Here is a 288358-nt window from a genome sequence, read left to right as displayed (position 1 = left end):
GGTTTCTTTGTGATATACGGAACGTAAAATCTTGTTATAGGGCCCAACTCAATAAGAACATCTAGGAAGGGGAGTGTTCTTGTATCACAGACTGAGGTGAATTTTAGTCCTAGATCATTTACATTGATAATCTTCACAAACTCTGTAAACATGTTCAGTCCCTTTCCATAACACAAATACATCATCTATGAACCTTAGCCACAGAACTATATTCTCGTGCCACTTTTCCAGGATTGGCCAGTACGTAACACAGGGGAAGAGGAGGCAGTGGTGTGACCCGCAGACACAGATTGTGGACCCAGGCGTTTGGCCCACCTATTACGGTGCTTTGATGCCATGTGGTGGATCATGCTGGTGGTGAGGTTGCTAGTGTTCACGTCCCTGCTCTTTTTTGTATGGTGCAGGTTGCAAATTACAATTCTTTTGTCGTCCACACTTTCCTCAAAAAAGTGCCAGACTGCGGAATACCTATCCCTTCTCCTTTTTGCCAACCCACTGCCTCTTCCAGCCTGTTGGGGTGCTGCGGATTCCTCCCCAGCTGTACTGGTGTCCTTGCTCAGCTTTCCACCTTCCCAGGTTGGGTCAGTGACTTCATCATCCACCACCTCCTCTTCCACTTGCTCATCCTCCTGCCTTGTTGACCTAACAACAACCTTAGTTATTGACAACTGTGTCTCATCCTCATCATCAACCTCTTGAGACACTAATTGCCGTTGACTTATTGGCAACTGTGTCTCATCATTATCATCTACCTTGCGAAACACTAATTGCCATTCCTCACACCGTCATCTTCTTGTGACTGTGGATGCTCAAGAGTTTGGGAATCAAGGCACAAGATCTTATGTCCCTCTTCAAGTGGGCTTGTCGAGATGCCCAAATGAAATGGCGCTGAAAAGAGCTCCTCGGAATATCCGAATGTGGGATCACTTGTTTGGCAAGACTCTCCATGGTGGGAGGAAGGAGGATCAAGGTGAGGATTGTGTTGACCAGACTCCTGGCTACTGAGACAGGACTTGGTGGAAGACAGGGTGGTGCTTAACCGACTGGAAGCATTATCTGCTGGAATCCAAACGACCACCTGGTCGCACTGGTCTGACTTCGAGAGTGTTGTCCTGTGCCGCCCTGAAAGCTGGGACCTGAAGTTAGGTATCATGGATGATTGTTTTTTTTGAGCTCTGATAGCAGGCACAGTTTCACCGCGCCCAGGGCCACGGCCTCTGTGTGCACCATCAGCATCATGGCCACTTCAGTGTCCCTTACTGCTCGCCTTCTGCAAATTAAATGTTATATATGCTTGAAAGTATGTCACACGTACAGTAGCGTAGGATTTGTAAGTGTATATGCCAAAAAAGTTAAAAAAGGTATTTGGGATATGAAAATGTCACACAGGAGATATACCGCAGAGAATGTCGCTTATGTCAGCAGCGGCTAATAAAAAATTACAGGGAATGTCACAGGTATTTGGGATGTGAAAACGTTATACAGGAGATGTACCCCAGGTATTGTCACTGTCTGCAGCGGACATCATCTACTGAAAAAGTACACTGGATGTCACAGATATTGTTGGCATGCGGACACGTTATGCAGGAGATGCAGCACAGATAATGTCGCTGTCTGCAGCGGCCTAACTATTGCACGCTATTTAGCACAGGATGCGCTAAAAAAAGATATTGCTGCCACACACTATAGTCCTTAAAAGGAATTTTGGGTCTGTAAAGTTTTAGCAATTTACCGCAGGTTGCGCTAAAAATATATATTGCTGCTGCCACACACAATAGTTCTTAAAAGGACTTTTGGTTCTCTGACAAGTTTTTCAACGTAAAATTCACTCCCTAAACTATCTTTCCCTTCTTCAGCACAGCTCTTGCTGACTAACACTGAGCCGAACACGTGTCATCGGGTGCTATATATCACCCGATGATGCGTGTTGGACAGCCAATCACTGTAATGCCAGTAACCAACATGGCTACAGCATTACAGTGAAGGGCAGTAGTTACCTGCACTTTTATTGGCTGCGTAGCAGCCAACCAATATGCGGGGAGGAGACTCGAACTGGTGTTCGGATGAGCATGCTCAATCAGCACTAATGAGCACAAAAGAGTACAGCTATTATATGGGGACGAAAAAGAGGGCAACTATTATATGATGGCATTAAAAAGGATTATTACTGTGTTTGTGGCACAAAGTTGGATTACTAGGGAGACAAATAAGAACATAAGCATTGTATGGTGACTCCAATGAGGGCAATATTACTTTATCTGGGTTCAAACAGGAACATTACTACTGTATTGGGAGAGGAATTACTGTGTATAGGAAAGATAAAAGGGGTATATAATTGTGGGGCCGCAATTACCCAATTGGGTAGTATTACTGTATGTGGGCAATATTAGACTGAGCGGCATGTATCCGAGAGTTATTACTGGTTGACGCCTAAAGAGGGCACTATTACTTTTTGTCAGGCACTTTTACTGTGAGGGATGCCAAAAGAGAGTACTATTATTGTTTGATGCACCAAGAAGGGTGTGGGCATTATTACCAACTAGGACCCTATGGATGATGATGGTTTTGGAAAAGTAAGGAGTAGGACCCAAACATGTCTATGTGGCATTGTTTACAGGGAAGAAGAAGTCATCACAGCCATCTGTGTGGTGGTAATATGCAGTAATCATGTGGTGTCATTTTTTTACAACGGTTAAAAGAAGCTCAGTTTTACTTCTCTAAAATCCTCCTCGACAGTAGTAATGCAGATTTCTGATGGTTCAAGGGATTTATATAATTGATTAGGAAGCTGATAACTTTTTTTTCGCTCTATCGCAATTAAGTCTGTGCCAGGTAGTTTCTGCTATTATCTGCTTCCATTTGGGATTTTGTAAGTGAAAAAGAATGATCAAAGTGGTTTCATAAGACCCTTGCTCCTGCAGGGCATACATGTGGCCAAAGAAGAGTTAAAAAAAACAGCCCGGCGTACTGTTAAGCACTGTTTCCATAACCCCCACAAAGGTTAAAAGAAGTTACAGAAACAGCATAGCACAGCAAGCAATGCTCATTGTGCAGCTTCCTGGTTATGGAAACAGTGTATTGCAGCCTGGTGACTGATCCCAGAAATTTGGCTACTCTAACCAGCACATAAATTGAATATTCTGAACTCCTTTGAGTGCTGCCTTTTTTTGATATTTTGTATACAAGGACTGCTTATCCTTTGCACCCTTCTACTGATTGAACCCCCTGTGCTGCTTATTCTGTATATATATATATATATATATATATGTATATATATATATGTATATATATATATATATATATATATAGTCCCGAAAAATGGGCGGCACTCCGGCACTTAGGAGTGCCGCCCATTTTTCTGGACTATACATTGGGGTAAGAAGCCTATTCCCCTGGAGACGTGCACCCTATCTTTACTGGATTGTGTACCAGTGCCGCCATTTTTCCTTGAGATATATATAAATATATATATATATATATATATATATATAGTGTGTGTGTGTGTGTGTGTGTGTGTGTGTTTTTATGTCTAAACAGTGTAAAATGAAATTTAACATTTTTTTTTTTTTTTTACATCACCATACTCTGACCACATCACTTTTTTTTATAGTTATATCTACTGAGCTGTGCGGGGGCTCATTTTTTGCCAGAAAATCTGTAGTTTTTATTGCTACCATTTTGGCGTGTGTATGACTTTTTGATCACATTTTAATCCTTTTTTTTAGGAAAAAATTGCAAATTGGCCACTTTGACTCTTTTTTTGTACGCCATTCAACATATTAGAAAAATATTTTTATATTTTAATAGTATGGGAATTTTATTTATTATATGGGAAAAGGTGTGATTTAAACTTTTATATTTAGTAATTTTTTTATGTATTTTTAAACCTATTTTTACTTTTTTGTTATGATTTTGAAGCTCATATTTGAGCCTACAAAATCCAATAGTTTGTTATTAATTTTGAACATTTATGGATTTTTTATGTCCATTTAAATGTCATATTTAAATCAATTACAGTTAAACCAATTGCCGGTATTCTCATTGGTCGTAGAGGATGCTGGTGAGATGTTTTATACCCTTTGTTGCAATATAAGCCATTATATGTCAACTACTTTGGAAAATATATATACACATATAAACATATAATGAATGAATACTAATAGGAGGGGAGGTCCTAATGATTTTTCCATCATTAATTGTATAAAGCAGTTTTAATTTTGATTTATTAATAATTTCTAACCTTATGGCAAGTGTTAGTTTTTGCATTCTCCACCATTATCATGTTGTCAAAATTAGCTATACACAGAAACAGTTTAACAGAATTTATTTTTTATTTTTTTGCAATTTTTTTATCCAAATTCATTAAGTTTTCACTCAAAAGTTTTTGTAGTTACAGTATACCCAGAACAGTAGCTGTACCAAGGAGACCTCTAGATCTAGAAGAGAGAAGGTCTCTACATCAACATACTGTAGAAGAATGCTCTTTAATGTACCCAAACTGCTGCTTGCAAACAGCAAGGCTCCCTGCAGACGATGGGGATTATATGTATGTTTTTCCCCTCACAGATTTCATATGGAAATACAGCAGCGTAATAAAGTACCAGCAAAGTGCATGAGATTAGACAAGTCTTGTACATTTTTTTCTTAGGTGTGGAAATTAAACCACTGTCCAGATTTTGAAATCCATAGCATGCCAAATGTTGTTGCATTTTTTTGTGTGCAGATTTCAACTTTTTCAACGGGTTCTGCAGCAAAACCATATCAAATACCGACCAAAACCTGCATACAAAATGTGCCAAAACCACAATAAAAGTGCAAATTTGTTTGCAGTTTTGGTGCAGACTTCTTGGGCTACTTTCACACTTGCGTTCAGAGCGGATCCGTCTGGTGTCTGGATCCGTCCAGACTTTTACATTGAAAGTCAATGGGGGACGGATCCGTTTGAAAATTGAGCCATATTGTGTCAACTTCAAACGGATCCGTCCCCATTGACTTACATTGTAAGTCTGGACGGATCCGTTTGCCTCCGCACGGCCAGGCGGACACCCGAACGCTGCAAGCAGCGTTCGGGTGTCCACCTGCTGAGCGGAGGACAGATGCCAGACTGATGCATTCTGACCGGATCCACATCCACTCAGAATGCATTAGGGCAGTACGGATGCGTTCGGGCCGCTTGTGAGAGCCTTGAAACGGAACTCACAAGCGGAGCCCCGAAAGCTAGTGTGAAAGTAGCCTTAAAGATTTTCTGCACACAAATCTGCACCGTGTGCAGGTGCCCTAATTTCTCCAATTAAATTTAGGGCTAATTGAATTATTAGCTTGGGGCTACATAGAAAACCCCTAGGTCAGGGAGTGGTGGGAATGATTTAAGGAGTTATCTCGTTGTTGTAAATGTGATCATTTTACATTAATTCCACATCTGCCATATGATTAGAAATGTACTGTGTGTAACATTTATTTTTACTATACTGCTGCATTTCCACAGAGTGCACAACAGCCCTTAATTCATGCAGTTTTTAGCTGCCGTAAGGAAATAGAGATTTACCAAGTAAGACAGAGCTACACGCATTAAAATTCCATCAGAAGCTGTTGACGTTTATGCAGTACATTATCAAACCCTCTGGGCTGAAGTGGATGATCTTTTCCTTATTGGATGTCACTGAATTGAAGCGTATACATTTTAAACAGTAACACGGCAAAAAATGCTGTGCCTTTTCTCTCCGCTGTTTTAAAATCTTGTAAATAAGAGCAGACATAGACAAATCCATATCAATAAAACAACATACATAATGGAGTTTACCCATATCTAGAATTTTTACTTATAATGCCTTTCAATGACAACATATGTATGAATGTAGACATGTTACCTCAAGATGCCATAACCTTTATGAATCTCAAATTTCCTACAGTAGTGTCTCAAATTAGGTTGGATTAACATCATAATGAAGAAGAATGAAATAGATTTTTTTTTCCAGTGATGGATATTAACCGCCTCCGGACCACCTAACGCAGGATCGCTGTCCGGAGGCGGCAGCTCTGCGCTCAGCGACGCATATACGCGTCATCTCGCGTGAGCTGAGATTTCCTGTGAACGCACGCACACAGGTGCGTGCGTTCACAGGATCGGAATGTAAGCGAGTGGATCTCCAGCCTGCCAGCGGCGATCGCTCGCTGGCAGGCTGGAGATGCGATTTTTTTAACCCCTAACAGGTATATTAGATGCTGTTTTGATAACAGCGTCTAATATACCTGCTACCTGGTCCTCTGGTGGTCCCTTTTGTTTGGATCGACCACCAGAGGACACAGGTAGCTGTGTAAAGTAGCACCAAACACAACTACACTACACTACACCCCCCCCTGTCACTTATTAACCCCTTATGAACCCCTGATCACTTCATATAGACTCCCTGATCACCCCCTGTCATTGATCACCCCCCTGTCATTGATCACCCCCTGTAAGGCTCCATTCAGACGTCCATATGATTTTTACGGATTCACGGATCGGATCCGCAAAACACATACGGACGTCTGAATGGAGCCTTACAGGGGGGTGATCAATGACAGGGGGGTGATCACCCAGATAGACTCCCTGATCACCCCCCTGTCATTGATCACCCCCCTGTAAGGCTCCATTCAGACGTCCATATGATTTTTATGGATCCACGGATACATGGATCGGATCCGCAAAACACATACGAACGTCTGAATGGAGCCTTACAGGGGGGTGATCAATGACAAAGGGGTGATCACCCCATATAGACTCCCTGATCACCCCCCTGTCATTGATCACCCCCCTGTAAGGCTCCATTCAGACGTCCATACGATTTTTACGGATCCACGGATACATGGATAGGATCCGCAAAACACATACAGACGTCTGAATGGAGCCTTACAGGGGGGTGATCAATGACAAGGGGGTGATCACCCATATAGACTCCCTGATCACCCCCTGTCATTGATCACCCCCCTGTCATTGATCACCCCCCTGTAAGGCTCCATTCAGACGTTCGTATGATTTTTACGGATCCACGGATACATGGATCGGATCCGCAAAACACATACGGATGTCTGAATGGAGCCTTAAAGGGGGGTGATCAATGACAAGGGGGTGATCACCCCATATAGACTCCCAGATCACCCCCCTGTCATTGATCACCCCCCTGTAAGGCTCCATTCAGACGTCCGTATGATTTTTACGGATCCACGGATACATGGATCGGATCCGCAAAACACATACGGACGTCTGAATGGAGCCTTACAGGGGGGTGATCAATGACAAGGGGGTGATTACCTATATAGACTCCCTGATCACCCCCTGTCATTGATCACCCCCCTGTCATTGATCACCCCCCTGTAAGGCTCCATTCAGACGTCCGTATGATTTTTACGGATCCACGGATACATGGATCGGATCCGCAAAACACATACGGACGTCTGAATGGAGCCTTAAAGGGGGGGGGTTCAATGACAAGGGGGTGATCACCCCATATAGTCTCCCTGATCACCCCCCTGTCATTGATCACCCCTCTGTAAGGCTCCATTCAGACGTCCGTATGTGTTTTGCGGATCCGATCCATGTATCCGTGGATCCGTAAAAATCATATGGACGTCTGAATGGAGCCTTACAGGGGGGTGATCACCCCATATAGACTCCCTGATCACCCCCTGTCATTGATCACCCCCCTGTAAGGCTCCATTCAGACATTTTTTTGGCCCAAGTTAGCGGAAATTGTTTGTTTTTTTGTTTTGTTTTTTCTTACTAAGTCTCATATTCCACTAACTTGTGTCAAAAAATAAAATCTCACATGAACTCACCATACCCTTCACGGAATCCAAATGCATAACATTTTTTAGACATTTATATTCCAGACTTCTTCTCATGCTTTAGGGCCCCTAAAATGCCAGGGCAGTATAAATACCCCAAATGTGACCCCATTTCGGAAAGAAGACACCCCAAGTTATTCCGTGAGGGGCATATTGAGTCCATGAAAAAAAAAATTCTATGAACTCGCCATGCCCCTCATTGAATACCTTGGGGTGTCTTCTTTCTAAATTGGGGTCACATGTGGGGTATTTATACTGCCCTGGCATTTTAGGGGCCCGAAAGCTTGAGAAGAAGTATCTTGGTCAAATGCCAACTTTGTATAATAAAATTGGAAATATAACTCTAATATTTACTATTTAGAGTTAAAGGGGTTGTCTCATCATAGACAATGGGGGCATATTGCTAGAATATGCTCCCATTGTCTTGTAGGTGTAGGTCCCACCACTGGGACCTGCAGCTATATAGAGAATGGAGCCCCGCAAGGTGGTGGCTGGAGGACTCTGGTCCAGACATCACCAAGCCGGCTCCCCATAGAAGTGAATGGGAGCGTACCGCGCATGTGCGGCCTCCACTCCCATTCATTTCTTTGGGGTTGATGGAAAAAGCACTCGGCTATTTTTGCCGGCCCCATAGAAAATGAATGGAAGGCTGCTGCACATGCGCAGTGCACCCTCCTTCATTTCCGGGGGCTCCATTCTCGATATACCATAGGTGCTGATCACAGTGGTAGGACCCGCACCTATAAGAGAATGGGGGCATATCCTAGCGATATACCCCCATTGTCCATGATGAGACAACCCCTTTAAAAGCGCATGCTGCATTGGCATTGTGCAGTTGGGGATATATCAGGAAGCACTTCTGGCCATAAAGGGGTTTGCCACTTTCTGGCTACTTGTGACCAATGTGTAGGTAAAATGACTATAAGGCAACTATTAACATAGCCTTTGTTGATACTTTATGCCGTTTGCTATATTTCATAAGCCATGTCCCATTGTTCTTCTGTGTTGTCTGCATACATACAGGTCTTGTCCATAAGATGGCTGCTGATGGAGGGTCATGTGACCAGACACATCATTCAGCCCCCTCTATTAAAACACACTGCACCTGCACTAAGCTCCAAAAAGTGCAGATGTGGTGCATTTGAATGGAGGAGACATCACATGGAGGTGGTTTGCCTGGTCACATGACCCTCCATCAGCAGCTATTTTATGGAAAAGACCTCCATGTGGACATCACAAAAGCTTTGACAAACAAGGGAATGTGTCTTATGAAATATTTTAAAAAATGGCACAGAAATTCAACAAAGATTACATTAGTAAGTGCCATATAGACATCTTAAATACAAATTAGTCAACAGCAACTAGAAAGTGGCTAGGACCAATCATAGCTGAAATTCCTTCAGAAGTGGCCTTCAAATGTACCTGCTATATTCGTTTTTCTCTTAGTTCTATCATTGCAATAATGTATGTAATGTCTGGAAGCGATCTACTTTATCATGTCTTCTCTCTGTTTAAAGGAGTCTGAGAAAAAAAAGGGACATACGGTAGGAAAAAGTGTATGTTAGAAAAGGCCAGCATGGGGAGCAGTCTGTGTAAGGTAGAGGGTAAGATTGGGGAGCAATCTGTCAGAAAGAAAGAACCAAGGGGAGCAGTCTGAGTGAGAAAAGGGGGCATGGGGAACTGTAAGTCTGCAAAAGGATGGACATGGTTGACAATCTGTAAGAAAGAGGGATCTTTGGAGCAGTTTAGGAGAAATGGAAGCATGGGAATAGTCACACATGGGGATCTGTGGGATGCTTATCTGTTGTAAGTAGTATACCTACCTGCAGTGTCTGTGTGTGAGGTGTGTCAGAGGTCTAGGGTCTGAGGTGTTGTGGGCCTGGATTCATTTTGCGGCCTGATTTGGGTTTTGAATTAATTTTACAGATTGGTCTGGGAATCATTCAAACGTTTGGTATGTCTATGCTTTTATTTTCATCCATATTCCTAAGAATTTTTGTTTTATAATGTAGTATTTTAGTGTATTTGACTGTAGCTACAGTACTTTGTGGAACTTTAGGACAGCAATATTGGTGGTAGAAGTAGGATGACAACATTAAATGATAGGGGTTTTGATCCTATAGATGCTGGGGATGGCAGCAAACTCTGAAGCAGTGACGAGACATTATCATATCAGTCTGAGCCCAAAGAAGAAGAAAAGGAAAGAGAATGCCTATATTCAGACAAAAACTTTGACTCGTCTCCCCTGACATGTCTGTTTGTTATAATAAATCCTTGTATTACCGAGGAGATAACATTTCTACAACATATACTCTGTGCTTTGACATTCTGCTGTTATTCTACCTGGAAATGTGTGCATAAGACCTGGCCTACATGGAAACTTGTAACACAGTTAATTCACTTAACTATGGAGCTACAACTGACAACGTATTGAGTTAAAATCAATCAGTTTTACTACAAAAAGTCTCTGTGTAGCTCAGACCTAATTGACAACTGGGTGTTATCATTCTCACTGTCAATAGGATATATCTCTACAAAGTCTGATATTGTCAGTGATGACTGGACAGTGACAGACTGAGAAGGTATGCAGCCCTTAACATGGAGAAGGATTACAGACAGTTGTCAGTTTGACCATAAGTTTCGAGGAGGAATGGTACTTTGCAGAATTCTGAGAAAAGATGCTTCAGAATTGTCTTTTCAAGTAGATACAGATATCTACTTAGACGGATCAATAATGGGCCCTCCTTTTCTGTTTGCATTTTGTCCACAACCGTGTCTGATCAACAAATGACATGTTTGTAATGGGTCAGATTTAGTCTATTCAGCTAATCCATGGGATGCAATACTACTGTATGCATAATATAGACTAATCAGAGCTACAGTTATAGTAAGCATAAACATGGTTTTCCAGGCTCTATTTATTGATGACCCATCCTCAAGATAGGTCATCAATATCAGATTGGTGAAGGTCTAACTGTTACTAACAGATCAACCCCTGCCAATCAGCTTTTAGCTGCAGCCTCCGGCGCTGGACTAAAACTTTGAACAAATCTGGAAGCACAGTAACCCATCATCACTGCTAAAAGGTTAAAGCTAAATAATCAGGTTCACCATCCTAAAATGTCTACTGTGATGCTGAATGTTTTTTTGCATTGTAAACTCCTAAAGGCTATGTATAGGAAGAAGTAGTTAAACTGGCAGTCTTTGGTTAGTTGCTGGGAGACAGGCTGGCCAACCCTTCCCCAGCTTGTATAATAGGTAGTTAATAGCCATATGAGTTAGAATGAAGACCTGCTTTCATGTGCCCTGTCAAGAATTGTTTATCCAGGAAAACAGAAAACACCATTAGGAAATTAGTGAGTGGAAAAAGCTGCCAGAAAGAGTAAATTTGCTGAGAACTACCCTTGAGGGAAGAAAGAACTGAATAATTTTCCAGAAGGTTGAGGTCCTGTGCTGTGCTTAGAATGAGGCAATAAGGTAAATTCATGTTTAATAGACTTTACTTCTTGTGGTCTAGGCAATTGCTTCTGGAACCCGTCACATTTCTGAGTCGGACTGGCATTCTGTTGAAGGACTACAACCTGCAACTGGAATTACAGAAAATATTTTCAGAGTAATTGCATGCCTGTGGTCATTTAGAAATATTGCATGAGATATCCAGTGAAAGAGACTTAGAGGGGATCATTGTACTGCCAACCCTAATACCTTCTGGTGAACTACTGCATTGTGAATTACTTGAATGTGCTACTGTTTATATTTGCTCTGCAACTCTTTAGTTGTGCTAACCAAGCCGGCCTAGTCATTATCTCCACCATCCGCCAGCTCCTTGCTCCAGTCCTCTTGCCTTGCACCCTGCCATCCACCACCAAAGGTGCCTCAGTATCCACCAGGCAGGAGCCCCAAGCCCAGGATGTGCTCCAAGAGGAAGATGGGTTGCACCCATCCAATGTATTTTATTTCGTTTTAGAAGAGGCTAAGAGTGTCTGTGCGCACTCCTCTTCTATGAATGAGCCGTAACTAACGATTCATAGAGCAGCCTTTTGTTCTACAGCCAGGATCAGAGGTAGCTCAAACTTAACTGTTAAACTTTTGATTGCCATAGTTCATGACTCCAGCATGATTGGGTCCAAGTCATCGGATTAGAGGCTGGGTAAGCCCTCTGCAGTCAGCCCTGGGATCCTAGAAAGGAACCCAGGACTATAAGCTAAGCAATCCTGCTTTTAGAGCACACTAATGTGATCCTAATTATAGCCTATGCCATAAATACACAGAGCATAATGTATTAAAATACTGTATTTTTGTGGCAAATAAGCAAAAATAGCAATTCTGGTATTGTTTTGCAGTTTTTTTCTACGACGTTTTCAATGCAGGGTAAGTTACGGAACAGTATAGTGTGGTTCGTTACAGATGCAGTGAAACCAAATATGTGTAGGGGATTTTATTCTTGCAATTTTTATTGAAAAGCATCTTTTGAATGGTAAAAGTTATTTATTTATTTTTTCTTGGAGATGTTTTAGACAAAATGTATTTTATTTGTATTATTTATTAGTCTCAGAGGGAGATTTTGACATACAGTCCTCAAATCACTTCCATAATACACTGTTATACTTATGTAGAACTTTGTGTTATGCTGTCAGTAGGATACTGACAGGTAATCTATTAGGCCGTGCCTCTTGCACAGCCTGATAGGTATACACAGAGGGCAGAGTCCTTCATTAGGCCCCTGACTTCCATGTGAAGCTACCAGCACCTAATAATCTGCAGCAGTGTCGAAGCCTGGCAGGAGGAGCCTCCTTCCTCTGAATCTACTTAGATGCCGCAGTCACTGGCCACTTGAACAAGAGCCCGGCTGTTGTAAAAAGGAAATGGTCACTAAGGGGTTAACACAAATACGGTCAATTTCTTTTATGTAACTGCCATTAAAGGTGGAATAGTAATAGGAATGAGTAAAGCATTCCATAATTGAATAACTCACCATAATGAAGTGTAATAACAATGGTAGGAGGCATGGAATAAAAGAAAGTGCTTATTTCTCATTTTGACAACTGCAATGTGGATTGTAGAGATTAGTAGGAAAGGAAAATGTCAAAGGCAAAGGCCAAACAACATGATTCAAAGCCTGCAAGTAGGAATGGCAACCAGGCTTAGCTGATGAACTTATACACTTTAAGTATTTGTCTTCATATAAGCACAGCATATTTCCTCTCGTGCAATTACTGATGTCCAGAGTTTTTGTTTATCGCTCTACCATAAGCTCTTATTAAATTTTAAATGAAGGCTGTCAAAGAGCAGCATATAAAATTAAATGACGTATTCACTCGGTTTTGTTCTGATCACATTAAATGGGTTTTCCGGGAGAACAACATTAATGACTTTTCTTCAGGATAGGTCATCAATATCTGATGGGTGGAGGTCCGCCACCGATCAGCTGTTTGAAGAGGAAACGGTGCTCCAGTGAACGCTTCGGCCTCCAAGGCATACCAAGCCCAGTACAGTACATTGTATACTGGTTTTGCAGCCTAGGTCCATTCACTTGAAAGAAAGTAAGCTGCACAAAGGTTAGCGGACTTATGAATATGAAGTCACTGGCTTAGTAAGAGGCTGCAGTGCTCGAAGCACCGTGGCCTCTTCAAACAGCTGATCAGAGAGGTGCTGGGAGCATAAATCATCCATATTTTACTCCCAGAAAACCTCTTTAATAGATGTTTATTTAAAACAAACTGTCAGTAGTGTTGAGCGAATGGAAGTATCCTAAGTGAACTTCAATCCAAATTTCAGGGAAAGTTTGATTTGCCACGAATCAGAATTTCCTCGTACTTTGTAGTAACGAATCAATCTTCCCTGAAATCGCAGTAAAAATAAAAAAAAATCATTCTCACCTCATTCATTTTACAGTGAAGAGGTCTCTCTTGCTTACTGTGATAAGATACTGTGCAAAATCTAATGTGCGGTGACGTATGACGTCACCATGTCAGCCAGCGTGATGATGTCATCACGCATTGCTCGAGATTTTGCACTGAATCTTTAAGTAAAATGGCCGCGGCGGCCTCTTTCCGCTTAAATGGATAAGGTAAGTGTAATTTAATGTTTCTTTTGTCTGATCAACCCCTGAAAGGTCAACCGTTCGTCGTCATTGCGCCCGCCATGGCAAAGCAGCCAAATCTAATTTTTAAAAACATCGCTCATCTATACCCATCAGCATAAAAGTGAAATGCAATCAGCAGGCAGCCTGTTATAGAGCAGGAGGAGCTGAGCAACTTGATGTAGTTTTATTAGAAAAGTATAAATATATAAATAACTGTCATGGTGATTGGCAGCTAACTCTGTATGACTAAGCATAGAACGTTGTCAATCAGTAAGTAGGACCACCCAAATGGCTCCTAAGTATAAAAAGAGCAGAGATAGAAATCAAGTCTGTCACTAGTAACCTCCTTATCAAAGTGTCTGCATAGACACATACTGTAGCTATGGTTCACCTGATTAATACATTGTTTTTCTTTTTCTTTTTTTTTTTCCATCCGAGGCTCTGTTCCATAGTTATGAAACTTTTTCTTAAAATTTGGTCTTTGGTGCAATGAGGGCATCAGCATTGCTCCTGCTGCACTCAAGCTCCACTCCTTTCCTTGCACAGCCCCTCCCAGGCTGTTTCGCCACTGGCTGGTTCTGTCAAGGGAGCTGCTGGCCACAGAAAGGAGCAGAGCTTGGGCGCATGAAGAGAAACAGTAACAACCACACCAAAGGCCTATTCTACATAGTAAGAAAAGGTATCATAATTCTGGACAGGTTCCCTTTAAATAAATATATTACAAGTTATACAGAATATTTCCCATAAAACTATATATCAATCTGCTCAACTCCTCCTTCTCTATAAGGCGCTGCATGCAGATTACACAATATTTCAAGGTGGCAGGTTCACTTCGACTTTGTTTAAGGCAACCTGCCACCCTGATAGGCTCCCAGATTACAGAGAGGTGTGTTTTGCTTGTTTTAAAAATGAACTGGGTGCGTGGAGAAGAGCCCATTCTGTGGCTTCTCTCTCCATTGATTGGCTTGATTGATAGATCTTCACAAAATCCCTGACAGCATCACAAATCACTGGCTAATTTTTGGTTGAAATGTTTGAAACAAAATTATAATGTGCATCACTTTTCTTTCTGGTTAGAGAAATTGCTCTAGACTTCTATATTTCTATAACTATAGAATTATAGGCCTAATATGTGCAAGGTATATCTTGATTTATACATAATAAAAATAAGTTTCTATCTAAGGGTACTTTGACATTTGCGTTGTAAGGATACAGCAGACATTTGCGTTGCCGGAACTGCCTGCCATATCCGGAAATCTGTATGCAAACAGATATAATTTGTAGAAGGATCCAGTTGCGGATCCGTCTGACAAATGCATTGAAATTCCGCATTTGTCTTTCTGGTGTCATCTGGAAAAACAGATCCAGTATTTTTTTTTTCCGCATTTGTAAAGGTCTGCGCATCCGCAGATCGGGAATCCTTATCCGGTTTTCCGGAACACTGGGTACCGGATTCGGCATTAATACCTTTCAATGGGAATTAATGCCGGATCCAGCATTCCGGCAAGTGTTCCGGAATTTAGACTGGAGAAATTACCGCAGCATGCTGCTGTATTTTTTCCAGCCAAACACCGTAAAGGGACTGAACTGAAGACATCCTGATGCATACTGAGCGGAATGCTTTCCATTCAGAATGCATTAGGATAAAACTGAAGTTTTTTTTTCCGGTATTGAGCCCCTGTGACGGAACTCAATACCGGAAAAGAATAACGCTAGTGTGAAAGTACCCTAAATCTTTTTTTGTGTAGATTTTTTGTGCTATTTTTACATTTCTGTCTTGCAGATAATGGATGAGGATTACAGCACAAGTACCAGCATGGGCTGCCTCTTTTCCTTTCGTGGATGTTTTCCATGTAGTATATTACTGTTTCATGTCAGTAAATGCTGGAGTGCATTTTGGAATGTTTTATGTCTTCTTTCCATCATTAGTATTAGTATTATTTGAAAAAAATGTTTTATATAATGGAGAGATAGGGACGGGATTCTATATCTTTATATAACATAATTATTCTTCTTTATACTTTTATTTTATCACTAAATGGCTATGGATGTTCCATATGATGTCTGAATGCTGAATTTTCGGTATGGGTCTGATATGTAGCTCCATTGTCTGTTTGCCCCATGTAACATAATTGTTGTATGTGGAGACGGATTAACATGCCATTTTGTATACAATGATTCTTTTATTACTCTTCTTACTTTACAATTGGATTTGTGGTGTGACACAGCGGTATTTGATGTCTGTTATACAGATACCAAGCGGCTGTGTCGACCCTCCAGCTGGAAGCTGTACCGAACCTTGTGAAAATCCAGGGTCATACATAATCTTAACCCTATTCCCTCTATACACTATTAATTTTATCATTCTGCTCCTAAGATGGCCAGATACACATATTCTTCCAATATACAATCATTGATATTGCAGGTCATCGTGTGTTCCAACTACGGCACGATCATGTGACCTGCTATTGCATAGTTTTGGTTGCGGAATACGCGCCTCTTTTAAAAACACTCATTAGACATGCACAGTCCGTAACCTGAAACGCCAACTTTTTCCGTAGATTGTGTCCACTGCGGACAATTGAATTATCCGCGCCACATCTCCTGCGTAAAGTGTGCGCATCCCTAAAATATCAGTGACATCCAGTGTACTTTTTCCATAGACAGTGTATGCTGCGGACAGATAAATTATCTGCGCCACATCTCCTGTGTAAAGTGTGCGCATCCCAAAAATATCTGACATCCAGTGTACTTTTTCCGTAGACAGTGTCCGCTGCGGACAGTGACATTAGCTGTGTCACATCTCCAGTGGAAAGTGTGCGCATCCCCAAAAATATCTGTGACATACAGTGTACTTTTTCAACAGAAGGTATCCGCTTCTGACAGTGGCATAACCAGTGCCATATCTGCAGTGTAACGTGTGCGCTTAAAAAATGTATCTGTGACATACAGTGTACTTTTTCCGTAGACGGTATCCGCATCTGGCAGTGACCATACCAGGGCCACATCTGCAGTGGTTCGTGTGCGCTTAAAAAAATATCTGTGACATACAGTGTACTTTTTTGCATAGACGCTGCAGACAGTGACATTACCAGTGGTACCTCTCCTGTATAATGTTTCCTCATCCCAAACACCTGTGACATTCCCTGTAATTTTTCATTAGCCGCTAGCATTGACATTATCTGCGGGATATCTCCTGTGTGACGTTTCCACATCACAAAATACCTTTTTAATTTTGTTTGCGCATACACTTCCAAATCCTATGCTACTGTACGTGTGATAGACTTTCAATCATATATAACATTTAATATGAAGAAGGCGAGCAGTAAGGGTCGGGTCAGTGGCCGTGATGCTGATGGTGCATGCAGAAGCCGTGGCCCTGGGCACGGTGAAACGTTGCCTGCTGACAGATCACAAGAAACACACTCATCCACGATACCTAGCTTCATGTCTCAGTTTGCAGGGCAGCGCAGGACACCACTCTCGAAGTCAGACCAGTGTGACCAGGTGGCCGGTTGGATTGCAGCAGATAATGCTTCCAGTCGCTTAAGCACCACCCTGTCTTTCACCAAGTCCAGTCTCCGTAGCAAAGAGTCTGCTCAACCCAATCCTTACCCTGATCCTCCCTCCTCCCACCATGGAGAGTGTGTCAAACAAGTAAATCAACACTTGGATATTCCGAGGAGCTCTTTTCAGCGCCATTCCTTCATTTTTCCCTCTCGCCAAGCACGCTTGAAGAGGGACAGATCTTGTGCCCTAATTCCCAAACTCTTGAGCATCCACAATCACAAGAAGATGACGGTGAGGAACGGCAATTACTGTTTAATGAGGTGGATGATGATGAGACACAGTTGCCAATAACTCAACGGCAATTACTGTCTCAAGAGGTTGATCCAGAGGATGAGACACAGTTGTCAATAACTAAGGTTGTGGTTAGGTCAACAAGTCAGGAGGCTGAGCAGAGTGAGAAAGTGGAAGAGGAGGTGGTGGACGATGAAGTCACTGACCCAACCTGGGAAGGTGGAAAGCTGAGTGAGGACAGCAGTACAGAGGGTGAGGAATCTGCTGCACCGGAACAGGCAGTGGGATGGCAAAAGTGAAAAGGTGGGCCACACCAAACAGGCCTGCAACTGTCCCCCAGGGCACACCCTTGAAGAATTCTCCCTTGCCAGGTGGTAGGTGTTCCGCAGTCTGGCACGTTTATTAGGAAAGTGCGGACGACAAAAGAATTGTAATTTGCAACCCGTGCCATACAAAAATTAGCAGGGGCTTGAACACTAGCAACCTCACCACCACCAGCATGATCCTCCACTTGGCATCGAAGCACCATAATAGGTGGGCCAAACACCTGGGTCCACAATCTGTGTTTGCGAGTCACACCACTGCCTCCTCTTCCCCTGTGTTACGTGCTGACCAATTCCCTGTCGAAGGCGCTGGCCGGGATGCCTCCTGCCCTGCACCTGGACCTTAGCAAGCATCATCAGCGACCACATCCACTTCCGTGTCCCAGCAAAGCGTACAAATGTCCTTACCCCAGGCATTTGAACGCAAGCACAAATATCCAGCCACCCACCCACAGGCCATAGCACTAAATGCGCAGCTTTCAAAATTACTGGCCCTGGAAATGTTGCCATTTTGGCTTTTGGACACTGAGGCCTTCCGCAGCCTCATGTCGGCAGGCGTCCTGCGTTACGCAGTCCCCATCCGCCACTATTTTTCAAGGTGTGCAGTTACTGCCTTACACCAACATGCGTCCTGTAACATCACATGTGCCCTGACCATTACAGTTTCTGGGAAGGTCCACTTAACCACGGAGACACAGAGTACGACTCGGAGACCAAGAGCGAGTCGTACTCTGGGATAGCACAGGTACTACCGACGCCAAGGATTCCAGGCCCTACGTCGATCAGGGTTTCTACCAGCACCTACGTTAGTGGCTCCAACCCCCACTTCTCCTCCTTTGCCTCCTCCTCCACTTACATCTCTAAATTATCCGCGTGCAGCACCAGTCAGTCATCAGTCGGTAGCTGGAATCAGTGTAGCACTGTAGTGGGGAAGCGTTTTGTCTGAGCAAGACCGGAGCAAGACGATCTAAAGCGAAATAATTTGCCAATAATTTTTTTCATTAATCAAAAACGAAAGTCGTAGGTTCAAAGGCTCGTTTTTGATTAATGAAAGCATTGTTGGCAAATTCTTTTGCTTTGGTTCATCTTGCTCCTGTCCAAGAATTTCACCTCTAGCGGTGCAATACGGATGCCCCCCGCCGTCCCTCTTAATTATGGCCCCAGTTCTGAAAACCCACAAAATAGAACCGGATTCCTATTCCATTATTCCTAGCTGTAGTATTCAGGTGACCCGGCCTGCTTTGAACACTGTAAATTTTTTCAATGGTCAACTCAGCAGCAGGCCCTCAACCATAATGTTTTAGAGGGTCAGCTCAGCACCAGGCCCTCGCATATAATTTTTTAGAGGGTCAGATCACCTGCAGGCCCTCGCATATAATTTTTTAGAGGGTCAGCTCACCTGCAAGCCCTCGCTTATAATTTTTTAGAGGGTCAGCTCACCAGCAGGCCCTCATCTACAATCTTTTACAGGGTCAGTTCACCTGGAGGCCCTCGCATATATTTTTTTTAGAGGGTTAGCTCACCTGCAGGCCCTCACCTACATTATTTTGGAGGGTCAGCTCACCTGCAAGCCCTCACATATAATTTTTTAAAGGGTCAGCTCACAAGACGGCCCTCACCTACAAATCCAGTCTCACTATCCAAGAGTCTGGTCAACACAATCTTCATCGCCGGGGGTCGCGTAACTAGTTATCACGGAGGAATTTTGTTTGTTATTGGAATTAACTAGACAAATTGCTCCACCAACTAAAAACGTCCATGCACCACCACCCACAGAATCAAGAAAGATCTATCAATCTGTCAATCCTTTCCGTGTTCGGGCAGGGTGAGGTTTCCCATGTTGAGTCAAATAAAGCCGCAGGCTCCACTCCTGGTGGTGCCCTTCCATCAATTCCTTTAAGTTACAGCTTTGCAACCATACTGTCATGGTCTTACCTTCTTACTGTTCTCCTTCGTTTGACATGTGCTGGCGGCCATCTTGGTTTCTGGGTTTCTTGTAGGCTCCCACCCTGCGGCTTCTCCTTCCCACTGGGAGGAGCTGGATGCCTAGCTCATATATATAGGAGGTCTGTGGCTTCAGTTCCTTGCTTGGTCCTCCTGTGTTCACATGCTTCTAAGACTGCTGCTGCTTCTGGTTCCTGATCCTGGCTTCGTCTGACTACCCTGCTGGTTCCTGATCCAGGCTTCGTCTGACTACCCTGCTAGTTCCTGATCCAGGCTTCGTCTGACTACCCTTCTGGTTCCTGACCTCTGGCTTCGCAAGACCCTGCTTCGGTTTAGCCATCCGTTTGGACTTCTGCCTTACAGCTTGATTTTCAATAAAGCCTTCTTATTTCCACTTATCTCTTGTTGTACGTCTGGTTCATGGTTCCATGACACATACTCCCCCCCGGAACCCAAAGACTTTGGTTTCCCTTAAACTGCTCGGCGGGTCATGGGAATAACCTAATTATACCTAATAGAAAATTTGCACGCATGCTGCCTTGCTTGGAAGTTGTAGCTGTTTTTCAGGTTCCCTCTCCGGAATCAAACCCTGATTACCCGTTACCCATGGTCACCGTGATTGGCGCTGAAAAACATTGAAAGTTGATAAGGCAGACATCCGAATGGATCATCGCCATCATGGGGATTGGGCCCAGGTTATCTAGAGTCACCAAAGCGGTAGCAGGCCCTTGCCCATAATGTTTTAGATGGTCAGATCAGCAGACCCTTGCTCCAAATGTTTTTGAGGGTCACCAGCAGGCCATAAATCATAATTTTTTAAGGCTGTGTATGATGCCCTACTTTATGTGTAACAGAGGGTGTATTGTAGTGCCAGTTCCTTGTAAGTTTTGGCAGCCCTTTCACTTAGTGCATAGTTTTTATGAGTGTAGGAGTCCCACTACCTGAACAATTGTACCACAATGTGAATGAGGCCGTCCTTTATGTGATATATACTGTAGGTTGTATCAGAGTTCCTCTTCCTTGTAATTTTTAGCAGAACTTGCACTTTATATACAATTAAATATACAGGAAAGAATGTTTCCTAACAATTTTTTCCTCTAAAATTCGGTTTGGTGCGTATTATTGTCAGTCTTTAAAAGTGGCGTACTACTCAGACAACATCATTCCCAGCAGCGACCTGGGAGTCCATGATGCATCCAGACATCCTCCCCATGCTGTTCCTAAACCATTTTGGTGATGTTTCCATCAATTTCTGACCTGTTCCAATGAACCAGGCACCCTCCCCGCTTCAGAGCAGGGGGTGCCTGGTTTAATGCTCGGGTTCTCCCTTTTACTCCCATTATACTCAGGTGCTCAGTAGAGAACCCAAGCATCCAGATGTGTTTGGCCCGAGCACCCGAGCACTATGGTGCTCGATCAACACTAGTTATGGATATACATATACTAGATGTTGCCATCTTTCTGGACAAGATACTTCACAGCTTTGCATTGCATGTGGAGGAAGCTCCTATGTACAAGACACTACTGATTTTTTATTAAAGCTTCAGTTGATCAATTTGACAGGTGTACAGAGCGTGACGTTAGCATCCTTTGACGTCACTTCTCTTTACACCTCAATTGATCACTGTAAGGGTTTAGCAGCAGTTGCTCACATGTTGGATGGGTCTTCTTTAACTAGTCAAGCTCAACATTTCATATTATCTCTTCTTGAAATTGTTCTGAGATCCAATTATTTTCTCTTTCAAGATTCTTACTACGTGCAGGAACAGGGCGTGGCAATGGGGTCCAACGTGGCCCCAAGTTACGCCAACATATTTATGCGGCGGTTTGAGGAAGATGTCGTCTATGGAAGCCACCACTTCAAGCATGCTATGGCGTGGTGGCGGTACATAGACGACATCTTCCTCATCTGGACTGGCACCATTGAACAACTCCTTGATTTTCACATTTTCCTAAATGGGATTGACAAAGCACTACAATTCACCTTAGTGCACTCCCATACTGATATGCAGTTTCTTGACACATGTGTGTTCGTGTCGGACGGTAAGTTGCAGACCACACTTTTCACAAAGCCGACCGACAGGAACACACTTTTGACATACAGCAGCAACCATCCCAAAAAGATGATCAGATCCTTGCCATATTCCCAATTCTTGAGAGCAAGACGTATAGTCTCAGACCAGGACATGTTGGACACCACACTTGATGTGTTGACCAACAAGTTCAGAAAACGAGGATATCCTTTTAAATTACTTCATGACAAAAAAGAATTGGTCAAGAAACTGAATAGGAACGATATGCTTAAAAGTAAGGTACATCAGACAAAGCCAGCTAGAATTCCTTTCATTTCCATGCACTCAGAACAAAGTGCAGCGATAGGGAACATCATCCGACGTCACTGGGGTATATTGGGTGGATGCCATAGTACCATAAAGGAATTCCATTCTCCCCCCCTGATGTCCTACCGCAGGTCTAAAAGCATCAAAGATCAGTTGGTCAGGGCTGATGTAGGGACTTTAAAAAAATCAAGACAGACAACATTGACAGCAACCAGCACAGGATGTTTCCCATGCTTATCTTGTGTAAATTGCAGATACATTGTGAAAGGCAGAAATTTTGTTCATCCACAAACTGGGGTAGTATATCCAATACAACATTATTTAACCTGTGACTCTAGCTATATCATTTACGTACTCATATGTCCATGTAATTTAATTTACGTAGGCGAAACCACCACCGATTTTAAGTCACGACTTAACAATCATCGCCTGAGCATAAGAAAAAAACGGCTCGACTTGCCAGTATCTAAACACTTTACGGACCTCAAACACACTGAAAGAGATCTTAGGTGTTGCATTATTGATTTTATACCCATGCCCAGAAGAGGTGGCAACAGGGCTAGTCTTCTTAATAGACGGGAACTTAGGTGGATACACACCCTTAATTCCCTCAAACCTTGTGGTCTAAATGTGGACTACAAGATTGGGGTGGGTTAGGTTTGTGGCTTGCCTCCTGTACGTACGGTGCACTGTTGACCGCAACTGCATGTATTGTGATTTTTTGTACAAGATAAAGAATATATTTTTCTTGCTAATTTTTTTTTTGTTATAAACAATATATTTATTACTATTTTTTCTTTTTCTTTTCTTTTTCTTTTGTTTCTTTTTTCTGTAGTAGGTGGGCCACGGAGAATGGAGTGAGGAGATACGAGATGGTTATAATGGACGGCACATCCACATAATAACGGTTTCTGTTTACATCTATGTAATGACGGTTCTTGTCCATCAGTATATTTCTTGCCTCTAGATGCAATTGGTGCCTTGGTGGTGACGGCCCGTATCTACATAGCAGGTAGACATGAGGAGATCCCTCCCTATAGGGTGGCTATGTGTGGGCACCGATCGCAGATGCAGTGCGATCCCACACTAACCTGTGGGTGCGCAGTTGCACTGTGATCATGGATGTGGGCTGCGGCTTTGCTGTCGCGTCCCGTATCTGGACTCACCCTGCCAACAATATAGGCTAAAAAGAGCACTTAATTGTGCCCATACCTGTGTCTGTTATACACCGGCTGCCACCAACTGAGGTACCTGGCAATATAGGCACGGTGCCCTTATCCAAGATGGTGTAAGAGACATCAGAAAGCCAATGCGCAGTCACGGCATCGCATCAACACCGTAACCAGGAAGTACTCTGTAGACGTCACTATGACATGCGCAGTCATGTCGCCAGTACGCCGAACCGCATGTGTTGAAACAGCCGTCCATACCCTATGTCCTCCTTCACCCCCCGTCTGCCTGACCCACACAGTAAGCACTCAGCACTTTATTAATATATACAGCTGGCACCAATTATATGATAATGGATAATTATGAAATCTTTGCCTATAATTGTACACTTTGGTGAATAACGTTTGTATGTCTTAATTGATTATTCAATATACTATTTTGCACTGATTTTTATTATGAAATATTTTGCAAATACGATGTTTATATTGTATTTTGAAGTTGATTAATTCACTTAGTATGAATTAAGTACACCTGCAATGAGCATTGATTGTATTGACTTGCACTGGTATATATGCTTGGCACTTTATCTGTACACATTGCTTGAGAAAGGCTCACACATTGAGCCGAAACGTCGCTTGTCCCATATGGGTAATTAAAGAAGTTTTTCATTTTTTACTTGATGGAGTGCTGCCCTCTTTTTGTTATTTCATATACTATTTTATATATTTATTTATTATTCATTTGTGTCTAAATTATGTATGAATTTCACTTATCTATATTTGTAGTTGATGATCAATTATCATGAAGCTGTATTTACAGTCAGGTCCATAAATATTGGGACATCAACACAATTCTAACATTTTTGGCTTTATACACCACCACAATGGATTTGAAATGAAACAAACAAGATGTGCTTTAACCAAGGCCATCTTTAATATTGATTGAACCCTGGGCAAAAATGTACTAGGGCCCCTGGATCCCGCCTTCCCACACCTTAGCAGGCAATCATGCCCTCCACCACAACACACACACAAAAAATCCACACATCTGGTAGAGTCCAGTGAATGACTGTAAATACTTCCAGTTCTGAAGACTCCAGCGGCTCAGGATCAGTGCACTGGGCAGCTGGGATCAGGCTGGAAGTGGGCACCGCTCTGCAGGAAGGAGACCAGGGCTCGGCTCTATGCAGTATAGCACCCTATAGTATACAGCACCACACAGTATGCAGTATAGCACCCCACACTATACAGTACCCCACAGTATATAGTAGAGCAGTATAGCAGCCCACAGTATACCGCACCCCACAGTATACACCTCACAGTATACAGTAGAGCAGTATAGCACCCTATAGTATACAGCACCACACAGCATGCAGTATAGCACCCCACACTATACAGTACAACACAGTATATAGTAGAGCAGTATAGCAGCCCACAGTATACCGCACCCCACAGTATACAACACCTCACAGTATACAGTAGAGCAGTATATCACCTCACCGTATACAGCACCCCAAACTATACACAATACAGCCCCCCACACTATACAGTACAGCAGTATAGCACTCCACACTATACAGCACCACAAACTATACACAATACAGCCCCCCACACTATACAGTACAGCAGTATAGCACTCCACACTATACAGCACCCACAGTATATAGTATACAGACCCCCACAGTATACAGTACAGCAGTATAGCACTCCACAATATACAGCACCCACAGTATACACTATACAGGCCCCCCACACTCTACAGACCCCCCCTCCCCATACCATACAGGCCCCCCACACTATAAAGGCCCCCCACACTATACAGGCCCCCCCACACTATACAGCCCCCCCCCACTATACAGGCCCCCACACAGTATACAGGCCCCCACACAGTATAGAGCCCCCACAGTATACAGTACAGCAGTATAGCACTCCACAATATACAGCACCCACAGTATACAGGCCCCCCACACTATACAGGCCCCCACACTATACAGGCCCCCCAAACTATTCAAGCCCCCCACACTATACAGACCCCCCCACACTATACAGGCCCCCACACTTTATACAGGCCCCCCACAGTATACAGGCCCCCACACAGTATACAGCTCCCCACACTATACAGGCCCCCCACAGTATACAGCCCCCCACACACAGTATACAGCCCCCCACAGTATACAGCCCCCCCACAGTATACAGGCCCCCCCACAGTATACAGCCCCCCACACACAGTATAAAGCCCCCCCCCCCACAGTATACAGGCCCCCACAGTATACAGACCCCACACAGTATACAGCCCCCACACACAGTATACAGCCCCCCATACAGTATACAGCCCCCACACAGTATACAGACCCCCACACAGTATACAGGCCCCCCACAGTATACAGCCCCCCACACAGTATACAGCCCCCCCAGTATACAGGCCCCCCACAGTATACAGTCCCACACAGTATACAGCCCCCACAGTATACAGGCCCCCACACAGTATACAGCACCCCACTATACAGTAGTTTACAGTATATTAGCATAACAGCCCCTGTCACCTTTTTCTGATGTAATCTTCACACAAAAAAGCTCCACAGTTAAGGCAAACTTCTCCTGCAACACTCCTGGTAGGACCTGTGATGACCTCATAGCCATGTGACCAGTAATATTGCTAGGTTACTGGTCACATGGTGATGATGTCATCTAAGGTCCTAGATCACAGCTCTAACACAGTACCATACCTGGACTCAGTGCCGGCAGGCAGGCATGGCAGCACCCCCTGTGTAGCTGACAGCCTGACACCCGGCGCAGTGGCTAGCAGGGCTCAAAAGGCAGCTGCCTTGGGCCCCCCAGGAGCAACTGGGCCCGGGGAAGCTGCCCCTTTTGTCCCTTGGTAAAGACGGTCCTGGCTTTAACTGCAGACTGTCAGCTTTAATTTGATGGTATTTACATCCAAATCAGGTGAACAGTGTAGGAATTACAATAGTTTGCATATGTGCCTCACACTTGTTAAGGGACCAAAAGTAATAGGACAATTGACTTCTCAGCTGTTCCATGGCCAGGTGTCTGTTATTCCCTCATTATCCCAATTACAATGAGCAGATAAAAGGTTCAGAGTTCATTTCAAGTGTGCTATTTGCATTTGGAATCTGTTGCTGTCAACTCTCAAGATGAGATCCAAAGAGCTGTTGCAATCAGTGACGCAAGCCATCATTAGGCTGAAAAAAAAAAAAACATCAGAGAGATAGCAAAAACTTTAGGCGTGGCCAAAACAACTGTTTAGGACATTCTTAAAAAGAAGGAACGCACCGGTGAGCTCAGCAACACCAAAAGACCACGGAAAACAACTGTGGTGGATGACCGAATAATTATTTCCCTGGGGAAGAAAACACCCTTCACAACTGTTGGCCAGATCAAGAACACTCTCCAGGAGGTAGGTGTATATGTGTCAAAGTCAACAATCAAGAGAAGACTTCATCAGAGTGAATACAGAGGCTTCACCACAAGATGTAAACCATTGGTGAGCTTCAAAAACAGGAAGGCCAGATGACATATAAAAAAGCCTTCAAAGTTCTGAAACTACATCCTATGAACAGGTGAGACCAAGATCAGCTTGTACCAGAGTGATGGGAAGAGAAGAGTATGGAGAAGGAAAGGAACTGCTCATGATCCTAAGGCTACCACTTCATTTGTGAACCATGGTGGTGGTATTGTCATGGTGTGGGCATGTATGGCTGCTAATAAAACTGGTTCTCTTGTATTTATTGATGATGTGACTGCTGACAAAAGCAGCAGGATGAATTCTGAAGTGTTTCGGGCAATATTATCTGCTCATATTCAGCCAAATGCTTCAGAACTCATTGGACGGCGCTACACAGTGCAGATGGACAATGACCCAAAGCATTCTGCAAAAGCAACCAAAGAGTTTTTTAAGGGAAAGAACTGGAAGGTTATGCTATGGCCAAGTCAATCACCTGACCTAAGCATGCATTTCACTTGCTGAAGACAAAACTGAAGGGAAAATGCCACAAGAACAAGCAGGAACTGAAGACAGTTGCAGTAGAGGCCTGGCAGAGCATCACCAGGGATGAAACCCAGCGTCTGGTGATGTCTATGCGTTCCAGACTTCAGGCTGTAATTGACTGCAAAGGATTTGCAACCAAGTATTAAAAAGTGAAAGTTTGATTTATGATTATTATTCTGTCCCCTTACTTTTGGTCCCTTAACAAGTGGGAGGCACATATGCAAACTATTATAATTCCTACACCATTCACCTGATTTGGATGTAAATACCCTCAAATTAAAGCTGACAGTCTGCAGTTAAATCACATCTTGTTCGTTTCATTTCAAATCCATTGTGGTGGTGTATAGAGCCAGAAATTTTAGAATTGTGTTGATGTCCTAACTTTTTATGGACCTGACTGTATATTTGCACTTGGCACCATTGTATCTTTGTCACTGCTTGAGAAAAGTCACATTGAGAGGACTGAAACGTTGCTATCTGGAAATTAAACAAATACTTTTTTTCTTTTGGAAGTGCAGTTGGAATTTATTTTTATTGTTTTTTGGGGTTGGTGGATCGCCTCTTCAGCCGCTGGCACTCTGCATTTACTTAAATATCGCTGTGCTGCCCATAACATTTTCTTTCTTACCTATTAGATTTATACATGATTATTATTTACATTAGTGTTGAGTGCGAATATTCGAATAGTGAATTTTCATCTAGAATATAGCAACTTCGAGAATTCGCGAATATATCGAATATAGTCCTATATGTTCGTTATAGCAAATATTTAGCATTTTTTCCCATTTAAACACATGATTCCTCCCTGCTTCTTGCTTGTGGGCCAATGAGTCATTGGCCCACAAGCAACTTAAGCAGGGAGGAATCATGACTTTAGATGGGAAAAATGACAAATATTCAAAAAAGTGAATATATAGCACTATATTGAATATATTTGTTTTTAGAATAATAGCCTTTTTTTTTTTTCAATCTGTACAGTTGTTCCACTTCGGCATTCTCCTCCCCGACAAGCGACCCCATCACCATGGGAATGCCTTGTGGTTAGAATATATATACCCATGGTGACGGGGACGCTCGCCTGGGGGTTAGAATATACCATCGGATCAGAATTTTCATGATCTCACTGAGATTGTGAAAACTCAGATCCGATGGTATATTCTAACCCCCAGGCATTCCCATGATGACGGGGACACTTGTCGGGGAGGAGTAAGCCGAAGTGGAAAAACTGTACAGATTGAAAAAAAAAAATAGACGAATATTCAAAAAAACTAATATATTCGATATAGTGCTATATATTCATTTTTTAGAATATTCGTAATATACTAAAACAAGATTATATAGCAATATAGCAAATCATTGAAAAAACAAATGTAGAGCAATTTAGCTAATATAGTGCTATAATCTTCTTTGTCTAATAGCTTGAACAGCAAGTAGGTAGTGAAAGTGGGCTGGGTTCCAGGTCAGGGCTCTCTGTCTCTGTTTGTCCCTTTCTACAAGCGTTACAAGATGTTTTAACCCTCATGCCACTTATAATGAAGTCATGGTGCCTAAACAATGAAAGGTGGTAGCAGGGGTCAAGACACATCAGAGAATAATGTTTAATGAATGGGTCTACAGGTGCAGTAACATCTACCACTGTGAACATATCCGCCACAACTGCACTTCTTGTAATCTACATCTAAACTCAGCTTACTGAAGCTATTGACTTTTTTCTGGTGTTTTGACATCTTCTGTACAGGGAAAAACTGCCCCAAAAAAAGTTGGCTAGAAAAAAAAAATAACAAAAAGCAACATAAAACCTGCATGCTTTATGAAATAAAAATATAAAAAGTTGCATTTTTTTATTCAGTGCCAGAACTAATTTCGGTGTGAACGGTGCCTTTCACGGAAGACATACTTGCCATCAATTGTGGAAATTTATTAAAAATGCCGTGTCATATAGTGTTGAGCGCAAATACTCGAATTGCAAATTTTAATTGCGAATATCGACACTTCGAGAATTCGAAAATATTTAGAATATAGTGCTTTATATTCGTATTCACAAATAGTGTTGAATATTGAAATCGTATATTACATTTCCGATTTTCGCAATCAAGTAAACAATGACGAGATAACGAATTCTCGAATTTGCTAATTTCGCCAAAAATTAGCAAAACATTGCAAATTCAAATATTGCCTATGACCCTCATCACTAGTGTCATATACCAGTCTAAGGCTCCATGACAAGGAAAGGCATTGTTACAATGGATCTGCAAAAAAAAAAAAAATGGATGACATACGGACGTCATTCTTTTTTTGGGGGGATCCACAATTTGCGGACCGTAAAACACATACGGTCGTGTGCATGTAGCTTAAGGCTACATTTACACAACATGACCATAGTGTTTTGCAAAACACGGTTACCGACCCGTGTGCTTTGCTCAATTTGCTGACCGCACATGCCACCGCTATCGTAGAAAATGCCTATTCTTGTCGTCAGTTGCGTTAAAAAATAGGACATGGTATCATCATGTCTAGTCATATATTGATATTTCTACAGTCTCGGTCCCTTTTATATTACATACGGTCCTTTTATACGGAGCTCACACATGTACACATATAATTAAAACTGGCGGCTTTTGTGACTGTTATCTCGCTCTTATTTAGTGTATTCACTGTATTTTGTACCAGTCCACACCTATGTTGGTATATTTTGTACAGGGATCTATAGTATGTTGCCAGCATTCACAGTTGTATTCGTTTAAGTTGCACAATACTGCTTTGCAGTATTGCTCTTGTTCCCTTAAGGCGTTATACTGCAGCGGTAATGTGGTCATGCAATATACTATGTCCCTCAATAGATCATATTGCATGATGTACTGTATAAAAATGATAAATGTCTGATACTCCAGACTACACTCTTTCTGTATATGCTGCAAGTGTACCCTGGATATTTCTTACTGGACTCCTCGGTCTTCATGCGCTTATCGCGCTTGCGTCAGTGTACCGGCCGGGATATCTTCACGCATGTGCTGTGCAATCTTACCCACGCTGGAATTTCAAAGTTGTTCATAGATCTGGTATTGTTCTTTGAGAATCGAAGAGAGATTTTATCAGATATAGTCAGTCACTATCGCCGTCTATCCAGACGCGTTTCAGTGGCATAAAAAGTTGTGATTTTAGATGGGACCTACCATTATTTATGGCTGCATTTGGTTATTGCAAAAACAAGGACCGGACCATGAGACGCTTCTAGTTGTATCATACACACCTTGCGTTTTTTCTATCCACTTTTCGTTATATACTGACATTACTAGTGATAAGCGACAGGGGTCATATTCGAATTCGCAATATTTTGCGAATATTTTGTAGAATATTCGTTGAATATTCGCAAATTTAAATATTCGTTAGATACTAAATTGGCAAGATAATGATCACGGAATCTGAGAATATTACATGATCAATACAGGTGTGGGTCAAAAACGTATATATAGCACTATAGAATATAGTGCTATATATTAGTTTTTTAGAATATTCATCATTTTTTACCATCTCAAGCAGGGAGGAATCATGACTTCAGATGGAAATAAATGACAAATATTCTAAAAAAAACTAATATATAGAGCAATATAGCTCATATAGTGCTATATTGGTTTTTTCTGAATATTTGGAATATTCTAAAACAAGAATATATAGCAATATAGTGAATATTAAAAAAAATATAGAGCTAATAATATAGAGCTAATATAGAGCGAATAATTTAGCTAATAAAGTGCTATAATCTTTTTTTTTTATAGTCGTAATTTTTTTCCAATCTGAATTTGAGATGAAAAAAAAAATTACAGCTATTAGACAAAGAAGATTATAGCACTATATTAGCTAAATTGCTCTACATTTGTTTTTTCAATGATTTGCTATATTGCTATATAATCTTGTTTTAGTATATTACGAATATTCTAAAAAATGAATATATAGCACTATATCGAATATATTAGTTTTTTTGAATATTCGTCTATTTTTTTTTTTCAATCTGTACAGTTTTTCCACTTCGGCTTACTCCTCCCCGACAAGTGTCCCCGTCATCATGGGAATGCCTGGGGGTTAGAATATACCATCGGATCTGAGTTTTCACAATCTCAGTGAGATCATGAAAATTCTGATCCGATGGTATATTCTAACCCCCAGGCGAGCGTCCCCGTCACCATGGGTATATATATTCTAACCACAAGGCATTCCCATGGTGATGGGGTCGCTTGTCGGGGAGGAGAATGCCGAAGTGGAACAACTGTACAGATTGAAAAAAAAAAAAGGCTATTATTCTAAAAACAAATATATTCAATATAGTGCTATATATTCACTTTTTTGAATATTTGTCATTTTTCCCATCTAAAGTCATGATTCCTCCCTGCTTAAGTTGCTTGTGGGCCAATGACTCATTGGCCCACAAGCAAGAAGCAGGGAGGAATCATGTGTTTAAATGGGAAAAAATGCTAAATATTTGCTATAACGAATATATAGGACTATATTCGATATATTCGCGAATTCTCGAAGTTGCTATATTCTAGATGAAAATTCACTATTTGAATATTCGCACTCAACACTAATGTAAATAATAATCATGTATAAATCTAATAGGTAAGAAAGAAAATGTTATGGGCAGCACAGCGATATTTAAGTAAATGCAGAGTGCCAGCGGCTGAAGAGGCGATCCACCAACCCCAAAAAACAATAAAAATAAATTCCAACTGCACTTCCAAAAGAAAAAAAGTATTTGTTTAATTTCCAGATAGCAACGTTTCAGTCCTCTCAATGTGACTTTTCTCAAGCAGTGACAAAGATACAATGGTGCCAAGTGCAAATATACAGTCAGGTCCATAAAAAGTTAGGACATCAACACAATTCTAAAATTTCTGGCTCTATACACCACCACAATGGATTTGAAATGAAACGAACAAGATGTGATTTAACTGCAGACTGTCAGCTTTAATTTGAGGGTATTTACATCCAAATCAGGTGAATGGTGTAGGAATTATAATAGTTTGCATATGTGCCTCCCACTTGTTAAGGGACCAAAAGTAAGGGGACAGAATAATAATCATAAATCAAACTTTCACTTTTTAATACTTGGTTGCAAATCCTTTGCAGTCAATTACAGCCTGAAGTCTGGAACGCATAGACATCACCAGACGCTGGGTTTCATCCCTGGTGATGCTCTGCCAGGCCTCTACTGCAACTGTCTTCAGTTCCTGCTTGTTCTTGTGGCATTTTCCCTTCAGTTTTGTCTTCAGCAAGTGAAATGCATGCTTAGGTCAGGTGATTGACTTGGCCATTGCATAACCTTCCAGTTCTTTCCCTTAAAAAACTCTTTGGTTGCTTTTGCAGAATGCTTTGGGTCATTGTCCATCTGCACTGTGTAGCGCCGTCCAATGAGTTCTGAAGCATTTGGCTGAATATGAGCAGATAATATTGCCCGAAACACTTCAGAATTCATCCTGCTGCTTTTGTCAGCAGTCACATCATCAATAAATACAAGAGAACCAGTTTTATTAGCAGCCATACATGCCCACACCATGACAATACCACCACCATGGTTCACTAATGAAGTGGTAGCCTTAGGATCATGAGCAGTTCCTTTCCTTCTCCATACTCTTCTCTTCCCATCACTCTGGTACAAGCTGATCTTGGTCTCACCTGTTCATAGGATGTAGTTGTGTCACCACGGGGCATGGCTTAGCAACATGTGTCTCCCAGCATGGCAACTTCGAAGCTGGAGAGCTCACCAATGGAGCCTGGACATGTAAGTTTGTGACACCTCTTTACACTGGCCAACACAGCAGTCAATTATTAGGAATGATCCATGCATTTTTGAAAATTGCCTGCCCGTCAGAAGAGATTAGTGATGAGCGGCAGGTGCCATATTCGATTTCGACGAAATTCGCGAATATTCAATAGAATATTCGTTTTATATTCGTCTAAATCGAATATTCGTCATTATTCTTGTTATCGCGATTAATATGCGTTTTAAATAATCAAATTCCGATTTTAACTTAAAGGCTACTCTTCTATTGAAATAACAATGCGATTAATTCAAGTTATAATAATCGAATTTCGATTTTAACTTAGCACTGCTATATTCCATATTTGTTAATTCTAGCCTAATATGGAATATAGCAGTGCTAAGTTAAAATCGAAATTCGATTATTATAACTTGAATTAATCGCATTGCTATTTCAATAGGAGAGTAGCCTTTAAGTTAAAATCGAAATTCGATTATTATAACTTGAAATAATCAAATTGCGATTTCAACTTGGACCTGTTTTACTATGGTTGGCTTGGTAGAAATAGCGAATATGACAATATATTCGTTATATTCCACAAAACGAAGATAACGAAGTATTCTGCGTCTTCGTTTTAGCTACCTATTCGTCAACTTTGCTAATTCTAGCAATCATATAGGAAAGTTTACTATAGAGACAGCTAAGTTTAATTCGCTATGCGATTATATGACTGCTTTTTAAAAAAATAAATAGAATAATTATAATACCTGAAAATTATTATAATTATTCTATTTATAAAAAAAAGAAAAGTAATATAATCGCATAGCGAATTTATCTTAGCTGTCTCTATAGTAAACTTTCCTATATGATTGCTAGAATTAGCGAAGTTGATGAATAGGTAGCTAAAACGAAGATGCAGAATACTTTGTTATCTTCGTTTTGTGGAATATGACGAATACATTCGTTATATTCGTTTTGTGGAATATGACGAATACATTTGTCATATTCGCTAATTCTACCAAGCCAACCATAGTAAACCAGGTCCAAGTTGAAATCGCAATTCGATTAATTCAAGTTATAATAATCGCATTTCGATTTTAACTTAGCACTGCTATATTCCATGTTAGGCTAGAATTAACGAATATGGAATATAGCAGTGCTAAGTTAAAATCGAAATTCGATTATTATAACTTGAAAAAATCGAATTGCGATTTCAACGTAATTCTCAAATCCGACAGTACATTTTAGTATATGGAGACGTTCCCATGGTGATGGGGACGCTCCATGAGCACGGAAGTCGGCAGAAGCGGCAACGGGCACTGACTGGAGCAGCCAGGAAGCCAGGAATCCAAAGGACAGGTAAGAACAACTTTAGGGAAGTGGGAAAGAAAAAAATATAACAATAAAAAAAAAAAAAAAAGAATATTCGAAATATCGAATTTATATCACTATATTAGAAATATTCGCGAATTAGCAAAGTGCCGATATTCGTGAAAAAAATTAGATATTCGAATATTCGCGCTCAACACTAGAAGAGATGAGAGCCGCAGTATGGGGACCAGTTGCAATGACTTATCCCTAGGTTTGGGCTTGTCCACCAGAGTACCAGAGGATCCTCTGGTGGGCCCAAGCTCTGACAATAAAGGACCCCTAAGAAAACAGGACCCTTAAGGTCCTATATACAAAGGAGGTGGATCCTCAAAATGATTTCCTCTGGTGGACCCAAGGGACTTCCGTCCAACACTGCTTTTCCCAATAGAAAATATTTGTTTCTGTGCAGCAGAATGCTGTTAGGATTGCACAAGCTGCTACCCAGAAATGAATATTTTGGTGTCCACACCTGATGAGCGAGCATTTAAACATTCAAAAGGTGAATGGTGGCACCTTTAAGCCTCATTCACACGTCTGTGGTTACATCTGTGAAAAGGTGGTCATTGATGCAGCCGTGAAGCTCCCATGAGGGATCTGTCACTACAGAGGGTAGGAATAAGCGCAGCCCTAAACTCCAATGCAAAATTTGAAATCAGGGCATTTTTTAATTGCAAGACCACAGGAGTTATTTATCTCATCACTTGCTCCTGTGGCCTGTAATACATTGGAAAAACGATTCGGGAGTTCAGAAGACGTGTCGGGGAACATCTGGGGGATATCCGTAATAAGAGGGACACACTAATAGCACGACACGTCGTGGACTCACACGCAGGGTACATGAAAGCGATCAGTTTTCAAGGGATTGTACAGAGAAACCAAAGGCCCTTAATGAACGGAATAGTTATACGTGTTTCATTTAGCCCTAGTGCCTTTCCCTTTACCTTCTCTACCAACTCTGATCAACACATTCTAGTTTTGTGAATTGTCCCCAATATGCTTTTTGACATATTGCAAATAGTCAATTTTTTTCATTGTTAGACCAGCTGTGTTAGATATTTGGGACATTGTAATTGTTGACCTCATTATTATTTTTTGCATTATTTATTGTCAACAATAATTTATTTGATAAAATCACTATGTACTCCCTCCATGTCATATGCATTAAGATTATTTAATGTCTGTGTAAGCACTTACATAGTAATTAGGCTTTATCTGAGCCCCCGTCCTTTGATGTACCTGTATTATTACATCTTCTCTCTCTCCTGTATCATTGTTAACCGCCTAAGGGTCCCCCCCTTACATTGTAATCCACGAGCAGGAGCGCAATACATGATTCATGGGTGGTACAGGAGGACCTGGGGACGTCATGTTCAATGTACATGCCCCTCTTCTTTGATTGTCTGCCTGAGACAGCTTCCCTGCTCGTCTTCCCAGCTTACCTCTAATTAATGACAGGAAAGGGGGGAGCGCGCGCGGCCAAACCATCCCCGATGCTGCTGCGCGATACACATGCAGCGTCCTCCGCTTGTCTACAGCATTAGGCAACTAGACTATGATTATTTAGCACCTCAAGCAGGGCAGAAACACCTCAAGCAGGGCAGGATACTACTAGGTAGCCTATGCAAGCAGTGGTGGGGGTCTCCCAGATATCTACTCTGGTAGCCAAATACACTGGCACCACTGAGATGCTTCTGGGGTTATGGACATGGAACCCTGCTGAATAATAGTAGCTAACCCATAACCAGTAATAAAATATAAAGACAGGCATGGCTCTCTACTACCACTCATTCACTTGGGATCTAACTGTGGGCATATTTGATGTCACTGGGAAAATCCATAAATAGTGACAACTTGTCTGCAGTTCCATTTTGGGGAAAGTTGAAAATATTTTGACCTCCATTTCTTTTATATCCCATCTGCCTACCTTCAAATATAATGAGAGGGAATATCTGTAATTTAACCAAGTACCTTTAATAAAGAATTTTGTTATTTTTACTTTTTAACCGTTTTATTAGGCAGTGAGCACTTTTGATTTAAATAGACGGAAAATATATCAATATTATTCCTCTGTGAGGACTTTAGGCCCCTTTAACATGGGCTTTGCGGGAAAAGGTGCAGGTGCGTTGCGAGAACATGCACAATTTTTCTGCGCGAGTGGAATACATTGTAATGCGTTTTGCACGCGCGTGAGAAAAATCGGCATGTTTGGTACCGAAACCCAAACTTCTTCACAGAAGTTCAGGCTTGGGATCGGTGTTCTGTAGATTGTATTATTTCCCCTTATAACATGGTTATAAGGGAAAATAATAGCATTCTGAATACAGAATGCATAGTACAATAGCGCTGGAGGGGTTAAAAAAAATAAAAAATAATTTAACTCACCTTAATCCACTTGCTCGCGCAGCCCGGCATCTCTTCTGTCTTCTTCTTTGCTGTGTTCAGGAAAAGGACCTGTGGTGACGTCACTCTGGTCATCACATGGTCCGTCGCATGATCTTTTACCATGGTCATGGATCATGTGATGGCCGGAGTGGCGTCACCACAGGTCCTTTTCTTGCACACAGCAAAGAAGAAGACAGAAGAGAAGCCGGGCTGCGCGATCAAGGAGATTAAGGTGAGTTAAATTATTTTTTCTTTTTTTTTAACCCCATCAGCGCTATTGTACTATGCATTCTGTATTCAGAATGCTATTATTATTCCTTATAACCATGTTATAAGGGAAAATAATAATGATCGGGTCTCCATCCCGATCGTCTCTCCATCCCGATCGTCTCCTAGCAACTGTGCGTGAAAATCGCACCGCATCCGCACTTGCTTGCGGATGCTTGCGATTTTCACGCAACCCTATTCATTTCTATGGGGCCTGCGTTATGTGAAAAACGCACAAAGAGGAGCATGCTGCGATTTTCAAGTGATGCGTGAAAATCACCGCTCGTGTGCACAGCCCCATAGAAATGAATGGGTCAGGATTCAGTGCGGGTGCAATGCGTTCAACTCACGAATCGCATTCGCACAGAAAACTCGCCCGTGTGAAAGGGGCCTTAGTGTCACAAAGTAAATATTTTACTAACAAGTAACATAGTTTATAAGGCTGAAAAAAGACATATGTCCATCCAGTTCAGCCTGTTATCCTGCAAGTCCAGCACAACAAACCTCTGCTACATTGACAAAGTCTTCTTGGCTATAAATGGTGTAGCGAGAATATCTAAAATTCTCACTGAAATTAATGAGAAATATCTCATTTAACCACTGCTGTGCAAACAATTAATGTATGCAAATAAGCTAATAAATAAAGCTCTCTGTGTGGAATCCCGCTTTCTTTTGCTTTTAGGCTTTTAGGCTTTCATATATGGTCTCCAGAAAGACAAAAACGATCCCTTGTTAATTGAATTCCTCAGTTTAGAACATGTTTGCAGGCTGGATCAAATATCAAAAAGAATCAGACAAAATAGGAAAGCAGCAGCAGCAGCTTAGAGAAGAGTGTTGGAGGCTGCGCCCAGCCCGGAGGCTGCTTATATGACAGCTCCTGCTCCGGATAATGATTTGCTCTCAGAAAAGATTCAGACAGGCTTAAAATCCTGCACTAGGAATAATTACACCATGTGCTGCTTATGTATGCCGCTCATGAGCGTTTTCTCATTTGTAATTTTCAGATAAAAGACACCATTTTTTTTTTCTTTCTTACCAGCCGCTCCTTTATTAAATCTTTATTAGAGATCATTCCTCTTTTCTCCACAAATTGTACTCAGTCCAGAGAGAATGAAAATTCCATAACTGTCAACATTCTTATTGATAGTGAATGCATATATATATATCAGACCAGTGAAGAGAAGGTCTTTGGAATGCAGTCTCGCTAATTTCCGACCCGGTGGCTGAACACAATAAGGCACATCTCACTCACTGATGTTCAGATGATTCCGTCAAAATGTCATTTCATGATCCAGGGACCCAAGAAATTACACTATTAGATACTCTTTGCCAATTAGATCAGTCTCCTGTGCCTACTGGTAAAAAAAAAGCAATTGCCAATGACTAAATTGATTTGTTATTTTATGGTTCATTCTTAAGGAACATGTTTGCTACTTAGGAATTTTCAGCATGAGGCTTCATGCACACGACCATTCTTTTTTTTTTTGTGGTCCGCAAAAAACGGAAGCCACCCGTGTTCCTTCCACTATTTGCGGAACGGAACGGGCGGCCGTCAATATAAATGCCTATTCTTCTCCGCAAAGCGCAGACAAGAATAGGACATGTTAAATTATTTTTGCGGGGATGCGGAACTGAGAAACGGATGCGGACAGCACACAGAGTGCTGTCCGTATCTTTTGCGGCCCCATTGAAGTGAATGGGTCCACATCCGAGCTGCCAAAACGGCGGCTCGGATGCGGACCCAAACAACAGCCGTGTGCATGAGGCCTCATAATATGAAAAGACCCAGAGCCTATTAACGACAATAGTAATGTCATTTTAAATGCTCATAAAATTGGGATAGTCAGTCCAGTTATATACTATATATTTTTATACTCTTTATATACTAAAGACACTTAGTGCACGGATAAGCATCTTTAGATAATAGAGGAGGGCAGCAGGGGGCATATCAAATTGTGATGCCATTAACAGAATGCAGGCACCATTAGTAGGGATTTGGATAATAGGCATGTTAGAGAATTGCTCACAATCCCTAAGGTTTTAAAGTGGCTGCAAAGTAAAAACTAGCTTTAATTATTTGCTTAAACTTTTCCTATTTTAACTACATAAGTCCAAAATCCATTGCTGAATATTTTTATGAAATGTCTTTATAAGCGTTGGAGTTCTGTTTCTTTTGGTTCGAGGGATATAAATAAATACAATAAAATAATTAAAGATGAGCGTATCGAAGTTGATGAAGTGGAATTCGATCCAAATTTCTGGAAAAATTTGATTGGCGACGAATGCAAATTTTCTTGCGGTTCGTGGTAACGAATCGCAATTTTCCTAAAATGGCGGCTACACGTGTGAGGACTGAGGACATTAGGCAAGGAACTCTAAGAAGGCGGGATCACCCAGATTGACATGCCTGCATGCAGCCAATCAGCAGCCAGACAGCCCTGTGATGTCACAGCCCTATAAATATGGCAGCCATTTTAGATTCTTTCATTTTCCAGCATTCAGACTGCAGGGACCGATGTGTAAAGGCGCTAGGAACAGCAAGCGGAAAACCGATGTGGGGAAAAAAAGACAGAGAAAACTATTTATAAGTGCAGGTAAAGGATAGGAGTCATTTCACAGCATCTTAGTGCAGGGAGAGATGTCAGAAAGCGCTAGAGACATTGATAGGAAAGCTATTTACATGTGCAGGGAACACTTAATGACAGCTCTGGAAGTTGTGTTGTCCCACTTCAGGTACCTGTCACGACCATGGTCATGGTCGTGACTCCTGAACCGTATGCTGTTGCCTGCGGTCTGGATTGGTCATTCAATCACAAGTGAGGGCCGCTAGTTTGTTGTCTCACTTGTGGTTGCCGCTGGCAACATAAGGTATGTGGCAGTAGAGCAGCTGGAGCTGCTTGCTAGGCTCCTCGCTGTCATAGCATGCGGTTGTCTCAGGCAACCTCTCCTTGTATGTATGCACTTTGTATGTCTGGTGTGCACGAGGTTTATGTAGGTGTGCACTGTGACACTTTCCTTCACTGGTGGCTGCCCGTGGCAACGTGTTGTATATTGTACATGTGGTGGCAGTGTCTCAGCCTTTTGGCTGACTCCCAGGACATGGTTGCCACGCATGTCATTGCCGGCGGTAACAGCTCCAGTGTGTTTATTGTGTGTGTATGCCCCTTTAAGTGGTTTCACTTCCCTGGTTGGTGTTGGAAGGGTTAATTCCCTTTCATGTGTGTGTCTGAGTGTGGGTGTGGCTACTTGGGCCTATAAAGCCTCAGTTAAGATCACTAGTCTGAGGGGTACTCCTGCCTTGTTAGTAAGCTGGAGGTCCCTCCTGGTCTCTAATACCATCTGCCAGTGAGGGCCAACCTTGTGGTCATATCACGTTATATGTGATGTTTAGTTGATGTTGCTTTGGTCTCTTTATTTATTGCAGCGTATGGGTTCCTGTGTGGTGTGTCTCTTGTGTTGTTGTGGACAGTAGCACTTATACATGGGTTCCAGGCTCTGTGTCGGTGGCAGGTAGGTGTGGTACTAGTTGCACTTACCTGCTATTGCCATATGTCTGTTTCTGTTTCCCCTTTCTTTATAGCTTGGCCAGTGAGACTCCTGTTTGTCCGTATCTAGGAGGAACAGGTAGTCTTACCCAGCTCCTAGTCCAGGGCCACCCTGAGGGCTAGCAGGAATATCAGGTTACAGAGTATGAGCCCTCCTACCATCAGGGTCGGCTCGTACGGCTAGGAGACAGGGTCAGAATTAGGGATTCATAGGAGGTGACCTGCTCCCTGATTCCTGTCCTGGCCTTGCACTGACCATCCATCTTCTGGCATCGCACGGCTGAGGGTTTTCCCCATCCTCAGCCGTGATAGTACCTTAGATGGGTGAGACATATAAAATCCAGAGAGTGGCAGTAGTCTTAGCAAAGCATAGTTTGCTAAGACATTTTTGTATACATTTTCTGGGCTGGATTTTACTTGGACTGGTGGCTAGGCTTGGTAGAGAGAGTTGCCAGTCCACACCCTTCCAGTATGAGTTTTCCTTTCTACCTGATGTGATTGCAGGTGAGGCCTGCTGTAATCAGGCTGGCATAAAGCACCTCAGAGTAGGTCAGTCTGGGAGAAGGGAGAGTGTCTGTGATACTGGAGCAGAGGCTCTGTGTGTGGTCTCAGTCAGGAGGACTGAGGGGCCACCAGGCTATGCGAAGCCTAATCTCTCCCCTGTGTGGACTGATGCTTGATGAGTGGAACCTGCTAAGGCTTGGAGCCTGAGACCCTGACACTAAGCGGTACTTAGAGGTGAGGCAGGGAAACCTATATGTTTAGGTGGAGCCCAGACGCGCAGGAGTTTATTTTTGGTTTGGTTTATGTTATGTGGTGCTGGACCTTCACCTTACATAACTGGGGTTGCCTGTATTGCCGGAGTGTGATAAATAAAGCAACACTTGTACTTTAACCCTGTGGTCTGCAAGAGATTCTGTCATCGCTACCCTACCCGAGAGGGTAACCCCTGTAAGGGATTGTCTCTTTTCAGGGGGTCACACTCACAGATATCTCACTAGAAAACGGATTTTCATGTCCAAACTGTGCATTTATTGTGGCACACAGCATAAAGAAAAACATGCAAATAAAATCCTGCCCGTCTTAGGCGCTACCTAAACAAAATACGTCCCTACCTCACTCGCAGAGCACAGTTCATAAGTATATGGAATGAAACAGGCACTCTATCACCTGAAGCTGCAGAGAGGTGTTTCTATAGGTCAATGTGGTGTTTAAATACAGTGTGCGCTGAGACAGTATATGATATAAAAATATATATTTATCTAATTATTAGGACATCCAATTCACATGCTTTCTCAAAATAGGTAAAAAAGTAAAATGACCAGTTTAAAAATAAAAAAAAGTGAAAAAATTGATAAAAATGAAAAATAAAAGTGGCAAAAAATGGTGAAAAGTCAGATTAAATATAGTCTTGTAGGTATAGTTCATTCATATATACTAACCAGGTGGAGATCCCAAGTAAGAGTACCAGCTATGAGAAGTGGGGTGGGTCCCGTTCTCTGGGTGTTTAACCTAGGTATGTCCCCTGTGATCCACTGTGGTTTGCGGGGAGTCGTTAAGTGTATAAAGGAAGTATTTCACCTGGTCTAGTGGTGACAGATGATTTGCTGTATATTTCACCCCCTGTGGGTTAGCGTGCTGGGGCAGCGTTGTTTTTCCCGGAGTTTGAATCTTCTTAGCGCGCTATTAGTGGATACCGCTTCTCCTCTAGTTCATGTGGTATGTTGCAGTTTCTCGTAGAGATAATGCTTTAGGCCAGACATGTTTCGAAGCTAGCTGCTTCTTTTTCAGTGGCTTAGAATTATCCCTGATGTATGCGTCTTTTTATATCCACCCTGGGGGTGTTGCCATGTGGTTGATTGGGGTTGGCTAAAAAGGTGGGCCGGATTCCCATATTAAATAGGCAGTATTGGATAGGGATGGAGAGAATTAAATTCTTTATAATGAAAAAAAATCTTTATAATGAAAACATAATACATGGATGTATGGTGTGTCAATTGTGTGTATTGTATCTTTAATGCAAATATCTTAGTGTACAGTTCACCTTGGAGAGGTTTTGCTCATTCTGTTAGTAGTCCACTTTTGTCATGTAAGTTTGTCTGCGTTCAGTATTTCCAAAACGCAGGTGCGTTTTAGTTGCGTTTTTGGTGCGTTTTGTGTGCCTATTTGTGTCTATCTTGGTGATTCATTAGAACATTGTTCAATATTGTGTGTTTGTCTTTGTTTGTGATGGGGGTGAGACTATGTCATTCTATGGGATTATTTATGTTTTTTTTTGTGTTTTTTGGTTTGTTTTTTTCTCTGGTTTTTCATTTTTATGTGCAGTGAATGGGGCGGGGGTTTGGATGTTGAGTCTATTCTGGCTTAAGGGTGATATCTATTTGGTGATCTATTACAGTAGGTTGTGTCTGTGAAAAAAGTAGCGATATTTTGGTTGCGATTTCACAGCGTTATTGGTGTGTTTAGTGTTAATGCTAGTGATTTGTTTAAACGGTATTGCTTAATTTTAGGGTGATGTGTTAAGTCGTTTAGGGTATGTTTTGTCTGTTGTTGACCGTGAGACTGTTCATTATTTGCAATATTGGCAATTTTGGCAATTTTTGTCAGTAGTCACTGGGAGTGGTGTATGGGAAAGAAGTGGGTGTCTACCTACGAGGAGACATGGAGGTGCTGGAAAGCAGCCGGACACTCCATGTCCCGTCGAGAGAAGACACCTCACCCTGGGTAGTACTCGTCCTTGTGGAGTAAAGTTATAGGAACCCAAATATTTATATTTCTGCGTTAAGTCCCTTGGGGATTAGGGTGTCAAATTTGTAAATACTTCTGGATTCCAGTCTGGATATTGCTGCTATGTGATTCCCTCCTCTCCAGGATTTCTTGACTTTCTCTATGGCTGTGAATTTTAGTGATGAGGGGTCTTGATTATAGGTGTCTTTGTAATGTTGGAGAGAGAATGCTGGTCAAAGCCTTTTTTAATATAGTTGATGTGGTCAAATATTCTTTTTTTGAGAGTGCGTTTGGTGCGGCCGATATATTGTTTATTGCATGGGCATTGTAACATGTATATCACGTCAGTTGAGTTGCATGTGAGATGGTCACGTCTAAATAGAATGGGTTGTTGGTAGATTGGACATTGGTAGTTTTTTGGGGGAATTTTGTCGTCTTGCAGTTGCTACATGTGCCGCATCTGAAAAAGCCTTTCAGATTTACCAATTGTTAGATTCTTTTGTTCCTGTTTTTTTTTTTTTACAAGAATACATAAATAATCCCATAGAATGACATATAGCCTCACCCCCATCACAAACAAAGACCAACACACAATATTGAACAATGTTCTTATGAATCGCCAAAATAGACACAAATAGGCACACAAAAAGCACCAAAAACGCAACTAAAACGCACCTGCGTTTTGGAAATACTGAATGCAGACAAACTTATATGACAGAAGTAGACTACTAACAGAATGAGCAAAACCTCCCCAAGGCGAACTTTACACTAAGATATTTGCATGAAAGATACAATACTCACAATTGACACACCATACATCCATTTATAATTTTTTCATTATAAATTTTTTTTTTTCATTATAAAGAATTTATTTCTCTCCATCCCTATCCAATACTACCTATTCAATATGGGAATCCGGCCCACCTTTTTTGCCAACCCCAATCAACCACATGGCAAGTTGGCAACACCCCCAGGGTGGATATAAAAAGACGCATACATCAGGGATAATGCTAAGCCACTGAAGAAGAAGCAGCTAGCTTCGAAACGCATCTGACCTAAAGCATTATCTCTATGAGAAACCGCAACATACCGCATGAACTAAAGGAGAAGCGGTATCCACTAATAGCGCGCTAAGAAGATTCAAACTCCAGCCGCACTCCGGTCACATGGGACGCCACATGACCCGCCGGCAGACACGTGATCCACTACCCGGAAGCAATCTACAGTCCACAGGACTCACCGCAGGCCGGGACAAACAACGGCGCCCCAGCACGCTAACCCATAGGGGGAGAAAGAGATGCCCAGGATATGGCAAATCATCTGTCACCACGAGAGCAGGTGAAATACTTCCTTTATACACTTAACGACTCCCCGCAAACCACAGTGGATCACAGGGGACATACCTAGGTTAAACACCCAGAGAACGGGACCCACCCCACTTCTCATAGCTGGTACTCTTACTTGGGATCTCCACCAGGTTAATATATGAATGAACTATACCTATAAGACTATATTTAATCAGACTTTTTACCCTTTTTGACCACTCTTTATTTTTATTCTTATTTTTATTTTACATTTTTATCTATTTTTTCTTTTTTCTTTTTTTTAAACCGATTGTTATACTTTTTTTTACCTATTTTGAGAAATCATGTTAATTGGATGTCCTAATAATTAAATAAATATATATTTTTATATGATATACTGTCTCAGCGCACACTGTATTTAAACACCACATTGACCTATAGAAACACCTGTCTGCAGCTTCAGGTGATAGAGTGCCTGTTCCACTACAAGAAAAATATATACACATTTCACTTCTGTAGTTATTTCGGTTGAAAGTGTATAGGGGCGTATTTCAGTACAACAACAAAAAATATATACGCACTGCACTGTTGCAGTTACTTCTGGTGATAGCTTATAGTGGTGCAGTTCAGTACAACAAGGAAAATATATTCTCAGTTCACTTTTGATGTTATTTATGTTGAAAGTGTATATGGGCGTATTTCAGTAAGACAAGCAAAATATATACTGTAGGAAGGCGCAAAGGTCAGATTCCTGGCCTCGGTGGAGTAAGAGCCAGTTTTCATGTGTCAGCAGTTGTTGTTTGACACCTTGCTATTTAGTATACAGTGGATTTAAAAAGTCTACACATCGCTGTTAAAATGTCAGGTTTCTGTGATGTAAAAAAATTAGACAAAGATAAATCATTTCAGAACTTTTTCCACCTTTAATGTGACCTATAAACTGTACAACTCAATTGGAAAACAAACTGAAATCTTTAAGGTAGAGGGAAGAAAAAATATAAAAATAAAATAATATTGTTGCATAAGTGTGTACACCCTTAAACTAATACTTTGTTGAAGCACCTTTTGATTTTATTACAGCACTCAGTCTTTTTGGGTATGAGTCTATCAGCATGGCACATTTTGACTTGGCAAGATTTGCCCACTATTCTTTGCAAAAACACTACAAATCTGTCAGATTGCGAGGGCATCTCCCATGCACAGCCCTCTTCAAATCACCCCACAGATTTTCCATCATATTCCGGTCTGGGATCTGGCTGGGCCATTCCAAAACTTTTATCTTCTTCTGGTGAAGCCACTCTTTTGTTGATTTGGATGTACACCACTGAGGAAAGTGTGTATACCCTGAAACGCGTCTGGTCTGCTGGTACAGTGAGCCGTTCCCTATCAATCAGGATCTATCAATAGAGGAAGGATACAGTCGTGTGGATTTTCTCTTATGAACTATTGCCATTGTCTCGACTCAGAGGCAGGATCGTAAGAAGGGACCGATACTATACAGCTGCAGCCGAGGAGTCACGTGAGACGTCACGTTTGAGACTCCATACCACGTGGGACGCCGCGTAGGGTAAGATCGTCAAAAATTTCGAGTGAAATATCGTGCTGGTGAAGATATATGGTAAGAGATATCCCTCACGATTATTATTATATCTGATGATCCGAATAAGTTAGCGGAACTGAATCCGGACAGTGTGTGGTGTTCTACTGCCTTGTACATTAAGGCTTTCCATGTGACTCATTGGAACATTCCATTAGGCTGGAGATAAGGACTGACACTCAAAACATCTCCTGCGATTATTTACAAGCAGAATCGCGCAACGGACGGTTTTTCTTATGAGCATTTGTGATTTCCATGTGATCATTTGAGGTTCATATTTATTGTATACATTGTTTGATCTTATGGGTGTTTTAATTGTTTTATGTATTGGCTCCTTATATTAAATATGTATGATCATTGACGTATTCACAGAGTACTTGCCCTTTTTTTTTTGCCCCTCATGATCTATTGCTTATTTATTTTGTCCAGACGGTCTGGGTGGACCGAGAGGTGTGCACCCTGATCCATTCGGTCGATAGGCAGAGTCGCTGTTTTCCATTTTTTGATTTGGATGTATGCTTTGGGTCGTTGTCATGCTAAAAGATGACGTTCCTCTTCATGGTCAGCTTTTTAGCAGAAGCCTGAAGGTTTTGTGCCAATATTGACTGGAATTTGGAACTGTTCATAATTCCCTCTAGCTTAACTAAGGCCCCAGTTCCAGCTGAATAAAAACAGCCCCAAAGCATGATGCTACCACCACCATGCTTCGCTGTGGGTATGGTGTTCTTTTGGTGATGTGCAGTGTTGTTTTTGGGCCAAACATATCTTTTGGAATTATGGCAAAAAAAGTCCAACCTTGGTTTCATCAGACCATAACACCTTTTCAAACTTGCTTTTGGGAGACTTCAGATGTGTTTTTGCAAAATGTAGCCTGGCTTGGATGTTTTTATTCGTAAGAATGGGCTTTCGTCTTGCCACTCTACTACCCCATAGCCCAGACATATGAAGAATATGGGAGATTGTTGTCACATGAACCACACAGCCAGTACTTGCCAGATATTCCTACAGCTCCTTCAAAAGGGGTTGCCCTAGCTGAACCCGGACATCCCTCCATTTTCACCCAGGTAGCCCCCCTGACATGAGCATCGGGGCAGTTCATTATCCGATGCTCTACTTTGCCCTGCGCTAAATCGAGCATGGCAAAGGCATTTTTTGGAGATCCGGTAACGTACTGGGCTCTCCATGGATCTGCCAGGAACCCCGGTGATGTCACTGGCGCTGATGGGCGGGATTTAGAGCTGCCCTAGTCAGTAAAACGGCTAGGGCAGCGCTAAAGCCCGCCCATCAGAGCTGGTGATGTCACAAAACACACTGCCGGGCGAGCCCGTGCCCTGCGCGATTTAGCGCAGGGCAAGGGAGCGCATCAGAGCATGAGATGCTCCAATGCCAAGATCAGGGGGGCTACTGCGGTGAAAATAAGGGTATGTCTGGGTTCATCTCACCCTGTGGTTTGAATAAAAATCGATTGACAAGAAGCTCGACTGGACTGCTGTCATTCCGTGGGATCTTATAGGCGACCCAGGCGCAGGAAGTGATCCGGTGGGTGTTTTGAGTTTAGCCCATCCGGTACCTCCTGGGTGAAGTGAGTGAAAATTGTTTTTAATATATATAATATATCTAATATATTTTTTATAATATGACATCATAGCCACTATTTGAGCCTGTGAGAATATATATGCTAGTAATTTGAATTTTAAACGCATAAAATTTGAATTTTAATAATTTATCTAAAAAAGCAAATCACTTTTATTTTCTTTGTATATTGCTTATCTAAGGGATGGTGGCGCCGTGTAAAGGGGTGAAAAACGTTTGTTTGCTCTACTTTCTGTGCCTTCATCTCTGAACCCGGACAACCCCTTTAATGCTGCTGTAGGCCTTTTGGTAGCCTCCCAGACCAGTTTTCTTCTTGTCTTTTCATCAATTTTGTGCCATATTCTCTCCACTTGATGATGACTGTCTTCACTGTGTTCCATGGTATATCTAATGCCTTGGCACATTTTTTGTACCCTTCTCCTGACTGATACCTTTTAACAATGAGATCTCTCTGTGGACCACGGCTTTTGCTGTTGGATGCAACTAAGAAAATTTCAGGAAAGACTAACTAGAGCAGCTGAACTTTATTTGGGGTTAATTAGAGACACTTTAAATGATGGCAGGTGTATGCTGACTCCTATTTAACATGATTTTGAATGTGATTGCTTAATCCTGAACACAGCTACATCCCCAGTTATAAGAGGGTGTGCACACTTATGCAACCACATTATTTAAGTTTGTTTTTCAATTGAGTGGTACAGTTTATAGGTCACATTAACCGCCTCCGGACCGCCTAACGCAGATGGCGGCAGCCCTTCGCACGACGACGCATATACGTGTCATCTCGCGAGGGCCGGGATTTCCTGTGAACGCGCGCACACAGGCGCGCGCGCTCACAGGAACGGAAGGTAAGCGAGTGGATCTCCAGCCTGCCAGCGGCGATCGCTCGCTGGCAGGCTGGAGATCCGAATTTTTTAACCCCTAACAGGTATATTAGATGCTGTTTTGATAACAGCGTCTAATATACCTGCTACCTGGTCCTCTGGTGGTCCCTTTTGTTAGGATCGACCACCAGAGGACACAGGTAGGTCAGTAAAGTCGCACCCAAACACTACACTACACTACACACCCCCCGTCACTTATTAACCCTTTATGAACCCCTGATCACCCATGATCACCCCATATAAACTCCCTGATCACCCCCCTGTCATTGATCACCCCCCTGTCAGGCTCCGTTCAGACGTCCGTATGATTTTTACGGATCCACGGATACATGGATCGGATCCGCAAAACACATGCGGACGTCTGAATGGAGCCTTACAGGGGGGTGATCAATGACAGGCGGGTGATCACCCATATACACTCCCTGATCACCCCCCTGTCATTGATCACTCCCCTGTAAGGCTCCATTCAGACGTCGTATGATTTTTACGGATCCATGGATACATGGATCGGATCCGCAAAACACATGCGGATGTCTGAATGGAGCCTTACAGGGGGGTGATCAATGACAGGCGGGTGATCACCCATATACACTCCCTGATCACCCCCTGTCATTGATCACCCGCCTGTCATTGATCACCCCCCTGTAAGGCTCCATTCAGACGTCCGCATGTGTTTTGCGGATCCGATCCATGGATTCCTAAAAATCATGCGGACGTCTGAATGGAGCCTTACGGGGGGTGATCAGTGACAGGGGGGTGATCATCCTGATCACCCCCTGTCATTGATAACCCCCCTGTAAGGCTCCATTCAGACGTCCGCATGTGTTTTGCGGATCCGATCCATGTATCCATGGATCCGTAAAAATCATATGGACGTCTGAATGGAGCCTTACAGGGGGGTGATCAATGACAGGGGGGTGATCAGGGAGTCTATATGGGTGATCACCCCCCTGTCATTGATCACCCCCCTGTCATTGATCACCCCCCCCCTGTAAGGCTCCATTCAGACATTTTTTTGGCCCAAGTTAGCGGAAATTTTTTGTTTTTTGTTTTTTCTTACTAAGTCTCATATTCCACTAACTTGTGTCAAAAAATAAAATCTCACATTAACTCACCATACCCCTCACGGAATCCAAATGCGTAAACATTTTTAGACATTTATATTCCAGACTTCTTCTCACGCTTTAGGGCCCCTAAAAAGCCAGGGCAGTATAAATACCCCACATGTGACCCCATTTCGTAAAGAAGACACCCCAAGGTATTCCGTGAGGGGCATATTGAGTCCATGAAAGATTGAAATTTTTGTCCTAAGTTAGCGGAAAGTGAGACTTTGTGAGAAAAATACAAAAAAAATCAATATCCGCTAACTTATGCAAAAAAAAAAAATTTCTATGAACTCGCCAGGCCCCTCATTGAATACCTTGGGGTGTCTTCTTTCCAAAGTGGGGTCACATGTGGGGTATTTATACTGCCCTGGATTTTTAGGAGCCCGAAAGTGTGAGAAGAAGTCTGGGATCCAAATGTCTAAAAATGCCCTCCTAAAAGGAATTTGGGCACCTTTGCGCATCTAGGCTGCAAAAAAGTGTCACACATCTGGTATCGCCATACTCAGGAGAAGTTGGGGAATGTGTTTTGGGGTGTCATTTTACATATACCCATGCTGGGTGAGAAAAATATCTTGGTCAAATGCCAACTTTGTATAAAAAAATGGGAAAAGTTGTCTTTTGCCAAGATATTTCTCTCACCCAGCATGGGTATATGTAAAATGACACCCCAAAACACATTCCCCAACTTCTCCTGAGTACGGCGATACCAGATGTGTGACACATTGTTGCAGCCAAGGTGGGCAAAGGGGTACATATTCCAAAGTGCACCTTTCGGATTTCACCGGTCATTTTTTACACATTTTGATTGCAAAGTTCTTCTCACACATTTGGGCCCCTAAATTGCCAGGGCAGTATAACTACCCCACAAGTGACCCCATTTTGGAAAGAAGACACCCCAAGGTATTCTGTGAGGGGCATGGCGAGTTCCTAGAATTTTTTATTTTTTGTCGCAAGTTAGTGGAATATGAGACTTTGTAAGAAAAAAATAAAAATAAAAAATCATCATCATTTTCCGCTAACTTGTGACAAAAAATAAAAAGTTCTATGAACTCACTATGCCCATCAGCGAATACCTTAGGGTGTCTACTTTCCGAAATGGGGTCATTTGTGGGGTTTTTCTACTGTCTGGGCATTGTAGAACCTCAGGAAACATGACAGGTGCTCAGAAAGTCAGAGCTGCTTCAAAAAGCGGAAATTCACATTTTTGTACCGTAGTTTGTAAACGCTATAACTTTTACCCAAACCATTTTTTTTTTTTGCCCAAACATTTTTTTTTTATCAAAGACATGTAGAACTATAAATTTTGTGAAAAATTTATATATGGATGTCGTTTTTTTTGCAAAATTTTACAGCTGAAAGTGAAAAATGTCAGTTTTTTTGCAAAAAAATCGTTACATTTCGATTAATAACAAAAAAGTAAAAATGTCAGCAGCAATAAAATACCACCAAATGAAAGCTCTATTAGTGAGAAGAAAAGGAGGTAAAATTCATTTAGGTGGTAAGTTGCATGACCGAGCGATAAACGGTGAAAGTAGTGTAGTGCCGATTTGTAAAAAGTGCTCTGGTCATGAAGGGGGTTTCAGCTAGCGGGGCTGAAGTGGTTAAAGGTGGAAAAAGTTCTGAAATGATTTATCCTTGTCTAATTTTTTTACATCACAGAAACCTGACATTTTAACAGGAGTGTGTGCACTTTTTATATCCACTGTAGCTGTAATAGCTGATACGGGACGGCTCTTACTGGGAGTAGTCAAAGTGCTGGGTGGATGACTACTCTGTACGTTCCAGGCCGGGTCTTGACTGGTCTATAAAAAAAACTGCGGGCAATGTCAGCTGGGTGTGATTACGTCTCTCTCTGACAGATGGGCTCTGGCAATCGCTGGATTGGCATCTGAGCCGTGTGCTAGGCTGGAGGCCTGAATTTGGGAGGTCTGCTCTGTCCTGAGAAATGCTGATTGGGTATGAACTAACACCTAGGATAACAGGGGATTGTGTTGCTGTATGAACTGTCTAGGTGTGAATGAACACCAAAACTGCAAATAGACTGTTTTGTTGCCCTAAGTGTGAATAGAACACAGAAGTTTTTTTGAGTTATAAACTGGTCTTTGCCTCTATACTGTGTCCGCTTGTCCTGTCAACCAGAGCGAATCCCTACAATACTCACTGCACTGTTGCAGCTATTTCGGGTAAAGGCGTTTAGGGGCATAATAATATTAAAAAAAGAAAAATGCCCATAGGAAAGAGTATATTGTTGCTAAAAAGAGACTGAGGGAGGCAGGCCTAAAGTACAGTTTACTTTTCCCATCAAAATTAAGGGTGGAATATAAAGGCAGGACTGTTTTCTTTCAGACCCCGGAAGAGGTTAGCGAGTGGGCGGATGGGTAGGGCCTTTGAGGTTGGGGGTTGCGGAGGGGAAAGGAGTCATTATGCTAAGATATGGAGTCGCCCCGACTGCTGGTCAGCAGAGGGGGGGCTATTTAGGGTGGGGGGGTATCTATGGGTTGAGGGAGAGGGGGACGTGTTTTTTTTTTTTTCTGTTTTGCTCTTCCCCCTCTGCTAGATGGTTAGGATCCTTTTGTTGAATGTGAGAGGTTTACGTCAGAGTAAAGAGATATGCTATCCTTGAGTGGATGAAGAGGTTCTTGCCAGCCATCATCTGCCTCCAAGAGACACATCTGGCTAAGGAATCTTTAAGGTGGTTGGAGAAGAGATGGATAGTGGAAAGCTACCACTCTGTATACACTACCTATTCTAGAGTGGTCTCAATTTTGATACACAATAAGATTAAATTTGAGTGTCTGGCATATGAGACCGATGACTATGGTAGGTACCTCTTTCTATATTGCAATATAGAGGGGGTTAAAATGGTAATTGCAAATATATATATTCCTCCACCATATAAGCCAGATGTCTTGTATCAATTGTATAGATTTATGTTGAATAGACAGGAATCTATAATGATTGCGATAGGAGATTATAATGCGGTAATGGATCCACTCAGGGATAGAATGTCTAGCAGAGGGGGAAGAGCACAAAAAGTAGATTTTTATAAACTAGCCCAGGAATTTAATTGGGTTGATGTTTGGCGCTTCGAGAACCCGGATGAAACCATGTATTCCTGCTATTCTAAAACACATCAAACTTGGTCAAGAATAGCTATGGTCCTGGGAAAAAAAAACTTAATGTCCCAAAATAGGATTAAGATAAAGTACTTGCCCATGGCCTTATCAGACCACAATGCAGTGGTAATGGAATTAGATCTGATTAAAAAGAATGTTTTGCCACTGTTTAAGTTCAACTCCCACTGGCTATCGATGATCCCAGATAAAGAGAGTATAATGGAAGAACTAAAACATTTTTGGGGGGAGAATAATGATTCCGCTAGTAGGTTAATTGTTTGGGATACTGCTAAAGCATATTTAAGAGGATTGCTGTTTAAAAAGGTGAATTATTGGAAAAAAAAGCACTAGAGAAAGAGGTAATACACTGGAAAAAAAAGTACAAGAAGCAAGAATAACATGTATAATGCACCCTACTGATTATAATAGGAAAATATGGGAGGAAGAGCAGGAAAAGCTAAAGGCATATCAAATGGATAGAAGTAGGAGAGAATTACTTTTTCAAGGGATCCGGTTAGCCTCAGAGGGAGAAAAGATTGGTAAAATGTTGGCAAGTATAGTAAGAAATCAAAGAGGGAAATCCTGGATAGGGGTGATTAAAGATAAAACGGGTGAAATAATTAGTACACCGGAAGGAATTAAAGAAGTGTTTCTGGAATATTTCCAGGAACTATACAAGTCCAAGGTACAATACTCAAAACAAGATCTAGACCTATATCTAGACCAGATTTCTCTCAGATATGTCAGGCCAAAAAAGAATATTTAGAAAAATAAATATCGATGGTGGAAATAAATGAGGTTTTGGGGAAGGTAAAACCCGAAAAAGCACCAGGATGTGATGGGCTTCCCTTTGAAATATATAAAACTTTCTCTCACGTGTTAGTACCAGAATTAAAAACAACATTGAATGAGGCCAAAAAAATAGGTGATCTACCAGACTCTATGAAAGAGGCAACTATTACACTAATCCCAAAAAAGGGTAAAGAAGAACTAGACCCCGGATAATACAGGCCAATATCTCTTCTAAACAGGGATGTCAAAATTTTGGCAAGGGTCCTGGCCGATAGGCTATCAAAGGTGATTAAAGATGTAATAAATGAAGATCAGACAGGCTTTATACCTGGTAGACTGATATATTCAAATATAGGAAGGCTGTTTCTAAATATCAAAGCTAATAGACTAGAAGTAGGGGAGAAAGCGGTACTTTCACTGGACGCCCAAAAGGCATTTGACTGTATTGAATGGGAGTATTTGTGGGCAGTATTAAAAAGGGTTGGTGTAGGGGAGGGATTTATAAGATGGATCCAGCTAATATATTATAATCCTAGGGCTAGAGTGATTGTGGACAGGAGCTTGTCCCTACCCCTTGCCCTTTATCGGGGCACTAGGCAGGGATGCCCTCTCTCTCCACTATTTGCTATTGCGATTGAGCCCTTGGCATGCATAATAAGAAACAATAGGGAGATTAAAGGTTTTCAATATGAGGGAGGTGAAGAAAAGTTGTTAATGTATGCGGATTACATTTTACTATTTATGCACAATACTGGGGATCAGTTTAATAGAGTTATAGATATAATAGATAAGTTTGGTTTCTTTTCTGGACTAAATATTAATTGGGGGAAATCACATATGTTGATGTTAGGAGATGTGAAACCACAGGGCGATTTAAGGGTGCATGTGCTTGGAAAACAAGAGAATTTCAAATATTTAGGTATACAAATCTCTGGAAATATAGAAGAATATGAAAAATTAAATGTACTCCCCTTACTAAAAGAACTCATAACCAAAATACACATTTGGCGAAGATTATAAATGTCAATACAGGGCCGGGTAAATCGAAAAAAAATGGTTTTCCTCCCTAAAATACTTTACGTCCTCCAAAATGCCCCATTGAGGTTACCACAGAATATTTTTAAGTTATTTGATAGCCTAATGGGGGATTTTCTTTGGAAAGGTGCTATCCCTAGGATAAAGAAAGAGGTACTTCAGCTTCCAGTGAGAGAAGGTGGACTCGCAGTTCCGAATTGTTTTTTTTATTATTTAATTACACAATATGGTCATATAAAAGGTAGTTTAAATGGTTTAGTGGGTAGGCAGGTAGTAAATAGATTGGGGTGGAAAGAGGAATGGAACTACTTAGAGGTGTTGGAATCAGGTACACTGGGGAAAAATAATACAGGAAATAGTATATTAAATTCACTGGAACACATATGGGTGGAAATTAAAAAAATATTAGAGATTAAAGGGTTTTTGCACTATACACCTATTTGGAAAAATATAAATCTTAAGGAATTGCAAATGTTTAAGATGTATATAGACTGGGAAAAAAAGGGATGAAATACCTAGGCCAGATATTCAAACAGGGCAAACTGAAAGACTTTAATACAATGGTTAGAGAGTTTGGGATTCCCCAAAAGGACATGTATAAATATTTTCAGCTTAGGAACGTGTTGCGGACAGTTGTGCAGGATGACAAATATAGAATGGAAAAATCAGATATATTGTACAGATTTACCAACGAGGGTGAAAGAGAAGGAACAACCGCAAAAATATATAGGATATTGATGGAGGGAAAAAAGAAACGGATCACAATACTCGCTAGAAAAAAATTGGAAAATGAACTCCAATCGTTTACGGAAGAGAAATGGAAAGATGCTCTTAGAAGTTATTCTGGGGTCTCTGATAGGGGTTCACATAAGATCTCAGTTTTTTGTAGTTCATAGGCTGCATCGATCCCCATGGATGTTGAAAAGAATGGGTGTGAGAGCCTCGGATAAATGCTCAAAATGTGGGGGAGAGAATGCTGACTTAATACATTCTTTCTGGAGATGTCCAAGACTGTTCAGATATTGGACAGATATAACAGACACTGTATATTTAATCTTGAAGGTCCAAATATCTGAAGATCCCGTGACTTGTATTTTGGGGGCAACCGAACATCTGAAGTTAAATAGAGATACACGAACGGTTCTGAGTAAAGTGCTATTCCAAGCTAGACTCCTTATACTTAAGAAATGGGTAGGGGTGGACCCTCCGACAGTGGGACAGTGGAGGAAAGCAGTCGATAATCTGATTAAAGAATGGGTGATGGAGGGCCATAGTAAAAAAGTAAGAAGTGTTGATGAAGTATGGAAAAAATTGTTACTTTAGGGCAGGATAGTTGGAATAACGGTGGTGGGCGGGTGGGTAAATGGGGATTAAAAAATATTTTTTATGTATAGAGAAATTGGTTGGTTTTGATAAATTGAAAATGTAATTATCTCCTGTTGATACTGAAATTTTTTATTGTTGAGTTGATATGTTTAGAATGTATATGTCTTTATGAAACTTAAAAAGATAATATAAAAAAAAGAAATATATATATATATATATACACACTGCAGTGTTGCAGTAATTTCTGTTTAAAGCGTATAGGGGAGTATTACAGTAAAAAAAGAAAAATATATTCTCAGTTCACTTCTGTAGTTATTTCCGGTGAAAGCATATAGGGGCATATTTCAGTACTACAAGAAAAATATATATGCACTTTACTCTTTACGTTTTTTCTGGTCAAAGTGTATAGGTCACTGCGAAAGGTGCACCAAAATGATATGCAACTGACAACACTGGCCAATCCCTCAAGCTGATGTTAGGAACTGAGACTTTAGCCAATGTATTCCTGTCAGGAACACAACGGATCCCTTTTGCACCACCGTCAAGTTATCTCAGTGTGGCATTACTTCGGGGCCTTTACTGCATTTGTGACAGTCCAATACAAGCTTTAAATACTGCAGTTATATTCTGATTTTAAAAAAACATCCATTTTGTCCTAGATAATTCATTTGGGGCCTTTGCTGCATTTGTGACAGTCCAATACAAGCTTTAAATACTGCAATTATATCCTGGTTTAAAAAAAAACACCCATTTCTTGCAAGACACTACATTTGGGGCCTTTGCTGCGTTTGTGACAGTCCAATACAAGCGTTGAATACTGCTGTTATATTCTGGTTTAAAAAAAAAACCACATTACCGTTATCGATATTTTGGAACTAGGCTCCAGAGCGTTTGTACCATTTCTAAATCATGCAAGACAATCCAACGCATCTAGTGTTCCTTTTTTAGAGGAAAGTAAACATCCCTCCCCCCCACCTCTAAAACTAAACCCACAGTTCACCCAATATTTTCCAAAAAGAAAATTAGAACACGAGGAAAGAGAGGGGGACAACATAAAAAAAGACTTGTGTAAATATAAATAAACGTAATGCCCATACCCCAACTAAAGAAACATCTACTGTAAAAATATTTAATCTATCCAAACATACGTTAACAGTTCATGAAGCCAGTCTTCTACAAAAAGGATTGTCCTTTTGTCCCCAAAATAAGGTTGACCCCTTAGGCCTATTTATAGATGTCCAGAAGTTTAGATGTGATTTAACAATAAAGAGGCATTTTGATATAGAAAAGAACAAAATACCCACTCAAAGAAAAATGGAAAGACCCACTAGTGAAAAAGAGACCATAGAAAACTATCTGTAACGAATAAATCAAGGCAACTGGACGTACTGTCCAGTTGCCTTGATTTATTCTTTACAGATATACCATGACCTGGATAAATGAGAACCTTCACAGACATAGAAAACAACGGAGAATTCCAATTAATGAACACTGACAATTTCAAACATATAGAGGTTCGACCTAAATCCAATTTTTTCCCACTACATAGCCAGGGACACTGCATTCCGACTTTTTTTTATTTTGTATCTACGGATCTGAAGAAGATCGTGAATGAAATTAATAAAATTAACGCACTTAAAGGAAACCTAACATATCATGAACGCAGAGCACTCGATACATTAAAAAAGAATGAGGAACTAATTATTCGGCCTGCAGATAAGGGAGGGGGATTGGTTATACAGAATTATGGGGATTACGAAAAAGCACAGAATATTCTCAGTGATACCATTTACTACGAACAGATCACATATGATCCATTCCCTGAGATTACAAAAAACTGAATACCCTTGTCAAGAATGCATACGAAAAAGGGTATATAGATAAAAAAGAACATCATTTTTTATCTCCAAAAACACCATGTATCCCGTATTTTTACCACCTACCCAAAATTCATAAAAATATAAAAAACCCACCCGGTAGACCTATTGTATCAAATACAAAATGTGCCACTAGCAACCTATCACAGTTCACGGATATATATCTACAACCTTATGTGAAGAAATTACCAAGCTACCTCGAGTCAATTAATTTGAAAACTAAAACAAATAGAGTGGAAGGATACATATGGCCTACTTACAATCGACACATCCCTTTATTCTAATATTGAGCACGATATAGGAATAGAGTGCGTAAAAACGGTCTTACAAAAAGATGCTACATTAACATCCCCCAAATAGAATTTCTCCTTGAGAGCCTACGCTTTATACTTCAGAACAACTATTTTATATATAATAATACAGTCGGGTAGCGCCGGCTTTTGCAAGTCTATTTAAGGGGGAATTCGAATAAATATTCATGTCTTATCACCCCGATTTCCAGAAACAGATTGTATATTATAAAAGATACATTGATGACTTGTTCATCATCTGGGACGGGAACGAAGATGCAGCAAAAATCTTCTGCGATTCCTTAAACGGAACAGAGTGGGGAATCTCCTTCACCCTGAATTACAATCAAGTTGAAATAGAATTCTTGGATATCATCATCTCCTGCCATAATAACCAGCTAAGTACAAAAACATATTTTAAAACAGTGGATACCAACAGTAACTTTAACTATTCAAGTTTTCATCATAAAAAGTAGCTGCGAAATATACCCTATAGCCAATGTAAAACGATTAGACGAAATTGCACAAAAAATTTGGATTTTAAAATGCAGACAAAGATCTTGGAAAACAGGTTGAAAGATAAAGGCTACCCTAAACAACTGGTGAAAGACGCCATAAAAAAGAGTAGCCTACAATCACAAGAGGAATGTTTATCAACCACCACCAAATCGCAAGATCCTATAGAAGTAGTCTGGTTCATTACACAGTATAATACAACAGACAGATACAAAAAATTATTGAAAACCATTGGCACATTCTCCTACAGGTATACCGAAAATTACCTATAGACAGGCACCAACCATAAAGAATATATTAGCCCCAAGTAAACCCAAACAAAACACCCGAACGATGGGGGAAAGAGGACAGAGTCAGTGGAGGGAAAAGGGGAGCTATAAGTGCGGAGCCAAGAAGTGCTTGTGTTGTTAAATCATTACACATAAACAAACCTCCTTTTCTTCCAACTATAATGGCACAACATTTCCAATAAAACACCATCTCATGTGCCATTCTACCTATTTTATCTACCTTATTAAAAGTGTATGCGGCCTACAATATGTGGGCCGTACCACTCAAGCCCTCCACTGTCGGGTAAACCAACATAGGTATAACATTCGCAAACAATATCTGAAGCATGGGGTCTCTAGACATTGTGCATCCACCCCGGAAAAAGATAAACACAAGATAAAAATGACCCCCATTGACTTCATACCAGAGAACCCGTTGAATCGCTTTGAAAAACTACAGATGAGGGAAGTATATTGGATGTACCAACTAGATACACTAAGCCCACGAGGCTTGAATGAAATTAGTGAGACTATTTTATGATGACAAAAATATGACATATAAAATAAAATAAGGATTACAAAATAATATATGTCATTTAGATATATAAATAAGCAAGGACACATGACTATATATCTCTGAATAATTTTTCTATAAAAATCTTTCTATAGAGAAACTTGTCCGGATCTGCTTCCTCTGGGTGAATCCTTTTTTCCTTTATCTACATTGGTTCTGTCTAGTCCTAAGATCTGGGTCTATATGTGTCACGGATGGTGTTGCAGAAAACTAGAAGACAAAAAATGAAGATCCGACTGACTTGATCCCAAACTAAGGAACATAAGGGTGAGCCCTGCAAAAGCCCTCGCGCTCTCCCTGACTTCTCAGCCCATGCAAAGATCTCTATGATAGATGTTGAGGAAGGGTTGAGATGAATGCATATATATATACATAAATGCATGCAAACACGTGCATGCATGTATGATATACTGTATATGCATGCATTAATGATCACTTTATAGGAGGATGTGCGCAGATGTGCCCAGCATCTGCGCACATCTGCCCTTGGTGGTCCACAGGGGCTCATGGTGGCCCCTGTGGGAAATATGTGGTCCCTGGAAGGTGTGCCCCTTTATAATGTAGGGGCTGTGGCCCCTTATAATGTAGGGGCTGTGCCCCCTTATAATATGTAGATATATATCTGTGGCCCCTTATGATAATATATATATATATATATATATATATATATCTGTGCCTCCTTATAGGATATCCCCCCCCCCCTTATACCTGAAACCAGGTCCATCAGTGTGAATGTGCCCCAAGCATTCACACTGATGCAATCTGGTTAATTGCATCAGAATGACCGAACTAAGGTCCGGTCATCCTGAGAACTACAAAGAACTCAGGTTCAACAGAATCTGAGTCCTTTGTTCTAATTATCTCCAGCGCTGCTGGAGATAATTATGCATGATAGAAGGGAGGGAGAAACCTCCCCTCCTTCTATTATGCGCATTCCGACAGCGTGATGACCATCTCGCTGTCCGGAATGCTAAAGGCTACAGACGGGAGATCAAAGGCATCTCCCGCCTGTTAGCACATAGCGAGTCCCGAGGTGCGCGTGCGGGCCGGCGCGGTGACGTCACATCACTGCGCCGGCCCACGTGGCCCTGAGGGGCGGGCGCGAGCGCGCGCCATCTGGTGGGCGGTGCGGGAGTGCAGGCCGCCGGAGATAAATATCCGGCGGCCCCTGCACTCAAGTAGAAGGGTCGGGACCCCCCACCTTGAAGGAGAGCGCATCCTGCGCTCAGGAGGAAGAGCCGTGCCCCCCCCCCCCCCACAAAAGGAGACGACCCCTGGACGAACGAGCAATCATATCTTAAGTATCACCGCCTTTATTATCCCCTACCGCTATCCCACCAACGATTTCTCCTCTTGTTAACCCTGTAACCCCTGATACCCCTACTCCCTTGTTTACTGTGCCCCTGATTTACCCTGGTCTCTGACATTATAGTGTCCTTGTTTGTACCCCTGATTCTATGCCCCTGATTACCCTTGTCCCTGATTAACCCTTACATTGTGGTGTCCCTAATTCTGTGCCCCTGATTACCCTCCACCCCCCACAGTACCTCACCTCTACTACCGTATTTGTGTTTGTGGTCTGCTTACACCCCTGTAAGACCACCGTTAACCCTCGTCTTCCCTCATAGGGATAGTAAATAGAACCAGGTGGGTAGGCTGTTAATATGTGTATTGTATAGTTAGTTTGTGGGTGGAATTTGGGAACCGTGTAGTGTAGTTTAGTGCTGTATTTATAGTACTGTATTGTTAGTGTATTGTGCGCGTAGTGTATTGTTGGCATTAATAAATACTATGTTTTATATATAACTGTCTGTGCAAAGTATGGTTATTAGCGATAGTTAGTTTAGTAAGGTGCATGCAGTTAGCTTAGTGATTAGTGTAAGGCAAAGTATAGTGAAAATTGTGTTATTGTTATATAAAGGTATAAATAGGCGGAGTCATCAATAGACGGTTCCTCCTATTTATGAATATTAATTATCGATATTTGCATAAATATTGGTGATTAATATTCCCCCTTTACAATAGATAATTGCATGCCATCGTGCCTCGACTGTATGACGGGAAGATCAAGACGGTAGGGAACAGGATTGATGACGGACAAGATTTTGTAAGGCCCAATAAACTTAGGACCCAACTTCCAGGAGGGAACCTTCAATTTGATATTCTTAGTAGACAACCACACCAGATCACCAACATTCAGGTCCGGACCAGGCACACGTCTCTTATCCGCCACACGCTTATATCTCTCACTCATGCTCTTTAGATTATCCTGAATCTTTTGCCAAATAGATGACAAAGACGAGGAGAATCTCTCCTCATCAGGTAAACCAGAAGACCCCTCTCCAGAGAATGTCCAAAACTGCGGATGAAACCCATATGCACCAAAAAATGGTGACTTATCAGAGGACTCCTGACGATAGTTATTTAAAGCAAACTCAGCAAGGGACAAAAAAGAACACCAATCCTCCTGATTCTCCGCCACAAAACAGCGCAGATATGTCTCCAGATTCTGATTGACGCGCTCTGTCTGGCCATTCGACTGCGGGTGGAAAGCAGAAGAGAATGACAACCGAACCCCCAAGCGAGAACAGAAAGCCTTCCAGAATCTGGAAACAAACTGTGTGCCCCTATCAGAGACTATGTCTGAAGGAATACCATGCAATTTGACAATGTGATCAATAAATGCCTGCGCCAGCGTTTTAGCATTGGGCAACCCAGGAAAAGGAATGAAATGCGCCATTTTGCTAAAACGGTCCACCACCACTAGAATCACAGTCTTCTCCGAGGAACGAGGTAGGTCCGTAATGAAGTCAATGGAAAGATGTGTTCAAGGACGGGAAGGAATGGGTAACGAGAGAAGGGGACATGATGGCCGTGAATGAGGGACCTTGGCACGAGCGCAGGTCTCGCAGGCTGCCACAAAAGCCTCAACCGACTTACGAAGAGCTGGCCACAGAATCTCCGAGCAATGAGATCAACTGTGGCTCTACCCCTCGGGTGCCCAGCAAGGACAGTATTGTGGTGCTGCTTAAAAACCTTGTGTCGTAAAGCGAGAGGCACAAGCAACCTCCCAGGAGGACAAAGATCAGGAGCCTCTGCCTGGGCTGCCTGAACCTCTGCCTCCAATTCAGGATAAAGAGCAGAGACAACCACCCCTTCAGCCAAAATGGGACCCGGGTCTTCAAAGTTCTCCCCTCCCGGAAAACAACGTGACAGGGCATCCTCCTTCATATTCTTAACCCCAGGGCGGAACGTGACAACAAAATTAAACCTTGAAAAGAACAAAGACCATCTGGCCTGTCTCGGGTTCAGACGCTTGGCTGACTCCAAGTAGGCCAGAATCTTATGGTCGGTAAACACGGTAATAGGATGACTGGCTCCCTCTAGCCAATGGCGCCATTCCTCAAAAGCTAACTTGATGGCCAACAACTCCCTATCTCCCACATCGTAATTCCTCTCTGCGGAGGAGAGTTTCTTCGAGAAAAAGGCACACGGTCGCCATTTGGCAGGAGAGGGACCCTGAGACAAGACCGCACCCACACCCACCTCAGAAGCGTCCACCTCAACAATGAAGGGCAGAGAGATATCAGGTTGTACCAAGATGGGAGCGGAAGCAAAACTCTCCTTGATACTAGAAAAGGCCTTACGCGCCTCTACCGACCAGGAGGAAAAATCTACCCCCTTTCTAGTCATATCAGTAAGTGGCTTAACAACAGAGGAATAATTCAAAATTAACTTCCTGTAATAATTGTCAAAACACAAAAAGCACATCAGCGCCTTCTGATTCTCAGGAAGATCCCAATCAAGCACAGCGCGGACCTTCTCAGGGTCCATGCGCAAATCAGAAGCGGAGAGAAGAAACCCCAGAAATTGAATTTCTGGAACCGCAAACACACATTTTTCCAGTTTAGCGTACAATTTATTCTCCCGCAGAATGAGCAAGACCTGACGTAGGTGGTCCCTATGAGTTTTGAAATCAGGAGAAAAAATCTAAATGTCATCTAGATACACTAGTACAAATTTCCCCATTAAATTATAAAAAATAATGTTCACAAAATGTTGGAAGGCGGCTGGAGCATTCATCAAACCAAAAGGCATAACCAAATTCTCAAAATGGCCCTCAGGGGTATTGAAGGCCGTCTTCAATTTGTCCCCTTCTCTGACCCTGACCAGGTTGTATGCCCCTCTTAAATCAAACTTGGAAAAAACTTTAGCCCCAAAAATCTGGTTAAACACGTCTGGAATCAGAGGAAGCGGATAAGGGTCACAAATTTTGATATTGTTCAGCTCCCTGAAATCCAGACATGGTCTTAAAGAACCATCTTTTTTCTTAAAAAAAATAAAACAGCGGCAACAGGTGACTTTGAGGGTCGTATGTGTCCCTTTCTCAGGCTCTCAGAGATATAAGTACGCATAGCGACCCTCTCAGGTTGGGAGAGATTGTATAAATGAGACTTAGGCAGCTTGGCGCCTGGGATGAGATTAATAGGGCAATCGGACTCCCGGTGAGGGGGCAGCTCCTGAACACCACTCTCAGAAAACACATCTGAAAATTCTGAGAGAAAAGATGGTACAATCTTAGTAGAAACCTCTGAAAGAGACGTCGAGAGGCAATTCTCTCTGCAAAAGTCACTCCAACCATTTATTTGCCTCGCTTGCCAATCAATGGTGGGGTTATGTTTAGTGAGCCAGGGTAGCCCCAATACTAGAGGAGTAGGTAATCCACTTAGAATGACACATCATCAACATGAGCATCACTCACAGTCAAACGGATATTGTGAACTATGCCCTTTAAGAAGTTTTGAGAAAGTGGAGCGGAATCAATAGCAAAAACAGGTATGTCCTTTCCCAAAGTGCATACCTGGAAACCATGTGTTACAGCAAATTGACTATCAATGAGATTGACAGCTGCTCCACTATCTAAAAAAATCTTACAAACAATGTTCTTCCTCTCTAGCGCCACCCTGGCAGGTAGGACAAAACAGGAACTACAAGCGAACGGAAAAGCTTCAATTTCCGCATCAACCATGCCAATGGTAACAGATGGAAATTTTTTAGAGGATTTATTTCTTTTTGTTTCTTTATTACCCTCAAAACACTCCCTGGATCTTCTAGAGGGTCAAACATTTGCCAAATGATTTATACCTCCACAACAGAAACAAACCCTCCTTGGAGAGCTGAATCCTCTATTATGAGAGGCAAACAAACCCAGCTGCATGGGCTCCTCCTCAAAGAGGATTGAGAGAGACTGAGACCCCTGTGGACTGAGACAGACCCACTGTCCTTGGACTGAATATGACAGGAAGGAGTGATCTCTCCTCTCTCTCTAAGACGCCTGTCAATACGAACAGCCTGAGACATGGCAGACTCCAAGGAGGCAGGTCTCTCATGAAATGCAAATGCATCCTTCAATCCCTCTGAAAGACCATGGCAAAATTGACTTTGGAGTGCAGCATCATTCTAACCAGAATTAGCTGCCCATCTCTGAAATTCTGAGCAGTATATCTCTGCAGAGTGTTTACCCTGGCATAAAAGACGCAGTCTAGATTCAGCCAGAGCGATACGATCGGATCATCATATATGCAACCCAGGGCTACAAAAAATTCATCCACCGATCGGAGGGGCCGTGCCCCCACCGGTAGTTAAAATGCCCAAGACTGAGTGTTATCCCTGAGCAGCGAGATGATGATCCCCACTCTCTGCTCCTCATCACCAGAGGAATGTGGAAGTAGGCGAAAATGGAGTTTGCAAGCCTCTCTAAAACAAATAAAATTCTCACTACCCCCGGAGAACGTATCTGGGAGCGAGATCTTAGGCTCAGAACAAACTCCATGAACGCAAGCTGAACCGGTCACCTGAAACTGAGATACAGTTTTACGGAGATCTGCTACCTCCAGTGAAAGAGCCTGCATGCGTTCAGTCAAGAGTAAAACCGGATCCATGCTTAAGACGGTTTTGGCGGTTTATAATGTCACGGAAGGTGTTGCAGAAAAATAGAAGACAACAAATGAAGATCCGACTGACTTGATCCCAAACTAAGGAACTTAAGGGTGAGCCCTGTAAAAGCCCTCGCGCTCTCCCTGACTTCTCAGCCTATGCAAAGATCTCTATGATAGATAATTGCATGCCCTCGTGCCTCGACTGTATGACACCTGAACACCCTATAATAGTGAGTGGACACGACCACCGGCTCCCTACACTTAATACGGAGGGAGTCAGGGTCACCTAGGATCAAGCCAACAGGAAAACACAAATAAAGGAAAAGACATCTGTAGAAGCATCAGTTGCAGCATCCAGCATGTGCACAATCCAGGAAGTTGTATAAACCGCAAAGTGATGCAGTATGGGAGGGGATTTAAAGGGATGCAATCAGTGCCACTAGATGACAGCTGGGAGAGGGAAACGAGATGACAAAACGAAAGCAAAACAAAAGAACCTCAAGCAGGAGGTTCTGAAAAACGTCTGTCAGAGCTTCTCAGATATCTGGCGGTGACAATATGGTTTTGGTCTAGTCTGAATTTACATAGTTGTATAAACATGGATACTGGTATACATGGTGGTATATCTACTAGCAGATACTCATGATCTGCATAATGAAAGAAAGTAAATGGGGGGGGGGGGGGACAAAAACACATATTTGTTCTCTCAAAAGGAATTGCCAATAATAATGCTATAAGTGGGGTCAAAACCTCCTCCCCCTCCCAATAACCCAATTCAAGTCCACCACAATAAAAATATTTTGCCCTTCCTACCATAATTCTGCTTTCCCTATTATTTCATGTATTCTATTAAGGTTAATAGTACAGAGTTGGATATATATATAACACTTCTGTTAACACTGGATATATATATATATATATATATATATATATAACACTTCTGTTGCATATATCCATTTATATATTTATTTATTTATTTTAATGAAAAACTACAATTATGTATCTATTTGCTCATTTAATGTCTTCCATTAATTGTGCAATCCATGGTTGCAATCCAAATATGCATTTGTGTTAGTAGATATATCTATTTTAGTATTCTTTTATATATCTAGTGCCCTATAATAGTTCTACCCTTCCAGTACAGCCACACACCCTTTATAAGAATTCTAATCATATGTTTTATATATTTTATACTTACCCCCATTATATATAAGTGCGGACAGAAGTTCTAATAATGTCATGGATATGAATCCCATATCCTGAGAAAGAAGGGTCCCGAACCCCGCAGGGCCACTGCATCATGTTGGTGCAGAGAACAGGAATCGAGGTGAACCCCAGCGCTACACAGGGTGACTGTGTGAGCTGCGAGGATCTGAGTCTGGAGATCGTGCAGCACTGGAGATTCACAGGATTGCCGCACAGAGAGTGCATGGAGATAAGAATGGCTCCGGCTCTGTGTGAGAGAACGGTGTGCGCTGCGATACCACGGAGAAGCCAGCGCTGTAAAGAAGTTCTCATTATTAGTATTATAAATTTTATTATTTTAATCTATGTATTAAGCTATAATATGGAGCGCTCAATCTAGCGCCACTGAAGCTTGCACACTATACAATGTATCCGCCTATGTGTCATACTGAATACTAATGTGTCTCTCTTATCCTTTAATTAATGCAATTGAATACGATTAAAGGACTCTGGTAATGAGGTCAACAAGCTAGGAGCTTCATTATACTAAACACGCCCGCTACTACCTCTGAATCTCCCCCATATTAACCCGCCAAAATAGTGTTTTAAATACTCCTATAGCAAGTGAATTTTTATTCTGTAAATTGTCCTGACGAAGGGGGCGCTTCGCCCTTGAAACACGTTGACTTGAACTCAATAAAATAATTTTACTAATCTTGAGGATTGATCTATATGCCAGCAGCGCCGGAAAGTGGTCTCACACTTTTATGATCTTCTGTATACAAACTTTCATGGAACTATCGAAACAGGAAGAGGCCCAGGCAGCAGCACGGCATTCCCTGATGCTGGTGGGGATAGATACCAGCTAAGGCATATACAGTTGTTGAGACTCCTCACAACAGCATCCGTTAAGCGAATTAAGCACCATAACACTATATTATTTATAAGGCGGTACCACACATGAGGCGCTGTGTTTTTTTGTCTTTTTCTTGTCTTAAAAAAAAAAAACATACCGGGTACCCGAGGCTCAGCGACAAGCCATCTTGGGGGAAGTGCAGCTAATGCTGCAACTAGACGTCATTGAGGAGTCCAAAAGTGAATGGGCCAGTCCGATAGTTTTAATACCCAAGACAGGATGTTACAGTTCTGTAACGATTTTTGATAACTAAACGAAATCTCCAAGTTCGATGCGTATCCCATGCCCCGGGTAGATGAGCTTATCGAGAGGTTAGGACAAGCCCGATATTTTTCTGTTTTGGACCTCACGAAGGGCTACTGGCATCCTATTCCTGAGCTGCAAACTCATCCCAGCCGAGACTAAGTACAGTATAGTGGAGAGAGAGTGCCTGGCCATCAAATGGGCACTAGAGACTCTCTGCTATTATCTGTCTGGTGACCGACCACTCCCCTCTCAAGTGCATGAGCCAGACCAAAGAGAGGAATGCACGGGTTACCAGATGGTTCTTGTCATTACAGAACTTCAAGTTCTCAGTGCATCACAGGGCAGGCCTCTTGCAGGGAAACGCAGATGCCCTGTCCCAGGTACACTGTCTGGCAAGTGTTCACCCCCTCAGGGTTGAATAAAGGGGGGAGGTATGTAGGAAGGCACAAGGGTCCATCGTTGACGGAAGGGTATGTGTCGCCGAGGTTCATGGCCTCGGTGGAGTAAGAGCCAGTTTTCATGTGTCAGCAGCAGTTGCTGTTTGACACCTAGCTATTTAGTATAGCTGTATAGCTGATCCAGGACGGCTCTTACTGGGAGTAGTCAAAGTGCTGGGTGGGTGACTACTCCCTACGTTCCAGTCTGGGTCTTGGCAGGCTTTTAAAAAACAGCCAGCGCTGTCAGGTGGTGTGGATTACCTTGATCACTGCAAATGGTGCACCACACTAATATGCAGCTGACAATACAAGGCTAAACCCTCACACTGATGTTAAAAAAATGTGATTTTAGCCAATATATTCCTCTAAGCAACATATCGGAGCCCACACACCTCGCCCAGGTATCTCAGTGTAGATCGGGACCTACCACTAACCTACCTATAGTGTATGAACACTGTCCGATAGGTACCAAGGTCTGACTCACAGCCAACTCTGGACCATGCTCTCCTTTTATAGAGTGAAATAATTCCTCCCTATCCTTTCACTACACTTCTAATGATTTTTCACTGAACTTTTATTCAGCCAAAAAAAGTTTCAAAGTATTTTCTACCACTTTCCCTAGCACTTGCTAACGTCTCTCCCTGCACTATGTACACTGGAAAATGGCTGAATCCAAGATGGCTCAGGCTATTTATAGGGCTATGACATCACCGGGGCTGGCTGGCTGCTGATTGGCTGCATGCATGGCAGCAGCCATTTTAGGAAAAAATAGGATTCGTTACCACAAAAGAAAATTCGGATTCGGTGCAAATCGAATTTTTCCTGAGATTCGGATTGAATTCCACTTCGTCAGCTTTGATTCTCTCATCTCTAATTATTGTCATGTAACTGCATTGTTACTATTTTGCTCCTGGTGGTGGATCTTTTTCTTCTTGTATACTACACATTACAACCTGTTCACACATCTCCTAATAACTCAGTGTATTATTAGGTTGATTATCAAGCAAAAGGTCACTGGTTTGAATCCAGGAGCAGCCCTTAAGAAGATTTTCCAAAAGAAGAGAAACAGTATCATCCAGCCCATCGATAGCGATATCTGGGCCCAAAAAATTGCCAAATGCATCATGTGAGTGCCATGACAGTTTGAAGAATACGAAATTAAGCCATCCATCCATTCCAAAGCCAAAAGGTAGACGTCCAGGCAAAATATTGAAGTCAACAAGTCGGCTCACAAGGTCTATCAGTTTTGGCGCAACAAACACGGCAGTGGAGGTGGCTCTTATGCTTGGTGATAGTGATAGGGAGTTAGGGAGTTTACCTCCAATAGGGTGCACTAGGGATACTGCCCTGGAACAGGGAAAGGTATCCAGACGGGGTCGCTCCTTGCGGGGCAAGTACTTCGTATAGATAGGCAGGGTATTCTCAGTCCCTTCCCCCTGGACAGGGTGTATTAGGGACTTACTCTCCCGTGTCCTATCTACGCTGAAGTTCATCATTGGCACTGTTCCTGATTGGTACCACCATCCTTGGGATCCTTTTCATCTCCAGTATATAAAGGATATCCATCTCCTTGAAGCTCATCATATTGGAAGATACCTGACCATTAACCTGCACAGCCATCAATGGGTGAGAGCGTTCCTTTTTATACATATATACAGGCACAAATAAGTGTATGTTCGTCTAGGCCCAATTTGGACTGTCTATTTAATGTTTATGTTGGTTCTTACCAAGATACAGCGCGGTCATTTTAACATGATCATTAATAAATGTTAAGTTTTACCCCCTCTGTCCGCTGGGGGATGAGTATTTTTGTATTTGCATTTTGGGAGGAATTGACTGAGCCCTATTATTTGTACGCTCGGCCCTCTAGTTGTTCTTTTCGCAATAGTGAGATCACAGACATCCATGCAAGCACTGTACAAGGCACATTACACAAGTCTGGAATGGTGGCCTGAAAAAATGTGAAGAAGCCTGGACTTCAATATCATCATAAGAAGCGTTGGATGGAGTGTGTAAAACAGTATGAACAGTGGATAGTAGAAGATTGGAAATGGGTGATTTGGAGCAATGAGATGAAAGTCAATAGACTAGGCTCTGATGGGTGCAAATGGGTCTGGAAGAAATAAAGGAAAAGGGGGCTAATGGATCGAGTGGCAGAAGCCTGATGATATGGGGTTGTTTCACAGCCAAAGGTTTTGGATACTAGATCAGGATTGATGGGGGTCACAATGCTGAGCAAAATGTGAGTATCATACATGACAAGTTAGTTTGTACACTCGAGTACGATGGGTATGAAAAGGATGACAAAGTGTTCCAGCAGGACAAAGGTCCAAAGCATACGTCGAGATTAGCAAAAAAAAATGATTCAATGAAAATGAAGTAGAGGTGCTGAATTGGCCCCCACTGCTCCCAGATCAAAACCCAATTGAAAAAGCTGTATTCATACCCAAGTGAGTCGACCAGTATGTACCAAAATTGGGAACAGATTTTAGTTGAGACATGCTTGAAACTAATTGAGGGCATGCCTAGCAGGTTTCAGGCAGTCAAGTCAAAGTGACACGCTCTAGTGTGGGAGGGAAACCCCCATACCGAACATAGGAGGGAAAGAGAAATAAGTCCTGGAAACTAGGGAAGGAAGACAGACACCTCCTAGTGAAAAGCCTAATCAAAGCCCTGATTGACTACCAGTATGAACAGACCTCAGAGGTAGGTGAGTTCATACACAGGAACACCTAAAGTCCTATCTAACACTAAAGGACCCTGGTACTAATGACAGGAATGATAAATCCTGTTCCTCCAAAAGGAAGGATGAACGGAAGTCTCCCTAAGGCCTAATACAAAGCAACAAAGAAATGTAATACACAGAAAAGATAAAATGCAAAAGGAAAGGTAACACTTAACTTCCAAGAAGCTATGGCAGCACCAGGAACTCAGCCGAGATCCAAACACAGCCATCCACAGGTCCAACTGAAGCTATAAATTAAACAGCTTTGTGGGAGAATCAACTATAAATAGGGAAAGTTAAATGACCACAATAGCAACACCTGGAGGTTGAGGATGTGGGCATTACCAGAAACAACACAGACATCTATTGATCCACAAGGTAAACATGTCAAACCAAACCACGTGTTGCCAGTCTCAAAGATCTCCTGCCACTTACTGTCGCGGGGACGTTCGCATGTCTCGGTACATCTGTGACACAAAGGTGGATTTACAAAATACTTAAAAAATAACAAAAATTACAATTTAGAGTTTTAGGAACAAAACAGTAACAATCCAGTTTCATGACAATAATCTGCACAACTAATCATATGCTAAATAGTTGGAAGTCCAATTTATGTATGAGATAGCTAAGATGATGGTAATCTCACGTTCGATGCTGTAGTGGATGCTGAGATATGGAGCCTGAAAGTCAAAAGTTAAAAACATTGTTACCCTTTTGCTTATCAGTGTATATAGCTCCAATTTAACTCAATAATGAATCTTTCTGCAGTTTTTGAAGGGGTTGTCCAAATTTTATAACATGGAAAAAGGCAGGGAAGGTGTTAAAATGATTTAAGAAATTATACTCACCAGCTCAAACCCCCTCTGCTCCACTGTCGCTGCCCTTATCTTCCACACTACTACACCAATGACGTCATGGTCTTGGCTGGTGTGATTATGTGCCCATATACCCATATGACCAGTGTAACCAGTCAGTGCTTTCAGCGGTATATGACAAAAACCATAGCATTTGGCTCTCACAATCAAACGTTTATGGTGGCACTAAAAAAACAGGCAGAAAGTGACACTGGAAGCCTCTCCTAAAAATGTCTAATAGACTCTATAGATATAATAGATAGAAGGAATAAGATGAGAGATAGATAGATAGAATCCATTTGGAAATTCTTTAGATCCTTTAACTTTTTTCACATTTTGTTATATTGCGGCCTTATGCAAAAATTAAGTGTTTCCCCGTCACTCTGCACTTAATACCACATAAAGACACAGTGAAAGCAGAATTTTAGAAATTTTTTCTAATTAATTCAACAGGGAAAAACTAAACCTTTGCATGGACATTAGTATTTAGACCCTTACCAAATGCATGCTTGATAGAAACTGTAGATAGTGTTGATCACGAATATTCGAATTGCAAATTTTTATTGCGAATATAGGTACTTCGAAAATTCGCGAATATTTAGAATATAGTGATATATATTCGTAATTTTGAATATTCGAGTTTTTTTTATTGCGACTTTTCGTAATGCAAATTTTTAGTTTGCCGATCAAAAACATGATTCCTCCTTGCTTCTTGCTTGTGGGCCAATGAGTAATAGCACTATATTGAATATATTAGTTTTTTTGAATATTCGTAATATTCTAAAACAAGAATATATAGCAATATAGAGAATATTCGGCAAAAAACGAATATAGAGCATTTTAGCTAACCCCTGCCGGTCAGTTTGTGTAGGTGTGTGCAAACTTACTGCCCCACCATGTCGCACGTCCCAGTGATGTTTACGATCCAATTTGATATCTGCTCTATTAACTTTCGATGTTCTTTTCTGCGCCTACCATGGTGATCACGGGTGGCGGGGAATCAGGGTTCCAGGCCGGAGAGGGAGCGTGAGAAAGAGAGACCACATCCAAGGGATGATTAATTTTTTCAAATTCAAAATTATAGAGTTGAATTATGGGAGAAATTATTAAAGCATAAAAGTGTGACAACTTTTTAAAGTTTAAGCATTGAATGAAAGGATGTGGTGCACATTAATTACTGAATAATTTATTAAATTTTATTCCCTGTCACCTATGCAGAGCAGAGGTTTATTCACGCATAAAATTGTATAATGTCAACCCAAGAATGAAACAGAAAAAGTTGTGAAATTTATTAACCTGTCTACAACAGAAAAAAATTGTTTATTGTCACCCGAAAATATTAAAGAAAAACTATTGAAATTTTTTAAGCTGTCAACTTAATTTATTAAGCTGTCAACTTAATTTATTAAGCTGTCAACTTAATTTATCAAGCTGTCAACTTAATTCGGGTCCCGAACTCTAACTTTTTTGTGAAGTTCGTCTGAACCCGTTGAACCCGAACATCCAGCTGTCTGCTCAACTCTAGTCCTAACCTCTCGATGAGCTCATCCATCCGGGGCATGGGATATGCATCAAATTTGGAAACCTCGTTAATTTTTCCAAAGTCTTTACAATACCGCAGCGTCCCATCTGGCTTGGGTAACAATACTATAGGACTGGCCCACTAACTTTTGGACTCTTCAATGACGTCTAGCTGCAACATTAGCTGCACCTCCTCCGATATGGATGTCGTTGAGCCTCGGGTACCCGGTATGGTTTTAATCAGACTTTTGCCTGAGGTTACGTTTATGGTGGCACTAAAAAAACAGGCAGATTGTGACACTGGAAGCCTCTCCTGAAAATGTCTAATAGACTCTATAGATATAATAGATAGAAGGAATAAGATAAGAGATAGATAGATAGAATCCATTTGGAAATTCTTTAGATCCTTTAACTTTTTTCACATTTTGTTATATTGCGGCCTTATGCAAAAATTAAGTGTTTCCCCGTCATTCTGCACTTAATCAGTCTTTTGCCTGAGGTTCAGTGACAATGTCATGCTGGATTATGGAAGTGCGTCCAGCGAGGTCCGAGAACACATCCATGTTCCGACTAACGAACTCCCTTTTTACTGTGGCAGCCGCCTCTCTTGCATCAGACAGAAGGTCTTGTACCTCTTCTCCTAGAAAACCCGGCCGCGGACTGTCTTCTGTAAAGGTTTCCCTATCTTTCCACTGTTTGAGTAAATTCACATGGTAAACCTGCTCCGGCTTTCACCGCCCTGGCTGGTGTAATTTGTAGTTTACATCTCTAATTTTATCGAGTACTTTGTAGGGACCCTGCCACCTAGCCAGAAACTTACTGTCCACAGTCGGCACCAGAACCAAAACCCGATCACCCGGGTTAAATATCCAGACCCGAGCCTGCCAATTATAGACCCGACTCTGGGCTCGCTGAGCTGCCTCCATATGCTCCCTAACAAGAGGCAAAACTGTCTCTATCCGATCTTGCATCTGGGTAACATACTCAATTAATTTTTTATGTGGAGTGGGTTGTTGTTCCCACGCCTCTTTGGCCACGTCCAAGAGACTGCGAGGGTGTCTGCCATATAGAAGTTCAAAGGGCGAGAACCCAGTAGAGGCCTGGGGTACCTCTCGCAATGCAAACATGAGACAGTGCAGAAAGAGGTTTTAGTCCTTCCCATCTTTAGATACTACCTTTTTCAACATATTTTTTTATGTTTGGTTAAATCGTTCTACCAGACCGTCCGTTTGCGGATGGTAAACGAACATCCGTAGTTGTTTTATGTGCAGCAACTTACAGTGTTCCCTCATCACCTTGGACATAAAAGGGGTCCCTTGGTCGGTCAGAACCTTTTTATGTAGCTACTCGGGAAAACATCTCTGTTAACTCCTTAGCTATGAGTTTGGCCGAGGTATGCTGCAGTGGCACCGCCTCCGGGTACCGAGTGGCATAGTCTAGAATGACTAAGATGTGTTGATGCCCTCTGGCGGACTTCGGTACTGGGCCTATGAGGTCCATAGCTGTTCGGTCAAACGGTACTTCGATAATCGGGAGAGGTACCATGGGACTACGAAAATGTTGCTGGGGGGCAGTTATCTGGTAGGTCAGGCAAGACTTACAAAACTCTTCCACTTCTTTGAATATGCTGGGCCAGTAAAACCGCTGTAGAATATGATCCTGAGTTTTATACAGCCCCAGGTGACCCCCAAGAATGTGTTGGTGGGCTAGATCTAACACAAGTTTGCAATAAGCCTTTGGGACCACCAACTGTTCAATAGGCTCACCCCGTAGTTGATTTACCTGATACAACATATCCCTATTAACCACAAAATGGGGAAACACTGACTCTGCCCCAGATTGTTGTGGTTCACCATCTACTATTAACACATTATCCCAGGTGCGGGATAGCGTTGGGTTTTGATGTTGGGTGGTTGCAAAATTTTTCCCGGAGACATTGAGGTCTACCAATTCAGGACCCAGCGGGAAGTCCTCCACGTCTCCCACCATCATGCTTAGCAGGGTCGTCTCAACCTCTTACACTGAAGTGACGGTCACCCCTACCTCTGGCCTTTTGGTCTCAGGTTCACAGGGTTCTGGTCTCCCCCCTAAGCTGGGCCACTCTGCTAGGGTTAGCCCTGTCTCATGGGTATCAGTCACTCTCATAGCAGGCCACAGTTCCAGGAAGCCCGGGAAGTCTCTCCCTATTATAAGTTCGTAGTGTAAATTTTGGGCAACTGCCCCTTCGTGAGTCCATTCGCCAGGCCCTATGGTTAGATACATCAAGGGGGTGGGATAGCTTTTTAAGTCTCCCTGGATGCACATGACCACGACTTTCCACCTAATGGGGACAGTCAGCTCTTACATGGCTCGGCTCCTGACACCGCCAGCAGACTATCAGAGCCAGGTCTGTAGAGGGTACACCCCAGGTGGGTTTGGTTGGTACAAGTCGCCAGGTCTGGGATGGAGATTTACGGGGTTTGACTGCCCCCCTCCCAAAAGAACCCCCTGTAACAGTCTTAGTAGCCTTGTAGCGCTCCACTAGGTCCACCATTTCTAGGGCATTATCAGGAGACACATGGCTGATCCAGTGCTGGAGAGGGGGTGGCAGAGCCCTCCAGAACATATCAGCCAATAGTCTATCCAACATAGCCATGGGACTCAGCACATCAGGCTATAGCCACTTTTGCAAAAGGTGGAGTAAATCATAATACTGGGTTCTCATAGGCTCAGCCAACTTAAACCCCTACTGAGCTACCCGTTGGGCCCGGACAAAAACATTCACCCCCATTCTTGCCAAAATCTCACCCTTTACTTTTTGATCATCCGGCAAGTCGAAATACACCCGCTGGGAATTGGATGCCAGGAATGGAGCGACGACCTCAGCCCACTGGTCACGGGGTAGCTTTTCCCTGATGGCCATTTTCTTGTACATCGCCAGGTAGGTTTTATTGTCTGCGGGGGTCATCTTAGGAATCGTGGCGCGGACTGCTTTCCAGGCATCGTGGATGCTCGGGGTTGCTCCTACTGTCTGCAAATCCATCACGTGTTGTAGCAGCAACTGGTTAGTCTCCTGCTGCTGCTTATTAGCCTCACGTTGCTGCAGGTTTGTCTCTCGCTGCTGCAGATTAGCCTCCATTTTGTTGTGGGGCACTGGTTGTAATACAGCTTGTTTAATGTACGACATAGAACCGTGCCGGAAAAATGCAAAAAACAAAAATATTGGCATTTACGCCAGCCTCACTGCTCTTGCCCGCATCCTCCACCAATTGTGGGGTTTCGCTCTGGTAGATAGGATAAGCGTGGGCAGTACAGAGGCAAAATACAAGTTCTTAACTCAAAATGTCAGTGTTTATTCACACTTGAGGCAATTGGACAAAACAGCACGTAACCTTGCAGTCTTGGTGCTAATTCACACACAATGAAAAGTTCATATAACACTAGTCACCTTGCTGATAGTTCTGCCTCCAGTAGTCCACAGGAGACTTTAGGGGGCCTGTTTCCCCAGCATACGGCTCTCAGCCCTCCAGCACGGCACAAAGCCTCAGATCCTAAAAACAGATACATCTCTGCTGAGCCAAGCTGCCTATTTAAGGACAGCCAGGTGCTGCAAAACCCAGACCGGCACTTAAACTCCGGTCCAGTATTTTACCTCACCTGGATGGAAACCTGGGAGGAAACATGCTGGGAGGAAAATACCGCCCTTGCCAGACACAACCCCTCACTGTGTTACAATAGATACAATGCATTTGGAAATGCTTTACACCCTTTCACCTTTTTACCTTTTTGTTATGCTGCAGCCTTGTGCTAAAATAAAAAAAATCACGTTTTTCCCCATCAATCTGCACTCAGTATCAAATAATGCCAACATGAAAACAGAAATGTGTGCAAATTTATTCAAGAGGAAAAAACTAAATTTTGCATAGATATAAGTATTCTTTCCACATGTATTATAGTTAGGTAGGTAGACAGATAGATTATCAGCAGAGTGATTGCAAATGCCATCGCTCGTCCTCCTACTGAATCACTGTTTGCCGGCACACAGCACGAGATACGCCTTTACTCGGTCAGCATTTGCTCAATGATCCATCAGTATTGCTAATGCCCAAAAAAAACAGGAGTGGATGTAAAACAGAGATGACACCTGAATGTAATATTTGAATGTCTTCTGAATTTTGTAATATAACAAAAACAAACAGCGGACCACAAGTGCAGTAACACCCCCCCTCTCCCCTGTATAGATGCACCACTGCATATGGGGTTGAGCACTATAGTTTGTATATTGAATTTTTTGGAGGAGTATAAACTCCTAGTCTGAATGTGCCTTTATTTCCATTCACAGGAAGCATTCTGGTGCACATGTGAGGCCCGGGCTATATCAACCAGTCTTGGGTGGAGCTCAGAGCTCTCTCCCTCCTCCCACTGCATGCATGGTCACAAGCTGGAGGTTACTGGGAGATTGACTGTGAGTCGGACCTTGCGCTCCTGTATTTTGCCCACTGGCTCCTGGCATTGCCCATACGGCCCAGGTAGGTTTAGCGTTAGGTCCCGAGCTACTTGAGAAACCTTGGTGCAGTGCTCGGGCTCAGACATGTCCTCCAAGCAGGATATGTTGGCTAATCTGTCAATTTTACACCAGTACAAGGATTAGTAAAACCGCAGTGTGCAGGCATCCTCCATTGTATGCATTTTTGCTGGAGATTGCAATTAGCAGCGGACCACAAGTGCAGGATCTGCCCCCCTGTATAGATGCACCACTGCATATGGGGTTGAGCACTTCCTGCTTTTTAATACCACGCCAATCTATAGTTTGCTTCTGTGTTTTGTACCCACTCCTGCTTTTGGCTACCAAATCATAAGCCAATTGTGATGGGACCATACAGGCCTTACAGCTGCTACACAGACAGGATCCGTTGTGCATCAAATTTTTCCTTCTTTCTGACAGATCAGAAGAAAGGTCAAATAAATGATGATTTCAGCCAGACCGAAATGCAAAATAGTGGACCAGTCATGAAGTGGGGAGGGTGGGAACAGCATGCAAAGTCCACAGAGTGGACCTATGACAAAGTGGTGAAGTGGAAGCAGCATGAGGAGACTACAGAGTGGCCCAATGACAGGGTCTGGATTTGGCAGCAGTATGAGGAGGCCACCGAGTGGCACAATGACAGAGTCTGGAGGTGGCGGATGCAGCAGCAGCATCATGAGAAGGCCACAGAGTGGCACAATGACAGAGTCTGTAGATGGCAGCAGTATAATGACGCCACCTAGTAGCACAAGGTGACGACAGCATCAGGAGGTTGTCATTGTTTTTATGTACTGTTTGTATATTTGTTGTTTCATAATATATATTTTATTTCACTTTCAGACGTCACACAACGTCAATCGGTCCATACAGCAAAATACGTTTTTCAGTCACCCCTAATTTTTACCGAAAAAAGCAAATTTGAAAGAAAAAATTTCACCACACTGTCATTCGGTTCATACAGCAAAAGGACATTTGCAGTCAGCTATCAACATTACAGAAAAAAAAACACTTTGAAAAAGTGGCACAATGACAGTCTGGAGGTGGCGGATGCAGCAGCATCATGAGAAGGCCACTGAGTGTCACAATGACAGTCTGTAGATGGCAGCAGTATGATGAAGCCACCGAGTGGCACAATGACAGAGTCTGGAGTTGGCAGCAGTATGAGGGGGCCACCGAGTGCCACAATGACTAAGTCTGGAGATGGTGGCAGCATCAGGAGGTTGTCATTGTTTTCATGTACTTTTTGTATATTTGTTGTTTCATAATATATATTTTCCTCACACTTTCAGACGTCACACGACCTCACATGACGTAATTCGGTCCATACAGCAAAAGGAGTTTTTCAGTCACCCATAATCTTTACTGAAAAATTAAATTAAATTGAAAGACTGGCACAATGACAGAGTCTGTAGATGGCAGCAGTATGATTAGGCCACCAAGTGGCAAGGTGACATAGTGTGGAGATGGCCTTCTAAATACAGTTGATCACAGCACATCAAATTACTGGCTTTTCGCAGGGTGCTCGTCTTGTATGGATCCCTAAATCCACCTATGGGACCCTATTCTTGTTGTGTAAATAAATTGACAGCACTCCATGGTAGTAGTTGGCGTCTGACTGACTGTGGGGTGAACAGGGGTCTTTAAACAGCTCAGACAGGTGCTACTAAGTTTAGATTAATGAGTGGAGTAGAGGTGGACTTTTTAAAGGCACAGTAACAGGTCTTTGTGAGCCATAAATTTTGCTGTTTCTCAGGTGTTCAAATACTTATGTCCAGCAGTGCAAGACAAATACATTCTTTAAAAATCATACAATGTGATTTCCAGATTTTTTCTTTTTTTTTCTTCTGTGTCTCAGAGTGGGAATGCACCTACAATGTGAATTTCAGACCCTTCCATGATTTCTAAGTAGGAGAACTTGCAAAATCGCAGGGTGTTCAAATACTTTTGTTCCTCACTGTAAGTGCAGCGCTTAACGCTGAATACTATTTGTTTTTCCACCGAAATAAGTCACAAAAGATTTTACCACATATAAGTGCAGCGCTTAACACTGAATACATTTTTCTTTTCCATCGAAATAATTCACTAAAGATTTTACCGCATATAATTGCAGCGCTTAACGCTGAATACAATTTTTTTTTCCCACCGACCTACAGTACAGACCAAAAGTTTGGACACACCTTCTCATTCAAAGAGTTTTCTTTATTTTCATGACTATGAAAATTGTAGATTCACACTGAAGGCATCAAAACTATGAATTAACACATGTGGAATTATATACATAACAAAAAAGTGTGAAACAACTGAAAATATGTCATATTCTATGTTCTTCAAAGTTGCCACCTTTTGCTTTGATTACTGCTTTGCACACTCTTGGCATTCTCTTGATGAGCTTCAAGGGGTAGTCACCTGAAATGGTCTTCCAACAGTCTTGAAGGAGTTCCCAGAGATGCTTAGCACTTGTTGGCCCTTTTGCCTTCACTCTGCGGTCCAGCTCACCCCAAACCATCTCGATTGGGTTCAGGTCCGGCGACTGTGGAGGCCAGGTCATCTAACGCAGGACCCCATCACTCTCCTTCATGGTCAAATAGCCTTTACACAGCCTGGAGGTGTGTTTGGGGTCATTGCCCTGTTGAAAAATAAATGATGGTCCAACGAAACACAAACCGGATGGAATAGCATGCGGCTGCAAGATGCTGTGGTAGCTATGCTGGTTCAGTATGCCTTCAATTTTGAATAAATCCCCAACAGTGTCACCAGCAAAGCACCCCCACACCATCACACCTCCTCCTCCATGCTTCATGGTGGGAACCAGGCATGTAGAGTCCATCCGTTCACCTTTTCTGCGTCACACAAAGACACGGTGGTTGGAACCAAAGATCTCAAATTTGGACTCATCAGACCAAAGCACAGATTTCCACTGGTCTAATGTCCATTCCTTGTGTTCTTTAGCCCAAACAAGTCTCTTCTGCTTGTTGCCTGTCCTTAGCAGTGGTTTCCTAGCAGATATTCTACCATAAAGGCCTGATTCACACAATCTCCTCTTAACAGTTGTTCTAGAGATGTGTCTGCTGCTAGAACTCTGTGTGGCATTGACCTGGTCTCTAATCTGAGCTGCTGTTAACCTGCGACTTCTGAGGCTGGTGACTCGGATGAACTTATCCTCTGCAGCAGCATGTGAGCCAGTTTCTTTGTAGCGCTTGATGGTTTTTGTAACTGCAGTTGGGGACACTTTCAAAGTTTTCCCAATTTTTCGGACTGACTGACCTTCATTTCTTTAAGTAATGATGGCGACTTGTTTTTCTTTACTTAGCTTCTTTTTTCTTGCCATAATACAAATTCTAACAGTCTATTCAGTAGGACTATCAGCTGTGTATCCACCTGACTTCTCCACAACGCAACTGATGGTCCCAACCCCATTTATAAGGCAAGAAATCCCACTTATTAAACCTGACAGGGCACACCTGTGAAGTGAAAACCATTTCAGGTGACTACCTCTTGAAGCTCATCAAGATCATGCCAAGAGTGTGCAAAGCAGTAATCAAAGCAAAAGGTGGCTACTTTGAAGAACCTAGAATATTACATATTTTCAGTTGTTTCACACTTTTTTGTTATGTATATAATTCCACATGTGTTAATTCATAGTTTTGATGCCTTCAGTGTGAATAGTCATGAAAATAAAGAAAACTCTTTGAATGAGGTGTATCCAAACTTTTGGTCTGTACTGTAAGTCACAGAAGATTTTACCACATATAACCACAGCGCTGACCGCTGAATAAATTTAGTTTTTCGGCCGAAATACTTCAATAAAGATTTTACCACATATAACCACCGCACTGACTGACTGCTACAGCCGCTACTTCTGTGAACCCCTGCTACCTCCCGGGTAGGTAGGCTGTTGCGAAGCAGGTGCTCTACCCTGGGCACGTTTGGCTCCCGACTTCCCACTGCTGCCACCCTGCTGAATCCCAGCCATGCTTTCAACACATATAACCGCCAACGTGAACGGAGAATGCATTTTTCTATTTCTACTTAAAAAGGCCACTAAACGCTTTCAACACATATAACCGCCGCAGACGTGAACTGAGAATGCATTTTTCGGTTTGTACTGAAATAGGCCACTAAACGCTTTCAACACATATAACCGGCGCCAACGTGAACTGAGAATGCATTTTTCTTTTTGTACTGAAATGCAAAATAACACATATAACCGCCACCCTGACAGACTGCTACAGCCGCTACTTCCGTGAACATCTGCACCACTACTTCCCGGACAGGTAGACTGCTGTGAAGCAGGTGCTCTACCCCGGGCACGTTTGGCTCCTGACCTCCAATTGCTGCCACCCTGCTGACTCCCAGTCATGTTTTCAACACATATAACCAACGACGTAAACTGAGAATATATTTTTCTTTTTGTACTGAAATAGGCCAGTAAATGCTTTCAGCAGAAACAAATGCAGCAGTGAAGTGCATAAATATTTTTATTTCTGTACTGAAATAGGCCACTGAATGCTTTTGCCACAAATAAGTGCACCAGTGACTTGCGTATATATTTTAATTTTGTTACTATAATACGCCCTGTGACACAGTGAGGGGTTGTGTCTTGCAAGGCAGGTATTTTCCTCCCAGCATGTGCGGCTGGGCTGATTTACAGCCAGGTGAGATCAAATACTGGAACAGAGTTTAAGTGCCGGTCTGGGTTTTGGCAGCACCTGGCTGTCCTTAAATAGGCAGCTGGGCTCAGCAGAGATGTCTCTGTTTTTGGGATCTGAGGCTTTGTGCCGTTACAGAGGGCTGAGAGTCGCATGCTGGGGAAACAGACCCCCTAAAGCCTGCTGTGGACTACTGGAGGCAGAACTGCCAGAGTAGTGTCCTACTTGGTAGGGGTGGGCACTACAGAAGGGTCAATTGGGTCACCTATTACTCCTACTCTCAAGGGACAGTGACATTCTATTTAAGTATGCATTTTAATGTATTTTCAATGTATTTTGATATGTATTGTTCCCCTGTGACATGCACAACAGGCCTATTGGGGTGTAGTGTAGCATCCTATACACTAGAGGGAGATAGGGGGCCCCTAGTATAAATGTTCAGGCCCAGACAGGGAGGAGTTAGTCTGTAGTCAGTGAGAAGGCACCAGCCAGCGATATGCTGAGGGCCTCCTCCTGACATGCAGCTACATAGACCAGGCTTCTAGTTGCCACCAGGAGGCTAGTGGAAGGATCCTAGCCTGCCTGCAGTTAATGAGCCTATGTTAGCTCAGAAGAATCAACCCCAGTAGTAGAGATGTGACTCCTGGGAGAAACCTGCAGTACCCTCTAGCCAAGCAGAGCCAGAGTATCCAGCTAAGATAAGTAAGCTGATGGGCAGAGGACCTATAAAGACAGCGCAAGGATCAATACGGGAGGAAGATTATTTTGCCAAGGATAAAAGCCAGCATTTAGGCATAAGGGCCTTGGGATATAAAGCCAGCCAGGAGTTCAGAGAGAACAGTGTACACTATTTCTGAGGAGAAGGTACAACCTGGTCTGAGTGTGTGTGTATTATTATTACCCTCCGAGTATCTTGCCAGATTATACCTGCCAGTATTGAAATTAAGCCTGCTTGTGAAGCATTTGATGCAAGGGACTGTATTTACCATCTTATTGTATAAAGTTGGACTGTTCCAAGTAATGAAAAGTTTGGTTCACTGCAACTTGTGTTCCTCACTTATTGCTACTGGAAACCGGTGTGCCACCGTTACAGGCCCTGGCGTCACGATCCTTAAAGGGACCTTGCCCCAGGCACTCAAAACACCCGCAACACCCAGGGCACCTCATCCACCATCAGGCCTGGTCTCTACATACAGAGTGTGCCCCAGAGGAACCTTGTGTCAGCCTCTCCTTCACTGCTGCATGCCTGCCCAGGGTTCTCCTCCAAACAGTGAGTAACTCTCGATTGCCCATAACCGTGACCTCACTTCGCAATACTCTGCAGGTCTGGCGTGCTGCACCAGCGAGGTGACTTGTGTTATATGAACTTTCCATTGTGTGTGAATTAACACCAAGACTGCAAAGTTACATGCTGTTTTGTGCAATTGCCTCGTGTGAATAAACAATGACATTTTGAGTTAAGAACTTGTATTTTGCCTCTGTACTGCCCCTGCTTACCCTATCCACCAGAGTGAAACCCCACAGCCCCTATACGCTTTCACCATAAATAACTGCAACAGTGCAGCGCACATATATTTTTCTTATTTTACTGAAATACGCCCCTATACGCTTTCACCAGAATTATCTGCTGAAATGCACTGAGAATATATTTTTCTTTTTTTTACTGTAATACGCCCCCTATTCGCTTTCACCAGAAATAACTGCAACAGTGCAGTGTGTTTATATTTTTCTTATTTTACTGTAATACACCCCTATACGCTTTTAACAGAAATAACTGCAACAGTGCAGTGTGTATATATTTTTCTTTTTTTTATGAACTACGCCCCCATACACTTTCACCATAAATAACTGCAACAGTGCAGTGCATATATTTGTAATTTCCTATACCACCTAATATTAGATAATGGGTAGATGAAGAACGGCTCTAAAACCTCTGAAATAGGTATATCATAACTAAGTTCAGTCTGTCACCAAAGACTATAGTGAAATATTGCAGTAACTTCTGGGCATGCTCTACCTAATACTACCCTTATTCTGCTAAGTAGGGTTATTCTCGGTGTGGCTTTTATTAGCTTAAAATAAATTAAACCTCAGAATGCTTATCCTTAGATTAGATTTGCACTTGAACAAAATTAATTCTTCAATCTTAGCATGTAAAAGCTGAAGGTCACGAGCAACATATACTCACAAATAACCACCTTTTTAAAGAGCTTCTCCTTGAATTAAGAAAACGAAAATACTTATATTTTACTTTATTATAAATATATTTCCAAATACCTTTTATTAGTTATAATGGCAATTTTTTTCTGTGGAGAAATCATCAGGGGTCCAAAATGAGAGGTGGAATCTGATTGGTTGCTATGGGCTCTACTTTACACCAGTTTGATAAATGACCCCCCTAAGAACTTACTAGTTTCTGATCAAGATCTTGGTCAGGTAAGTGGAGAAATAGCTTGGAATTGCAGCCTGCATAGCATGGTGTTTCTGGTTCGCTCAAAGGAAGATACTTCTTCACCTTTTTTCAATTTTTTTTGAAAGAACAACATATAGCTGAAAAATAAGACACTGTCATAACCAGCCAGCCTCCATACCCATTTAAGGTATTATCCTGCCATGTATATTGAAGAATAGGTTATATACAATATCAGATCAGCGGGGGTCCAACTTATTACTTCTATGGAGTTAGTACTTGTAATTACACTGCAGCGCTGCTCCAGAGGAGATGATGTGTAGTGTATTCATCAGGAAGCCTCCTCTTGAAACAGCTAATCGGCTCAGGGTCCCCAGTGTTGAAGCCCCAGCGCACCGATCTAATATTGATGACCTAATATGACGTTAGCCAATCAATAAAAATGACAGGACGAAGCCCTTTAAGGCAGATGACATCTCCTACACATTCACCACAGTGTTCTCCTACTATACTACTCTGCCCTGTCAAAAAGTAGCACCTATTGCCTCACTTCTCCTTTGTTGGTTGTTACTTGCTATATACTTTTCTCATGCACATGAAATTCTAGTGTGTAGCCAATGAACGTGGCAACCATGTCCTATAGATTTTGGCTCAGAATTCCACTTGTGTCTTTAAAATCTGATTTTTATGATAGTTTTCAAAGGTAGATGTTAGAGTAGCTTCCTCTAATAAAAATGAAGTTGTCGAGGTTATTATTATTATTTATTATTAAGGCGCCATTCATTCCATAGCGCTGTACATATGATAAGGGGTGCACATACAAAATACAGACAATTGCACTAATCATAAACAAAATTAGTTACAAACTGGTACAGAAGGAGAGAGGGCCCTGCCCGTGAGGGCTTACAATCTACATGGTATGGGAGAAGGACACAGTAGGTGCGGGTTAAGTTGGTCATGGCGGTATAGAGGCAGCAGGGTCACTGGCTGTAGGCTTGTCTGAAGAGGTGGGTTTTCAGGTTTCTTTTGAAGGATTCCACTGTAGGTGAGAGTCTGATATGTTGGGGTAGCGAGTTCGAGAGTATGGGGGATGAACGGGAGAAATCCTGGAGTCGATTGTGGGAAGAGGCAATAAGATGAGAGGAGAGAGGGAGATCTTGTGAGGATCGGAGAGTGCGTGTGGGGGTGTATCGGGAAAGTAGCTCAGAGATGTAGGGAGGAGACAGGTTATGGACGGCCTTGAATGTATTTGTAAGTACTTTGAAGTGAATTTGTTGGGCAATGGGGAGCCAGTGAAGGGCTTGGCAAAGGGGAGAGGCAGAGGAATAATAGGGTGAGAGGTGGATTAGTCGGGCAGCAGAGTTGAGGATAGATTGGAGGGGCGCGAGAGTGCTGGGTGGAAGGCCACAGAGGAGAATTTTCGCAGATTCAAAGTTAAGGAAAGCGCGGATGCGGGAGATGTTTTTGAGTTGGAGGCGGCAGGTGGTGGAAAGGGCTTGGATGTGCGGTCGGAAGGAAAGGGCAGAATCCAAGGTCATTCCAAGGCAGCGGGCTTTGTTGACTGGGGAGAGTGTGCACCCATTGTTCATGATAGACAGGTCTGTTGGGGGGGTTGAACAAGATGAGGGAAAGATTATGAATTCTGTCTTATCCATGTTAAGTTTAAGAAAGTGAGAGGTGAAGAAGGATGATATAGAAGACAGACATTGTGGGATTCTTGATAGTAAGGTGGTGATGTCTGGACCAGAGAGGTAGATTTGTATGTCGTCAGCGTAGGAGTGATACTGAAAGCCATGGGACTCTATGAGCTGTCCCAGGCCAAAAGTGTAGATAGAGAAGAGCAGGGGTCCTAGGACAGAGCCTTGCGGGACACCAACAGAGAGGGAATGAGACGAGAAGGTGGTGCGGGAGTGGGAGATGCTAAACGTCCGGTCTGTGAGGTATGATGTGATCCAGGATGAGAGGGTTTGCAACAGAAGGGAGTGGTCAACAGTGTCAAAGGCAGAGGAGAGGTCAAGGAGAAGGAGGACAGAGTATTTTTTTTTTTGGTTTTGGCTGTTAGTAGGTCATTGGTGACTTTGGTAAGGGCAGTCTCGGTCAAGTAATGGGGTCGGAAGCCAGATTGTAGGCGGTCAAAGAGGGAGCAGGATGAGAGGTGGGAGGACAGTTCTGAGTCGACATGTTGTTTAAGTAGCTTTGAGGCATATGGATGAAGTGATATGGGGCGATAACTGGACAAGGAAGATGGGTCAAGTGAAGGCTTTTTGAGGATGGGTGTAATGGTAGCATGTTTAAAAGCAGAGGGGAAGACACCAGAGTTTAGTGATAGGTTGAAGAGATGAGTTAGGGCTGGGATAAACACTGTGGTGAGGTTAGGGATGAGGTGGGATGGGATTAGGCGGGGTTTTTTTCTGAAGAGGGGTCACATCCTACACATGTGTTTAGAGGGACCCAGGAAATAGCTGAGCTCACGGCCCTTCATGTGGACTCCAGCAAGGAACATCTCAAAGGAACTTTCATCATACTCGGTAACTGACTGTTAAACTGCTTAACCTTGTTGTAACCATATAACCTGTATCTGTAACCTCAGACCACTGTATATATTGTCTGTGTATATTGTGTTAAATCTAGTGTGCCCATATGGCTATTAAATCTATAATTTAATCTTGTGCTATCTTGTATCTCGATCACGAATCCCCACGTCCGTGTTTTGGCCTAGTTATAAGCTACCAGCGGGTTGGTTTCTGACCCTATATAATCCCGTTAGCGGACCGGGCTTATATCAAACGAGACTGGTGGCAGTTACCCGGGCTGAGGGCGTGCTGTTTTCACTGCGGCAGTGAAAAGGCTCTCTCAGCTTGTTGCCTCTCTGTGCCCGCGTGGACAGGGGGTGTGTGTGTAAACTATACCAACCTGACCTTACGTGCTCCACTGGAGGCGTAACTTCAGAATTTAAGCTAGAAATACAGCCATAATTTTTGGGCAAAATACTCAATTTTACAGCCCTTGCTGCATCGGTCAGTGTGAAATTCAGATGTTATATACTGCTATCATATTCTGTTATTAAAAAAAACACCCCTTTTGGGCAAAAATAGCAGTTTGGCGCATGTCGTTCCACCACCGAGGGCTCTTCAGTTTGCCTCCTGTTGCTTCCTCCTCCTACTGCGCTTTCTCATCCTCTACCGACTCCTCATCCGGTCAGCCTAACACCTTCACCACCAACTTCAGCACAGCCAGGGGTAAACGACAGCAGGCAGTTTTAAAACTTATCTGTTTGGGGGACAAACCCCACACCGCGCAGGAGCTGTGGACGGGCCTTGAACAACAGACCGATGAGTGGTTGGTGCCAGTGAGCCTCAAGCCCGGCCTGGTGGTGTGCGATAATGGGAAAAATCTCGTAGAAGATTTGACGCACATCCCTTGCCTGGCGCATGTGCTGAATTTGGTGGTGCAGAGCTTCCTTAAAAATTACCCCGATATGTCAGAGCCACTGCATAAAGTGCGTACCATCTGTGTGCGCTTTCGGTGTTCTCACCCTGCTGCTACTCGCCTGTCAGTGCTGTAGCGTAACTTTGGCCTTTTCGCTCACCGCCTCATATGTGACGTGCCCACAAGGTGGAACTCCTCCTTGCACATGCTGGCCAGACTGTGCAAGCAGCAGCAGACGATAGCAGAGTTTCAGCTGCAGCACGCACGGGTGAGTCGCTCTGTGGAACAGCACCACTTCACCACCAGTGACTGGGCCTCCATGCGAGACCTGTGTTCCTTGTTGCGCTGTTTCGAGTACTCCACCAACATGGCCAGTACCGATAACGCCGTTCTCAGCATAACTATCCCACTTCTATAGCTCCTTGAAAAAACGCTGCTAGCGATGATGGAAGAGGATGTGGCACAGGAGGAGGAGGAGAAAGAGGGATAATTTCATAGGGTTTCCGGCAAGTCACTCACAAGTGACTTTGAGGGTGGGTTCCTGCACACACAAACGCCATGGCACAGTTCTGGAGGATAACGAGGTGGAGTATGAGGAGGAGGAGATGGAGGAGGAGGAACCGTGTTCACAGCAGAGTGGCACACAAACCAGCTCATGTTCATCACTGGTGCGTGCCTGGGGGGACACAGAGGACACAGACGATACATCTCCCACAGAGGACAGCTTTTCGTTGCCTCTGGGCAGCCTGGCACACATGAGCAATTACATGCTGCAGTGTCTCCGCAACGACTGCCGGGTTGCCCACATTCTAACTCGTGCTGATTACTGGGTGGCCACGCTGCTGGATCCCCGTAACAAGGACAATGTACCGTCCTTAATTCCCTCACTGGAGCATGATTGTAAGATGTGCGAGTACAAGCGCACACTGTTAGATGCGCTGCTGGTGGCATTCCCACCTGACAGTGGGGGCACACTGGAAGCACAAGGCAAAGGCAGATGAGGAGGAAGAGGTCGCCAGCGCTGCTGGGGCACCACCAGCACCTCAGAAGGCCGGGTTAGCATGGCCGAAATGTGAAAAAGCTTTGTCAGCACACCACAACAACCAGCACCACCAGCTGATATGGAACGTCTTAGCAGGAGGCAGCATTTCAGCAACATGGTAGAGTAGTATGTGTGCACACGCCTACACGTACTGAATGACGGGTCTGCCCCCTTCAACTTCTGGATCTACAAATTAGGCACATGGCCTGAGCTTGCCCTTTACACCTTGGATGTGATGGCCTGCCCTGCAGCCAGTGTATTGTCTGAACGTGTGTTTACCACAGCAGGGGGCGTTATCACAGACAAGCAAAGCTGCCTGTCCACAGCCAAAGAGGATAAACTCACGTTCAATAAAGTGAACCAGGCATGGATCCCACAGGACTTGTCTGTACCTTGTGCAGAATAGACATGTATACCGGCCTTAACCAGACATTGTTATACTACAGCTCAATTGCTCATTGTTGTATTTTGGATATTTCACACTCTTTTGGAGTGTACCCTAATAAAAAAAAAATATTCAAACCATAAACCAGGGTTGGCTACCTTGTCCTCCTCCACCGCCGCTTTCACCTACACTGCTACGTTTACCGCCTACTCAAACTCCTACCTCATATGGACCTCCACCTCATAAATCAAGTAATTTTTTTTTTTAACTTATTTTATTGTATGTCATTTCACTAATTTGGAATTTGTGGACGAAAATCAACAATTTTTGGGTGTGATATACCCTTGCTATACCTAAATTAAACCAAAAAGATTACATAAGTAGTGTGTGAAGCAGCAAATGGCATGAACCCCTCTAGCAAAGCTAGCTCAGAAATATTGGGAAAACCTATAAACAAACACTGAGACTAATTAGCTATAAAAATATGAATTTTATTGAGATACATTTTAAAAAGACATATAATGTGGGATGACAGACATATCAATATCAAAAGTGCGGTACAACCCTGGGAGATATAAGTAAGGGGTATGACATAAAGAGGAGCCTGGGAAGAGGATGTAAGGATGGGTCTATAAGATGAGCATTATGGTCAATAAAGTGCAAAGTGCCATATGAGTAAAGTGCATGAGCAAGACCTATGTAAACAACAAAAATCGCATCCCTGCCCTACTAAATGGCTCACAGATGGTACATATTGTAAATTAAATAAAAGGTATAAGTAGTCACATACCGTTAATGTGAATGATATCTCCATAGGAAGACCACACACCCAGATGCGCGTTTTGGCTGAAACCTTCCTCTGGGGGTACGGTTCTTCCTACTGGCTCTATTTAAATGGTTACTCCTCCAATTGGATGCTACTGCATCAGCGTGAACTGAAAACAGATGGTGCGGATAAAACCATCATCCTATCACGGTCTTTCCAGTGAATGAGGTCACATCTCAAATACTAGTGTTCTTATTCTCCTTTTCATTTTCATTATCACTTTTTCACCAGCATTCATGCTTTCACTATATAACCACAGAGATACCATGTCTTCCGGCTTGTCCTCTGCTTCCTGATGTCTGCAGATCACGTGATCGCGAGTCGCAATCATGTGATTCATCCCTTTGACGTCGACGGCCACGTGACGGGCCATCACGTGACCGCCGTTCGTCTCGCGGGATTAAGACTTCACCTAAGGTTCTTGCTTGACCACTTTGGTGAGTGCAAGAGCGACAGCGCGATTGGCCACCGTGCGGCCGCTTTGTGACCTCATTCACTGGAAAGGCCGTGATAGGATGATGGTTTTATCCACACCATCTGTTTTCAATTCACGCTGATGCATCCGATTGGAGGAGTATCCATTTAAATAGAGCCCCTCCAGTAGGAAGAACCGAACCCCCAGAGTAAGGTTTCCACCAAAGCGCGCGTCGGGGTGTGCGGTCTTCCTGTGGAGATATCACTCCCATTAACGGTGAATACGGTGTGACTAGCTATACTTTTAAAAAATTTCACAGAGTTACCATTAATTCTAAGACGTAGCTTTTAATCATAATCATTAAAATGTTGGACCCTTAAATACAGAAATAAACCATAAGGACAAAAAATAAATCAAAAAGTTCTTGGGTGACATTTGACCATTTTTCCCGTGATTAAACCCCTGCTCTGCATAGGAGATAGGGACATAAATTTCTAAATTTCAAAAAATCGTCTGTTACATTGTCAGGTGACATTCTACAAAGTTGAGGTATAGAAACCCGTGCTCTGCATAGGTGACAGGGAATAAAATTTAAAAAATTCTTCTTTAACACCTCAGCCTCCCTAGCTGAAACACCCTTAATGACCAGGCCACTTTTTACACTTCTACATGTCACGTACCGGCAGGACAGGTAGTGGATCCTCTGGACCAGAGAGGCGATGGCGCGGGTTGTACTAAAGGACCGGTTCTAAGCAGGCGGGGTGGATTTGCTGCGGCGGTAACTACCAGGTCGTGTCCCCTAGTAACAACTCGACCTCTCTGGCAGATGATAAGGCGTGGTACACAGGGAGAAGGCAAGAGCGTAGTCGGACGTAGCAGAGGTCAGGGCAGGCGGCAAAGGTTCAAAGGCGAGTAGACGGTAGCAACGGGTTTGGCAACAGGCAAGGCAAACAAACACAGTGGAACGCTTTCTCTGAGGCACAAGGCACAAAGATCCGGCAGGAAGCTGTGGGAGGAGAAGGTATAAATGGGCAGTGCACAGGTGCAGCCTAATTAAGTCAGCACTGCCTCTCACAAACCTTAACCCTTAATAACCCTTTTGGACCAGGCACCAATCACTGGTGCACTGGCCCTCTGAATCTAAGAGTCCCGGCGCACGCGCGCCCTAGAGAGCGAGGACGCACACGCCGAGACACTGGGGTGCTGCCTGGGGGCATACGCTGTGAGCGCTCCGAGGCCAGCAGGGGACCCGGAGCGCTCAGCGTAACAGTACCCCCCCCCTTTGGTCTCCCTCTCTTTTTGGTACCGAAGAACTTGCGGATGAGACTGCGGTCCAGGATGTTCTCCTCCGGCTCCCATGACCTCTCCTCAGGACCGCAGCCCTCCCAGTCGACCAAAAAAAATATTTTTCCCCGGGAGATCTTGGTCGCCAAGATCTCCTTGACAGAGAATATATTGGAGGTACCGGCGACAGGGGTGGGAGAAACAAGCTTGGGAGAAAAACGGTTAAAGACAGCAGGTTTAAGAAGGGAGACATGGAAGGAGTTATGGATTCGGAGGGAGGGAGGAAGATGGAGCTGATAAGAAACTTGATTGATACGACTCTTGATTTTATAGGGTCCCAAGAAACGAGGGCCCAACTTGTAACTTGGGACCCTAAATCGGATGTACCTAGAGGAGAGCCACACCTTGTCACCCGGGCGAAATTCCGGAGGAGATCTGCGTCTCTTGTCAGCTTGAACCTTCATACGGGCGGAAGCCTTGAGGAGAGCAGCGTGGGTTTCTCGCCAGATGGAGGAAAAATCCTGTACAAGACTGTCAACGGCAGGTACAGAAGAAGGAGTGGGAGACTGCGGCAGAGGTGGAAGAGGATGACGGCCAAAAACTACAAAGAAAGGAGACTTGTTAGAGGCAGAGGATTGTTTGTAGTTGTGGGAGAACTCCGCCCAGGGAAGTAGATCAGCCCAGTTGTCATGGCGTGAGGATACAAAGTGACGCAGATAGTCACCCAAAATTTGGTTCACCCGTTCTACTTGGCCGTTAGACTGAGGATGGTACGAAGAAGAAAAGTCCAATTTGATCCCGAGCTGAGCACATAGAGCCCTCCAGAATTTGGAGACGAATTGTACCCCACGATCTGAGACAATATGTTTGGGAAGGCCATGGAGACGGAAGATGTGTTGGAAAAATTGTTTGGCCAACATGGGTGCAGAGGGTAGACCGGGCAGGGGTACAAAGTGAGCCATCTTGGAGAAGCGATCCACCACGACCCAAATAACGGACTTGCCATGGGAGGAGGGAAGATCTGTAATAAAGTCCATGGCGATGTGAGACCAGGGAACTTCAGGAACGGGTAGAGGCAAGAGGAGACCCGTTGGTTTCTGGTGAGGCGATTTATCCCGGGCGCAAATCATACAGGCCTGGACGAAGTCCGAGACATCTTTCTCTAGAGAAGACCACCAGTACCTTTGGGAGATTAGTTGGAGAGACTTTTGCACCCCTGGATGGGGGAGGGGAGGCGTGGCCCCACTTGAGAATTCGCAGCCGCTGACGTGGAGGTACGAAGGATTTGCCAGGAGGAAGAAGGCGCAGGTCCACGGGAGCGACTGTTATAAGGCGTTCTGGAGGGATAATATATCGAGGTGTTAACTCGTCGCCCACCACATCAGAGGAGCGAGACAGAGCATCTGCCCTAATGTTCTTACAAGCCGGACGGAAATGGATCTCAAAATTAAAGCGGGCGAAGAACAGAGACCAACGAGCCTGACGGGGATTTAATCTCTGAGCAGACTGGAGATAAGCCAGGTTCTTGTGGTCCGTGAAGATGTACACAGGATGTGTGGCGCCCTCGAGTAAATGTCTCCATTCCTCCAGTGCCAATTTAATAGCCAGTAGTTCCCTGTCCCCAATGGAGTAATTTCTCTCTGCGGAAGAGAATGTTTTAGAAAAGAAGCCACAAGTAGAAGTCTTGCCTCGGGAAGACTTCTGGGTGAGGACAGCTCCGGCTCCCACCGAGGAGGCATCCACTTCAAGAGAGAAAGGCTTGGTGGAATCTGGTCTAGAGAGAACGGGTGCAGAGGCAAAGGCGCATTTCAGGGACTTGGGAAGGCCAGGATTTGGGGTTAGCTCCTTTTCTTGTGAGGGCCACGATAGGAGCTACCAGAGTGGAATAGTGAGGGATGAATTGCCTGTAGTAATTCGCAAAGCCCAGAAATCTTTGTATGGCTCGGAGACCAGAGGGGCGTGGCCAATCCAGAACCGCCCGAGAGCTTGGCTGGGTCCATTTGAAGTCCTTGGGCTGAGATAATGTATCCCAGGAAAGGCAGGGAGGTCCGTTCAAAAAGACATTTTTCAAGTTTAGCGTACAGGCGATTTCTCCTAAGACGAGTAAGAACTTGTTGCACATGGACCCTGTGTTGATCCAAATTGGAGGAAAAGATCAGGATATCATCCAGGTATACGACCAGGCAGGTGTAAAGTAAGTCCCTGAAAATATCATTAACGAATTCCTGAAAGACAGCAGGTGCGTTGCAGAGGCCGAAGGGCATCACCAAATACTCAAAATGGCCGTCCCTTGTGTTAAAGGCGGTCTTCCATTCGTCTCCCTCACGGATACGGATCAGATTATAGGCCCCTCGAAGGTCCAATTTAGTGAAGATCTTAGCCCCTCGGAGACGATCAAATAGCTCAGAGATTAGAGGCAGAGGGTAACGGTTCTTGATGGTAATTTTATTAAGACCTCTGTAGTCAATGCAGGGGCGGAGGGAGCCGTCTTTTTTTGTCACGAAGAAAAAACCGGCCCCAGCAGGAGAAGAAGATTTTCTTATGAATCCTCTCTGTAGGTTCTCACCTATATAGTCGGACATGGCAAGAGTCTCAGGAGGTGAGAGAGGATAAATTCTGCCCCGAGGTGGAGTAGAACCGGGTATCAGGTCGATCGGGCAATCATAGGATCGGTGAGGAGGAAGGACCTCAGCTTGTTTCTTGCAGAAGACATCCGCGAAGGAATGGTATGGCTTGGGCAGCCCAGAAGGCGGAGAAACTTGCGGGTTCTGTTTGACCAGAGCAGGCTTGAGACAGCGGTCCGAACAGGAGGAACCCCAACGCAGGATCTCACCGGTGGACCAATTCAGGATAGGACTATGACGTTGAAGCCACGGCAGACCCAGGAGGAGTTCGGAGGAACAGAAGGGAAGGACAAAGAACTCTATAGTCTCGGTATGAAATATTCCGATGTCCATCTGCAGAGGCTGGGTACGGAACTGCACGGTGGCAGAGAGTCTCTCACCGTTAACAGTAGAGATGAAAAACGGCTTGGGTTGACGGATTACTGGAATACGGTGCTTGTCAACCAAGGAGGCGTGAATGAAGTTGCCAGCTGAACCGGAATCCAAGAAGGCGGCTGCAGAGAAAGAGGACTTGGAAGAGATGATCAACTGCACGGGTATGATGAGACGTGGAGAGGAAGAATCCACACCTAGCAACGCCTCTCCCACGTTTACTAGGTGCGAGCGTTTCCCGAACGCGGTGGACGGAGAGGACAATCTCTAAGGAAGTGCTCGGTACTGGCACAGCACAGACACAGGTTCTCGTTTCTGCGGCGGCTTCGTTCTTGCGGAGTCAGGCGTGACCGATCCACCTGCATGGCTTCCACGGCGGAAAGCCCAGTAGCGGGTTGAGGTGGACGCAGAAAAACGGGAGCCAGACGAGGAAAGCGTCTAGGACGAGCTTTTTCCTTTTCAAGGAGGAGTTCCTCTTGTCTTTCGGCAAAACGTTTGTCTATCCTAGTGGCCAGCAAGATGAGGTCACTAAGAGTGGAAGGAAGCTCACGTGCAGCCAGAACGTCCTTTACTTCACTATTAAGTCCCTTCTTGAAGGTGGCGCAAAGGGCTTCATTGTTCCAGTTCAGCTCAGTGGCCAGGGTGCGGAACTGACTGGCATAGTCACCCACGGATGAACCTCCTTGGGTCAAATTTAGTAAGGCAGTCTCTGCGGAGGTAACCCGGGCAGGCTCCTCAAAAACATTCCGGAACTCTAGGCAGAAGCTCTGGACGGAAGCGGTGGCAGGATCTGCGCGGTCCCATAGTGGTGTAGCCCAGGCCAGGGCCTTCCCGGACAGCAAACTGAGAATAAAGGCTACCTTGGCTCGCTCAGAAGGAAACTGGTCGGACAGAAGCTCGAGGTGGAGAGAGCACTGCGACAAGAACCCACGGCACTGCTTAGGATCTCCGTCATATTTGTCTGGTAGGGACAAACGGATTCTGGAACCGGTGGCAACTGCAGGCGGAGGTGATGCAGCAGGAGCAGACGGAGGAGCTGGCTGTTGCTGAGAAGGCAGGAGCTGCTGCAACATAGCGGTCAGCTGCGCCAGCTGTTGACCCTGCTGGGCCACAATAGTGGTGAGGTCCGCTAGGCTTGGCAGGGGAACATCAGCGGGATCCATGGCCGGATCTTACTGTCACGTACCGGCAGGACAGGTAGTGGATCCTCTGGACCAGAGAGGCGATGGCGCGGGTTGTACTAAAGGACCGGTTCTAAGCAGTTACTGGTCTTCACCAGAGCCCGCCGCAAGGCGGGGTGGATTTGCTGCGGCGGTAACTACCAGGTCGTGTCCCCTAGTAACAACTCAACCTCTCTGGCAGCTGATAAGGCGTGGTACACAGGGAGAAGGCAAGAGCGTAGTCGGACATAGCAGAGGTCAGGGCAGGCGGCAAAGGTTCAAAGGCGAGTAGACGGTAGCAACGGGTTCGGCAACAGGCAAGGCAAACAAACACAGTGGAACGCTTTCTCTGAGGCACAAGGCACAAAGATCCGGCAGGAAGCTGTGGGAGGAGAAGGTATAAATGGGCAGTGCACAGGTGCAGCCTAATTAAGTCAGCACTGCCTCTCACAAACCTTAACCCTTAATAACCCTTTTGGACCAGGCACCAATCACTGGTGCACTGGCCCTTTGAATCTAAGAGTCCCGGCGCACGCGCGCCCTAGAGAGCGAGGACGCACACGCCGAGACACTGGGGTGCTGTCTGGGGGCATACGCTGTAAGCGCTCCGAGGCCAGCAGGGGACCCGGAGCGCTCAGCGTAACACTACACTTGCACTACACTACTTTCATCGTTTAATGCTCGGTCAAGCAACTTGCACCCAAATGAATTGTACCTCCTTTTCTTCTCACTAATAGAGCTTTCATTTGGTGGTATTTCATTGCTGCTGCCATTTTAACTTTTTTTGTTATTAATCAAAATTTAACTAATTCTTTTGCAAAAAAAATCATTTTTCACTTTCAGTTGTAAAATTTTGACAAAAAAATGACATCCATATATAAATTTTTCGCATAATTTATTGTTCTACATGCCTTTGATAAAAAAAATGTTTGGGCAAAAAAAAATGGTTTGGGTAAAAGTTTGGTACAAAAATTTGAATTTCCGCTTTTTGAAGCTGCTCTGACTTTCTGAACACCTGTCATGTTTCCTGAGGTTCTACAGTGCCCAGACAGTAGAAAAACCCCACAAATGACCCCATTTCGGAAAGTAGACACCCTAAGGTATTCGCTGATGGGCATAGGGAGTTCATAGAACTTTTTATTTTTTGTCACAAGTTAGCGGAAAATGATGATTTTTTTTTTCTTACAAAGTCTCATATTCCACTAACTTGTGACAAAAAATAAAAACTTCCATGAACTCACTATGCCCATCACAAAATACCTTGGGGTGTCTTCTTTCCAAAATGGGGTCACTTGTGGGGTAGTTATACTGCCCTGGCATTTTAGGGGTCCATATGCGTGAGAAGTAGTTTGCAATCAAAATCTGTAAAAAATGACCGGTGAAATCTGAAAGGTGCTCTTTGGAATGTGTGCCCCTTTGCCCACCTTGGCTGCAAAAAAGTGTCACACATGTGGTATCGCTGTACTCAGGAGAAGTTGGGGAATGTGTTTTGGGGTGTCATTTTGCATATACCCATGCTGGGTGAGAGAAATATCTTGGCAAAAGACAACATTTCCCATTTTTTTTATACAAAGTTGGCATTTGACCAAGATATTTATCTCACCCAGCATGGGTATATGTAAAATGACACCCCAAAACACATTCCACAACTTCTCCTGAGTACGGCAATACCAGATGTGTGACACTTTTTTGCAGCTTAGGTGGGCAAAGGGGCACACATTCCAAAGAGCAACTTTCGGATTTCACAGGCCATTTTTTACACATTTTGATTGCACACTACTTCTCACGTATATGGGCCCCTAAAATGCCAGGGCAGTATAACTACCCCACAAGTGACCCCATTTTGGAAAGAAGACACCCCAAGGTATTTCATTATGGGCATAGTGAGTTCATGGAAGTTTTTATTTTTTGTCACAAGTTAGTGGAATATGAGACTTTGTAAGGAAAAAAAATAAATAAATCATCATTTTCCGCTAACTTGTGACAAAAAATAAAAATTTTAGGAACTCGCCATGCCCCTCACGGAATACCTGGGGGTGTCTTCTTTCCAAAATGGGGTCACTTGTGGGGTAATTATACTGCCCTGGCATTTTAGGGGCCCATATGCGTGAGAAGTAGTTTGCCATCAAAATCTGTAAAAAATGACCGGTGAAATCCGAAAGGTGTTTTTTGGAATGTGTGCCCCTTTGCCCACCTTGGCTGCAAAAAAGTGTCACACATGTGGTATCGCCGTACTCAGGAGAAGTTGGGGAATGTGTTTTGGGGTGTCATTTTACATATACCCATGCTGGGTGAGAGAAATATCAACATTTTCCATTTTTTTATACAAAGTTGGCATTTGACCAAGATATTTATCTCACCCAGCATGGGTATATGTAAAATGACACCCCAAAACACATTCCCCAACTTCTCCTGAGTACGGCGATACCACATGTGTGACACTTTTTTGCAGCCTAGGGGCGCAAAGGGGCCCAAATTCCTTTTAAGAGGGCATTTTTTGACATTTGGATCCCAGACTTCTTCTCACGCTTTAGGGCCCCTAAAAAGCCAGGGCAGTATAAATACCCCACATGTGACCCCATTTTGGAAAGAAGTCACCCCAAGGTATTCAATGAGGGGCATGCCGAGTTCATAGGAAAAAAAAATTTGGGCAAAAGTTAGCGGAAATTGATTATTTTTTGTTTTTTCTCACAAAATCTCCCTTTCCGCTAACTTGAGACCAAAATTTCAATCTTTCATGGACTCAATATGCCCCTCAGAGAATACCTTGAGGTGTCTTCTTTCCAAAATGGTGTTATTTGTGGGGTGTTTGTACTGCCCTGGCATTTGAGGGTCTCTGCAATCATTACATGTATGGCCAGCATTAGGAGTTTCTGCTATTCTCCTTATATTGAGCATACGGGTAATGAGATTTTATTTTTTTCGTTCAGCCTCTGGGCTGAAAGAAAAAATGAACGGCACAGATTTCTTCATTTGCATCGATCAATGTGGATGAAAAAATCTCTGCCCAAAAAAAAAAAAGGAGGGGAAAGGCGTCTGCCAGGACATAGGAGCTCCGCCCAACATCCATACCCACTTAGCTCGTATGCCCTGGCAAAGCAGATTTCTCCATTCACATCAATCGATGTGGATGAATAAATCATTGCCGGGATTATATATATTTTTTTTTTATATACAAAGTGTCTGCCAAAGCATATGAACACCGCCACCTCCTCAGCTCATAAGCCTCGGCAAACGTATCTTTTACTGCAGAGGAGAAATCTTGTCTTGCAGCGCCGCATACACTGACTTGTGTGTAATCTGACAGCAGTGCAATGCTTCTGTCAGAATGCACATCAGTGCTGCAGCTAGTCGATCGGTTGGTCCACCTGGAAGGTAAAAAAAAAAAAAAAGAAAAAACCAGGCCGCAACGCAAAATTTTTAATTAACTTTTTAATAACTTTAGAACTGAACATATAAACTTTTTAACTTTTGAAACTGAACGTTAACTTTTTTGCTTACTGGTGTTTTTTTGTTTTTTTTACCTTTATTGGACAAACCTCTGCTTCCCCATGGGACAATGTGCAAAGCGCAAATCGCCCAAAGATGTGGCGAAGTACATTATGCACTTTATCCCAGGTGAAAGGAGAGGTTTGCAGCAGCTCTGTGTGAATGGGCCCTAATAGCCCTGTGTGCCTGTCCTCTGAGATGCAATCCCTATGCTAAGTGTACCTGTGTGTGGTACTTCCGGAAACACTCTCCAAAGCATAGGGCAGGGTGGTCAGGGCAGTCAGGACAGAAATAGCGAGTGTCACGCCTTATTCCACTCCTGCTACAGACACGACATCTTTTTCGGGGTGACGGTTGGGTTGAGGTACCAGGAACTGGGGAAATGTCGCTCGTGTAGACGGCTAACTACACTGGTGGATGGGGCCACGTAACCTCCTGGGTACAGGAGGTTCTCGATGATCTCTTCCTGAAATTTGATGGATCCTGTTCTCCCAGCCTTACTGTAGAGAACAAAACTATTATATGCAGCCAATTGAAACAAATATACAGACACCTTCTTATACCAGCGTCTGGTGCGTCAGGAAACTAAATACGGAGACAACATTTGGTCATTGAAGTCCACCCCTCCCATGAGCAAATTATAGTCGTGGACCGAGAGGGGCTTTTCAATGACTCTGGTTGCTCGCTCAATTTGTATTGTCGTGTCTGCGTGAATGGAGGAGAGCATGTAAACGTCACGCTTGTCTCTCCATTTCACCGCAAGCAGTTCTTCGTTACACAAGGCAGCCCTCTCCCCCCTTGCAAGACGGGTGGTAACGAGCCGTTGGGGGAAGCCCGCGCGACTAGTTCACGCGGTACCACAGCAGCCAATCTGTTCTAGAAACAAATGCCTGAAGAGGGCCACACTTGTGTAGAAATTGTCCACATAAAGATGGTACCCCTTGCCGAATAAGGGTGACACCAAGTCCCAGACTGTCTTCCCACTGCTCCCCAGGTAGTCAGGGCAACCGACCGGCTCCAGGGTCTGATCTTTTCCCTCATAGACCCGAAATATGTGGGTATAGCCTGTGGCCCTTTCACAGAGCTTATACAATTTGACCTCATACCGGGCGCGCTTGCTTGGGATGTATTGTTTAAAGCCAAGGCGCCCGGTAAAATGTATAAGGGACTCGTCTACGCAGATGTTTTGCTCAGGGGTATACAAATCTGCAAATGTCTGGTTGAAGTGGTCTATGAGGGGCCGAATTTTGTGGAGCCGGTCAAAAGCTGGGTGGCCTCTGGGACGGGAGGTGGTGTTATCACTAAAGTGCAGGAAATGCAGGATGGCCTCAAATCGTGCCCTGGACATGGCAGTAGAGAACATGGGCATGTGATGAATTGGGTTCGTGGACCAATATGACTGCAATTCATGCTTTTTGGTTAGACCCATGTTGAGGAGAAGGCCCATAAAAAATGTTTTATTCAGAAACTTGGACTGGTTTCCAGCGGAAAGGCTGGGCATAAAAGCTTCCTGGGTTGGTGGATATAAATTGTGTGGCATACCGGTTTGTTTCTGCCATAACTAAGTCCAAGAGCTCTGCAGTCAAGAACAGCTCAAAAAATCCCAGGGCTGAACCAATCTGAGCTGTCTCAACCCGAACTCCAGACTGGGCGGTGAAAGGGGGAACTAATGGTGCGGCTGAAGTTGTGGGCTGCCAATCAGGATTTGCCAGCACCTCAGGGATTCTAGGGGGTCTACGGGCCCGTCTTTGCGGTGGCTGCGACGGGGTAACTAATGCACGTGCCACCGTACCAGCTTCAACTGCCCTTCTGGTGCTTGCCACTTCACCATGTTGTACGGCAGTGCTGGTACTAGGTCCAGGGAGGGCTGAGCTGCTGGTGTATGCCTCACCACGTAATCTGACAGCCCCAGCCCCACTCTGCTGCCCTTGAAGCGGATCCTGTGCAACCTGTGGTCTAGCAACACGGGGCCGGGTATGCCTGGTGGTATCAGGGACCTCAACCTCCTCGTCTGAACTTTGAGTCAGACTGCCACTGCTTTCTACAGGTTCATATTCTGACCCGCTAGATTCGTCAGATGAGGGTTCCCATTCCTCATCCGACTGGGTCAGAAGCCTGTAGGCCTCTTCAAAAGAATACCCCCTGTTTGACATTTGGGCAACTAAATTTAGGGGTATTCCCTGAGACTACCCAAGAAAAAAAGCAAGCCTGTCTTACAAATGGGAGGCTAGCGAAGTACCGGAGGCTGCTGCGGTTGATAAAAAATATCAAAACTGATTTTTTTTTATCGCCGCAGCGCTTGTAAAGTGAATGTGCAGTGATCAAAAAAAAAAAAATTTTTGTCACTGCGGCGGGGCGGGCGTGGGCGAACGCACGTGTGGGCGACCAATCAGGCCTGATCGGGCAAACACTGTGTTTTGGGTGGAGGGCGAACTAAGGTGACACTAATACTATTATAGATCTGACTGTGATCAGTTTTGATCACTTACAGATACTATAAAAGTACAAATGCTGATTAGCGATACGCTAATCAGCGAATAAGTGACTGCGGTGCGGTGGGCTGGGCGCTAACCGATCGCTAAACTACCTAACCAAGGGGCCTAAACTTTCCCTAAAACCTAACAGTCAATACCAGTGAAAAAAAAAAAAGTGACAGTTTACACTGATCACTTTTTTCACTTTCACTAGTGATTGACAGGGGCAAGAAGGGGTGATCAAGGGGTTAATTGGGGTGCAGGGGGGTGATCTGGGGCTAAGTGTGCTGTTTGGTGCTACTCACTGTGAAGCCTGCTCCTCTGCTGAGACCAACCAACGAAAAGGACCAGCAGAGGGGCAGGGAAGCCATTTAACACATCATATTTACTAATATGATGTGTTATCTGGCTTCTGATTTGATATTTAAAAAATCGCCAGCCTGCCAGCAACGATCATTGGCTGGCAGGCTGGTGACGTGACCCCCCCTGGAACTTTTGCCGGCCCGTGAGATGACGCGTATATGCGTTACTGTGCGCAGCGCTGCCGCCTCCGGAACGCGATCCTGCGTTAGGCGGTCCGGAGGCGGTTAATTGATGTGTGCCCCCTTCCTTTCATTCAATGCTTAAACTTTAACAACTTGTCACACATTTGTGCTTCAATAATTTGTCCCACTTTTCCGCTCGATCATATTTAATTTTAAAAAATTAACCTCCCTTGGATATGGTCTCTCTTTCTAACGCTCCCTCTCCGGCGTGGAACCCTGATTCGCCGATAACCATGATCAACATGGTAGGCTCAGAAAAGAACATCGAAAGTTGATAGAGAAGATATCCAAATGGATTGTGGACATCACGGTGACGTGCGATCAGGCAGAAGTTATCTAGAGTCAACAAAGAGACAGCAGGGCTTCTCCTGTCTAACGTTTCCAAATCCTAAATACCGCAGTGACATTCCCTATAATTTTGTATTAATCATTCCAATAACAGGGCATCTTAAGAGTTCTGTATTGTTATTTATCGTCACTACCTCTGCAAGTCGGGAGTGGGTAATTGCCGCACGGCCCCTCCTTTCCTTTGCTTCTTCTGTTTTAATAGCTTCTCCCACATTCCTGCTCGATCACAATTCAATTTCATCCATTGATCTCCCTTGGATGTGCTATCCCTTTCTCACTCTCCCTCTCCAGCGTGGAACCCTGATTCGCCGATAACCGTGATCAACATGGTAGGCGCAGAAAAGAACATTGAAAGCAGATATCCAATTGGATCGCGAACATCACGGGGACGTGTGACATGGTGGGGTAGTAAGTGTGCACACGCCTACACAAACTGACTGATGGGTCTGCCCCTTTAACTTCTGGGTCTCCAAATTGGGCACATAGCCTGAGCTTGCCCTTTACACCTTGGAGGTGCCGGCGTGCCCTGCAGCCAGCTTATTGTCTGAACGTGTGTTGAGCACGACTGGAGGGGGTTATCACAGGTTATATTTCCCAATGTTTTGGGGTGTACCCTAATAAAAAAAAAATATATACATTTAAAACCAAAAAGCACTATAGGCTACCTCCTCCTCCTCCTCCTCTACCGCCGCTTCCACCTACACCGCCACATCCACTCGCTCCTCAATCTCCTACTCAATATGGACCTCGTCCTCCTAGATCAAGATCATTTTTTTATTTTTACATATTTTATGTTATTTAAAGTCATTTCCCTATCCACATTTGTTTGCAGAGCACTTGCCAGGCTCTTAACCACATTTTGCTGGCACTTGCAGCCCTCTAGCCCTTTCCATGACATTTTTAGAGCCATTTTAACGCTCAAAAATTCGGGTCCCCATTGAATTCAATGGGGTTCGGGTTCGGTGTCAAGTTCGGGTCAAGTTCGGGTCCAGAACTGAAACTTTTTTGTGAAGTTCGGTCGAACCCGTCGAGCTCGAACATCCAGGTGTCCGCTCAACTCTAATAACAGGGCATGATAGCCTTATGTCAGGACAGAGCAGATTATGATGGAATGTGTGGACATGGTCTTCCTAGCCTTAGCCCAAAAACTGAAACAAGTCTTGTAGCCCACCACCCCCCTCCCACACTTTATATTGAAATGTCCTTATGTTTCAAAAAGTTTATTTAAAGACAAGATGGAGTCGGTTACATTAACAATTCCCCTCTTTTTTTTACTAACTCTTAAGACATTCTATCTGTCCCTTATCCTGTCCCTTCACCTGTGATATTCTACCTTCATGATCCCAGTAGCCCCTGATGGTGGGACTCTGGAACCTTTTCCTGCCCTAGTTATCCCTACCACTAACTGGGCAATGATAATGAGGGGTTTCCACAATAGATACAAATATCTAGAATGTAAGGGCTCCATCTGTCACACACAGGGAATCTTCTGCTGTTGTTCTGGGTGAAGGGAGTGGGAATGATCGACTTGTGCATAGGTTGAGTGAGCTAAAGCTCTTCCAGACCTGTCTCAGTGTAGTTATTGATGGGCCTCGAGGAAAAGACATGGACATGATTAGGTGAGGCCAATACACAAAACACATCTATAAAACATGTACAAAAATACCAATAAACAGCAGAAATGCTCCCATGGAAATACATAAAACACAGAATACATAGCAAGGTTGAGCTAGCACTTACCATCAGAGCAAGAGAGGGTTAAGCTGTACAGTGCCTGTTAGGGTCAATGCATAGACACTAATTGATACACATAATACTTCAGGTAATGAGGCTGGGGTAAAGAATAAGGATCTGGAAGAGAAACATATACTCTGTGATAGATATACTGTATGTATTGTGGGGATTTGCTCTGGTAGTTAGGATAAGCGGGTGCAGTAAAGAGGAAAAATACCAGTTCGTAATTCAAACTTCAGTGTTTATTCACGCATGATGGCAAAAAAAAAAACATCACTTTTGCAGTGTTGGTTTTACTTCACACCCATTGGCAAGATAATAAAACAAAAGTCACCTTGGTGGCAGTTCTGCCTCAGAAAGTTCAAATACAGGCTTTAGGCGGCCTGTTCCCCTGACACACGGGTCTCCGCTCTCCAGCCCAGCACAGGCCCCAGATCGCAGCACACAGACTTCCTGAGCTCCACTGTCAGACAGATGTAATCCTCTCCACCTGGCAGTGCTGGCTGTTTTTTATGCCTGGCAAAACCCGGCCTGGAACGTGGGGAGTAGTCACCCACCCAGCACTTTGACTATTCCTAGTAAGAGCCGTCCCAGATCAGCTATTACAGCCATGCTAAGTACCAAGGTGTCAAACAGCAACTGCTGCTGACACATAAAAACCGGCTCTTACTCCACCAAGGCCAGGAACCTTGGGGACACGTACCTATCATCCACAATGATTCATTGTACCTTCTTACAATATATATATATATATATATATATATATACACATATATATATATATATATATATATATATATATATTACACTCACCTAAAGAATTATTAGGAACACCTGTTCTATTTCTCATTAATGCGATTATCTAGTCAACCAATCATATGGCAGTTGCTTCAATGCATGTAGGGTTGTGGTCCTGGTCAAGACAATCTCCTGAACTCCAAACTGAATGTCAGAATGGGTAAGAAAGGTGGGCTACAACAGCAGAAGACCCCACCGGGTACCACTCATCTCCACTACAAATAGGAAAAAGACACTACAATTTGCACGAGCTCACCAAAATTGGACTGTTAAAGACTGGAAAATGTTGCCTGGTCTGATGAGTCTCGATTTCTGTTGAGACATTCAAAGACATTGAGACATTCAAATGGTAGAGTCTGAATTTGGCATAAACAGAATGAGAACATGTATCCATCATGCCTTGTTACCACTGTGCAGGCTGGTGGTGGTGGTGTAATGGTGAGGGGGATATTTTCTGGGCACACTTTAGGCCCCTTAGTGCCAATTGGCCATCGTTTAAATGCCACGGGCTACCTGAGAATTGTTTCTGACCATGTCCATCCATTCATGACCACCATGTACCCATCCTCTAATGGCTACTTCCAGCAGGATAATGCACCATGTCACAAAGCTCGAATCATTTCAAATTGGTTTCTTGAACATCACAATGAGTTCACTGTACTAAAATGGCCCCCACAGTCACCAGATCTCAACCCAATAGAGCATCTTTGGGATGTGGTGGAACAGGAGCTTCGTGCCCCGGATGTGCATCCCTCAAATATCCATGATGCTATCCTATCAATATGGGCCAACATTTCTAAAGAATGCTATCAGCACCTTGTTGAATCAATGCCACGTAGAACTAAGGCAGTTCTGAAGGCAAAAGGGGTCCAACACCGTATTAGTATGGTGTTCCTAATAATTCTTTAGGTGAGTGTATATATATATATATATATATATATATATGTATATTGATCAATTTCTATTGCAGGGTCCCCATGTATATTTAGAGTATCTCATGATCTACAACAATCTAATCAAATAAAAGAGGGGTTTCGAGATGTACATCAGGCACCTCCAGACTTAGCATTGCCTGATTGGCAATAATAGCTCAATCCCCTTAATTGGTTTTGTGGACTTGGTGGATGAATTTCTGGGATATTTCATGTTACTACAAGTATGTTTTCTCATATTACTGATTTTTATTATTGTTAAACATTTCTTATTGATTCTCCAAAGAATACTAAAATCTAAATGTTTTACAGGAAAATCAAAGGTAACTACTGTGATTAAGAGCAAAGACACTCCCACCCAAGTGATTGTTATGATGACTCCACCCTCAACGTTCGTTGATGAAACAACTATAGTTGTGACTGTTTTGGACTCCTGTTTTGGCTACGCAGACCAACAACTACTTCAAAGGAAAAGAGAAGTCCAGTTCAGGTCAGGTGTGAATATGTGGCTTCTTTATTTCAGTGGTTGCAAAATTCCACATAGCAAGGGGCAACAAGTGACGCATTTAAGACCTCTATAACATCAGGGTCCTTCTTCATGACAACTGTACTTACGGTGGACAAAAAGCTGTGGACAATTTAATTCATTGCATTTATTGTGGGACTTCATTGAAAAACTAATGGACTAATGATTAGTGAAATAACCTAGGATCTTGCAGCAATATATCCCTTTGATAAATTCCATTAGCTGTACAGGTTTAGTTTAAATAGAAAGAATAGGTAGTGGAGATGGTTTGAAAGATTGAGACCCTCTGGATGGATGCTGGTCATCCCACAATTTGCCAGAATTCTGTCACTTTGTGTAAGCAGGAGGATTCTTTTTCTAAACCATTTTCATCTAACAGGGAGAAAGGGAATCTGTATGGCTCGTAGAGTAATGATAAACAAAAGAGGGGAGTAGTGTGAGAGTAATGAGGTCATTGCTAATGGTATACTCATATAAGGTATATAAAAACTGATTGAAGTATTTTAGTCTTATGGATCAACCTCATAATCTTATTTTAGTATGAAGCATATCTTTATATGGTGTTTATCATGTAATTTATTCATTGTACCATAACTAGGCATTAGAGCACATTCCCAAAGTCATCTGTGATTGTGCTGAGGTTTCTCAGATTTTGTGAGGAAAAGGGAGTCTTTTATGCGGTGGAGGTTGTGAAATATGTGGTGTGGGCAGAAAAATGTTATGTTCCCAGAATTTTAGGAAGTGTTTACCAAAGAATAGGTCCATATGTCGGAGTACGTGACCAAATAAAGTATTTGGACATTGATTGATTATTTAGAATGTGGTCCAAATGCACTTTTCTCTAATTATGAAATTGCTTGATGTTGCCAATATGATATCATGTATGGTTATATAACTTCTTATGTATATATATTTTTTTATTCCTTGTAACCACCCAGTTACCCCTATTATCATAAGGGTATAAGAGTGAATATTTTTGGTGGGTCGAGAGATTTCTCATGATACAGCCCTGTCGCATGTGTCATTTCTTCGGTCAATTTAATTACTTTTTACCTGAAAATCAATTACTATAACAGCTCAGAAAGTAACATTTGCATCTACGGTGGAAAATACTTTCTTGGGGGGGACCCCACAAAAGAGCCTCATTGGGCTACTGCTTGTTTGCCTATTGGGGGTGGTTCTTCCTGAGCGGAGAGCAATAGGGAGACATTCAGTCCAGGGTTTTCTATTCTCTGCTATTGCCTTCTGAATCTTGAGTGTGGAGGATATAAGTTGTGTGAGCCTATTCCTTCTCCAATGTTCCTAGTATTTCCTGTACTATTTCAGGGAAGTGTGTACCTCTATTGCTTTATAGTTTGAGGAACTCCATATCTACATACCAGGAGAGGAGCTTTTTTCAGTCAATCTTGATAACAGACCACGCTCTCGGCTACCCTGAGAAGAGATCCACAGAGACCAGCACAAACTCATACTGTCCCACCTTTGTTAGTTGGATGAAATCTATCATCTGTTATGGCAAGCACAGATCAGGCAGGCCTGAAAAAAGCGTGTAGCCACGTTGTTAAATCATGGCTTCCTTTGAAGCAATTTGTGGGTCCATGTGTCAGATGGGTCATCTTGGGGTAGAGGGCTCAGGGCAGGCAAAATATGTTCTCTACAACCAAGATTTCTTATTCTTAGCCCCTTTCCCCTTCCATCCCCTCATTGGAAGCCTAGTTTTGCATTTGGCTCAGCAATTACCTATCCACCTTCCCTATTGCTGCTGTAAAGTGGCACTCTGCCATTACGAGTTTTCAAAGGTACACACCAAAGTGATCAGAAAGTTGTCCAAAGAACAAGAACTGTATTATTCCCTCCTACAAAGTCCATGGAAGGTCATGGGTAAAGAACAAACTCTGTAACCCATGCTAGTTATAAACTTAGTCCAACAGCAACCTGGTAGGTTCCCTTTGAGAATACCACAGAAGATTTTTTAGCATAATTTTAATGTAATCTAAACATTCAAACTGTGACAGTTTTCAAATTTTGCATTTTATAAACCTTTACTAGAATCTATCCACTTATACAGTCATGTCTATAAATATTGGGATATCAACACAATTCTAACATTTCTGGCTCTATACACCACCACAGTGGATTTGAAATGAAACTAACAAGATGTGCTTTAACTGCAGACTGTCAGCTTTAATTTAATTTAGTTTTGGTTCATCTATTATTTCTTAAGCTGCTCCGGTCAAATAAAAGCTGCAATATATTGCCCGTGGCTAACATCATGCCCCGTATGTGAGGTTGAGGAGATTTATCCAGTACTCCCTTCCCCATTTGTTTATACATATAACGGACAATCATATGGGTGTGTTATAACTGGTATCACCCGATCTTCCATTCTATATTTTAAAATCCTAGTTAAAATCCCCTGAAGATGGGGGGAGGAGCCAGCGCCGGTCTGAGATGGCCGCTTCTTTCTGAGCTCCGTGAGAAAGCCTGATCTCAGCACTAGCATTCAGAAGCTACAGACCCTAAAATGGTTGAAATCGGTAACCCTAAAGCTGGAGAACACTTGAACACCACTAAGAATCTTGTTCCGGGAGGAGAAATGGACAAGTTTATTAGGAAAGCTGCCTCCTCGTTCGCTGCACGCGACTCCAAGATGGCGCCGGCTCCTCCACATAAAGCTGCCCCGCAAGACAAATCGGAGGACGATAGCGATGCAGAAGAGACCCAAGGTAGGGGATCGCTACCGATCACCAGGAACTACCTGAAGAACACTTTAAGCAAAGCCCTAGAACCCCTACTAAGTGAGTTTGCTGCCCTGCGACAAGACATGAGGCAGGTGGGCGATCATGTAGAGGCCCTTGAGACCTATCAAACACAGATATTAGACCACCAGAGGGCCGTTTCATCCTCATTTCAAAATTGCAGCTCCTACCTGAATGATCTGCATACGGCCTTTGAAGATCAGGAAAACAGGGGACGTCGGAACAATCTGCGCCTCAGAGGGATACCAGAGACTGTCTCACCAGGTGACATCCCGGCTGCAGTTATCTCCCTTTGCTCCTCGTTGTAAGGCCCTGAGTTCCCTCTGGAAATCACTATTGAAAGAGCTCATAGAGCCCTGCGACCAAAGCCCAAGCCAGAGGATCCCCCCAGGGATATAATCTGCAAATTTCTGAATTTCCAAGTTAAGTCAGCTGTCCAAGAAGCCGCAAGGAACAGATCTGACATCATTTTTGAAGGGGCCCAAGTGACTGTCTATCAGGACCTAGCCTCCTCCACCTTAAGGAAGCGCAAATCACTCAAGCCTCTAACGGAGTGGCTAAGGTCCAACAGAATCCTATATAGATGGAACTTTCCCTTTGGTCTCTCGTTCTCTCAAGGAGGTCGCCGCTTCAACATCACCTCGTATGCGGATTTAGAAGCTGTATATGACCACCTGCAAATCCCTCCCATGCAAATCGACAACTGGGACTTATTCCAGGACCTCTCCTCTCTACCAGAAGTCCCTACCGTTGCTGCCTTCACCATGCAGCACACCCCCAAGGCTCATAAAGTGGGCAAGAGGAGCAGACACCTGACACCCAAGAGACTTTCTCAAGAATGAAAACCTTACCCCTCAGGGTCAGGACTCTCTTGTGTTAGCCTATCATCTGGGGTTACAGACTGTCTTACAGAATCTTCCTGTCTCCTTCATCTGTCCTAAGTGACATAGTATTTCTGGAGATAAGTGCTGAAGTCTAGGAATAACCCCTCTTCTTGCTCATCCTAAACTATTTCTAACCCCCTTTTTCCCTCTGTTCCTCATCTTTACCTCATCCACTGCCCTCCGGTCTTTGACATTATTTACACTACGTGTTCCCTTTTATCCCTCTGCTTCCCCCTCTTGGGTCTCACATGTTTCCCCTCTATTCTGTTTTTTCTGGTTCTCAACCTAGGATGCATATATCCTTCAAACTGTTTTAATATATAGGTATACCCGATATGTTCCAACTAGCCCTCACGGGTTAATACATTCAGTGCTGAATGGCTAATTCTCTGGTCCATTGACCAATTTTCCCTCCATGTCTCACAGTATTGTGTCAACCTGCTCACAATGCTATTCTTTGGTTATATGTTTTACTCCCAGTTTTTTCCCTTTCCCTTCGTTTTTGTTCAGGTACCAGACACGACCGCCTTTAACCTTTGACACAGGTTTGCAGGACCTTGGGACCTCTGCTCTTCCCCCAGACGAGACCAACTCATCTCAAACCGTAAGTGCCCTCCCCTGGAGGACCAACACATCCCACCCATCTGCTCATTTTAACCCTTGGCCATGGCTGATATTAATGTAGCGTCCTATAACGTAAAGGGCTTCAACTCACCCTCCAAAAGAAGTCAAATATTCACTATATTACGCAAAGGGGGTTCTGACGTGCTGCTCCTCCAGGAGACACATTTTAGGTTTAACCATTATCCTAACTTAGAATTTTCTCACTACCCCCTCTGGTTTCATTGTGGAGGTAATTCTGCTTCGTCTGGGGGGGTGAGTATCGGTTTTAAAAGAAAGGTTCCCTTCAAATATATCACGCACCTACAAGACTTAGATGGTAGATATAGTATGGTTAAGGGACATATTGGTCCTCAAATATACACCATCATAAATCTCTACGCGCCTAATACTAAACAGGTTCAATGGCTCTCGTCCACTGCTCAGATAATTTCTTCCTTTAAGGAGGGCATAGTCATTATGGGAGGGGACCTCAATATAGCCTTGAATCCTCAAATTGACTCATCCTCACATAAAACAACTCACTCCAACCGTTCCCTAAAGCATGCCAAAAACATTTTGTGGGATTTGCATTTGGTGGATGTTTGGCGAACTTTACCCTAATACCCCAGACTACACCTTTTACTCCCATGTCCACAATACGTACCATCGCATAGACTACCTTTTCGTGTCTAAAGAACATCTTCAGTTATGCACCGAAGCAATAATAGGGTCCATTCATGTTTCAGATCATGCCCCAATCTACCTTAAGGTATCCTCCCCTACACAGAAACCCAAATGCTTTAATTGGAGGTTAAACGAATCTATCCTAGGAAACACGGAATCCATAAAGAAAATAGCTCTATCTCTAGATGAATACTTAAAAATGAATGCACTCCCCGATCTCTCGCCTCAAATCATATGGAACGCTCACAAACCCTTTATTAGGGGTAAATTCATAAGTATTGGTTCGCACCTGAAAAAGCTTAGAGAGAACAACATAAATGAACTCCTACTAAGGATTAATAAACTAGAGTCAAGCCACAAACGCTCCCTATCTGAACCCCAACTACAAGACCTATCCAATACTAGAGCTGAATTAAAAGCTCTATTGCAAGCCAAATCAGCTAAATATTACCTCAACTCACAATTTAAATATTATGCTCATGGTGATAAGGCCACAAAATTCATCACGAATAGAATTAAAAATAGAAGAGCGGATAACTACATACATCAACTATCCTCCCCTAAAGGAGGATCTATGCGTCGTGCAAAATTGCTAAGCAATTTAGGGATTTCTATGAAAATCTATATAATCTCCCTTCCCCCTTACACCAGCTGCGCATTCCCCCTTGATATCGGCGTTTCTAGACTCTGCTTCATGCCCGTCACTGTCGCTGGAACAGAAACAATCAATAGAGGCCCCATTTACCATGGATGAACTTTCTCTAGCCCTTTCCCAAATGCCCTTAGGGAAGAGCCCAGGCCCAGATGGGCTTCCCGCATCCTATTATAAAACTTTTAGAGAGCAATTGCTCCCACATGTTCTTTCTGTCTGTAACCAAACTCTTCTAGGCTCCCCTCTATCCAGGGATATGACGATTGCCCCACATAGCAGTGATTCCCAAGGAGGGGAAGGATTCAAAACTTTGCGCAAACTACAGGCCCATATCCCTCCTAAATATAGATCTTAAACTTTTGGCTAAACTGCTGGCAAATCGCTTAGCAAATCTCCTCCCTATATTGGTTCATATGGATCAGGTAGGCTTCGTCCGCAATAGAGAGGGTAGAGATAATACAACAAGGGTAATAGACGCTCTCTGTTACGCCAGACACACCTCTTCCCCACTGCTACTTCTAAGCACCGACGCTGAAAAAGCGTTCGATCGCATAGACTGGATCTACTTAAGCCATGTTTTAAAGGCCTTCGGCCTACCTGATCCATATATCGAGGCAGTATTTGCTATGTATAAACAGGCCACAGCTCGAGTCATGGTGAATGGGGATCTGTCTTCTCCTTTTCAAATCCACAATGGAACTCGTCAGGGCTGCCCCCTTTCCCCCCTATTATTTATATTAGCTTTAGAACCCCTATTATCTATAATACGTGCAGACGCTGGGATCAAAGGGCTAGACCTTGGGGGGCACACCCATAAAATTGCGGCATTCGCCGACGATGTCATAATAATGACAACTAACCCTAAAACTTCCCTCCCTAAAATCCAGGAACACTTGAAGACATATAGTGCCCTCTCCAATTTTAAGATTAATGAGAATAAATCCATCATACTATGCACAGGTATCTCTTCCCAACTCAAACTCTCTCTAAAAGTGAACTCTCCATTTAATTGGTCGTTCCCTACTATAACCTATCTTGGAGTAAAACTTAGCCCTAATATCTCAGATCTCTTTACATTAAACTATATCCCCTTAAGAGCTTCAATGTTCAACGCTATAGATAAAATCACCAAAACTGTTCCAACTCTTTCATGGTTCGGTAGGAAAAATCTCCTCACATCTCTCATCATCCCCCGTCTTACATACCTCCAGCAGGTTCTCCCCATCCCAATAGCCAAATCTTACTACGATTCCCTTAAACAAAAATTCAGAGCTTTCCTATGGAATGGGAAAAAAGCTAGACTCTCTTATTCCTTCCTGTCTAAATCCCGCTCTGTAGGTGGTATAGGTCTCCCGGACCCAGAACTATATGGAAGGTCCATTTTGCTTTCTAGAATCACCGACTGGCTCAGGAACTCAAGAAGCAAATCATGGGTTGCGCTAGAACAATGCATCCTAGGTATGCCAGCTCGAGCCCTATGCCTGGGTTACAGTACCCCGCCTCATATCAACTTACAGACTTTCCCAGTAATAAAAGCTACTTTAGAAGCCTGGAAATGGCTGAACCAGTCCCACTCCCTGAGTCCCTTTTCCCTCTCCCCTTGTCACGTTAAGTGACTTACTGGGCCCAACCTCCACTGGACTACGCCACTGTACCCCTAATCAAACAAGATTATCCACAACACAAATCTCCAATCTCCTCGAATCCAAAGGTATGCTACCTTCGACGGAAGCCCTAAAAACCCTATTAAGCCCGCAACCATGTGACTTCACTCTTATATCACTCATAAAAACTTTTATTAAAAAAAACCCACAAAGGGTGAACTATTACGCCCTTTAACATGGTTCGAGGCCTTCATTTCTAACCCTAAACCCCCTAGAAAGCTCATCTCATTAATCTATAACAAACTAAAATCATCCCCCTTGATTAACAAGCCATCATTCATTAGAATGTGGGAAAAAGACACCGGGGTCGATATCCCTTTCTTAAACTTACCTGCACTTTTGGAGACGCCCCATAAATTCTCCAGATGCACCCGAATCCAGGAGAATGGGTACAAAATCCTATCTCAATGGTACATCACCCCGATCAAATCCTCACGCTTCTCCAAATCTTCCTCTAATAAGTGTTGGAGGTGCCAAGAGGAGGAAGGCTCGTTCCTTCACATTTGGTGGCTATGTCCCCCAATTAAAAAATGGTGGTCCGATATCTTTTAGATATGTAATCATATTTGCGCTACGGCGGTAAGTGCATCTCCTTATGGAGCTTTATTATCATATTTTAACGGGAACACCACTCCCTCCCCTCCACCTCTCTTTAAACAACTCCTAATGGCGGCTTGCCTTTTGATTCCTAAATATTGGCTACAATCTAGTGTACCTACGGTGGAACAGTGGAAGCTAAAGGTGGACCAAATATACCGCTTCGAAGAACTTGCTTCTTGGGAAGCTCGCAATCACCCGATTTTTATTAAAAGATGGGCCCCCTGGTCAAAGTATAGGTTTCTCAAGACCTAATTACCCATCAGGCCCAATTGGTATGATTCTCTTTTTATCTATCCCTCTCTGTGACTCCACTGCCACACTGTATGGAACCCCACAGGTGCGACCTTAGGGATTGAGGGGTAAAAACACGCTAATTTCATAACTCTATACTCCCATAAGTGTAGTGGGGAATATATCCTAGGAAACTCATACGCCTTGATCCCCCTCCTGACTGATACATGACACCTATTCCAGATTGCGTGACTACCACCCTACTTGGGAAACCCCTAGTTTAACAAATGCTGTGGGTCTCGCTGTGTCATACTATTAATATTATACCATCCTGTATTCATGTACTTGTAACCAAAAAGCTATCAATATTTTTCCTCATTAACAATGCCATTTTTAGAGGCCTTTATGTCTGATACCGATTGTTACACCCTTGTTGATGTAATTCTTACATTATGCACTTATACACCAATGTTAGTGTATTGCCTACACTGTATATTTTCTGAACTTGAAAATAAAAATATTAAAAAAAATAAAAAATTCCCCTGATGATTTTTCAAATATAAAACGTGCACGTAAGGAGCTGGATTAGATTAGGGACAACCAGGGCCAGTTTACAGGGAAAGGTTTTTGGTGGGGTCGCCCTTTTAAGGACGAGTGCCCTGTGGTTAGGATGCTCCTATTAAAAAATATATTAGCAACTTTAAAAATTATTTTTTAAATACTATATTTTCTCTGAAGGTCATTGACTTTATATCTTTGTTTGTAGTGACCAGAGTGTAGCTTTTCCCTCCAGAGCTTCCCGTAGTTCATGTTTGCAGATAATGATTTAGTATTTGGCATCTTTTAAAACTATTAACCACAGAGAAAGCTATTTCTAGTTATTGTACAGTGTCACATACAGTAATTGTGACTTTTAAAAAATGAGATGACACTTCTTGACATATTAATCTGTATAGTTTATCCAGGTTTACACTGTAAACAGACACTAAATCACATATTTCATGCAGGGCTTGAGTGTCATATCCTTCTAAAGGTAGAAACACATACACTTTGTTTGGTCTAATGGCTTGAAATGACTCCAATTATCTGACACTTGATATGTCCTTTAAGTATTTGCTAAACCAATAATTTCTGTGATACGTTCTTGATAAAAGCTACAAATTACAGTCAGGTCCATAAATATTGGGACATCGACACAATTCTAACATGTTTGGCTCTATACACCACCACAATAGATTTGAAATAAAATGAACAAGATGTGTTTTAACTGCAGACTGTCAGCTTTAATTTGAGGGTATTTATATCCGAATCAGGTGAACAGTGTAGGAATTACAATAGTTTACATATGTGCCTCCCACTTGTTAAGGGACCAAAAGTAATGGGACAGAATAATCATAAATCAAACTTTCACTTTTTAATACTTGGTTGCAAATCCTTTGCAGTCAATTACAGCCTGAAGTCTGGAACGCATATGCAGTGTCCCACTCACATGACCGCGGGCCCTGCAAACCTGCTTTTAATTGTGTATTAATGTCATGTGATATGCCTGTATTTTGTATTTTATCTCCTGTCATATTCTCCATGTCACAATGCGATTCTATATGCATAGATCCTTTACACAGGCCTAGTCAGGGTGCACTACACTCTTTTCTCCACAGGATGGAGCAGTGTCAGTCTATAAATAGCTTAGCTCAGACCTAAGTTAGGCAGTTTAATCCAGTTGGCTGGTTGAGGTCAATCCAAACCAGTGCAGATGAACTCAGGTCAATCCAAGTGAGAGTTCAGTTCAAAGCAGTTCTCTCATGAGCCTACAAGAAGGCAACAGCGATGTAGCAGAATACCTGGAAGGAGGCATATTCCTAGCCTCTCTACTCTGTCCCTGTCGGCTCCACAGCCCAGGGTTAAACCTGCAATCATTCTTCCTAGAGGTGAGCAATCCACTCCTATAGATCGCTCTTCCAGGGAGACCAATGTCTAAACTGCATGCAGCTGAGTATTTAAGGAATTATCACGTTTATGCAAGAAGAAAAGATTAGCAAGATAGTCATTACCTGAGGACTTATTAGGCACCTTTTGTAGTAGGTGTAGGAGATAGCAAGAAGCATCCGCACCTCCAGTTCAAATCCTGAGGACAGTCAGGCCAACTGTCAGAACAACATTGGAACAGAAGTTTCAGGATTCAGAAAAGCACCTTTAATCAAGGATTAGGATCAGGCCGGAGTTTTGACCAGTGTAAGATTTTCATAGAATTACAAGCCTAGTCTGATCAGCAGCTTTCTTATGTATTACAAGAGCCTGTATTTCATTGAGGATTTGCATTTCGCTTTCCACATATGTATGGGAGATTGTGCTTAATCAAGATACTGTCTTAATGCATTTGATGTACTGTTAGCAGAAGTTATCTTCAGTAAAGTTCCACTTTGAGTTTCATCTTGCTTGCTTCAGTCTCTAGTTCCTCTATTAACACTATAGTAAATGGTTGTACCTCCATACAAAAGGTACTGGCATCACGACTACAAGGGACCTTGCCACTGGCACATTAATACAGACCATAAAGGGCACCTCAAACCACCATCTGGCCAGTGTCCCTTACACCAAGTGTGCCGCAGAGAATCCTTGTGCCATTCTCCTTATCACTTATGTGAGCCTGCCCAGGGGCGATGTAACCGTGAGTAACCAGAACTATATTTACCTCGGCCCACCTATTGCTCACACTGTGACCTCACACATAATTCCCCTGCAAGGTCTGGCATACCGCACATAGACATCACCAGACGCTGGGTTTCATCCCTGGTGATGCGCTACCAGACCTCTACTGCAACTGTCTTCAGTTCCTGCTTGTTCTTGGGGCATTTTCCCTTCAGTTTTGTCTTCAGCAAGTGAAATGCATGCTTAATCGGATTCAGGTCAGGTGATTGACTTGGCCAATGCATAACATTCCACTTCTTTCCCTTAAAAAACTCTTTGGTTGCTTTTGTAGAATGCTTTGGGTCATTGTCAATCTGCACTGTGAAGCGCGGTCCAATGAGTTCTGAAGCATTTGGCTGAATATGAGCAAATAATATTGCCCGAAACACTTCCGAATTCATCCTGCTGCTTTTGTCAGCAGTCACATCATCAATAAATACAAGAGAACCAGTTTCATTGGCAGCCATACATGCCCACGCCATGACACTACCACCACCATGCTTTACTGATAAGGTTGTATGCTTAGGATCATGAGCAGTTCCTTTCCTTCTCCATACTCTTCTCTTCCCATCACTCTGGTACAAGTTGATCTTGGTCTCATCTGTCCATAGGATGTTGTTCCAGAACTGTGAAGGCTTTTTTAGATGTTGTTTGGCAAACTCTAATCTGGTCTTCCTGTTTTTGAGGCTCACCAATGGTTTACATCTTGTGGTGAACCCTCTGTATTCACTCTGGTGAAGTATTCTCTTGATTGTTGACTTTGACACACGTACACCTACCTCCTGGAGAGTGTTCTTGATCTGGCCAACTGTTGTGAAGGGTGTTTTCTTCACCAGGGAAAGAATTCTTCGGTCATCCACCAAAGTTGTTTTCCTTGGTCTTCCGGGTCTTTTGGTGTTGCTGAGCTCACCGGTGCATTCCTTCTTTTTAAGAATGTTCCAAACTGTTGTTTTGACCACGCCTAATGTTTTTGCTATCTGTCTGATTGGTTTGTTTTGTTTTTTCAGCCTAATGATGGCTTGCTTCACTGATAGTAACAGCTCTTTGGATTTCATCCTGAGAGTTGACAGCAACATATTCCAAATGCAAATAGCACGCTTGAAATGAACTCTGGACCTTTTATCTGCTTGTTGTAATTGGGATAATGAGGGAATAACACACACCTGGCCATGAAACAGCTAAAAAGCAAATTGTCACATTACTTTTGGTCCCTTAACAAGTGGGAGGCACATATGCAAACTGTTGTAATTCCTACACTGTTCACCTGATTTGGATGTAAATACCCTCAAATTAAAGCTGACAGTCTGCAGTTAAAACACACATCTTGTGCGTTTCATTTCAAATCCATTGTGGTGGTGTATAGAGCCAAAAATGTTAGAATTGTGTTGATGTCCTAATATTTATGGACCTGGCTGTAATTTGTAGCTTTTATCAAGAACGTATCACAGAAATTATTGGTTTAGCAATTACTTAACTACATATCAAGTGTCAGATATTTGGAGTCATTTTAAGCCATTAGACCAAACAAAGTATGTGTTTCTACCTTTAGAAGGATATGACACTCGAGCCCTGCATGAAATATGTGATTTGGTGTCTGTTTACAGTGTAAACCTGGATAAACTATACAGATTAATATGTCAAGAAGTGTCATCTCATTTTTTAAAAGTCACAATTACTGTATGTGACACTGTACAATAACTAGAAATAGCTTTCTCTGTGGTTAATAGTTTTAAAAGATGCCAAATACTAAATCATTATCTGCAAACATGAACTACGGGAAGCTCTGGAGGAAAAAGCTACACTCTGGTCACTACAAACAAAGATATAAAGTCAATGACCTTCAGAAATAATATAGCATTTAAAAAATAATTTTTAAAGTTGCTAATATATTTTTTAATAGGAGCCTCCTAACCACAGGGCACTCGTCCTTAAATGGGTGACCCCGTCAAGAACCTTTACCCGGTCAAGAACCTTTCCCTGTAAACTGGCCCTGGTTGTCCCTAATCTAATCCAGCTCCCTACATGCACATTTTATATTTGAAAAATCATCAGGGGAAGTTTAACTAGGATTTTAAAATATAGAATGGACGATCGGGTGATACCAGTTATAACACACCCATATGATCGTCCGTTATATGTATAAACAAATGGGGAAGGGAGTACTGGATAAATCTCCTCGACCTCACATACGGGGCATGATGTTAGCCACGGGCAATAGATTGCAGTTTTTATTTGACCGGAGCAGCTTAAGAAATAAAAGATGAACCAAAACTAGCTGAGATGGTTAACAGATACAGTTTCTCTTTTAGATCGTTTTGACAAATGAGGTCCAAAGTCAGCCCCAGATGGAGTTGTCTTCTGTTTGGCCTTTGGAACCTATGATTTTGTCAGAGCCTGGGCCCACTAAATAGACATGGAAGAGAAACATATGTGACAGTTATGCCCGTTGTGCAGATCTGCAAAACATGGGCACCAGCCGTGTGCACCCCACATCACAATGCAGACTCATTGACTTCCATGGTTTTGTGATCCACAAAATGCGGCCAAAAATAGGATACTTTTGTGGAGTGGAAGCATGTACCCGGAAAAACATGTGTGCTTCTGTGTGCTTCTTGGTCAGTCCTTGTCTACAGCATGATACAGGGTGCCCATGGGGTGCCTGTGTTTTGCGGTCTACAAAAGGGGCATGGACAGCACATGTTCATGTGAATGAAGCCTAACACTAGTGTTTAAAACTATTTAGACATACGCATATAATGGATCTATTAATTTCTTTGTTTTGCAAATTTATGCAAAAATATTAGTTTGCATTCATTTTTATCTGTCGATTAGGCCTCATGCACACGACCATAGGCCATTGTGGTATTGTTGACTGCAAACGGATGGTCTGCAATATACAGGCACTGGCTGTGTGCACTCCATATCACGGATACAGACCCATTGACTTGAATGGGTCTGCAATCTGCAAGATATGGAGCAGTATGGAGGAGAGGCAAAGATTGGAAGCACTACAAAGTGCATGCTGGGATTTCGATCTGTCCCTCCGAACTGCAAAAAAATAGGACTCTTCCCATATTTTTTTTGCAGTGCGGACTGTATATTGTGGATCGCGGAACCATTCTAATGAATTGGTCTGCATCTGCAAACGGCGGGCATATGGCCGGTTGCAATGCATTGTGGACCGCTATTTGCAGTCCACAGCATGGACACGGGCTGCACATGTTCGTGTGCATGAGCCTTTAAGGATATGTTTTCTTAAAGGATCCAAATTATAAAACTATAACATAGGTATCAAATAGAGATAATCAAATTGATTATAAAATAATCAAATTGTCTTGAATTTCTCAAAAAATGATCAAATTCTAAACAAATCTGAATCTTTAGCAATTCAATTCACACAATCTCTCAAAAGAGAAGAAGGCATCTGCCACCAAAAAGGGATTATTTGTTGACCATCTTTTAAATTTAAAAATAAAATTGTGCAGTGTGTTAGCCAAATACGTATGTCACTGTGACTTTGACATTAGTGTTTTAGTGTTAAAGAGCTTGAAAACGAATGGATATAGCCTCAGGATGTCATACACAACTTTTCAGGGCAATCTGAGCACTTTTAATTTCAAGTGAATCTGCCAAGAGATTCAGATCCAATACTAATTTTAAGATTTTCACTCCGAGTGCCAAAAACTGATTTAAAAAAAACATGCTAACAGACTTAATTGTACCTATGAGTTTAGATCAGCACAGTGAAATGTTACAAAGTCTGCACCATGGTCCAGGAGCTACAAATTACACTTTAAGGCTCCATTCACACATCCGCAATTCCGTTCCGCATTTTGCGGAACGGAATTGCGGACCCATTAATTTCTATGGGGCCGCACGATGTGCAGCCCGGATTCGGAATTGCAGACCCGCACTTCCAGGACCGCAATTCCGATCCCGAAAAAAATAGAACATGTCCTATCCTTGTCCGCAATATCGGACAAGAATCGGCATATTCTATTAGTGCCGGCGATGTTTGGTACGCAAAATGCAGAACGCACATTGCCGGTTGTGTGAATCGACCCTAAGGCTCTTAAAATAAAAATACTCTTTGAGGCATCATACTGTATTTTGAACTACCCTAATCACTTGGGTACAAATGCAGCTTTTTCTTCAACTCTACCCACAAGCGTTTGATTGGGTTAAGGTCTGGGGGGGGGAGCGCAATCTAGCACCTCTACATCACTGAACCATTTCTTTATCAATTACGACTAGTGATGATCGAGCACCAAAGTATTTGGGTGTTTGGGTGTTCGGCCTAAACACATTGCTATATTTGTGTTCTCGGCCAAGCACTCGAGTATAATGGAAGTCAATGGGAGACAACCAGGCACCCCCTGCTTTGAAGAGGGGAGGATGCCTGGTCCATTGTAAAAGGTCAGAAAGTGACAGAAACACCACCAAAATGGATCGGGAACAACATGTGGATGATGTCTGGATGCATTTAGGACTCCCAGGTCACTGCTGGGAACCATGTTGTCCGAGTTGTACGCCACTTTTACAGACTGACCAAAATACGCACAAAACACCCCCAAAAAAATTCAATTGAATATAAAGTGCAAGTGCTGCAAAAAATTGCAAGCAAGAGACACTCCGAAACAGCCTGTATATCACATAAAAGAGGGCCTCATTCACATTGTGGTACAATTGTTCAGGTATTGGGACTCCTACACACATAAAGCCTATGCACTAAGTGAAAGGGCTGCCAAAAATTACAAGGAAAAACTTTATATGCGAGGGCCTGCAGTTGAGCTGACCCTGTAAAACATTATATGCGAGGACCTGCAGGTGAGCTGACCCTGTAAAACATTATATGCGAGGGCCTGCAGATGAGCTGACCCTGTAAAACATTATATGTGAGGGCCTGCTGGTGAGCTGATGCTCTAAAACATTAGGGGTGAGGGCCTGCTGGCGAGCTGATGCTCTAAAACATTATATGCGAGTGCATGCTGGTGAGCTGACGCTGTAAAACATTATATATTTTTAGAGCGTCAGCTTGCCAGCAGGCCCTCACCCCTAATGTTTTAGAGTGTCAGCTCACTAGCAGTCCCTCGCATATAATGTTTTACAGGGTCAGCTCATCTACAGGCCCTCGCATATAATGTTTTAAAGGGTCAGCTCACCTGCAGGCTCTTGCATATAATATTTTTCAGAGTCAGCTCAACTGCAGGCCCTTGCATATAATGTTTTACAGGGTCAGCTCAACTGCAGGCCCTTGCATATAATGTTATACATGGTAAGCTCACCTGCAGGCCCTCACCTACAATCTTTTACAGGGTCAGCTCACCTACTGATGACGACAGCGAAGTCTTGCGTTTTGGTACTCTGGCACACACGGCTGACTTGATGTTAGGCTGCCTTTCCCACGACTCGTGCGTTTTGGACAACACGGATTACTGGTTGTTGACCCTTCTCAAACTCTGCGACAAAGAGAACTTCTCAGCTCTCATTCCTCTGATGGAGATGACAAGCAAAACGGTGCTATACCTGAAGGTCCTTGTTAAAAAATGTATCCAAATAGATCGTCGCCGTCACGGGGACGTGTGATCGCCTAAAAATTATCTAGAGTCAACAAAGCAGCAGCAGGTGCTCACCTACAAGTCCAGTCTCAGTAGCCAAGCATCTGGTCAACACAATTATCACCATGATGGCACACTGGGTGAACGTTGTGGAGGCCGGGAGCAAGTTGGCTGCTGGCACCAGACTTGCCCTCAAATAGATCCTCGTTAGCGTAAAGTGTACTCATTCCAATAACAGGGCAGCTTAGGAGTGCTGTATTGTTATTTATCATCACTACCTCTCCAAGTCGGGAGTGGGTAATTGTCGCTGGCCTGCTGCCTTCCTTGGATTCTTCTCCTTTAATAACTTGACCCACCATCTCTGGGTAGTTCACAATTAGGGTAAAACATGGGGGAAGGCAACAACAGCCAATCAGATTTCAGCCATTGACCTCCCCTGGTAGAGTTGAGAAGTCAGGGGCAATCCAGGCTTTGTTCATTTTTATCTGAGTCAACCTGTCAGCATTGCCAGTGGACAAGCAGATATGCTTATCTGTTATAATGCCACCAGCAGCACTAAATACACACTCAGACAAAACGCTGGCGGCAGGGCAGGCCAGCACCTCCAAGGCGTAGCGCGCAAGTTCGTGCCATTTGTCCAGCTTGGACACCCAGTAGTTGTAAGGCACTGAGGGATCCTTTAGGGCGCCAACACGGTCTGCTATGTATTCTTTCACCATCTTCAAAAACTTTTCCCTCCTTGTACTACTAGGCCGCGCTTCAGGGTGAGGTTGCTGGCGGGGTGTCATGAAAGTGTCCCATGCCTTGGAGAGTGCTGCCCTGCCTTTGTTGGAACTGCTGTGTGTTCCCCTTGTCTCCCTTCCTTGGTTGCCTAAGGAAGTACGGACTTTGCCGTCTGCATTGTCAGATGAAAAATGTTGGAGCAATCTCTCAACAAGTACCAGTCTCCATCTCCTCCTCCTCCTCCTCCTCTTCTGCCCATCCACGTTGAATACATGGAATTAAAGTTCCATGGGTACTACCCTCTGTAGCAGAGGCAACTGTCTCTAGCTCCTCCTCTTCCTCTTCAAGGTCCAATTCGTGTTGAGAAGAGGAACTGTGGGTGGTCTGGCTATCACCCTATGTAACAACCTCCCCCATTTCCTCGTCTGCCACATTCAGAGCTTTGTCCTTAATTGTGAGCAGCGATCGTTTGAGTAGACACAGCAGTGGGATGGTTATGCTGATAATAACGTTATTGCCACTAACCATCTGTGTGGATTCATCAAAGTTTTTTAAAACCTCACAGAGGTCTGACATCAATGCCCACTCCTGGCTTGTAAATAGTGGCATTTAACTCGAGAGGCGACGACCATGTTGCAGCTGGTATTCCGCAACTTCACTCTACAGCTCATAAAGCCTGGCCAACATGTGGAACGTAAAGTTCCAGCGCATGCTCACGTCGCACAACAGTCGGTGAGCTGAAAGCCGCAAGCGCTGCTGCAGCGTTGACAGACCGGCTGAAGTTGTGGACGACTTGCGGAAATGTGCACACACGCGGTGCGCCTTCGCTAGTAGTTTTGGCAAATTGGAGTAGGTGTTGATAAACTGCTGAACCACTAAGGCCTCATGCACACGACCGTTGTGTGCATCCGTGTCCGTTGTTCTGTTTTCCGTGATTTTCTGCGGACCCATTGACTTTCAATGGCTCTGTTGAAAACTCAGAAAATGTACTGTTGTTCATCCGCGTCCGTGATCCGTGTTTCCTGTCCGTCAAAAAAATAAGATCTGTCCTATTTTTTTGACGGTTCACGGACCCATTCAAATCAATGGGTCTGTGAAAAAACACGGATGCACACAAGATTTTCATCCGCGTCCGTGATCCGTGTCCGTAGGCTACTTTCACACGTGAAAACTCAGATCTGACAGTATATTCTAACACAGAGGCGTTCCCATAGTGATAGAATATACTACAAACTGTGTACATGACTTCCCCCTGCTGCCTGGCAGCACCCGATCTCTCACAGGGGGCTGTGATCCGCACAATTAACCCCTCAGGTGCCGCACCTGAGGGGTAATTGTGCGCATCATAGCCCCCTGTAAGAGATCAGGTGCTGCCAGGCAGGAGGGGGCAGACCCCCCTCCCGCCCCTGTATTACATTCATTGGTGGCCAGTCCGGCCCCCCTCCCTCCCCTGTATTACATTCATTGGTGGTCAGTGCGGCCCCCCCGGCCCCCCTCCCTCCCTCCCCTGTATTACATTCATTTTTGGCCAGTGCAACCCCCCCCCCCGGCCCCCCTCCCTCCATCCCCTGTATTACATTCATTAGTGGCCAGTGCGGCCTCCCCTCTCCCCCCCTCCTAATTAAAATCACCCCCCCATCATTGGGGGCAGTGGAGAGTTCCGATCGGAGTCCCAGTTTATTCGCTGGGACTCCGATCGGTAACCATGGCAACCAGGATGCTACTGCCATAGTTACTTAGCAATTTTAGAAGCATAATACTTACCTGCGCTGTCTGTGACCGGCCGGGCGCTCCTCCTACTGGTAAGTGACAGGTCTGTGCTATAAGCAATGCGCCGCACAGACCTTTCACTTACCAGTAGGAGGAGCATCTGGCCGGCCACAGACAGCAAAGGTAAGTATAATGCTTCTAAAATTGCTAAGTAACCATGGCAGCCAGGACTGCAGTAGCGTCCTGGTTGCTATGGTTACCGATCGGAGCCCCAGCGATTAAACTGGGACTCCGATGGGAACTCTCCTCTGCCACCAATGATGGGGGGGATTTTATTTAGGAGGGGGGGAGAGGGGTGGCCACACTGGCCACCAATTAATGTAATACAGGGGAGGGAGGGGGGCTGGGGGGGGCCGCACTGGTCACCAATGAATTTAATACAGTGGAGGGAGGGAGAGGGGGCCGAATTGGCCACCAATAAATGTAATACAGGGGAGGGAGGGGGCCGCACTGGCCACCAATGGATTTAATACAGGGGAGGGAGGGAGGCCGCACTGGCCACCAATTAATGTAATACAGGGGAGGGAGGGGGGCTGGGGGGGCCGCACTGGTCACCAATGAATTTAATACAGTGGAGGGAGGGAGAGGGGGCCGAATTGGCCACCAATAAATGTAATACAGGGGAGGGAGGGGGCCGCACTGGCCACCAATGGATTTAATACAGGGGAGGGAGGGAGGGGGGCCGCACTGGCCACCAATGAATGTAATACAGGGGAGGGAGGGGGGTCTGCGCCCTCCTGCCTGGCAGCACCTGATCTTATACAGGGGGCTATGATCCGCACAATTAACCCCCCAGGTGCAGCACCTGAGGGGTTAATTGTGCGGATCACAGCCCCCTTTAAGAGATCGGGTGCTGCCAGGCAGCAGGGGGCAGTCATGTACACACTTCTTATTATATTCTAACTTGAAGCGTCCCCATCACTATGGGAACGCCTCTGTGTTAGAATATACTGTCGGATCTGAGTTTTCACAATCTAACTCAAATCCGATGGTATATTTTAACATAGAAGCGTTCCCATGTTGATGGGGATGCTTCAAGTTAAAATTTACCATTGGATTGGAGAAAACTCTGATCCGATGGTATAATAGGGACTCCTGACTTTACATTGAAAGTCAACGGGGGACGGATCCGTTTGCAATTGCACCATATTGTGTCAACGTCAAATGGATCCGACCCCATTAACTTGCATTGTAAGTCAGGACGGATCCGTTTGGCTCTGCACGGCCAGGCGGACACCAAAACGACTTTTTTCTTCATGTCCGTGGATCCTCCAAAAATCAAGGAAGACCCACCGAAGAAAAAACTGAAACGGATCACAGAACTACAGAACCCGTTTTTGCGGACCGCAAAAAAAAACAGCCGTGTGCATGAGGCCTAAGTCTGTGAAGGTTCTCATTTATCCAGGTCATGGTATATCTGTAAAGAATAAATTTGCTGAACCACTAAGTTTAAGACGTGGGCTAGGCATGGGATGTGTGTCAGGTTGCTGAGCTCCAAAGTCGCCACCAAGTTAAGGCCATTGTCAGTCACAACCATGCCTGGTTGTAGGTTCAGTGGAGAGAGCCACAGCTGGGTTTGGTCCCTTATACCCTGCCACAGCTCTGCAGCGGTGTGCTTTTTGTCCCCTAAGCAGATCAACTTCAGCACGGCCTGTTGACACTTACCCACAGCAGTGCTACACTGCTTCCAGCTACCGACTGATGGCTGACTGCTGCTGGAGGTGGAAGTGGAGGAGGAGGCAGTGGAGGAGGTGAAGTGGGGGTTGGAGCCAGTAACCTAGCTGCTGGCATAGTCCCTAATGGACGTAGGGCCTGCAATCCTGCGTGTGGGTAGCACCTGTGCCATCCCACGACTTACTCCCAGCCTCCACAACATTCACCCAGTGTGCCATCAGGGAAATGTAGCATCCTTGGCCATTAGCACTTATCCATGTGTCCGTGGTTAAGTGGACCTTCCCAGTAACTGCGTTAATCAGGGCACGGATGATGTTCTGGGACACATGCTGGTGTAAGGCGGGGACGGCACACCGTGAAAAATACTGGCGTCTGGGAACTGCGTACCGAAGGATAGCCGCCGACATCAGGCTGTGGAAGGCCTCAGTGTCCACAAGCCAAAATAGCAACATTTCAAGGGCCAGTAATTTGGAAAGTTGCACATTTAGTGCTATGGCCTTTGGTTATTTACGCTTGCGTTCAAATGACTGTGTTATGGATATTTGGACACTGCACTGGGACAGGGAAGTGGATGTTGTTACCGATGGTTCATGCGAAGGTCCAGGTGCAGGGCATCAGGGGATTGTCCAGCAGTGCATAACACAGGGGAAGAGGAGGCAGTGGTGTGACCTGCAGACCCATATTGTAGACATAAGAGTTCGGACCACTTATTAAGGGTGCTTGGATGCCATGTGGCAGATCATGCTGGTGGTGGTGAGGTTGCTAGTGTTCACGCCCAGCTCATTTTTGTACGGCACAGGTTGCAAACTACCACTCTTTTGTCATCTGCCCTTTCATAAAAAAAGCGCCATACTGTGGAACACCTACCCCTTGGCAAGGTAGATTTACACATAGGAGTGTAGCAGTTGTGGGCCTGTTTGGTGTGGGCCAACTTCTCCCTTCACCACTGCCTCTTCCGCCCTGTTGCGCTGCTGTGGTTTCCTCCCCCTCTGTAATGTTGTCCTCGCTTGACTTTTCACCTTCCCATGTTGGTTCAGTGACTTCATCGTCAACCACCTCCTCTTCCACTTCCTCACTCTGCTCATCCTCCTGACTTAACCTAACTGCAACCTCAGTGATTGGCAACTGTGTCTCATCATCATCCACCTTGTGAACGAATGATTGCCATTCACCACCGTCATCCTCTTGAGACTGTGAAGGCTCAAGAGGTGGGGAATCAGGGCACAATATCTCAGGTCCCTCTTCAAGCGTGCTTGGCGTGAGGGCCAAATTTAATAGTGGTGCTGGAAAGAGCTCCTCGGAATATCCGAGTGAGGGATCACTCGTTTGGCAGGCCTCTCCCATGGTGGGAGGAAGGATGATCAGAGTGAGGATTCGGTGGACCAGACTCTTGGCTACAGAGACTGGACTTGGTGGAAGAGAGGGTGGTGCTTAACCGACTGAAAGCATTATCTTCAGCAATCCAACCGACCACCTGTTCGCACTGGTCCGACTTAGATAGTGTTGTCCTGCGCTGCCCAGCTAAGTTGTACAGTGGATGTTTTTTTTCTTTCTGGTGCACTGGCAGCAGGAACAGTTTTATTGCGCCCAGGGCTACGGCCTCTGCGTGCACCATCAGCATCACGCCCACTTCCTCGTCCCTTAGTGCTCGCCTTCTTCATATTAATGGTTTTATCACTAGATGTGGCGCAGATTGTTTTACAGTACGCTAAAGACACCGTTTTTAAATGCAGGACAGTATATGTCACAGAAACCCACAGAATATGGACACTATATTAAGCAAGATTATTGGAATTTGCCATAAAGACACAGTTTTTGGATGCAGGACAGTATATGTCACAGAAACCCACAGAATATGGACTCTATATTAGGCCCAGATTAGTTAAATTTGCTCTAAAGAAAAAATAATAATAATGGCGTACTGTATATGTCACAGAAAACAACACACTATGGACACTAGATTAGGCCCAGATTATTTAAATTTACGCTAATTGAAACAGTTTTCGGATGGAGTACTGTATATGTCACGGATGTGTATTACACGGACACACTACAGAGACAGTAGATGCGGGCTGGCCCCTGATTATTTAAATTTATGCTAAAGAAACAGTTTTCGGATGGGGTACTATATATGTCACAGAAAGCCACACACTATGGACGCTAGATTAGGCCCAGATTAGTTAAATTTATGCCAAATGAAACAGTTTTCGGATGAAGTACTGTATATGTCACGGATGTGTATTACATGCACACACTACAGAGACAGTGATGAGGGCTGGCCCCTGATTATATAAATTTACGCTAAAGAAACAGGGTTCGGTTGGTGTACTGTATATGTGACGGATGTGTATTAAACGCACACTATAGACAATAAATATGGCGCTGATTATTAGAATTTACGCCGGTAAGTTAACATCTGTTGTGGGTAAACTGTTTGAAGGTTTTCTGAGAGATGCTATCTTAGAGCATCTCAATGGAAATAAGCAAATAACGCCATATCAGCATGGTTTCATGAGGGATTGGTCATGCCAAACTAATTTAATCAGTTTCTATGAGGAGGTAAGTTCTAGACTTGACAGCGGCGAATCAATGGATGTCGTATATCTGGACTTCTCCAAAGCATTTGACACTGTACCACATAAAAGGTTAGTATATAAAATGAGAATGCTCGGGCTGGGAGAAAATGTCTGTATGTGGGTAAGTAACTGGCTCAATGATAGAAAACAGAGCTTGGTTATTAACGGTACACACTCAGATTGGGTCACTGTCACTAGTCAGGTACCTCAGGGGTCAGTATTGAGCCCTATTCTCTTCAATATATTTATTAATGATATTGTAGAAGGCTTGCATAGCAAAGTATGAATTTTCGCCGATGACACTAAACTGTGTAAAGTAATTAACACTGAAGAGGACAGTATACTACTACAGAGGGATTTGGATAGATTGGAGGCTTGGGCAGATAAGTTGCAGATGAGGTTTAACACAAATGTAAGGTTATGTACACAAACATAGAAGAGGATTCTTTACGGTAAGAGCAGTGAGACTATGGAACTCTCTGCCTGAGGAGGTGGTGATGGTGAGTACAATAAAGGAATTCAAGAGGGGCCTGGATGTATTTCTGGAGTGTAATAATATTACAGGCTATAGCTACTAGAGAGGGGTCGTTGATCCAGGGAGTTATTCTAATTGCCTGATTGGAGTCGGGAAGGAATTTTTTATTCCCCTAAAGTGGGGAAAATTGGCTTCTACCTCACAGGTTTTTTTTTTTCCTTCCTCTGGATTAACTTGCAGGATGACAGGCCGAACTGGATGGACAAATTTTTTCAACCTTATGTACTATGTTACTATGTATGTCACTAATAGGTTTTAAAGAAAAAATATCTTGCTGCTGTCAAACACACACACAGTAGTCCTTAAAAGGACTTTTGGGTCTTTAAAAAGCTTTTGGCACTAAAAAGAGCAAATTTCTCTCCCTGCACTATCTGTTCTTTCCTCAGCACGGATGTCCCTGAGACTGATCAATTTAGCGCAGGTAAAAATAGATTGCTTCTCTAAAACACACACACACGCAGTAGTCCTTAAAATGACTTTTGGGTCTTTGAATAGCTTTCTTCAATTAATTACTGTGAATTTCGCTCCCTACACTGCCTTTCCCTTCCTACACTCTGCTCTCCCTGACCGACTGATCCGAGCGCGTGTCTTCGGGTGCTATATAGCACCCGATGATGTGTTCCAACATACTGGCATTACAGCATTACAGTGATGGCAGTACACACCTGCACATTTATTGGCTGCTTAGCAGCCGAGAAACGTGCTGGGAGGAGACTCGAGCATGGTGCTCGAGCACATGCTGTACTCGGCCGAGTACAGCCATGTGCCGAGCATAGCGATGCTCAAGCCGAGCCGGTATTCGGCCAAGCATGCTCGCTCATCACTAATAACGACATATGCTGTGGGTCGTTGTTCTGCTGGAATACTATGTCGTTCTTTTTATAACCATAGTACTCTAGTGTACGAAGTAACTCGTCTTGTAGGATACCCACATACCTATATGGTTCAGCATTGAGATCACCATCAATCCTGGTCAAGTTTCCAATGCCTTTGGCTGTGAAACAACCCCATATCATCAGGCTTCCTCCACCGAATTTGCCAGTACATTTAATTTATCGATTTGTTAGCCTTCTTTTCCCTTGTTTCTTTCAGACCCATTTGCACCCATCAGAGCCCAGTCTATTGACTTTTGTCTCATTGCTCCAAATCAACCGTTTCCCTGTTCATACTTTTGTGCAAACGAGCCAATGCTTCTTATGATGATATTGAAATTGAGGCTTCTTCACCTTTTTTCAGGCCACCATTCCAGACTTCTGTAATGTGCGATGCACGGTACTTGCATGGAACTCTGTAATCTCACTATTACGAAGCATATAAGCCTTCTTCACTGCCGTGTTTGTCACACAAGAACTGATAGACCTTGTGATGAGTCAACTTGTTGACTCTGATATTTTGCCTGGACATCCACCTCTTGGCTTTGGAATGAATGGATGGCTTAATTTCATATTCTTCCAACTGTCATGGCACTCACATGATACAATTTGGCAATTTTCCTGGCCGAAATACCGCTGTCAATGAGCAGGATGATGCTATTTCTTTCTTTTAGGAAAATCTTCTTCATGACTGCTCCTGGATTCAAACCAGTAACCTTTCAGTTGGGAATCAACCTAATAATATACTGAGCTATTAGAGGATGTGAGAACAGTTTGTAATTTGTAGTATACAGTACAAGAAGAAAAAGATTGTTCCACCACCAGAAGCAAAACAGTAACAATGGAGTTACATTACAAAAATCTACATAACTAATCATATGTTAAATAGTTGCAAGTCCAATTTAAGTATGAGGTAGCCAAGATGATTGTCTATAAAATAATGGTAGTCTCAAAATCAAATCTATAGTAGAGTCAAAACTTCTAAACATTGTTCCCTAGAGATGAGCAAATTCCTCGAAAATTCGAATCGGCCGGTTCAACAAATTTTCCGAAAAAATTTGCTTTGATCCAAACATATTTTTGCGACGAATTGCAATAGAAAACGTCTATTTCCTGGTAGCATAGAGCCTTTATATGGGTGTAGAACACTGTGCCTTGCGGTAACATGCATAGGGAGTGTGCTGGGGTAGTGAACTGTCAGTCAGTATGACATGCAGATGACAGGTGTCGCTATTAGAATCACTGCACAACTCACTTATTTGGTCAGTCACGGGGCCAAAACTGACAAAAATAACTCAAGTATTAATTCAGCGTTAAAGGTCGATGTTAGCGTCAAGAAGAAGTGCACTCCTTTTACACCCTAGTCAGCTGATTACACATAGATGTCTACAGAACCTGTTCTATTAAATTCTTATACAAGTAGAGCCCCCCCCCCCCCCCCGACAGAGTGGAGAGGGTAGAAAGCAGAAAGGTTCACAGCAGCATATCCGGTGTGACTGTTTATTGGAAACCAAGAGTGCAAACACAAAAAGATACAACGTTTCGGCTACGCAGTAGCCTTTATCAAGTATACAGATACAAGAAAGTGAGCAATCATATATACACCAGAGTAGCCACTCATGTGACATAGTGAAGCCAATCAGCTAAAAGCTCCATCTTATCAACACATGTGTAACAATTAAAATGGCCTAATCAGACTAATAATAAATAAAAACTATGTGTACCTGATCCTCATGACTGCCTCAGCCATGTCACTTTCCCAAATTGGCGTTTTAACAGACCTATTGCGCATGTCAGTGACATAATCACTTTCAATATGGGCGGGCCGCCGTCACGAACATCAACGACGCGGCCACACCTCTCTCTGTGACTACGACACATACAACCAATTAGCGCTCATATAGCAAGTCATGTTCAGAGCGCGTCATCAGCCCACGTGATTGTCACCTGACCGGTGAAAGGGCCTAGATCCATAAAGAGAGTAAATCGGCCTTTTGAATATCCATTGTATAACACCCCTAATGTATAGATGGGGACCAAAATTGTGTCTCACTTATATCTAATCATATAATGGAAGGTTGGATAGATTATCTAATAAATTTCAGCTGTAAGTTATTGCCATATCACTACATATCTCACGGTGGACAAATGACAATCTAATTGTCAATAGACATCGGCTTAAAGGAAAGAAAGAAGGCAATGGATGGGAAAATGAGTGTCGGCATATAATATGGAGCTATTGACCCTACAAAAAACTGTACCCCTAGGGGACAGATAATTAAAGTGCAGAGGAAGAGTGTAAAAAATATACCTTAAAGTACCATGTAAAAACACTATATACCGAATCGGACAACAGTAAATGAAAATGTTCTACCTATCTACACTGTTTACATTAAATCCAGGTCCTATAAAAGGGTTTATCCTTTTGTCCATCATAGAGTTTGATACCTTTCAGATAGAACTGGACCTCCTGAGATTCTTTAGGAATCTACGCCTAAAGGTACACTTTAAAGATAGTGACAAACAACATTCCAGTATGGACCCTTGCATTCACAGCAACCCAGGAACAATGTCAGCAAAATAACTAGGTTTAAAATGCACCACAGACCCTAAAAAAGGGACAATGACTTAATCATCAAACTGGCTGACAAAGCCGGGGCATTGGTGGTTATGGACAAAAAAGATTACCTGGAAGAAATACACAAACAGTTAAATGACACAGACATATACGAGCGTTTACCTAAGGATCCTACACCGACCATCCGGAAAAAAGTCACACAAACCCTACAGACATATCTAGAGAAAGAAACTATTGACCAGGACACAGTCACATATCTAACGAAAATTCATCCAATAATCCTGGTTCTATATACTCTTCCCAAGGTCCATAAACAACTTATCCAACCACCAGGCCGCTCAATAGTCTCCGCCTACGACTCTATTCTATCGCCACTATCTTACCCGTAAGATCAAAAGTACTAAATCCTTTCTACTTGAAACATCCACATTCCTTCAAATCATAAGAGACATCAAACAGATCCACCCAGACTCGATTCTAGTCACACTCGATGTAGTCAGCTTATACACATCCATCACATATACTTAAGGACTTACAGCCACTACAAAACTCCTGGAAGCCACCAACACTAACACTGAGGTGGTTTGACTCTGCATAGACCTACTACGTTTAGTTTTAACAGAGAACTATTTCATGTTCTAGGATAATTTCTATGTTCAGAAACGCGGGACCGTGATGGGCACACAGATGACGCTATATGGCCATGTTTGAAGATGAACACATACAGACACAAGTTTCCAACAACATGCTAAACTATGGAATTGTTACATAAATGATGTCTTCTGTATATGGGAAGGAAGTGTTGAATCCCTACACACTTTCTCATCCACAATCAACGCTATATGGCCCGAACTGCAATTCACCCTACACCAGAGTCAGAGTTCAGTACATTTTCTGGACACAGTAGTTCATAAGGACCCAGATGGTACCCTGCACACTGACCTCTTTACTAAACCCACAGATCGCAATAGCTTACTACATTACTCCAGCTTCCATCCAAACAGCATGAAGAAATCCCTTCCACGCTCACATTTTAAAAGAATATCCAGAATTGTGATTGCTTTAGAAACAGGGGATACCCTGAGAAAATAATAAAGGGAGGACTAACTGACAAAAATTACACAAGGCGACATCAGGGGAATAGGATCCCTTTTGTCCACTCATACCACCCTTTTGCGACCAAGGTACAAAATATCTTACACAGACATTGGCACCTCCTACACAAAGCCTATTCTGGTATAGAAGTTTTTGCCTCCCCATTCCTACCCTGCAATAGACATCCAAAAAACCTTAGAGATACACTGGTACGAGCAAATGAGGGGCCTACCACAAAAACACCAAGGCAGACATTCTTGAAGACACATTCCCCTGCATTTACTGTACACAATGTTCTCATGTGATAAAGGGAGACAAAATCTACCACCCCCACACAGGCAAAAGTTTCGCCATACATGACTTCTACACATGCGACTCCACCAATGTTATCTACATAATAAAATGTCCCTGCGACCTGGCATATATAGGCGAAACTACACAAAACGTCAGGGACAGAATCTGTAAACACAAGTCCACAATCCACTGCCAAAATATACTGCTACCCATCCCAGTGCACTTCATAGCCAAAAGACAGAATATCGCCCAATTATGCTTTCAGGTAATTGAACAGATCAAAATCCCTAGGAGGGGCGGCGAGATCAACAAAATGCTTAAAATAGAGAAGCGTTCTGGATTCGCCAACTACAAACCCTAGAACTAAAGGGCCTCAATCGCAAATACGAACCAGGAAGCTTTATCTAAAATACACATGTGAGTTATTTGAAGATATGTTGACACATTGTTGCTTTACAGAATTACACAATGGTGACACAATCTGGCGGTAGTAATGATATACATGACTATCCATGATCATCCATCTTTTCTAGATGTCATGAATTGATGAATATTATTTTCCTTTTCAGATGAGGTATGAACCCTCCTTGCCTGTGATGAAGCCGCAACCCATATCCTTTTATAGTCTAAACCAGCCCGCATCTCTTTATTTCACCCCCCCGGATCGTCTCCCCCTAATATGGATCCACAGCCATACTCTGGGCTCCGCAGCCTCCGCCCCCCAGTCTGTCCGCGCATACACTGTTTTAAGCTGACACTGCGCCCGCCATCTTGGTAACTACCTGCACCCCAGCCTCAAGCATCCCAGCGCATGCGCAACATAACGACGCAGCATCGCTACCTCCACTAGCTCCAGCCAGCACTCCCTCCTCCTTCTTCTGCCCACGCTGCCGCCTTACCCTGCCCCTGGAGCTGCCCAGTGCCCGATGCTCTGTACACTGCGCCATAGAATAGACTTTACAAGCCCACCTCTCTTTCCCCGGCCCCGCCCCAAACCTCAGAGGACACGCCCACCAAGCACCTTCTTAAGCACCAGGGCTGCGCTCACAATTATGGCGCCAAAATCAGAGCTACAGCCCATATTCAACAAGCGCCCGCAGGCCACAGAGCCCCCATACAATGGACCACAGAAGTCCATACAGGAACATTAGGACCACAGAAGTCCATATAGAAATATTAGTAAGCGGCTCATCCAGGTAAGAATACCGACATCCTTCAAACTGTTATTATGCCAGCAAAATTTGCATCCTGTCTATCCAAACTTGCTCTCCACTGTAATATTCTGCCTAACAGGCCTATGCTCCATGCCCTCCACTATAATTCTCTACCTAACATGCCTATGCTCCATGCCCTCACTATAATTCTCTACCTAACATGCCTATGCTCCATGCCCTCCACTATAAGTCTCTACCTAACATGCCTATGCTCAATGCTCTCTACTATAACATTCTATTTAACATACCTTTGCTCTGTGCTCTTTTTGGCCCATTTTATTGCAGCATCCCACTACGTGTGTGTGGGCACAGCTTAAAAGCACTTTTTACCTCATCAACAGTATTAGGTTGTAATGTATGATTTTGTGTGTATGTTATCTGCAAAATCCCTGTTACCAGGCAGATTAGGTGCAATTTTTACATCCCACCACTAGATGGGGATAAAGCTTAGGTCTTATATATACCTAGATCAGGCCTAGTGAGGGAGTTTAGTCCAGTTCAGATCAGAGTTAAGGCAGATGAGGGAGTTGGGAAAATGTAGTTCAGAAGAGAGCAGATCTGAGGAGGTTAGATCAGATTAGTGGGAGAAAATGTAGAGTGAAGACTTCATGACACAGATTAGTGAGTGGAGCCAACTTTGCTAGGAGGTGATACTTAGATGTGAGGCGCAGAAGAGCGTTTTCCTTCTGTGGTTGGACTATAGACTTGTATCCCTGACCAGTAGGATAAGAGTTTGTCTCCCTGGAAAAGAAACAAGCTTTCCTAAGGAATCATCGGTGATAAGAGCCATTATTGAGGGCCACAGACACCTTTGCATGGTGGAGGATTTATAGCTTCTGGCAGCCACACCATACTTCTGAGAGACAGTTGAGTTTTCCTGTCTAAATATACAGCTTATAGGGAAAGGACAAGGAATAGGATCCCACACATCAAAAGGAACCAGGTACACCTAACCCACTGCTCCCAAAATTAAAAACCTGAAAAGCCTAGAAACAGTGGATTTGCAGAATCCAGTACCATCCAGAATGCAGTACCATCAAGAAACTGCATTTTTGTACTGCTGCAACCAAAGAGATCTAAAGTAAAAGTTGTGAGTTGCATCTTACCACTGTCTACCTCATTATTACCACTATTGGTTGCACCACCATTAACGGTACTAGCGTCACGACAAAAACCATCAAGGGACTCAGCCGCAACAAGCACCCTAAGCAACCCTAACATCAAGGGCACCTCAACCACCATCTTGGCTGATGCTTCCTACCACAGAGCGTGCCCCGGAGGATTTCGTGCTGTCCACCTCAACACTGTGCTCCCGGCCCAGGGAGGCTTTCTGCTAACCGTGAGCAAACTGATGAACTGTGTGTTATATTTTGGCCCCTCATCGGTCCACCGTGCACCTCACGTATTGCCCCTGCGCTACTGGCTGGCTGCAGTATAAATATATGGATCAAGTTACGTATCAGTGTAAGCTCCTTATGCAGTCAGAGCAATACATGATGCAACGTTTAACCATTCCTGGAATACCAGTCCTCTTCTATCTAGATGTGTAATGTGATTTCCTTAACAAAGTTCCTTATGTACGTCGACTCTCCACCATTATCCAGATCTGCCTGAGGACATCGTCCCACGACTACCTTAGACCACCCGGGTCACGTCACTTGAATATGATGTCTATCCATTAACTAATCATGTACTGTATATACATCACTATTTATATTGTAAATATTGCATTTTCATTAATTATTGCCTTATCTTGTATAGTATTCCAGTGATCTGACGAAGGCTATAAGCCAAAAAACGTTTAATTTGTATACTGGAAACAGCCTATGCAATAAAGTACTGCACTTAAAGCAAAAAAGTGGAATTCAAGAGTCTTTCTCTAACTTCCTCAATGAACTGCTGTGACACATCCGGTTGCACCAGAATAGGGGCAGAAGTGAAGCACCCCTTTACAGCTGAAAAGGCTTGTAATGCCGCATCAGACCAAACAGAGAAATCAGCACACTTCCTAGTCATATCTGTTAAAGGTTTAACCACAGTCGAATAGTTCAGGATGAATTTACGGTAGTAGTTGGTAAACCTCAAAAACCGCATAAGCGCCTTCAGATTTTCGGGTCAATCCCAGTCCAATACGGCACGGACTTTCTCGGGATAAATACGAAAACCTGAGGATGAGAACAGGTAACCCAGGAATCGCCCTTCCTGAACTGCAAATACCCACTTTTCCATCTTAGCATATAACTTATTCTCTCTTAGGATCTGTAACACTTGTCGCACATGATCCTGATGAGTCTCTATGTCTGGAGAATAAATTAGTATGTTATCCAGATATACAAAAACAAACCTCCCCACCAGATGATGAAATATGTCATTGATAAAGTCTTGAAAAACCGCTGGAGCATTGGTTAACCCAAAAGGCATGACCAGATTCTCAAAATGGCCCTCAGGGGTATTAAATCCAGCCTTCCACTCATCCCCCTCCTTGAGCCTTAACAGATTATAAGCCCCCTCAGATACAACTTAGAGAACACCTTGGTACCGACAACCTGATTGAACAAATCTAGGATTAAAGGAAGAGGGTAAGGATCACGGACGGTAATACAGTTGAGCTCATGGAAGTCCAGACATGGCCTCAGGGTACCATCCTTCTTTTTTACCAAGAAAAAGCCAGCAGCTAAGATAAGATAAGATGCCTTTATTGTCACTGTACAATACAATGTAATACAATGTACAATACAATGAAATGCCATGGACAGAGGAACAAGAACTGACATTTAAACTAAAGCATTACACTAGAAAAAAAAAAAAAACATTGCACTAGAAGGCATTACTATTCACAATTCACAGCATATATATAGTAAGTGCTTGTGAGTATATATACACTGATTCAGACACCACTGCAGACAAGAGGTCATCATGGGTTCATGAATGCAGCAGTCACTTTCAGTCTGTGGTAGTTTCTATCCTAGGAAGGGGCAATAATCTCCGAGCATTTAGGAGACTGATTGCTTTGGGGTAAAAGCTGTTCTTCAGTCTAGTGGTGCAGGCATGTAGGGCTCTAAGACGCCTACCAGAGGGTAGGGGAGTGAAAAGGCTGTGGCCGGGGTGAGTTGGATCCCCGCAGATAATTTTTGCCCTGTTGCTGCAGCGAGCAGTGAAGATGTCATCCAGTGATAGTAACTGAGTACCAGTAATTCTTCCAGCCATTCTGATGATGCGCTTGAGGGTCTTCTTGTCCTCAGAAGAGCAGCCGGAGTACCACACTGTGGTGCACCTGTAAAAATTGACTAGCAGCTGTTTTGGGAGTTGTGCTTTCTTCAGCTACAGGGGATTTGGATGGTCTGATATGTCCCTTCACCAAACTACGCTTTAGTGGTGACCACAGAGAACGATGTATTAAGACAGTTGTCTATGCAAAATTCACTCCAATCGAGAATCTGTCTTGCTTGCCAATCAATGGTAGGGTTATGTTTGCTTAACCACGGTAGATCTAACACCAACGGAGCAGGCAGACCCTCCAACACATAACATGAGATAGATTCCTGATGAAAATCACCCACTCATTCGCCACCTGTGACAGGCATTTTTGGGTAAGAGGTGCTGAATCAATTGTAAATACTTTTCTCTAGTGCACTAGTAGTCAAACCATGCATACGAACAAACTGTCCCACCCCTGCCCCACTGTTGCTAAATACTTTTATTTCCACAGTTTTGGACTCTAGCACCACCTCGGCAGACAGGAAAAATCTGGTACTACCAGTGAAAGACAAAAGTAAGTTTTCTTACTCCCACCCACACAACCAATAGTAACTTGGGGATTAAACATATTTTTCTTGTTTTTCCCATAATGCTGCAAGAACGGACTATTCACAAAATGTCCCTTCTTTCCACAACACAAACAGACCCCCTTCATATGACCAAAGCTCTTAACAGCAGTCCCAGGAGTAGCTCCCACTAGCTGCAAAGGCTCATCACAAGGTGTAAATTCAAGAGTCTCTCCACCCAAAGTATCAGAGGGAGCCGCCATCTCATATGATAGTACCTTCTGAGAATGAGGGACTTTAGATCTTTCTCTCAGACGTCTATCTATACGTACAGCAAGTGACATGGCTGCCTTCAAAGACTCAGGATTCTCGTGAAAGGCCAATGCGTCTTTCAGCCTCTCAGATAATCCCTGACAGAATTGACTACGCAGAGGGGGATCATTCCACTCTGTATACGTAGCCCATCTCCTAAATTCAGAGCAGTAGATCTCCGCAGACCGCTTTCCCTGCCACAAGCCACGCAACTTAGTCTCGGACAGGGAAATCCAATACAGGTCGTCGTAAATCAAACCCAGAGCTCTGAAAAACACGTCCACTGACTGGAGGGACTATGATCCAGTCAGCAAAGAAAAGGCCCAAGCCTGGGCGTCTCCTTTAAGCAGCAACATAATGATACCCACTCTTTGACGCAGCTTAAAATATAATTTACATGACTCCCTAAACAGAGTGAACATCCCTAAACAGAGTGAAATCATCACTGCCCCCGGAAAATCTGTCTGGGAGAGCAAACTTCAGGGCAGGCCTGACTCCCACAGTCGGAACCAGCTGCCAGAGGTCTCTGGATCTGCGCAACGGTATTGCGGAGGTCAGTTACCTCCAAAGACAACCCGTGTAGTTGTCCGACCAGTGCTAGGATTGGATCTATTGCCGCTCTGATACAAACAAAATTGCAGTTTTGGCGGCATAATGTCACGACGTGGTGTGGGAGGGAACATCACACCAAACACAAGGGGGGGGGGGGGTATGTGGCAAGAACCTAATGAATCCTAACCCTAGCCCTCACTGCTAACCGAATGAATGGACCTCAGTGGTAGGACCGTAATGCCCAAAGATGACCCGTTCCTTAAGCAGAAGGAACAGGGGTCTTGACTCAGACCAGATACCAGAAGGCAGGGGAAACAACACAAAACAAATACAAAGGAATGAGACACTTAACTCCTGAAGTAGAAGAAAGAGCAGGAACACCAGAGGAGACAATACACACACCAGCTCTTCCACTTGCAAATTAAGCTATATACCGCAAGAAGTGAAGGGAGTAGCCAGACTTAAATAGTTATGACAACTATGATTAACCTGACTAGAGGTGTGGTCATTACCATCAACAACAAAGTGAAATTAAAAGAGGCTGTCAGTGTCATGGAACCATGAACCAGACGTACAACAAGAGATAAGTGGAAATAAGAAGGCTTTATTGAAAATCAAGCTGTAAGCAAAAGTCCAAACGGATGGCTAAACCGAAGCAGGGTCTTGCGTAGCCAGAGGTCAGGAACCAGAGGGGTAGTCAGACGAAGCCTGGATCAGGAACCAGCAGGGTAGTCAGACGAAGCCAGGATCAGGAACCAGCGGGGTAGTCAGACGAAGCCAGGATCAGGAACCAGCGGGGTAGTCAGACGAGGCCAGGATCAGGAACCAGAAGCAGCAGCAGTCTTAGAAGCATGTGAACACAGGAGGACCAAGCAAGGAACTGAAGCCACAGACCTTCTATATATATGAGCTAGGCATCCAGCTCCTCCCAGTGGGAAGGAGAAGCCGCAGGGTGGGAGGCTACAAGAAACCCAGAAACCAAGATGGCCGCCAGCACATGTCAAACGAAGGAGAAAGGCAAGAAGGTAAGACCATGACAGTACCTCCCCCTCAAGGGCCCCTCCTCCGCGGAGTAAGGAACGGTTTCTGAGGGAAGCGTGCGTGGAAGGCTCGGAGCAAAGCAGGAGCATGGACATCTGCGGAGGGAACCCAGGAACGCTCCTCTGGACCATAACCACGCCAATGGACCAAAAACTGCAACCGACCGCGGACCAGGCGTGAGTCCAGGATATTGCTCACCTCATACTCCTCACGATTGCCCACTTGGACCGGACGAGGCCGAGGAACCGAGGAAGTGAAACGATTACACACCAATGGCTTCAACAGGGAGACATGAAACACGTTAGAGATCCTCATGCCAGGAGGAAGCGCAAGGGCATAGGCTACCGGGTTTACCCTGCGAAGCACTCGGAAGGGACCAACAAAGCGAGGCGCCAGCTTGGGAGTGGGCACTCGAAGGTTGAGGTTGCGGGTGGACAACCATACACGGTCTCCGACCTGGTAGGAAGGAGCGGGCGCTCGTCTGCGATCAGCCTGGAGTCTCTGGCGCTGCGCAGAGACCTCAAGAGACCTCTGGATCTGTACCCAAGAAGCACGTAGGACGGAAAGGTGATCCTCCACAGCCGGAATATCCTGGGGAGAGAATACCTCCGGTAACACGGCAGGTTGGAACCCATAATTGGCCATGAAGGGAGACGTCCCAGAGGAAGAGTTCACCGCCGTGTTCCTGGCAAACTCAGCCCAAGGCAGGAGGTCAACCCAATTGTCTTGGTGATCGGAGACATAGCAACGAAGGAATTGCTCCAAGGCCTGATTGGATCATTCTGCGGCCCCATTGGACTGAGGGTGGTAGGCCGAGGAGAAAGAGAGATGAATCCCCAACTGGGAACAAAAGGCGCGCCAGAACCTGGACACAAACTGACTCCCCCGATCCGACACAATCTCCTTGGGCAAACCGTGCAACCGGAAGACCTCCCTGGCGAAAATCGTGGCCAACTCTTGTGCAGAGGGTAACTTCTTGAGAGGAACACAGTGGCACATTTTGGAAAACCGATCCACAATCATGAGAATGACCGTATGGCCTCGGGATGCAGGGAGATCCACAATGAAATTCATCCCCAGGTGTGACCATGGGCGCTCCCCGGTGGCTATGGGTTGCAAAAGGCCCAACGGAAGGTGCCCGAGGGGACTTACTCTGGGCACAAACGGAGCATGCCGCTACATATGCGGCGATGTCGGAACGTAGAGAAGGCCACCAGAACAGACGTGAAACAGCCCAGGACAGCTGATTCTTTCCAGGATGCCCCGCGGCCTTGGAGTTATGGTAGGTTCGCAACAACCGAGTGCGCAACTCCTCAGGGACAAAACATCTGCCGTTGGGCCTCCCAGAGGGAGCACCAGATTGAGCCGCCAAAATCTGCTCACCCAGGGGAGAGGTCAGGCTGGTGCGAATGGCGGCCAGGATCTGATTCGGAGGTATGACCGAAGTCGGAATCGACTCCTCCCCGGACAGCTCGGAGTACTGCCGTGATAAGGCATCCGCTCTGATGTTCTTGGAACCGGGTAGGTAGGAGACCACGTAATTAAAACGTGACAAGAACAGAGCCCATCTGGCCTGACGTGGTGTCAATCTCTTGGCCTCAGAAAGGTAGGTCAGATTCTTGTGGTCCGTCAGGATGAGAACCGGAACCACCGAACCCTCGAGCAAGTGCCTCCATTCTTTAAGGGCCTGCACGATGGCCAATAACTCCCTGTCACCAATCTGATAGTTGCACTCCGCGGAAGACAGTTTCCGGGAGTAAAACCCACAAGGAAGCAGAGGACCCTCTGGTGTTCTACGCTGAGACAGAAGGGCGCCTACTCCCGTCTCAGACGCGTCCACCTCGAGGACAAAGGGCAACCCAGGGTTGGGATGCGACAGAATCGGAGCCGACACAAAGGCGGACTTTAGAGCCTCAAAAGCTCGGATGGCCTCGAGCGGCCAGACCTGGAAATTACTGCCCTTCCTGGTCAGATCCGTGAGAGGCTTGGCTAGCATGGAAAAGTCCCTGATGAACTTCCGATAATAATTGGCGAAGCCCAAAAAGCGCTGCAGGGCACGGAGACCACTGGGCTGGGGCCACTGTAAGACAGCCGAAACCTTCTCAGGATCCATGGAGAACCCCTCAGCGGAAATGATGTAACCTAAGAAGGTTACCTGGGATCGGTGAAATTCGCATTTCTCAAGCTTACCGAACAGCCTGTTCTCTCGTAACCGTTGCAACACTCGTCTGACATCCATAATGTGGGCCTCCATGGATTCAGAATATACCAAGATGTCATCCAAATAGACCACCTCACACTGCTGCAACAGGTCACGGAAAACATCGTTGATGAATTCCTGGAAGACTGCGGGCGCATTGCACAACCCAAAGGGCATAACCAAGGATTCATAATGACCGGTCCTGGTGTTAAACGCGGTCTTCCACTCATCGCCCGCCTTGATCCTTACCAGGTTATATGCCGCCCTCAGGTCGAGTTTGGTAAAGACCGTGGCCCCTTTGAGGCGATCGAACAGCTCGGAAATCAAGGGTATCGGGTAAGCGTTCTTAATCGTGATGCGATTGAGACCCCTGTAATCGATGCAAGGCCTCAACTCACCGCCCTTCTTTTTCACAAAGAAAAATCCAGCCCCTGCCGGGGACGAGGATTTGCGAATGTGTCCGCGTGAAAGCGCCTCCCTCACGTACTCCTCCATGGCCTCATTCTCCGCTACCGACAGTGGATAGACTTTGCCACGAGGAGGAACGGCACCAGATTGTAACTCTATGGCACAATCGTATGGGCGGTGCGGAGGTAGGGCAACCGCGCGCACCTTATCGAATACATCCCGGTACTCTTCGTATTCAGGAGGCAACAGAGAGTCCGAGGAAGTACACAGCAACTTGACAGGCCCATGGATGCAACTAGCCCCACACTGCGGTGACCACGAGAGGATCTCGGCCGATCTCCAATCGAAAGTCGGATTATGCTTCTGGAGCCAGGGGTACCCCAAGACCACCGAGTAGTGTGGAGACGAAATAACCTGGAGACAGACCGACTCTCTGTGAACGGCACCAATGGCTATCCCCACTGGAAGGGTCTCATGAGTCACGTGTGGCGGCAGAAGGGGTCTGCCGTCTATCGCCTCAAGAGCCAGTGGGGAACCTCGAGGCTGCAGAGGAATGGAATTGGCGGCAGCGAACACACTATCAATGAACAAACCACCAGCACCAGAGTCCACCAACGCCTGGGTCGTCACCGAGCCCCCGACCCAGGAGAGGACAACAGTGATCAGTGGTTTGTCAACACGGGAAACCGGGGACGAGGAAACTCCACCCAAGATCTGCCCCCGACAGGATCTCAGGTGCGAGCGTTTCCCGGACGGTTCGGACATGCCAACCGAAAATGCCCACCGAGACCACAGTACATGCATCGGCCCTCGCGTCTCCGGAGTACCCTCTCCCCCTCGGACAGGCGAGCAAACCCCAGCTGCATGGGTTCACCCCCAGACAAGTCATCCCCAGGAGGTGTGGGAGGAGAGGGAGGCACGGGTGGGACAGCAAACGTAGGCGCCAATCTGTTAGAAGACCTCCGCAGGCTCTCCTTAAAGGAAGGTCTCTCCCTGAGTCTGGTGTCAATCAAAATCAGGAAAGAAATAAGAGACTCGAGCTCCACTGGTAGGTCCTTAGCTGCAACCTCATCCTTCAAGGCATCCGAGAGACCATGAGAGAAAGCAGCAACCAGAGCCTCATTATTCCAGCCCACCTCTGCTGCCAGGGTACGAAACTCAATGGCGTATTCAGCTACGGATCGTGAACCCTGTCTGATGGACATAAGGAGCTTCGCAGCAGAGGCAGCACGAGCCGGCACATCGAATACCTTCCGAAGAGAAGCAACAAAACCAGAAAACTCGGCAACCACCGGATTGTTGTTCTCCCATAAAGGGCTGGCCCAGGCCAAGGCCTTGTCCGAGAGCAGCGAGATCAAGAAGCCCACCTTTGATCTCTCAGTAGGAAAGGCATGTGGCAGCAACTCGAAATAAATGCCCACCTGGTTAAGGAAACCTCGGCACTGAGTTGGCTCTCCCCCAAAGCGCTGTGGAAGGGGGGCAGAACCGGTCATACCCCGAGACACCGCAGGCGCAGCAACAGGTGTCAGGGTAGACTCTGGCGCAACAACCGGAGCGGCAGTAGGAGCGGGCCCAGGAGCGACAACCGACCCATCGGCAACGGAAGCGAAATGAGCCGTGCGTTCAAGCAGGGTTTGCAACGCCACAGCGAACCGACCCAACAGGTGATCCTGCTGATCAAGTCTGGCAACCAGCGTAGGTAGCGAGGATGGCCCTGTACCGTCAGAATTCATGGCTTGGTCCTAATGTCATGGAACCATGAACCAGACGTACAACAAGAGATAAGTGGAAATAAGAAGGCTTTATTGAAAATCAAGCTGTAAGCAAAAGTCCAAACGGATGGCTAAACCGAAGCAGGGTCTTGCGTAGCAAGAGGTCAGGAACCAGAGGGGTAGTCAGACGAAGCCTGGATCAGGAACCAGCAGGGTAGTCAGACGAGGCCAGGATCAGGAACCAGAAGCAGCAGCAGTCTTAGAAGCATGTGAACACAGGAGGACCAAGCAAGGAACTGAAGCCACAGACCTCCTATATATATGAGCTAGGCATCCAGCTCCTCCCAGTGGGAAGGAGAAGCCGCAGGGTGGGAGGCTACAAGAAACCCAGAAACCAAGATGGCCGCCAGCACATGTCAAACGAAGGAGAACGGCAAGAAGGTAAGACCATGACAGTCAGATGACATTACATGCAGAGAGCCTCTCAGACCTTCTAACACCTAGCCTGGGAGTGACTGTGACAGTATGCTCACAGACTGGATCAGTTTTTTGTGGGTTATTGTTTTCACAGATCAAAAGAAGGGCAAATTAATCAGTGACGTCAACACACGCTTACTGCTGACACCCTCTACACTCTGTCCGGGAGGGCTCTACTTGTATAAGGGTTTACTAGAACAGGTTCTGTAGACATCTATGTGGAATCAACTGGTGACGGTGTAAAAGGAGTGTGCTTCTTCTTGATGCTAACATCGACCTGTAAGGCTGAGTTAATACTTGGGTTATTTGGTCAGTTTTGGCCCCTTGACCGCCCAAATAAGTGAAGTGTGCAGTGATTCTAAGAGCGACGTCTGTCATGTGCATGTCATACGGACTCACAGTATTGTTTCACTACCACAGCAGACTCCATATGCGTGTTACTGCAAGGAACAGTGTTCTACACCCCTATTAAGGCTCTCTGCAGCTCGGAAAAAGCTATTTAAATAAATTCGTATCGAAGCAATTTTTTTCAGAAAAATTTGGCAAACCGGCCAAATCGAATTTTTTATAAATTTGCTCATCTCTAGTCATTGGTAAAATACATAACTGATCTTGGAATATCACCAAGTTACCATTTGTGGAAAATTTCTGTATGTATGAGCAGTACAATACTACCTGACCTCTTCAGGACCAGACAATTTTCCACTTTTTACACCCTGCCTTCCCAGAGCCATAACTTTTTATTTTTTTAATTCACAAACCCATATGAGGGCTTATTTTTTTGCAAGACAGGTTGTACTTTGTAACACACTATATACTATTGTATACAATGTAGTGGGAAGCTTGGAAAAAATCCATGTCATTATGATTACAAGAATACCACATTTATATAGTTTTTCTTGTGCCATATTTAAATACCTGAGTTCCGCAATAAATATATGGTGGGTGGTTGATAATGGGTTAATGGGTTATCCTAATGGTCTGGTCTGCAGAAAAAAAACAATAATCCATGCTAAGAGACAATGGAATATTGTCTTATATCTTGTGTCTAACATGGAGTGTACCCTTGCATAAAACTTGTAAATCATATAAAAAGTTACAGAACATTTAATAGCTTAAATAAAATACAACTATTGACTAATATTACTTATTCCCTATCTGTTATGTCATTCCTTTTGTGTCTATTTCTTATCACTCCCACTTAATCTATTGTTGTGTGTTGTTTTGTGAATAAAGCTATATTTTAATGCAACACAGATGGTGGCCAGAAGTGCCACTGTGTAGAGTAAAACAGATTTCAGCATTCAGAACCATTAAATTCAAATGATGGTTTATCCTAGCAATATGTTATCACTTGTAGTAGTGGAACATATCAAATGTATTGTTTTCTTCAAGTTTCACTATAAAATGAAAGCACTGAGTTGCTGAAACTTGTCACTATGCTGTTGTAATATGTGACTGAATAAATTTGCAAGAAACTTCAATAGAGCGAGTGCCGGTCTTTTCTTCACGGTTTATCTACTGGGATTCCTGCCCGCAGACACGTGCACCGCCAAACTATCTAAGGAGCAGTGCCGACCTTACTCAACATACATAAAATTAGTCTGTCAGCAGTTTTGACCATGCAAAACTGCTAACAGCCCTAACTATGGGTCAAGGAGAGAAGGACAAACATACCTTTCGTGTAGCTTTTACCATCAGGAGTAGTCTAAATATGAACTTGTATTCTGCCAGATTCTGCTCCTGCAATTCCTCAGGAAGTGGAGCTTCACCGTGAAGAGCTCTCAGCATTGAGCTGCTTCCCAAACCTTGTCATGCTTCCCAGCCCCTGGCTATAGCATCTAACCAAGACCCCTCTACACTGATTATTTAGTATAGAGGGGAAGGACAGTGATTCAGCTCAATGCTGATAAAATGTCCAAGTAAGAGGTTGTCTCCACTGCACTTCCAGGAGCAAAAACAAAAAAACAAAAAAATACATACTCACACTACTCCTGATAACGAAAGCTCAACAAAAGGTATGTTTTTTCCTGCTCTGCTCAGCTCAGGTCTTACCTAGTGAGCACGATCAAAACTGATGACAGATTCCCTTTAAGAAACCCAATTATAAGAAATGCGTAGCCTATTCTGATGTTTCTTCACTATACTATTTTCAATTACCCAAATCAGAAAGACAATATGATGTTACAATAGAGCCATGCAGACATTTTCAGTAAGCCTTCTCTTATATTTAACACATCGGTGCCATAAAGCTCAATACATAGATATGCACCTGTTTAAAGATTAACAGGCTTGATTAACCAAATCAATATGTTAAAGGACCTAAACAGTCTATAATTAATTTCTTTAACTGTGTTAGTACCTTGGGGATTTTTTTAGCAAATGTGCTACTTGTTTGGGAAAGCAGAGATAATTACACCTTTACAGCGAGAACTTGTTAGATATCTGTTTTCTCTGATGGGACTCGGTAATTGTTTTTGCTGCATCGGATAGACATTTACACGTTTAATCTAAACACTGTGGTGGCTATTTATCGGATGTTGTCTTTATCCTGCGGCCCCATTAAACATGACAATATTCGGTTCTAATTATGGAAATGAGTTGCTATTTGAAGATAATACTTCATCCGATTCTATTCAGGTGTAAAGCCAGATGGCAAAGCATGGATCGCATACAAGCTAACCAAGTGAGATGATGCTAGTCATACTTGGTCTGAGCTGTATTTATTCTCTGCTTGGAGGTCTTGACATTCAGTATGTTCTTATGCTATCAGATCGTAAGGCAGCCAACATCCTCTTATCACCTATGTACAGACACTCAACTTTGACTGTAAAAAAGACAGTTACTACTTCAAAGTATAATAAATGTATTGACAAATATTGTGGTAACGTCTACATTTTGCTGACTACATATTAATCACATATTTGATGTCTTTATCTTAACACTGTGCCAATATATTTATTTTTCCAAGTAATAGAATTTTAAAGTGTTACAGAATTAAAGGGATATTGCAGTAGATAAAAATATGTTGGATGGCCCTGAAATAGTAAAAAAAAAAACTAGCTTATAGATCCGGTGGTTCTGCAATTCTGATGATGGCTTGGCCCCTGCTATGCTCCACTTTATGCTCAGGTGTCGACATGGCTGGAAATGGTGCTCAGCCAATCACTGGTGGAGGCGGGTGATGGCTGCTGCCAGTGATTGGCTTAAAGGGGTTGTCTCACTTCAGCAAATATTATTTATTATGTAGAGAAAGTTAATACAAGGCACTTACTAATGTATTGTGATTGTCCATTATGCTTCCTTTGCTGGCTGGATTCATTTTTACATTATATTATACACTGCTTGTTTCCATGGTTGCAACCACCACGCAATCCATAATCATAGTAAGAAGCCTATGTGAGCTTCAGTGGTCTCGGCCACTAGAAAAGCTGGCAAATTTTCTTATAGTGTGCAAGCACGACCACCGCTGATGGATTGCAGGGTGGTCGTAACCATGGAAATGAGCAATGTACAATGTGATGGAAAAATTAATCCAGCCAGGGAAGGAAGCAGTATGGATAACAACAATACATACGATAGTGCCTCGTATTAACTTTCTCTACATGATAAATGTCACTTGCTGAAATGACACAATCCCTTTAAGCAAATCACTGGCAGCAGCCATCACCCATCTCCAATAGTAATGGGCTGAGTAGCCATTTCCTGCTGTGTTCCTGAAGGAGTTCCTGCAATAGCAACCCAGCCATCTTTGGAACAGGAGTGCCAATTTGTTTTCTTTAACCATTTCATGGCCACTCAATGTGTCTTTTTTCCATACTCCAATACCACTTTAATTGTTCTTTTTGTGCATTCTATTTATATAGTAGAAACAGGAAAGAAACAACACAAATTGTATTTGGTAAAAAATGGAAATAACAAGCCACATCCCTGCCACAAACCAAACTGGAAGTGGATACAAACCATAATGCAGAAAAATGGGGCAAAATGCCCTGCAATTCAAGTAAAACAAACTAAGACCACCATAGGACAGATCACTTGAATTGCAGGGGTTCCAGGTCTTCTAGCCATAATAAGGACACTAAAATGCAGCTATGTCACAGTCATCTAAAACTAGTCTAAGGTTCCATAAAGAAGGGTGTATTATGGTTTCACAAAGCAGCTGTACAGTTATAAGAAAATTTAAGTGAATCCTTTGGAATAACCTGGATTTCTCCATTGATTACTAATAAAATTTGTGAAGAGCTGGCTATGGACTAAAGATTAATGTACCAATGGACTTAGACAAAAAAAAGGAAAAGTCTCTGATACGTTGCATGGACTCCTCGCGCTGCAGATCCTAATATAGTGATGTGGGTCAAGTTCACTTAAAGTCCAAACTGTATGAAATAGGATCGCGCTGCAACTATTCCTGAAGTCCTCTTTCACACCATGCGGTTATACATCATCAGATCCAAGCATGGGACATAATGCAGGTGCACATAACTATCCTCCCCTCGTCCAAAACCTATAAAAGCCAAGGGGTTGCAGAATAGTGAAGCACTTTCACATATATATCCCGTAAAAAGGTTTATTGTACTCACAAAGGTACACTTGTAATCAGCATATTACAAATCTAAAATCTCAACGCTGCCCGACCCGGGTTTCGCTGCTTGAGCTTCGTCAGGGGCGCTGAGGGAGATACAGTCCACACATACACATGACATCCAGACCTGGCCGGACCTTATGTCCATATAAGGCCAGGCACAAGTAAAATAATAATTTCATTAGCCTAGTTAGTGTCTTGGGGGCCTCAATTAAGCCCTTGTTCTCCAAGCCACTACTCATATTATGTGGATGGTGGCGGGTAGACTCAGTGGTTCCATTCCCACAGGGGGTCTCACGTGTAGTCTCAGGTGAGGGGCTTGGCCTCAGGGAAAGATTAGAATTGAGGGAGATGTTCCTTGTGGGATGACCTCAAACCTGGGAAATCAATGGGGTACTATGGACACTGACTGGGGGATGATAGGGGTATCGCTGGTTGGAGTTAGATCCATGAGCTTAGGTCATGGTGTCCATGGTCTGCATAAGCATCCCTGCAAAAAATACCTCAAATTAAAGCTGTGTGCCAACCTAAAATGTTGGAAGACAGTGGGTAGAGCCTGGTATTGGGCAGTGGAACTACAGGTCCGAGCTCAAGATATCGTGGACAGGGTCTAAAAGGATGACCAGGGGTTAAGTTCATAGATGCCATCTATCTGCATTTGCTGTATAATTGTGGATGATAGAATTGCATCGTTATCCTGCCTAGGTGATCACCCACAGCCCCAGATCTTTACAAAATTGTTCTGATTTTTATCTGTCACAATTATACACAAACAGAATCTAGCTAAATTAAGAAGATACAAACACTGGTCTCGTTCAAGTGTTGTATTGACCATAATCAGTAAATATTCATAGTGCAGGGAGAAAAAGTTAATACACCTTTGAATTTAATAACCTGTAGACCCCCCTTTAGCAGCAATCATTTCCTGTAGCTGCAGATAAGATTTACATAATGTTGAGGAGAAGGATTAACATCAAAACTGTGACTTGGCCATTCTAAAACACAAATATTCTTTTTCAAATAATCTTTACTTGGTTTACTTGTGCTTTGGGCCACTGTCTTTTATATCACCTATACCATCACTTCAGATTGAGGTCATGGAATGCTGCCCTCATATTCTCCTGAAATATGCTTTGATGCCTTAGCATTGATCATTCTTTCAATGATCACAAGGCATCCAATACCCGAAGCAGCAAAGCAACCTCAAACTATGATACTCCCTCCACAAGACTTTACAGTTGGGAAAGTTATACAGTTGCAGTATTCTTTTCCCATAAAAACATCGTTCAGGAAGGAAACAACTGCTTCTAAAAAACATTGCAATGACCCTCTGAATGTTCTATAATTCTTCTGGGAAGAAGTTCTTTGGACAAAAGGGTGGAATGGTGGTTTATGGTTTATTTTTACTTACTTTTTCTCACTGTGGATGTCTACTCAATGTACTCGATAAAAGAAATGAATGGTACAACTGTTTATGTATTATTAGTTAAGTTAGTGTGTCTATAATTATGAATTATGTAACAATCAATGCACATTTTAATGCTCTGATTAAATTTTTTTGGTGACTGCATATTTAGTACCAATTAAAGAATTGGTGACTTCCTGTGAGATGAGAAAGACCTTTCCAAAAATTTGTCAACTTTTTTTGACAGATCAGGGAAATAGATAAAGACGCAGCACTCACCACAGGTCTGCTCTAAGTAGCTTTATTGCAGTTCAACTTGCATGCTGCGCAGGCAGGGGAGCGGGATGGCCACGATGTGCAATTTGTGCGCGAAACGGCCGTCACCGCTGGTGCACATCGTGGCCATCCCGCTCCCCTGCCTGCGCAGCATGCAAGTTGAACTGCAATAAAGCTACTTAGAGCAGACCTGTGGTGAGTGCCGCGTCTTTATCTATTTCCCTGATTTGATTCTCCTGATATACGCTGAGCACCGCTGTTCCCGGTCACTGCAAGCAACCGCAGCACCTTTGGATTCCTGACGTAAGATTAGGGGCGCCTAGGTGAGAAGCGTAGTGCCGCTGATATTCCTCTTCCCCTCTCATTTTTTTTTGACAGAACCACAAATCTTATCTCTTTCTTTGGGATTTGATTGTGTCCCTGTCCCTAAATGTGGTTTCACAGAGCCACAACTGGTACTATTCTTGAGTCCTAAAAAAACTGTTCATTAACTGGTTTTAAGTCCCAATTCCAACTGTGGATTCAAACCTGCCTGTTGTTTTAATAGAGCAGAATCGGATGAACAAGTGTGTGGCCATTTATCCCAAAAGGAAGCAAGGGTTATTAAGTATCCTAGAATACAAATCACAAAAAAAAACAGACTCAGGCACTCTTTTAGTTAAATATATAGAAAATCTGATATTTTCATCTCTTGCATTTAAACTCTCAGAGGCTTGCAGTCATACGATTATGTTCATAAAGCACCATGACTACTCAAAGCAAATGTGTCAATTTTCAAAAAGGAGAATCACATAGGACAAAACAATGTGCAGAAAAAGAAATCACAAGATCAATAGGCTCAAGTAAATTTGCAGGCCATTGAGAAAAAAATGACCTTCACGCTTATTAGTGCTGAGCTGTTGGTCCTGCCAAGAAATGTAATTTGGAATCTGCCCTTTATGAGTAAACATCACTTTTGCAAATGCTGTATATCTACAATTTTACATTCACATTGATCTACTTCTATAAATTTTAAAGGTATAGTGTTTACATGGCCCTGAGGTATTGCTATTATTACTTCCCTGGGTAGTTAATGCTTATTGAAAAGAAGAGTGAATCACTTTCACAAGCTTGAAATTTGAATTCTTCTTCTATAAATTCTATAATACAGGATATGAAATGGCTTGGCTTGTAAAAAATATTGGCTTCATAACTGCATCTCATCTTACTTCATATAGATGCTGTATTTGCTTTCACTGAGCATTGAATATAAGAACACATTGGTATTCTATGGGAGATGTGTGAGCTAGAACAGTCCAAAGAATAATTGAAATAAAAAGGTAGCAATCAATTATCCTGAGTTAGTTCTTGTTCATAAATTCACACAAATACACTGGATGAAGATGATGAGCTTTTATTGCAGCCATTTCCATTAGGATTAAGTTACCCTTATTTTTGTAAAAATTAACAAGCTTTTCTGAATTATTTAAGAATGTATCCATGCTGGGAATTTTGATAAAATAATAAGGAAGATATATTTACCAGTCAAGTCCCCCACTCTTTTGAGCACTACACTCCAGTCCTCCTTGTCTTTGTTTACACGACTGTGGCACTGATATGTCCATTTATCCCATGTGACTGCTGCAGCCAACCGCTAGCCTCAGTGGTCTCATGACATATACCTCTGAGGTCACTGATTGGCTGCAGTGGTCATGTGGAGTACATGGGCAGGTTATTGCTGCAGTCATGTAAAAAAAGAGCATAACACTGAAAGTGATAGGTAGCCTTGAGAGAGGCGAAGCATTCAAAGCAGAATTTGGTCGAAAGTTTAGAAAAACTTTGATTTGCAACAAATCCGAATTTTCTTGTGTTTTGTGGTAATGAATCACATTTTCCTAAAATGGCCTGGGAACTTAAGATCACCCATAATGCTATGTAGCCAGCTAATAAGCAGATAGTCATCTCCTGTGATGCCAGAGCCCTATAAAACCCTTTGTGTGATCTCTGCCATTATCCTGTGAGCTTAGCATAGAGAGAGTCATGGCAAGTGCTCATTTGCTAGGGAAAGTGTTGCTGAAAATAATTAATAGAAGTATATTGGAGAGGGAGAGTGTAGGCAGAGTGCAGGAAGAGTGCAGGGAGAGTACAGGGAGAGTGCAGGAAGACTTATTCTGCGTCAGTTTTATTTATTTATTCCTACATTTACTTATTCCTACATCAGCCAGAAACTAAGATATGTAATTCAATTACAGTAAGATGGAAGCCTTTTTTATTCCAGTGCCAGCTTTCCAACCAGTTCCATCCAGTCTGCACTCCTTAGGGGATCCAGGTCTTAATGATGACTATCTGCATCTTTTGCTGGCTGTACTTCTTCCAAATTATCCTTCTTTGTCTCCATGTCCTATAAAAGTCAGCAAGAGAGAGGAGGAGCTAGATGTTCCTGATGACATATTAGATGATGTGGAAAAGGAGAAAAAGCAGATAAGCAGATGGCAGAAGAAGGGCTCCCACCTGTAGGGCAGGAGAGCGCTGGAGTTGGAGAAGTGGGTATGCCAGAGCTGATTAATATTCAATGTTTACTGTCAAATAACCTGCCGGGGATTGCAGGCCAAAACAGAAATAATATGCATATTGTCCCCCCAACCTAATCAGCTAAGCCCCATACAAGCAACAGCTCCTGTTTAAAGGTTCATTAAAGGTGTCATGCGGCCATAAACAATGAAGAAGGGTTATAAAGTGCTATATTTATTATTAAATGAAAGGCAGTTGATTGGCCGCACGGTTCTTCACTGCAGCAGGGCGAAACTGGCGAATATAATTTTTCAAAACACACTCATCTCTAGAGACAGCCATTAATTAGTACATCCTTTTTTTTACCTTTTAAAAATTTCTAGCGATGGACACATTTTTGAATAACTCTTTTACGAAATGTATATCATTCTGGAAATAAAATGTCAGAAATGCATATACAGCAAAAACCCAGAATAAATCACATGAATAAATCACTGATATTAAAGGAGCAGATGATAACCGGTTCTTATATATGTGATTTTATATATATATATATATATATATATATATATATATATATGTATATATATATATATATGTATATATATATATATATATATGTGTGTGATATATGTTTTAAAGAATCATAGCCATAACATCTGAAGCAGATAGTAAAAGGAGTACAAATGTTTAAACATTATGTTCATATTTTGGACATATTGACCAAACTCAAAAGAAAGTTGAATATAGATGTCTACTGTCTAAAGAAGGGGATGTATTGTCTACACATTATGGTTCTGGTGAAGCATACTCCTGGATCTTCTTCTGTTTATCTGTGGCAAATACAAATCCAAGGAGCAAATACAGTACAGTGTGTTATTGTTCTCGTTTTAAAGACCTATAATGCACCCCCAAATGCCCAGGCCCCTCACACAGATTGTACTTACCTTATGATTCTGATGCTGGCACGTCTGCTGCTGCATCTCCCCGTCGCACAGATGAAAACATCCAGCGTTGGGGGGGCAGCCAATAGTAGGCTGTGACAGGAATGAGCCTCCCTAGTGTCATTCGCGATGCTACGGAGGCTTGTTCCAGTCGCATCCTGCTATTGGCTGCCCCCCACCGCCGGCGCCTGATGTTTTCATCTGCTCGAAAGGGAGATGCTATGGCAGCCGTGCCGACATCAGAAGCGTTGCGGGTGTCGGGGAGCGATATAAGTACAATCTGTGTGAGGGGCCCAGGCATTTGGGGGGGGGGGGGCATTATAGGTCTTGGATAATCCCTTTAAGCTCAGTGGAGCCAGAAGGTATCAAGGGGTTGTCTAAGGATAGACATTGATGGCATACTGTTAGGCTGTGCCACCAATAAATCATAAGCAGATGTCCAACCAAGGTGAACGACAAAGATTGTTAAAATGTAGTGGAAGTCATACTAGGAATGTGCTCTACCACTCTGTTATCATCCCGACATGGTTTGTTCTTGATCAGTAATGGGCCAAGCATGAAGACTCTGGATAAAAAAAAGGAGGTAACAAAAGATAATACCACAGTCACAGTGGTCGGACCAAAGCTGATTGGATATTGGTGTAATAGTCTAGTGATATGCTCCCATTGACTATCCTGAGGCAACTATTTTAACTAGGGAACTATTAGGGAAAAAGGGAAAAAGAAGAGATATCCTTGTGTTATATCTTTGTTGCTACAACAGCTTATATAGGATAAATTACTGCTCATTTTCTGTCAAAAACTATATATATATTTTTTTTTATCAGATGTCGAAGATCACTAGTGACTAACTTCTTTTACATGTTTTGGGGTCCATAAACCTCCTCCTTGGGTACAATCCGAATAACTAAGGATACTAATTATTTCCAAAATCTAATGTAAGACAGTTTCCATTTTTTTCCTTCCCAGTTATTTTTTCTGTAATAACCAGATAACCCTTGATTTATGGACATGGCTTGAGCCTAGATTAAGAACAGTAGAGCTTGCAATTTCATTTAAAGAGGACATGCACTTGTTCAAGTAGACTTAAGCATTCAATTTATTGCAGAGGCTTCTTGAAAGTGGTCAATCTATTACTGACATAGAGATCAAAGTAAGAGAGAGAGCGAGAGCAGTGTTGTTTCTGCACAATTATCTGTGATCATCAAGAAGTGTTTCATCTAATACCCAACTATGGGAACACAACTGAGCTCCATGCAACGATCAAGGATTTCATTTTGATGACTAATTTTGAACAAACAGTATCAGAAGAAAATGTACAAAATATCTATGTATCCATCTAGTCAATTTTATACCCCTGATCCTCAGTTCAGATACATCCCTTGTGAGGAGATTATCACTTGTTAGAACACTTCTTTGGCAGTCAGTGCCAGATTTTTCTGTAACAGAAGGAGGGATGGGAGGCTTAATAACTGTACTGAAAGTAAGATGAATTACAATATTACCAGTATATAAAAGAGGAAAAGAAAACAAGAAGGCCTTGAAAGCAGAACTGTACAGAACCAGCTGAATGGATACACTTAGTGTGAATGCAAAAAGTTGTACATAAGGCAGGACACTTCTAAGCACAAGTCACGTTATCCCAGTAAGATCTGCTGCAATGAATCCTGCCACGTGGACTAGATTGGAGTCCCTTGATAAACATGCACGGAATAGTGGAAGAAGAATTGGATCTTGTTCCGTTCTGCTGCTGCACCCAAAAATATCTAGAGAAAGTTTTTAAGTGGTTTATTTGTGTTTAGGCATATAATGCAAAAGGGCATTTCTGACTCAGATAAATGTACAGTACAGACCAAAAGCTTGGACACACCTTCTCATTCAAAGAGTTTTTCTTTATTTTCATGACTATGAAAATTGTAGATTCACACTGAAGGCATCAGAACTATGAATTAACACATGTGGAATTACATACATAACTACATACTTCCACCGGTCCATCAGTCCTTTACCCGGTCAATTCATATAGGACCTGCAGATCCGCACTGTCCTCAATACCTTTTGTATATAGCAGAATTAGGAAATTCTTCATATGTTTATATTATATTTTATTTATTTTTTATTTTTTATGTTTGATGCATCTATACATATATTTTTATTGAAACAAAAAATTTTAAGTGTATTATGTACCGTTATATTAGAATGGCAATAACATCTATTTAATGATTTTTTATATGCACACCGGTAGTTTAATGTATTCTATATGGTCTATACCTTTTTATAGTGCTCAAACCTATGCTGTTTGTTCACTTATATGTATGCAATTTAACAAAAGAATTCAAACTGATCAAACAGTTGGGGCAGGCCAATATATATGGAGAGGTGTATCTGTTGCACTAATAACGAACTAAAGATAAAACCGCAGGATTGCCGCAGGAAACAACTAGCGGTTGTTTTTAAAGCGTAGATGCAACAAGAAAAAAGATACACTTGTCACCATATGTATTAAAAGGAACTGCCACAAAACATTTATATTGAAATGAAATGCAGTATGATGTCAATTGATAATGAATATGATCTCTGTGCAGCAAACTAATGGATAAGATCCACATTACACATGAAATAGTTCAATGGGGTAAATAAAGAGAGAAAACATGGAAAAATGGGCGTTCTGAAATCCACACCAAGTTTTGCCAAGTAAGCCCAAAGCACACAGGAGATGTCAATAATTCAATCACCAATCACTATAAAAAGAAAGTCAGAAGGGGGCCTCACTACCACTGAGGAAGGGGTGATAAAGGACCCCGAAACGCGTTTGGTGTAAAGAATAACCCCCCTATGAACATTGAATCTGCCAGCCTAAAGACCACGGACACCCCAAGTTAACCCTGTCACAATCGGAGATCCAAGGCGCATCGGACATTGATTTACCAGAGGGACGCATGACGCCCGTCCAGCGCTGAAAAAGGAGTCGATGATTGCAACAAGCGCCGGAACCTACATCTATAGAGCGGCGTGTTAAAGGACAGTGTGGGGAAAGGACCGAAGGAAATACCGATCCTAAAAGGCTTTGGCACAGCAGCGGAATCTTGCATAGCACCGAATAGTGAGTAACAGCGGGACGCCGCACGTATCATTCACTGCTATTGTATCAGCTGCCTCTGTGTCTCCTACTCGAAGGATACTAACATTGTGGATTTCATTTTCCTACAAAGACTGTACAGAATATAACCACCAAGGTGGAATAGACAACTTTCTCCAATATTATCATCCCCATAGATTGGATCATACTAATACCCAGGACTCTTGATATATATTTTTTAACTATTTATATATATATATAAATTTTTATCTGTATGTTTTATTAGCTATTCTAAGATCATGTATGTTTTATGTACTGTTAGCTTTTAATTATTAACTTTTAATTTTCAATAAACTGTGAGGTACATATATTTTGGAGAGTGCCCAGTATTTTATTCTTTTACTATTCATTTTCAAAAGGAAGGGTGATTCCTTTTCTACTGAGAGCACCTCCTCCACTGTTTGCACCATTCCTGTGCGTCACTTTCTGCACGTTTTTATTTGGACATATTCACCCAAGTGACAGCACGGACTGAGTGCAGACATGGATATATGGAACCACATAGAATCTAAAAAGCAAAAGGTTGACAATTTTGTTTTTGAAGAAAGCACTAACAATGAACATGTAGAGGACATACATATAGGCACAGTATTTAAAGAATTAGAAGGACTGCTGATCCGTCAACTAAAACAAAGATGGGAAATAAAGACCCTCAAAAGATGCATTGAGATAAAGCGGATCCCAAAAGGACTAACCTATACAAAAACCCCGGCTCAGGATCTATGCAGCCCAGATTTTGATCGGGAGTGGGATAACTTATTACAAGAGCAATCAATAGCTCTGACCCACTTGATAATTACAAGGCGGTGCGCAATTCTAGAAGAAACTTCACAAAAAATTGCTGAAATAAAACTGATAACTGACAAATTTCCGAATAGTGAAGAAACAAATATACTACAAAATAGGGTATGCCACAATTTGGACAGGATAGAACGGGAAATAATGGATAAAAAGATAAAAAAATTCTTTTTTCAAAAGAAAGAAAGAAAAGAAAGAAAAGAACAAGGCGTGGAACTAATAATGGTAGAAGGTAAGGGAGACACTCAATTAGGCACGAATATAGAAATAAGAGAAAAAGAAAGTAAAGACTTAAATAAACACCCCAATATAAATATCCCTGTACACAACAGATTTGAAATTTTTGAAGAAAGGGAGTCTTTTTTAGATCGGACTCCCCCACATCATCGTATACGCACGAGAAACACGTCACCCCCAAGGAAATCACACAGGCCCCGTCACAACCCCCCAATAGATCACCACTACAATTTGAGGGACAGACCTCAACCACATTGGACACAACAAGAATTTCAAACACCGAGATCAGGGAGACATCACCAATATCCCAATGCACACAATCACAATGCACAATTCAGGAGACACCACGAAGAAGGAAGGAGAGAACAAGGAGAGGAAGGAGAAAGAGATCGACACTATCCCAGATAAACGACACACGAGTGAATAACGATGCCATTATTAATTTGAGTTCCACCACTTTAACAGAAGTTCAAAGTCATCTCTTGAACAAAGGCCTAAAATTTGCCCCTACGGAAAAATTAAACAAATTCACAACTTTTATCGGGATAGAAAAATTTATAAGACGATTATGTCTGAAAAAATATTTTGCAAAAAATCCGCTAGTAAAGGAAGCAGACAGTAGTTCAATAACATATACCCACACCAGCCTGAAAAATCGCTCAAAGAAATACCCAAGGAATGAAATCAGCCAAGAAATGGCGACCTTTAGGGAGAATGTTGAGAGAGATATACGCAAGATAAAAGATACTAACAGATATAAACGCCAAAACCTAACTAAAGGAGAAATCAGTACTTTGAAACAGCTACAAAAAGATAACAACATTATTATCCGCCCCGCCGACAAAGGGGGGTCGATAGTAATACAAAATGTGGAGGATTATAATTTGGAGTGTCTCAGACAGCTGTCAGATACGAGCACCTATCAGAAATTGACCAAGGACCCCACAAGTGAGTTCTTTGAAGAACTCCTTAATTTATGTGAAGAGGGCAAAATGAAGGGCATTTTAAAGGAAGATGAATACAATTTTATTTTAAACAAATACCCAAGAATCCCCGTCTTTTACTGCATTCCAAAGATTCATAAAGACATGACCAACCCACCAGGGCGCCCGATAGTGTCAGGAATAGACTCATTAACATGCAACCTGTCTCAATATATTGACACCCTACTACAACCAAATGTCAAAAAAATTCCTTCCTATACAAAAGATTCAACAGAAATAATTAAAACAGTAGAAAACATGGCATTTGAGGAAGGCTGGTGGATGGGTTCATTGGATGTTCACTCACTGTACACAGTTATTAGGCACGAACAGGGGAAGGAGGCAGTGAGAGCTTTTTTAAAAAAAGAAGGTAGTTTAAAGGACAAACAAATAGAGTTTTTAATAAAGGGGATACATTTTATTTTAACACACAATTATTTTTATTATGAGGGCAGTTTTTATTTGCAAATCCAGGGCACGGCGATGGGCACCAGGTTCGCCCCCAGTTACGCCAATTTATTTATGGCCTTTTGGGAAGAGATGATTGTGGCTCCCCAACTGGGGACGAACCTGGTGCTCTGGAAAAGATACATTGACGACGTGTTTTTTATTTGGAAATCGGGCAGAAGCAGTCTAGAAGAATTTTTAAATTATATTAATACAAATGATTTTAATTTAAAATTCACCCATAATATTAGTCAAGAATCTCTGGAATTTTTAGATCTAAAAATATATGTGGAGGATGGTATGTTAAAAAACTGCACGTACATTAAACCAACATCCAGAAACAGCTACATTTTGTATAGTAGCTGTCACCTCCCCAACTGGCTTATGAATATCCCACAGGGACAATTCCAACGAATAAAACGTAACTGCACAGTGGAAGAACAATTTGAGAAGGAGGCGACAGTAATGACAGAAGCCTTTAGAGAAAAGGAATATCCGGAACATCTAATTAAAAGATCCCTCGATAAAGTAAGAGGAATGCATAGGAAAGATTTTTTTGAAAATAAAGAAGGGGAAGATATAGAGGCGAAAAAGGAACAAATACGAATCATACTGCCATTCAACAATGAGTATAGAAAAATTAAGGGAATAATATGCAAACACTGGAATATTTTAAAAAAAGAAAAAATAATAGGTCCCTTAATCCCACCCAACCCGTGCATCACCTTTACTAAAGCGCGTAATTTGGCAAATATTGTAGCACCAACAATAAAAAGGCAAAAAGAACACACACTGTCTGTACAAAATTGGATACACATGGAGGGATTCTATAGATGTGGGCAATGTAAAAACTGTAAAGTTACTGCATTCCCACGGAAGACAGGAGAGGTAATATCATCAGTAAACCAACACAAACATACGATAAAGGAATTCCTATCTTGCAGCTCCGAAAACGTGATATATGTAATAGAGTGCCCATGCAGGAAACAGTATATAGGGAGGACGAAGAGAACTCTAAAAAAGCGCATTTCCGAGCATATAGCTAACATCAAAAAAGGTTTGGAAACACATGTCTTGTCCAAACATTTCAAGTTGTTACATAATCAGGATCCATCAGGTCTTAAATTTGCCGCAATAGATAAGGTAATCAAAGAATGGAGGGGGGGAGACCACATCAGCAAGATGTCCAGATTGGAGACACAGAGAATATATGAATTGAATACACTTGTACCGGGAGGACTGAATGCGGAGTTCGAACTCTTCGGATTCCTGTGAGATGGGTGGGGGCCCGCCGCGGGTGAGGGAATCCTTCCCAGTGAATTTATTTCTGGGGGGGTCCGGTCCTTCGCGGCGGACTTCCACCGGTCCATCAGTCCTTTACCCGGTCAATTCATATAGGACCTGCAGATCCGCACTGTCCTCAATACCTTTTGTATATAGCAGAATTAGGAAATTCTTCATATGTTTATATTATATTTTATTTATTTTTTATTTTTTATGTTTGATGCATCTATACATATATTTTTATTGAAACAAAAAATTTTAAGTGTATTATGTACCGTTATATTAGAATGGCAATAACATCTATTTAATGATTTTTTATATGCACACCGGTAGTTTAATGTATTCTATATGGTCTATACCTTTTTATAGTGCTCAAACCTATGCTGTTTGTTCACTTATATGTATGCAATTTAACAAAAGAATTCAAACTGATCAAACAGTTGGGGCAGGCCAATATATATGGAGAGGTGTATCTGTTGCACTAATAACGAACTAAAGATAAAACCGCAGGATTGCCGCAGGAAACAACTAGCGGTTGTTTTTAAAGCGTAGATGCAACAAGAAAAAAGATACACTTGTCACCATATGTATTAAAAGGAACTGCCACAAAACATTTATATTGAAATGAAATGCAGTATGATGTCAATTGATAATGAATATGATCTCTGTGCAGCAAACTAATGGATAAGATCCACATTACACATGAAATAGTTCAATGGGGTAAATAAAGAGAGAAAACATGGAAAAATGGGCGTTCTGAAATCCACACCAAGTTTTGCCAAGTAAGCCCAAACCACACAGGAGATGTCAATAATTCAATCACCAATCACTATAAAAAGAAAGTCAGAAGGGGGCCTCACTACCACTGAGGAAGGGGTGATAAAGGACCCCGAAACGCGTTTGGTGTAAAGAATAACCCCCCTATGAACATTGAATCTGCCAGCCTAAAGACCACGGACACCCCAAGTTAACCCTGTCACAATCGGAGATCCAAGGCGCATCGGACATTGATTTACCAGAGGGACGCATGACGCCCGTCCAGCGCTGAAAAAGGAGTCGATGATTGCAACAAGCGCCGGAACCTACATCTATAGAGCGGCGTGTTAAAGGACAGTGTGGGGAAAGGACCGAAGGAAATACCGATCCTAAAAGGCTTTGGCACAGCAGCGGAATCTTGCATAGCACCGAATAGTGAGTAACAGCGGGACGCCGCACGTATCATTCACTGCTATTGTATCAGCTGCCTCTGTGTCTCCTACTCGAAGGATACTAACATTGTGGATTTCATTTTCCTACAAAGACTGTACAGAATATAACCACCAAGGTGGAATAGACAACTTTCTCCAATATTATCATCCCCATAGATTGGATCATACTAATACCCAGGACTCTTGATATATATTTTTTAACTATTTATATATATATATATTTTTATCTGTATGTTTTATTAGCTATTCTAAGATCATGTATGTTTTATGTATTGTTAGCTTTTAATTATTAACTTTTAATTTTCAATAAACTGTGAGGTACATATATTTTGGAGAGTGCCCAGTATTTTATTCTTTTACATAACAAAAAAATGTTAAACAACTGAAAATATGTCATATTCTAGGTTCTTCAAAGTAGCCACCTTTTGCTTTGATTACTGCTTTGCACACTCTTGGCATTCTCTTGATGAGCTTCAAGAGGTAGTCACCTAAAATGGTCTTCCAACAGTCTTGAAGGAGTTCCCAGAGATGCTTAGCACTTGTTGGCCCTTTTGCCTTCACTCTGCGGTCCAGCTCACCCCAAACCATCTCGATTGGGTTCAGGTCCGGTGACTGTGGAGGCCAGGTCATCTGGTGCAGAACCCCATCATTCTCCTTCATGGTCAAATAGCCCTTACACAGCCTGGAGGTGTGTTTGGGGTCATTGTCCTGTTGAAAAATAAATGATGGTCCAACTAAATGCAAAATGGATGGAATAGCATGCCGCTGCAAGATGCTGTGGTAGCCATGCTGGTTCAGTATTCCTTCAATATTGAATAAATCCCCAACAGTGTCACCAGCAAAGCACCCCCACACCATCACACCTCCTCCTCCATGCTTCACGGTGGGAACCAGGCATGTAGAGTCCATCCGTTCACCTTTTCTGTGTCGCACAAAGACACGGTGGTTGGAACCAAAGATCTCAAATTTGGACTCATCAGACCAAAGCACAGATTTCCACTGGTCTAATGTCCATTCCCTGTGTTCTTTATCCCAAACAAGTCTCTTCTGCTTGTTGCCTGTCCTTAGCAGTGGTTTTCTAGCAGATATTCTACCATGAAGGCCTGATTCACACAGTCTCCTCTTAACAGTTGTTCTAGAGATGTGTCTGCTGCTAGAACTCTGTGTGGCATTGACCTGGTCTCTAATCTGAGCAGCTGTTAACCTGCGATTTCTGAGGCTGGTGACTCGGATGAACTTATCCTCCGCAGCAGAGGTGACTCTTGGTCTTCCTTTCCTGCGGCGGTCCGCATGTGAGCCAGTTTCTTTGTAGCGCTTGATGGTTTTTGTGACAGCACTTGTGGACACTTTTAAAGTCTTCCCAATTTTTCAGACTGACTGACCTTTATTTCTTAAAGTAATGATGGCCACTAATTTTTCTTTACTTAGTTGCTTTTTTCTTGCCATAATACAAATTCTAACAGTCTATTCAGTAGGACTATCAGCTGTATATCCACCTGACTTCTCCACAACGCAACTGATGGTCCCAACCCCATTTATAAGGCATGAAATCCCACTTATTAAACCTGACAGGGCACACCTGTGAAGTGAAAACCATTTCAGGTAACTACCTCTTGAAGCTCATCAAGAGAATGCCAAGAGTGTGCAAAGCAGTAATCAAAGCAAAAGGTGGCTACTTTGAAGAACCTAGAGTATGGCATATTTTCAGTTGTTTCACACTGTTTTGTTATGTATATAATTCCATATGTGTTAATTCATAGTTTTGATGCCTTCATTGTGAATCTACAATTTTCATAGTCATGAAAAAGAAAACTCTTTGAATGAGGTGTGTCCAAACTTTTGGTCTGTACTGTATATATAGACAATATATGGTGAACAGAGCACATGCGCAAAAGTGAAAGTGAAGCATGCACACTTGTTTAAGAGAATTCTAATACTCGATAGTTGATAGAGTCCAAGAGCAAATAAATGGTCCATGCTGGTTGTCCTCAGCAGGATCAGGACAGACAGCAGCAGGTAATTGTTAAGGGTATAGTATAAGGCGTACACATAGCTTGACCAAACTCAGGAGGAGCAGGACAGACTGCAGCAGGTAAATGATAATGCTGTAGTATAAGGCATACACCTAGCTTGACCAAACTCAGCAGGAGCAGGACAGACTGCAGCAGGTAAATGGTAACGCTGTAGTATAAGGCATACACATAGCTGGGCCTAACTCAGCAGGAACAGACAGCACCATAGAAATGGTAACGCTGTAGTATAAGGATGAAAAATAACTCATCAAGATCAGGACAGATAGCAGCAGTAGGTAAAGGTAACGGTGGAGTATAAGGCCTACACATAACTCAGCATGATCAGGACAGACAGCAGCAGCAGGTACATAGTAATGCTTGAGTCTAAGGCCTACACATAGCTCGGCCTTAGACTCGGTACAGACAGCAGCAGGTTCTTTGTTTGCAGCAGGAATGTGTTCCCAGGAATGGGCCCCAACCAAACTGGGGCAACAACAAAAATAAACTTATACACCTCTGACAGCAGCAAGTTCTTTCTCTAAAGCAGGAAGTTGCCCCCATGCATACAAAAAGCTATATTTTCCTGTGACAACATTTTTTACGTTTGTTAACATTTTTTGTCTGTAAGAAGGCATGGTTACTGCTGCTTGCACTACCCATACATGATCAGCGGCAAACACACGCTGGGTTCAGGCATTTTGCAGCACCCAGCCGTCCTCTGCCCGTCTGAGCACAGAAGCCAGTGAGGAGCCAGCTTGCCTTGGTCCGGATATAAAATAGCAAAACCAATGATATTTAGTGTGAGGGACTAGACAAAGCAGTGGTGCTCTTAATAGAGTAGGTTCAGTCTCCTTAATGACAAAGTAAACAGTAGATGCGGGAACCGCGCTATGTATTGGTGGTTTATGAAAGTCGTTAGAACAAAAACCCGTAAAAGATGGGGAACTGAGTTCACATCCAGCTTTCGGAAGTAACAGTCACAGGTACGTCATTCACATACAGGAAAGCTGTTATACACCGCCGGACAACGGAAGTCCGTATTGGTTCCGGGGTAAATGTTCTTATATACTCGAGGACTATGGCGGTGTTTGCACCGCAGCCCCTGAAGAAGCTAACTGCGAAACCCGGGTCGGGCATTCTTATGTGCATGTGAATATTTTGGAATTTGTGAGTACAATAAAACCTTTGTTACCTTTGAATATTGAGGGTACTGCACCATCTCTCTGTCCTTTTTGTGAAGGTATTTTTGACCCGGTGTTGGAGTCAGCGGTCGGTGGCTCAAGGCGGGATCTGAAGGCCGGCTGGAGGTGTATAACAGCTTTCCTGTATGTGAATGACGTACCTGTGACTGTTACTTCCGAAAGCTGGATGTGAACTCAGTTCCCCATCTTTTACGGGTTTTTGTTCTAACGACTTTCATAAACCACCAATACATAGTGTGGTTCCCGCATCTACTGTTTAATTTGCCTTGGTCCGGGTCTGGAAGTGTCCTCGGCTCTGCCGCCGGGATCAGTTCCCCTCCCCTTGGTGATGACTCAGTCACGGTCCCCGGCTGCTGGCGTGGTCCTCGGCGACTGCCTCCAGTGCGCAGCTTGGATAATCGATCGCAGGTCAGGCTGCTGAATAAGCCTTTAGCTGCAAGGCTTGGCTACGCACGGGGGTCACACAGTCAGGGCCAGATATCACCAGGAAGGGGCTGACAGGCAACAGGGAGCACCTACACTGTCATCCAGCACTATGGTACTATGGTAATTAGTGGGTGGAGCACAGTACCAATGCCAGTACCTTTTGTGGTGGTACAAACATTTACTGTAGTGTTAATTCAGGAACTGAAGACTGAGACAAGGATGGTGCAATCCAAATTATAACTTTTACTGAACGTTGCCTCCTGGTAACAGTAACATCCAAGTATTAAACAGTCTCTTTTATGGACAGAGGTAAAGCTGCAACAGGTCCACTGCTGACAGGTGTAATGTCTGTCTCTCTAGCTATTAAATGATACAGATTTATGCTTACTGGTAGAGGACTTTTCTGATGGTCCTTGTTATCCCAGTGCAGGTTAGTGAGGCTGCTGGAGGCTGGTAAATCCTTCACTTTTAGATACAAAGGCCCTAAGGTGCTTGTAGAAATGGCCGTAACCCTTTGGGGGGTCTCCTTCTTTAATATTCTCTGAATTGATATCCTGCTGAGTTAATGTAGCACTTCAACTCAGGGATCAAAACTCCAGACTGAGCTGGACAGAACTGGACTCTAGACTGACACACCCAGACTGCACACTCTGCTAGGCTCTCTGACTAGGCCTGAGCTGAACTATATATATATTTTTTATGGATATATATATATATATATATATATATATATGGGAGGTATTATCTCCCCCTAGTGGTAGGCTCAGTGTAATGCAATCTAAATACACCTGTAGGCAGGGATTATACATAAAGATGCATTGCAGCATAAAACAGGCTATATGAAGGAATGCAAAGCAATACACAACAATTTAGCAGTACCCACGAGGGTAGTGGGACACTGCAAATACAGCAACAGAGTGTGCTGCCTATACTCTACGAGACTGAGCTAGCTCTTATGTGCCCCACAATAAAGAACTACCAGCGGGCACGGCTTGACAGGCCTTGACAGGTACCTAGAAATAAAACAAAAAGAGGGGGGAGGGCTCAGAGCACCCAAACTCCTATAATATTATCCCCCAAATATACAGGTAACAGTATCACTTATATGGGTATATACCAATTGCCTAATGCATCTGGACAAAAACGATGCAGCAATGTTCAGTTGAGGCTATAGTAGATCCAATATTCAATAAACACTGCAATCAAACCGATGGTCAGTGTGACAACAGACCAGGATAGATGTCTGTCTAACGCCTGTATGAGGAGTCAACCATGGTTATACATGTGCCAATAAAATAAAACATATAAGTCCTCAAACTGACCTTGAGGATATACATAACCCCCACATATTGATCATTAAGTCTTAGTAACTTACACGAGCCTTCCCTGTGGTGCCTCACCGCTCCCACAACTCTTCCAGTGGCGATAGGCACTATTGACACTGCGCCCATGTCTCATATAAATCAGACTGGGCCCTTTTCAATATTCCCGCCAGGAAGCGCCCACAGGTGATACACAGATACCAGCCTCCACCCACTAATTAATATAGTACCATAGTGCTGGATGACAGTGTAGGTGCTCCCCATTGCCTGTCAGCCCCTTCCTGGTGATATCTGAACCTGACTGTGTGACACTAACGGCTGAGGATGGCTGGGTGCTGCCGATGGCCGGAACCCAGCATGTGTGTGGCGCTGAACATGTATGGGTAGTATGAGCAGCGGTAACCATGCCTTCTCGCAGACAAAAAGAGGACGAGAGAGCCGCTGCTAAACCCTGCCAGTTCTGCTGCCCTCTGGCTTGGAGAAATCAGCACATGGCGCGGCAGGCTGTGTTACTGTAGTGTTCTTCTCCAGACTCGATGTCCCCGATATGAAAGCTGAGAGCAGACCGCTGCAGGCAGCTTGTGGAGCGCTGTGTGCCAATTGGTATCTGAGAGGTCTACTTTCATCCTGCATGGCCAGTTACTTAAAAGAAAAGTAAGTATTCCTATACAGCAGAAGTCTAAGTAACTGACCATGCAGGATGAACCTTTACTGATGCTCGATTGGGAAGCACTTCTCTGAATTCAAGGGATCCATATACACTGACCTGTGTATTCTGTCTGGTACCCCAGCACATCGGCATAGGACCACGTGGGACGCCCAGACTTGTGCGCATACACCCTCGATTACACAGCAGCAGCTAACATATTCACCTGCAGCGGCGAGCGACTGCATCTCAGCACCTGAGCACTTTACTACAGAGCCACGTGGGACGCCATCACATACAGGGCCGGCGATACATCAACGGACACAGTCCGTGAAGACCCCAGGAGAGGTAATAGCAGCCAGTGCATCGGTGTATGGTGGGACGCCACCAGAGACATACACCTATACTGGTCCGTTCTTTCATATGAATCCCTAAGTACGATATACTATTATGCAAATGTGTTAGTTCATTAGCCATACATATCAGATTGCACTATTGGAACTTCTGAGACACCGGTGGAGCACCGATACCAGATTGTCATTACCTGTTACATGGACTAACACTAAACTGGCACTGCGCAATATAACAGACTGGACCAAAATAGTAGCAAGCTCTATAAAAACATTATCAACATTTGAATGACATTTGGGGGAGGGACACCATCATTTTTGTTTTTCCTCAGCAACATCCTGGACATTTGGAGATACATCCGAGGATACACTGTTTTTATATTTCTTTTTATTGAAAAACATTTTTTTATATTTTTTTTATTGCTACATGTACTCAGCATATTTCTAGGCATTTTGATATGCGCAATCCTATTTTGGGAGTAACATCCATACTATTTATGCCCTCTATATTTTATGTATTACTTTCTTCAAATAATAATTAATAAATAGACAATTTTATTCATGATTTCAGAGTGACTCCAGATACTGAGTGATGGTCTACATTCCTATCCTTCTAAATTAGATTTAAATACACTGGGGTGTCCCCAAGCACTGACTCCATATATGGACATAGCTATATATGGAGTCAGAGCAGGGACTCCTAAGCCAAATTAGAGTCCCGACACCCTCCCCTCTTCAGAGCAGGGGGTGCCTGGTTTAATGCTCGGGTTCTCCCATTGACTTCCATTGTGCTCGGGTGCTCTGTAAAGAAGTGTTAAAGGAAGTGTTCTACTCGAGCACCAGAGCACACGAGTTAAAGGGGTTGTCCACTTTTTATATTGACGACCTATACTCAGGATAGGTCACCAATACCAGATCAACTGGAGGGGGGAGGGGTTGTGTGTGACTCTCACACACCTGCCGATCAGTTGTTTCAAGAGACCGCAGCACTAATATAAGCGCTGCCTTATCTTCACTGTTTACTTGCATGCTGTAGCAAATGCAGCAGTGAGCAGGTTTAGTTTTCTACACTTCAATGATACGGCTCTATCCGATTAAGTTGAATAGGAAGGTGCTGTCCAATTGAAGTGAATGGGATGGTGGAATTGTAATTACAACTACTTGCCACTGCAGTTGCTAAACAGTTGGCAAACAGTGAATAGAAGGCAGGACTCGTATGAGCACTGTGGTCTCTTCAAACAGCTAATTAGCGGGTGTGCCAGGAGTTGGCCCCTCACCGATCTGATTGCTGGTCATCAATATAAAAAAGAGGAAAACCCCTTAAGAAAAAGGCTCACCTGTCACATTGACCTGGCACTCTGATTCCCAAATCATGCTCCCTCCGCTTCTAGTCTTTTCTGGACTTAAAATGTGACAAGCCATCTACAGTATCTCAGAAAAGTGAGTACACCCTTTACATTTTTGTAAATATTTCATTTTATCTTTTTATGGGACAACAACGAAGATATAACACTTTGATACAATGTAAAGTAGTCAGTGTACATCTTGTATAACAGTGTAAATTTGGTGAGCCCTCAAAATAACTCAACACACAGCCATTAAAGGGGTTATCCCATCATAATGATCACTAATAAATCTGTTAATGATTTGACAGTGATCATTTTTGTAAATATATTTGATTAAACAATTCCCACCGTTTAGGAAAAAATTCATCCCCACTTACCTCATTGTTGCAATTCAGTCTCCCCTGGTTACGGCCACCGCTCTTCTCCGACGCTTGCTCAGAAGACTCCTTTTCTCCCGGCCGGGCCGCTCGCTGTCCTGAATGCACGCCGCCGCGCATGAGCAATAGTGACTTCTTCCTGGCCAGAATAGTACAGAGCCACGAACGCGTACGCCGGCTCTGTTCTATACTGGCCAGAAATAAGTCACCATGGCGCATGTGCGTTGGCGTGCGCATTCAATCCAGCACGCGGCCCGGCCGAGAGAAGACTTCAATCAAGATGAAGCCCGCCCGCCCCCAGCCAGATTCCAGGAAGTGAACGGCTGGCAACAGGTAAGTATGAAAATGCAAAGTGGGATAACCCCTTTAATGTCTAAACAGCCAGCAACAAAATTGAGTGTACACCTAAGTGAAAATTGACAAATTGTGTCAATATTTTATGTGGTAACCATTTACACTGTTATGCAAGCTGCACACTTACTACTTTACATTGAATCAAAGAGTTATATCTTCAGTGCTGTCCCATGAAAATATATAATTACATATTTACAAAAATGTGAGGGGTTTATTCACTTTTCTCAGATACTGTACATGCAAGTCACAACTGCTAGCCAATCAGTTACCTTAATTAACATGTGCTGGTACAGCATGTGACATTTGCCACTAATTTTCTGGCAGTGGTGATGGGTGTCTCAATGTCACATCACTTTTCTAATGGAGCAGGGACTGGAAGCGGAAGAAGAGGCATCTTGGTGCTGAAACCAGAGCACCAATGACATGAGAGCCTTTTTTTCTACCCCTGCACCCTGTATGGCCATATAAAATGTGGTTCCTGGCCTTGGAGAACCTCTTTAAATCTGTTTGTAATAAAACATGAAATGTGTCAAGCTAGTAGCACCACCTTTTTGCATCAATTCTTTCAAGGGGACTAAGTACTCACCACCAGGTGGCCGGGAAACAGTAGAGTGTGCCAAAACTCTGCTGTTTCAGTAGCTCCCATTGCAGTGCATGGGAGTCATGAAACTGTGTAACACAGCAAGCTGAAGTTGTAAGTAAAGCAAGTTTTTAATTGGTTCTTCCCCTTTAATTCCTTGCACTATGACTTAACTTTACATGCATACTGACCTTTAGTGGGGCTAGAAGGGGTCAGGAGTCTAGAAAAAACCTAGCTATGGAACAAAGAGCTCAGCTCCATTGAAGACATCATCAGGGTAAGATATGTGTTGCTACCATCACCTCTCTTTGTATTATATGGGCATTGGTTAAGTGCCATATTGGGCGCTGGTCGAAGTGGAGATCGCTCATTTGTTTGGATGACTTTCGGTGACTATTACTTTACTATATCGTTATATATATACACTCACCTAAAGAATTATTAGGAACACCTGTTCTATTTCTCATTAATGTGATTATCTAGTCAACCAATCACATGGCAGTTGCTTCAATGCATTTAGGGTTGTGGTCCTGGTCAAGACAATCTCCTGAACTCCAAACTGAATGTCAGAATGGGAAAGAAAGGTGATTTAAGCAATTTTGAGCGTGGCATGGTTGTTGGTGCCAGACAGGCTGGTCTGAGTATTTCACAATCTGCTCAGTTACTGGGATTTTCATGCACAACCATTTCTAGGGTTTACAAAGAATGGTGCGAAAAGGGAAAAACATCCAGTATACGGCAGTCCTGTGGGCGAAAAATGCCTTGTTGATGCTAGAGGTCAGAGGAGAATAGGGCCGACTGATTCAAGCTGATAGAAGAGCAACGTTGACTGAAATAACCACTTGTTACAACCGAGGTATGCAGCAAAGCATTTGTGAAGCCACAACATGCACAACCTTGAGGTGGATGGGCTACAACAGCAGAAGACCCCACCGGGTACCACTCATGTCCACTAGAAATAGGAAAAAGAGGCTACAATTTGCATGAGCTCACCAAAATTGGACTGTTGAAGACTGGAAAAATGTTGCCTGGTCTGATGAGTCTCGATTTCTGTTGAGACATTCAAATGGTAGAGTCCGAATTTGGCGTAAACGGAATGAGAACATGTATCCATCATCTGATGGCTACTTCCAGCAGGATAATGCACCATGTCACAAAGCTCAAATCATTTCAAATTGGTTTCTTGAACATGACAATGAGTTCACTGTACTAAAATGGCCCCCACAGTCACCAGATCTCAACCCAATAGAGCATCTTTGGGATGTGGTGGAACGGGAGCTTCGTGCCCTGGATGTGCATCCCTCAAATCTCCATCAACTGCAAGATGCTATCCTATCAATATGGGATAACATTACTAAAGAATGCTATCAGCACCTTGTTGAAGCAATGCCACGTAGAATTAAGGCAGTTCTGAAGGCAAAAGGGGGTCCAACACCATATTAGTATGGTGTTCTTAATAATTCTTTAGGTAAGTGTATATATATAAACAAAACAATTCCAAGGCACTCCTCTGTAGATGGTGAAAAAAACAATTGTATTTATTCACACATGTCACAGAGTCATTTCAGTCCCCTCACAGAACCTTTCTCAAACCAAGTACAAGTGCATATATTTATATATCCCATAATTGATTAATTAATGACCAATATCACAATTAGTGTTGGGCGCAAATATTCGGATTGCGAATTTTAATCGTAAATATCGGCACTTTGGAAATTTGTGAATATTTAGAATATAGCACTATATATTCGTAATTTTGAATATTCGAGACGATCAGACAATTGCCATCTGTCAGCTGTTCCATGCCAGGGTGAGGAGAGGGAGGTCTATTGCTCAGCTGGGTACCACTGCCATTACCCAGCACCTGAGAATCAACCACTGGCGGGAGTGGGACCAGATGCAGGGTGGTCGCAGCAGCGCCAGCAGCAGTGCGCAGGGGACAGCAGCCCCTGCCACTGTCCTTCAGTCACCCCACCCCCTTCCAACAATGCATTCCCACTCCCACACTTCCTCTCCTAGAGGTACTAGTATTGGCAGTCAGACCTCTGCCTCCTCTGCACCCTCCTCTATCGCCTCCACTGCCGCCTGGCGCCAGTCGTCGGTCGCTGAGGCATTTGAATGCACCGCGGGCTACACCCCCGTGGACCGACGGGTGCGTTTACTCAATGGGCTCCTGGCAAGGGTTATCGCCCAACATATGCTGTCTTTCAATATTGTGGACTGCAATCCATTCTGGCAGGTTTTGGAGCAGGCTCAACCCAGTGTCCCCAGCCGCCATTTCCCTGCCCTACACCAGCACATTGTGCAGAATGTATCCCTGTCGCTGGATCATGCTGTCAGCAACAGGGTGCATCTGACAATAAATGTCTGGACCAGCAGACATGGACAGGGACAATACATAAGCTTCACAGCCCATTGGGTGTTCCTCTGAAGCGCCTGGGAGGGATCATCAGATGCGGCGGCAACTCAATTTGCGGTGCCGCCCCGGAATGTCCAGGGGAGAAATTCTGCTCTCCCTCAAGCCACTATCCCCACCGCTGATGAGCCCCCCAGCAAGCGTCCCCATAGCCACACAAGTGTGGGGAACGTCCTCTGCCAGGTGGTGCTCCAGCTTGTGAGCTTAGGGGAACTGAGACACACTGGAACTTATGTTCTGGCTGCCCTCCAGGCTCAGGTCCATAAGTGGCTGACACCCCGAAGGCTCCATGCAGGTATGGTTGTCTGTGACAATGGCAGCAACCTCCTCGCCGCCCTCCATGCTGGCAGTCTAACACACGTGCCCTGCATGGCACATGTCCTCAACCTTGTGGTACAGAAGTTTCTATGCACATACCTAAGTTTGAGTGACATTCTGCAAAGGGTACGGAGGATTGCCAGCCATTTCCAACGTTCCCCAACCGCCACCGCGTCCCTGTCCAATTTCCGACGTTCCCCAACCGCCTCAGCATCCCTGTCCAAACTGCAGCAGGACAACAGCCTGCCAACTCACAGGCTGATTGTGAACAGTGCGACGCGGTGGAACTCCTCTTCTCTACAGGTTGTGGGAGCAGCAACGGGAAAGAATATCTGCTAAACCAAGGCACTTCCAGGCCATCACACCCACTCCCCAACATCACCAATGCGGAATGGGGGCAGATACACCAGGTGTGCCACGTGTTGGTCCCATTGGAGCAGGAAACCAAGATGGTCAGCGGGGAGCATGTCGGCCTCAAGGACGTTCTTACCATAGTGTTTATGCTAGACAGGACACTAGAATGCCTGCTTGATGCTGGGAAGAGTGCCTTGGTAGAGCAAGAAGAGGCAACACTGCTCCACCAACACCAGGCCCAGGAAGAGGAGGAATAATTTGTTGAGGAGTTTGTTGACATCCAGGAGTCTGGGCCTGGTCATGAAGGAGAGGGGGCACTGTTAGTCCAGGGGAGGGGTGACTCCCACAGGGAGCAGCAGCAGCAGGAGGACCAAGAGGTCATGGTCCCGTGCAGCCAAGAAGAGTCACAGTGGGCTGTCCTCTTCCCCATGGGTGCCCACATGCTGCGTTGCCTCCCGGATCAGGAAAATTAAGGAGAGGGATGATTTTTGGTTGGCCACCCTTTTAGACCCTCGCTGCAAGGGGAAACTGGAGAAGTTCATCCCAGCCAGCCAGAGGGATGCCCATATGCAAAACCTGCGGGCCTGTCTGCTCCTCTGGCTGCAGCAGGCAAACCCTCTGCCTCTCCCCGCTCATCTCACCCAGCAGGTGGCTGGCCCAAGCAGCTCCAGCCAAGTAGGTGATCTTATGGGTGAGATGAGGTTGCTCTACCAGTCTGCTTGATCCAGTAGCAGAAGCAGCAGCAGCAGCAGTCGCCACCAGCGGCTGGCCTGCATGGTGGCAGACTACATGGGGTCCGTCGGTGCTTCCGACAGCATGAACACTGATGACCCGATGGAGTACTGGGTTACCAGGCTGGACACCTGCCGTGAGCTTGCTCAATATGCACTGGAAGTACTGTTTTGCCCCCCCCCCTCCAGCGTACTGTCTGAGCGGACATTTAGTGCAGCAGGTGGGGTGGTCACTGACAAGCGGACTCGTCTGTCCACAGAATCCATGGATAGACTGACATTTATTAAAATGAGTCCTGGATCGGCAGAGGCTTCTTGTCAATCCCTCTCCTTGGCTCTCCCTCCAAAATGTTGTTTTTTAACTTCTGTATACACTCACCTAAAGAATTATTAGGAACACCATACTAATACGGTGTTGGACCCCCTTTTGCCTTCAGAACTGCCTTATTTCTACATGTCATTGATTCAACAAGGTGCTGATAGCATTCTTTAGAAATGTTGGCCCATATTGATAGGCTAGCATCTTGCAGTTGATGGAGATTTGAGGGATGCACATCCAGGGCACGAAGCTCCCGTTCCACCACATCCCAAAGATGCTCTATTGGGTTGAGATCTGGTGACTGTGGGGGCCATTTTAGTACAGTGAACTCATTGTCATGTTCAAGAAACCAATTTGAAATGGTTTCGAGCTTTGTGACATGGTGCATTATCCTGCTGGAAGTAGCCATCAGAGGATGGGTACATGGTGGTCGATGAGTTTGTTTATCTATTTTTTCAATTCTTTATTAAACCTCTTAATTATTTACTCGTTCAATTAACTAATTATTGAAATATATATATATATATATATATATATATATATACAGTTGCAAGAAAAAGTATGTGAACCCTTTGGAATGATGTGGATTTCTGCACAAATTGGTCATAAAATGTGATCTGATCTTTATCTAAGTCACAACAATAGACAATCACAGTCTGCTTAAACTAATAACACACAAAGAATTAAATGTTACCATGTTTTTATTGAACACACCATGTAAACATTCACAGTGCAGGTGGAAAAAGTATGTGAACCCCTAGACTAATGACATCTCCAAGAGCTAATTGGAGTGAGGTGTCAGCCAACTGGAGTCCAGTCAATGAGATGAGATTGAAGATGTTGTTTACAGCTGCCCTGCCCTGTAAAAAACATACACCAGTTCTGGGTTTGCTTTTCACAAGAAGCATTGCCTGATGTGAATGATGCCTTGCACAAAAGAGCTTGCAGAAGACCTACAATTAAGAATTGTTGACTTGCATAAAGCTGGAAAGGGTTATAAAAATATCTCCAAAAGCCTTGCTGTTCATCAGTCCACGGTATTGTCTATAAATGGAGAAAGCTCAGCACTGCTGCTACTCTCCCTAGGAGTGGCCATCCTGTAAAGATGACTGCAAGAGCACAGCGCAGACTGCTCAATGAGGTGAAGAAGAATCCTAGAGTGTCAGCTAAAGACTTACAAAAGTCTCTGGCATATGCTAACATCCCTGTTAGCGAATCTACGATACGTAAAACACTAAACAAGAATGGATTTCATGGGAGGATACAACAGAGGAAGCCACTGCTGTTCAAAAAAAACATTGCTGCACATTTACAGTTTGCACAAGAGCACCTGGATGTTCCACAGCAGTACTGGCAAAATATTCTGTGGACAGATGAAGCCAAAGTTGAGTTGTTTGGAAGAAACACACACCAACTTTTTGTGTGGAGAAAAATAGGCACAGCACACCAACATCAAAACCTCATCCCAACTGTGAAGTATGGTGGTGGGGGCATTATGGTTGCAGCTGATTTGCTGCGTCAGGGCGGATTGCTATCATCAAAGGAAAAATGAATTTTATCAAGACATTTAGCAGGAGAACTTAAGGCCACCTGTTCACCAGCTGAAGCTCAACAGAAGATGGGTGTTGCAACAGGACAACGACCCAAAGCATAGACATAAATCAACAACAGAATGGCTTAAACAGAAGAAAATACGCCTTCTGGAGTGGCCCAGTCAGAGTCCTGACCTCAACCTGATTGAGATGCTGATGCTGATTGAGATGCTGTGGCATGACCTCAAGAAAAAGATTCACACCAGACATCCCAAGAATATTGCTGAACTGAAACAGTTCTGTAAAGAGGAACGGTCAAGAATTACTCCTGACCGTTGTGCACGTCTGATCTGCAACTACAGATAACGTTTGGTTGAAGTTATTGCTGCCAAAGGAGGTTCAACCAGTTATTAAATCCAAGGGTTCACATACTTTTTCCACCTGCACTGTGAATGTTTACATGGTGTGTTCAATAAAAATATGGTGACATTTAATTCTTTGTGTGTTATTAGTTTAAGCAGACTGTGATTGTCTATTGTTGTGACTTAGATGAAGATCAGATCACATTTTATGACCAATTTGTGCAGAAATCCATATCATTCCAAAGGGTTCACATACTTTTTATTGCCACTGTATATATATAGAGAGAGAGAGAGAGAGAGAGAGAAAAATAAAGCAGCACAGAGGATTCAATCAGTGGAAGGGTGCACGGCCCAAAGGATAAGCAGCCCTTTCAATACAAAAATAGGCAGCACTCCAGGAAATAAATGAATAAACAATCACCTTTTATTCACCCATGTGGGCAGCGCGACGTTTCGGCTCTGCACTAGAGCCTTCCTCAAGCAATGCTTGAGAAAGGCTCTAGTGCAGAGCCGAAACGTCGCGCTGCCCACATGGGTGAATAAAAGGTGATTGTTTATTCATTTATTTCCTGGAGTGCTGCCTATTTTTGACATTTATATATATATATATATATATATATATATATATAGTACACATTAAGCCCGTTAGAATAACGGAAAACTAGAACAGTAGTGGAAGAACTTTAGAAGGAACAATCTATCTTAAATGGCAAGGGAACTTGGCCACATTGGCTTTTTGTGTTGAAATACTTGATTCAATTGATTACTCATTTCAGCCTAGTATAGTGTAACCCATAGTCCTCTGTGTGATCTCTGGACACTGTCCTCCATACATAAACCATACTGGAAAATAGACCTCTCAGATACCAATTGGCACACAGAGCTACATACGCTGCCCTCAGCAGTCTGCTCTCAGCTTCTATATCGGGCACATCGAGTCTGGAGAAGAACACTGTAGTAACACAGCCTGCCGCGCCGTGTGCTGATTCCTCCAAGCCAGAGGGCAGCAGGACTGGCGGGGTTCATCTCTCTCATACTCCTTTTGTCTGAGAGAAGGTATGGTTACTAGTAGTAAGTATTCCTATACAGCAGAAGTCTCATTCATTTATTTTTTGTAGCTGGCCATGCAGCTAAAATCAAATTCATATCTGGAGTTCGGTGTATCAAGGGTTAATCTAATAAAGCGCACAAACGTGCTATTGCAGGGAAATAAAGGTATTACATGTGAACACACTGAAAAGACATATCCCCCCTATATATTGAAAACTGAGAGAACATATTATAGTCTGAATATATCAAATGCTTTTGTCAATATTCTGTGCTTCTGTGATAGACAGATGCTTTATTTGAAACTCAAGCTATTGCAAATTGTGTCAAAAAGTTCCCATTGTTCTAACAGTCACCCTGAGAGCATTGTAAAAACAGGAAAAAAGGTCTTAATGTTCATAGTAAACTTAATAACTGAGAAAATAGTCAGCAGTCAAAGTAAATCAATCCTGGCACTAAGAAATGGAAGCTGCGTCCTCTGATTGGCCCATGGGCCATAAATCGATGAATTGGTGGCCGTTATAATCTTGGTGCCTCCCTGTAGTTTTATGCCGCAGAAACAATAGTGTTTGATGCCCTGAATTTCCTCAAACAGATTAGTTTTCAATAAGGAATTAAACGCAAGATTTTAAAAGCCCTAAGGGACAATTATTTTGTGGTTTGTTAAACTCTAATTGTGTGCTTAATTGAAACCCAGAATGACACATTCTGTAGCAAAAGTCACCCAAACAGCTCTTACTATTCCGTTTTCCTGTTACCACCTTGATAAACAATTCTAAATTGACCTTTAAACCCAAGAAATAGTCTTTGCTCCCAGACAGCATTCAGGATAAAATCCTAACCATAGTGACATCTTGATCCTGGCCTGATCCCCGGCTAATAAGGGTTATTTCACATATGTGTGAGACGGATCTGGCAGGCCACGTGCGCTACCAGCCCCATTCACTGTAATGGGGTCGGCGGAGATCCTGCCGCAACCCAGAAAATAGGCAGAGGAGCAGCCAGACAAATACCGCTGGGCTTTTTCAGTTCCATGTAACATACAGTCTTGTAAAGATTGTCACCACCATTCAGTTCTCTGCAAATAGCCATGTGACTGTTTAATAAAGGGAGGGAAATGGTTATTTACAGGAGACTGAATGTTGGAGGGGAGTGATTATTTAAATGCGGATTGTATGCTCTATGGGGCTTGTAACATCTCTCCCTCCAGCCTCCTGGATGGTGGGAAGTAATGCTGTTTACAAGGAACTGTATGTGGGAGTATGCTGGAGTGAGTAGAGTAATGTTATTTACATGGGACTGTACACTGGAGGTAGGGGAGTGATGTCAGTTATTAGCCTTGCTGAACAGGCTATCAAGTAAAACTTGGCTAACAGCTTTCCATAGGCAATTGTCCTTAATCAGGCTGAGCATAAAGAACAGGCTAAGCTGTATGAGAGGCCTTGGTTGGGATTCTAGGGGGCATTCTTTCTTTTCATGGAGAATACATGACAAAATAAATGCTTAGCCTTTTAAACAAGCTTACAAACATAATTCAGATAATAGACAGAATTCAGATAGTTCCATATATAGGGGAAGCTGTTATATAATATACAGGAACAGTTATAGTATATATACAGTAAAATAGCTGCTCCTTGCAGAAGTGAGCGCTTACTGCTCTCTCAGGCTTCTCTCCCGGCGGTTGGTTAATTACACAGCATGCTGGGAGTAAAGGAGAAGAGCTCCTACTATATGAGGGAGCAGTTAGGGTAGAAGCCCACCAACTCCCATTCCAGCCCATCTTCCCAGTCAGCGCATCACTGTGCTATTAGGAAGACGGAGGTCCCTAGCAATGTTCTCTGAAAAGATCACTGCTAAAGGACATTTCAGCCCTAGTGTTCTCCTATAAATAAAGGTTTTCCCTAAATAAAGTATAGAAAAAAAATGTTCCCTAGCTCGGTCCATACACATTAGCAAAAAATAAAAATAAATATGACAGTTACACTTTAAGAATTACAACACGGAAAAGTTGGATAAAAATGTTGAGAATATTTTGGAGCATAATGCAAATTCCATATTTTACTTTCTCCCCCAAATGACCCGATTTTATACAATACATTGATTATATCGTACACCAAAATACTTGTTCAAAATTGGTTATTATAAAGACAAATCATTCCCTGAATAAAAGAATCCAAAGTTTGACTTTTTACTCTGAAAATGGTGAATATTATATAGATGTTGGTAAAAATAATAGAGACTCTAATTAAAGGGGTTGTCTCACATACAGAAAGTTAATACAAGGCACTTACTAATGTATTGTAATTGTCCATATTGCCTCCTTTACTAGTTTGATTCATTTTTCCATCCAGGCTCGGACTGGCCCACAGGGTTACAGGGAAATCCCCCGGTGGGCCCCTGAGCAAGGTGGGCCCCTAGTCACCCACCCTCTGCACACATGGCACATAACACAGTAGACTTACTGCACTACATTCATATATTCAATGTACAGCACCTCAACCAGCCTATGTTCATATAAAAACTTGCTAGATTATTTATTATATTTGAATTGTATCCATACGGTGGGCCCCCAAAATAAATTTTACTGGTGGGCCCTTGGCAGCCCAGTCCGACACTGTTTCCATCACATTATGTACTGCTTGTATCCAGGGGATACGACCGCCCTGCTATTCAACAATGGTGGCCGTGCTTGCACACTATAGGAAAAGCACCAAACCACTTTTCCATGGTCCCAGCCACCAGAGAGGCCTTTTTGTATAGAGTGCAAGCACGGCCACGGCTGCTACATTGCAGGGTGGTCGTAACCATGGATACAAGCAGAGTATAACGTAATGGAAAAATAAATCAAGCCAGCAAATCAGACAATATGGAAAATCATAATATGTTAGTAAGTGCCTTGTATTCACTTTCTCTACATGATAAATGTCATTTGCCGAAGAGAGACAACCCCTTTTAGATTTATACAGTGTATGTTCCAATAGACCCTTAATTATGTTTTCTGAGTTTCGGATGCTACATCCGAAGTTGCTTAGTTGAAAACTTCAGAATAATAGTTTATGTAGATTTGTCTCCATACAGTATTAGAATGTATGGGCTCCGATGAGCCGAAGTAAGTTGTTTGCAAAGTCAAGCATGACTTAGTTGAATAACTTCGGTAGTTGATTTTTAAAGTAGAAAACCACTTTAAAACTTGAAACCGAGCTTAGCTTTGGTTCCGACCAGTACCTTGGAGCCCATACATTCTAATACTGTATGGAGACGTATCTCCATACAGCATTATTCCGAAGTTTTAAACGAAGCGACTTTGGGTGAAGCATCCGAAGCTTGCTTTGATCAACACAAATTTTAACTAACCAGTGCATATGAATAAATAGAACATTTTTGAGAATTTTATGAGGAGAAAAATCATTTAAACACTGGATCTCTACTCATACTCCAGCAAAAAATTGAAAATTAGTTGTATCCATGTGTTTAAATGGAGAAAAACATACTATTCTACCCTGATTAATGGTTGCCTTTTACTGTATCTAGGGTTTCTTGCCAAATAGATCATCTGTGATATCTAGTCTTCTCATTGTGATTTTCACTGTGGGTTTTTACTCTCTCTGTGACCATTGCTAAATTTATAAATGTATTTCGTGTATGTTTCAGGAATGATTAGTATTAACCATTCCTGAAAAAAAATTTATGTCATAGCGACGAAAAAATTGATTTTTTTTTTAAATATGTCATAGCAACATATCAAAGGTATTGATTGGTACGTTTCTGAGTGCTGAGACTGGCATCAATGAGTTCATTGGGAACAGAGAAGTGCTCACATCAAACTTTCTCCCTCCTCGCTGTAGGAGACGAAATCGAGATGGCCTGATATACAGTATGCTCTTTATTGAGCCCATCTTATGTAGAGCAGAGAGAGTGCTCTATGTGAGTGTTTTGTTCCCATCATTCTAGCGATCTGTGCGGGTCTCAGAACTCAGATCCCCACTTATCAAATTCTTTGATATGTCCCTATGAAATATAAAAAAAAATTATTTTATTTTTTAAAGTACAGGTAAAGAAGTAAAGAAAAAAAAATTGTGTAAAGTGATTGTGACAGAAATTAGGAAATGAACCAAGTCTAGAACTACATTTTCCTAGTGTATCTCCATCTTTTTTATTGCTGTCTCTTTTCACCAAGACTTTTGCTTACAGTTTACTTATACTGAAACTGTAAAATATTCATTCAGTGCATTTCCTGTACTTACATATTTAATACATATTTTCTTTGTATGACTGTGATTGTTCGATTGACTTACCAGAGATTGGTGCTAGAAAGAGAATTCTGCATAGTTTACACCAGATGTTTGCAAAGTTTTCAATTATAAAAGGCAGTAAGAACATACAGTTGATCTGCATGCTTTGGATTTATTAACAATAGTAAAAAGCCATATGCACACATTTCTTAAATAGAAGCCCTGCTGAGAAGTTTAATTCCAATTTGCATTTATATTTCAACATAAAATATGAAATATTGTCTCTAAAGATGGTCTTGCGGTTCGCCCAGCGGTCGTTTCACTGCAAATTTTGCAAGTTCGCGATTCGCCGAACATGCGAACATATGGCGATGTCTGCCAGCACCATATTCTTTTGCCAAACTTTGACCAATGACAGATCCATCAGGTGGGACAGGGCAATCAATTGAGATGTTTCAGCAAATGGACACACCCCCACCCTATAACAGAACCCGATCTGCAGCCATTTTATATTCTGTGTTTTGCCAGTGTAGGGAGGGGTTGCTTTGTGGAGCAGGGACAGGCCGTTGGGGACACCAAACTCTAGATAATAGGGCCACAAAAGTCCTTTTAAGGACTGGCATAGGTGTGATATCGATAGGTGTGATATACTGAGGGGTGCGATATACTTGTTGGAACTGCTAGCCGGCCAACTATTGCCATAGAAACTGGTGGACTCGGAGGCCTTTAGAAAATTTGTGCCAATTGGCACACCACAATGGAAGGTCCCAGGAAGTAAATATTTCTCCCAGAAGGGCCTCCCAGAGCTATATGGCCATGTTCAGCGGCAAGTGAATATATCTCTGGCACACAGTGTCGGTGCCAAGATACATCTGACCACAGACACGTGGTCTAACAAACACGGACAGGGAAGGTACATAACTGTTACTGTGCACTGGGTGAACCTTCTGACCGCCATCAAGCATGTAACCCATGGCTTCTGTGTGGATTTGGTGTTATTGCAGTATGCAGCCCTGCAGGGTGAGCGAATGGTGAGGTCACAGGGGTAGTTACTAAACCGAGGGTGGTCTTGGTACTCACAGTTTTTATATACCCTGGGCAGGCGTACAGCAGTGATGGAGAGGCTGGCACATGGATCCTCTGGGGCACTCTCTATATATAGGGACCAGGCTGTGTGGTAAGTGAGGTGCCCTGGATGTTACAGGTTTAATGCGCCGGTGGCAAGATCCCTTAAAGTTCGTGATGCCAGTGCCGGTGATGGTGGCACACCGATTTGTTGTAGGGATAATTGAGGAACACAAGTTGCAGTGAACCAGAACTTATTTTTACTGAACAGTTCAACTATTTACAGTCTTTAGTTAGTTCCACATGTAAAAAAGTTGGTAACAGGCAGGCTTCATATAAATGGCAGGCAAAGTCCTTGCAAGATACTCAGAGGGAATAATCCTGTCTGGCTTTCTCCAAGGCCCGTATGCCCTATTGCTGGCTTTATCCTTGGGTAGGGAAACCTTCCTCTGGTATATTTCCTCTTGCTGTGAAAATATCCTTCTGCCCTTCAGCTCTCTATACTTGGCTGGATCAAAGTGGCTCTGCACTGTACTTTTAAAGGAACTAGGTTTCTTCAGGAGGTAACTTCTTCCCCTGGATGCAAGCTAGGAACCTGGCCTATCTAGCTGCATGCTAGAAGCTGATCTTCAGCTCCTCTCTAGCTAAAGTGCTCAATGCACTCCCTTCTGGACTCTCCTTTCCTGTCTGGGCCTAACTATATATACTAGGGGGTTCCCTAGCTCCCTCTACTGCCTAGGAGGAGGGACTACACCCCTAACAGGCCTGGTACAGGAGATAACAGGAAAATACACATTACAAATACCATATAAAATACAATGACCATGTTTCACAGGAGTTGGAGAACAACGTGACCCAATTGACCCTTGAGTAGTGCCCACATTTACGTAGTGGGACACTACATTATCGCCAATGATTGCATGCAGGCCTGCCTCTTGTTCTCCTTCTCCTACCCCAACCTTCGTCTTCTCCTTGGCTGACTCCTCATTTTCCACTGCCAACGCCTCTTCCGCTGCACCCCCCAAGCTCCCCAGAACCTATTTGACATGCCAGGTGAGACATTGCCATGCTGTGCTGTGGCTGTTATGCCTGGAAGCCAAGAACCACACAGGTCCTGCACTGCTTTCAGCTCTGTGGTCACAGGCCGATCAGTGACTAACCCTGCTTTGTCAGTTGGTAAAGTGGTGTGCGACAATGGTGTCAATCTGCTGAGTGTGCTGAAACAGGGAAAAATGACACACGTGCCGTGCATAGCACAATTCCTGAACTTAGTCTTGCAGCGATTCGTTGCCAAGTACTCCGGGGTCCAGGATGTCTTGCGGCAGGCCAGGAAAATCTCTGGCCATTTTAGAAGATCTTGCACGGCCATGGCTCGCCTTGCTGACGTTCAGCGGCGACACCACCTGCCCACCAGACGTCTGATTTATGAAAGCCCAATGCGCTGGAACTCCACCTTGTATATGCCATTAACGACTACCGATAGGAAACTCTGAAGCAGGACAGGTTCTGGTTCTGCCAATGGCTGTTCATGCGCGACGCATGCAGACTTCCGTGGCCATTTAATGAGATCACTAAACTGGTCAGTCGCAGCCAGGGTGCCATCAGTGACATCGTACCTTACGCCTTCTTTATGGAGCGTGCATTGCATCGTGTCATTGATCAAGCCGTCGAGGAGCAGGAGCTGGAAGATGAGTAAGTCGCAATGCTGAATAAATTCCCAGGGGGGGCTACTCCATCTGAGACAAGTCATCAGGAGTCTGAAGAGGAATCAGAGGAGGATGGTGACTGGAGGGAAGAGGAGGAGCAAGAAGAGCAGGGTTTGAGGGGGACTTTAAACTTTTCGGGGATCCCTGGTGTTGTCCGTGGCTGGATGGAGGAGACCGAGGACGACATTCTCCTGGGCCATGAGCAGGAGCCAGGCATCTCCACTGCTTTAAATTTAGTGCAAATGGGGGCCTTCATGCTCCCAGTGTTTGAAGAGGGACCCCTGTATAAAAAGAATAAAGGACAAGGACCTTGTCTTATGTATATACAGCAGCATAAACATTTCTGGGCCTCTACTCCAGTGGCCTACAGTAAAATTATTATCCAGTGACCACCTAATGTACCTCCAGCCACATCATCAAAAGTTATTTTCTGTCAGGTGAATACCGAATTGTTGGGCCTGTACTGGCCTACAGTAAAATTTTTATCTACTGACCGCCTAATGTACCTCCAGCCACATAATCACAAGTTCCTTTCTGTCAGATGAATGCCTAATTTTTGGGGCCTGTATTTGCCTACAGAAAAAAAAAAAAAATTCCAGTGACCGCCTATTGTACCTCCAGCCACATCATCACAAGTTCTTTTCTGTCAGGTGAATGCCTAATTTTCGGGCCCTGTACTGGCCTACAGTAAAAAAAAAATTCCAGTGACCGTTTAATGTACCTCCAGTCACATCATCACAAGTTCTTTTTTGTCAGGTGATTGCCAAATTTTTAGGGCCTGTACTCCCGTGGCTTAAAATAACAAATTTCTAGGCTCCAGCAGGGCACATTTTTGAGAGTTTCCCTTTAAGACGCATAAAAATGGCCCTGATTAAAATACATATTTTTTGTGTGAATTTTTGCCATTGATCCCCCTCTGGTATGTCAGTGTCAATGTTGTGGGCGATTTGAGCACTTCTTGTAAGTATTTGGTGGCTGCAAATATGACCTGAAGGTTTTTCAGGTTCGCCTGCCATTAAAGTAAATGGGCCCGCTGCAAACTTGCGGTTTGCGAACATCTGATAGCGTTTGTGCTTCCGCGAACCGTTCCGGACAATGTTCGTTCATCACTAATTGTCTCCTGTTTATTTTAAATTTTGCTTGACAATTTTAAGCCTTCCAATGATGAGAAAGCATTTCATACATTCAGATGATTAGAATATAAGCAATACATATAAGGAGCAAAACATAAATAATGAAATCAATAAATAAATAAAATACAACAGTTCTCTAGATTCAATTGTGTGACTCCAACCATCTGGACCCATTTCATCAATGTACTGTATATAGGGCAGATGTTAGGGGAGAGAAGGATCATGTAGCTGCATTTCAAATACTCAATCATTTTGCTGTGGGGGAGATAAGCCCCTACCAGAGGTGTCTGAAAGCAGTGTCCTCCCTCTCTTCCTACTAAGAGCACATACATACTCAGTCATCAGCTCTCTTATGTGCATGGCCACCTTTATGGCTCATTTAGAGGAGTAGATAATCGTTCATGTGATTGACAACATGAGTTACCTACCAACACAATGCCAATGATAATGACAAACACTTACATGCAGGGAGTATCATGTACAAATGTGCTCATATTTGATCATATACTCTCTTAAACGATGATCGTTGACTCTTCAGACACGTCTAGTCATCATGCCTATTGGCGAAAGGTCACACGATGCACATTTACATTACCACAATTCATTAAAGGCTTTCTGTCATGAGAAATAACGTTATGTAGCTGACTGACATTAGCGATGTGCTAATGTCAGCAGTACATAACAGTATGCTTTATAACTCATGCCTTCTGCTGTTCTATTAAAATAAAGACTTTAAAAATATGCTAATTAGCCTCTAGGTGCTATTAGGGCGTTGCTTCAGCACCTGAAGGCTAGGTCTACGCACCCTTTGGCACGCAGGCACTGGATTTATGAACACTGAGGAGGACTTGAAAGTCAATCAACTGGACCTGGGCACGCCAAAGGGTGCGTAGACCGAGACTCTAGGCGCTAAAGCAATGCCCTAATAGCACCTAGAGGCTCATTAGCATATTTTAAAAGTCTTTATTTTAAGAGAACGGCAGCAGGCAGGGAGTTATAAAGCATACTGTTATGCTTGCTTACATTTAGACCAGTGGTGCCCAACCATTTTACGTCTGAGGGCCGCACTAGACTTGGTATACATTTTGCGGGCCGGAACCAGGTAGCTTTGCCAGAAAGAAATGCAAACGCTGTGAGGGGGCACGTGTGAGCATTACTACTGTGAAGAGGGCACATATCTGGCATAACTACTGTGAGGGGGCACATATCTGGGCATAACTACTGTGAGGGGGCACATATCAGGGCATAACTACTGTGAGGAGGGCACATATCAGGGCATAACTACTGTAAAGAGGGCACATATCTGGGCATAACTACTGTGAGGGGGCACATATCTGGGCATAACTACTGTGAGGGGGCATGTGGGAGCATTACAAGAGGGCACATATCTTGGCATTATTACTATGAGGGGCACATATCTGGGCATAACTACTGTGAGGGGACACATATCAGGGTATAACTACTGTGAGGAGGGTACATTTCAGGGCATAACTACTGTGAAGAGGGCACATATCAGGGTATAACTACTGTGAGGGAGCACGAGTGAGCATTACTACTGTGAAGAGGGCACATATCTTGGCATTATTACTGTGGGGGGCACATATCTGGGCATAACTATTGTGAGGGGGCATGTGTGAGCATTACGTCTGTAAAGAGGGCACATATATTGGCATTATTACTGTGAGGGTGCACATATCTGGGTATAACTACTGTGAGGGGGCATGTGTGAGCATTACTACTGTGAAGAGGGCACATTTCTTGGCATTATTACTTTGAGGGGGCATGTGATGTATATATGTGTTTTATGTATGTAGTGCAGTATGTGATGATCACACACTGCACTACATACATTACACACATGTATACATCACATACTGCGTTGTCACCTTCTTCTGCAGGTCTACCTTGATGTCTGGTCTTTAGGCTTCAGTCAGATCCTCCACCGCCATGCTTGCGCCGTGTGCCCAACATCACCAGGAGCTGGCCCCTCCTCCTTTCATCTCCCCCTGCTGGCCTCTCCTACAGCAGGGCGCTCTATCGCTCCAGTGCCCGCCCAATCTTACCAATCAGGGGCATAGCTAGAAATGACTGGGCCCCATAGAAAAAAAAATTATGCCCCCCCCCTCCTGGATCTCCCACCCCCACATACCTATCGGACCTCCCACCCCTTCCAGAGCTCCCACCCCAACATCCCCAAACCCCTCCCTAGATCCCCCTCAGTGTCATCCACAGATCCCCCCTCAGTGTCATCCACAGATCCCCACTCAGTGTCATCCACAGATCCCCCCTTCAGTGTCATCCACAGATCCCTCCCTCAGTGTCATCCACAGATCCCCCCCTGAGTGTCATCCACTGATCCCCCCTCAGTGTCATCCACAGATCCCCCCCTGTGTCATCCACAGATCCCCCGCTCAGTGTCATCCACAGATCCCCCCCTCAGTGTCATCCACAGATCCCCCCCTCAGTGTCATCCACAGATCCCCCCCTCAGTGTCATCCACAGATCCCCCCTCAGTGTCATCCACAGATCCCCCCCTCAGTGTCATCCACAGATCCCCCCAGTGTCATCCACAGATCCTCCGCTCAGTGTCATCCACAGATCCCCCCCTCAGTGTCATCCACAGATCCCCCCCTCAGTGTCATCCATAGATCCCCCCCTCAGTGTCATCCACAGATCTCCCCAGTGTCATCCACAGATCCTCCGCTCAGTGTCATCCACAGATACCCCCCCACCAGTGTCATCCACAGATCCCCCCCTTGGTGTCATCCTCAGATCCCCCCTCGGTGTCATCCACAGATAACCCCCCCTCAGGGTTATCCACAGATATCCCCCCCCTCAGTGTCATCCACAGATATCCCCCCTCAGTGTCATCCACAGATATCCCCCCCTCAGTGTCATCCATAGATCCCCCGCTCAGTGTCATCCACAGATCCCCCCCTCAGTGTCATCCACAGATCCCCCCCCTCAGTGTCATCCACAGATGCCCCCCCCAGTGTCATCCACAGATCCTCCGCTCAGTGTAATCCACAGATTCCCCCTCGGTGTCATCCACAGATACCCCCCCACCAGTGTCATCCACAGATCCCCCCCTTGGTGTCATCCACAGATCCCCCCTCAGTGTCATCCACAGATAACCCCCCATCGGGGTCATCCACAGATATCCCCCCCTCAGTGTCATCCACAGATATCCCCCCTCAGTGTCATCCACAGATATACCCCCCTCAGTGTCATCCACAGATACACCCCCCTCAGTGTCATCTACAGATATCCCCCCTCAGTGTCATCCACAGATATACCCCCCTCAGTGTCATCCACAGATATACCCCCCTTAGTGTCATCCACACATATCCCCCCAGTGTCATCCACAGATACACCCCCCTTAGTGTCATCCACAGATACACCCCCCTCAGTGTCATCCACAGATCCCCCCCTCAGTGTCAACCACAGATCCCCCCCTCAGTGTCATCCACAGATCCCCCCCTCAGTGTCATCCACAGATATCCCCCCTCAGTGTCATCCACAGATATACACCCCTCAGTGTCATCCACAGATATACCCCCCTCAGTGTCATCCACAGATACACCCCCTTCAGTGTCATCCACAGATATCCCCCCCAGTGTCATCCACAGATACACCCCCTCAGTGTCATCCACAGATACACCCCCCTCAGTGTCATCCACAGATATCCCCCCAGTGTCATCCACAGATACACCCCCCTTAGTGTCATCCACAGATACACCCCCTCAGTGTCATCCACAGATCCCCCGTCAGTGTCATCCACAGATCCTCCAGTGTCATCCACAGATCCTCCCCTCAGTGTCATCCACAGATCCCCCTCGGTGTCATCCACAGATACCCCCCCCCCCACCAGTGTCATCCACAGATCCCCCCCTCGGTGTCATCCACAGATCCCCCCCCTCAGTGTCATCCACAGATAACCCCCCCCTCAGGGTCATCCACAGATATCCCCCCCTCAGTGTCATCCACAGATATCCCCCAGTGTCATCCACAGATATCCCCCCTCAGTGTCATCCACAGATATACCCCCCTCAGTGTCATCCACAGATATACCCCCCTTAGTGTCATCCACACATATCCCCCCCAGTGTCATCCACAGATATCCCCCCCTCAGTGTCATCCACAGATATCCCCCCTCAGTGTCATCCACAGATACCCCCCCCCCCCCTCAGTGTCATCCACAGATCCCCCCTCAGTGTCATCCACAGATAACCCCCTCAGGGTCATCCACAGATATCCCCCCCTCAGTGTCATCCACAGATATCCCCCTCTCAGTGTCATCCACAGATATCCCCCCTCAGTGTCATCCACAGATATCCCCCCTCAGTGTCATCCACAGATATACCACCCTCAGTGTCATCCACAGATATACCCCCCTCAGTGTCATCCACAGATACACCCCCCTCAGTGTCATCCACAGATATCCCCCCCAGTGTCATCCACAGATACACCCCACCTTAGTGTTATCCACAGATACACCCCCACCTCAGTGTCATCCACAGATATCCCCGCCTCATTGTCATCCACAGATATCCCCCCCACCCAGAGCCGCTTCCTAGCTAATTTATTCACTGCACTTGCCTTGCCTCTGTGAAATTGAAGAGAAGGTGCACTGGCAGAAGATGGTGCATGCGCACTTCAATGCCTCTGCCAGTGCGCCTTGTTGGGTATTTATTTCATATAAGATATGAAATCATAAAAATTATGATTTCATATTTTTATGAAATATGAAAAATGAAAAATTTAATTGGCGGACATATAAACGCCAGTTCTTTTATTGATGAGATCTAAAGTTAATTTGTGCAGCTAATGAAACAGGGTGCAATTAATTATACAAAATATAATTTATTATAAATACAAGCAGTAAAAATGGCATACAAATGAATACAAAGATGATATCAAAATTGACCACACGATGGTGCTCCACCGTTTACGCCGGGCTCACTTAATTTACTACACCAAGTATAATACAATACTATTTTCTCTTATCAAATTATTACCAATTAGTGTATTTGTTATCAAAATATTATAATGCAACAGCCTGTGCGAGATTACAGCCCTTCTCTTCAATTTCACCAAGGCAAGTGCAGTGAATAAATTAGCTAGGAGGCGGCGCTGGGCGGGGAGATTGCATGCACAGGCAGCATCACTTTGCTGCCTGTGCTGTTCGCAGCGCTCCCTGCGCTGATAAAGTGTGGTCACTGTGCAGGCCGCATGACACGGCTTTGCGGGCCGCCTTTGGCCCGCGGGCCGTAGGCTGGGCATCACTAATTTAGACCATTGTCTATGACTAAACCAGGAGTAGAAAATGATGAATGAGACAGCCCTGATGGCCTGTCCCTTTCACCACCCACGCCATCCCCACAATTTCAAACCTAGGATCAGCGGTGTCTTCTGCAGCGGAAATACGCCTAATATAGGTGTATTTCAGTATAATAAATGACCCTTCTAGACTGTCTTTCTATTGCATATTGATCTAACCAGAAGCAACTGCACCACCAATAACATTAATCACTTGGAGTGCCTAAAGCCAGATTTACACTCATCAGCTGTTCCTGGACAGCCTTCGGTCTGAAAATTGCTGGTCTTTATGTCTATATTTGACCAAGTTCTTTAAAATGTATATTCAGAGATTTTTATACTTGTTATAGAGAAAACTCAATGATATTCAATATGGCTGCCAATGTTACTATCACGATTTAGAAGGTTTAGCCGTGGAGTTATTTTAGAGAAAGATCATAGGGCAATTTCTCAGGTAGTCAAGTCATTGAAATGTTTGATATATACTCTAGAGTCTAGACTAAATTAAAGTTGTCCAGGGCTACTAGTATACACATAATCCCTGCTAAATCTTTGTATTTTCAATGTGAACTGCTTATTATATAGTAACATAGTCAGTAAGTGTGAAACTGGACCTAAGACTATGTGGGTAATTCAATCCATTGTGCACCACTAATGTGGAGGAAGGTAAAACTACAATGTATTTCCTAATATATCATTTCCCAATATGCTCAGCAGGGGTGCCCCTAGCAAAAGTTTCTGAATTTGCCTCCAACCCCAGTCCTCAGCTCATAAAAGTACCAATTAGTTAAAAGGGTTGTGCAGCTGCACGATAGGTCATCAATATCTGATTGGCAGGGGTCCAAAACCTGGTTTCCGTGCCAATCAGCTGTTTGAAGAGGAGGTGGTGCTGCATGAGAGCCCTGATTCTTCTTCATTACACCACGCGCCATCTGGCAAGGCCAGTGTAATTACAATCACTTGCTCCATTCACTTAAATGGAGTGGGTACATTTAATTACACTACATCACCGATAGAGGGAAGACCACGTGTGGTGTAATAAAGAGGAAGCAGCAATCGCATGGAACGGCACTTCTTGTTCTAAAAGCTGATTGGGGGGGGGAGCAGAGCGTCCGATCCCCTCTAATAAGATATGAATGACCGAGCCTGAGGATAGGTCATCAATATAAGCAGGCTGCACAAACCCTTTAAGGTGGGTCTATTTCTGTCTCTTCCATTACCAATGATGGCTTCCCTAATTACAAGGGAAAAAAACATCTGATTTATTACACAAACACATTTAAAAACAGATGTTTTCTAATAAATAAATATATGCTGACATCAATTCAGTTGCATCCTATAATATCATACACTGCCTGCTTCTTGTCCTAATTCTACAAGGGTGCTGCTCAGTAAACCTCCTCTAGTCTACATTCTAGTGATGAAAATGTAGTGACAAAAAACCCTCAAAAACATTTAAATCCCAAATCAAAAACTTGTGTCATGTTGAATGTAATGTGATGGATTCTAAGGGCTGATATTGAAACTCTTACAGAATGCTGTTCCTTCTCCTTTCCCTAGAATATGGTTGTAAGCAGAGCATTCTTTCTACCAATATTAACCACTTCAACCCCCCTAGCTGAAACACCCTTAATGACCAGGCCACTTTTTACACTTCTGCACTACACTACTTTCACCGTTTATTGCTCGGTCATGCAACTTACCACCCAAATGAATTTTACCTCCTTTTCTTCTCACTAATAGAGCTTTCATTTAGTGGTATTTCATTGCTGCTGACATTTTTACTTTTTTTGTTATTAATCAAAATTTGCAAAAAAATGTCATTTTTCACTTTCAGTTGTAAAATTTTGCAAAAAAAACGACATCCATATATAAACTTTTCGCTAAATTTATTGTTCTACATGTTTTTGATAAAAAAAAAGTTTGGGTTAAAAAAAATGGTTTGGGTAAAAGTTATAGCGTTTACAAACTATGGTACTAAAATGTGAATTTCCGCTTTTTGAAGCAGCTCTGACTTTCTGAGCACCTGTCATGTTTCCTGATGTTCTACAATGCCCAGACAGTAGAAAAAAAAACCAAAATGACCCCATTTCAGAAAGTAGATACCCTAAGGTATTCGCTGATGGGCATAGTGAGTTCATAGAACTTTTTATTTTTTGTCACAAGTTAGTGGAAAATTATGATTTTTTTATTTTATTTTTTTCTTACAAACTCATATTCCACTAACTTGTGACAAAAAATAAAAACTTCCATGAACTCACTATGCCCATCATGAAATACCTTGGGGTGTCTTCTTTCCAAAATTGGGTCACTTGGATAGTTATACTGCCCTGACATTTTAGGGGCCCAAATGCGTGCGAAGTAGTTTGAAATAAAAATCTGTAAAAAATGGCCTGTGAAAACCGAAAGGTGCTCTTTGGAATGTGGGCCCCTTTGCCCACCTAGGCTGCAAAAAAATGTCACACATCTGGTATCGCCGTACTCAGCAGAAGTTGGGGAATGTGTTTTGGGGTGTCATTTTACATATACCAATGCTGGGTGAGAGAAATATTTTGGCAAAAGACAACTTTTCCCATTTTTTTATACAAAGTTGGCATTTGACCAAGATATTTATCTCACCCAGCCTGGGTATATGTAAAATGACACCCCAAAACACATTTCCCAACTTCTCCTGAGTACGGCGATACCAGATGTGTGACACTTTTTTGCAGCCTAGGTGGGCAAAGGGGCCCAAATTCCTTTTATGAGGGCATTTTTAGACATTTGGATCCCAGACTTCTTCTCACGCTTTCGGGCCCCTAAAATGCCAGGGCAGTATAAATACCCCACATGTGACCCCATTTTGGAAAGAAGACACCCCAAGGTATTCAATGAGGGGCTTGGCGAGTTCATAGAATTTTATTTTTTTGCCACAAGTTAGCAGAATTTTTTTTTTTTTTTTTCTCACAAAGTCTCCCTTTCCGCTAACTTGGGATAAAAATTGTAATCTTTCATGGACTCAATATGCCCCTCACGGAATACCTTGGGGTGTCTTCTTTCCGAAATGGGGTCACATGTGGGGTATTTATACTGCCCTGGCATTTTAGGGGCCCTAAAGCGTGAGAAGAAGTCTGGAATATAAATGTCAAAATTTTTTTACTCATTTGGATTCCATCAGGGGTATAGTGAGTTCATGTGAGATTATATTTTTTGACACAATTTAGTGGAATATGAGACTTTGTAAGAAAAAAAAGAAAAAAATTCCGCTAACTTGGGCCAAAAAAATGTCTGAATGGAGCCTTATAGGGGGGTGATCAATGACAGGGGGGTGATCAATGACAGGGGGGTGATCAGGGAGTCTATATGGGGTGATCACTTCCTTGTCATTGATCACCCCCCTGTAAGGCTCCATTCAGACGTCCGTATGTGAATTGCGGATCCGTTCCATGTATCCGTGGATCCGTAAAAAACATACGGACGTCTGAATGGAGCCTTACAGGGGGGTGATCAATGACAGTGGGGTGATCAGTGAGTCTATTTGGGGTGATCACCCCCTGTCATTGATCACCCCCCTGTAAGGCTCCATTCAGATGTCCGTATGTGTTTTGAGGATCCGATCCATGTATCCGTGGATACGTAAAAAACATACAGACGTCTGAATGGAGCCTTACAGGGGGAAAATCAATGACAGGGGGGTGATCAGGGAGTCTATATGGGTGATCACCCCCCTGTCATTGATCACCCCCCTGTAAGGCTCCATTCAGACGTCCGTATGTGTTTTGCGGATCCGATCCATGTATCCGTGGATCCGTAAAAAACATACGGACGTCTGAATGGAGCCTTACAGGGGGGTGATCAATGACAGGGGGGTGATCAATGACCGGGGGTGATCAGGGAGTCTATATGGGTGATCACCCCCCTGTCATTGATCACCCCCCTGTAAGGCTCCATTCAGACGTCCGTATGTGTTTTGCGGATCCGATCCATGTATCCATGGATCAGTAAAAATCATACGGACGTCTGAATGGAGCCTTACAGGGGGGTGATCAATGACAGTGGGGTGATCAGGGAGTCTATATGGGGTGATCACCCCCCTGTCATTGATCACCCCCCTGTAAGGCTCCATTCAGACGTCTGTATGTGTTTTGCGGATCCGATCCATGTATCCGTGGATCCGTAAAAAACATACGGACGTCTGAATGGAGCCTTACAGGGGGGTAATCAATGACAGGGGGGTGATCAGGGAATCTATATGGGTGATCACCCCCCTGTCATTGATCACCCCCCTGTAAGGCTCCATTCAGACGTCCGTATGTGTTTTGCGGATCCGATCCATGTATCTGTGGATCCGTAAAAAACATACGGACGTCTGAATGGAGCCTTACAGGGGGGTGATCAATGACAGGGGGGTGATCAATGACAGGGGGGTGATCAGGGAGTCTATATGGGTGATCACCCCCCTATCATTGATCACCCCCCTGTAAGGCTCGATTCAGACGTCTGTATGTGTTTTGCAGATCCGATCCATGTATCCGTGGATCTGTAAAAATCGGCTGAATGGAGCCTTACAGGGGGGTGATCAATGACAGGGGGGTGATAAGGGAGTCTATATGGGGTGATCAGGGGTTAATAAGGGGTTAATAAGTGACAGGGGGGGGTGTAGTGTAGTGGTGTTTGGTGCTACTTATTACTGAGCTGCCTGTGTCCTCTGGTGGTCGATCCAAGCAAAAGGGACCAAAAACAGAGTCTAATATACCTGTTAGGGGTTAAAAAAATCGTATCTTCAGCCTGCCAGCGAACGATCGCCACTGGCAGGCTGGGGATCCACTCGCTTACCTTCCAATCCTGTGAATGCGCGCGCTGTGTGCGCGCGTTCACAGGAAATCTCGCGTCTCGCGAGATGACGCATATATGCGTGACTGTGCGCAGAGCTGCCGCCTCCGGAACGCGATCCTGCATTAGGCGGTCCGGAGGCGGTTAAGTTATTGTGCAGCCTGTCAACTCTGATAAATCGTCCTTAAGCTAAGCTAATAAATACAGGTAAAACTAGATGAAAATGATGCAGCACTATTCCAATAACATAAACATGGCACAGACCACAGATAAAAGAAATTGACTCACATACGGTACAAACAAACTAAAGAGTCAAAAGCCATCATACTAGGTCAATTGCATTAACTGGACCTTTCAGTAGTATCACAAGTCACATAGTCATGCTATTTAGTTGTCAGAAAATATTAAATGGGTTTTCCAACACTAAACATTTATGAGATATCAAAAGGATTCAGGTAGGGGCCATGGAATCAGTGGAACCCCATTTCTGGAATCATTATCTTATGTTTGGCAAAACAACTCAAACGTTTTACAGGTTCCTAGATTGAAATATGCCATGGCAGTGCCTAGGGTAGTGCCTAAGGACTCTTGGTCAGAGGGTACTTGTGGTCCGTTATTCGGTAATACATTTCCCTAAAGGGATTATCCCATTGTTAATGTAAAGAAATGAACATAAGTAGAGTTGAGCGGACACCTGGATGTTCGGGTTCGAGAAGTTCGGCCGAACTTCCCAAAAATGTTCGGGTTCGGGATCCGAACCCGATCCGAACTTCGTCCCGAACCCCATTGAAGTCAATGGGGACCCGAACTTTTCGGCACTAAAAAGGCTGTAAAACAGCCCAGGAAAGGGCTAGAGGGCTGCAAAAGGCAGCAACATGTAGGTAAATCCCTTGCAAACAAATGTGGATAGGGAAATGAATTAAAATTAAAATTAAATAAATAAAAATTAACCAAAATCAATTGGAGAGAGGTCCCATTGCAGAGAATCTGGCTTCACGTCACCCACCACTGGAACAGTCCATTCTCAGATATTTAGGCCCCGGCAGCCAGGAAGAGGAGAGAGGTCCCGTAACAGAGAATCTGGCTTCATGTCAGCAGAGAATCAGTCTTCATGTCATAGCAGAGAATCAGGCTTCACGTCAGCCACCAATGCAACAGTCCATTGTCAGATATTTAGGCCCAGCACCCAAGCAGAGGAGAGAGGTTCCGTAAGAGAGAATCTGGCTTCATGTCAGCAGAGAATCAGTCTTCATGTCATAGCAGAGAATCAGGCTTCACGTCACCCACCACTGCAACAGTCCATTTTCATAAATTTAGGCCCAGCACCCAGGCAGAGGAGAGAGGTCCCGTAACAGACAATCTGGCTTCATGTCAGCAGAGAATCAGTCTTCATATCATAGCAGAAAATCAGGCTTCACGTCAGCCACCAATGCAACAGTCCATTGTCAGATATTTAGGCCCAGCACCCAGGCAGAGGAGAGAGGTCCCGTAACAGACAATCTGGCTTCATGTCAGCAGAGAATCAGTCTTCATATCATAGCAGAGAATCAGGCTTCACGTCACCCACCACTGCAACAGTCCATTTTCATAAATTTAGTCCCAGCACCCAGGCAGAGGAGAGAGGTCCCGTAACAGACAATCTGGCTTCATGTCAGCAGAGAATCAGTTTTCATATCATAGCAGAGAATCAGGCTTCACGTCAGCCACCAATGCAACAGTCCATTGTCAGATATTTAGGCCCAGGCAGAGGAGAGAGGTCCCGTAACAGAGGATCTGGCTTCATGTCAGCAGAGAATCAGTCTTCATATCATAGCAGAGAATCAGGCTTCACGTCAGCCACCAATGCAACAGTCCATTGTCAGATATTTAGGCCCAGCACCCAGGCAGAGGAGAGAGGTCCCGTAACAGAGGATCTGGCTTCATGTCAGCAGAGAATTAGTCTGCATGTCATAGCAGAGAATCAGGCTTCACGTCACCCAACATTGGAACAGTCCATTGGCATATATTTAGGCCCCGGCACCCAGACAGAGGAGAGGTTCATTCAACTTTGGGTAGCCTCGCAATATAATGGTAAAATGAAAATAAAAATAGGATTGAATGAGGAAGTGCCCTGGAGTACAATAATATATGGTTAAGGGGAGGTAGTTAATGTCTAATCTGGACAAGGGACGGACAGGTCCTGTGGGATCCATGCCTGGTTCATTTTTATGAACGTCAGCTTGTCCACATTGGCTGTAGACAGGCGGCTGCGTTTGTCTGTAATGACGCCCCCTGCCGTGCTGAATACACGTTCAGACAAAACGCTGGCCGCCGGGCAGGCCAGCACCTCCAAGGCATAAAAGGCTAGCTCTGGCCACGTGGACAATTTAGAGACCCAGAAGTTGAATGGGGCCGAACCATCAGTCAGTACGTGGAGGGGTGTGCACACGTACTGTTCCACCATGTTAGTGAAATGTTGCCTCCTGCTAACACGTTGCGTATCAGGTGGTGGTGCAGTTAGCTGTGGCGTGTTGACAAAACTTTTTCACATCTCTGCCATGCTAACCCTGCCCTCAGAGGAGCTGGCCGTGACACAGCTGCCTTGGCGACCTCTTGCTCCTCCTCTGCCTTGGCCTTGGGCTTCCACTTGTTCCCCTGTGACATTTGGGAATGCTGTAAGTAGCGCGTCTACCAATGTGCGCTTGTACTCGCGCATCTTCCTATCACGCTCCAGTGCAGGAAGTAAGGTGGGCACATTGTCTTTGTAGCGTGGATCCAGCAGGGTGGCAACCCAGTAGTCCGCACACGTTAAAATGTGGGCAACTCTGCTGTCGTTGCGCAAGCACTGCAGCATGTAGTCGCTCATGTGTGCCAGGCTGCCCAGGGGTATGGACAAGCTGTCCTCTGTGGGAGGCGTATCGTCATCGTCCTGCCTTTCCCCCCAGCCACGCACCAGTGATGGGCCCGAGCTGCGTTGGGTGCCACCCCGCTGTGACCATGCTTCATCCTCATCCTCCTCCACCTCCTCCTCATCCTCGTCCTCCTCATCCTCCAGTAGTGGGCCCTTGCTGGCCACATTTGTACCTGGCCTCTGCTGTTGCAAAAAACCTCCCTCTGAGTCACTTCGAAGAGACTGGCCTGAAAATGCTAAAAATGACCCCTCTTCCTCCTCCTCCTACTCCTGGGCCACCTCCTCTTCCATCATCGCCCTAAGTGTTTTCTCAAGGAGACATAGAAGTGGTATTGTAACGCTGATAACGGCGTCATCACCACTGGCCATGTTGGTGGAGTACTCGAAACAGCGCAACAGGGCACACAGGTCTCGCATGGAGGCCCAGTCATTGGTGGTGAAGTGGTGCTGTTCCGCAGTGCGACTGACCCGTGCGTGCTACAGCTGAAACTCCACTATGGCCTGCTGCTGCTCGCACAGTCTGTCCAGCATGTGCAAGGTGGAGTTCCACCTGGTGGGCACGTCGCATATGAGGCGGTAAGCGGGAAGGCCGAAGTTATGCTGTAGCGCAGACAGGCGAGCAGCAGCAGGATGTGAACGCCGGAAGCGCGAACAGACGGCCCGCACTTTATGCAGCAGCTCTGACATGTCGGGGTAGTTGTGAATGAACTTCTGCACCACCAAATTCAGCACATGCGCCAGGCAAGGGATGTGCGTCAAACCGGCTAGTCCCAGAGCTGCAACGAGATTTCGCCCATTATCGCACACCACCAGGCCGGGCTTGAGGCTCACCGGCAGCAACCACTCGTCGGTCTGTTGTTCTATACCCCGCCACAACTCCTGTGCGGTGTGGGGCCTGTCCCCCAAACATATGAGTTTCAGAATGGCCTGCTGACGTTTACCCAGGGCTGTGCTGAAGTTGGTGGTGAAGGTGTGTGGCTGACTGGATGAGCAGGTGGAAGAAGAGGAGGCAACAGGAGGCAAAGAATGTTAACCTGCGATCCTTGGCGGCGGAAGGACGTGCGCCAAACAGCTCTCCGCCTGGGGCCCAGCTGCCACTACATTTACCCAGTGTGCAGTTAGGGAGATATAGCGTCCCTGGCTGTGCTTACTGGTCCACGTATCTGTGTTTAGGTGGACCTTGCTACAGATGGCTTTGCGCAGTGCACACTTGATTTTATCGGATACTTGGTTGTGCAGGGAAGGCACGGCTCTCTTGGAGAAGTAGTGACGGCTGGGAACAACATACTGTGGGACAGCAAGCGACATGAGCTGTTTGAAGCTGTCTGTGTCCACCAGCCTAAATGACAGCATTTCATAGGCCAGTAGTTTAGAAATGCTGGCATTCAGGGCCAGGGATCGAGGGTGGCTAGGTGGGAATTTACGCTTTCTCTCAAATGTTTGTGAGATGGAGAGCTGAACGCTGCCGTGTGACATGGTTGAGACGCTTGGTGACGGAGGTGGTGGTGGTGTTGGTGGTACATCCCCTGTTTGCTGGGCGGCAGGTGCCAACGTTCCTCCAGAGGCGGAGGAAGAGGCCGAGGCGGCAGCAGCAGAAGAGGCCGAGGCGGCAGCAGCAGAAGAGGTAGCAGGGGGAGCCTGAGCGACTTCCTTGTTTTTAAGGTGTTTACTCCACTGCAGTTCATGCTTTGCATGCAGGTGCCTGGTCATGCAGGTTGTGCTAAGGTTCAGAACGTTAATGCCTCGCTTCAGGCTCTGATGGCACAGCGTGCAAACCACTCGGGTCTTGTGGACAGCACATTGTTTGAAGAAGTGCCATGCCAGGGAACTCCTTGAAGCTGCCTTTGAGGTGCTCGGTCCAAGATGGCGGCGGTCAGTAGCAGGTGGAGTCTCTTGGCGGCGGGTGTTCTGCTTTTGCCCACTGCTCCCTCTTTTGCTACGCTGTTGGCTCTGTCTCACCACTGCCTCTTCCTCTGAACTGTGAAAGTCAGTGGCACGACCTTCATTCCATGTGGGATCTAGGACCTCATCGTCCCCTGCATCGTCTTCCACCCAGTCTTGATCCCTGACCTCCTGTTCAGTCTGCACACTGCAGAAAGACGCAGCAGTTGGCACCTGTGTTTCGTCATCATCAGAGACATGCTGAGGTGGTATTCCCATGTCCTCATCATCAGGAAACATAAGTGGTTGTGCGTCAGTGCAGTCTATGTCTTCCACCGCTGGGGAAGGGCTAGGTGGATGCCCTTGGGAAACCCTGCCAGCAGAGTCTTCAAACAGCATAAGAGACTGCTGCATAACTTGAGGCTCAGACAGTTTCCCTGGTATGCATGGGGGTGATGTGACAGACTGATGGGGTTGGTTTTCAGGCGCCATCTGTGCGCTTTCTGCAGAAGACTGGGTGGGAGATAATGTGAACATGCTGGATCCACTGTCGGCCACCCAATTGAATAATGCCTGTACCTGCTCAGGCCTTACCATCCTTAGAACGGCATTGGGCCCCACCATATATCGCTGTAAATTCTGGCGGCTACTGGGACCTGAGGTAGTTGGTACACTAGGATGTGTGGATGTGGCAGAACGGCCACGTCCTCTCCCAGCACCAGAGGGTCCACTAACACCACCACGACCGTATCCACGTCCGCGTCCCTTACTAGATGTTTTCCTCATTGTTATCGTTCACCCCAACAACAAAAATATTATTTGGCCCAATGTATTGTATTCAAATTCAGCTGAATATAAATTTGAGGCCTAGTATTTAGGCGCTGGGTGACAGGTATAGATTTACTGACAGAATTAGACTTGGAAATGCACAGTAGCGTGTGTGTGAAGTTATTCTGAATGACCCTATGTGCACCTTGAATATTATATACCCTTTTAGGGATAGATTTCAAATAGCTCTGATACAGCAGAAACCACTAAATTAGGAAATTGCTAAATTGGGAATTGTATTTCAACCCAGAACAAAAAATTTGCTTTGATGGACACTAAATAACTTGCCCAGCCAGAACAGTACAGCAGTAACGACAGATTTAGCGGGATATAAATTTGAGGCCTAGTATTTAGGCGCTGGGTGACAGGTATAGATTTACTGACAGAATTAGACTTGGAAATGCACAGTAGCGTGTGTGTGAAGGTATTCTGAATGACCCTATGTGCACCTTGAATATTATATACCCTTTTAGGGATAGATTTCAAATAGCTCTGATACAGCAGAAACCACTAAATTAGGAAATTGCTAAATTGGGAATTGTATTTCAACCCAGAACAAAAAATGTGCTTTGACGGACACTAAATAACTTGCCCAGCCAGAACAGTACAGCAGTAACGACAGATTTAGCGGGATATAAATTTGAGGCCTAGTATTTAGGCGCTGGGTGACAGGTATAGATTTACTGACAGAATTAGACTGGGATATGGCCAAAAAATAACCACACTATTGCTGGTTAAATGCACTTGGTGTGACAGCTTGACCAACCACACTACTGAGGGTTAAATGCACTTGGTGACAGGCGCAGCTTGCCCCTGATGTAGTATATGGCCAAAAAATGAACAGACTATTGCTGGTTAAATGCACTTGGTGTGACAGCTTGACCAACCACACTACTGAGGGTTAAATGCACTTGGTGACGGGCGCAGCTTGCCCCTGATGTAGTATATGGCCAAAAAATAAACAGACTATTGCTGGTTAAATGCACTTGGTGTGACAGCTTCACCCTGATGTAGGCTTTAGCCAAAAAACAACCACACCATTGAGGGTTAAATGCACTTGGTGACAGGCGCAGCTTGCCCCTGATGTAGTATATGGCCAAAAAATAAACAGACTATTGCTGGTTAAATGCACTTGGTGTGACAGCTTCACCCTGATGTAGGCTTTAGCCAAAAAACAACCACACCATTGAGGGTTAAATGCACTTGGTGACAGGCGCAGCTTGCCCCTGATGTAGTATATGGCCAAAAAATAAACAGACTATTGCTGGTTAAATGCACTTGGTGTGACAGCTTCACCCTGATGTAGGCTTTAGCCAAAAAACAACCACACCATTGAGGGTTAAATGCACTTGGTCGCAGCTTGTGCTGGCGCACCACAAGACACAAAATGGCCGCCGATCACCCCAGAAAAAAGTGACAAACGGTCTTGGCAGCCTGAAAACAGTGAGCAATTGAGTATCAGCAGCTCAATGACCCACAGCTGCAGATCGATCAATAATCAAGTCCTTTGGAGGAGTTAATCTGCCTAATCTCGCCCTACTGTCGCAGCCGCAACCTCTCCCTACGCTAATCAGAGCAGAGTGACGGGCGGCGCTATGTGACTCCAGCTTAAATAGAGGCTGGGTCACATGGTGCTCTGGCCAATCACAGCCATGCCAATAGTAGGCATGGCTGTGACGGCCTCTTGGGGCAAGTAGTATGACGCTTGTTGATTGGCTGCTTTGCAGCCTTTCAAAAAGCGCCAAGAAAGTGTCACAAAAGCGCCAAGAAAGCGACGAACACCGAACCCGAACCCAGACTTTTACGAAAATGTCCGGGTTCGGGTCCGTGTCACGGACACCCCAAAATTCGGTACGAACCCGAACTATACAGTTCGAGTTTGCTCATCCCTAAACATAAGACCACATGTAGTACATGACAATTTCTTTATAACAAAGCTAGAACAGACCTCGTACCTCACCTGGATACATAGATCTTCCCATTCATTGCTCCAATTGCTCTCCTAGATTTATTTCAAGCTGTCAGCCCAGTGGGCATGTTCCTTCTCATGGGTGTGTCCTATTTCTGCAGCTGGTAGCAGTTAAAGGATGGAACTGAGCATGTGCATCCACCTCACTGAGGTGGACAGATAAATTTCAAAAGGAACAAGCAACAGGTGATGCTATGGATAGATTTAATTGAAAAGTGTAGTAGTTATAATACATTTTTTAATTGCATGAAGTTTACAAAGCATTCACTTCCAGCTCATGTTTTGAAAAATGTTGAATATATTTTTAATGGGAAAACCCCTTTAACGTTTAAGTGCAGTCCACACATAGTGCTGTATATTACAGTAAATTCTCTGTGCAATAAGGTGACTTCACTTCCAGTTCATCTTAAATTTTTTTAATTGCAGACTTCAGTTTTCTTTTGTTGTTTAAATTTAATTACAAGTACATATGTATTCCGAAATATAGATATGTTGCAGCTGAAGGTGTTCAATAGCGCAGCCTATTAACTGAGAAAATATTTCTGAATAAAGATCTCTGCACATGGCCAGTGCAATATTTGAAGACTGTGAAGATGTCTGAAGAAAGCTAATATTTAATTCTAACCTTCTTTATTACAAATTTTCAAAATGAAAATAAATTATTTATACGCAGAGATGAAACTTTAAGCTCCTGGGAGCCAATGCAAAATCTGTATCAGAATCTCCCAACTACGGTTTACTACTAGAGATGAGCAAATTTCTCAAAAATACGATTCGAATGGTTTGCTGAATTTTTCAAAAAAGATTTGCTTTGATCCGAATTTATTTGCAGTGAATTACGTAAAAAAAAACGGCTAGTTCCGGTCTGCTTACAGCCTTTATAGGAGTGTAGAACAATGTGCCTTGCAGCAACACGCATAGGGAGTCTGCTGTGGTAGTGAAACAATACTGTGAGTCAGTATGACATGCAGATGACAGGGGTTGCTCTTAAAATCACTGCATATTTCACTTATTTGGGCAGTGATGGGGTCAAAACTGACCAAATAACTGAAGTATCAAGTCAGTCTTACAGGTCGATGTTAGCGTCAAGAAGAAGCACACTCCTTTTACGCCCTCGTAAGATGATTCCACATAGATGTCTACAGAACCTGTTCTATTAAATGCTTATACAATTAGAGCCCCTCCTGACAGAGTGGAGAGGGTGTCAGCAGTAAGTTTGTGTTGACGTCACTGATTAATTTGCCCTTCCTCTGATACGTCAGAACAATAACCCACAAAAAATGGATCCTGTCTGTGGAGAATACGCTTTCACTGGGTCAGCATTTGCTCAATAATCCATCAATATTGCTAATGCAAAAAAAAAAACAGGAATGGATCTAAAACAAAGATGACACATGAATGGAATATTTGCATGTCTTCTGTGTTTTGTACCCACTCCCGCTTTTGGCTACCAAATCATGAGCCAATTCTGATAGGACCATACAGGCCTTACAGCTGTCACACAGACAGGATCCGTTGTGCATCTCATCTTTCCTTCCTTCTGACAGATCAGAAGAAAGGTCAAATAAATGATAATGTCAGCCAGGCCAAAAGCCAAAATAGTGGACCAGTCATAAAGTGGGGAGGGTGGGAACAGCATGAGAAGTCCACAGAGTGGACCTATGACATAGTGGTGTGGTGGAAGCAGCATAATGAGACCACAGAGTGGCCCAATTACAGGGTCTAGAGGTGGAAGCAGTATGAGGAGGCCACCGAGTGGCACATTGACAGAGTCTGAAGGTAACAGCAGCAGCAGCATCAGGAGAAGGCCACCGATTGTCACAATTACCGAGTGTGGAGGTGGTGGCAGCATCATGAGAAGACCACAGAGTGGCCCAATGACAGAGTGTGGAGGTGGCAGCAGCATGAGGAAGCCACAGAGTGGCCCAATGACTGAGTGTGGAGGTGGTGGACGAAGCATAAGAAGACCACAGATTGCCCAATTACAGAGTGTGGAGGTGGCAGCAGCATGAGTAGGCAACAGAGTGGAACACTGACAGAGTGTGAAGGTGGCATCAAGATGAGAAGACCACAGAGCGGCACAATGACAGAGTCTGGAGGTGGCACCAGCATGAGGAGACCACCGAGTGGCACAATGACCAAGTATCAAGGTGGCGGAAGCAGCATGAAGAGTCCAAAGAGTGGCCAATGACAGAGCCTTGAGGAGGCAGCAGTAAGAGGAGGACACCAAGTGGCACAATGACAGAGAATGGAGGTGGCAGCAGCAACATCAGGAGAAAGCCACCGAGTGGCACAATGACAGAGACTGGAGTTGGCAGCATCAGGATAAGGCCACTGAGTGGCACAATGACAGAGTCTGGAGGTGTCGGAAGCAGAAGCAGCATCAGGAGAAGGCCACCAAGTGGCACAATGACAGAGTCTGGATTTTTAACAGTATGAGGAGGCAACCGAGTGGCAAAATGAAAGACTCTTGCTGTGGCAGCAGTATGAGGAGGCCAACAATTGGCACAATGACAGAGTCTTGCGGTGGCAGCAGTATGAGGAGGCCAACAATTGGCACAATGACAAAGTATGAAAGTGGCGGCAGTATGAGGAGGCCACCGAGAGGCTCAATGGCAGAGTCTTGAGGTGGCAGCAGTATGAGTCTGGAATTGGCAGCATCAGGAGAAGGTCACCGAGTAACACAGTGACAGAGTGTGGAGGTTGCAGTAGCATGAGTAGGCCACTGAGTGGCACAATGACTGAGTCTGCAAGTGGCGACAGCATGAGAAGACCACAGAGCGGCACAATCACAGAGTCTGGAGGTGGCAGCAGCATGAGGAGACCGCAGAGTGTTGAGGTTGCAGCAGAAACAGGAGGCCACAAAGTGGCACAATGACAGAGTCTGGAGGTGGCAACAGCAGCAGCATCAGGACGATACCACAGAGTGGCAAGGTGACATAGTGTGGAGATGGCAGCAGCATCAGGATGCCACAAAGCGGCAAGGTGACATAGTGTGGATATGGCAGCAGCAGCATCAGGATACCACAGAGTAGCAAGGTGACATAGTGTGGATATGGCAGCAGCAACATCAGGATACCACAGAGTGGCAAGGTGACATAGTGTGAAGATGCCAGCAGCATCGGGATACCACAGAGTGTCAAGGTGACATAGTGTGGAGATGGCAGCAGCAGCATCAGGAGGCCACAGAGTGTGAAGGTGACATATTGTGGATATGGTAGCAGCTGCATCAGGAGACCACAAAGTGACCCGGTGACAGAGTGGAGTGGTAAGTGGCAATACCAGTACCTGCTGTCGAAGGTTGTTGAAAGAAGGAGAACTTGGCATCATATATGTGGCATCAGGCAGAGTAGTAGCTGAGGCAGGTAGCCAGAAGAAACTTGACTCTTTTTTCAAGGTTTGGGTGAGGCGGCATGGATGATCTAATCAGATGCATCAGCCTAGTAGTCCAGCGTATCTTCAATGACGGCTGACAGGATGCTGTCCAAGTATGCCACCACCTGCTGGTTCAGGTCCTGCTCCATGTCTACCTGCTGATGCTGGTGAGTAGTTTCTTCACTATGCAGATGACTGTAGACTCAGGCTGCTGCTGATGGAGCTGGTACTGCTCCTGCCACCCCACACCTCCCCAGCAGCCATGGCAGTGGAATGTGAGTGCAGAGGGCTCCCCGGTCAGACCTTCGAGAGGATGGACCATGGCACAGATAGGCAGCGGCTAACTGACTACATAGGATGTCTCTATAGCAGTTCAGTTTGTCCTCCCTCTCAGTGGGTGTAAAAAAGGCCCTCCATTCTGGACCGGTAGAAAGTGTCCAACAAGGTGGATAGCCCGAAGTCATATCTCTAGGAGCCACGTCTTTATTCCCCTAACCAGCAATTGTTACCACTACCCGTTCCAGGACATGAAGCAGTGGATTGACGTTGTTTATCCTGTAGTCCTGGTGACTGACAAATAACGTGGCGACCTTAAAGGGCCTGAGCAAACGGCAGGTGTCACGAATGAGCCGCCATTGGCTAACATCGAAGCTACACAGGGGAGAACTCCTATTCATTTGCATCATCAAGAAATCTTTGATGGTCTTTCTCTGTTCGTATGGTCGGTCCAACATATCGAGGGTGGAATTCCAACAGGTGGAAATGTTGCATATCAGCCTGTGTTGGGGGATGCCATTCTGCCACTGCAGCTTAAGGAGGGTGTGTTTTGCGGTGTACGAGTGGCTGAAGTGCATGCAAAGTTTCCTGCCCATTTTTAGGATGTCTTGCAGATATGTAGAAGACTTCAGGAACCACTTGACAACCAAATTGAACACATGTGCCATGCAGGGCGTATGGCTCAGCCTTCCTTGACGCAGCGCCGACACCATGTTCTTCCTGTTGTCGGTCACTATGATTCAGATTTTCAGTTATCACAGAGAAAGCCAGGATTTGATTTCTTGATAAATCACACAGAGCAGTTCCTCCCCTGTGTGACTTTGTTTGCCCAGGGAAACCAGGTGCCGAACAGAGTGAACCACCGAGCCCTGCATATGTAGTATGCTGGAGGGGCACTGTGACTTGTCCCTGCAGTGGAGGCTGAGGACATGGTGGAATATGAGGAGGCAGAGGTGGATATTTTCTCTGGACCAACGGTATGAGAACATAGAGGCGGAAGTAGCATCACCTGGCCAAGTTGCTGGTGTGGCTGTGCAGGAACCACATTCACACAGTGGGCCATAAAAGACATGTTTTGTCCCTGACCGTAGTAACAGCTCCACACGTCGGCGCTGCTGTGCACTTTAGCAGACACCGACAGGCTCAAGGACTTTTCCACCTTCAGTTCTACATGTTTGTGCAGGGCTGGTACTGCCTTTTTGGCAAAGAAATGAGGGGTTGGGACTGTCCACCTCGGCTCGGCACAAGCCATAAGTTCTCTGAAAGGTGCAGCGTCCACCACTTGGAAACGGAGGGACTGCAGCAACTTGGACAAAAGCACATTCAGCTTCTGCGCTGTTGAATGCATGCACACATACTGTTGTCTCTTGGTAATCGATTGCTTATGGAATGACTGACGAGGAGTAGAAGCAGGAGCATCAGTAACATAGACAATGGGAACTACAGACAGCTCACTTCGGCTGAGGTGGTGGAGACTTGACTGCCTGAAATCTGGTGCGACTTGCCACTGGGTGATGCAGCAGTTGCTCTGGCAGGCAGGACCACCACATCAGAGCCACGGTTCTCTCAAGCCACTTCATGGTGATGCTGTATATGTTGATACATATATTGACATTGTGTCACGGAAGGTGTACAGGAAACAAGACAACACAAAATGAATATATGACTCACTGGATCCTAAACTAAGGAACAAAAAGGGAGACCCCTGCATCAGACCTGGCACTCTCCCTGACTGCTCAGCCTATGCGAAAATCCCAATGGTAGATGATCGCATATCCTCATACCTCGACTGTATAACACCTGAACACCTTATAATAGTGAGGGGACACGACCACCGGCTCCCTACACTAGACACGGAGGAAGTCAGGGTCACCTGGGATCCAGCAAACAGAAAAACACAAAAGAATGCACAACACTTATCTTGTAGAAGACTGGGAAATAGGATCAGCATGCACACACACTCCAGGAAGTTGTATAAACCGCACACTGATGCACTATGGGGAGGAATTTAAAGGGATGCAACAGTCCAACTACATGACAGCTGAGAGAGGCTAACGAGATGAGGAACTGAAAGCAAAACAAAGGAAGCTCAAGGAGGAGGTTCTGAAAGGCATCTGTCAGAGCTTCTCAGATGTCTGGTGGTGACAGTACCCCTCCCTCTCCGAGTGGACTCCGGACACTCAGAGCCCACCTTCTCATGATGGGACCTATGGAAAGCCCTGATGAGACGAGTGGCCTTAATGTCTGTCACTGGGACCCACATCCTCTCCTCAGGACCATAACCCTCCCAATGAACGAGGTACTGGAGAGAACCGCGGACAACACGAGAATCCACAATCCTAGAGACCTGAAATTCAAGATTACCATCAACCATAATCGGAGGAGGAGGCAAAGACGAGGGTACAATGGGTTGAACATAAGGTTTTAATAAGGACTTATGAAAAACATTATGGATCTTCCAAGTCTGAGGAAGATCAAGACGGTAGGCAACAGGATTGATGACAGACAAGATTTTGTAAGGCCCAATAAACTTAGGACCCAACTTCCAGGAGGGAACCTTCAATTTGATATTCTTGGTAGACAACCACACCAGATCACCAACATTCAGGTCCGGACCAGGCACACGTCTCTTATCTGCCACACGCTTATATCTCTCACTCAAGCTCTTTAGATTATCCTGAATCTTTTGCCAAATAGATGACAAAGACGAGGAGAATCTGTCCTCATCAGGTAAACCAGAAGAGCCTTCTCCCGAGAATGTCCCAAACTGCGGATGAAACCCATATGCACCAAAAAATGGTGACTTATCAGAGGACTCCTGACGACGGTTATTTAAAGCAAACTCAGCAAGGGACAAAAAAGAACACCAATCCTCCTGATTCTCCGCCACAAAACAGCGCAGATATGTCTCCAGATTCTGATTGACGCGCTCTGTCTGGCCATTCGACTGCGGATGTAAAGCAGAAGAGAATGACAACCGAACCCCCAAGCGAGAACAGAAAGCCTTCCAGAATCTGGAAACAAACTGTGTGCCCCTATCAGAGACTATGTCTGAAGGAATACCATGCAATTTGACAATGTGATCAATAAATGCCTGCGCCAGCGTCTTAGCATTGGGCAAGCCAGGAAAAGGGATGAAATGCACCATTTTGCTAAAACGGTCCACCACCACCAGAATCACAGTCTTCCCCGAGGAACGAGGCAGGTCCATTATGAAGTCCATGGACAGATGTGTCCAAGGACAGGAAGGAATGGGTAAGGGAAGGAGAGAACCTGATGGCCGTGAATGAGGGACTTTGGCACAAGCGCAAGTCTCGCAGGCTGCCACAAAACCCTCAACCGACTTACGAAGCGCCAGCCACCAGAATCTCCGAGCGATGAGATCCACTGTGGCTCTTGCCCCCGGGTGCCCAGCAAGGACCGTATCATGGTGTTCCTTAAAAATCTTGTGTCTTAAAGCGAGAGGCACAAACAACCTCCAAGGAGGACAAAGATCAGGAGCCTCTGACTGGGCTACCTGCACCTCTGCCTCCAATTCAGGATAAAGAGCAGAGACCACCACACCTTCAGCCAAAATGGGACCCAGGTCTTCAAAATTCCCACCTCCCGGAAAACAACGTGACAGGGCATCTGCCTTCACATTCTTAACCCCAGGGCGGAACGTGACAACAAAATTAAATCTTGAAAAGAACAAAGACCATCTGGCCTGTCTCGGGTTCAGACGCTTGGCTGACTCCAAGTAGGCCAGATTTTTATGGTCAGTAAACACGGAAATAGGGTGTCTGGCTCCCTCTAACCAATGGTGCTATTCCTCAAAAGCCAACTTGATGGCCAACAACTCCCTATCTCCCACATCGTAATTTCTCTCTGCGGAGGAGAGTTTCTTCGAGAAAAAGGCACACGGTCGCCATTTGGCAGGAGAGGAACCCTGAGACAAGACCGCACCCACACCCACCTCAGAAGCATCAACCTCAACTATGAAGGGTAGAGAAATATCATATTGTACCAAGATGGGAGCGGAAGCAAAACTCTCCTTGATATTAGAAAAGGCCTTACGCCAGGGGCTGACTGGCAACTTTTGGCCCAGGGGGCAAGTAACACCCAGAGGCCCACTGAGCCCCCCTCCTGCTTTCCCATTTCCCCTGCCTCCTCCTGACCCCCCCCCCCCCCCTTGCCACTTTCGTCAGCCATGTAAATTACAACACAGGAAAACAAAATAAACTAGGTATGCTCCGATATATTGGCCGCCGAAACATATCAGCCGAAAATGGAATTTTTGGTATAATGCCGAAAGTGTCATTTTCTGGCTGATACAGTGTTGCATCCGTGTATTCTCTCCACCCCGCTGGGCGTTGCTCTGTGTCCCCCCCCCCCCCCCATGACACTTGATGACTTTTGCAGAAGAAACTGTATATTGTGGGGCACAGTGTATGCTAACAAACATATTTAATATGAAAACTTACAATTACTTGGCTCAGCCCTTGGGGATCTCGGACACCTCCACACTTTGGCCGGGGGTTCGGCGGAGCTGATGTGTTTTATCCTAATGAGAAAAATTTCATAATAAGGATTTGGAGAAGGGGCAGAGGGATAGCGGAGCAGGGAGAGGCTGGTGCTGCTACTAGGGGGCTCAGACCATGGGGGAGTAATAAAGCCCACCATAATGCCCCCCCCAGTAGAAATAATTCTCCTTATAATAGTGCAAAAAATACCCCCTTGTAATGTCCCCAATTGAGCTAATGTCCCCATAGTGCCCCCTATAATGTGCCAGTAGCCAATAGACCCCCTATAATGTGCCCGTAGCCATAGGCCCCCCTATAATGTGCCAGTAGCCATAGGCCCCCCTATAATGTGCCAGTAGCCATAGGCCCCCCTATAATGTGCGAGTAGCCATAGGCCCCCCTATAATGTGCCAGTAGCCATAGGCCCCCCCTATAATGTGCCAGTAGCCATAGGCCCCCCTATAATGTTTCAGTAGCCATAGGCCCCCCTATAATGTGCCAGTAGCCATAGGCCCCCCCCTATAATGTGCCAGTAGCCATAGCCCCCCCTATAATGTGCCAGTAGTTATAGCCCCCCCCTATAATGTCCCACTAGCCATAGCCCCCCCTATAATGTGCCAGTAGCCATAGGCCCACCCTATAATGTGCCAGTAGCCATAGGCCCACCCTATAATGTGCCAGTAGCCATAGGCCCACCCTATAATGTGCCAGTAGCCAGATAGGGCCCCCCCTATAATGTGCCAGTAGCCAGATAGGAACCCCCCCTATAATGTGCCAATAGCCAGATAGGAACCCCCCTATAATGTGCCAGTAGCCAGATAGGAACCCCCCTATAATGTGCCAGTAGCCAGATAGGAACCCCCCTATAATATGCCAGTAGCCAGATAGGAACCCCCCCCCCCCCCCCCCTATAATGTGCCAGTAGCCAGATAGGAACCCCCCCCTATAATGTGCCAGTAGCCAGATAGGGTCCCCCCCCCCTATAATGTGCCAGTAGCCAGATAGGAACCCCCCCTATAATGTGCCAGTAGCCAGATAGGAACCCCCACTATAATGTGCCAGTAGCCAGATAGGAACCCCCCCTATAATGTGTCAGTAGCCAGATAGGAACCCCCCCTATAATGTGCCAGTAGCCAGATAGGGCCCCCCCCCCTATAATGTGCCAGTAGCCAGATAGGACCCCCCCTATAATGTACCAGTAGCCAGATAGGAACCCCCCCTATAATGTGTCAGTAGCCAGATAGGAACCCCCCCTATAATGTGCCAGTAGCCAGATAGAAACCCTCCCTATAATGTGTCAGTAGCCAGATAGGAACCCCCCCCCCCCCCTATAATGTGCCAGTAGCCAGATAGGGCCCTTATCAGTGACAGAAATGACCAAAAAATAAAAAATAAATAGAGTCTCAGTCAGACTTATACTTACCGCACCTTCACTGAATCACCCCCGTCCCGCCTCCAGTGCTGCTGATGTCTTTACGGCAGCGCAGCGGCTTAGTCAGGCGGACGCGATGGCGTCATCGCGCCGCCTGCGCCGGTCCGGCGGCCTCTCTGATAGGCTGCCAGCAGCACACCTCCCCTTCTCCCTCCGCAGCAGCAGGTAAGTAGTATTAGTAACAGCGGCGGCGGGGGCAGTGCCCTTAGTGACTGTGACAGTCTGATTCGGGGCCGGCCGGGACAGTGAGGCAACAGAGGCCCGGGGGGCAATTGCACCCCTGCCCCCCGGCCCAGTCCGCCCCTGCCTTACGCGCCACTACCGACCAGGAAGAAAAATCTACCCCCTTTCTGGTCATATCATTGAGTGGTTTAACAACAGAGGAATAATTCAAAATAAACTTCCTGTAATAATTGGCAAAGCCCAAAAAACGCATCAGCGCCTTCTGATTCTCAGGAAGCTCCCACTCAAGCACAGCGCGGACCTTCTCGGGGTCTATGCGAAAACCAGAAGCGGAGAGAAGAAACCCCAGAAATTGAATTTCTGGAACCGCAAACACACATTTTTCCAGTTTTGCGTATAATTTATTCTCCCGCAGGATGAGCAAGACCTGACGTAAGTGTTCCTTATGAGTTTTGAAATCAGGAGAAAAAATCTAAATGTCATCAAATACACTAATACAAATTTCCCCATTAAATGATAAAAAATGCTGTTCACGAAATGCTGAAAAACGGCTGGGGCATTCATCAAACCAAAAGGCATAACCAAATTCTCAAAATGGCCCTCAGGGGTATCGAAGGCCGTCTTCCATTCGTCTCCTTCTCTGACCCTGACCAGGTTGTATGCCCCTCTTAGATCTAATTTGGAAAAAACTTTAGCCCCAACAATCTGGTTAAACAGGTCCGGGATCAGAGGAAGTGGATAAGGGTCACGAATAGTGATACTGTTCAGCTCCCTGAAATCCAGACAAAATCTTAAAGAACCATCTTTTTTTTAACACAAAAAAAAAAACAGCGGCAAAAGATGGCACAGTCTTGGTAGAAACCTCTGAAAGAGACGACGCGAGGCAATTCTCTCTGCAAAATTCACTCCAACCATTTATTTGTATAAAAATAAAAACAGGCACTCACCAACTGGTATGTCTATAGTAGAATATTTATATAATAGAGTATATATGATAAAATCTCACATAAAAATTATAAAATACATAATAAAATGCAATATATCATAAAAAATAATAATACACTGAGATTGGTCTATCTATGGTTAACAAAATATTGATAAGGTTCAAGAAATGGTTGCTTGCATCAATACAAATTAGATTGTGCAAAATAAATATATGATCTGTGAAAAAAAAAATTGAAAAAATATATCATATACAGGTCCTTTAAAAAAATTTAGCATATTGTGATAAAGTTCATTATTTTCTGTAATGTTCTAATAAACATTAGACTTTCATACATTTTAGATTCATTACACACAACTGAAGTAGTTCAAGGCTTTTATTGTTTTAATATTGATGATTTTGGCATACAGCTCATGAAAACCCCAAATTTCCTATCTAAAAAAATTAGCATATTTCATCCGACCAATAAAAGAAAAGTGTTTTTAATACAAAAAAAGTCAACCTTCAAATAATTATGTTCAGTTATGCACTCAATACTTGGTCGGGAATCCTTTTGCAGAAATGACTGCTTCAATGCGGCGTGGCATGGAGGCAATCAGCCTGTGGCACTGCTGAGGTGTTATGGAGGCCCAGGATGCTTCGATAGCGGCCTTAAGCTCATCCAGAGTGTTGGGTCTTGCGTCTCTCAACTTTCTCTTCCCAATATCCCACAGATTCTCTATGGGGTTCAGGTCAGGAGAGTTGGCAGACCAATTGAGCACAGTAATACCATGGTCAGTAAACCATTTACCAGTGGTTTTGGCACTGTGAGCAGGTGCCAGGTCCGGCTGAAAATGAAATCTTCATCTCCATAAAGCTTTTCAGCAGATGGAAGCATGAAGTGCTCCAAAATCTCCTGATAGCTAGCTGCATTGACCCTGCCCTTGATAAAACACAGTGGACCAACTCCAGCAGCTGACATGGCACCCCAGACCATCACTGACTGTGGGTACTTGACACTGGACTTCAGGCATTTTGGCATTTCCCTCTCCCCAGTCTTCCTCCAGACTCTGGCACCTTGCCTTTTAGAATGCTTGTCACAAGGTAAGAGGGTTTACAGAAAGGGGGACACCCCACTCTAAAAACCCAATCATTGCTTATATCCTTGAACCTGGAGTGCGGACTCTGTATGCTGATACATATCTGTGACTTCACTTTGCTACAATAGCGCTACAACATACTGGATAGAACTTTTTTGCAGGAAAATTATCAAGTTGCTACATCAGCCTTATACGGACACAGTTATCACATAAGAAGACATTATTTAATGATTTCTTCACTTTATTCACTTTTATGAATTTTCACCAATATATTATATATTTTTTCCAATTTTTTTTCACAGATCATATATTTATTTTGCACAATTTAATTTATATTGATGCAAGCAACCATTTCTTGAACCTTATCAGTATTTTGTTAACCATAGATAGACCAATCTCAATGTATTATTATTTTTTATGATATATTGCATTTTATTATGTATTTTATAATTTTTATGTGAGATTTTATCATATATACTCTATTATATAAATATTCTACTATAGACATACCAGTTGGTGAGTGCCTGTTTTTATTTTTATACTTTTATATACGCAATTGAAATATATTGTTTCATTGGATGAACAGGTGAAACATCCAAAAAACAGAGCACCTTGACCACATTAACAGACACGGGTGAGCCACGATATACTTGTATTTTATCCAACCATTTATTTGCCTTGCTTGCCAATGAATGGTGGAGTTATGTTTAGTGAGCCAGGGTAGCCCCAACACTAGAGGAGTAGGTAATCCGCTTAAGACGAAACATGACATATCCTCAACATGAGCGTCACCCACAGTCAAACGGATATTGTGAACTATGCCCTTTAACGATCTTTGAGAAAGTGGAGCGGAATCAATAGCAAAAACAGGTATATCCTTTTCCAAAGTGCATACCTGGAAACCATGCGTTATTGCAAACTGATTATCAATGAGATTGACAGCTGCTCCACTGTCTACAAAAATCTCACAAACAATGTTCTTGCTGTCTGGCGCCACCCTGGCAGGTAGGAGAAAACGGGAACTACAAGTAAATGGCAAACCTTCAATTTCCGCATCAACCTTGCCAATAGTAGCAAATAGAAAGTTTTTAGAGGGATTTTTTCTTTTTCTTTTATTATCCTCAGAAAACTCCATGAATCTCCTAGAGGGGAAAACATTAGCCAAATGATTTATACCCCCCACAGAAACAAACCCTCCTCTGAGAGCTGAATCCTCTACTATCAGAGGCAAGCAAACCCAGCTGCATGGCCTCCTTCTCAGAGGGAATTGAGAGAGACTGAGACCCCAGCACACTGAATGAGACAGCCCCACTGTCCTTGGACTGGTCTCCTCTCTCTCTCTAAGACGCCTGTCAATGCGAACAGCTAGAGACATGGCAGATTCTAACGAGGCTGGTCTCTCATGAAAAGCAAATGCATCTTTCAATCTTTCCGAAAGACCATGGCAAAATTGACTCCGAAGTGCAGCATCATTCCAACCAGTATTAGCTGCCCATCTCCGAAATTCTGAACAATATATCTCTGCGGACTGTTTACCCTGGCATAAAAGACGCAGTTTAGATTCATCCAGAGCAATACGATCCAGGTCATCATATATCTGCCCCATAGCTACAAAAAATTAATCCACCGATCGGAGGGGCCGTGCCCCGGCCGGCAGTGAAAAGGCCCAAGACTGAGCGTTATCCCTGAGCAGCGAGATGATGATCCCCACCCTCTGCTCCTTATCACCAGAGGAATGGGGAAGTAGGCGAAAATGGAGTTTGCAAGCCTCTCTAAAGCGTACAAAATTCTCACTACCCCCGGAGAACGTATCCGGAAGCGAGATCTTAGACTCGGAACAAACTCCATGAATGCCAGCAGAACCGGTCACCTGAAACTGAGACACAGTTTTACGGAGATCTGCTACCTCCAGCGAAAGACCTTGCATGCGGTCCATCAAGGCTGAAACCGGAGCCATGCTTAAGACGGTTATGGCGGTTTATAATGTCAATAATGGTGTTGCAGAAAGCTGGAACTTATAAATAAACATCCGACTGGCTTGATCCCAAACTAAGGAGCACGTGGGTGAGCCCTATAAAACCCCTAGAGCTCTCCCTGACTGCTATGCCCATACAAAGGTCTTTATGGTAGACGAGTGCATGCCCACGTACCTTATACTATGTGACACCTGAAAATCCTATAATAGTGAGGGGACACGACAACCGGCTACCTGCACTTAATACGGACGGAGTCAAGGTCACCTACAATCAAGCCAGCAAGGAAACACAAATAAAGGAAACAGCCTTATCTGAGGAATCAGGAGAAGCAGCCTCCAGCAGTGAACATCCAGGAAGAAGTATAAACCGAAAAGTGAGGCAGTATGGGAGGGAATATAAAGGGAGACAATCAGTGCAAATAGGTGACAGCTGGGAGAAGAAAAGGAGATGACAAAGTGAAACCAAAACAAAGAAAGTCATGCAAGAGGTAGCGAAGAACGTCTAACAGACCTTCTCACAGAGATGGCGGTGACAATGACACACAGTTATGGGGGATCTGTGCATGACAAACTGTTATGGGGAATCTGTGGATGACACACTGTTATGGGGGATTCTGTGGATGACACGCTGCTGTGGGGGATCTGTGGATGACACACTGTTATGGATTCATCTGTGGATGACACACTGTTATGGGGGATCTGTGGATGACACACTGTTATGGGGCATCTGTGGATGACACACTGTTATGGGGGATCTGTGGATCACACACTGTTATGGATTCATCTGTGGATGACACACTGTTACGGGGGATCTGTGAATGACACACTTTTGGGGGATCTGTGGATGGCACACTGTTATGGGGGATCTGTGTATGACACACTGTTATGGGGGAATCTGTAGCTGACACACTGTCATGGAGTCATTTGTGAATGACACACTGCTATGGGGGATCTGTGGATGACACACTGTTATGGGGCAACTGTAGCAATAGTCTCCCACACTGTCCCCACAGTAGTAATTGTCCCCCACACTGCTGCCCCCACAGTAATGTATTAATTGTTCCCCACACTGCTGCCCCCACAGTACTGTATTAATTGTCCCCAACACTGCCCCTATGACTAGATTGCTCCCCATGTAGTAATTTTCCCCCTACTCTCCCTTCAGTAATATGATCCTCCTATGCCCCCCAGTAATGTCCCCCACTTGGCACTTGGCAGTCGCACAGAAAACTCACTCGACTCAGTACTAGGCAGGCGCACATGTCCCGGCACAAGCACGATGACCTCATCATGCCCACCTGCGCTGGGATTTTACTACCGCATAGGCTTTCGGCCTTGTAGGCCCTAAGCCTATAGCGGTGATCGGCGGGGCAGGGAACTATGCACTCCCGTGCCCCGCCATAGCTTGTGGGCACCTGGGCGACCTCCGGGCAGCGTTTTTTAAAGGGGAATCAGCGAGGGGCACGTGGGGGGGCAAGGCATAACCTAGGGGGGCAATTGCCCCCCCCCTTGCCCCCCTGTAGCGATGCCTATGTGGCTGGATCATTTTGTAGTTGTTCTTTAATTGCTTTCAGCCCTAACTTTTTGGGGATAGCAGTGTATAAGGATGCCACATCCGCTGTTGCCAGCCAGATGCTTTCAGGAATTGGACCATAATTGTTGATTATGAGTCTATAGCAAGTATAAAAGCAAAAATATTCCTATTTCACTTATTTCACTCCCTACACTATCTCTCCCTTCTGCTCTCCAGCTCTCCATGGCTAAGACTGAGCTGAACACATGACGCGTTCCGGCCAGCCAATCACTGTAATGCCAGTAGCCAACATGGCTACAGCATTACAGTGAATGGTAGTACTTAACTGCGCATTTATTGGCTGCGTAGCAGCAACAAGCGTGTGGGGAGGAGACTCGAGCATCGCGCTTGAACACACGCGGTATTCGGCCGTACACCGCGATGTGCCGAGCATCGCGATGTTGGAGTTAAATTAGTATTCGGTCGAGCATACTCCCCCAACACTAATTGTAACCTTACTGCTGCGCTGCTCCCATTCATGTGAAAACAACTGATTATCAAGGATACCAAGCATTACATCCATGCAAATCTGATTTTGATGACCTATCCTATTAATGAACATCAATAATGAAGTCCTGGAAACCACCTTCACTGGTTGTTCCTCACTGAACCATTTTTTGAAGGTACTTACTGCGGCATAACAGGAACCCACCAAAAAATCTTCTAGTTTGGAGATGCTCTGGTCCTTTCATCTAGCCATCACAATGTGTCCCTTTATAGGGTCACTCAGATTTTTACGCTTGTCCCATTTTCCTGCTTCCAAACAGCTACAATTACTGTTCACTTGCTGCCTAATATATCCAACCCCTGGTGTCATTGTCATGAGATAATCAATGTTATTCCCTTCTCCTGTCCAAGGTTTATTTTTATAAAAAGTCAGTATCCCTAGCTGCAAAAACAATTTCCAAACTTTTTTTCCACTCAGGTGACTCACCAGGGGTTAGGAGAGAGAAAAGCTCTGTGCTTTCATCTATATTCCTGTTGCTTTTCAGAAAGAGTAAATGCAGAATTGTTTCTATAATTTACATATGATTCAATCATTGCTGTGTTTGATTTATATTGTAATAATAATTTTAAGAAACATAATAAAGAAACATAAATGAATAATTCTGTACAAATAGCCAAACCAACCATAATCAAAATTTAAGTAAACAGTCGGGGGAAAGAAGAGTAGAACATTTTTACTTAAGTCTGAAATCTCATTTTCCAGCACAAGTCTATTTTCACATAAAGCTACAGCACAATCCATCTAAAGTATGTATATTGTTTTCACAATATTACATAGTAATGAGCATGTACTACAATAAAATCACTGAAGACAGGATTGAAGAATTCCAAGTCTTAAAGAGCCTTACTCAGACTTGGATAAATGACAGGGAGTTTGTTAAAATAATAAAAATAAATAAAGTTACCTCCCAGAGCCACCTCCATTTCAGCAACACTGCATTTTTCCTCCCTGCCAATGCAGCTGTGAAATATTCTTATGGCTGTAGTGGTTACATGTTGTATATTGCTGGAGCCAATTACTGGACACATTGGTCTTGCACCTTATACTGCTGAGGCCAGTGATTAGCTGTAGAGATGAACGAATCGAAGATGACGAATTGGAATAAGATCCGAATTTCAGAAAAAATTTGATTTGCACCAAATGCATGCATTCGGTGAAAATCGTCAAACTTGGAAACATTCGTCAAACTTCGAAACCTCATTAAGTTTGCGGACTGGCACATTCACTTTTTGACTCCTCGATGACACCCAGCTGTAACATCAGCTGCACTTCTTCCGAGATGGCTTGTCGCCGCGACTCTGATACTCGGTGTGGTTTCCACCGGATACTGGCCTGAGGCTCAGTGACAATGTCATGTCGGATGATATAAGTGTGTCCAGGGAGGTCCAAAAACACATCCATGTTCCTGCTGATGAACTCCCTGGCATCCTGAGTCTGTTGAGAGGAAAGGTTGTCAGCAATCTTTATTGTGGCAACTGCTTCCCTCGTATCAGGCCGTGGAAACTCTGCCCCCAGAAAACTCTGCCCTCAGAAAACTCAGCGATTATAGATCCTAATCTGGGCTCGCTGGGCTGCCTCCATATGTTCCTTAACCAGCAACAATACTGTCTCCATCCGCTCATGCATCCGAGTGACATACTCAATCACACTTTTATGCAGTGTGGGTTGTTGTTCCCATGTCTCTTTGGCTATGTCCAACAAACCACGTGGATGTCGGCCATAGAGCAGTTTAAAGGGCGAGAACCCAGTAAAGGCCTGGGGTACCTCTCGCACTGCGAACATGAGATAGGGCAGTAGAAGATCCCAATCCCTCCCATCCTCAGACACTACCCGCTTTGAAATGTTTTTCAAGGTTTGATTAAACCTTTCTACCAGGCCGTCCGTTTGCGGGTGATAGACGAACGTCCGTAACTGTTCGATCTGTAGTAGTTTACAGAGTTCCATCATGACTTTTGACATAAAAGGGGTCCCTTGGTCGGTCAGAATCTCTCTCGATAGGCCCACTCGGGAAAACATCTCCACTAACTCTTTGGCTATGAGTTTGGCCGATGTACAGTACTTGATCTCAAGGATGAATTCATACCAAAATCGACAGTGCCTTCCACATAGATGAGTGGGCCCAGAGAAAAAAACATTTGCCAGGCCATAGCCACCACCAGCTTGTGTTCTGCCAGCAATTGTTGAAGGGTGTTTGTTCTGTGATATTTATCAGACACTCCAATGTCCATCTGTTAGAAAAAGCAGAAAATGTGACACATCAGAGAAGGCAACTTTTTTTATGCCAGTGTAACTTAATTAGCAAAGGAACAGTGACCACCCATCTGCATTAAAGCCCAATACGCAGTAGGGTTTGCTGAACTGTTGTTTTAGACACATGTCTGATAGCCCCCTGGTTCAATTGGGCAGTGAGATGCTTCACTGCAGCACCATAAACAGCATTCTCCTCTCAAATCAATGGCCACATCACTTGTTCGCATTGGTGCTATTTTTCCACTCACAACACACTTTCACTACAGCAGCACATGAACGGTTCACAAACTACGTAGTTTCAGAAATACTGCCAGCCTTGGCCCGAAAGCCAATAATCATCCTTTTTTGCATTGTTAATATATCACCCCCTTACACATTACAGCAACAATACAGCAACAAGTATATGCTACTTTGAAAGTTGCATACGAATGTGACTTGACCGTGTATAAGAAGCCTAGCAACTTCGGTTTTTTCCAATGTGTTTTAGAAACTTCTTGTGTCTTCATAGGCAACAGGGTGTGATTTAGTGGAGAGGATGTGGCTTAGATGGAAGGTGATATGGCTTTAAATAAAACAATGGGTACTAAAATTGCGTGAAAGGTTACCACAAAATGATCCAAACAAAACATGATGTCAATTTTGCATGTATAATTAAAATATGTAAACATCAAATGTAAAGCCTTTCTAGCAATCATGGAAAGGTACTAAAACTCCCAGATCATGAAATCACATGGAATCAAATAAGTTAGAGTCTCACAATAAAATTTCGACATACAGGTTTGACAGAGGGTTCTTGTCTTTCACAATTGCTCTTTTGATAGCAGAGATAATGTAAGGACAATGCTGTAGATTATCAATGCCATACAGAATATTATGACTAAATCATATCACTGGCTGTTAACATCTGATTGTTCAAAATTGCCAAGAGCAGTGTCAATGGGTTAGAGAAGGAAAGGAGGAATTGCTCCTGAAGACATCTGTGAAGTACCCTTGACAGCAGATTAGGTTAGCTTCTATGGCTTGCAATTTCCTTTTCATCTCCAGGTATCATTTGTATAATTTATATCTGCTGAGTGACTTGCACATGAGTAGATATGGATGTGTCACAGCTATGAGAGATTTACGTTGAATTTGTCTGTTGCTTTACTAGACAACACACAGCCACTAAATCTCTTATACAGCAGTTCAATCCATTTGAGCTCTCCAAATGAAAGTATTGTTATTTTAGTATCACTTCCTTTGAGCAAAGCAGTAAATAGAGAACTGAAGACTCCTTTTTCTTCAGAGGCATGAAGATATGGAGTATTTTCTCATTTGACTTCTATTGACAGAAAATATAGGGCACAGAAAGATATAGGGTTTGCAGATTTTTTTTTATTGCATTTTGAGTTCAGCTTCACAGTCATTGAAATTTTGTACACCTACATACTTTTAAGCAGTTCTATATATTTACTCGGTTTGTAGATCAGTTGAATACAGGATCTATTCTCAGGCCCAAGTACAGTACAGTTCGAGAAGATTGCAACTGTTGAGTGTGAGGTCTCTCTGTTTTTGTTTACATGCATCTATTAGGTAGTGTGAATGGGCATACAATAATCATTAATCTATTTTTTTAAAATCTCTTTATAACTTAGGGATTGTATTTGCTTTCTGTTCTTTTTCAGTTTACAGGTTAATGACGGACCCAGTCAAAACCTATTTTGGTATACATAGAGATGAACTATATACCACAAGCACAAATTATTTTATTGTGATGGGATACTTTTGCCAAGATGCATTGCTTTAGGTATGTCACACCACTAACAGATTAATACAAAACTTTTTGGTAAATATCTGCATCATTTTTGCTTTTTGAACAATCAGACAACCCCTTTCAAGCAGTCAATGACCTCCTGACCTTTTCCTGAGTATCAGTTCCTACTTCTGGATCCTGCCTCTAATCGTCATATATTATTCTGTAGTCTGCCTGTTTTTGATCCAGTTTCTGAAGTTTGGACTGTGTTTCTCAACTCGCTCATTCAATTTGTCATTTTCTGTTCACCCCTCTCATTTGACCTCTGGCTTTGACATTGACTCTGCTTCACTCTCTGGAGTTTTTCGAGCCAGCGTTTCATCCTTTTTAAACTCTGTGCAGTAGAATTCCTCACCAACCAGGCTAAGATTACATATATTATTTTTCTACTTTGGAAGACTATCCTTTTCCTCTCATTTCTGGGCTGTTTGTTTAGTTAAGAGTAAAGGCAGGTTAACACAGCATGATGTACCGCTTTCCTTCCAGACAGTGCATGCAGTGCATTTCTTTCACAGTATGAGGATGAGGGATTGTGATCGCTCGTCCCCATACAGAATCATAGGTTCTGGGCAGCAGAACTCTGTTTAGCCTGCATGATTGACAGGATCACTCGTTGAATGAGCCTTTTGCCCTTTCATGGGCAGATTGTTGGGAACGAGCATTCACAGGTACAGTCATTCCCGATAATCTGCCCAAAAATCGGACAGTCTAAGTCCACTTTAAGATCTACTGTACTATCACAGAGCAAATAACCTGGTACTCATTAAGGAAGAAAATGGGTGGAAGATGGCCTTTAATACCTGAGATGGACATTATGAATACCTGGCCATAATCTTTGGACTTTATCTTATAGTGCCTCTGTGAGGAATAAATGTATGTAAAACTACACAACTGTTGTGATACACATCAACTACTCTTCCTTGAGTACATCATCTCAGCTCAAGATTTGATAACTAGTACCAGAAATGCATTAACTTTTTTTATCTGCTATATCCACTTAGTGCCTTTGCATGTTAATGGGTCAATTGTCATTCTCGATCCTGAGTTGTGATGCATAGCTTTGAACAGCCCAAAGTATGCTTTTTGTCTACTCCAGGCTTCTCTCAAATAGATGTTCTTAAGCCTTCCTTTGTGAATCTGGATGCCTCTTCTGTGGGTAATGGAGCCACCATAAGTCATAAATGAACAACTGGAAAAGTAGTCAACTCCTATGCTTCATTCTCCAAAAACTATGTCCATAAAAACAGAACTATTTAATTGGAGATCAAGAACTACTGGTAGTGCTTTAGTATAGAGGTAATATCAGCTAGAAAGGGATAAACATCCTGGCAACATCTATACAGACAATAAAAACCTGAAATATCTTCATGCTGCCCCGAGACTGAACCCTCTACACCAGGGATCAGCAACGTTCAGCAGTCCAGTTGCCGTGAAATTACATCTGCGAATATGCAAACATACTCGTTCTTCCAACTCCCATAGAAACCAATGAAGAATTCTAAGAGTTGTAGTTTTATAACAACCGGAGTGCCAGAAGTTGTTGATACCTGCTCTACACATCAACTGTGCTCTTATTTTCACAGGCATTTGACTCCTATCCAGAAGTTCCAACACACATCATAGACCCCTAATGTATTTTAGCTTATGCGGGAGTCTCTCCCTGCCATCCTTTTAACAGTATGACTTTGTACTACATGCTTTGCACCTCTGGTCATAATCCTCCATGTTGTGAGACCACCAAGACATATAGATATATGCACTATGTATTTCATTGAAATATACTGCTCATGGCTCCATTGGAGAAGAAATGTTATGGACATTATATCAGCCTGTTTCATCTCTGCCTAAAATATCATTGTAAAAGTTTCTCCAAAAATATAGCTTATATTATTAATAAACTAAAAAATGGATACAAAAAAATTCTCAACAAATAAAGGTTCTGTGGAGTACACTAAATATAATATATGTTCTAAAGGTAATAACACAAAAATCAATGTAGAATAAAGGTAGCACTTTTTGAAATGTACCCCTATTCACATGGATACTCACATGCCCCAGATAGTTTCCCAGGTTGTTGTTGATGACATGCAGTTATTTAAGGTGATGCTCAAAGAGTGAACATCTAACAAAGTTGCAAGATTCCAGTAAATCAATGTGCAAGCAGTCAACATGCTGGAGGAAAGCACTGATGATCTATTACTTTTGCTATAAAGACCCTATGGATACTATCCCTTCTGTTGGCATATGGAGGTGCCATCCTGAAAAGGGTCCCCCACTACTTGAAGGTTAGCCCTGTCTGCCTCTTGCTCACCTTTGCCCAGTTCAAGTCATCCCCTTGAGCACCTTAAAGTTATCTGAAGTCCTTTCCATACCTGTGCCCATCATCAGACTGGGGTGTCTAGGGCCCACCAGTAAAATCTATTCTGGGGGTCCAGTGTATGCATGCTTGCAAAGACAGTGGCAAGATGATAAATGATGGGGTCCTTGAATTGACATCAAGGATGTAGATCTGGGGGCAAGAGGATGCTGGCTGGCCTACCTTTGTGCTAAAAAGTCTTCTCTGCCACCCAATGCATCTACAATAACAAACTGGGTAGTCTCTTAAATAATCAGTTTTTATATGGCTGGTTGAGATTCTGTAAGCTGCCTATTTGTATGTTGTGCAAACACTCTACTGTGTCATGTGTCACTTGTGCAGAGGGTAGGGACTGGGGGCCCACGTTTGCTCAGGGGTCCACCTGGTGATTCACCTGTGCCCCTGTGGGCCAGTCCAACCCTGACTGTGCACCAGGGAAACTCTGCAATATGAGTGATGGCAGAAAGGTTTCTGAAGATGATTCCTTTTGTTATACTGCACAGAGGATCATTTTTTTTGTAACTATCCAAAAAGGTTTTTTTTCCAAAGATCAGGGAGTACAGTTAGTATCTTGGTGCTGGAATCTTATGTAAAATTCTAGATATCTTTCTGGATTTCTCCTCATGCTGTCATGCAAAGACCAACAGGCAGACAGAATGGACCCAGTTTTAGACAAAGTGTGGCCCTTGGGAAAATTTAAAGTGGGGCCCCAAATCCTGAAATATTGGACCAGAAGTCTGACAGGATTTTGTAGGCACAGACAGCGGTGGCAATCACAGCAGCTGATTTTAGAATGCCACATTATATCTCTTTAGCCTTTCCACTGTGCACTGATGATCCTGCAGCCTCTTTGGGTATGTTCACACAGAGTATTTTCTGTGCTTAAAAAACCTAATGCAGAATCTGCATCAGTTTTTTTGGATCATTTTTTTCTGATACATTTTATAACACGCTTTTTGATGCAGTTTTGGCAGGGATTTAAATTAATGCCCATTTTCAAAGGGAATTCTGGGCATGGAACCAGCATCAAGAATAGCAAGTGCGCTTATTATTTTTCATGCTGCAGTTTATAAAACCACAAGCAGAAAAAAAGGTGTTGCCCCATCCAGGGCCATGGTCATCCTCCATTATACTATGAGTGCTCTGAAAAAAGCTGATCATTGGCAATTCCATAGAAGTGAATAGAGATAATGCTGCACATGCACACTGTTATGGAGGATCTGTGGATGACACTCTGTTATGGGGGATCTGTGGATGAGACACTGTTATGGGGGATCTGTGGATGACACACTGTTATGGGGGATCTGTGGGTGACACTGTTATGGGGGATCTGTGGGTGGCACTGTTATGGGGGATCTGTGGATGACACACTGTTATGGTAGATCTGTGTATGACACAATGTTATGGGGGATCTGTTGGTGACACTGTTATGGAGGATCTGTGGGTGACACTCTTATGGGGGATCTGTGGATGACACACTGTTATGGTAGATCTGTGTATGACACACTGTTATGGGGGGATCTGTGGGTGACACTGTTATGGAGGATCTGTGGGTGACACTGTTATGGGGGATCTGTGGGTGACACTGTTATGGGGGATCTGTGGATGACACGCTGTTATGGGAAGTCTCTGGATGACAGTGTCATCAACAGATCCCCATAACAGTGTGTCATCTAGAGATCTCCCATAACAGTGTGTCATCCACAGATCTCCCATAACAGTGTAATCCACAGATCTCACAGAAGGGGCACAGGAAGCTCACAGAGGGGGCACAGGAAGCTCACAGAGGGGGCACAGGGAGCTCACAGAGGGAACTCACAGATCAGTGACCATCAGTGCTAGAGGGCAGTGCAGGGCTGCTACAATGAGCGTGTGACCCCAGCAGCCCTGCACCCCCTTCTCCACAGACTCTCCTACATGTATTTTACTGGATGGACTTACCAGCTGGAGAGGAAACAGGCCAACGTGCTATGATAAGAGGGTCCTGGGAGCTCCTGCAGTCCAGCAGGTGAGGTCAGAGCCGGGGGGTCAGATGCAGTGGAAGGCCCAGTCATCCCAGTCTGGTTTGGTCCTTGCAGCCTAGAGCAAGTGCAGGCACAGACTATGTTAGTCCCACCCACACAGAACATCCGATGTCTGTGGCAGCAGGATTCTAATGCTGTGCATTCACAGAGGTCTGGTGAGACTGGGAGATTGCGCGGGGTGGACAGCAGCAGACCGCTGCAGCATGTTAGACTGCCAGTCAGGGAGCAGGGGGAGGAATAAAAGTTCCCACCATCAGCCCACTAAACTTTCAAACAGCAGAAGGCCCATTTCAGAAAGGCAGAAAGGGGGCTCTGGGCAATTGCCCTGTTTGCCCCCCCTAACACCGGCCCTGAATGGACCAGCAGGTCAGTTCCTGTTCGTCTACATCAAAACACTATACAATATTGTCCACTCATCATAACAGCATTATATTAAATTAAGAATATCATTTTTATATTATTTCTTGTTTGTAGTGTGCTAGATTAGAAATGCAATTAATAAGAAAAAATACTAAATAAACTGCAACTTTTTTCCAGAATAATGCTATAAACTCAGTGCATTTAATGGGGCCTTAGTTGAGTGTTTAGATTCTCTGCGGTTTGTCATGTCATTTTAGTTTGACTATTCTCCTTTATAGGTCACCAGGCTCTTTGGTGGCTTGCTAAACACAAGAGTTCTTTCAAGATTAGACTTTTCTTATCAGCTGCAGTTCAGTCTTCACTATTTCAGTCTAAAATTCTAATGCATTCTGAGACATCAGTTTAAAGAAACAGATTTCCAGGACTGCTATAATAAAATGGGATTTCTCAATTAACAACTGTCTAAAACTTTATTAAGGCAAACCTTTGACAATGGATTTATCACCTTTGTGTTTTGTGCACTGTTTTAATGAACATGTCTACTCTGTTCATTTCCACATGCTTTCCTTCCACAATACCCCAATCTCTCACATGTGAATTAATGTAGCATACACTGCAAAGATCTTCTTCAGAATTTCACAGCTTGATTTACACAGTGTATGGCATACTTGCACAGCTCTGTTAAAATGCTAAGGTCTTCCTTTTCAAAATGATTTGCAGCTTGAAAATGATTTTAAATAAAGTCACCTTCGATTTATCCTTTATGTCGCTCACCTGGTAATTCATAGAATAGGCTATTATAGTATTTGTTATGTGCCCTGTCTTCTCTATGTCAGATTGATAGTGATTAATATTACTATGAAATTTTATTTATAAGGCTAGGATTGGACATCTTTAATGATATGATAAGATGCACCCTCGTAACAACCCCAGTCTGATAATGCAAGCTAACAGACTAAGCTTGAATAATTTTCCATGACTGCTATAACCATGGCTATAAAAAACAGAAAGTTGAGTTGTCCCATAGCCTTGACAGAATTTCCAGCTGGTGATGTTGCTGTAACAAAACGTCCATGTAGCCTATATTCCCGCTAAGCTTTTAGTGGATGGAGAGATAGGCAGTTAAGGGCTTGGCAGCATAGAATCACATCAAAAAAATATTAACATATACAGATCCACACAGCATCCAGGAAATAATATTAATCATAATCCACATCTACTGTAGCACAGTGAAGATTTGTGTCTGCACCCTTGAAGCTCTACAGAAGTGAAGGGAGGAATGTCTGTATCCCTGGTGGTCTAAGGTAGTACAGGTGTTACTGTCAGCATTCCTGGGGGTCTATGGCAGTAAAGGAGTAAACATCAGTATTCCTGGTGATCTAGGGATGGGAAGCCGTTAATATTAGCATATATGATGGTCTAGAGCAGTCAGATAGTGGGCTTCGGCACTGGATGGATAAATTCAGTATCCCTTGTGGCCAAGGGGAGTGGGGGGGGGGGGTAATTAAAGCACCCCTGGTAGTTGAGGGCAGTGAAGGGCAAGTGTCAGTATACCTGGTGGTTTAGGGCACTGAAGGTACTAATATCAGTATACCTGGAGGTCTTAGATTGTCTTGGCTCCAGTGTCTCTGATAGTCTAAAACCCTGAAAGGGTTCATACAAGGATTCTTCGTTTTTATGTTCAGCATGCTTATGGATCAAATCCTATAAAATTTCCCATTACTGAATGCTTAGCTAGACACAATTTTGAAATCCAGTGCAAAATGTACAAAAATTGTTCCAAAATATATGGCATAATAATAAAGTATTGCTCATGACATACAATTGGCAAACTTTTAAAATGGTTGGCCACATTCTGGTTACTATTGATCTGTGTATTTGTAAGATGATTATACTGTATGTCACTTATTTATATAGCCTTCATTGTAATCCTGTACCATGTTCTATATTTTATAAGGTATGCACCCTTGCTGGCAAAGTCTTTTGTTCTGTCCGCACCGAGGTCCTGTACAGAAAATGGCTGCTGATGGAGGGTCATGTGATCAGGAAAATCACTAAGTTTCCTCCATTCAAATACATTGTACCTACCATCTGCACCATTGAGAGTTTATTATAGGTGCAGTGTGTTTGAATGGAGGAGACTGAGCGATGCATCTGGTCCCATGACCTTCAATCAGCGGCTATCTTATGGACAGGACCTCTGTGTGTACAGCACAGAAGATTTGCCTGGTAATGAGACATATCTCATGAAATACCACACAGAATATCAACAAAGGCTATATCAGTAAGTGCAATATAGTTATCTTACATGCACATTTTCAACAGAAGCCATAAAGTGGCCAATTCCTTTAGGGAATTGTCACCCCAATTTTGACCATTATCTACAGTAATACATGCATAGTACTGCAGCTGTCAACTCTCAGAGCTGCATTAAAATACATTGTGCACATGAGCCCTCTACATTATGTTAGAACAGGGCTGCAGTGTATTTCAGTGCACCTTTGAATGCTGGCAGTGGGGGAATGGGGGGCCGTAGGAAAATAAAAAATAGTGATCAAATCGGGATGGCAGATTCCCATTAAGACTTTCCTCTCCACTAATACTCATTCAGTACATGTTTTAATTAATTAGATTATAAACAATTATATAAAATGTAGTGGTAGAAAAATTTGATTTTATATAATGGATTAAAAAAGAACTAGGTCTATCAAATTCAACAATTTTATACTTACAAACCCAGATGATCCAGAGGAAAGCAAAAACACTGCTTTAATGACAGTGACCCAATTTGCAATAGAGTGAAAAAAAAATCCTTACACTTGTAAAGATCCCTGGAACAATATTTGATAAATACCAGTTACCCTGTATATTGTGTTTTACAAGAAAGATATCTAACCCTTTATCCCTGGGGGTTTAAGACATGAAGACGAATGAAGCCAGACTTGAAACATAACATTACTAAGTGCAACTTGAACTTGAGAATACAAACAGTTTTAGCAGGCTTTAGTGCCCATTCCTTCTGGCACCATTGGAGGAGGTATCGTGGCAGGCTGGTGTGGTGATGATTTCTGCACTTAGCTAACACTGGCCTCATAGTGGCTTGATGATGATGATGAGGGTGTCCTTGGTTCATTTTACTTCTCTGTATATGCAGGGAATTGGTGCTCCATGAGCTGCCTCAACACTTCTTCTGGCTGGAGAGGGGCCACAGACATCCCCTCTCCGCCTCACTCTCCTCTACACTGACTTGGACTCACCTCCCCCACCCTTGCCAGGAATTCAACCTATCCCACTTCTACCAAAAGAGGGAGGAATGGAATGGTAAGTCCTATTCCTATGCAGAACATTGCCAGACACACTCCATCCGCTGGTGAACCAGGTGTACTACATATCACATGTAAAGGTGATATGTAGTACAATAAATCAGTATAAAAAATAGTAATGCCCCTACTCTGGGGTATTATAGTAATGCTTTTGAAATATGTGACAAAATTGCACTTCCTTTAACCACTTCACTTCATTGACTATAAGCGTCCTATGGGAGGTTGTTTATCTCTGAATGGACTTTCTGGAACGTCCATTCAGAGATGTCAGCTGCCATCAGGGCAACCCAGAGATAAGGCAGGGACCGTTCATCGGTGTCCTTGCCTTCTAGATCGCTGCATACAGAGCTAAAAAAATATAAAAAAACTATATCTCTCACAACATGGAGACCATAAAACATCATTTTTTTGTTTCAAAAATACTATTATTGTGTTAAAGTGAAATAAATAAAAATAAGTATACATTTTAGGTATTGCCACATCCATAACTACCAGCTCTATAAAAATATAACATCACCTAACCCCTCAGGTGAACACCGTAAAAAATAAAATCAAAACAGTGCCAAAAAAGCCATTTTTTTTACCTAACATCACACAAAGTGCAACACCAAGCGATCAAAAGGGCATATGCCCCCCCCCAAATAGTACCAATCGAACTGTAACCTCATTCCGCAAAAAATGATACCCTAACTAAGACAATCGGTCAAAAAATAAAAAAGCTATGGCTCTCAGACTATGGAGACACTAAAACATGATTTTTTTGTTTAAAAAATGCTATTATTGTGTAAAACTTAAATAAATAAGAAAAAGTATACATATTAGGTATTTCCTTATCCATAACGATCTGCTCTAAAAAAAGTGACATGGCCTAACCCTTCAGGTGAACGCTGTAAAAATGAATAAATAAAAACTGTGCTAAAACAACCCATTATTTGGTCACCTTGCTCCATAAAGTGTAATGATGAATGATCAAAAATAATATGTACCCAGAAATGTTACCAATAAAAACGTGAACTCTAAAAACGATCCCTGCACAAGACGATCGGCATGAAAATATAAAAATATGTGGTTCAGAAAATGGAGACACAAAAACATATTTAAAAAAAAAAATGCTTTATCATGTAAAAATGAAATAAACAAACAAAGAAAGTAGACATATTTGATATCAGCACATCATATAGCACATGAACTGCCCTGTCAGATGAATGTGGTAAAAAATAAAAAATTAACAAAGTGCCAAAACAGCCATTTTTTGGTTAACTTGCCTGGTTACGTAATATAGAGCAATTAAAAATCATATATACCCCAAAATAGTATCAATAAAACTGCCATATTTTTGGGAGTTTCTACTGTAAGGGTGCATCAGGGGGGCTTCAAATGGGACATGACACCTAAAAACCAATTTAGCAAACCAAAAACCATATGGTGCTCCTTTTCTTCTGTGCCCTGCCATGTGCCCTTACATCAGTTTACGACCATATGTGGGGTGTTTATGTAAGCCGCAGAATCAAGTTTTGTTTGGATTAAAATGGATTAAAATGGAAAATCTTCCATTTTCCTTTAATGCTTGTGGAACACCTAAAGGGTTAACAAAGTTTGTGAAATCAGTTTTGAGTAACGAGGAGTGTAGTTTCTACAATAGGGTCATTTATGGGGGGGGGGGGGTTCCACTATGTAAGCCTACAAAGTGACTTGAGAACTGAACTTTGGAAATTTTCTTAAAAATTTTAAAAATTGCTTCAAAAATTCTAGGCCTTCTAATGTCCTAAAAAAAAAAAATTTACATTACCAAAATGATCCCACATAAAATAGATATATGGTCAATGTTAAATAATTAATATTTTACGAGGGGTCACTATTTGTCTTAAAAGTAGAGAGGTTCAAATTTAGAAAACAATGATTTTTTTTTCAAATTTCCGTAAACTTTGAGATTTTTTTTTTTTTATAAATAAAGGAAATAAAGGTAAAACATATTGACTCAAATTTACCATTAACATGAAGTACAATGTGTCACGAGAAAACAATCTCTGAATGGCTTGGAGAAGTAAAGATGTTCCAAAGTTATTACCACATAAAGTGACACATGTCAGATTTGCAAAATTAGGCCTGGTCAGGAAGGGAATAAATGGTCTGGTCTGGAATTGGTTATGGTGCACAGAATTGTGTTTAAAGTTTGTGCTGGTCTATAAAGGTGTGTCTGCCACCTAAAGTGTCTTATCATCTGAGGTGAAGTACTAGGAGATATCACTTTATTTCTTCACTTAAGAGCTCTCAATCAGCAATTTGAACATAATGCCAATGGTGGCAAATCAGGAAGATAATCATAAGAATGTCTTATTTGGATTGACATTTTTCTGCTGCAGATTAAACTACTCATGCTATAGGTCAATAAGTCTAGACCATGTTGGTACCAGACTCATCTGAGTAGCAGCACACCTATACATGGAAAATATGCTAAAATCTTGGCAATAGTGTATAGAACGTTATCTTTATTCTATCATTTTTGGTAGTCTCTAAGATGCTGAAATGAAGTCAGAGTGTTTCCAATTTCCAGTCATAAGAAAATCAAATTATCTATTTGCTCAATGATCAGGATGGTATGACAATTGCAAGGGTATAATATAATTAAACAATTTGAAGAAATTCATTATTTAAAATATTATATTCAAACAGATGTGTATGATTCAAAAAAGCAATTTTCAAAGTGCAAAATTATTTTTTTATTAAATACTCTTGGGGAATAGTTAAAAAATGAAAATTGGAAAATAATACCATACACCATATTAATAAGTGCCAGCAAAATATGCTAATCTTAGTTTGAAATGTAGTTTCCCTCATACATGAAATTGACAGGTTTGCTTTCTATTCTGGGTTCTGGAAGACAGAGCCAATTCCTGTATCTTATTGATATGCATACCCGAAGCATAAAATATGTGGAATTAAGTAAAACACATGGTATAAATGTGTAGCAGCAGACAACAAAACTCCTCATTTTCAAATTACTATAAATATTTCTTGCCAGAATTAATTTTTAATAATAGAATTATTCACTTTCTAAAATTGCACTTGAGCTAGGGAAACTAAGGCAATGTGAAGTTCTTGCTGGGTCTACAGGTACTCTCTTCCTTCTAGTGCTACTAAAGTACCTGAGCTAAGATGGCTGAGGTGCCGATGAATTTCTATCAGCATGCTCCTTAACTTACTCTCATTATGTCCTGCTACCTCTATCATAATAATACATTTTTTTATATATTTCTTTTATTATCAATCATACAAAAAACCATATTCAACATCAGACCATCCAAAAGGTCCGTATTACAATAGACAACATTATAATAACATTTTGCCCCATATACCTAGTGTTAGGGACCACTCATTAAGGCGACCTTAACGTGGTGAGTGGCTTATTACGCTTTGGCCAAAATGTACACCAATGCCTTATTCAACATCCAGCATAAAGGCAGGGCAGAGTGCTGGTTGCAGAGTGTGATTGCATTTTGTGTTTTCGCGTTTGTATCTGTATTTCGCCATAGCAATCTGCACCTGCTAGGGTTTGTGCGGGCTGAATCCCCAATATTTTTTCAATGTATAAGATCTGCCCCCTCCCCCTGCATTTTGGACACTTATCCGAAGTTCTGACCCCCATTTTTTTTAATGCCCAGGGAGTTCGATGTAACCTATGAACTATAAAGAATTGGGAGATTTTATGTGAGGCCCTTTCTGATACCTTAATATAACTTCTAAGGGCATCTTTCCATTTTTCTTCAGTGAAGGATGGGATCTCCATTTCCCACTTTCCTCTTGCTAGTAATGTAATTCGTTCTTTTTTTGCCTCCATCAGTATCCCATATCTTTTTGGCTTAATTCCTTTTTTTTCCGCACCATTCCTAAATTTATATATTCTGTTTGATTCTTCTTTTCTATATTTGTTTGAATTAACTGATATCTTAATGGCTTTTTAAGCTGGAAATATTTGTAGCTATTCTTTTGGGGGATCCCAAACTCCATTACCAAGGTAGCAAAGTCCTTTAGTTTATACTTGAGCTAAGTATTTTATTCCCTTTTTATCCCAATATATAATATATTTTTAACTGTGCAGAGGATGCTGATATAGGCCCAGATTTTGGTTAAGCCTGTCACAGATACCAGAAAACATATGTCATAGAAGCATGATTGTTCAGCAATTACAGATAGGTTTCATAGACTCAGGCAAAAAACTGTTTGGGACAATGGGAATGGATAGGAAAGTATTTGCAAAAATTTTCTAATTTAGTTATAAAAGTTTCCTGCTAGATTTTACAATCCCATATTTTACATTTAAATTGTCATTACATTAAAATATGCTTAGTAGTGTCATTAACCAAAGAGATGTGTTCCAAAGTTTAATAATAACCCCTCCCCACTACATGACATCTATGTTCATCGTTGTAAGTGGGTCATTCCTACAAGTGGGAATGTAAATTACAGTGATGGCATGGCCACAGCTCCTGTATTATACAGCTGTCACCCAGACTTGAGGTAACTCCTATCATGACCATTTAACTTCTTAGATGCCAAGGGGAGCATCAAATTGGTTAGAGAGATGGAGAGGGTTTACTCTGTCCACCTGTTTTGACCTCCAAGATTCAATTGTGCTGTGCAGATGTGTTCCATGGAAGCTGAGTGCCTGCCACCTAGTAATAAATAAAGAGTATCTGCCACCATATAAACCCTATTAAACCAGACATGTTGCCTGGTATGGTTGATCAGTGTGAATTAAATGAACCCGCAATTGCTGTAATCTGATGTAAAATTGCAGCAAAATGTTAACTTTAATTTTTATGCAAATGAGGTGCTTGGAGCAACCAAGGGGCTGGCCTAGACACTTGGAGCACTGCTTTACCTCTTCCTCTCCCCTCTCACCACTCACTGCTCTGAGCACCTTATTTGCATACAAATAGTAGTTTTTGCTGCAACTGTACATCAGGTTGCAGCAATAGAGGTCTCATTTAATTCACATGACCAGGCAGCATGGGGGAATAGTTAATAGTGTTGATCAGGATGACAGATGCTCTATAAGTATTGCAGTGTATTATAATAGAAATCAGATCACATGTTTAACCCTTTACTAGGCCTTAATTGACCCAAAGATTGGTCAGTGTAAAGAGACCTTTAGTCTCTCTAACATTCCACCAGTAACTGTGAGCTAAGAAATTAAATTCAGCCCTCTATATACAATCTAAATGACAGTAGCTGCCATTACGATATAACAGAATTCACAAGTTGTGTAAATTCTGCAGCAAAATTCATTTGGTTGATGGATTTTGCTGTCGTGAAATTCTTGTAGATATGCTATGGATATCCTATTGCAGAGTACATCCATGTATGATAGCTTCACTACTGTATTCACTCATAGAAATTTAGCAGTTGGTTTTTCTGATCTTTGCCCCTGCAAAAAACAATCCCAAATAGACTATGTTTTTGTTGAACCATTGTTGCACAGATTGCAGCAGGATTTCAATTTTTGCATTGAACTCTTGAAAGCTGTGGGTGAATCTCACTGTACTGCCCAGCTGGGTTAGAATATGATTCTAGTTCATTCTGCCAGAACCTTGGTAATTCTGAAGTGTTTAATGTGGTTATAGCACCATCTACCAGTGTTAAGTTGTATTACACTTTGTTTTTCCTGTTACAATACTACTGCATTGTGGGTGGTGCACTGCATTGTGGGAGTGCAAATCATCCTGGGAAAGAGAAGTCTTTAGTATCCAGGACACATAAGCAGAGCTGTCTTATGCATATCTCCTTCTTAAACTCCGCTATTCTTGTAAAAGCATATCTGGTGAGAGATCTACCTTTGTTTCAGGGATATTGTTATGCAGAGCTGTTCAGCTAGTTATAATTGTTGCTCAGGGAGTTCTTACTACTGTTAGCTAGACATGCAATCTCATTTACAGGCAGCCATTTTACCATATGCTTCAGTGTTAATGTAATGTTTAGTACATGCTACGCTATGTTTAATAGTTATGCATGTTATTTGTATTCTTGTAGTTTTACCGCACACTTGTACAATCTCTCACTCACACGCATCGCGCAGAGAGTACAACCTGTTGGCCAATAAACAAGTTAGACTACAAAGAACAGTCCTCTTATTTGGAAGACAGGAATGGTTTATGCTGAATGTCAGACTGTGTGAACGTGTAGAAAGACAGAACACCCACAGTATAAACTAACATGTTTTAGACTGAAACCCTGCAGTGCAAGTCAGTTTATGCTATGGATTGCTGAAAATCTCATTCAAACACTGTGAATTTGAAGCATACCAATACAAAGTGGCAAGTCTGCAGTGTTTGTTTTTCATGAGGACCTACCCTAAAAGTAGATCTGCTGTTGATATGGAACCGTGCAATCCATCTTTTGTTCCATTAGCTCCATTAGCTATTTTCAGTTGCCTATTTCAAATGTTCCTGCTCAGAACCCAAATCTTTTACCTTCACTTTTAAACATTTGTCTTTATTAGGCATTTAAAACCCATACATTTTCAATGAATGATGTAAATTTACAAAAAAAAATTACAATTAGTGTTAACAGCATTTACCTAGGTTCACAGAGTCAATTTCTACGAAAAAATAGAAGATATCCCTACTGTGTGTTACAATCAGTGACTATGTAACTAATTTGCTATTAATTTTCTCCTTTTTTGCCATAGTTTTAGAAAAATATTAACAAGTCATGCAAAATTATTGTTGTTTATTATCATCACACAAATATTGTATTAGTATGTAGAGATGAGAGAAGTTTCAAAATTTCAATTCGGACACTTCGCCAAATTTTCCCAGAACGATTGATTCTATCTGAATTAATTTGCGATGAAACACGTTAAAAGTCAGCTATTTCCCGTCTGCAGGGAGCATATATATATATCAGTGTACATCACAGTGCATTGCAGAAACATGCATAGCTAGTCCGCTGTGGTAGTGAAACAGTTACTGTCAGTATGACAGGCAGTTGACAGGCGTCGCTCTTAGAATCAGTTCACACATCACTTATTGGTCAGTGAACTCAGCCTTACAGGTCAATGTTAGCATCGGGTATAAAGAACCGTCCAGTGGCCCAAGATTCTACTATAGAGTGAAAGAACGCTCTCCTTTTACACCATCAGCTGATTCCACATAGATTGCTACAGAACCTGATCACCCCAAAATCAGTAGCATCAGGTCGAAATTTCACCCCAATTACAGAATTTAAGGATTAATGTATTTATTTATGTATAAAAGAACATAAACATGTGAACAACCCAAAATCTGTAGTATTAAAATTATTTTTAACCTCAATTTGTGCAGCAAGGTGAAAAAGAATATCCCATATTACCCAGGCTTTACTCTCCTATTGGTCCCTGCTCTCTCCCTACAGTGTGGATAATGCCTCCCTATCCTTTCTCTACACTATGAATAATATTTCCCTGAACAGCTCAATAGTTATTTTTTGTGAATAAAGTGTTTTCTAAACACTGTCCCTGGTGCCTGCAATGTCTCTCCCTGCACTAAGTTCACTGTAAAATGGTGGACAACAGGCAGGAGGAGACTTTTTATAGGGCTGTGACATCAAAGGGGCTGGCTATCGGCTCATTGGCTATCTGCATGGCATTATGGGTGCTCCCTCGTTCCCGGGCTTCTTATTTCCTTTTTCTTAGCATATGCAGCAGCCATTTTAGAAAAAAATTGGATTCATTACCACAAAATCAAATTTTTTACTGAAATTCAGATCGAATTCCACTTTTCAACTTTGATTCTCTCAACACAATTAGTAACAATTACATCACTGATCTTTAGTATTTGTTGGACAACTTGTGGTTTGGAAATCTTTAAAAGGACTGTGGACTGTTACATAGACAAGCATTCCCTTAGTTTATTTTATTGCAGCTTCTCCATCACTAAATGTATCCTTTATTCAGACATCTTACCGGTAAAGTCTGAAATTAGGAGCACGACACAGGGGACTCAAGATACCAAAGGAAAAGGTTCGGATTCTGTTACCATATATCAATCAAGTGACCACCTGCCACGAAACACAACAGGAATGTTCTCAAGTTGAAATACTTGAAAAACAAAATGTTCTTTGCATCAAATGCTCTCTAAATAGTAAAATCAAAAGTCACATTCATTCTACAAAGTGCACTCTAAAGACTGGACAACCCATTATCTCATACATAACAGTGATGTGCAGTCATTGTGGCACAAATTATTATTATATCGCGTTATTGTCTTCATTTAGAGGCTTCCAATGCTGCTGCTTATATTGTGGCAGTAATTATCACAGGAGAGCCATTGATCTGCTAATTTACTTAATAGTGTAAGTGCATCCATTTTAGCAAAAGGAAAGTTAAATCCAATATTGTGTTCTAAAATACAGTGTCACAGGCCGTGCTAGCGGACATTTTTCTCATTGTTCCATTTAGCATTTTTTTCTGCCATGAAACAAAACCAAATAAGCTGGTAAAGTTTGTGTACCTGTTGCAACAGCTAAGGGCATGATCACATTTACATTAGCGGCCACATTCGTGACCTCTCATCGAAGATTTTCTCAAAAATAGAGGAGATAAAGGTCCTGCATTTGGAAACTTTTTCTCTTCTAAAAAAGCTTCTTCCCAGAAAATGGTATCTGTTTTGTTCCATGCCTGTCAGTTATGTGCCGAATTAGGCATTTCTGTTATTTTATAAACGAATAGAAGTGGTGCACTCACTGAAAGTATAGGGATCTTTTATTGAATAGCAGAATAAAATAAAAGCATACAATATGGAAATACAATAAGATATCAGCAATAAAATAAAAGAAGATAAAGAAGATAAAAAATTGGAGATAAAAAATTGATGCTGACCATGATATATATAATGATAATATAAAACAGCAATAAAAAGAGATTAAATACAGCAGTATTATTGCATTAATAAATAGGATCCCAATGAATATTGAATAAATCCAAATATTAAATAATGGAAATGTTCAGTATTTGAACCTTGAAGAGTAGTTCCATATATGGTATTCACTCCTACGAACAGTCTTTATGCCAGGTCTCTCGTATAGAGAGAGCCAAAGTCCCAAGCATATGCAGCTGTAAAGTTTAACTTTGTAATAATTCAGCTGTAAGTGCGCACAGCGGCGTCCCGCTGTATTGGATTAAAGCGATCGCTATAGTGTGGGATAAGCAAGTTCTTACCCGAGGCTCCTTCACACTGGGTTATGTTCCCTCGACTCGGCGTGTAGTATTCAACTCCAGTCTCAAGGGTTAGTGTCCAGATTCAAATTTTGGCGCCAGTGGAAATGTTTGTTACACGTGTTTGCAACACCGATATACTCCGATATTCTCTGGCCCATGAAATAAGACCTCCAGGTTTCCTCGGACTTGCGAACCCACGTGTAACAAACATTTCCATTGGCGCCAAAATTTGAATCTGGACACTAACCCTTGAGACCGGAGTTGAATACTACACGCCGAGTCGAGGGAACATAACCCAGTGTGAAGGAGCCTCGGGTAAGAACTTGCTTATCCCACACTATAGCGATCGCTTTAATCCAATACAGCGGGACGCCGCTGTGCGCACTTACAGCTGAATTATTACAAAGTTAAACTTTACAGCTGCATACGCTTGGGACTTTGGCTCTCTCTATACGAGATACCTGGCATAAAGACTGTTCGTAGGAGTGAATACCATATATAGAACTGCTCTTCAAGGTTCAAATACTGAACATTTCCATTATTTAATATTTGGATTTATTCAATATTCATTGGGATCCTATTTATTAATGCAATAATACTGCTGTATTTAATCTCTTTTTATTGCTGTTTTATATTATCATTATATACATCATTGTCAGCATCAATTTTTTATCTCCAATTTTTTATATTCTTTATCTTCTTTTATTTTATTGCTGATATCTTATTGTATTTCCATATTGTATGCTTTTATTTTATTCTGCTATTCAATAAAAGATCCCTATACTTTCAGTGAGTGCACCACTTCTATTCGTTTATACCTTATCTGTATCAGACTGGGTGTTGTCTGTTAGTGGGAGCACCTCTCTTGGACCCCTATCTCATTTTTAGTGCGACATTCCCTATATTGTATTTCTGTTATTTTCATCATTCTGCTCCTATAAGAGATGAGAACAATGCAAATAAAGAGAGCTCATATGAAAGAGCCCTCATATTACGAATTAAACCATGTTTGTGTACTATTAATGGGTATATTAATGGGTGTTTTATTTAGTTTCTTACTTTGTTCTATATATTACTGTAACAGAACATACATCGAAACATGACTAGAATGCAAAATGACTCCTGAAACTTCAATAAAGTATTATATGTTTTTATAATCAATTGAAAAACGTACCCCAAACTCTGCATATGTAAGCACAAAAGGATTTTGTCTATAATGGCATAGCAGCCTAGAAAGGGCATGTAACTCCTTACAACATTCCTTAGAAAAAAAAACTCTCAAGGCTGTTATATGAAATCAGAGGCATGCTGAGTGCATTAGGGACCAAATTTAACTCTGTGGCAATTCAGGGAACAGAAAATAATAATAGAGCTCATGAAAGCCACAACACAAATAAATACTAACATAAAATTTTTGTATAGTATAGCATGCTATAGGAGAAAAATGTACTGTATAAATCTGAGACATACTGTATGGTGCTGATACCAATCCATGTATACAACCGTGACTTTTTCACAGTTATATGATTGCACTCACCCCAATTCATTGTCATAATTTGCTTTGGCATTGTAACTCAGCATCAAGATGCAACAGTTCCTCATCAAACCAAAATAACCAGATGATATTTGTTTTGTTGGTGACGTGAGCTGGCCATGAGTATACATCTGTAGAGCCAGCTATTGAGCTGTGTGCATGGAAGAGCTTAACTCATAGTCTTCAGGGTGAGGGAAGATGTAGTGAGATCTTTCATCAGACAGGGATGTTCCTCTCACTCTTATGACTATGGGAGCTTGATTTTGTTCTCTATTGGTATGGCCTCATATTTGCAAAGCTGTGGAACTGTCACAGAAACCAAAGAAGTTCCTTCAAGGTACAAAGAACCAGCACCCTGCTGTTTCCTTCCTTGCTGCTCACACGGTTGCAGCTCTTACTTCACCTTCCTGAGGTTAGCTTTGGTCAATGCTCAGCTTACAATTTTTATAATATTAATATATACTAAGTAGTGTTGAGCGAACCCGAATTGCAGCAAAAGTTCGGGTTCGAGTTTGTAGTTCGGGCATTTAATAAAGCTTGTTGAAAGGCTGCAGGGCAGCCAATCAACAAGCTTTAAAGCTATGGGCACTTAGAAGCCATCACAGCCATGCCTAGTAGTAGAGGAGCGCAGGGAAAGGTAGCAGGCAGCTGAGGTGAGAGAGAGTGTTAGGAATCTCATCTGGCTATTTATTCTAAGGGTGACCTATGGTGATTTTTTTTTGTGGGTGCAATACACCAGCTTTGTCCCCCTGATACAAAAATATAATAGTTAATCTGCCTGTTAGTTCGGTGGGTGACATATACCCATTTTTAGTGTGAGGTACAACTGCACTGCATTCGTGACAGGGAAATTAATATAATTAATCTGCCTATTAGTTCGGTGGGTGACATATACCCATTTTTAGTGTGAGGTACACCTGCACTGCATATGTGACAGGGAAAGTAATATAGTTAATCCTTTTATTAGTTCGGTGGGTGACATATACCCATTTTTTGTGTGAGGTACACCTGCACTGCATCCGTGACAGGGAAACTAATATAGTTAATCCATCTGTTAGTTCAGTAAGTGACATATACCCATTTTTGGTGTGAAAAAGTGGGTCAGTCAGCACATCCCAATGCGCTGGGACATGTTGCTATGGCTGAAAACAACACTGTAAAACAAAACATGCAATGCAACAGCTCTCTGCAAACCAAATAAAGTACAAAAATGCATAATAATTACTAGTGCTATACTTATAAATTAGAGATGCTTGGCAAATACATTTTGTACAAAATTATTTGAGCCCGTCTGCCGCACGTCAAGGCAATCTCTGTAAGACGGGTTCCTAACACTAAATTCTACCCGTTATGTGCCATGACGGCTATCATACAATTCAGGGAGTGTAGGTTCCACATGCATGCTGGGCCTGCTTTAATTTCTGTCATCTTTGGTGCCAAAATGGCCTCCATTATATCCAAGGAATGCAGGTACCAACAGGTACCAACATGCATGCTGAGCCCACTCCACACCACTCCTGGTGCCAAATGGCAACCAAAGAATGCAATGAGAGTCCACACTATACCTCTCCTGGTGCCAAATGGCTTTCAGTGAATGAGGGAGAGCAGGCCTAGTACACCTGCAGTGCATCCATGACAGGGAAATTAATATAGTTAATCCATCTGTTAGATTGGTGGGTGACATACTGTATACCCATTTTTTGTGTGAGGTACACCTACACTGCATACATGACAAGGAAATTAATATAGTTAATCGATCTGTTAGTTCGGTTGGCGAGATATACCGTGCTGCTGGTGTTGGTGAAGCTCCTGTTGCAGGTAGAGGACGTGGTCGATCTGTGTCAGCTATACGGCTAAATGAAACACCTTCCTCAGGTGCATGTAGGTGACAGAACAATCAGCGTTATTTTGTAGGCCCGAATACCAGTGTACGAATGGTGAAGCCAGAACAAGTAGAGGTGGTAGTAGATTGGGTGGCTGACAGTGCCTCCAGTTCCTTCACATTGTCTCCCACCAGGTCCCCTGCTGAAAGCGCAGATTTGGCACCCGCAGCCCATAAGCATTTGTCTTTCACCTCACCCGCTTGCAAATCAGCCAAGCAGTTTGAGCCCCAAGTCATGCAGCAGTCTCTTTGATGACTCTGCTGGCAGGGTTTCAGTGGGCCATACACCTAACCCTGCCCCAGAAGTGGAAGAAATTGAGTGCACTGACGTCCAACCACTTATGTTTCAGTATGTAGACATGGGAGGACCACCGCAGCACGTCTCTGATGATGACAAAACACAGGTGCCAACTGCTGCGGCTTTCTGCAGTGTTCAGACCGGCAAGGAGGGCAGGGGTGAAAAGTGGGTGGAAGATGATGTGGAGGATGATGCGGTCCTAGACCCCACATGGAAGCAAGGTCATGCGAGTGATGTGTGCAGTTTGAAGGAAGAGGTGGTGGTCACACAGTGCCACACAGCAAAAGAGGGAGCAGGGTGAAAAAGCAGAGTGGCCGTCCCCTAGCCAGTACGCCTGCTACTGCCCACCGCTCTGGTGTGACAGTAGCACCTGCCACCCCGCAAACAGAGGATGTGGCAGCAACACCACCACCATCACCACCACCATCACCAAGCATCTCCACATTAACCCATGGAAGCATTCAGCTGTCCAATCTTCAAACACTGGAGAGAAAAAGGAAGTACACCCCTACCCACCTGCGATCCCTGGCCCTGAATGCCAGGAATTAAAAATTCCTGGCCATTATAATGCTGTCATTCCATCTGGTGGAGACAGAGACTTTTAAAAACATTATGGCAGTGTCTATCCCATAGTATGTGGTTTGCAGCCATCACTACTTTTCCAGGCAAGCCATCCCTGCCCTGCACAACCATGTGGCGGACAAAATCAGGTGTGCACTGTGCAACACTATCTGTGGCAAGGTCCACATAACCACCGATACGTGGACCAGTAAGCACGGGCAGGGACATCTCCCTAACTACACACTGGGTAAATGCAGTGACAGCTGGGCCTGAGGCGGGTTTGCAGTTTGGAGCACTTCCTTTCGCCACCAAGGATTGCAGGACGTTTCTCTTTGCCTCCTCCTACTCCGCTTCCTCCTCTACCGCCTCCTCATCCGGTCAGCGTAACACCAGCACCACCAACTTCCCAGGGGGAAACGACAGCAGGCTGTTTTGAAACTCATGTGTTTGGGGGGAAAAAAAACACTGCGCAGGAGCTGTGGACGTGCACGGAACAACAGATCGATGAGTGGTTGGTGCCACTGAACCTCAAGCCCGGCCTGGTGGTGTACGATAACGGGCGAAATTTTGTAGCAGCTCTGGGCCTAGCTGGTTTGACACACATCCCTTGCCTGGAGCATGTGCTGAATTTGGTGGTGCAGAGATTCATGAAAAATGACCCCGATACGTCAGAGTTGCTGCAGAAAGTGCGGGCCATCTGCGCGCTTTAGGTGTTCTCACCCTGCTGCTCCTTACCTGTCTGCGCTGCAGCATAACTTCGGCCTTCCCGCTCACCGCCTCATATGTGATGTACCCACAAGGTGGAACTCCACCTTGCACATGCTGGAGAGACTGTGTGAGCAGCAGCAGGCAATAGTGGAGTTGCAGCACGCACGGGTGAGTCGCTCTGCAGAACAGCACCACTTCACCACCAACGAGTGGGCCTCCATGTGGAACGTGTCTGCCGTGTTGTCCTGTTTCGAGTACTCCCCCAACATAGCCAATGCCGACGACGCTGTCTTAAGCGTTACTATCCCAGTTCTATGTCTCCTTGAAAAATTGCTTTGGGCGATGATGGAATAGGATGTGGCACAGGAGGAAGAGGGATCATTTCCAGGGTTATCAGGCCAGTTATTCACAAATGGCTCTGAGGGTTGGTTCCTGCACCAACAGAGGTGAGCTACACAACTGTCCAGCCAGGGCACAGTTCTGCAGGATGAGGAGGAGGATGATGATGATGAGGAGGAACCGTGTTCACAGGAGGGTGGCACCCAAAGCAGCTCATAGGCATCACTGGAGCTTGGCTGGGGGGATACAGAGGACACAGATGATACACCTCCCACAGAGGACAGCTTGTTGTTGCCTATGAGCAGCCTGGCACACATGAGCGACCACATGCTTCAGTGCATGTGCAACGACTGCCGAGTTGCCCACATTCTAACCAGTGCTGATTACTGGATCCCCGCTATAAGGACAACGTGCCGTCCTAATTCCGTCACTGTAGCGTGATCGGAAGATGCTCGAGTACAAGCGCATGCTGGTAGATGCGCTGCAGATGGCATTCCCACCTGACAGCAGGGGCTCAGTGGAAGCACAAGGCGAAGGTAGAGGAGGAGGAAGAAGTCGCCAAAACAGCTGGGGCACCGCCAGCACCTCAGAAGGGAGGGTTAGCATGGCCGAAATGTTGAAAAGCTTTGTCAGCATGCCACAACAACCAGCACCACCAGCTGATACAGAACGTCTTAGCAGGAGGCAGCATTTCAGCAGCATGGTGGAACAGTACGTGTGCACACGCCTACACATACTGACTGATAGCTCTTCTCTATTCAACTTCTGGGTCTCTAATTTGGGCATATGACATGAGCTTGCCCTTTATGCCTTGGAGGTGCTGGCCTGCCCTGCGTCCAGTGTATTGTCCGAACCTGTGTTGGGCATGGCAGAGAGGGTGATCACAGACAAGCGCAGACGCCTGTCTACAGCCAATGTGGAAAGGCTCACATTCATTAAAATGAGCCAGGCATGGATCCCACAGGACTTGTCCGTACCTTGTGCTGAATAGACAAGTATACCGACCACACCCACCCATTGTTATACTCCAGTGCACTTTCTTTTTGTGTTCTCTTTTCCATTTCCCAATGTTTTAGGGCCGTCCAAAAGTTATCAAAAATAAATAAGTAATAAATAAATAAAGGAAAACAAAAAAACAAAAACAGTCTTGGCTATCTCCTCCTCCTCCTTCGCCACTTCCACCTACACCGCCACATCTTCCGCCTCCTCAACCTCCTGCTCCACTTTCACCTCCAGGTTCTAGTTCAAGATTATTAATTTTTAATGTTTTTCTATCCTATGTTATTTTAAGTAATTTCTCTATCCAATTTATATGCAGGCCAATTGCCCTGATCTTACCCCTATTTTGTTTCCTTTTGCAACCCTCTAGCCCTTACTATGACTATTTTACAGCCATGTTAGTGCAGCAAAGTTGAGGTCCCCATTGACTTCAATGAGGTTCGAGTTCGGGTTGGAGTTAGGATCCGGAACCCGAACTTTGACCCGACGTTCGGCCGAACCCAGCGAACCCAAACATCCATGGGTCTGCTTATCCCTACTAAGAAGTCTCCATACACCGCTGGTCTTTAAGGATACAGCTGCATCCAAGACATCGCACTCATCCAGCCAGAATCCTACTTCGTACTGATGAGGGGCAAGCACCCCATGGAGCATTGCCAATAAGTCTCCAAACAATGCTGGTCTCTTTACGGAGAGCCAGTACCCTGACTATGCTCAATTTCAAGCTAGGCAAATCTCAAGGGCCATGTAACAGATGCTCATAGTAATTTTTTATTGGTTATTAGTTGCATGCCATTATCTTAAATGGTATTTCAACTCCTGACTATTACCCCCAACATAAAAGTACATCAAATGGGTATTCCTAATCCTAACTATAATCCCCAAAATGAAAGCACATTATAACCCTATAATACTCCCTATAATACATACTTGTGTATTTTTTTCTGATCTCTACTCAAAAGAAATGAGGCCAGTCAAAGGTAACTGATCTTCTCCACATGGTGACTAGAGGGCAGAGTGGACAATGGTTTCTGCTCAATAATCTAGTCTTTGGTCTACAATTAATTTAAGGGCTTGGGCTAATGTGTGATATTAATATAGACAATCAAAATATATTTAGTCACATTCCTCTAAAAGGCCACTAGAATTTTTGTCATGACCCACTGTCCGAGTAGCACCCAATAAAGGTTTCTCCCAGGTTGACTCTTTGTGCACATGACAGAGCAGGCACAACAATACCCGTAGGTCATGCTGCTTCTGAGTACCAAGTACAAAGCTGCATGAGATTTGTGTGTCGTGCATAGACTTCATTGAGCGTCATCAAATTTTTTTATTCCATTCATATAAAAATCATAAGCCTACAGGATACAAAAAAAGGCCCATGCTCCTCTATGGCAGCCCTATATGGCCATGTGCATGAGTCAAAATAGTTATAGGTTTCCTCCCAGAAAATTATTGTCAATATGGCCCAGAAAATGCATTATCTTGTACTTCCTCTTGAAATTGAATACTAGATGTACAGCATTAATCCTCACAGAAGGATTTCTTGTTCTGCAATATTTTTTGAATCATGCTGGTAAATCGTAGCTAAGCCAGCAAACTCTTCTAGCTATATTCCTTAATCTATGCATGTCTAAGCAACAAATAAATACTACACTGCATCCTCTAGTCTAAAGCCATGACTTATCCTGGAAGCAGCTGCTTAATTAACAGCAAGTGGGGAGGCTGTACGTGGTATCTTCCTCTAAATAGGTCACATAGGTGCTTAAGCATCAAGCGTTGCAAAAGTGATTTTTATTCCTAAATTGGCACAAGGAAGCTGGCCTGCACATATGCATTAACCTTGATATTCTTCATAACATCCTATTAGCAGAGAAAAATCATTTTTGACAGATGATAGTGCCACACAATATTGATACATTTAAGACACAGATGTTCCAACATACATCTGTTTAATTAGAGGACCTGTGGCAGAAATCAACCAAACATTGCTTTTTGCAAAAAAATATTAATTTTGAGCATATTTAAAAATGTTTCCACAGTAGAAACATCATAGATTCTTACTTTGGGATAGATTTTTTACTTTGCATTCTTACTTTGTAGCAATTTTTCAACACTTGTCTAAAACTTGTGTGCAATGCTGTATGTATATATATATATATATATATATATATATATATATAAAAATTGTGTGTAGAACTGTACTGGAAGGGGTGTGCTCAGATGGGTAAGGTAAAGCTGGGTTGCTTCAGCAAAGTGTTGTTTGCTGAGGCACATAAGTGCTTATGGGCCTGGATTTTTATGGAATGGTGAGTAGATTGGTAGATAGACATGCCAATCCCTCCCACTCCAGTACATAATTTACCCGTAGCCTGAGAGGAACCTAGGTGTAGCTGCTGGGCTTATTAATGTGGGATAAATACAAGCCTCAAAAGCTCATTCTTGGTCAGAGCTGGGAGACTGCATGAACTGTGGTGGCTATGCATAGCCTAATCCCCCTGTTTGAAATGAAGTACCCAAGTGAGGTAACCTTTTATTTAGTTAGCGCTCAGATGGGCAAGTATTTTTTTTTACTATTTTGTGCCATGGATTCACTCAAGTGGATGCCCTTTGGTGTTTATGAAGCAAATAGACATAAGTCAGCCAGATTGGGTTGCGCAATGTTGAAAAGCTAGTATACACCAATCAATGTATTCATATGGGCATTTATTTATTAAAACAATGAAATAAGCAAATAAATCCAACCAGGATTTGAATCCAAAAAGTGATGCTTATCCATTAGAATGGATATTTTCCACGAAATTATTAATATTGCTCAATGTGTCCTTAAAGTGAGGAAAGCATTGCTTGTTCATAGGTATTACATTTGCACATAGTGTACATCAATGGACTCCACTTGGTATAGACAACTAAAATACTTGTTGTTTTAAGGGGTTAATTGTTAATGTTATGTTTCAAAAGTTGACTAAATAAATCTCATAAACAGCTGAAAATGCTGTAAATGGCATCACTTAATATCCCTCCATTATGAACTGTACGGAATTGCATTGTGGTCAATCCTTTCTTCTGCAGTTAAATGGGCGGTTCGATCTATGAGTCAATAGGAATCTGTGTCCCATTAAAATAAAAACATCACCTGTTCGTAATCCCACCATTCCAGTGTCACTGCAGATTCCCAGCCTCTTCTAATTCTGGACAGATCGAAAATGGCTTGGTCCAGTGGTTGCTGCAGCCAGCCACTGGCCTCAGCAGTCACATGTGTTTGAATGGCACATTACTACTAGTGGTATGCTATTTACATGCTGTTCAAGCACATGTGACAGCTCCTAGGCCAGGCAACCACTTTAACAAGTTACAGCAGAGGGTTTTTAACCATTTCAAGACCAAGCCTTTTTTCACCTTCGTGACCAGGCTTAATTTTGCTAATCTCACATGTGCACTTTATGTGGTGATAACTTTGGAATGCTTTTATTTATCCAAGACATTCTGAGATTCTTTTCTTGTGACATCTCGTACTTGATGTTAGGGGTAAATTTGGGTTGATAAAGTTCACCTTTATATTATAAAAAATCCAAAATTGACAGAAAATTTGGAAACAAAAATGTAATTTTCTAAATTTGAATTTCTACGCATTAAAGTCAGATAGTTATACCTCATTAGATAGTTTTTATTTAAGATTCCCTATATGTCTACTTTATGTTGGAATCATCAAAAAAATAGCATTTTATTTTTTAGGACATCAGAAGGCTTAGAATTTAAGAAGCAATTTTTCTAATTTGCTATAAAATTTTCAAAACTGACCTTTTCAAGGACCAGTTCAGTTCTGAAGTCACTCTGAGGTCCTTACATTATAGAAACCACCCATAAATGACCCCATTTTAGAAAGTACACCCCTCGCTCAAAACGGGTTTTACAAACTATGGAGGTGAAATTTTCCAGTTTTACGTAGATTTTAATCCATATGTGGTCGTAACCTGCTGTATGGTCACACGGCAGGGCACAGAAGGAAAGGAGCAACATAAGGTTTTTGGAGAGCAGATTTTGCTGGAATGGCTTTTGGGTGTTGTGTCATATTTGAAAGCACACTAAGACATCCCTAAAGTAGAACCCCCCAAAAGTGACTCAATTTTGAAAACTACACCCGTCAAAGAATTTATTGAGGGGTTCACTGACCACTTTTACCTCAGATGTGTTTCATAATATTTAGAAACACATGGCTGTGAAAATGATAAATTATATTTTTTACAAGAAAAAGTTGCTTAAGCCTAAATTTTTCACTTTATCAAAGGATAACAGGAGAAATGCATCCCATAATTTGTTACCCATTTTTTCCTGAATACGGCAACACCCCATATGTGATTGTAATCTGCTGTATGGGCAGACGGCAGAATTCAAGAGGAAAGGAGCGGCATCTGCATTTTCTAATGTGGAGTTTGCTGAAATAGATTTTACGGGCCATCGTTTTTAGATATTTTTTGTTGATTGAGCTGTGTGGGGGTGTAATTTTTTTGCGGGATGCACTGTAGTTTTTAATGGTACCATTTTTGGGTACATATGACTTTTTGATCGCATTTCATGTGAGGTGAAGTGGACTAATATTGCAATTCTGGCAATGGATCTCCATGTGGTATATTTGATAAGATAATTTTATTCTGTGGGTTGGTATGGCTATGGCAACACCAAATTTATATTGTTTTTATTTATGTTCTACCACTTTCCATTTGCAAAGCTTCCAGTTGCCATGGCAACCATCGGGCCGCTGACATCACAGTTCCAGCACTTTGTAGTCCGATTATTTCTTTGTCTTTATTTCATTATTAGTTGCAGATTACATCTTGTGTATATCACATCCCATCACCGCAACAGGTTACCATGTTTCAAACTCCATCGTTCTTAGTCATAGCCGTGTGTGGTTTTCAGCTTCAGGGGTAGAAAAGGACATCAACCTCCAATTGGAAAAGAGGAAGGGAGGGGAGGACATGGGAGGAAGGGGAATAAGACGAAATGGTAGGGAAACTGTGGGAAAGGGGGGGTGGGAATTCTCCTTGTGCTGAACACCTCACAATCAGTCACCTGCCACAATTATATTCAAACACCACAAACTTTTTTCAGTGGTTGAACATAACTATTTTTCTCACTTACATAAATAAAATCTGCGCATTCCATAAATGCATTCAAATCTGTACAATGGAACACATAAAGAGAGAAAAACATAAAAGAAAAGAGAGAAAACCCAGTGTCAAACCAGTTGCCCACCCAAACCGCATGATGTGAACATGCACATTATGTGTACATTACAAAGAAACACACTGTTAAAATTAGAAAAATAAAAATCCCTCTTCTAATCCGGGATACCTTCTCTCAGTCAGTGTAACTGAATAACGGCTTATATACTTAAGATGTTATCCACTATTATATTTAGTCTTGGACAATTCCCTATATGTTGTATTTTCGTGTGTTTTATTACTACTATTTCAGTTTCAGATGTTATTTTCCATTTCATTTTATTTTACATGTGAATTTAGGCTTCCCTATTATTGATAGAAATACATTCATTCCCTTTTCAGATTGAGTCCCGATGGATATTGGGTATTCAATCTGAAAATCCAGTAAGCCTCCAGTAGTAATATTTTCTTTTTCATATTTCCACCCCTGGATGAAACCGTTACTTTCTCAAAGGCATATGTGCAGAAACCATCCAGGCTTCTGTTATAAAATGATCCGCTGCACTCGATGTACCAATTGGCCCGGGGGTTAGTGATATAATTAAGGTGCTCTCATAATCTGGTTTTGTATTGTCTACTTGTACTTCCCACATATACAAGGTCACAAATTGAGCATTTTATCATATAGATGACCTACGTTGCATTACAATTGATATACTTTGTTATCGGAAAGGTTTCTGTGTGTGTAGCATTATCAAAGGTTGTGTTAGGTTGGGTATATTTACAAGTTTACATGGCTGTCCCCCCGCACTTGGTAAAGTCCAAATATTTCATCCAGGTGCTTTTAGGATTACTAGGGAAGCGTGTGAACAAGGACGGGGACAAAGAAATAGCTATGGTGCAGGATCGCCTAGATATGATCCTACATCCATTCTTTAGAAGATCATATAGGATGTCATCATCATACAGAATTGGGAGACATTTCCTTATTGCTCTCTGTATTTGACAGAACTGATGGCTATATGTTAATTAAAGTATAGGTTTATTGTCATCTCCCATTTCTTTTTTGTACCTTTCTTATTTCTGTTTTTGTTTATATTTATATTTATTCTTTCGGATTTAAAAAGCAGCTCTATTCTTTTTTTATTGTTCGTAATATCTAGAGCTCTTGATAACATCCAATTTGTGTACCCTCTTTGTTTTAAATGTGTCCAAATTAGTTGGCATTCCTTCCGATAAGCTATATCACTGCTACAATTTCTCCTTGCCCTTATAAATTCACCCACTGGGATGACCTTCATTGTATGGATTGGATGATGGCTATTTGCCTTTAATATGCCATTACCCGAGACCTCCTTGTGGAAGGTGTCTGTATGAATATTCTGGTTTTGAATTCCAGTCAGTTTTAAATCCAAGTAGCACACAGATTGTGTGTCCATATGGTAAGTGAATTCTAAATTATATGTATTATTGTTAACATAGCTTACAAAGTCTGGTATGGCAGATACATCAGTGCCCCAAACAAGGAGCAGATCATTGATGTATCTGCAATACCAGACTATTGCATCCAAGAAAGGGTTATCCTCCGAAAAAATAAAACGCTCTTCCGAATATGCCATGACTATATTAGCGAGAGATTATGAAAATGTGGCTCCCATTGACACGCCTTCAATCTGTACATAGAACTTATTGTCAAAACTAGAATAGTTGTGTGTCAGAAGAAAAGCAGTCACCTCCAAGATATAGTCAATAAATTCTGTAGAATAACCACTATACCTATGGAGGTGATTCAAGTGCCAAAATAGCCAAATTGTGGGGGATAGAGGGATAAAGTGAAACTATATCTAGGGTTAGCCAGGTATATTTAATACTCCATGATTTCTCATAAAATGCTTGTAACACATCTGATGAATCTTTAATATACCCATGTAATCTCCTAACCAAAGGTTGCAGCAGCACGTCCAACCACTCCCCCATCTTTTCTTTTAGGGACCCAATTCCCGAAACTATCGGTCTTAAAGGAAGGGGATTCATATTTTTATGTGTTTTAGCCCCCCTACCTCTATTAATCCCATGCATGCCGCTGTCACTGCATCTAAGGGGTTATAGCAGTGTCAGCATACAGCTGACACTCGCTGCTGATGGCCACCACTATCACATTGAAGAGGTCTTCAACAGGGGGCACAGATGGGGGCAGGGGGCTCATATGGGGCAAAGGACACAGACGTGCACAGTGGGAGCCACAGGCCGGCACGTGCAGAGCATGGTTGGCAAAGTTAAAGCCACTGCGAACAGATGGCGCAGAGAGCACAGATGGGGATGCAGCAGCTATTTGGGGGCACAGATTGGAGCAGGGGCACAGATAAGGGGCGCATATTGGGAGCACAGATTAAATAATGCCCGATTTCAGGCTCTGATTTGCAGATCTGCATAGACTAAGCAATTGGAGCGATCGCTGACAAGGGACCACTCTGATTGGTCCCTTGTCAGTATTACTGAACTGCATGCAGTCCTGACAGTGGCCGGGCAGGGGTAGAAGCTTTAATCCAAGCGCTTTGCAGCACTTGGATGGTTAACAGGTGACTAGGTGGATCGTGACTAGTGATGAGCAAAGTATTGGAAAATTTGATTCAGCTGCCTTTGCTGAACTTTACAAAACAATTTGCTTCGTCATAAATTACTTCATCACAAAGCGCATTTATTTGTAAGTAGTGAGTGCAATAACAGGGAACATCGATTTCACCGCTCCTCATCATTGTACCCATCAGATGCTGCATTCATAGCTGATCACTAAATCTGACATCAATATTACAGTGTAAAAGAAATAAAAATAATAAAATACTACATACCCTCATCCATTTGATCGCGAAGAGCCAACTGCCACCATCTTAATTGTAGATCGTACATCACCACACAGGGAATTTTGTGCTGGATCTTCAATCAAGATGGCAGAGGATGGCTCTTCACGCTCAAATGGATGAGGTAAGTATGATTTTATTAAATTTTTTACCGCCATTCAGGGAAAACCGATTTGTTAACATGAAGCACGAGGAAATTCGGCTTTGGGGCAAATCAAATTTTCCCTAAAAATGGACTTCGATTCACTCAACACTAATCGTGACCTCACTCTGTGCAAGTAATGAGAAGATTATCTAAGGTATGAGTGTGGGGGGCACTCAGTATCTATGACTGGATATGTGCTATCTATAAGCGTGAAGAAGTGTGTTTTGATGTCAGAAGCACTTCAAGGTACAAAATGTAACTGAATACAAATGTCCTAATATAAAAGAAATGTATTTATGCATATGACGTCAGAATGGGAAACATTTGATGCAATAGCATAAATATAAAAAAGATTGTAAATAGAATAAAAAGTCTGAAAAAAAATTTGTTAAAAAAATAGAGATGAAAATAAAAAGTGAAATTGATAAAATCCAATAAAAAATATTAATATTCTATAAGAAGGTAGAATATTTTGTAGAGATAGTCTTTATATAAAAAGTCTGTTTTATGGAAATGTCTTCCCACTGATAAATATGAATGCTGGGCTTTGTTGTACTACTCAAGGGATAGCACAGTGTCTCTCACATTAGCCCGTTGGCAGCAGTAATTCTGAAACAATGTCTGATAGCAGACAGGAGATACTGTTGCTGTTTGCTAAAAACTGAATGGTAGAGTCCTCCTATCTCAATGATGTGGATGTTCCTATTTATGAGGAATTGCGAGTGCTTGTTTTACACAACGTAGAATAAGTAGCCAGTGTAGATTGTAGGCTTTGTGTTACATTACCTGTCTTGTAGATATTGCTTGGATCAGGGTGATCTGTTGCGGTGGGTATTTGTTTACGCCGCTGTACTCACTAGCTCCTGACGTGGCGTCCTACGTGGGCCGGAGTTTGTTGGCGTGTGCTGTCTTCCAGTTGGGTATGGAGATGCCGGGTTGTTCCTTCTGTGTGGTTCCCAGTGGGACCGGAGCTGATATTCGGGCTTTTGCAGGATGTCTGTATTCTTTGGTAGATATAAAAAATATGTATGCTGCTGCAATAGGGAACCAGACGCGTTTCAAATAGAGATGTCGCGAACATAAAATTTTCAGTTCGCGAACGGCGAACGCAAATTTTCTCAAATGTTCGCAACCGGGCGAACCGCCATAGACTTCAATAGGCAGGCGAATTTTAAAACCCACAGGGACTCTTTCTAGCCACAGTAGTGATGGAAAAGTTGTTTCAAGGGGACTAACACCTGGACTGTGGCATGCCGGAGGGGGATCCATGGCAAAACTCCCATGGAAAATTACATAGTTGACGCAGAGTTGGGTTTTAATCCATAGAGGGCATAAATCACCTAACAATCCTACATTTTTTTGAACAACGTGGTTTAAAACATCCAGTGTGTGTATACGATCAGGTATGATGTTGTATCGATCAGGTAGTGTAAGGGTTACGCCCGCTTCACAGACATTGACAGAAAAAACTCCCCATTTAATGCACCGCAAACAACCGCAAACAGTCCATTTGCCCAACTGCAAACTTCCCATTTGCACAAGGTTGGATACCAAGCTAGCCATGTCCCGTTGATGTCATTGAAGGTTTCTTCCTCCACCCAGCCACGTACAACACCAAGGGTCCCGGAAAGGTGAATTGAATTGATTTTTCGAATGGGGAGATGGTTAAAAAATTGCTGGCTCCCTCCCCTTTGTTTTAATCCACGCCACGGTCACTGCGTCTGCGCCGTGCAATTTACTGAGATAACCTTTTGCAAATACAAAAGAGGGGACATGGTGTCAGGGAACACCCCCCCCTTTTGGTATGTGAAAAGGTATGCGGTAATGAAATGGTTAATATTAATTTACTTACCTGTAATAGTGCTGGACTGAACTTGACCTCGAGGTCACTGGTGGATCGTGATTGGTCTGTGGGTAACGGTCAGCACGAGTCACCTGTAAGAAAAGAAAAATTCAGTTACTTACAGCGCATTCTGGAGTTGACAGCAAAGAATCCCCCATCCCTCCCCCCCTTTTTCTTTTCGTCACGGTGTTAATACGGGGTAATAGTCGCTCTTTGAGCGGACTAGTTTGGGTCTTAGACAAGGTATTGGATTTAATTGGTTATTATAATTAAATAATTTAGGATTGTCTAAGAATATGAAACGTAAAAACACCGTGGCCTTTATATACCAAAACAAATCATTTTAATTAAAAATAAAATATATTATTATTTAATTGACAATTGTGTAAAGTCTTTTTTTGTCTGTTTTCATTTTGGTTAGTGGTGGAATATGACACCATGTCACACCCGATATGAGTGGTATTTCCTTTAGTACTATTCTCATCAGTTTAATCCCTGTTACGTCCCCAATCTGGGGTCCATTTATTGAATAGATTTTTCGAACGGGAAGATGGTTAAAAAAACGCTGGCTCCCTCCCCTTTGTTTGAATCCACGGTCACTGTGTCTGCGCCGTGCAATTTACTGTCCCACCCGATATGAGTGGTATTTTCTGTAGTTCTCTTCTCATCAGTGTAATCCCTGTTACGTCCCATATCAGGGATTGCCTTTTGTGAAAAAAAATTTAGGCCGGGTACCTTCGACTGCCTTCACAGTGACAGACCAAACTCTGATACACCAAACTGAATTGATTTTAGGAACCGGGAGATGGAAAAAGCAGCTTGGTCGGTCCTCTTACTCCCAAGTTGGGGCACTGCGGACTTCGATATGTCTGCAGACGTGTCAGACGTATGATTGCCTGTAGTCGTGACAGGACTTAATATGTCTGTAGACGTGGCAGATGTATGATCGTCTGTAGTCGTGACAGGACTTAAACATGTCTGTAGACGTGACAGACGTATGATTGCTTGTAGTCGTGACAGGACTTAAATGTAGCTGTAGACGAGACAGCTGCAACACTGCCTGAAGTCAGAACAGTAACCAACGTGACTATAAATGAGGCAGAGTTGCTAAGATGCAGAAATCTTGGCGTCATATGACGTGCTAGAGCCCGCTGTGTATATCCCTATCAAACCCTTAATAAAATGTTTTGGTTTTTTTTCCGCCACCCTTGCCTAGTCTATGTGGAACGTGCCCTAATCTACCGCCACATTAGACCATACCCGACTGCCGCCTGCCTGCTGGAAGAAATTACGTAGCTAATGGAGGAAGAACAGATTATTAGACATTGAACCTTGCCCCTCACAACCGTGACCCCTCTATGCCCCCTCAAAAGCTTAAATTCCTCTGTTGCGAAGATGGTGCTGAAGCTTGTGTTGTAGTTACTGATGTTGGACCCAATCCAGAACTTGTAGTAACACAGAACCTATAGGGGAAACAATATACAAACAGCCGCTCGTCAAGCAAAATACAGATGACTCCCTGGGCCACATGAACTCATTACTACTTTTAGGAGCCGCAAGCTGTATGCAGCGCACGACAATGTGACCCCCCTCCCCCCTTTTGACCACTTCATTTCCCCCAACGTTGAATTTTGCGGCCGGTACATGTTTAGTCCTGAATAGAGCATTGCTCAGCGTGCAGTACCATCCATGGCCACCAGATGGAGTGCTTGCGCCAGGCTGAATGAAACCGACAGTTCCAGCAGACGCCTGCGCAGCTTCTGAAGCCCGCTGACCACCCCGCACCTGGTTGGTAAGCAAAGCCCAATACTGCGCCCATGGGACCTGCCTGCCCCTGACCTCCACCCCTCCTCGATCTTACCGGCACCCGCCGAAAGCCACGAACGATGAACAGCCGCTGACCGCCCCTGAGCATCTCTGAGCTGCACACCACGCTGATGAGACCGGAAGTGACACAAACAAGCTGTCCCGCAAAACGAGCTGTCGGCAACCTGCATGTGCCGCAGCGAGTTTACATAACGCTAGCCTCGCCTCCCCTCGCACAAATGTGGCAAGATACTCTTGCCTACAACTTTATGGCCAGATTAGATATTACAGAAAAAGTAAATTCTCTAGTAAGAAAAATGCTCAGGTGACTCTTCACATCTCCAATGTCCAGTTTGATCACATATCGGGCTAGTAGGTTCTTCAATTCTTATAGATATCCATTGATAATTTCTTCCTGTATGACCAGGGCCTCCTAGAAAAACACACTTCGCCTATTTTGTTAACTGTCACTGAACTAGTTAATCGATATAACAATTGAATATTATAAATAATTAACTAGTAATTTTTTGTTAACTATTAGATTGGCACACTAGTTATGCTAAGGGGATAACTATTAGATCAGTGGTGGTCCATCCACCAATCATCCATACCTCATAGCCCCCCCCCATCCCCAAAGAAATGGGCTTGCGGGTCCGATAAGTACACTGCAGCTCCATTCATCTCTATGGGACTACCGAAAATAGCCGGGGCTCTTTAATAATAGTAAGATGAACTGAATGTATGAAACCAACATTATGGTAGATATATTTCTATTTTTATAGAAAGAAAAAAGAAAAAATAGCAGCACAAGCTTCAATACTGTTGCCCATCTTTGTATCCCTAGAAATCTTTACTTCCCCTTTAACATTTTAAACTCTGGGTTACACCAAAAACAGAAAACGAATTTAATGAATGTGTTAACTCTTATATACACTGTTCAACTGTTATCTAGCAGAGGGCTGTTTGGTAATTCCCTTTCTTAACAAGAGCCCTGCAGCGCTGCGTCTGCTTTCTTTTATATGCTATCTCATGAGTTATACTGCCTTAAGTTACTAGTGCCTCCAGATATCATTCAAGGACTCACTTCATCAAGGCAAAATATACTTTTGAAGTGTGTGTAGACGATCTTGAAGCGGTGATAAAACAAATTAACTGCTTGATGGGAATTCATTTCCCCTCGCACATTTTTTCCTCCTCTTTCCATGAAATAATGGGACTTTCCTGCACAGCTGCCCACTGAATGCAAAAGACAGTGAGATGGACTAGCAATCCTTTTTCTTCAATAAGATTGCCACAGAACATCTTTATTAGTATAATTTATTAGAAGGCCACCCCTATAGATATGGGAGGGTTACAGGCAGTAATACACACATGACTAGATTTACAATCAACCTTCTCTTGAGTTTATAATTAAAAATATCTGCCCAACGGGCCTGCTTTACTGAGATCAGTATAGTCAGCTTACTACTATACCCACGTACACTGACGAGCAAAAGGTAACAATGTTTTGAACTTTTGACTTTCAGGCTCCATATCTCACCATCCACTACAGCTTCGAACGTGAGACTACCATCATTTTATAGACAATCATCTTGGCTATCTCATACGTAAATTGGACTTTTAACTATTTAGCATATGATTAGATTCTTGTCATGTAAGTGCATTGTTACTGTTTTGCTCTTGATGGTGGAACAATCTTTTTCTTCTTGTATTCTCTAAAAGCTCAGTATGTTATTAGGTTCATTCCCAAGCGAAAGGTCACTAGTTTGAATCCAGGAGCGGCCATGAAGAAGATTTCCTAAGAAAAGAAAAACAGCATCATCCTTGATTATAGATAGCGGTATCTCAGCCAAGAAAATTACCAAACTGCATCATGTTTGTGCCATGACAGTTGGAAGAATATGAAATTAAGTCCATCCATCCATTCCAAAGCCGAGAGGTAGACGTCCAAGCAAAATATCGGAGTCAACAAGTCAGCTCATCACAAGGTCTCAGTTCTGGGTTGACAAACACGGCAGTAATAGTAAGAGTATGATTTGTAATAGTGAGATCACAGAAGTCCATGCAAACACCGTGCGACTTGCATTACACAAATCTTGAATGGTGGTCCTAGAAAAGGTGAAGAAGCATCAACTTCAATATCGTCATAAGAAGCATAGGCTCGAGTTTGCAAAATAGTACGAACAGTAGACAGTAGAAGATTGGAAATAGGTGATTTGGAGCGATGAGATGAAAGTCAATAGACTGGCCTCTGATAGGTGCAAATAGGTCTGGAAGAAACAAGGAAAAAGGGGGCTAACGGATCAAGAAATTAAAGGAACTGTCAAGTTCTGTGGAGGAAACCGGATGATATGTTTTTTTTTCCACAGGAAGTTGGATACTTCAACAGGATTGATGGTGGTCTCAATTCTGAGCTATATGTGAGTTACATCGTTACACTCAAGTACTATGGGTATGAAAAGGACAAAGTGTTCCAGCAGGAAAAACTACCGAAGCGTATGACGAGATTGGAAAAATAAATGGTTTAATGACAAAGAAGCTGGATGGGCTCCCATAGTCCCCAGACCTCAACCAAATCGAACACTTGTGGATAGTATGCACCAAAATTGGAAATGTGTTAAATCTGATGAAGAGCATGCCCAGAAGGATTCAGGTAGTATTGAAAGCCGAAGGTGGATTTACAAAATAATAAAAATAAAAATTTTGAATTTTAGGAGCAAAACAGTAACAATTCAGTTGCATGACATGACCCCTTGCCATGCTGAGGACCGTGACGTGGTGCATGATGGGCTCCGATATCTTCCTGACAGGAATATATTGGCAAAAGTCTCAGCTTTTAATATCTACTTGTATGACTAGCCAGTATAGTCAGTGGTATATCCATTTGGTGCAATGTTTTTGTGATATATGATTGTATTTTCATCCGCACAATGCCTTGTTGTGTATGGGATGCCTTAGTGGTGCATGTGGACCGCGCCGACATCCTCCATTGTATGCATTTTTTGCTGGGGATAGTCGTCTGCTGCGGTCCACATGCGGTGGGACTGCTCCCCCAATGTAAAACACGCTACAGTGTTCAGGGTTTGAGCAGTTCCTCCATATTTGCCACGATATTTTTGTGTTTTTTTGTTTGATATGCAGTGTATGTGCCTTTACCTGGCACTTAAGCACTTTGCACCTGGAAACCTCCATCACATGGTCTGATATGGGTGTGGCTTACAGTCTTGCTTTGTTCACATTGCATTACTTGTCCTGCTATGCGGTTGTGTGGAAGCTTGGCTGTGAGATGGATTACATCACCTTCAGACCTTGTTCACACCATAGGTAGCTTAGTGGTAGGACCCCTTGCCATGCTGAGGACCGTGACGTGGTGCATGATGGGCTCCGATATCTTCCTGACAGGAATATATTGACAAAAGTCTCAGCTTTTAATATCTACTTGTATGACTAGCCAGTATAGTCAGTGGTATATCCGTTTGGTGCAATGTTTTTGTGATATATGATTGTATTTTCATCCGCACAATGCCTTGTTGTGTATGGGATGCCTTAGTGGTGCATGTGGACCGCGCCGACATCCTCCATTGTATGCATTTTTTGCTGGGGATAGTCGTCTGCTGCGGTCCACATGCGGTGGGACTGCTCCCCCAATGTAAAACACGCTACAGTGTTCGGGGTTTGAGCAGTTCCTCCATATTTGCCACAATATTATAATTTTTTTTAAGAATCTTCATAACTAATTATCTGCTAAATAGTTGAAAGTCCAATTTATGCCGCTGTTGCATCTCCCTTCGAGCTCAAGGGGGCTTGTCACTGTTGCGGCCTGGTACTAGCTTCTTAACCCCGCCCCCGGTCGCTGGATTTTTTGATCTGCGTGACGGGGAGATGCAGCTGCAGCCATGCAAGCATCTGGAGCAACGATGGTGCTGGGGAGAAGATAAGTATAATGTATACCAGGGGCCGGGCATTGGAGGAGATCTTTTAGAATTCGGATAACATCTTTAATGTTCAATGGCATAGTCAAGTGAGAATTGAAGCTTGGTTAAATGCACATCAAAGGGGTAATAATTATATTTGAAGTAATGCTGCAGCCTGCCACCTGAAAAAGAAAATTCATACTTACCTGCTCCATGCCACTTCTGCCAACCTCTCTCTTCGTCTTTCTGTCCCAGCACTGTTTACATCTGGTGGGCCATGGGCATGGCCACATTTACTTCTCAAATGACTGGATTTAGCAGTGGCTTGCTGCTTGTGGCCACATAACCAGTAACACCACCACTTTGTGGTGTATCTGCAGTTGTATTTAATATAGTTGAATTGATTACACGTCATTTGGTCTTTGATATTTTTTTATTTTATTTTTTTAAATAGAGAAACCATATACATCTCTCACATCCTGTACCTCCCAAGTGATGTCTTCTCTGATGTAGATCTTCTATGTCATCATCTTCTTCATTCAGTCTGGACAACGACTTTTAGCCGAGTCTCTTCTCTGCAGAGTGTGACATGGTATCGCCCATAATGCCATGCATGCAACCAATCAGCAGCCAGCCCTGTGATGTCACAGCCCTATAAATAGCGTCAGCAGGCCCGTCTTTAACGCGGGGCAAAAGGGGCAGCTGCCTTGGGCACAGTTGCTCCTTGGGGGCCCTGGGCAGCTGCCTCTTGAGCCCCGCTGGCCAGTGGGAGCAAAAGTCCAGAGGGTGCTAACAGGGCCGCACTGCCAATTAGGCAAAGTGAAGCGATGGCGCCAGGTGGCAGGGCACAGGGAGATGAGCGCTTCCATTGTGGAAGCGCTCATCTCTTTAGTCATCTGTATCGCTGTCCTCAGGACAGTGATACAGATAGATGTGCTGCAGCGGGGCAGGGGAGGGAGAGGCGTCTCCCTTCCCCGTTACTCTGATATGCTACAGCTACTAGGCCTGCAGCCTATCGGAGGCCGGAAGAGGCATGGATGGCATCGCTACCAGACTGATGGAGGTAAATATAAGGGTTAATTTTTTTATATGGTACTACTTACTGGCACATGATTGGGGGGCATCTATAAGGGCACTTGTTCATGGCACATGATTGGGGGCATCTATGGAGGCACATGTTACTGGCACATGATTGGGGGGCATCTATGGGGGCACTTGTTACTGGCACATGATTGGGGCATTTATGGGGGCACTTGTTACTAGCAAATGATTGGGGGCATCTATGGGGGCACTTGTTACTGGCTTATGATTGGGGGGCATGTATGGGGGCACTTTTTATTGGCACATGATTGAGGGGCATCTATGGTGGTACTTGTTACTGGCACATGATTGAGGGGCATCTATGGGGGCACTTGTTACTGGCACATGCTTGGGGGCATCTATGGGGGCATTTGTTAATGGCACATGATTGGGGGGCATCTATGGGGACACATCTCACTGACACATTATTTGGGGGCACTGTGGGGGCACCTTTAGGGCACTTGTTACTCACACAAAATTGGGGGGCATCTATGGGGGCACTTGTTACTGGCACATGATTGGGGGCATCTATGGGGCACTTGTTATTGGCACATAATTGGGGACATCTATGGGGGTACTTGTTACTGGCTCATGATTGGGGGGCATCTATTGGGGTACTTGTTACTGGTACATGATTGGGGAGCGTATATGGGGAACTTTCTACTGGCACATGATTGGGGGGCATCTATAGGTGCACTTGTTACTGGCACATGATTGGGGGGCATCTATGAGGGCCCTTGTTACTGGCACATGATTGGGGGGCATCTATGAGGGCACATCTCACTGGCACATTATTTGGGGGCACTGTGGGGGCATCTTTGGGGCACTTGTTACTCACACATAATTGGGGGGCATCTATGGGGGCACTTGTTACTGGCACATAATTGGGGGCATCTATGGGGGCACTTGTTATTGGCACATAATTGGGGACATCTATGGGGGTACTTGTTACTGGCTCATGATTGGGGGGCATCTATTGGGGTACTTGTTACTGGTACATGATTGGGGAGCGTATATGGGGAACTTTCTACTGGCACATGATTGGGGGGCATCTATAGGTGCACTTGTTACTGGCACATGATTGGGGGGGCATCTATGAGGGCACTTGTTACTGGCACATTATTGGGGGGCATCTATGGGGGTACTTGTTACTGGCATATGATTGGGGGAATCTATGGGGTACTTGTTATTGGCACATGATTGGGGGACATCAATGGGGATACTTGTTACTGGCACAAGATTGTGGGGCATCTATGGGGTTACTTGTTACTGGCACATGATTGGGGGGCATCTATGGGGCACATATTACTGGCACATTATTGGGGGGCACTGTGGGGGCATCTATGGAGGCACTTCTTACTGGCACATTATTGGTGGCACCTTTTACTGGCACATTATAGGGTGGCACTGGGAACATCTATAGGGGCACTTCTTACTGGCACATTATTGGGGGCACTATGGGGCCATCTACTGAGGCCACAAAGAAAGGGTATTTTATATGGGGGGAAGGTGGGAGAGGAACATTATGGGGGCTTCTACTGAGGCCACAAAGAAGGGTTATTTTATATGTGGGGCTCTGTATAGGGGCATTTTATACTGGGGCACATTATGGTGGATACTATGGGGAAGGTACTATTTGCTCATCTATGGGAGGCACTAAGAAGGGGTATTTTATACTTGCAAATTATGGGGGACACTGAGGGCATCTACTGGGGCACTATCTATGGGGAATTTTATACTGGTACATTATGGGGGGTAAGATGGGAGAGGAGCACTAAGGGGGCATTTACTGGGTGAACTATATAGGGGTATTTTATACTGGCATGTTATGGGGCACCATGGGGACATTAGCCCAACTGGGGGCATTAAAAGGGGGTATATTTTGCACTGGCGCATTATAAGGAGAATTATTACTACTGGGGGGCTTTATGATGGGCTTTATTACTACTAGGGGTCTATGGGGAACATGATTACTAGTATGGGCACTATGGGGGAATTATTACTTCTGGGGCACAGTGGGGACATGTTGGGGGCACTGTAGGAGAATGATTACTACCATGTGTGCTCTAGCACAGAATTATTCCTATTGGTGGGACTTTTGGGAGCACAATTACTCTGGGGGCACCTTGGCACAGTATCAGCTTACCACAATTATTTTTGGGGGACGTTATGTTTACACTATTAGTATATGTTTACATGAATTACCGGGCACAGTTATTTTAGGGCACTGTGTGCCAATAGATATTGAAGGGCACTATCTGCATGGTACTACTATTATCAGGGGGTTTATCTGTTTCTGCAATATAGTATTGAAGAGCACAGTGGTACAGTATTAGGGGTGGTAGAATGATTTGTCTGGAAGATGTGAGGATGATGGTAAAGTAGTAAACTAAGATTTTGTTTGTCAAACTGCAGAGACGAGAAATTTTTGAAAAATGGTGGTCTGGTCTGAAAGGAGAAGATGAGGAATGAGAACATCTAAGAGAACATCTACATCACAGAGATGCCACTGGATGTAAGAGGTATGTGACTCTATATTGCCCTGTATGTAGCGGTGGATGAAGGGGTTAGTAGTACAGTACTAGCTGCACATTGTAAAAAAAAAAAAGTTATCTGCAAAATACTATATATTTGTCAGAAGTTGTGCTTTTTTAATTTTTTAAATAATGATACAGCCATTTTATTTGATACTTTTGTGCTGAGTTTTGTTTCTCTATATTAAGGGACACTATAGTCAGAACCACAACAGCTAAACATAGTAGTTCTGGTGTCTATAGCATGTCTCTGCAAGCTTTTTCATGTAAACACTGCATTTTCAGAAAAAAAGGCAGTATTTACATTACTGCCAAGGAACACCTCTAGTGGCCACTCATCATTATAAAAGTTTACTACCAAGGGCGTACATAGAAATCATTGGGCCCCATAGCAAGAATCTGAATTGGGCCCCCTAACTCCGCCCACTAACTAACCCCTGGCCCATCCCTGTGCCCCACGTTCAGCATGCCCCCCGCAGGCCACAGGGGGTACCAGCTTACACACAGCCCCAGAGAATAAAGAGTTAAAGCAGTGACATCACCTCATTCTGCAAAACAAGAAATGATCTGAAGACTGGAATTACAGGATGTGGGAAGACGACAACATCGCCCCCCTCACGGCCACAAGCGGAACAACATTCCCCCGGATGAAAAAAGTCAGCAGTCAGACGCCCCTGTGAAAAATAGAGGTTGAGGAGACACAGGGTGAAAAACTGCAGGCAGATGGGGGCGCAATAGAGCAGCCAGTGCGAGAAAGGCTGCAGTGCATTGGCCTGGGCAATACTTATACCAGCTGTACATATATAATTATATACAGGAGATACCCAGGTTATACCAGCATGGTCCATATCACAATATACAATAATATATATATATACGGTATAACATCTTCTTGTATATTGCGATATGGAGCATGCTGGATACTCAATTTGTGATTCCAAACAAGTAATTTTCTCACATATTGAGCGGCAAATATATATTTTTCTTTTTCCACTAATGCACACCACAAAAGGTTTTACAACAGACAGAACATCGTATTTGAGGGGCACTAAAGTATCTGGGAGCTCTGGACAACAAAATATATCAAAAATCAATATTTAATGTACACCAATATGGGTGTCTAAGACAAATAAAATGTAATATAAAATACAACGTTGCAGATGCACAATGCCAGAGATATGTTCAAAAATATGTGTACCAAAAATTATAATCACAAGAGTAGCAAAAGAACAGAAAGAAGGAAATCCCACACCAAAAAAGATTGTGAAACCTACCATCTCAAATGTAATAACATCCTACAAAAATTACACAACCCAAGACTGAGTCCTACAACTGGACAAACACAGTAACACCATAAGACACCCCAACATGGACCCCCAGACTACATAATAGGAATCCCAAACACACATAACCAATGAAACACACAATTTATATAATAAATTTGGATCCCAAAAACCGCATCTAAACCCTGAATTAAAAATTGAGGAATTATGAGCACCATCACATTGGACAACACATCTAGTAATAACAATGAGCCCAACTCCTCCACTAGCACCTATCACATAACACACCACCCTAACACCACCACCTAACACACCCCTGTCAACACACACTACACCACACCCCCCATTAGACACCATCACCCCACAAAACACTCCGCTGAAACAAAACACAGTAACACTGTAGGTAAGACACAAACACAAAAATCACACCAGGCCCCTTGGACACCAACTATCCCCCAATCCCCCAAATCCCCCTAAACACATTGCTGAAAAAACGCACCACAGAAACACACCATACAAATTTGAGTAATGAATCCTGGACCATAATTGAGTAAAACACCCCCCCCCCTCCCCAATTAATTATTTCCCCCACCAAACACCCAGAATGGAACGCACTATCCCAATCACCCACCGCACCTGTAACTAATCCCCCCGCCAACACCTAATATAACACACTGTTATAATCACCAAACGCACCAACACATAACAAAACTGTACAAAAAACAATACAAGACATCTTAGATACCAAATTTCCCAAAATAAATAAAAAACACAACGCGGACAAAATACCGCAAGAAAGATCAAAAGCACAGAATTCAAAATACATTAAAGACTATTAACCAATAAAGAACAACCCACTAACAAAAATGCACACTAAGGTCCCCAAGCAGGCCCGATCACAAAAAATATAAGAACACAAAAATACAAAGATACAAAAATGCACAATTAGCAGAAGCCGCAGCGGTACCGCAGCAAACACAGACACTGCAAGAAAAAACCGCAAAATTAAGTCAGAAACCATTAATTAACAAAGAATTTAAAAACAGCAAATAAAAGAAGATACCTAATTAGTACTTATCCAGATCTTCAATGGAACCACCACATCCAAAAGTCCGGACCATATAAAATAAGATCCAGTCCAGGTCTTTGAAAGATCCACCAGCAGCATAAAAGGCAGGACAACGGCAGTCAGAGGGCTACCACTGATGAAGAAGGCAGCGCAGTCCTTCGAAACGCGTCTGGTGACCTCCCTCTGAAAACCTGCCAATAACCTCAATTTGGAAGCGCTTCCGAATTCCATCTGAATCCTCCGGATCGAAAAAGAGCACCAACAAATAACTTAAAACCAAGTCCGGCTAAGACCCGTGAGACACCGAAGAAGTGACGTCATCTCCACGAGGCACGCCGTAAAGACCGGGAAAATAAACACTGCAGAGCGCAGCAAGGCTGCTCCAATAACCAGGACACCTCGCCAAGAAAGGTAAAACAGTCAGGGTGCAGTTTTCCTTAATGTGTGGGACGCCACACTAAGTACAGCACCCGACTGACATACCATTTATATACATTTTTATATTTTTACATTTTTGTATTTTATACGTATTCTATACATATTTTTAGCCCCTTTTTTTCACCGCTCCATCTATTATATACCTCCTATGTGACCAAGACCGGAGGTAAAGATAGACAATTTGTATCAATTTTTATGGATTACATACAAACGGACACAACCACTCATTGTATCCACGGAAGGTGAAAACCGCTACTAGACAATTACTGCAGTGCCACACTTCGACTCTGCATATATTTGCTATTTTTGCTACTCTTGTGATTTTTTGCTACTCTTGTGATTATAATTTTTGGTACACATATTTTTGAACATATCTCTGGCATTGTGCATCTGCAACGTTGTATATGACAAAACATTATTTTTATTTTTACTGTTATTTTTATTTATGAGAACCTCATCCTTTGGACTTCCATATTTTTAGAACCTCCACATATTTTTAGAACCTTCACCTCTTTATTCCCCACTCCTAAAACATATCCTTACAAAATAAATACAGATTTTACTATCCCACATACTGCCTCTTTAGCATTATTGATAGATGTAGAGTGCCGGTTCTTTCACTATATACTTTTATTGTTACAAACCGCTTCCTGATCGGGTGAATCAGTATAGAACCAGAGCACCTATACATTGTACTGACAAGGTGAGCCACCAATAACATACCTTTTCTCCGTAATATAAAATACAGTGTAATAAAAGCGAATAACAGAAAATAGGACAAAAAAAGCGACAGATATGAATGAAGTCTGCTAATAAAATTATATGCACCCTCAAACGGCAGTTCCAGGAGTTCATAGTGGCAAAAGTAAAATATATTTGCTGCTCTGTGGTGCAGTTATATGTTCTGAAGCCTTTTGTGGCGTGTATAAGTGGAAAAAGAAAAAACATATTTGCCGCTCAGCTGTGCAGTTTTCTGTTGTTAAGCCTTTTGTGGCGTGCATTAGTGGAAAAAGAAAAAACATATTTGCTGCTCAGCGGTGCAGTTATCTGTTGTAAAACTCATATAAGCAAATTAGCGGCTTACCTGAGGGACCCCTATGGACTAGTTGAACTCTTCTAGAATCACCTAGATACAGAAGACAAAAATAGAAAATCGTATTTGAGGGGCACTCAAGTATCTGAGAGCTCTGGACAACAAAATATATCAAAAGTCAATATTTAATGTACACCAATATGGGTGTCTAAGACAAATAAAATGTAATATAAAATACAGTGTAATAAAAGCAAATGACACAAAATAGCACAAAAAAAGCGACAGATATGAATGAAGTCCAGTGGCGTACCTACCATATAGGCAGACCACGCAGCTGCTGAGGGGCCCGCAGTGGAGGAAAGGCCACGCCCCCTGATTGCTCCTGTCTATCTTTCTAAAGCTAAAGAACCTTTGATGATGTCATCACAGGTCCTGTAAGGAAACTGCACAGTGTAAAGTGTAGTTCCCAGGTTAGAACAGTGCATCTGCCAGGACCTGTGATGACATCATCTTCAACGTCACAGGTCCAGCAAAATCTAGCAAAGGAACTGCACCAAAAATGATGTAGTTCCTAGGTTTGAAAGGTACATCTGCCTGGACTTGTGATGACATCATCACAGGTCCTTCAACCCCTAACAGCAAGTATTATGATTATTGATAGGCGATCACAAATTTTAGATCAACTGACTGAACAGATAGCAAATATTAAAATACTTTGTACTTATAGTTATAAAAAAATTTAATCACTCCAAAATTTGTAGCATCAGACCACAATTTTACCCCAATTACACATTTAGGGATTAATAGATATACTTACGGTATATATAAAAGAACGTAAACAACCTAAAATTTTGAGTATAAGGCCAGAATTTTACCCCATAAAAAAGGATGAATGGATATACTTATATATAAGAGAACATGAGCACCCTAAAATGTGCATCATTATGCCGCAATTTCACCACTACTGCACAATTAGTAATTAAAGGATTGAATTTTGTAAAAAAAAGAATGTGAGCACCCTAAATCTGTAGTATTAAGCGGCAATTTAATCCCAGAATCAAGGATGAATGGATCTACTTATATACACTGGCGATCAAAATTAGAGAATGGTTGGTTACAACTGACCCTGGATCAATGTATATTTGGCTGGCATCCACCACATGTGTAAATTCAGAGTGTTGCTGTATTTCTGCTTGGCTGTATACCGTATGTACAGTTTCAGTATAATATATAGCTATATATACTGTATATCTACAATATGTTATGACAGGTGCTTCTGCATATACCTTACATATTGTATAAGGGCTCATGCATGCGAACATATTTTTGTTTTAATCCTATCCGCATTTTTTGAGGATCAGATGCAGACTCATTCACTTCAATGGGGCCGCAAAAGATGCGGACAGCACATGTATGTCAGTTCCGTGGCATCTGCAAAAATATAGAACATGTCCTATTCTTGTCCGCATTATGGACAAGGATAAGACTATTATGGCCCAGACATTCTATTCCACAAAATCTGGAATGCTCATGGCCAGTATTCATGTTTATTGCATCATCTTAAAATCCATTAGCCGACCGTAGGGCAAAGCGGTCCACTCGTTTCGACAAAAAGTCTTAAAGGGTTTCTACCATCAGAATAACTGTTATGTAGCTGACTGACATTAGCGATGCGCTAATGTCAGCACTACATTACAGCACTACATTACAGTATGTTTTTTTACATTTCTCCCTGCAGCCGTTCTGATAAAATAGGCACTTTTATAATATTATAATGAGCCTCTAGGTGCTATGTGGGCGTAGAATCAGCACCTAGAGGCTCCGTCTACTCACCCTTTATCCCGCCCAGGTCCCCTGTTCTGCCTGCCCCGCTCCTCTTGATTGATGTCACGGTTCGCAGCATCACTGACGAAATCCCGCGCCTGCGCCGTTCACTTATGTATTCGGCGCAGGCGACAATAAAATCTTTTAGTCCTCATCCTGGGTGGGATCCCGGCCCCCCTATAGCCATGCCCCTGATAGATAATAGATAATAGATGATAGATAGATAGATAATAGATGATAGATGGATAGATAGATAGATAGATAGATAGATAGATAGATAGATAGATAGATGATAGATAGATAGATAGATAGATAGATAGATAGATAGATAGATAGATAGGCATATTGTCTTAAACGCATATTTCCTCTTAACAGATGAAGAGCTATTATCCAAATTAGATTTGTTGTCAGTGACAGACGACATCACTTATTGGGGATTGTGTAATAATTGCACATTTCATCATTGCTAATGAACACACTTTCCTGTCGACAGTGACTGACAATCCCTGCTGGAGTTTATATTTTAATAACAGCTTTTTTGACCATGTGCACCAAATCTGGATGACTTAATGAAGAAGAATGATATGATGATGACAAGGAGAAGGGTGACTGCTCGCTTCCGCAATCATATTAGCATACCTATACAGTTTACAGATTAATCAATAAAAGTCTATTTATTTCTCATTGATATACATGTGATCGTACATCCTCAGCAGTCCGGCCCTTGCATCTCGCTTCTCAAGGTCATCGTTCCAGCACAGAGAACAAATAAATAATTATGTTTGCTGATTAGCTTTCTTAGACCAGCCACCAGCGGAATGAATGACACCAACCAAACAGCAGATGCTGTTGTGTAAATCTATATTACTCAGAAAGATTTGCCGTGACATGTTCTCACCAAGTCTATGTCATTTACTGTCACTAGAAATGGAAATGCCTGTAGAACTAGTGGTAACTGGGATGGACAACTGCCCTCTTCTGATATATCATAGCTGTTATTTTAGAACAGACCATGTGTAATAACCTTTAACAAAGCTTTGCTTTAAAACAACACATTGCTTGTCATAGGTTGATATTGCAGTCGATTTGTAACATTATACGAACTCCTATATTTTACAGGAACAATGTTTTTAAATTCTTTCAATTCAGAAAATACACAATGTAAAAAATGTTAATATCCCCTCATGTTTGCTTAAATGGGTTGGCCGGCGCATGTCACTTCCTGTAATTTATAGGTTAGATCATGTGACCTTTTCAACCAATCCTAGCCCTCCTGCACATATATAAGTGTCTCAGCCCCTTTCCCAGATGCCTCAGTGTCAAGGTCCTTGTTTCCAAGCTAAGGTTCTTGATATCCGCTTGTGTTTCTGTGTTCCGCTTGTGTTCAAATTAACATACAGTGAGGAACAGAAGTATTTGAACACCCTGTTATTTTGCAAGTTCTCCCACTTAGAAATCATGGAGGGGTCTGAAATTCACATTGTATGTGCATTCCCACTCTGATAGACATAATAAAAAAATAAAAAAATAAGGAAATCACATTGTATGATTTTTAAAGAGTTTATTTGCACTGCTGAACATAAGTATTTGAACACCTGAGAAACAGCAATAATTTTGGCTCTCAAAGACCTGTTAATGTGCCTTTAAAAAGTCCACCTCTACTCCACTCATTAAAATAACTTAGTAGCACCTGTCTGAGCACTTGAAAGACACATGTCCACCCCACACTTAGTCAGACGCCAGCCACTACATGGGCAAGACCAAAGAGCTGTCAAAAGACACCAGAGACAAAATTGTAGACCTCCACAAGGTTGCCAAGCAGCTTGGTGAAAATAGCTCAACTGTTGAAGCAATTGTTAGAAAATGGAAGAGGCTAAAGACGACTGTCAGTCTCCCTCGGACTGGGGCTCCATGCAAGATCTCACCTCGTGGGGTATCACTGATGATAAGAAAGGTGAGGAATCAGCCTAGAACTACAAGGGAGGAGCTGGTCAATGATATGAAGAGAGCTGGGACCACAGTTTTAACGGTCACCGTTGGTAGAACACCACGCCGCCTTGGTTTCAAATCATGCATTGCATAGAAGTTTTTCCTGCTCAAGTCATCACATTTCCAGGCCTGTCTGAAGTTTGCCAATGACCATCTGGATGATCCAGAGGAGGCATGGGAGAAAGTCAAGTGGTCAGATGAGACAAAAGTAGAACTTTTTGGACTAAACTTCACTCATCGTGTTTAGAGGAAAAAGAAGCATGAGTTGCATCCCAAGAACACCATCTCTACTGTGAAGCATGGGGGTGGTAACATCATGTTTGGGGGTGCTTTTCTGCAAAGGGGACAGGACTACTGCACTGTATTAAGGAGAAGATGAATGGGGCCATTTATTGTGAGATTTTGAGCAACAACCTCCTTTCCTCAGTCAGAGCATTGAAGATGGGTCGTGGCTGGGTCTTCCAACATGACAACAACCCGAAGCGCACAGCCAGGATAACCAAGGAGTGGCTCCGTAAGAAGCATATCAAGGTTCTGAGTGGCCTAGGCAGTCTCCAGACCTAAATCCAATAGAACATCTTTGGAGGGAGCTGAAACTCTGTTTTGCTCAACGACAGCCCCAAAACCTGACAGATCTAGAGGAGATCTGTGTGGAGGAGTGGGCCAAAATCCCTGTTGCAGTGTGTGCAAACCTGGTCAAGAACTACAGGAAATGTTTGACCTCTGTAATTGCAAACAAAGGCTTCTATACCAAATATTAACACTGATTTTCTCAGGTGTTCAAATATTTATGTTCAGCAGTGCAAGACAAATACATTCTTTAAAATTCATGTAATGTGATTTCCTGAATATTTTTTTTTATTATTCTGTCTCTCAGAGTGGGACTGCACCTACAATGTGAATTTCAGACCCCTCCATGATTTCTAAGTGGGAGAACTTGCAAAATTGCAGGGTGTTCAAATACTTCTGTTCCTCACTGTATGTGTAAGATCCTCACCTGCTTTGCACTCCAGGGGAACCAAGAGGGGTCCTCGTGGAGTTGCGGAACAGGTTATGCGTGTCTCTGATGCACCAGCGCTGACCCCTTTGCGAGCCAGTGCGGAGATGCGTTCGCGTGGACATCGGAGGGGAGGACCGTCGGAGTCCCGGGGACAGAGTGGCCAGGCGAGTGACAAGACGCCGCGGCCAGGGTTGTCTCCGGTGTCTCCTGCGACTTCCGTTTCCGCATCTGGGTCCACGCGCTCGCATACTCGCGCTGAGTCAATCATGCGTCCGTGCGTACGCACGAGGGCAGGTTCGCAAAGGGATACACGGTCGCGAGTACGCGCTTCTTATGCACTTCGTCGACCAGTGGCGCATATTATACTGACTCACAAGAGCAAAGTGGATTAGGGAGCCAGCCATGGGTTAATCAACTTGTGATTGCCTTAGGCCTTGTACTCAGGTGCAGGGCAATTTGTTCACCTATGGTAGTGGACACTTGGCACCCTGGGATTGGTCAGCAGGCATTTAAAAGGAGGTCTCTCAGGGTGATCAGTGCCCACTGTTATTTTCCCTCAACCAGGTATAGGTCACAACTCCTAGTGACTGAAGACTGCCAGGAACTTTGTCCTTTACAGCGGACCCAAGATCTGGAGTGACTCGACTGCCAAGTGCACAGCATCATTCAGCACTGGTTGGGACTATTCCTGGAATCTCCTTGCCTGGTTTTTTGTTATTATTCCTTGTTACCAGCAAGTGTCCTGGACGTTTATGTTTCTGGTGAATAAACACCTTTTTGCTTTCATCACTGGTCTGTTTGGTGGTGCCTTGCATTACAGAATGTTCCTAGACTGTGCTTCCTGTTTGAACCCTGCCTGCTGGCCTTGACACTCTTTTTAATTATCCGGATTGCGAGACCTGTACCTGTGCCACTGTCAGTATTCAAACCGGTGACCAGCCACATCCCAGGCAGTAGCCCTGCTTACTAGGCTACCGTCCTCTCAGGACATTCCTCCCTGAAGCCTATTATTTAACCTCAGTCTTGCCAAGCCTTGCTCATCACCCTTGATTCCCCACACCTGGTACTTCCCTATATAAGTTCAGCCCCTTGCTCTCCAGCTTGCTGATTATTGAGCTCCTGAGCCTTGATCAAGCTGCTCTTGCTACTATTGTAAGGCCACTGCTGACCAGGAATTGACTACCGACTACTCTTCTGTTTGTCCCTACCTATTGAACTGCTACCACCGTTGCCCATCCGGATTGTCTGACCACGCTTACTGCCACCTGCCCTGACCCATCGCCTGCCAACCGACTATGCCTCTGCCAGATTTCCTGCACCTACTACCTGTCTGCGGTCGTTGACACTGGGCTCCACTCCTACATCCAGCCAGCTGTCCTCTGACTCAGGTGAGCCTGTAGGATTGTTACAGCCACCTGCCCTGACCTATTGCCTGTCTGACTTCGCCTCTGCCTCATCCTTTGCTCCTGGTAATGACTCAGCCTGCTGACAATGCCTGTACCTCTGGTACTGTTCTTAGGTAATTGACACGTCATCAAAGGTCCTTTTCTCTTGCACAGCAAAGATGAAGACAGAAGAGAACCCGGGCTGCGCGAACAAGTGGATTAAGGTGAGTTAAAAAAATTTATATTTTTTTTTAACCCCTTCAGCCCTATTGTACTATGCATTCTGTATTAAGAATACTATTATTTTCCCTTATAACCATGTTATGAGGGAAAATAATAATGATCAGGTTTTCATCCCGATCGTCTCCTAGCAACCGTGCGTGAAAATCGCACCGCATCCGCACTTGCTTGAGATTTTCACGCAACCCCATTCACTTATATGGGGCCTGCGTTGGGTGGAAAACGCACAAAGAGGAGCATGCTGTGATTTTCACGCAATGCACTGGTGATGTGTGAAAATCACAGCTTATCTGCACAGCCCCATAGAAATGAATGGGTGCGGATTCAGTGCGGGTGCAATGGGTTCACCTCACGCATCGCACCCATGCAGAAACTCGCCCGTGTGAAAGGGACCATACTGTCCCAACATTTGCCAAAATGTCTTTCATTTGGTACATATGTTAGGTCAACGGGGCCTAATAAAACTGTGGGAATGACCTTACTGGCTCCAATATTGTTTGTTGCTGAGATTGAATCCCTGTTTGAAAGCACTCTCTCGTGAACATTCAGGAGGAACAAAAATTGAGGAGTAATCAAGCCTGGTACATGGCTGCTTTAATCAATGTATACAGCTGCCTAGCTTGATATAGATAATCTTATTATTGTAGCTCCTAGAAGTACAGATGTTCATTTATCACATTTACTGGCATGAACACATGTCATTTACAGGAGGATTTAATATAAACTTGCAGGTTTTTTTTATTACACGTTTATGCTACAGAACTGAATTGAAATTTTAGCAATTCCAATAGAAGTGTGATGAACATGCACAACAAATTCATCACAAGAAGCCTGCCTGGCAAAACTTGTTTGTCCATCAATTTCAGATGACTAAAGGAAAGAATAAGTAAACTTGAGAGAGATGAAAATCCAAGCTCCTATAAACATTTCCTATCTGACAGAGAAGATTATACAGTGTTTTCCAGTTTAAAACATATTTCACAGTTAGATACTGAACTATTTCTCCAGGGAGTATTTTTATATATTGGGATGGCCAAAAGTTAACCCCTTACGGCATTATTTTTTAATACATTGATCACGGCTCCTCAACACCTCTTGAATAAATTCAGGTTCTCATCAGTTTTGTTTCCTTTATATGATAGTGTTAGATATCATTACTTGACTTATTGTCAAATATGGATATAGGGGGATAGAAATCTGTCAAATCAGTTTCTCGCAAGCAAGTTTACTTCTTCCTCCCATTACTCCATAGAGCCAATGGAAAGGAAAGAACTGGTCATATTACTCTATTACGCAGGATGAGAAAAAGGAAGTGTAATTTAGACCTAACTTTTAGGAGTGTCTTTTTCCCTTTATGAATTTTGTTTTGGTTTCTTATCTTTTTAATAAGATTCTTCTCCTATATGTACTTCCATGGATGCAATGTGACTGAGTAGGAGGATTGCATACTGAATCAGAATTTCAGTTGTAACAAATATGGTATAAATGTCATTTATGCATGCAGAATTGAGAAGATTTATGAGTGATTTTTATATCGTTGGCTTGGAGAGAAGATAATGATTCATGGGATTTGTATCTCAGGGCATGAGGTATACTCTTCAGGAAGTCACTAGCTTAGTCTGTTCTAAAGAAAGTCAGCAGTTTTGACTAGAGATGAGCGAAGTTTTGAAAACTTTGATTAGGCAATTTTGCCGAAGTTAGCCAAGCAATTTGATTTGTTCTGAATTAATTAGACACGAATTACTATAAATTGGGTATACACAGGCAACTCTGCCTTAGAGTACGGTCACACCGAGCAAGCCGCAGCAACATTTTATTTAATAATGAAGACTGCACTGTACAGTCCTTCATTAATAGCCAAACAGCACCTTTACATAGGAGCTATTGCTGGTATGCGGTTTAGCTGGATAGGTGAGGAGACAACATGCATATTATTGCTGTTCTTGCTGCAATCTCATGTAGGTTATTTGACAGTAGAGATGGACCTGCGGTTCACTCGGCGGTCGTTTTGCGGTGAACTTTGCACGTTCACGATTCGCCGAACATATGGCTATGTTGCGAACATATAACGATGTTCACGCGCCATATTCTTTTGCATTTCGCTGAAATTTTACCCATGACACATCCAAGAGGTGGGACAGGACAGCCAATTGAAATGTTTTAGCATATGGACACACCCCCACCCTATAAAAGAACACCATCTGGCAGCCATTTTACATTCCATGTTTTGCCAGTGTAGGGAGAGGTTGCTTTGTGGAGCAGGGACAGACTGTTAAAGACACCAAACCCTAGCTAATAGGGCCACAAAAGTCTTTTTAAGGACTGGTATAGGTGTGCTATTGATGGGTGTGATATACTGAGGGGTGTGATATATTTATAATATACTTTCTAACATAGAAATTATTATTGTGCATTTGTATTGTGCAGCAGTTGTGTTTGTGGTTCTGCTACTGCTATATAGAGGGACAAATGTTATTGGAACAACTAAATGCGGTGTGATATACCTGTTGCAACAAATATATACCTGTTTCCACCAAATATTGAATTCATTAGCGTTGGGCAAGCATGCTCGACCAAACACTGGTTCGGGCTCGAGCATCGCGATGCTAGGCACATTGCAGTGTTCGGCCGAATACCACGTGCGCTCGAGCGCGATGCTCGAGTCTTCTCCCTGTTTGTTGGCTGCTATGCAGGCAATAAACGTGCAGATAAGTACTGCCATTCACTGTAATGCCGTAGCCATGTTGGTTACTGGCATTACAGTATTGGCTGGCCGGAACGTGTCATTGGCTGCTATAAGCACCCGATGACACGTGTTCGGCTCAGTATTAGTCAGGGAAAGCTGGAGAGCAGAAGGAACAGCTAGTGTAGGGATGAAATGGCAATATTTTAGTTTTTATGCTTGTTATAGACCCAAAAGTCCTTTTAAGGACTTTAGTTGTATCTGGCAGCGAAATCTATTTTTAGCGCAACCTGCGCTAAATAGCCTCCAATTGTTTGGCCGCTGCAGAGAGCGACATTATCTGTGCTACATCTCCTGTCTATCGTGTGCGCAGCCTAAAAATATCCGTGATATCCAGTGTACTTTTTCCATAGACGGTGTCTGCTGCGGACAGTTACATTACATGCGTTACATCTCCTGTATAATGATTGCATATCTGAAATATCAGTGGCATTCAGTCTAAATTTTTTTGCTGCTGATGGCAGCGACATTACCTGCGGTACATCTCCAGTATACTGTTAGCACATCTGAAATATCAGTGATATTCAGTGTAATTATTTTTGCCGTTGGTGACAGCGATATTATCTGCGGTACATCTCTGCAATGTGTGCGCAGCCTAAAAATATCTGACATCCAGTGTACTTTTTCCATAGACAGTGTCTGCTGCGGACAGTTACATTACTTGCAATATATCTCCTGTATAACGTTTGCGTATACGAAATTTCAGTGACATTCTGTGTACTTTATTTGCACATACACTTAGAAAACCTGCGCTACTGTATGTGTGACATACTTGCAAGCATACAGGTCCTTTAAAAAAAAAATAGCATATTGTGATAAAGTTCATTATTTTCTGTAATGTACTGATAAACATTAGACTTTCATATATTTTAGATTTATTACACACAACTGAAGTAGTTCAGGCCTTTTATTGTTTTAATATTGATGATTTTGGTATACAGCTCATGAAAACCCAAAATTCCTATCTAAAAAAATTAGCATATCATGAAAAGATTCTCTAAACGAGCTATTAACCTAATCATCTGAATCAACTAATTAACTCTAAACACCTGCAAAAGATTCCTGAGGCTTTTAAAAACTCCCAGCCTGGTTCATTACTCAAAACCGCAATCATGGGTAAGACTGCCGACCTGACTGCTGTCCAGAAGGCCATCATTGACACCCTCAAGCAAGAGGGTAAGACACAGAAAGAAATTTCTGAACGAATAGGCTGTTCCCAGAGTGCTGTATCAAGGCACCTCAGTGGGAAGTCTGTTGGAAGGAAAAAGTGTGGCAGAAAACGCTGCACAATGAGAAGAGGTGACCGGACCCTGAGGAAGATTGTGGAGAAGGACCGATTCCAGACCTTGGGGGGCCTGCGGAAGCAGTGGACTGAGTCTGGAGTAGAAACATCCAGAGCCACCGTGTACAGGCATGTGCAGGAAATGGGCTACAGGTGCCGCATTCCCCAGGTCAAGCCACTTTTGAACCAGAAACAGCGGCAGAAGCGCCTGACCTGGGCTACAGAGAAGCAGCACTGGACTGTTGCTCAGTGGTCCAAAGTACTTTTTTCGGATGAAAGCAAATTTTGCATGTCATTCGGAAATCAAGGTGCCAGAGTCTGGAGGAAGACTGGGGAGAGGGAAATGCCAAAATGCCTGAAATCCAGTGTCAAGTACCCACAGTCAGTGATGGTCTGGGGTGCCATGTCAGCTGCTGGTGTTGGTCCACTGTGTTTTATCAAGGGCAGGGTCAATGCAGCTAGCTATCAGGAGATTTTGGAGCACTTCATGCTTCCATCTGCTGAAAAGCTTTATGGAGATGAAGATTTCATTTTTCAGCACGACCTGCACCTGCTCACAGTGCCAAAACCACTGGTAAATGGTGTACTGACCATGGTATTACTGTGCTCAATTGGCCTGCCAACTCTCCTGACCTGAACCCCATAGAGAATCTGTGGGATATTGGGAAGAGAAAGTTGAGAGACGCAAGAACCAACACTCTGGATGAGCTTAAGGCCGTATCGAAACATCCTGGGCCTCCATAACACCTCAGCAGTGCCACAGGCTGATTGCCTCCATGCCACGCCGCATTGAAGCAGTAATTTCTGCAAAAGGATTCCCAACCAAGTATTGAGTGCATAACTGAACATAATTATTTGAAGGTTGACTTTTTTTGTATTAAAAACACTTTTCTTTTATTAGTCGGATAAAATATGCTAATTTTTTTTAGATAGGAATTTTGGGTTTTCATGAGCTGTATGCCAAAATCATCAATATTAAAACAATAAAAGGCTTGAACTACTTCAGTTGTGTGTAATGAATCTAAAATATATGAAAGTCTAATGTTTATCAGTACATTACAGAAAATAATGAACTTTATCACAATATGCAATTTTTTTTAGAAGGACCTGTATATACCATTTGATATGCGCAATGCGAGCAGTAAGGGACTGGGAAGTGGCCGTGCTGCTGATGGTGCAAGCAGAGGCCGTAGCCCTGGGTGCTGTGAAACTGTGCCTGCTGCCAGAGAACAAGAAACACACTCATCCACGATACCTAGTTTCATGTCCCAGTTTGCAGGGTGGCACAGGACACCACTCTTGAATTCAGACCAGTGCCACCAGGTGGTCGGTTGAATTGCAGCAGATAATGCTTTCGCTCGGTTAAGCACCACCCAGTCTTCCACAAAGTCCAGTCTCGGAAGCCAAGAGTTTGGTCAACAGAATCCTCACCCTGATACTCCTTCCACCCACCATGGAGAGTCGTGGCAAACAAGTGATCCCACACTCAGATATTCCGAAGAGCTGTTTTCATCGCCATTCCTTAATTTGGGCCTCTCGCCAAGCCCGTTTGAAGAGGGACATGAGGAGATCTTGTGCCCTGATTCCAAAACTCTGGAACATCCACAGTCAGAAGATGACGGTGGGGAAAGGCAATTAGTGTTTCACAAGGTGGATGATGATGAGACACAGTTGCCAATAAGTCAACCGCAATTAGTGTCTCAAGAGGTTCATGATGAGGATGAGACACAGTTTTCAATAACTGAAGTTGTTGTTAGGTCAACAAGTCAGGAGGATGACCCGAGTGATGAAGTGGAAGAGGAGCTACTGGACGATGAAGTTACTGACCCAACCTGGGAAGGTGGCAAGCGAGGACAGCAGTACAGAGGGAGGGATCCGCAGCACCGCAACAGGTTGGAAGAGGCAGTAAGGTGGAAAAAGGGAGAAGGCGGGGCACAACAAACAGGATCGCAACTGTTCACCGGAGCAGCCGCTTTCGGCAATCTCCCTTACCAATGGGTAGGTGTTCCGCAGTGTGGCACTTTTTTGAGGAAATTGCGGACGTTAAAAAAATTGTAATTTGCAATCTGTGCCATACCAAAATGAGCAGGGGTGTGATGACTAGCAACCTCACTACCACCAGCATGATCTGCCACATGGCATCAAAGCACAGTAATAAGTGGGATGAACACCTAAGTCCACAACCAGTGTCTGCCGGTCACACCACTGCCTCCTCTTCTCCTGTGTTACTTGCTGGCCAATCCCCTGTCCAAGATGCAGGCCCAAATGCCTCCCACCTTGACCTTCGCAAGCACCATCAGCTAGCATATCCACTATCCACTTCTGTGTCCCAGCGCAGCGTACAGATGTCTATACCCCAGGTCTTTCAACGAAAGCGCAAATACCCAGTCACCCACCCACAGACCATAGCGCTAAATGTGCACCTTTCCAAATTGCTGGCCCTGGAAATGTTGCCATTTATGCTTGTGGACACTGAGGCTTTCCGCAGCCTGATGGTGGCGGCTGGCCTGCGGTACTCTGTCCCCAGCCGCCAATATTTTATGTGCAGTCCCAGCCTTACACCAGCAAGTGTCCCATAACATCACCCATGCCCTAACCAACACAGTTATTAGGAAGGTCCACTTAACGACTGACACATGGACAAGTGCTTTTGGCCAGGGACGCTACATTTCCATGACGGCACACTGGGTGAATGTTGTGGAGGCCGGGAGCATACCCTGGGATGGCACAGGTGCTACCGATGCCAAGGACTGCGGGCCCTACTTCCATCAGGGTTTCCGACACCACCTACGTTAGTAGCTGCAACCCCACGACCTCCTCCTCCTCCTCCACTTCCACCTCTGCATTATCATCTTGCAGCACCAGTCAGACATCAGTCAGTAGCTGGAAGCAGTGTAGAAAGTGGGGAAGCGGCAACAGGCTGGGCTTAAACTGATCTGCTTAGGTGACAAACAGCACACCGCCGCAGAGCTGTGGCAGGGAATAAGGGACCAGACTGAGCTGTGGCTCTCTCCACTCAACCTACAGCCAGGCATGGTTGTGTCTGATAATGGCCGTAACTTGGTGGCGGCTTTGGAGCTCGGCAAGTTCACACATACCATGCCTAGCCCAAGTGTTCAACCTAGTGGTTCAGCGGTTTCTCAAAACCTACCCCCATTTGCCTAAACTATTGGTGAAGGTGCGCTGCGTTTGTGCCCATTTCCACAAGTCGCGACAGCTTCCGCCGGTCTGGCAACGCTGCTGCAGTGATTGCGATTGTCGTGCGACGTGAGCATGCACTGGAGCTTCACGTTCCACATGTTGGCCAGGCATTATGAGCAGCAGAGGGCAGTAATGGAATACCAGCTGTAACATGGTCGTCGCCTTTCCAGTCAGCTTCCGCTCTTAACAAGCGACGAGTGGGCATTGATGTCTGACCTGAGTTTTTACGCAACTTTGAGGAATCAACACAGATGGTGAGCGGTGATAACGCTATTATCAGCATAACCATCCCACTTCTGTGTCTACTCAAACCCTCGCTGCTCACAATTAAGATGGACGCTTTGCATGTGGAAGAGGTGTAAATGGGGAAGAAAGTATGCAGCATACGGGTAGGCTACCCGACACTGCTAGATTTGAGTGTGTAGTTCCCTTTAAGCCAGTCAGGCCGGTTACCGGCAATCCTTATAACAGCCAGCAGAGGGAGCCCCCAGTTCAGTATAAATAGGCTAGGGCCTAGCTCAGGAAGTTTTAGAAGTTTCCAGACTCAGTGCAGAGAGGGTTCCCCTCCTGAGTCCATATGCATAGAAGTCAGAAGGGCATAGCTAATCAGCCTGAAGACACAGAATACCACAGAGGCCGATCAGATAAAGCAAGAGGTACTCAAGATAACAGAGGAGGTACTAGATAAGGACAGCTTCAAGGGTACGCCAGATAAAGGGCATTAGACCTTGGAGAGAAAGTCACATGTTTCAGGACCAGTCAGGAATAGTGTGCAAGCCGCCTGTACTGCATCTCCTGTAATCAACACTCTGTATAAAACATTGCTAAGACCGGCCATTCTGTACTTCAAAGAACCAGCTGTATTCCAATAGTCACCGACTGTCTTTCATGGAACTGCGCTTCCAACTGCGTCCATGTATTATACTCACTGATATTCAGTAAAAGTTCCAGTTTTTGTTGGCTATCCTGTGCTTGCTTCATTCTTCTACAATATCATACACGGCGTGTCACCGTTTAATTGAC

This window comes from Bufo gargarizans, chromosome 9 (assembly GCF_014858855.1).
Source record: "Bufo gargarizans isolate SCDJY-AF-19 chromosome 9, ASM1485885v1, whole genome shotgun sequence".
Taxonomy (NCBI): Eukaryota; Metazoa; Chordata; class Amphibia; order Anura; family Bufonidae; genus Bufo; species Bufo gargarizans.
This window is presented reverse-complemented; position numbering follows the sequence as displayed.